We start from the raw sequence: 234,144 nt of genomic DNA on the forward strand, positions 1-234,144 counted from the left end.
CCAGTAGTCAATCTGCTAGTTTTCAAAAATGTCTGAACTTGCACTTGAAGGGAATATTGATTCCCCTTTGCTTGATCTGAATGTTGCCACATTTTACTCATATTATTTGACTGTTCCAACCTTGTCCTTTGACTTCAACATCATTTCCCCCCTCCCTAGGTTTTTACCCCCAAAGTATATTAATGAAGAGTGATCACATCCCTGTTCACCCTCCACCTTGTCAAGCTGAATAAGCCTGGCTCTTCTAGTCCCCTCTTGTAAGACTGACTCTTCCCTCCCTTGATCATCTTAGCAGCCCCTTTCTGCAGCTGGACCAGTTCAAGTTCTGCCTGGTGTCTTATTAGATGTCTTGAACTGCACACGCTATTCCATGCAAAGTCTTACCAGGTACTGGTAAATAGGCTATTCCCCTGTCTCTGCTGGTGGCTCCTAGTCATTTTGGGATTAGCTAATATGTCAAGTTTTCTCCCCGGTTGTTTTCAAATCCTGAGTTCGCAGTAGACATCTGTGCTATCAGTCTTTAAGCAAAGCAGCTGAACTAGGGTGAGCATCTGGGTGGCCCAGTGTCTGGATACTATGTTGAGAATAGGTGACCTGGTTCCAGCCCCACTTCTCTCCCTGCTCTTCTGAACAACCGTGGGTATAGTCATTTGCCTTTTTGTGAAACCAGGGCCAATGATGAAGGGCTTTGACCTTGATAAGGGGAAGGCCTGAAAGTGGTTCTTAACAAAGCTCACAGATCCTGTGCAAGGGGAGAAGCCCAGTGCCGTCATGGTCCTGACTAGCTCACATTGTGAGCCCACTACTACGAGACTTGGGCTCTCCAGCAGAACTGAGGAGTCCTTTTAGTTTCATGTTTGAGTTCTGACATCTCTGTGAACTTTTTTAATTGCGGTTTTCATTAAAATGAATGGTTTACAGCAGGGGTGTCAAACTTGCCCCTTGGGAAGGATCTGGAGCACAGGGCTCCTTGTGGGCTGGATCTGGATCTACCTCCAGCAATGGGGCAAGTGGTGGTAGCATGGAGGTGAATGCAGTCATCACCCCACCCCACCCAAATTAATCCTTAATGGGCGTACTGTACCCTGGATTATGGTGGCAGGTTCCACCCCTGCTTGCCCTGTCCCTGAACTCCCAACCCCTCCATGAGCCTGCAGACCAGATGTTTGATATTTCCCAATCTAAGGGTTTTGGAATGACAAGCATACTCATAAAAATGTGTGGTTCACTTGGCCCCATGATAAAATTTTATCAAAAAGAATGAGAGAGACAGAGAGAGATTGCAATATTTTCAAAGCCTTTCTTGGGAGGTGGGGAGGAAAAAAAATTCCATACCAAAAAAAAAAGGAAAATAACTTGAAAACTGATGATTAAAAAGTGATGCTTTTCACAAAACTGTCATGGTGTGAAAGCAACCCCCCCCCCCCCTTTTTTTTTTTTTTTCATTAAAATTCTTGTGTCCCGTTCTCTGCTCATCTCAGCAGAGGCTGGGACCAAATGCCCTGGTCAGCTCCATGCAATGAACACAGCAAGGTTCCTGTTGGTAAAACAGCTGGTCAAAAGTAAGTAGCAAGGTCTGAGCAGGGTGTGGGGAGTGCCCAGCCCATAGGAGCATGGTCTTACCAGGCATCAGGGGCAACCTGGAGCCAAGTGTCAGGATGCAATTTGCAAGAATAGCCTTTCTTCTTTCTCTGTCAGAGCAGGCCCCTTTCTTCAGTATGTCAATCACCTTCCATGGGCAGCGTTGCAGAGGGTTGCATCCTTTGCAGGCAAAACTGGTGCGTACCACCAAAACACTGCCTACAGAGAGTCTGGCAGTACCCTGTGCTGTGCTTTGTCCCCATCCATTTGCCACAGGCTGCTCCTGTTGTGAGTGCTTTCCACTCATTGTGCATGGGTGTTAGCAATAACAAAAATGTGTGTGTTGAGGGGGGCAACCAGGCCCTGAGATGGGCTGGTGTGGAACGAGCTAATCCAGAACAAGGGTTCTCGTTAGATTCGAGGTTGGCAAGATTTTTGGGCAGCGTGCCAAAAACACCTGCAACCTCAACTTTTAAGATGTTGGTATGCTAGGGCAGATAGTGGAGGAGCTGCAAGCAGCCCACTCCTTGTGGCAGCGTAGCCCTGGCCCCTTCCCCACCATCCTCCCCAAGGTGTGTGTGCCAAGCAAAATGCCTTCATGTGCCACACTGGCACCTGTGCTGGGGGTTGCCTGCCCCTGCATTAGACGGATGCAGGCAGAGAGGGGAGAGACCTTTGGAGGAATTTACTCTGAACTCCTGCCTACGCAAGCTGGGAAACATCCTGCAGCAACTCCTGCAGCAGCCCAGAACGGCTGGTGAAACAAGAACAAGACCCTCTGAGGTCTTTCTGGGGCAGGGTGGGAAAGGGAGTAGGTCCTACCCAGCAGTAGGACCCTATGCTGCACAGCAGGGCTTCTCTGCCCTCTCACTAGCTGCAGCAACGGGCAGAAAGGCAAGTTGTGCTTGAGGAAGTACCCTGCAGCCTTGGGAGAGGCTGCTTTATTGGAAGCCTGTGCCAGGCGGCTGACAACCTGTTTACAGAGGTAGGTAGCTGCCTTAGTCTGAAGTCAGGCAGAAGGCAGGTTAGACATGCACCTTTATAGGCTAACTATATAGGATGCATGCAGGGAGAGCACAATCTTTCATGAACCCAGTTTCATTTCATCAGATGCAGTGAAAGGATAGCACAGAGCGGAGTATGAAGTGGCAGGGGGAGGTTAGAGTATAAGAGGTAGGAAAGCAGGAGGAAGAGGGGGAAGGGGAGATAGGTGGGACTAGATGTTTGGCATCCCATTGTGCCACCTGGTGGCAAGAATGAGACCAGGCTCCTATATTTGCTGTGAGCCGCCTCCACAATTATCCTGTGCTCTGGCCCTCCAGGTGGGGGAGCCCCGGAGCCCAGCTAAAGTGAGCTCTGAAGCACAGGCCTTGGCCAAGGCTGTGCAAAGCTGAGCGAGCAGCTGTTGCACTGCGCTAACCTTTTACCCCCCCTGGATTGTGAAAGCAGAGCGTGATTCAGTTCAACTCCTTTGAAGGAGGTAAGGTTGCAAAGGTGAAGAGGGCAAAGACCAACTGTGGGAAGAGGGAGGTTCTTCATTTAGAAACAGGGGGCAAGGGACTGAAATTCATAAGTTTGGCAGGCAGGCCTGATGGCTGTTCACCAAGATATCAATGGAGACCCAGAAAGCATCCTTCTGAACAAAAAAGGGAAGCGGGAAGGCAACAATCTCTTTGGTTTCTAGTGTTGCAGAGGGCAGTTGGCAAACAGCGCTCTGTCTCAGTAGCCAGAGTTGCTTCTAAGCTTGGGCTTTGCATAATTACTGGACCTGGTGACTTGGGATCTGGCTGTGGTTTGTTCGTATTACTTGTGTGGAATAAGGAGCTGAAGACCGAATGCCAGCCAGAGGGCATGCTAGGTACTCCTCTTCGCAGCTGAGTAGGTCTCTGCACACTTCACAACTCCCATTATTGAGCAACACCCCATACCCACAAATGGCTGGGGAGAGACCTTTTCTATTATAACCTCCAGCCTCCTTTGCCAAGTGACTCCCTCATCAAGTGACAAAAGTCACCGGCTGACACTGCTTGGTTACTACCCTGCTGGAGTTCAGCCTAGGAAAACTAATTGGCCTGGAGCAATAGCCATCCTTGTCCAAGTGGGTTTCTTTGTGCATAGAGTGCCATCAAGTTTTGACAGTCCTCCATGCGTAGCCCCAAGTTGCTGGCCCTGGGAACCTTCAGGCCAACGCAAAGGTAAGAAAACACCAGAGAAGGGAGTTTCACACAACACGGCTCTTTGGAAATAGTGGCCATCTTCCTTCCAAACCTAATGGGAATACTGAGAGATTTTCTTTTGACTATTGGCACCTGTCTGCCAGTGAGATAGGGGCCATCATTACCGAGGGTGCACACCTCTTCATGTTCACTGGGCATTGTGAATCATGGTTGTAAGTTATGGACCATGGCAGCCATTAGTATTAAAGGAAATCATTAATACGATGGGGAAAGTGGGGAAATTGATCATAACTGCTTAACTACAATTCAGTTTGTTATTATAAGGCATGTTTGTCACAAGCATTAAATGAATTTTAACTGCACGGAAATGTAAAAGGATTCAAACTAGCCTTTATTTTTATTTTTTTGGTACAAGTGGGTGAGAAAACAGGTAAGAAACTGAAGAAAATATGCACAAGTCCCATGTTTAATTATTTCTAACACACAGACTAGTTAACAGATAATCCCCAGAAATGCAATCTTAGTCCATGGATTGGGGACCATGTGCTGCATTCTCCATATAAAACAGGTACTACTGCACCTTCATTATCATGATTAATGATTTGGACTAGGGGATTGGACAGCTAGGTGGCAAAATTGGTGGGTGATATGAAATGATTCTGGTTGTACAGGCAGTATGTAAATCCCATGCTATCAATCTGGGAGGGCTGTGTAATACTTGCAATACACATCTGACAAAATGCTGGATGCTACAGAGTTGGTAATTCCCTAGTCAAGTGAGTTTCTCATTATCTTTTTCTAATCCCTCCCCCCACATAACATGCTCCGGTATGTTCAGTTCCCGCTCCAAAGTTCCTATCTTTGTCATAAGCTTTGCTAAGGATACTCTGGGTAATCCTGGTTGTTCTACCTCATGAAGGAAAGAGAAGAGATGTAGAGACAAGTGAAAAGCAAGGTGAGGAGCAAAGCTTCCATGTGATAGGAGACAGCAAAGATCAAAACTGTTTTACCTTAGAGAGCAGCCAGCTAAAAGGAGGCATGATAAAGGGATGCAAACCCATTGTTGGAATATCAGCACAGAATAGCTACCTTGGGAGTATCCAGTCAAGCTTCCTCAAAGAACAATGACAGCAAATGGCAGCTAAGGCAAAGAAAATCTTTTTTTCCCCCCCGATGCCCAGCTGCAGCAGCTCATTGCCACATTATGGCCAGTTGTGAGTTCATCATTCCTCACCGTTCCCAGCCCAGTGAATCTTCAGTTCTTTGCTCAGCTTCAACAAGAGGGGTGGGTGGTGCCCCTGTCCCTGAAGAGCCAGTGTACTGGTTAGGCAGACAAGGTCCTTTGGGTGAATCTGATCTCTTTTATTAGGCCAAGAGCACACACCAGCTGCAGAGGCTTCCTCAGCCTGACAAAGGGTTTTTAAACCTGAAAGCTTGCTAAACATTTTTTTTCCAACTATTTAAGTTGGTCTAATAAAAGAGATCAGATTCACCCAAAGGACCTTGTCTGCCTATGTCCTTAGACCAACACGGCTACAACCTACACCCCAGTATACTGGCTAGGGCACTCTTCTGGGGTATGATTAACCTCCCCAGGCTGAGGAGGACCTAGAGCTCAGGCCTCCCTCTTTCTGAAAGAGTGTTCCTGCCGCTCATCTAGTATATATAAAGTGGGTCATGGCACCACCTCCTCTAGCCCCATTTCAAAAAGAAAATGGCTTTTTCACCATCCTGCCCATATGTGTTGTGTCTGCTATAAACTAGTGTACTAGACCGGGCCCCACGGAGGACTTAGCCAGTGTTGTTGGCTAGCGGTGGGATGCCAGTCAGGCTTAGGCAGAACAAAGTGCTAAACTGCTTAGATGGGGGCAGCTCTGGGCATGCACAGAGCTCCCTGGGGAGCTTTAAGATCGAATACAGAGGCATCTAGTGAGTTAAAGCGAACCCAAGCTAAGGTGGCAGCTGAGAAGGGTGTGGCTTGGTTTGTAATGGATTTAAGCAATTTAATTCCACCTCATTCTGTATTAGGCCTCTAAACCCTTACTAAGATCCAGCTCAAAGCATTTCGAAAGGAACGGAAACCTTCGTTGTTCACTGTAAGCCAACCTCTAACCATCTGCTATCTGGAGGAAACTTCATTTAGGTGCTGGCCAGTGTTGAAGAGGAGCTTCTGCAAGGTTAGAGAGAGTCCTGATCTTCTTCAGGGTGGTGTTTCCATGATCTCATTTCCTGGAGCAAATGCAAGCACTGAGACTTGGGCCTGGAGTATGCTGCTGAGAGAAACAGTATATAAGGCAGGAAGTGGTCCATGGGGTGTGAGGATGGATATGACTTTGGTTTCCCCCAGGGACCTGTACCATCTTATCGGGAGCAACAATGCAGTCCTTCCCCAGGGCTGCATCACCCGGAGTATTACAGTGGTCTTTAAGTCAAATGCTGGGTTCAACAACCTTTGCAGTGCATCTAGAGCAGGGGTGGGCAAAATGTAGCCTGGAGGCCGGATACGGCCTGCCAGGCCATTCTACCCGGCCCGCGGGGCCCCCGCAAAATTAAGAAAAATAATATTTATCTGCCCCTGGGTGCCTGTCATGCGGTCCTCGATGGCTTGCCAAAACTCAGTAAGCGGCCCTCCACCCAAAATAATTGCCCGCCCCTGATCTAGAGGAGCCCAAGCTCTTGGGAGCCCCGTTCATGTCACTATCAGTGATAGCCAGTGAGTTGTACCTTGCTGTCATCCACTGAATAGCACTATTAGTATTAGCTGGTCCCTAGGCAAGGTTTAAAGTTAGTGTGTATAAGCAACGGAGGTGGGCAAATTGCTTGTTTTTTCTGGGCCTCACTTTTCCATCTGTAAAATAGGGGTAAAAACACTGTCTAGCCCCAGAGAGGTGTTCAGAAGGTAAGCTCTCTTAAAGCAGAGATTCAGGTTGGAGCTGTGTTGGTCTGCAGGCAAAAGTAATCAGGACTCTTGGGGAGGTGGTATCTTTTATTAGACCAAATAGATAGTTGCAAAAAGTGCTACAGTACCGGGGGGGCTAGATAGACGCTCAATTCAATTATGGGACTCTAAAGTGCCTTTTCTTGTTGGATTGGGATTTTCCTGCTTGTCTAGCCAGGTCCACTAATTTCTCATGCCTCTGCCACTGTCTGGGGCTGTATCCCAGTGTGCCCCTATGGAGAGAAAGCAGCTGACCAACAGCACTCTCAGCCCACATACTAATCATTGCTCTGTCAGGTTGGAGTCTGTTCAGTTTTACTCCTAACACACATAAGCACACCAGCTAGGAATGCTTACAAGCCAGAGCACACCGTGAGGATAATGGGCTAGGCAGCTCTCAGCCTAAGGATCTGGGAGTCCATTTTGTTTGAAGGGAGAGAAACTTGAAGAACAAACGCTGGCACACTGGACCCTTTTGTCTAACCCACAACATTTGCAGGTAACTGTAAAATGATCCAGGATGGAGAGCAGTCTCCAACTTTTTTTTCTTCTACAGGGGAAGGCTCAGTCTGGTAGCTGCTCTGAATTGTTCTTTCTGGGGCTGTCTGGGAGACAATACTTTAAGAAACTTTACAATTTAGATTCAGCCTTTTAAAGAAGAAACCGATTCAGAAAACAAACAGCTAACACTAAGCCGTGTTTCTCACTCTGTGAGCAGTTCAGAAACAGAGACGACATTCCAGATCTGTATTTAATCCTATTTAAAAAAAATCAGCTATTCAAAGGGCAGATTTTTGTTTTGCAGACTGCTTTTTTTCCTCCTCTGAGTTGTTTGAGAAGCCATGGTGAAATCAAAATTCCTCAGCAATAAGTGATCGATTCCAGTTGCAAAAAGGCGAGGCTGATTTCTTTTTTTCCTTTCTTTTCTTTCTAGGCAGTTTTATTCCTCTGGGTCTCTGCTAGCATAACTTTATGGCAAGGTATTACTGATAGTATTTTCTCCAGACGTAGGCAATTGCATTTTGTTGATGGGGAAGTGGATTTATATCTAGAATGAAACTGAATTATGCCGAAGGCAAAGTGTAAGCTTACAATGTTAGAGATCCTTTCAAATTACAAGGGGAGAACAGTGTTGGTGGGCCAGATGCTTATATAAACCATTGCAGTTACACTGTGGATTTGCTTCTAGGAAATTGGCTACAACAAAACACCAGTATGGTTGATTGCTGCGTTTTTTTTGGTGGAGGATATCTAGAGAATTCAAATGTGTAATGTAGTTTGGATTTGTTTAGCAGCTGGGGTCCAATCTTGGAAACCCAGAAGTAAATTTATGCACGTGCATAACCCCCCTTGTGCTTGCAGGCTCAGGTCTGAAAGAAACGTACTGTCCTGAATTATTCTCTGCAGCTTTTTATCAGGACTGCAGGCAAAAAACATGTCAATAAGATTGTTGTACTGTCTTAAAGGGAATATCATAAAGGTGGATTTAGACACCCCAAAACTACACTGATCCACATTATGAGACAGCGTTCATGTGAGTCAGGGAATAGTGCAAGTTCCTTCTGCAGCGGCAGTGCCATAATATTCCTCCCATTGTACAGTAATGTGGATTACAGTTCAAGTGCACATTCCTAGGCAATGCAGTATGAATCCATGCAGAAAATTATGTTTGGGAAAAGTTAAAAGTTACTTATTGCAGCACCTGGGGCATAAAATACTAAGGTTGAGCACTGTCATTACGGGTTATGGTATAGCACGTGTAGATATTCTATTGAGATCAGAGCCTAATTGTGTTAGGTGCTGTACCAATACGTAGTAAGGGAGAGTATCATCCCTGTGGTAAATAGACAAAGAAGAGGAGGGAAAGCAGAAGCACAGCAAGGGGGAGGTGACTGGTCTAAGGCTGTGAAATAAAGCCAAGAGGAAAACCAGGTTTCCTGGGTCCTGGCAGAGACCCCTCTCCACTGGACCCACCAGGCTGTTACGCTCCAGAATGTGATTGTGGCAAATGTTGCCTTTAATGGTTTGCGGATTTAACTTCGCTCATGTGAGTAGCCTCCTCTGAAGCCCCTCTGACCTTAATCGCCAGGCTATTGAGGAAAAATAGGAGGATTGTGTGGGGCTTGAAGGAGCTCTGCAGTCTTTCATTCCAGATCTGGCTTTTGTGTTCAAATCTGCCTCTAAAGAGTGTTGTCTCTGCTACACCACTTTTCTATCCGCTTGCACAGCAAGTACAGGGCCAAGTGCCACTTCTGAAATGCTTTCTCTGTTCTTTTTAAAAGTAAAAATAATAATGATTAAGTAATTTTTTTAAAGCTTCAGGTGGAAACAGGGTAGTCTGGGAAATTACAGGCCCGTGAGTAAAAGTTTGAAGCAAATGAAAATGCAGAAATGGGAACTAATTTTGCTACATAAAAGCTAGTGTGGACTGCTGCTCTTACTGAAACACCACTGTGGCTGAGCTGTTAGTCCCTGGGGGAGCTCACTGACATTGCAGGGCTGTGCTCTGGAGCAGCATTACCACTCACAGGAGGTGAAAATCATGAGCCAAACCTTAGGGAATCATGAGACTGTCTTAAAAATCATGAGATTTTTTAAAGAACTGGTAGGGGGAAGGGATTGTTGGCTGCTGGTGCTGGAAGCAAGATTTTGCTTGGTGATTCATAGATTCATAGACATTAGGGCTAGAAGGGACCTCGGAAGATCATCGAGTCCAGCCCCCTGCCCAAAGGGCAGGACATCAGCTGGGGTCATAGGATCCCAGCAAGATAAGCATCCAGTTTCATCTTGAAGGTGTTCAATGAAGGCACTTGAACAACCTCCGGTGGCAGGCTGTTCCAGACCTTGGGGGCTCGTACAGTAAAGAAATTCTTCCTTATGTCCAGCCTGAAACGATCTTGTAGTAGTTTGTGACCATTCGTCCTCGTCATCCCTTGGGGCGCTCTGGTGAACAAACGTTCCCCCAGATACTGGTGATCACCCCTGATAAACTTGTAGGTGGCCATCAGATCACCCCTGAGCCTGCGCTTTTCCAGGCTAAAGAGCCCCAGGGCTCTCAGGCTGTCATCGTAGGGTCTTCTTCCCTGACCTCTGATCATGTGCGTGGCTCTTCTCTGGACTCTCTCAAGCTTCTCCACATCCTTTTTGAATTGTGGAGCCCAAAACTGGACGCAGTACTCCAGCTGCGGCCTCACTAAGGCCGATATCTTTCACTGGACCAACTGTATAGCTGGGAGAGATGCTAGACAAGCCTGAGGGTACAAAATACCTCCACTCAAATCTGGGAAAGAAGCAGGTATAGCTGAAGCTAAATGCCACGACTTTGGTTTCACTCCATTACATCACTTGAAGACTGGGAAGAGGGGGTTATAGCCTGTGGGACAAAGAGATGTTATCAGAAATAACTACAGACCAAGTAAAGAGCGATTGAAATAACTACACCTTGTTACATAAAAGAATAAGACTATTTGACAGAGAAGAGGGTCTTTATAATCTGGGGAGCACAGAGAGGTTAGCACAAGGAACGGGTAAATTGTAATGAGCTGTGAAACCGTTATCTCTGTGAAGCCCACAGATTTGAGTGTTCCGCAAAGTTATGAGTTTTTCAGGCATCATTTTTTCAAGTTCCTTCCCACAGCCCACGGGGCTGGGGACCTCCTTGCAGTCATAGAGGCTTTTCCAGCCGTCGGGGTTTAAAGAAAATTCCAAGCACGGAGAGACTGGTGACAAGAATGGGCAGTGCCACAGGGCGACAGTTGTGTCTGTCTTGAAACGTGGTGCCCTGGACTGGGCACCAGTGCCATAGGGCGAAAATGGGTCCTGTAAGTGAAGAGCAAGCAGGCTTCAAGCCCTTCCCAGGGATGAGCCTCACTAAACAGAGGGAAGCTCTTGCAGACAGATAAAGTGTTGCGTTTCCTCTCTGAGCAGCCCCTTCCCCCGCACACAGGCCTGGCTCCTTTCAGCAAAGATGGCAGATTTGGGGGAGGAGTGGAGAATCTTAAATTACAGAAACCAGAGCTGAAAGAGGCCTTAGGAGCACATCCTATCCAACCCCCTGCTCAGGGCAGTATCAGCCTTGCCTCAACTATGCCAGCCAAGCGTCTGTCTAACTGACCCTTAAAAGCTTCCAGACTCTCTAGCCAGTCTGTGCCAGCGCTTGCCCACCCGCAGTCAGAAAGTTCTCCCTAAAATCCACTTTACTTTTCCCTTGCTCCATTTCAAATTCATTTCTTCTTGCCCTGTCCCCTGTGGACACAGAATAGTTTATCGCCCTCCTCTTCCTGACAACTCTTTCTGTTTTCAAAGACTGTTACTACATCTCCCGTCCGTCTTCACTTCTCCATACTAAATAATCCTAGTTCTTCCAATCTCTCCTCATATATCGTGTTCCCTTGGCCTCGAATTAGTTGTGTTCCTCTCCTCCGGACTCTTTCTAGCATGGTCATGTTTCTCTTGAAATGTGGTGCCCCAGACCAGTGAGACAGCGCCAGTGCTGAATAGCATGGAAGAATCACTCCCCGTGACTTGCCTACGACAGAACTGCAGTTCCCCGGGGAGTGCCCAGCCCAGGGTGTTTGCTGTAGGTGGGGATAAAGGTCGTGCAGAGCTCTGAGTGTTTGCTGGGCGTCCCCGATCCAGGACCAGAACAGCAATCCTGGCTGCCCATGCGCTGCGAGTGCTCTCTGGCAGGCAGGTAGGAAGGACCACAGCTTTATTTCTCTTTAAATGACTTGACGGAGGAGCTGGGGGTCCCAGTGTGCTTTCCTCTTGCCCCTTCCTGCAGAGCTGCATGACGCAGGGCAAACCTGTTTGACTGCCATGGGAACCTGCTCTGCTCTGAGGCACTGAGGTTTCAAGCCAGGCTCCCTCTGCTTTGGCTTCGCTCCTGGTACAGCACCCGAAGGAGCATGGTGTACTATGGGCCTGGATGCGGTTGCTGCGTCCCTGTGCAGTTTGAATGTCCTGTGCACTTTGGGTCCCAGTGCACCTTGGACACGGGCCAGGCCTGGGCATCCCCTGGGTCCCTGTGCCACCTGGTTTGGGCATCTCCGTGCTTGTGGGTCTGGCCTGGTTCTGGGTGTCCTGTGCTATGAGCAGGGACCTGCCCTGGGCTTGTGCCCCACTCCCCAGCCCACGCTCAGAATCCCAGTTCCTCACTCATCCTCCTTGGCCGATCAGCCAGTCCACACTCTTGACCACGCTCTTCTCCTCAAGAGATCTTGTCCTTTAATGGCTCTAGCCTTTACTGGTTCCCGTGCTTCCTCTCCATGCTCCTGCTCAGCATCCCCCCCCTGCAGCATTTTTTTGAGTGCCACAGGTCTCCCCCTCTCCTCTTCCTGTAAGCCTCATTCATCTGCCAGCACACACAGGCAGCTACCCTCTTTGTGCTGGTGACTCACAGATCTACCTCTCTGCTCCAGACCTGCCTCCTTCTGTCTAGACCAAACTCTCAGCCTGACTCGACCAGCTCCACGTGGGTGTATAGCCAGCACATAGCTAAAACAGAGCTCTGAATCACTCCACCAGCTGCCCACGACCACTCTGCCTGTCACTTGGGCCCTTAACGTGCATCCTCTTTGACTTGCACCTCTGCCTCTAGGTGCTGACACCCTGGCTATGTCTGATTTCACAGTGTTCCTGCACAAATCGCTAATGATTCAGCCTTTCCTCTCCTTCCACCAGCTAAAACTGTCACCCTGGCTCTTACCATCTGTCATCTCAGTTGCTGTAGTGTCCTGACAGACAAAGCCTTGGCTGGGATGATATGGTTGGGGATGGTCCCGTTTGGAGTAGGGGGTTGGACTGGATGACCTCCTGAGGTCCCTTCCAACCCTTTTTTTTTTAAATTATTTTGTTATTCTCTCCAGCTTTGACACATGCAGCACTTCCTGCTCGCTCCCATGCAGCACACTGCTGCAGAGACCGTTCCAGCTGATCATCTGGACCAGCTCATGCCTCCCTCTGCACCCTCCACAGGCACCCGCTTCTTTCTCACCTCAGATGTGAACTGCTGGTCTTCTCTGTCAGGGATCTCCATGACCTGCCCGACTTGCCCCAGCATCTATCATTTGCTACTGAAACATTAGCTCCCCACATCTGCTGAAACCTAATGGGATCTAGCTAGTGGGTCACTAGCATCACTCACTTGTTAGATCTTCACACAAACACCTCTCCCTTTCCTGCTGCCCCTTATGCTTGGGGGGAACTGCTCATAAACAACCATGTAAGTAATGCATTATTCTTTCTCAGAGCCCTCTTTAAAGCACATCTTTTCCCTAATGACTCAAAAAGATTTGACACCATGAGACTGTCACTGTGCTGACAGCCCTGCTTCCCAATGCTATCTCAAAGTTTCCTTGTGTTCCTGTCCATCTGCTCCATCCACCTGTGCTCTCTTAGCTTAGACCAGCGGTGCTCAAGCTTTGGGTCCCATGAGCTGGATGTGTGGTCTGGTGTGGGGCTAGTCCATGGCCAGATCAGGCTCCATGCCACTTCTGCCTGGTCTGTGTGCACCTGGATTGGCCCCATTCTCTTTCTGCCTGGTTCTGCACAGTCATATTGGGTCCCACATGTTGGGTTCAGGGCCCAGTGCCCAATCTAGCACGCTCTCTGGCCCATGAACAGCCACTACTCCTCCGCTGCCAAACTTCTGGGCTCGTGGGGAACCTTGAGGACCAGATAACACAGCTCCACAGACAATATCTGGCCTGCAAGCCAGGGGTTGAGTACCCTTGTCTCAGACTGCAAACTCTGTGTGGCAGGAACCTGTGTTTTGTGTTGTGTTTGTACAGCACCGAGCGCAGAAGGGCTGTGGCCCATGACTGGTGTTCCTAAGCACGGCTGCCCTACAAATAATAATAACAACAGCAACAATACCCCAAGGCATCCTAAAACTAGAGCAGGCCTTAGTCATTCCTTTGAACATGCAACTGTCCTTCTACATAGATAACAGGCTGCAGTACTTTGGGAACAGTACAGGATCCCAATGCTGCTGGGCAGAGTTAAGGTTATGGTGTGAATCTTGTATGAATGCATGTGTATCAATGACTTGCTTTGGAACAGTAAAGCTGATTTTCTTGGCTCTGTAACTCTTTAAATCGCTAATGTTTTGAAGAGGTAATAGACATCCAAATGCTTGATAGGTGCCTGCAACCATTTATTATTTGTGACAAGCAGTGATGTCTAGTGGGTAGGGTATTGTTCCATGAGACGAGACCCCGCACCCAGCTCTGCTGCTGTCCTGTTGAGTGGCCTTGAGCAGGTCACTATCTCCCCCCCGGTCTCTATATACTGTCTTGTCTATTAAGATAATATGGTCTTTGCAGCAGGGACGGTCTCACAGGGTCTGTACAGCACCTACCACGTTGAGGCGCTGATTTTGGCTGAGGTCTCTAGGTGCTACTTCTAACGTAAGCAATAAACCTTTGTGATGGGGAAACAACCGTACTATTAGTGTATTTCTGGGCTTGCTGCTATTTGGTAAGGTTCAGCTCCTGGGCAGATGCTCCTGTCTGTCTGTGCACTTCAGCTTGGCTCATCAAAGCTGCCTAAATGTTTCAAATTTTGTTGTTTCTTTGAAGTTTGGAATTTGAAATGAGAAACATGGCAGGGCCCCTCCTTTCCCTGCTTGCACATAATACAAGATGGAGCCTGTGAAATGTCCTGAAGCTAGAAATCTCACATTTTGAAACTGGGAAGAAATTATGGAGCACTATTCTCCAACCTGCTTGTGAACTGATTTTCCTTTTTATGTTCCCCTGACTGTTTTCTCTCTCCTGCCCCCCTCTTTTGTGGGCCATTTTGTGTTGTGCTGGGCCATCAAGGGGGCACTCTGCAAAGTGGAAGATGGATACTTAGTCCTAAATGTGTAACCACATGAAGGGTATAGGGGAGAAGGGAGGGGTTTCAATCTCTGGGGATATGGGAATTTTGTTATTGACAGGTCTTTCATGTCCCGGCCCTATGGCGGGGGGGGGCATACTTTTTCACTTTCATCTTTTATTTTTTTACATAATAAAGGCTTGAAAAGTTAAAAAATAAAAGGTCCTTCTCCCCCCACTCCACACCTTTTACATTTGTTTCTGCAAAGTTTCCCTGATCATGTCCAGGGCTGTAATTTTTCTCACATTCACTGTTTGGGCTTTCACTCTGTATAATTGCATTGCAGCTTAAGCATTATTTTTCTAAACTGACCTGTGAGATGGAAATGCACCTCTGACTGCAGCCTGCTGTGCTGCTGAGAAGCCATGGAGACTGTTGTCATCGTTGCCATCGGCGTGCTTGCTACTATTTTCCTGGCTTCATTTGTGGCATTGGTGGTGGTGTGTAGACAGCGGTACTGCCGGCCCAAGGACCTCCTGCACCATTATGACACAAAGTGAGTATCCAGCCCCTTCTCCTCTGGCAGATCACTACTAGGGAGGAGAGAAAGAATTAGGGGAGGGAATGGGGTAAAGGGAGGAGTGTGTGAGCGCCACCCAGGTGCTGCTAGAGGTGAGTCTGGACAGCTCCTACAGAGACCATGAGGAACAGTTCGGGTCAATCTTTCAAGCCTGCCTGAGTCATTGGGGTCAAGTCTACACTGCTTCCCCACTGAGCACAGCACCACTGCAAAAAAACAAGTCCTTTCCCCTCACTGCTGGACCAGATCCCAGCAATTAGGCAGAGCAAAGGGCCTGTGCGTGTGCCCCTGTGCTCTCAGGCTTCCCTGAAACAAGAAGTCTGGTGTAATGCTGAACCATGTGCTCAGAACCCCTCTACTTGGCCTTAGCAGGGAGTTCGTATAAACATGGCTGGCAAGTCATTGCCTTCTGAAGGCTGTGATCCAACATGGCAGATGAGAATCAGTTCATGGCAGATGGCTGAAAATGAAATGGCCAAAGAGCTAAGGCAGAAATACAGCCAGGAGCAATATCTACATTAGAAAGTGGCACTGCTTTCACCACACCCAGTAGAGTTAAAACACGACACCTTGCTAGTGTAGAGTAGTAGGTAAAAGAGCTTCACTTTGTGGGGAGGGGAGCAGGCCCCTTTATAAGGGCCCTTTTTACTGGGGCAAATGTAAACTGGCATGACAACTTTATATTGAAAATCACTAGGATGAAGGCACCTAACTCATTTAGGCTTCCTTGAAACCCCAGGCTACACGGCTTTTCCGCATTTCCTTTTTCCCCCCAGTGGAGATGCAATATGGTTCTAGAGAATGAGAAGAACAAACGGGATGTGAGGAACATTAATCATAGCATCTAACACACAACTCAAAGCATCAGAGATCGGAGCATGGGGCTCTGGTCCAAAACCTGAGATAGAAGAGACGAGAACAGAAGTGACATTTACCCAAGAGAATATTTGCAGGTTGGGCACCTCTGAGAGATCCGGTCTGGAGAGTTCAGAGGTGGTATTAAATGCACCATGGGAGAAGGAGTGTAAGTCTGCTGCTTAGCTCTATCACATCCCTCATGGTTTGTTACAACATCAGCAGTTCAGCCAAAGAAGACTCAATAACTCTATGGTTTTATTGAACAAGATACCAGTGGGGAAGGAAGCCAGGAGGATTCAATGACAGTGCCTCAAAAGTTTCAAATAGAGAATTAAACACAGAGCTCGGAGGTCCGGATTCTTCACAGCCTCATACCTTAGGACATCATGTATATCAGGAGAGGCAGCCCTTTGACACGCAGGACCCTGGGAGGTCTCTTGGGCAAAGTACCCAGGAAATCCAGCACCCTTAGTCACTAGTCGCTTTTCTGAACATCTTGGCCATAACCACTGAAAATAAAGGATTCTGGCAGAACACCCTTGGTGCCAACTTCTCCATGTACAAACATGACTTAGGAGCCTAAATCCTATTTTCAAAGTGACTTAGTCATTTAGGATTGCATTTTTCAAGTCATTTAGACATCCAGCTCACTTTGAATCAGTGAGACTCAGTTACTTAAGTGCCAAATTTTTAAACGTACTTAGGGAGTTACTCGATTGGTTCCCATTGGGTGTTACTGGGCTGGATGTGGCCCATGGGACCATGTCATGTGGCCTATGGAGCAGGTAGAGGGGCCAGGAGTTTTGGGGGTGGGGCAAGTGGACAGAGCCGTGACACCAAAATCCAGGGCACAGATACGTATTGGTGGCAGGGAACGAGCAATGGCTGTGCTTAACGCCCTGCAGTTGCCATTTGCCCTGCCACTGGATCTGACCACAAGAAGCCCTGTGGTCTAGGATGTGGTCCACGAGGGGTGGGGTGAGTTTGACTTTCCTGTTCTGAAATATCCTACTGGGGGGGGCCTAGCTGTATCTTGAGCAGGCACTCTTACCCTGTATGCGTTTTAGAAAAAATTCCCCTTTTGCTATTTCTATCCCAACTACTTCCCCTCCATCAAACCTTCCCTGTCCTTCCAGGCCTATCGTTGACCTTATTGGTGCCATGGAGACACAGTCCGAGCCCTCAGAGCTGGAGCTGGATGATGTTGTCATAACAAACCCACACATCGAGGCCATTTTGGAGAACGAGGACTGGATCGAAGACGCCTCGTAAGATGTGCAATATTCCTTCCCACATGCTCTTTAGAAATCTCTCCCTGACTCTGTTGCCCTTGTCCTTGTCCACAGCACTGTGCTCTAAGTTTGGGAGCCCAGGCACTGCATTGAGAGCATGCATGTGCTTACCTGGAGCCACCTTAGTCAGCAGTGAGGCTGGCAGGAGGGTCAGGTATTGGTCTGGCCTCAGGAGGTAGTGCTTCTTCTATGTATAGCTATGCCACCAGGCTACTGGATGACTTGGGACAAGTCTCTCTTCCTCTCTTTGGCTGTCCTGTTGAATTAAACTGCCAGCTGTTTGGGGTGGGCACAGGGGCAGATCCAGGAAGAGACACAGTGATGCAATTCATGCCCCCCCCCCCCCCGCCCTTTGATTCCTGCTCCACCCAAACTTTTAAAGCCAACTGCCTGGGAGGGACAGTAGCATGTCTGTTCAGGCAGTGTTGAGAGAGTCAATTGACTTCATGGCTCATTATCACCTCTCTGATTCCTGCTAATCTCTCTCCACTCAACAGATGTTAATGACCCTCTATCCTTTGTTTAACTGTCTTGATATTCCACTAATCAAACTATCCTTTCTTCTGCAATTTTGCTGTCTGTTAACCATTCTTAGTAACATCTCTCTTCTATTTCACAGCCCTGCAGACTGTTTTTAGTTCACGCTAAAAACCTTAATTTGGATGTGGTAATATTAACTTAGGTGTGGAAGTGACTGACAGTGAAGTAGTGGAGGCACTGTCAAAATGCTCAGGAAGGCTAGATTTTGTTTAACTATAATGACTACAGGACTAATGACATGTTATCTTTTGATTATTTTTTGCCTAGTTTGTTGTGTTTAGCTTTATATATAATCTAGCAAATAGTGCACATTCCAGTAGTTACATTTATTTTTTTTCTTTGCCTTAAACTGAATAATATAGCGCTAGCCTCCTAGCATATTAGCAAAGCATCTAGTTTCTCATGGAACAACACATTTTTTTCAGTTCAGTGTGATGTTGTGTGACCATCTGCACCCCACTCTAATTTTTAAAGTCCTAGATCTGTCCATGGGCGGGCACTCTCCCTGCTCTCTGCCTGGCTCCTTAAGTGTTGCTGTAGTCCAGACAACAATATTTTGGATCTTGATTTGCTGACGGGAGAGCCCTGGTGCAGGCTGGTCTGTGGGACTGCTTTTGGGCATGTTGTACAACATGGTAGCAGCTACATGTTATAGAATCAGAGAGAAGTAGGGCTGGAAGGGACCTCCAGAGGTTGTCTAGTCCAAACCCCTGCCTAAGGCAGGATCATCCCTATCCAAACCATCCCATAAAATACAAAATGTAAAGGTCTCATAAAACTATCACCAACCCTAACATAACAGAACACGTAACATCCTAACCTGCCACAGGTAAAGTAGGGAGACAATAGCAGCCAGTGCCCTGTTCTGTAAAAAGTTGTTAATATATGCTCAAAAGATCCCAGGTGGAGGGCCATGCCCCTGCTACAGAGGAAAGCCATAACCCCTATAGTCCATACCAATCTGACCATGGGGTAAAATTCCTTCCTGACCCAAATATGGCATTTGGTCTGACCCTGAGCAGAGGGGCAAGACCCTTTAGCTAGGAACCTCTGGCTTTAAGTCCCAACAGAAGCACTGGTACACCCTAGTCAAAGTCTCCAGCCTTGGTTGCAGCCAAAACCCAGAGCCTCTGAGGAAGTCTTAAATACATGTAGCTGAAACCTGTTTACACCAGAGGCATGTGAAGTTAGGAAGTGGGAATGTAATCTGCACCTACAAATACAACTGGACTCTGACAACAGTTACTTGTTCCCTGGTACAGTGCAAAACCATAAGTTCTTGCTTCTGACTCCATTGTTCTGTATTTGCAATGTGCTAACCTTTTATGCACAAGCTCTTGGTGGAAGTCACACTAATAGACACGCCTCAGATTGGACTAACAAAGGAATGTAGGATCACAGATTCTAGAAATTGGCCATTAAATAAGCCATCAGATTTGTTCATTTCAAGAGCAGATGAGACAGCCCCCTGCTCTAATCTCCTGCATCTGCATAGCACAGCCCTGAGACTTTTAGGCAGTAGTTCCAGCAGCAAGCCCACAACTTCTTCTTGAGATCAAACTTTTACCACAAAGAAAAGTTCAGTCTCAATTTTTGTAACTTTTCAGGGGCAGGCAGTGTGCGACTGCTATAGGTAAAGAAGTTGTTCCCCTTGTTGTTTCCCAGCTCTGTTAAAGGTATACGCTTTGTTTTCAGCTGGGCCTCTCAGGGCTGGATTTTGAAGTAACATAATGAGAAAAAATTACTAATGTCTGAAGTGAGTCGTGCTCAGTAGATCCCATGGTATATACGTATTTGATTAAGTCTCCACCACAGGATGGAATGAAGAAAAGGCTATGACAAGCCAGACATCTTTCTTAGTTACTGCTGTTCTCTTTCTCCCCAGGGGCCTGGTTTCTCACTGCATCGCTATCCTGAAGGTAACTCACCCTCTCCAGAACTTTTACACTAGGAAAACAAAGCACCTTTGAGTAGGTTGCTTTGCCTGCTGGCTTCTACAGGAGCTCCTCAGCCAGTCCTCCCAAGCAAAGCATAGTCTTAGATAAATCAAATCAAACCAAATCCTTTTGCCCTGTCCTAGACATGAGAAATGGAGCCCCTTTTGCTCTGACCCTCCCCTCACAGCTAGCTAACTTGCTTGCATGATCCTCTCTTCTGATCGCTCTTCTGGGAGCATTTAAAGTTCCCAGTGGGGCATTCCTTACTTATCCAAAAGCTGCACAGCTGAGCTTTCTCGACAGGGTTGACTGTTCCCTCTTAAAAAGACAGACTGCCACATTACACATCCGTTGTTGCCACTACTGAGTGTGCAACTGCTGCTATGACATAAGTTTGTGATGCGATTCTTATCTCACTCCTCCCAGAGACCCACATGCTAGAATATATCAGTAGGTGTGAATGAGAAGAAGGGTTTGATTTACCTCTGCTATGACTAAACAACTGGCTGAGGATTTACCTAGAACCACAGCCACAGTTTCATTTCCACCCTGAGCCTTTGTCTTCAAGCCTGAATTGGTCACTTGTCCTCTCCTCCTTTGTACGTAGATTTGTCACACTTTGACAGAAAAGCTTGTAGCGATGACGATGGGTTCTGGAGCCAGAATGAAATCTCCTACCAGCCTGAATGACATCATTGTGGTTGCTAAGCGAATTAGCCCCAGGTGAGAGGAGAGGGTTTCTGGTGAGCTTGAGTCAGTCAGCTAACAGGTAGAGGGGAAGCTTGGCCTGTAATTCAAATGAACATGCTATCCCTAGAAATGCTGAACGTTAGCCAGTGCTCCTAATTAACAATGTGGATGAACTCTGCTTCACAGCATTACCTACCACAGGCATTCAGGAAATCATACCAGACCCACAAGTTCCTAAGGATGGTTTAAAAATTATGAGATTTTAATAAATAATAAACATCAAGTATCGTAGTACTTAGGGTCGGAAGGGACCTAAACAGATCATCAAGTCCGACCCTCCCAAGGTGCTTGGTTTTTGTGGCTGTAGAGGGCATGTTTTCAGGACCTTCTCTGCAGCCACAACTGCTTAAAAACATACTTGATTTGAATGGAAACGGATAGTCTCGTGTGACTCCAGGTGCTGGGGCTTTAAGAAGAAAACACAAGAACTGGCAGCACTGGGTGACGTTTCCTTCCTGGCACGCAGCTGGGGCTGAAATGATGCAAGGATTTAAAGATCAAAATCAACACTTTGGATTTCAGCCAGCAAGTGGGAAGCTAATGCTGTCTGAGAGAGACACAAATTGTTAAACGAGCTCAGGTTCTGATTCCCAATGGCCCAGCACCCACACCTGAGGCTCCATGCTTTAAACAGCTCAGGTCCATCTAGGCACCTGTGTAAGTGACTGGATTTTTGAAAAATGCTTAGCTGAGGATGTTTACATGATTCTACGTTTCAGACACCTATTGGTCTGCAGCAGGACTTGTTCCTAAACCACTTAGATCTTTTTTTTTTTTTTTACATCGCCACCCCTCATTCTTAGTGGGAGCTGCTTGGTGTGGGGCACTTTTGCTTATGGGGCCTCTTCCATTTACATGCCCAATGAGAGCTGGGATCTGCTGGAAACTCTCCCAATTGTAGATGTTGAGAACTTTTCCAGTTCTCACCCTAAGCCCTCTGCTGAATTGGTGCCTCAATGCATTGCAGATGTTTGCATCAAATGGGCTATGTACTTAACTTTGAAACATGTTCATGGTGGGGGAAATGAAATAAGCCCAGCCACCTAACAGAGACCTTGCAAAGGAAACAGTGAAAAACATGAAAACCTCTCTTTCCCTTAGGGTGGATGATGTTGTGAGGTCAATGTACCCTCCACTGGATCCCAAGCTTCTGGATGCAAGGTAAAATCTGCATAGCACAGCCCTGATAACTGGGGAAGGAGCTTCCTTCCTGGGAGACATATCGGGCCATGGATATATGTGGAGGGCTGAGGCATGGAAACCCTCTGAGCCTGGAGCCAGAGTTGCTCTCAGGGAGCTGCTTCCTCATGCTCATATGGAGGTAACTTGTGCCAGGCCCTTATCTTCCACTGGGTGCTCTCCACTGCAGCCCAGCTGGGTCTGTGTGTAGGGAGCTTGGAGGTGGACTCCCAAGTTTCATGTACACCTCACACCACTGGCCCACTCCCTGCGTTCCTGCGCAGGAAAAGGGTAATGCCATTGCTAGTGGCAATGCGTAAGGGGTACATGGGGGTGCACGTGCACCCCCTGAGAGTGCTGGTGCACCCCCTGACAGGCTGCGCACCCTGCTTAGGTGATGGGCAGGAGGGCAAGCAGGAGTGCCAGTGCCCCCCTGCGAGCACCAGCTGGGGAGTGGGAGTGCTGTGGCCACTTCTGGAGTGCCATGGCAACTTCCGGGAGCACTGTGGCTGCTTCCCGGTCGGCGCAGTCGGGGACCCGTCACCCTGGTTGGCAAGATTCCCCCCCTTCCTGGTCTCTGGTCGCTGGGAGGGGGCATATGCCCCCTCTGATTAAGGTGGCACCAGTCACCCATGGCCATTGCCATCAGTAAAAGCCAGGCCATTCTCTTTGCAGGACAACGGCCCTCCTGCTCTCTGTCAGCCATCTCGTCTTGGTGACCAGGAATGCCTGTCACCTGACTAGCGGCATGGACTGGATTGACCGATCGCTGTCTGCAGCGGAAGAGCACATGACTGTGCTTCGGGAGGCTGCTCTCGCCACTGAGCCTGAGAGGAACCTCCCGGGGGCAGAGAGCTTCCTGCAGGAGCAGTCAGCCATCTGAAGTGTGCCTGTTGGGAGACTGGACCCCAACACTTCTCAGGCTGTGAGCCTCCAGGTTCAGGCCACTGCCCTGGGTGGTGCCCTGTTCCAAAACTTGCATGAGCTAAGCACAGCCATTAGTATATTTACACTGAACTCCAAACAGATGGTAGCTATGGCAATGGTCCTCTGCCCTGTCCCCTGCTGCTTTGTAGTTTGGTTTAATGTCCTACTCTGGAACAGTGGGACCATGGTTAATAAAATCCCATGAGAAATCATGCCTGGGTGCAAATGTTCTGGGAGGACTGGTTTAGACCAGTGTTTCTTAAACTGGGGGATGGGTTTCTTAAACTGGAGGCAAGCAGCAAACTTGCCACAGGCATGTGAGAGGGAGGCAGAGCCCAGTATATAAGGAGGAAAAAGAAATAAAAACGTAGGCCAATTTTCCAGTATCTCTCAGGCAGCTGGAGAAGTTCCAACATTGCTGTTGTGACAAAGTGTTGGGTTTTTTAATGTCCTTCACAGGGATCAGTAGGGATCTGCAGCAGGGTAAGACACCCAAAAAGGGCCACAAGACCCAGGCCAGTTTGAGAACTGCTAGTTTAGACCATACATGCACTGCTTCTGCTTTTGAACACAGTCAAGGCTAAATATGATGTGGCCTAATCATGGGGTTGCTGCAGAACAATTCAGCCACCATCTAGTTTCTGCCAAGATGCCCTAAAGAGGCTTTGAGGAAGACCTCCACCTCGCCCAGCACTGGGCACTCTCAGGTGGAGCAGGGATAACACAATAGCCCTACACTCCCTCTTCCATGAGTCAGGAGATGGATGTGCTACAGCATGTCTGAAGCGACACTTGCGTGACACGTGCTGCTTCCCTACCTCCCCACCCGCCCGAAGCCTGTTCCTGTCCTGTGCTGCATCTCCAGAGGTCCACAGCACAGTCTGGTTCGCCAGGGTCCATCTTTCAGAGACTGCATGCCCTGGGGTGGGCTGCAAGGACAACCCCCACCTTGCCTAGAGAGAGAGAGAGAGAGAGAGAGAGAGAGTGTGTGTGTGTGTGTGTGTGTGTGTGTGTGTGTGTGTGTGTGTGTGTGTGTGTTGGGGGCAGGTTTGCAATGAATCAATTTTATTTCATGAGAAAAAGCTTCCGCTGAAGCAGGGCTCACAACCCTCCCTGCTAGGGCCGGACCCAGACAGGCCCCTATTGTCACAGTGAAGCGCCAGCTCTGCTACACTGGAGTCTGAGCTCTGCTTTCTGCTTAGAGTCCAACTCTGCTAAAAGCCATGGGCTTGGTGGGATTGTCTTGAAACCTGCTGCCTGTCATGGTTGAGCGAAGCAGCGCTAGTGACTGCAATTCTGAAGCGTTTGATTAAGAGAGTCCTGACACAGCGCTCCCCCCCCAACAGCCCGGAAGAAAACCCGCGATGTTACAAAATCACTGCATTCTTCTTTTGTCAGCAGCTGAGGGCAGCTGCTCCCCAAACTGGTCTCAGCCGCTCAGGGATTTCTCAGCAAGTGCCTGCCCCTGCCTGCCTCTCTGGGGAAGTGATACCGAGAAGTTTATTGAGGCAGGGAGCTCAATGCCTAGAGACGTTTTAGAGTGTTTTTTTGCACTACCCCAAGATGTCCCACAACAGGGCCAAGTGAGCTGAGACTCCTGTGTGAAGGCAGGCCCAGCAACTCTGTACTCATGTCCCTGTCCTAGACAGCAGCACCATTAAAAACAGAGTCCCTTTAGGCAGGGTCCGTTTAAACATTGCAGTGTTCAGAGCTTCCCTGGGCTCCTGGTTGGTAAAAGCTCCCATTCAGTCACTGGATCTTCCTTTGTCTCCCCAGGGCTTTCATTCATGAACCCATTTTCATTCAGCTCTTGCCGGCCATTGCCTACTATCCTAGCCACATCTCTCAGGCCTCCTGGCCCTCCCTCTCCACCCCTGACCCTGGGGAGAATTTGTCTTTTGCTTTCCATGGGCAGCATTACAACCGAGCAGATGAGCAAAGTCATACACACACAATTCATAAAGACACCAGTACCAAGGTAGACACTACCCAGGTTGACACCAAGGTGGTATCGTTCTACAACCCCTGTTTACTGGGACCAGTGATGGATGGCCCATCTGATTTTTCTACCTGAGCTGTGAAACAATTGGACCAATTCCGTCTGAGAGAACAGCCAACAAACGGGCTTTACATTTGCACACCGCTATTATCTGCCAACTACTGCAGGATGAACAGACCTCAGGCAGGGTTTCCCCTGTTCCAACCCATGCTATGTCCCTGACACACTGGGGATTACCAGGTGCCAGCCTGTACATACCATGGTATTGCTTATTCATAGCCCTGGAGTTTAAGGCCAAAGGAGAACATCAGGTCATCAGGTGACCCAATGCCAGGACATTTCACCATGATAAAGGCATCTCTTCCATGAAGGTCCCAGCCGTGATCTGAAAAATATAGAAAACATTGCTTCCTGTAGCAGTTTGTTCCACCAGTTTATCACCCTTGATTACTGCTACTGATCTCAACTTTTATTTTCTGTTTGAATTTGCAAGAATTCTGCTTTCAGCCAGATGTTCTGTTCTGCCTTTCTCTGCTAGATTTAAGAGGCTGTTAAGTAGTTTCTCCCAGCAAGGACACCTCCATGCTATAATGAAGTCTCCCCTCAATCATTTTGATAAGCTAAACAGACCAGGCTCTGATGGTCTCTCACTGTACAACAATTCATCTGGTGTGTGATTCTTTTCTGCACCTTCTCTCATGTCTCAACATCTTTTTAGAATGGATGTTGTGTCCCATGATTAGGCTCCCCAGCACCATGTCTAGAGATGACATTCCCACCCTGATCAGCTCACCAACAGCCAAGGGTGCATTCACTTTTTTTTAAAGAATAGGGGGATCTTCAAAGACATGAAGGAGGTACATGTAAAAAGAGATGAAAGATGTCCCCTTCCACAGTGTGGAAGTTTGTCCTTTCTTTTTAAAGTCCTCATGCTACCACTAGAAAGCAGCTACTTCTGGGGTGGATTGTGGTTAGCAAGCAAACCTGTTCCATGATAGGGAAAGGAGGAGTTTTGAGCAGTAACTTCAGGGCAGTGCCTCATGTGTCTGCTCGTTGCTGTGGCCACTGGGAGCCCACCAAAATACACTGGCACCCACACAGGGCTTGTGGTTTTAAACCCAGCAAACGTTTCTCCTGTGGCTGCCCTGTACCAAGGAGCAGTGACTGTATTTCTGGCTATTAACCTAGGCAAGGCTTTAGGCATCTGGAAAGTAATGGAGTGGGTGGAGGATTTCCCCCTTTCTCTCTGAGCTTTTCAGGTGTTTGAAGCTTGTTTTCTCACTGGGAAATCATATAATCCAGGGTCCCACACACAGCTCAGCCAAGGGGAAATGGAGGCAGATGAAGAGGGAAGACTACAAACACATGCAGTCCTATGAGAGATCCCTGGTAGGGCTCTGTTGCAGTTTCCCCCTTTCCTTCCACCAAGAAGCCTCAGGAGCTGGGTAAGACCTGCCAGCAGTGCTGAGAGTTGTGGGGGCAGCAATGCTGGTGAGCCAGTGGGGAGTGCTGAGAGTACAGATGGAGCAGCTGGGGCAGGTGGCTGTGTTGCAAGAGGGATGGCCTCTGCTGTTTTCATAGCCCTCACGGGAAGAAGGGACAGAGTTTTCCTGAACTCAGTTGTGGGGGAAGGATGCTAGGCACTTCTGTGCCCCAGAAACCGTGCAGGAGGGGCTCACTGCACTGTGCACAGGGCAGGAGTGGGGAGCCCTGTTAAGGGTGAGTGACAGGACAGCCAAAAGTACCCCAGAAACTCCTCTGCCCAGGGAACAGGAAGGCAGTACAGCAGAGCGGAAGATCTGATTGCATCCCCAGCCAGGGCAATGGGGCAAGTGCTGTGTGCAATCTGGAGTGGAGAAACTCGGTAGTTGGGAGGGGCACTGTGAGGCCATGGCTGGGTTCAGGCTCTAGGGCTGGATGGGGGCAAGAAAGAACAAGGGGGGGGGGCTGAGAAATACACCCTATTCCATATTCTGTTATTAACAGATCACCCCCAGACCCACCCCCAGGTAGTTACAAGTGACCCCTCCCACCCCACATCACACCAACTGCTTGGACTCCACCAAATCCTAGTATCATGCAATCTACATGGAGTAGCCCTTGCAGGAAAATCACAGAGTAAGCAATTGCCTTCCTTAAAACTCTGCTAGATACACAGGAGGATGATTCCTGTCACAGCCAGCCAGAAAGCTGCCCTCCCCTCACCAGGGCCAGGCCCCAGGAAGGTTTGTGTGGCACCAGAGCATGGGTGCCAAATCTCTCTGCATTCCCAGTGCAACCCTTAGTAAAGGGTTACAGGACAGCAACCCCAGCCCAGCCCCTCCTGCAGTTTCCTCCACTTCTGCTTTCCCACAGCCCTTGCAGTTTGTGCAGCATCAGCATGACCGGTGCTTCCAGTGTTTGGTGCTGGGGCAGGGGTTGAGTGGCTTTGAAAACAAAAAGTGTTTTCAGTTCAAGTTTGTTTTGAAGGAAATTGCATAGGTGAAAACACTAGAACCAAGGGGAGGAGGGGAAACTTCCTGCACCTGCTGTCCAAGGCCAGGCCCACACGAGCAGGGGTATGCCTTTACAGCAGTACAAATAGTAGTGGCACAAATGTGTGTCTCTACTTTGTGCCCCAGTGCACACCCTGGCCCATGTGTCTTGTTGCTTCACATGCTGCAGGAGGAGAGCCAGCCTGGGGCTCCTTGATCCTCTGTCTTGAGGCACCCTATACCCCAGCCAACTAGGGAGCAGCTTGCTGATGCCTCAGCATGGGGTCTCCACAATGCACACAGCTGCCTTCACTGGACACCCCTGCACCCCCCCCTCCCCCCTTCACCCCCAGTCTCTGCGTTTGTCCTGGTGCTTGCCACTTTGGCACGGTTTGCGCTACTTTTTTTTAGGGTGGGGATTTGCTGCTGGGAAATCCTGGGAACAAATTTTGCCCTGCACTGCAAATTAGCAGCGCAGAGCACTGATTAATGTGCAAGTCATGTAATTTGTGGCACTGCAAAGAGGTTTGCAGCACCACAAACCACATGTGCCTGCACCTCTGGATCCAGCCCAAGAGCTCAACACCCAACATGTTCAGCACTTCAGAAAATATGGGACTTTAAAATGAGGCATGGGAGGTACCAACTGTTAAGACAGGGCACTGTACCAGAAAGTGATGGGAGCACTGCACGGACCATTGGCAAGTAACTCTGCACCAGGTCATTTGGCTTGGCTCTATTAAATAAGTCTCCTGGGCTCTGTCTCTGCAAGAGACCCTGTTTGAGCTCTTACCTTTAGCTGTAAAATGGGTGGATAGCAACCCCCCAAGAAGGCAGGAGGAGACCATGTGAATACTAAAAGCTGGGTAGGCCATAGGAATAGGAGCAGGGCAACATCTGCAGTACAGCTTGTGACCTCTGGAGTCAAGGCTTAGTGTGGTTAGGCACAGACCGAGGGGAGTGAGGACGACACATTTTGTTACCCTCAGATCAGATGAAACTGGGAGTTTTTGGCTCTTGCCACAAGGGGCCGAAAACATGTTACATGCAGTGAATTCACAGGAGCCAGCAACACTGGAGAGCCTGTTTCATGGGGCCTAATGTCACCCATATGCTGTGTAGGTGCCTTGATGCAGTCAACAGCTCAGCCTGCAGATGCTGTAGCATCCCTTCCTTCCTTCCATCCGTCCATCCATCGTACTTTGTAGGAAACAGTGCCAGTCTAACGCAGTCAGCAAGAGAAGTAGGGCAGCCACAGAAGCAAGAATACACCCACTCCCAAGCCGTTTGTGGTGCATGAGGTCTATCATTTCTTAGCAGCTCCTTATTGATAAGCACATGGGCCATCCACCCTCAAGTAGGGCATCAACCCCCAAGGCAACCAGATGCCTCTTCATGCAGGGACTCAGGTGGGCACTCAGGGCCAATGTCACATTAGCAGCTGAGCGCAGGGGCGGGTGGCTTGGGCCACACTTGTCGCGTCTGCGGGCCCCTGCGAGCCGGATCTGTGCTGGGGGCTCGGCTAAGGATGACCCTGCCAGAGCAGGGGCTGGACTGGATCCCCTCGGGGGTCCCTCCCAGCCCGGCTCTCCGTCCTGCTCGCTCCCTCAGCACCAAGAGACCCAACGCAAGCTCCTGCCGGGCCGTGGAGGGGGGGAAGGGACCGCGTGTCATGTGACTCCGCCATCACCTGACCAGGGGTTCCCGGGAAGGACAGGGCAGGTTTTCGCCGCCGAATTCTCCGCCCCACTTTGGAGCAGCGACCAACGGGGGCGAGGCAGGCCGGGCTCGTGGGCCAATCCGGGGGAGCGGCCGGGGCTGGCATCTGGCAGTGTCTTTGGCTCTTGTGGTGCTGGGTCGGGAGCTGGTGTTTGGTTCGGCCGCCGCCGCCGCAGGTACCACGCGGGGCGAGGCGGGTGGGTGGGTGGTGCCGGGCCGGGCCGGGCCAGGCCAGGCCAAGCCGCACGAGGTGGTTGGTGCCAGGCTGGTGCGGGGTGTCGGCACTTCCTCGCTGCGCGGGGGTCCACCTGGCAGGGGACATACCCTGGCCGCCACCTGGGTTTCCTCCTGGCTGGGGGCGGCCACGAACGTGGCAGGGGGTAGCACCCACCCTGGCCGAGGTCATGCTTACTTAGCCTCCCACTTTCACTTCCAGCGGAGAGACCTCGGCCTTACGGAAAGGGGAGACTCCTCCCTGGCCCTCAGGCCGAGGGCAAGCCAGGCTCGGGGGCATCCGAACCCCAGGCTTTTGGGCTCGGGCTTGCACGTAGGATGCCCGCCAAAGGATTTGGAAACATCCGAAGCCCCAGGCGGGGGCAGAGGAGACTTGCGGGGAATAGGGCCACATGCGGTTCTTGAATGACTGGCAGATTTGGAATGGATTTGGCCGATTTTGAGTTGGGACACGAACACATTTCCTTTAAAAACGAAAAAAAAATCAATCGGTCGGGTGTCAGGGCTGGGGGCGCCTCTTCTGCCCCCCCACCCTGCCCTTGCCCACCTTCTCAGGTTGCACAGGCTGAGGGCAGAGAGCCTGTCCTGAGGAGTGCAGCTCTCCCCTGCCAGCTGGGAGAGGGGCACAGCTCTGGGTGGAGTCGCTGTGATAGGGGGTGGGCAGGGCAGGGCAGGGCAAGGGGGCTCACACCCTGCCCTCCTCTCCCAGGTTTGTGGGGTTGGCCCCCTGGAAGGACCCTTCTTTCTCCTTTCCTTCCCAGGCCTCCCACCTCACCAGGAGTTCTCCCTTCTCAAGGGGCCTCCCCTGTGCTCTGCATCTCACCTCCTTGCTTCTCAGGCTGCTTTCCCCCAGCAGCCTGGTTGGCTGCTCAGCCTGCCCTGTGCTGGGCAGAGCAGGGTGGGGACCCTGCAGCAGCCTGAGTTCCCCTTGTTGCTGTGAGTGGGTGGAGTTGAGTGCAGCTGGCACCAGAGATGAGAGATGGGTACTGCAAAGTGTTGATTTCAGGTGTCTGACATTGTTCTGTGCTGATAGTGATGGGTCTGTTGCCATATGCCCAGCTAGGCCCGTACTTCACTCTGCTTCTGCTTCGGTTAATACGTGAGGTAGAAACTGGTCTTGTCATGAACACATGGGACTGTGCACGACAGGGAGAACATGGCTGCCCCTCTCTGTTCTTTCTTTCTTTGCCTGCATAAAGTGCGTGTGCTCGCCGCATGGGTTGAGGACCTGGCTCTTCCCTGCCCATTACCAAGGAAGTGATTCATTCCCATGTCTGTGAAGTATCCCATGATGATGTGCGTGAGTGAACAAAGAGCTGGGTTCATATGATTAAACTTTAGTGGTGCTGCTTGGGTGAATGAGTTAGCCTGGCATTGCTCCTTCTTTCCTTAGGCAGATGTTGGTTGTTGCAGCCAAGCACACTAAATCGGACCCTTCCCAGAAGCAGAATCCTGGTGTAGTATGGGGTGGCTGTGACCAAGTAATGCTGTTCAGGGGGAAATATCCTTGTGCTAGACCCTTCCATGGGGAACCGCGTCCCTTCAGTGTTTGAGGCTGTCTTCAATGCCAAAGCAGGTGACTTTTCAGCAAGATGTCAGTATACGTAGGCTCGTTTGGTTCTTGTGGAAACTGGGCTTGGGCAGTTTTTCTTTTAGTGCAGTGTAGCTAGGAGAGGCCCATGCTATATTTCCTGTCCCAAGTGTTCCTGGATGTGGCGTTTCCTTGGTTTGCCTCACTCAAAGCTACTCAAAGAGTTTTGCCTGCCCTAAGATCTGACACTGATCATCTCACTGAGAACGCACCTCTTATTGGTAGTGAAGGCAGAAGCAAATAAGCCCTCTCTCCTCACTGGTGCTGGGGTCGGTACCTCAGTCTTAGAGAGGCATGGAAGGATGGTTTTAGCCTAGTGCTGAAACAAGCCTGGCAGGTTGTGCAGGTTACTAATTTCTGGGAGCGAATTCCCCTCAGTAGCGAGTATCTGAGTCTGGAGCTTCTGTAATTTTGCCTTGACCTGGGCATGAAAACAGCAGCCGCCTCTGTATTTATGGCTGGAATAGTAAACAGTCCTGCTTCAGGTAACTGGGTGCATGCACTGGGTTTATGGGATCAGCCAACCAGCATATGTTTGTTCTGACCAGACTCTACAAATTTAAGGAATTCTTTGCCTGGAGCAGGTCTCCCCAGAGCCTTGACTGTATGTATCTCTTGGGCACTGCTGTCTGAGAGCCTCCCCTTGCTGTCTGGCATAACAACCTGTTGGATGAGAAGGAAATTAAGAGCTTGGAGGTGCAGTGAAACAGGGCCGGCTTTGTTTCCCACCCCCCTTTTGCTTCTTGATTCTTGTCTACCCTGTGGAAACAAGTATTATAGAGATACTGGTGCAACATGGTTGCTGGCCCCAATGCAGCTGAAATACAACCTTATGATTGTGAGCTATGTAGGATTGTAGCAATGGTCTAACCACCTCCTCAGCCCTATACTAGAAGATGAAACACTGTCAGCCACAGCAGGGGTTACATATGTACTGTAGCCGGCATCTCTGAGAAGGAGGCTTTTCCACCCTTAATGGGCCCTGACTGGCTTGGGCATGCTTCTTTATATTGGGCTTGTCCTCGGGGAAAACTAGCCTGCAATAGCTGTTGCAGAGTAAATAGGGGGTGTAAAGAGCACTAGTTCCTTATTGTTGCATAAGAACATCCACAGATGGAGTTAGTGCATTATTGCCCTCTGGGCTGTTTCCTTGGGTAGATAAGCCGTTGGTCTCTGACCTTAGTCTGTTCAGTTTTATTTCCCCAGTTAGCTTGAGTTTCATTTCCCACTTGGCTTTCAGAAATGGTTATTAGAAACTGGTCATATGAATCAAGTGAGAAGTGCTGGGGTTTGCAGGTCCTCTTACCCTGCCCCACTGCATGCACTGTTGCACCCACCCACACGCACACTGTTCTTGTGCACCTGGGATACAGACACGGTTCCAGGTCTCACGCATGTTGTTTGCCATAAAAGCTGGTGACTTGACACTTGTCCAAAGTTGCATGCCACTCTAGCATGTGACTTGTGAGAGTGATGATAAGTCACTTCTCAATAGTGAGAGGCTGGTTGGGGTCAGAGGGGTTCTCACAGGGCTTTGCAGTGTTTGTGAGGGGGTGAGAGAGGTGCTGGGCGAGCTGCTCTGGAGTCCACATGTTTCTATGGACTAGAAAGATGCAAGGAATAGTAAGATGACCACTGTCCACTGTGTCTAGGCATGAACTGAACTGTCCTTTGAAGGCACTTCTGTCAGTGCTTATGCAGAGATGTGAGTGTAGCCCCGGATGGAAGCATTATCCCTTTGTCAGGTGGGGGAACTGAGGTGAGGGGTGGGAAGGAGTCTGACCTGGGTTAACTGGTGGGGGTAGAAGTGGAGCAGACATAGACTCCAGGAGCTACAGTCCCAGCCAGGTACAAGGATGGCTTCTTCATGGTTAGAGTTGGTGGAATTGATTTTCCCAGGAGGATCCTATGGTTCAGAGCGCTTAGGGGCAGGAGGTTGTTACAGACACCGCCCAGATCAACTCTGCAGCTTGGCATGAGCCAGAGCCATCCATTAGTCTGAACCTCTCTTCCTGGGTCTGCTGCTGACTTGCAGCCACTTATTGGGCCTTGGCTTCTCCTTGTATAAAATAGGGATCCTTCCTGGGGCTGAAGGGTGCAGGGATGCAGGACTGAGGCTGGTTTCTTGTGGTGGCTGATACAATAAGATATCATTGCTGAGGCCTGGAGATAGCCTCAGTAGTGAGCTGAGGGAGAAGTAACCTCGTGATGTAACCTGATGCGCTTCCCAGCTCTTTGGATTCTTTTTGTGACTCATCTCTCCTGTCTGTTGGCCCAGAGCGGCTCCAGTAGTGCAGGACAATTCCCTTAGCCAGGAGGCAGCAGGCCTCAGGGGCTGTGACTTGCAAGGGGATATGAAAGGCAGGTTGGTTGGTTGGGAAGCAGGAATAGTTCCTTGCCTGCAGGTCTCTGACTCCCAGCTGCCCTGGCATCTATTGGAGATAGATGTGCTTCCCCAGTGAGGGACCAAGCACCTCTTGTTGGCTTAGTTTCCTTGGCCAGAAACCATTGGGTGGGTACTAGAAAAGGCTGGTGCCTGAGATGTCTGGCTCTGGGTAGGAGACTGCTCCTTGCATATGCTGGTGGGGGCAGAGGGGCCACAGGGCTGCCTTTGGCTAGTAAGGCCACAGCCCACCCCTCTCACCCCTCCCTGTCCCCCATGCTCTGGGCTTTTGGATGACAGTAACCTCCCTTTTGGTAGCGTCTGGCCCTGTCAGCTGAGATGCAGTGGGCGAGATAAGCACCTAATGCTGGGTTCTTGCACCACGAGACGATGTTATCTGGCAAGCTGTGGTTGTGGATGTTGTGTCTTGTGGCTTGAGCTTGCAAGATACCAAAGAGAGAGATTAGGAGGGTGGCAGGGGGGGAAGAGGTACGTCCTGCCTGCATCCCCTTTGGCTCTGCTGTCTCCCAGCCTGGCCAGGGCCAAGGTCAGGCTCCCTGGATGGCCTGCACAGGGCTACATTCACAGGTCTCTGTTGCCAGATGCAGCGGTCCCTGTGCTGCTGCGGTGCTGGCTACAGAGTCTTCCATGCAGCTGTCTTTCTGGACATGCTGTGTGCTTGCAGACCTGAAGGCTTGGGTGTGCTCCCTTCTCTCTTTCTATACCCAGCTCAAGAACACCAGTGCTTCATCTGATGGGGAAATGAGATCACTGGTGCTGCTAACCCTCAGCACTTCCCAACCCTGGGGGGGTGGGGGGCAGTATCAAGTATGCTTTGCCAGCATTAATATGCTTTGCCAGAGTTAAGATGCTCGCTTTATTTGGTCCCTGGATGTCAAGTATGGAGATCCTAAATCTTGGCAGGATGAAGTGACAGGCCCAAGGTCACACTGGGAGTCTGTGGCAGAGAGGGGCCTGGAACCCAGGTCTCCTGACACCAGTTCAGCATTTTGACTACACGCCGCTGCTTTCTCTTCACAGTGCTCAGCTACTTGCTGGGGCTGGGAGGAGTGCTGTGTGTGCAGATGCCTTGCTGCGCTGTCTGTGCTGGGGCTGGCTTGCCTGGGGGAGCTGTGGGATCTGCTTTTTTTTCCTGTGGAGCTGGCCTGCCATCATTTCTGAGGCTTGGAGATAGCTTGTCCATCTCCCTACCTTCTCTCCCTCCCCAGCAGGGCAGAGGAGCTCTGCAGGTCCTTTTACCCTGTCTTTGTGAGCTGGACATCTCCTGTGGCCTTTGCTCTAGGGGCTCTGGAGCAGGCTTCATCCTGTAACCTGACCTGAAGCACCAGGGTGTGGTCTTTCAGGCCAGGCAGCATCTTGTTGGTACAGTGGGTAGTGGTCACTATTTCTTCTAGGAAGGAGGAGGCCAAAGGACTGTGCCAGGCTTGGGAACAATGCAGCTCCTGGTCTGTCCATAGGCTCTATGGGCACTGGGAAACCAGCTCCATGCCCCTCCTTGGGCAGTGGCTCAGTGCTGTGGTCTCCACCTTATGGACAGGGCAGTGACTCATCTTCAGTTCCCCAGCGAGGTCTGTGGCATTGGGAATGGACTGCGCTGATATTTGAAAACCTGCCTGGGCAGGACGGATGCCATCGTCCCATTCACTTCAGTGGGACCTGGGTTCCTGGAGCCACCGGGGGAAGAAGGAGCTTGGCAGCCCTTGTCTCAACAGCTCCTGCCCTTCTCTGAAGGAGAGGAGGTGAGGCTGGTGGAGAGGAGAATCCCAGAGAGTCCCAGTGCTCCTCAGCTGGGAGGGCAGAAGAAGCTGGGTAACATCCTGCCTGCCACCGAGCTGCAAGTGCTGGGGATCTCCCTGTGACACAGAGCCTGACTGCCCAGCTTCTTGGACTGCTGCAGGGCTGTGGGGAGCCTGGAGCCATCCCATGAGCCCAGCTCTCAAGGCCTGCCCTGCGCACAAGGCTGGTGTAGGGCAGGGCTTATGGAGTCCTGGGTTGGGGCTTCCTTGCCAGCAGCAAGAGCATTGGGCAAGAAGGAGGAGAGAGCTGGTGGTCAAGGCCAGACTGGTGGAGTAACCCTTGTCTCAGAGAAGATTTGTAGAAGCTGAGGCCTGTGGGATCTTCCTAAGGGTGGAGGGGGATTGATGAGCAGGACATGACCAACTCCCCAGTGTCGGGCTTGGGTGTTTCAAGTCTGTCCAACTCAATCACTGGAGCACCTGCCCACTTGATACAGCAGGAGCTGGGAGCCAGCTGCCCTCTGGGGGCACTGCCACATACAAAGTGGGTTGGGAAAGGAGGGGCTCTGGTTCTCTTTCCCCCTTCCTTTTCTACCCCCTCCCCCTGCCAATAAGGTCAGGGCTGGTTGGATCCTGCTGGCACCCTGAAGGAGGCCTGTCGTGTGCTTTTAGCGACTGGCAAACGCCTGGAGCTCAGTCAGCCGGCTGGTCATGGCATGAAGAGGTGCTAGGGCTGGGTCAGCACCATAGGGACATGCTGAGCTGTATGTGGCCAAGCTGAAAAACAACCCCACCCATCGTGCACACTCCTCTCTGCAGCTTCTTGGCACTCCCTGAGCTGCACAGCAGGGGCTAATGCTGTAGGTGTCTTGGGTGTTGTGTGGCCCAGAGCAGGCAGAGCTGTCAAGGAAGCTCGCCTGGGGGTGCAGCAAGGGTGCCTGTCTACTCCTCCTTCAGCACATGGCAGAAGCCACGTGCCTGTATGAAAAAGCTGCCTGCCCTGAAGGCAATGAGCCGCCCCCCCTGCCTTGGTTACCTGCAGAAGCTGGCTCAGCTGGAGAGAGTGTGTGTTGGGTTGGGGGGTAAACAGCAATGGGCCCTGTTCACAGAAAGGGGATGGCAGATGGTGCCTCTGAAGTCATTACATCAAGCTGAGGAGCCCAACCAGGACTGCCCTGTCCCCTTCTGTTTGCCTGTGTTACAGGCATGGGGTTTCTGGTCCCTGCGGGGAGGGAAAAAGCTGGTGGCACCACATATGGGATCCAGAGTCCTGGTGCCCAGCTCTGTGTCCTAACCCAGAGGCTGTGCTCCTCCTACTTGTGGATCTGGCTGGGAAGCCATGGAGTAAGGGGGCAGAGTGGACCCTATGTTAAGTCTGGCTGTTTCCCCATGCTCCTGTGTACTAATAAATTACTTTTGTTCCTGTTTCTGTTGCTAGGCTGTGTTCAGGCCCTACTGAAGCTGAGCTTTTTTTATTGTGGGAAGAGGGAGGGAGGAGGCCTTATCAGGTTGGACTTTGCTGCTTGTGTAGCTTGGCTGCCTCGGTGAGGAGGGGAGGGACAGGTGTGAGCTGTGGCTGTCTGGAGGGCCTAGATCCTCCACCTGCCCTCCCATAGCACTCTGAGAGATGCAGAGGCAAAGCAACAGCAGGTCACAGGTGGTGGATGTCCTGGGCCTTTGGGGTGTCCTGGCACTAGGCAGTACATTGTGGGCTGGGTCTGGGGGAGCATCTGAACTGGGGCAACTGTAGTGCTGCAGGCTTCTAGCTATGGCAGTGGAGAGCTGGGAGGGAGGAGCTGAGGCCGACACCAGAGCTGAGTCGCAGCTCCCCTGCCCCACTTGCTGGCCTCTGCTGGCACATCCAGATGTTCAGCACAACACTGCATGACAGCTGTTGCCCCTCTGCCTGGCAGCAGGAGCTGGTGACCGCAAGGCTCAGCATGGGAACAGCCCTAGAGTGGGAGGGGCAGATAGCTACCAGCTGTGGAGGGCTGAGGAAGGCAAATAGAAAGCAACATGAGGGTTTCCCCTCCCTGTAAGTAAGGGAACCAAGTAAAGCACCCATGCATGGCAAAGATCCTGACCCTCTCCCTTCCCATCTCCACCCCCAGTTCCTGCTGGGCCAAGCCACTAGGATAGAGCCCCTCCAAGGGGAGGGGTTGGGAGGGCAGGTGGGGCCCTGCCCCGGGCTGCAAGGGCAGGCCCACTTGGCTCCTGTTTAGCCTTGCATCTGACTAGCTGCCCAGCGTGAAAGGCAGGTCCCCTGTGCGACTGTGGGGGCGAGGCTGCTGACTGCAGGTGAGCGCTGAATGGCTGCTGGATGGTCCCTTGCAGATGCCCTACCCAAGGATGTGGGCCCTTGTGCCACTGTGGCTGGTGCTGGCTGGTGCTGTGGCCTCGCTGAAGTGCCCTGATGGACGGGTCTGTGAAGGATTCTCGGCCTGCTGCCAGGAGCCAGGTGGGGATGGCTATGCCTGCTGCTCGCTGTCTCAGGTGAGTGCCTGTTTCCTTTCATGGTGTCAGCACAGCTGAAGGGGCATCAGAGAAACCCTCTGCAGGGGATGCGCTGCCCTGAAGGCTGAGCTCCCCACAAGGCTGTGGTGCAGAAGAACAGTTGGTGTGGGTGATGCGGGGTGGGGGAGCAGGGGGGTGCTAAGCAAGGGCTGAGCATGGAGCCCGCTTGTGGTCTGACCAGGAGCCGAATGCCCCTTACACTGGAGGCTTGTATGAAACAAGATCGAGATTAACAGAGCTCTGCCCAGTCCCTGTGTATTGAGTAGGGACCCACAGGGCCTGAGCTGCCCTCAAGGCTGAGTGCTTGTGGTGGGCACTCGCGAGGCAGCCAGCTTTGTGCTGGAAGGCTGGGGGAGTCTCGAGGGGACCAGTCTTGGAGACAATAGAGCCTGTAGGTGAGTGGCAGGCAGGTCTTCCTGGGGGTGGCTCAGGGGCCAAAACTGGGCATTGCCACAGCCAGCACCCCTTTCCAGCCCAACCCCTGCTGCCAGGGCCTGACTGTGATTCAGTGCCCTGCTGGGAAGCTGCGGTTAGCCTTCCCCATCACATGCTGGCAGCTGCTTCCCCGTGCGGGGAGGTGATCTCACTTCATGGAGCGGCCTCAGCCCCTGGCCTGTTCTCTAGTGACCTCTGAAGGGAGACCTTCCACCGGGGCCCTGTGCACTGGCCAAAAGGAACCAGCTCTGCAACCAGGGCCCTCTGCTGTGCTTGCCATACAAGCAGCAGACTGCATCTTAGGGGAAGACTGCTTGCGAGCAATTGCCTCCCACCCCCTCTCCTGGGCTGGGAGCTCTTCCTGTACAGTGCCCCTCCCTATGGGGTGAGAATCTGTTCCTTGTGCCCCCGCAGGAGGAGATGGGGTCTGGTGAATTTCTTGGAGGGTCAACCCAAGGCAGCCTTTCAGCTCCTTGCTTTGCACTGTGACCTAGAGCCAGCATGAGTAGGTGGCAGGCCCTGTCTGCAGCTGCCACCTTCCCTCTTCTTCACTAGGTCTTTTTGAAGTCCCTGCCTATGATCCAGACAGGGATTGTGACTGAGCCCTCCAGAACTACATGTCCTGATGGTACCCGGTGCCCTGCGGAGTACACCTGCCTGAGCACCTCGGCTGGCTCCTTCTCCTGCTGCCCCTTGTCAGAGGTGAGTGCCTTGGGGCAGGGGAGGGTCACATGGGTTCCCTGCCTGCTTTGTTCTTGGGGCACAAGTAGTTGTATCCATCATCCCATGGGGCAGATAGCTGGGCTGGATCGGGCTGTTCAGTTCCAGCCCTGCCCTTGGGTGGGCTGAGCATGGGCACAAAGAGGCAATGCTACAGGATAGGATCTGCCAATGTACCTCTTCTTTCTCCAGTGAGAGAGAGAAGCATCTGCTTTTTGTGTGAGGGATGCAGTGTGCTCCAGCTGAGAGCTAGGACTCCTGGGTTCTATTCTCCCTCCTCTGCCCCTGATGCAGACCCACTCACCATGGCTGTTTCCTACCTGTTAAGGTAGAAGATGATGCAGGTGCATCTGGAGAGCTGTGGTGGGCTAGAGTCCCCAGTCCCCTCTCATCCCAGTCATGGAAGGGAGGGGCTGACATTTGCCTACTCCTGCAAGATGTTGACTTTTCTCTCTGCCGCATCCAGACCTGATGGCAATGCCCTCCCCACCCTTCTCTTCCTGCAGGCCGTCTCCTGTGCTGATGGGCGTCACTGCTGCCCCCAAGGCTCCCACTGCAGTGCTGACGGCAAATCCTGCTTCACACTCCCAGGTATTGAGCTGGTGAGGGCCCATGGCTTTTCTGGCTCCCCAATTAGCCAGGAAGCTATGTGGCCAACTGGTTTGCCATTGGCATTGCTGGCCTCTGCCTCTAGCCCTGTATCCAGAATGCAACCAAATATCACTCTGGGCTGCTTGATACCAGGGTCTCCACCAAGTGTGTTTCTTCACATCACCTACACAGTGGCTGTTGCACTCACCTGCCATGTGCCTGTGTTTAGCCAAGTCCTTCTATGTACCTAGCCTCTTGTGGGCACTGGGAGTGGAGGTTTCTCCAGATGTGGGACTGTCAGGGGAGGGAATATGTTCCACATCTCCCTCTGAGGAGGACCATGCACCTGACTGCCAACTGGAGCATGCTGATCTGTGGTTCAGGCTGCCTTTTTGCCTTTGTTGCCCTTCCCTCCTTGCGTGAGGCAGCAAGTGGCCAGGTCTAGAGCCACGCTGAAGCAGATTTCCACCCCTGCCCCCTTCCTCCCCCTAGCACAGTGGTGCTCTCCTGCCAGATTCTGACCTTGCTCTTCTCAGATCCTCATGACCTGGCTGCTGTCCAGTGTCCTGATGGTGAATCACAGTGTCCTGATGATTCCACCTGCTGTGTAACTGTTGATGGCACCTGGGGGTGCTGCCCTATGCCAGAGGTAGGGAGCACCAAGAGGAGAATTTGGGTGGGGCAGCAGCAGAAGATTGAGAGGCAACAGCACCTCTGGGGAGGGGGAAGCCTGGGGTAGAAATGTAGGGTATTGTGGGATGGGCTTGAGGGGCATTGGCAAAACTGACGTGGGGTGCCCAGGGCAGGGATAGCAAGGGGCTGCGGAGCAGGATTGGTCTCAGGAGCCCACGGAAGCATTGGAAGTGCAGCCATGCTGTGGGGAGGTCCCACTTGAGCAAAGGGGGTGGAGCTGTCTCAGGGCCTCCTGTGGTTGCCTGGGAGCAGATGTCTGGATTCCCCAAGGATGGAGCTGCAGGGGCAGGGACCTGGCTCCCCTTTGCTCTGGTGCTAATATCCCCCTCTCTAACAGGCCTCTTGCTGTGTGGACAAGGTGCACTGCTGTCCTCATGCCACTACCTGTGACCTGGCTCGCTCCCAGTGCCTGTCAGCTGATGGGGACCAGCCCATGCGTGTGAAATTCCCAGCCAGGAAGCGGACGCCAGGGCTAGGGGCACTAGGTATGGGGGAGATGTCCCCTTGGGCTGCTGGTGCCCTTTGGGTGGGCTTTCAGGGGCCAGCCAGGGAGTCTGGGCCCCCCTGTACTTGGCATGGGATCTGGTGTCTGGGCTGCAGGAGGGTTCAACCTGCCCCATCCCAAGAGGATTCTGTGGCCTCTGAGCTGCATGCTGTGCCCCTGCAGAGACTCCAGGGCTGTTCTTGCCCATCATTATGGAAATGAATCATTTAGGGGGTTGCTTGGGCAATAGTGAAATGGGACCTTGACCAAATTCCACCTGGGACCTTCCACCCTCCCTGGCCCCCAGCGGCAGGCAAATGTGGCAATTGTCCCTCCCTGGGTGGAGCTAAGCAGCAACCACACTTCCCCACCTCCCCATGTCTCTGGAGACCTCTGGCCTTATTCAGCCCCTTTTGAGGTGGAGAAGCAGCAAGCGAAGCTTGGGGAGGGCTGTTGGCTCCTGGGAGGTGTTTGCTGTAGCACAGGGCTAGTCTGGGAGTTCCTCTCCACATTGAGGCACCCAAAAGCTGCTCCAACCCTGCTCACACCTGGTCCTGGGAGCTGGAGGTGCTATATGAGGCAGCAGGGCTGCAGCTGGCACAGCCAGGGGTTGATGGTCTGTGTCCTCGGCTCCCCTCACTTCACATCTCCTCTTCCAGTGTTGGCTGACAAGACCACCTGCCCAGACCAGAAGTTGATGTGCCCAGATGATGCCACGTGTTGCCAGCTGCCAACTAACCAGTATGGCTGCTGTCCCCTGCAGAATGTGAGTGAGGCCCTTGCGAGAGAGGTGGGGGAGGGTATGGCATGCACCTTTCTTCTCCCCTGAAGTACTCTGTGATCTGCCTATTCACCCCCTTCCTTCAATGCTGGGTGCCCCAAGGCAGCCAGGCATTTCCTGAGACTTGAGCTCTGTGTTTATCCAGTGGACACACTGAGATCATGCATTGCCCCTTTAAGAAGATCCATTTCCTCCCCATCCTCCACCTGCATGGCATGGAGGTGCCTAAGCACTGCCAGGCAATACCTGGTCTTAGCACCCTCTGTCCCTGGAGAGAGGTGGGCAGGTTGAAGCCAGGGCCTGTAGTGCACTGATGCTGCCTAGTGGTGGTGCCATGCACTGCACAGCCAGCACCTGGGGCAGGGCGGTATCTTCCTATGCAAAGGATGGGGCTGGGAATCTTATGGGGTTACCCCATGTGGTGCCATGGGGCAGGCATGGGCACAGCCGAGGCCACAGCTGCACCAAACAAGACCTGTGTTTTGGGTGAACGGCAGGGCTATGTTCCTGGCTGCTGCTGCTTCCTCCCTGTACTGTATCTGCCCTGGGCTGGTTCAGGCCCTCCAGGAGGGGACAGCTCTTTGAAACTAAGCCACAGACACCAAACTTTGATGTGGGGACTTAAGATGCCAGCCAGAATCCCCATGATGGGATGCATGCTGGGGGGGGAATGCTGTGACACTTGTGCCCCATCCAAAATCTGGGGATGTTGAGGGTCCCTCAGCCTGTGGATTTGCCGAGGTCCCTGTGTGCAGACATTGCTGTCCTCCAAAATATGAGGCTGCCTTCTCTCAGCTGTTCCAGCCCAGAAAGTGGCTGCTGCTTACTGGGTTCTGGGCCTGTCAAGTAGGCTAGAGGGTGTACCCTGGGGCTGGGCCTTGCTCTCTTGCTCTTCTGTTGCTGGAAGCTGAGCCCATGGCTGGTCCCTACCCTCACCCCATGCATGTGGCTGCTGGGGAATGGGGTCTGTGGCTCGGTGGCTCTGGGAGTCCTTGGCCTGCGAGGAGTCTTATGGCCTGTGGGTTCTCTCCCTGGGTGCAGGCTGTTTGCTGCAGCGACCAACTGCACTGCTGCCCCCAGGGCATGACCTGTGACCTGCAGCACTCTAAATGCACTTCTGTACTGGGCCAGATGCAGCCACTCACGAGGCTCCCAGAAGTCTCCAACTCAGGTAATGCAGGAAAGGGGGGGCTGGCTTTGTTCTCACCTTGCATCTCCTGAGACTGCTTGAAGAGAAGTGCTGCCCACCTCTAGGCATCAGGGTGGGGGGAACCCTCCTCTGCTGTACTGGTGTTCCTACCCTGCCCTCCCTTGCTATTGCCAATATGACCTTGGGATGGCACTAGACCCCAAGCACAGCATTCCTCAGTTAGCTTGGTGGGTGTCTCCATAACAGGACCTTTCCCTCAGTGTGACACACTTCACAAAGGTCTGGCAAAGTACACCTGTGCAGTCCCCTCTGGAGCTGTGTGGCTATGTGCGTGTTGAGGAAGGTGGGGCTCCCATACCTGGGTCCAACTATTTGTCTTGCTTTCCAGCTCAGAATGTGAAATGTGATGACTTTACGAGTTGCCCAGATGGGAACACCTGTTGCCAACTGAGCACTGGGGCCTGGGGCTGCTGTGCCTATTCAGAGGTACCTGACGGGTTGGTCGTATGGGTCCCTGAGACATTGTGCTGCTTTGTGCAGGCCTAACTCCTATTTGGAGCTCTCCTGCCCTCATTGGCCCCCATGTATACCTGCTAACCAGAATTCCTCACCCCCACTTTTCCCAGGCTGTTTGCTGCCTGGACCATGTCCACTGTTGCCCCATGGGCTACACATGCAGCCTAGAACAAGGCATCTGCCAGGAGGGTGATGCCACCATCTCATGGTTGAAGAAAGCCCTAGCACAAGTGAGAGTGACTTCCACAAGCCAAGAGGTGAAATGCGATGACCAGACGTCCTGCCCAGATGGAGATACCTGCTGCAGGCTGTTGACAGGGGCCTGGGGCTGCTGTCCCTTCGCAGAGGTACCTGACTGGTTAGTCGTGTGGGTCCCTGAGGCATTGTGCTGTCTTGTGTGGGCCTAAGCCCTGTCTGGAGCTCTCCTGTCCCCATGGCCACTCATGGCCTCCGTGTATGACCAGAATCCCCCATCTCTACTCTCCCCAGGCTGTGTGCTGCCAAGACCACATCCACTGTTGCCCCAAGGGGTACACGTGTGACCCAGGGCAGGGCAGCTGCCAGAAGGGTGGTGCCACCATCTCATGGTTGAAGAAAACCACAGCACAAGTGAGAGTGACTTCCACAAGCCGAGAGGTGAAATGCGATGACCAGACGTCCTGTCCAGATGGAGATACCTGCTGCAGGCTGTTGACAGGGGCCTGGGGCTGCTGCCCTCTGCCACAGGTGTGTGGGGAGCATGTGTCACACAGGAGGAAGCCTGACTATGGCCAGGAAAACAAAAAATGGCTTAGAGAGGAGGAAGTGGGGCAAGGATGAAGTAGGAACCTGTACTCGGATCAGCCCTTTGCTTCTGAATAAAAGCTGGATGGCTAATGGGAAGGAGTGTGGGGATACGGATATTCCACAGGTTAAGTGAAAGCAAAGTATATCAAGCTTAACTTGCCTCAGTTAGGAAGAACGTATCCACTCTGTCCCAGAGCTCTGACATGAGAGTGCATGTCCAGGAGCAAGGAGTTTTATTAAATCAGTCAAGTTAGGGGTGGTGCCCTCTGACTGGAGATCAGCACATGTCCTCTTATTTAAGAGAGAGGAAGTAGGAAGGAAAGTGATCTGGGCAGCCATAGGCCTGATGGTCTGAAGTTGCATGCAAGGCCCTAGGACCCATTTTGAATGGAAGAATAAGGTAATGGAAAATGAGGTGTACTGCATGTTAACTGATGTGAACGTTTCAGACTGTCCTGGTAGCCAGGTTTTTAGACAAAGGAAATGCTAGGGGATGTATCCTGCCAGGGCAAGATACACTGTCATATGGGAAATGATTGGTGAAGACCGGGATTAGTGTGAGGCTGGGGAGACAGAGAGTGGTCTGGCTGAAGGGGAAAGGAGGGATACTGTTGGGCTGGAGCAAGGCTCCCAGTGGCATTTCTCAGGGGCCAGTCTTGAGAGACTGGTTGTTGATGGACTTTGATACAAATAGGAGTAGTATACCAGTGACATTCCTAATAGCAGAAGTTTGGGAGACATTGTTAGCACAGAGGAAGGCCAGGATATCCTACTGGAAGAACTGGGTGACCTTGAGGGGGCTTTGGGAGACCCAGTGACTCCTGCATGGTGCAGTGCCAGTGTGGTGTGAAAACTCCCTGGGCAGGGCTGTGAGGAGCCTTATGCTGAACATCTTCCCCTCTCCCTACCCAGGCCACGTGCTGCCAGGACCACATGCACTGCTGCCCTAAGGGCTACAAGTGCAGCCCAGAGGGCAGCTGTGAGCAGGGTGGCACCAGCATCCCCTGGCTGAAGAAGACCCCGGCTCTGGTGAGAGTGACCTCTACAAGCCAAGATGTGAAGTGCGACGATGAAACATCCTGTCCAGATGAAAACACCTGCTGCAGGCTGCTGACGGGGGCCTGGGGCTGCTGCCCTGCTCCAGAGGTGAGGAGTGTAGCTGGGGTGAGACTGCTTGCTCCAGGGCTCTCCAGGAAGCTGCAAAGTGGCTGTCAAGTGGGGCTTGGCTGTGATGGGCCCTGGAGCCAGCATGCAGTCTTTGTTCCCATTCACTTTGGGGGAAGAGGTGCCCGTGTCACTAGGAAGAGTGCAAGGGCTCATCATGACTGCCATTTCCATGCCCACTTCCCCTCTGGGGCTGGTCACGGGCTGTGGGTCAAGCTGGGAGCCAAGCTGTGGGGTAAGCCCGAGACTATGACTGCAAGGCTGCAGGTCAAGAGGGAGGGGCACAAGCAGAGAATGGGGAAGGGGAGGCAGGGATGTTCTTGGAGACATCCCCATCATTCTGGGGGCCTCTGCTTCTTTCCTGCCCAGGCCACATGCTGCCCAGATCACATCCACTGCTGCCCCAAGGGCTCCAAGTGCGACTTAACGGGGAGCAGCTGCTTGCAAGGCAGCACCAGCATTCCCTGGCTGGAGAAGACCCCAGCCCTGCGGAGAGTGACCTCTGCAGACCAAGATGTGAAATGCAACAGCCAACAGTTCTGTCCGGATGGAAATACCTGCTGCAGGGTGCCAGGACCACAGGGACAGTGGACTTGTTGTCCCCTGCCTCAGGTGTGTGAGGTTGGGAGCTCTGTGCTGTGGGTCTGTGGCAATGCATCAGCTGTGGCCTGGGTCAGATCTGCTGGCAGATGGCAGGTTGCTCTCCTCTCCCTGAAGTCCCTGGCCAGGCAAAAATACAAGCCAGTTGCCAGTGGCAGGTTAGGGTCCAGCTAGAGGAGGAGGAGGTGTAGGACCTGGTTGGTGCCACATTGTGAGCCCTCCCCCTTCCTCTCCCTGTCCAGGCTGTGTGCTGCTCGGATGGCTTCCGCTGCTGTCCTGCAGGCCACACCTGTGACCTGGAACATGACAGGTGCCTGAGCAAACCGTTGAGGATGTCTGTAGCGAGGGTGCATGTGACCAGCGCCCCCCAGGTCCAGAATGTGCAGTGCAATGCAACGGTCAGCTGTGAAGATGGGCAGACCTGCTGCAAGAACTTGTCAGGTGCCTGGGCCTGCTGCCAGCTCCCGAATGTGAGTACGGGGTGGGGGCACTGTTCTGGCAGCTCCCTCCTGGGCATTCGAGGGCCCTTTAGGTAGTCTGCCAGGCACCCCTCTCCAGATAGCCTCTTCCCTTGCCTCTGTCAGTGCACAGAAGGAACAGGAATGAATGGACAGGTGGGGGCAGTCAGTGGCTGGAACTGAGGATTGGGGTTAGTAGTGAGAAGGTACTTTGATATTCCCCTCCATCTGTGTGCTGGGAGTCTTGTCTCTGGAACCAGAACACAGGAGTCCTAGCACCCACTTCCTCCAGCCCCATCTTGGGAAAGGAAGGGGATTCCAGTAGCCTAGAGTGGGAGCTGGGACCTGGGATTCCTGGTTGCTGTTCCTGGAGAGGTGAGAGGTTTGGTGGCTTGGAACGGGGTGAGGCAGGAGCCAGGACTCTGGGGTTCTCTTTTTGGATGTCTTATGGTGAGCATGTTCATTAGGCTGCTCTCTCTGATGCCTCATGAAGGCACCAACTGCACCCCTCCTCCATCACCCAGGCCGTGTGCTGCAAGGACAAGCAGCACTGCTGCCCTATGGGCTACACCTGCAACTTGGTGGCGCAGACTTGTGAGAAGCAGCAGGCAGCACTGCCCGAGGGCCTGGGCCCCTCGGCTGTGCTGCTGCCAGCCAGCCCCGAGCCCAGCAACGATGTGGCCTGCGACAGCACACACTTCTGCCACGACAACCAGACCTGCTGCAAGGTGTCCATGGGTGCCTGGGCTTGCTGCCCTTACAAGAAGGTTGGTAGCAGACGAGGCAAAGGAGCCCTGCTGCCTCTTGGGGTGACTGCTTTGGACAGGGGGAGGGGGGCATTGGCTTGGTGCCCACATAGAAAAGAGCTCTCGCAGCATATGATTTTAGGTGCCTGGCCCCTGCTTTGTGAGCTGAGGTGAATCTGTGCCCTGGACTGTTTCCTTCTCTCCCCTTCACCCCTCCACACCTGCTGGGCATTGTGTGGTGGGAGGCACCACCATTAAAGCAGTGGGGACTGCTGCTTTATTGGGGGGGTGGAGGCAGAGGGTGTGGTGGGGGAAGACTGATCACAAACTGATCTCCCCTGTCTCTCCATAGGGTATCTGCTGTGATGACAAGCACCACTGCTGCCCCCATGGGTACCGCTGCACCAAAAAGGGCCTCAGCTGCATCTGGCATGGGCCCCAGCGCTGGGATGGCAGCATCTTCTCTGCTGGCAACCCAAAGAAGCAGATGTTGCTGTGAAGTGCCTCTTGGGGCTCCCTGGGGACCCCCCTACCACCACACACACTTGTGGGCTCTGCTTTTCAGAGTTGATGCTTTGAGGGGGGCTTTCCTCATCCCACGAGGCTTGCTTGTTACTCTGCCCCCACTGTCTCTCTGTCTTGCCCATGGGTGTCTCCTGGTTCCTCTGTTTCCTCCCTGTGGAGCATGGGGAGTGCTGTGACCTTCCCCCCCCCCCCAAACTCTTGCTCACTCCTTGCAGGGGAGGGAGAAAGGGAGGGTGTAACAGACATGGCTGATGCCCCCCTCCCACTTCTGCCCATCTGCCCTACCTGAAACAGCAGGGACTGCCCAGAATGAAGGGCCTTTTGCTCACTGGCCTGAGCTGCCTTATCACCACCATCCCTTAGGTGCTGTCCTTTTTCCCACCCTGCAGCACAAGGCCTTTGTGTTCAGTACTGACAGCAAAAGCCTTGCATTGTTGGTGAAGCCTTGCACCCTTGCAGTTCTGTCCTGCTGCCCCCTACTTGCCTCCCCCCAGGAGGGGCCCTTCCTAACACTCCTTTCTTCCCCTGCTATGTGCCAGTTGGAGGCCAGGAGGTGGAAGTATTCTTCCTGACCATGTACAGCTGGCTTGCTGCAGTGCACTCTGCTGTGCTAGGAAGCCCAGCTCCCCTACAGCCTTGGAGTGACCAGCTGTGTCACCTCCAGGCCAACTGTGTTGACCCTCTGAGAGGTCTCAGGTATGGCCTGGGCTGCAACAGGGATTTTCCATCAACAGCTTCCTACAACTCCATAGGCATCTTCAGTCCCCACCACCTCAGCTCCTTCCTGCCTTTTCAGACTTGCTGTCTATCCTGAGAACAAACTGGGCATCTCTATGTGAGCTTGGCACAAGGAAAACAGGGGTAGGGGGCGTCTCAGATTCTCCTCTAGAAGGGGACCTTGCAAAGCAACCTCCTGCCATGCCTAGGAAGAGTGTATGAGTCACCTGAGTCTGTATTTTGTGTAAGGCCTGGACCACCAGACACCCACCCTTACCTTAGGGCAAGCCAGGAGAGGCTGAGGCAGGCTGGCCTAAGATGCCTTCCATCAAAAGGCAGAGGTATCTACTGCTGTAGTGGTTGGGGCAGGGACTTCCCTCCCACTACCTGGGTTCCTGCTGCTGCAGGGGCATTTCAGCAGGGGGTTCCTGCTGCTGCATTGTAGCACTTAACATGAGGGTGGAGGGCAGCAGGTTGGCCAGTGCCCTTGCTCCCAGTAGCCCTCCACTGCTGCTGCTCAACTCTTCCCATTCCATGAGGTGAGGCCAAGTCTGTGCCCAGCTGGCAAGAGGCAAGTCTAGGATGGGTTTCTTTCTGCTGGAGCTGCATGGGGTGGGTGGCTGTGTGTGTGTGTGTGTGTGTGTGTGTGTGTGTGTGTGTGTGTGTGCGCGTGTGGGAGAGCCAATAAAGGATTTGTAGGAAGCTTGTGCGTGGAGGGCTTTTGTCCCTGCACTCCTCTTGCAGGGCCATGCACTATCACCCCCTCTGGTGGAGCCCATAGAGCTCTAGGAGCTGCACTACTTGCTGCTTCTCAGTTCCTCTTTCCATCCTGTTCTGAGGAAGAGCTGAAGCAGCTGCAGGGATGGGCCTTGGCCATTCCCCTCCCTCCTTTAAAAAGAGAAAAGTGCTGGAGCTTTTGGTGTGCTCTGGAGCTGAGGGTAGATAGTGCAGTGGGGCGCTGGTTGTATGAGTTCTTGGTGTATTCTGGGGGTGGCATGGTGGGTAAGGAGAGATGGCTGCTGCAAAAGCAGTTTGGGCACAGCAGGGGGTGCTAAACCTCAGCTGGTCCTCCCCTAATCCAACTGTTAGCCATGCCATCCACTCTGCCAGGCTGGGACTGCCTTATGCTTCCTCCAGTGAAGACTCCAGGTATTACTTTTAGCCCAGCTTTGCTTTGCTTGAATTGGATTACAAGCAGGGCATTAGCCCCCCCCCCCCTGGCTGCCAGCCCTGTTTTTGGCACCTATCTGCTTCAGGGGAGCAGCTTTCACCCTACTAGTACCGGGGGGGGGGGGGGGGGGGGGGGGGGGCAGGGATGATTAGCCTGGAAGCAGTGCAACATGCCTCCACCCCAAGCTATATTTATGACCGGTCCCTGCTGTGTGCAGTCATGTGAACTTAGTAGTGTTTTACTGGGAGCTGCTGGAAGAGTTGGGGCCTGATTGTGCTGGAGTACCAGTCCTGTCTGTTACAAGCCCACTACCAATTGGAGCCTGCCCCTACCAGCATTGCTCTCAACTCCCTGCCCCACTCAGTGTGTCAGGCACCGCCCAGGGATTGGGCTAAAAGCAGGCCCTTGCGTGGCAAGGGGCTTGCATTGGCACAACCATGGGGTAGCAGATGCAAAGGAAGGGCGTCATCTCCTGAACCTGAGTGAAATAGAGGCCAGACACGGGTGTTGCTTTGAAGGGGGTTTTATATATTAATACCATTCTAAAGAACAAGGAGTAATCAGGCCAGTGCGGACCAGAGCTCTCGCTGGATTCCTTCGTCCCTCCCTAGGGGAACAGGGAGGAGGGTTTTTGCACTCAGTCGGTGGCTAGCAGAGCTAGTGGGGGTCAAGCTAATTCCCCTCTAGTCCCCCTGTCCCACCACTCCCACCCCCAGGAGGGTTACCCTAGTACATGCACAGACCCGGCATTCAGTTCTTTTTTCTTGCCACGTATAAAACATTAGAAACAGGAGTAAAATCCAAGCGGGGGGGGGCAGGAAGGGGAGGGGCTGGAGAGGGGCCTTGGTGCTGGCAAGAGCCCCATGGTGCTGGAACCAAATGGCACCAAAGGAGCTTCAGCATCACCAATCCCACCAGTCCTGCTGGCTGCTGCTGTTTCTAAGATGAAGGCTGGGGAGGGGGGTGGAGCAGGGAAAGCATCTGGCCTAGTGGTGGGGGGATGTAGCCCTGCAGCCCTGGCATGTGGCAGGGGCCTCATGCTGCATAGGGTGTATTCATAGGGCTGTATTCCAGTACATAGGGCTACACAGGCTTGTGCTCTTGGAAAAAGGAGGGGCCCAGCAAAGCCTGAGCATAGCTGACCTGGAGAAGCTCTGATGGGAACTGCAGGGCACACTTCCCTCCCAGGCTGACATGTGGGTCCCTCACTGGGCTGCTCTAGGACTATTCCCAGAGCAGAGCCTCTCCTGGTTCGGCCTAGCCCTGCAGGGGAATGGCCCCTCTTGACATATCCAGTGCCCCCCACCCCCACCTCGGGCAAAGCAGAGGTGCCGCTCACCCTGGTCCATACAGCATTTAAGGCAAGATCTTTCCAATGCAGGAAGAGGCCCTGGTCCTCCATGTTTCAAATGGAGGGTGTTCAGCTGCCTGCCTTTCCCCCACCATTGAAGGACCAGCACATGGGCCTCCCTTGGTGCCCACTGCTTGAGCAGGCACAGAGAAGGAGTGGGTGCGGATCAGGCCCTGCCGTGCTGCTAGCAGGGGCAGAGTCACAAGGGCTGGAAGAGGCCCCTGGGCCAGCCCACTTAGGGCAGAAAGACACTGAAGTTAAAGGTAAAAGCCAGTGGAATCTGCTCCTCTCTCCGTGACATGTCACCCCTAGCAACAGCCCCCCGCCTGCCCCACTCCACTTGTTCCTGGTGGCCTTCTTGTAGAGAGACATTGGCTGCAGTGCCCCCTCACCATTTTCCCAAACAATGTCTCCCAGTCTCTCCCCCACTGCCTCCCCCAACACCAGGGCAGCAGGGAAACAGCCTCCCCACAACTAGGCTCTGGTTGGGGAAGCCTCTCTGCTGCAGGGCACTGTGGGATGCACCACACACACACACACACACACACACAAGACACGTACACAGTCTGGTTTACTCCCTATTAGACGTTAAGCCCTTGTGGCACAGACCCAGCAGCTCCCTGCACCCTGCCCCCCCCCTGCCAGCGCATGGTCCACCCTCAGTCCTCTTCCAGCAGTGGCCCCTATCTGCCCTGGCTCCATTCTTGAACCTGCTTGGCTTTGGCAGGGGTGGGTGCAGGGGAGGCGGGGGAGACAATGCCAAGCTGTGCCAGCCTGGCTGGAGGGAGCCGCCTGCCCAAGGGAAAGCAGCTTAGGCAGGAAGGCGGATTTAGCCTGTGGCCTGTTCCTGCACACACTTCCCAGCTGTGACATCCCCCCATGGGGATGGGGGGGGAGCGAGGGGCAGGAAGGCACTTGGAGAGGGATGGGACCAGAACAGCACAGGCACCTTTTGGGGGGGGGGGGGGGGGGGGGGGCACTCCAAGGGCAGAGGAAGGACTGGAGGAGATTCCTGGTCCTCATGCTACAGAGGTTTGGCAGTATGATTAGAGACACCCAACTGACTGGAAAGACTCTGGTTCCCCTCAGAACACCTCCCCTATCTACAGGCACTGGCCAGGCACCCGCTGGGGACCCAGGCCTCGAAACCCATCTGGCAGGGCCAGGTGAGTGGAGTGAGATGTCCAGGAAAGGCCTGGGACTGCCACCATCCAGCCCCATCTCAGGGAGGAAGGTGATGATGGACCCCCACCACCCCACAACCACAAGCAGGCACTGTCCTATCCATGCAGGGGGGGCATGAGCGGGGAGCACCCTGGCCTCAGTTTCTTGCTCTGGCTCTGAAGGAGTAGCTACACGCAGGCCTGTCCTGCAGGCAGGGTTGGCAGACGGCACGCACAGCACCTCCCGTGGTGGTGGTGGCGGGTGGGCAGGCAGGCAGCATGTGGTGGCACCAACCACCCTACAGTGTGCTTCAGAAGAGCCAGTTCCAGGCACCCAGCCATCCTCTGCTTCAGGGGCACTGCGAGCTCTGCCCCCACCCTGCCTGGCAAGAACCCTCACTCCAGCATTGGCTCAGGCTGGCAGAGGGAACATGGCCTCACTCAGTGCCCCCCACCCCAGCCCAATCTCCTTGCCTGGAAGGGGAGAGGGGGGCAGCAGCTGAGACCAGGCATTAAAGGCAGTGGATTAAACAGGTGCTATCTGGTCCTTGTAGTCCCCCCTTTCTTGGAGCTCCTGGCCAGGCGGCTGCCTCGCCCCTCCTCTGCCTTGGACAGCAGGTCCCAGGATGGGGCAGACGCAGGATGGGCCAGGGTCTGTGGCTCTCCGCTGTCTGCCTCCCAGGGCAGGTCCCTCCCTTCCCCTGGGTCCCAGATGCAGCTCAACCCAGGAGGAGATGAAATCTGGTGGGGTGGGGTGGGGCAGGTCTGTGCGGTCCATAGGATCCAGGTGTCTTGTCACCCCCTGATCACAGGGTTCCAGTGATCCCCTTGGGGGAGTGGAGTCCTCCAGTCTCCTGGGGCTTCCCCACAGGAGTGTGCATTTGGCCCCACCACCTCCTGCACCCAGAGCAGGGAGCTCACCCACCCACCTGCCAAACTGGCTGAGCTGGGGCAGGCACTGCTGGGGAGCCGGGGGGGCAGAGAGGGTGGGGCGCCGAGCCCCCCTGCTGCTTACTTCACATTGAAGACCATCAGTGGCCGTTCCTCGCGCTTCTGCCAGGGGCTCTTCTTGTCCCCCTGCTCGTCCCCCCCCTCCGATGGGTCATTCATGTCATCCTCAGGACTGGTCATGGAGTCCCGGCGCAGCTCGCTGTTGCTGCTACGGGAGCTGTTGCCCCGGCTGCGGCCCCGGCGGGGGATGGTGGCAGCCCGGTGGTCGGCGTTCTCGTCCAGCAGTGGTGTTAGCGAGTTGTCCTCGGGGGAGCAGATGGCTGTGCGGCTCTCACTACTGCTCTGCTCCGTGTCATCGGTGAAGACCAGCTTGGAGTAGGCCACACTGGCAGGGGCTGGGGCTTGGTTTGGGGCGAGGGCTGGGGCAGGGGCTGTGGGGCGCTCTCGCTCCTCCTTGGGCCGCTTGTGGGGCTTGGCCTCATTGACATCCACACCCGAGTCCAGGCTGGCATCATTGCTGCGGCTCTTCTCACTGGTCTGCAGGTCGATGTAGGAGTGCCGTACCTGGGAGGAACGCCCGTCCAGTGACACGAACCAGGCACGCGGGTGTGGCTTCACGCCCAGCTCCAGCAGCTTCTTCTCTGTCAGTGCCTGCAGCTCCCCATTCAGCTGGGCCATGGTAGACTCATTGAACAGGACTGGGATGGTGACAGAGCCACTGACAGAGGATGAGTGAGTCCCCCAGCCCTTGCCCTCTGAGTCCTCCCCCAGCTGCCCTGCCTGCTGCATCTGCTGGTACTGTTGGTGCTGCAGCTGCAGCTGCTGCTGGAGGAGCTGCCGTTGCTGGTCCTGGGGTCCAAACTGGTGGGGCATGGCCATCCCTGCCTGCACTGGCAGCCCTTCCATTTCAGCTTGGTTCTCCGCTGGGCCAGACCCAGCCTGGTCTGGCCCGGGATAATCTGATGCCAGCCGCATGTAATGGGCTGGGATGACCAAAGTGGGCATGACGTTCCTATACATATTGTCCTTCATGTGGTCGATGGAGCCACAGAAGATGAGCTGCCCCGGCTGGGTCAGGGAGGTGGGTCTGGCTAGGTGATCAACAGACTGCGACATCATGAACTCAGGGGGTTTGGGCTCTCCCTTGTGCCCAACATAGTGGTCAAAGGGGGGTGGCAGGGGTGGGGGCGAGGGCGGCTCCTGCAGGTAGGGCTTACTTTCATTCCGTGAGTGCTTCCTCTGTGTCTCTGTGCTCTTGTCCTCCATGCGCTGGTGAGAGAAGCTGCGTTTGTACTCATCTAACGGCGGGGGCTCCAGGGCACCTGGCACATCCATAGAGCGGGCCGCCTTCAATGAGAAGCCCTCCCCAGGCCTCTGGTAGTCTTCTTTGGGGGCGCCTCGGTGGCTGAGGGTGTCCGTGGAGGCCTTGCTGACATGCCGCAGCTTCTGGCTGGAGACCTGCTTGAAGAACTCCTCGCGGGAGCTCTCGAACTCACGGGAGGTGGAGAAGGCAGATTTGAGGATGGGCGTGTGCATGTCTGTGTCCCCATTGGATGATGTTGTCTCCATGTGGCCAGTGCAGATCAGGTTGATCTGAGACATTGAGGTGGCCTGGTCTTTCTTGGAGGCATCCAGGGTCCCGGATAACTGCAGTTTCCGGTGCTGTTGCCGGGGCTTCAAGCACCTCCTCCTGGGGATGCACACACAGGAATACCATCACAGTCCCTGCCCCATTTGGACACTAGGCTCATGGCCTGGCACCACCCCAAGGGGGCTCCTCTACCAAAGCAGAATGAGCTACCTGTACTAAGGAACAGCCACCAGGATGCCACCAGGTCATCACTACAGCAGATGGCTGCAGGCCCCTGGGGTATCCCTGTCCAGGCTCCACACCCCTCTGGGAGTTCATAGCACAAAGGAAAGAGCTAGGAAATACATCCAGAGCAAACAGAGATGTTGATTCTGGAGAAACACATGTCAGAAGGGGTGACAGGTTGGGAGCTAAGCCCCATGCTCAGGCCCTCAAAGAGACCTTGTGTCTGGGGACCAGCTACAGCTTCTGCTGAATACTTGGGCCCCGGCTCACAAAAACTAGACAGCCACAGCCTCCTAGCACAGTGCCAGCCATGTGAGGGGTCTGGAGCCTGGCACTATCCCCTGTTGGAGTGCCAGCCACACAACACCCCAAGGTTGCTACCATGCGGCTCACCAGCCTCTGGTGAAGGCTCTATGGTGAATCCTGGCTCTGCATTAACAAGTTAAACTGACCCAGCAACCAGACTCATCTCTCTGTCCCACACCTCTGCACCTCCTTCCTATGGCCCATAGTCTGTCAGCACCAGTGCAAGGGCCCTTTACCCCTGCACTGTTGAATAGCAGCAGACACTGAAGCCTAGCTCGAACAGGAGGCAGGGAGGGATGGGGAAAAGCCTCACCTGCAGTAGTAGATGAGAAGACAGAGCAGAATCAAGACCAGCAAGGCCAGCGCACCCAGGATAGTGAGCAAGAAGATGGTGTGGTACGTGGTGATATCTTTCATCCCTGCAGCCATTGCCACCAGCCCTGGGAAGGGAGGCACCAGCACTCAGACACAGGCATGGGACCCTTGACTCCTGGCCCTTCTTGCATATATGTGGCTCATGCAGCTCAGCCTCTGGCCATCCTGAGACAGCAGCTACCAGCAGGGACAGCTGGCACCCAGCAAGCTACTTCCTGACTGCCTACAATCCCACTCGAGGCCCAAAAGCAGGGCTGGGCTACAAGGGCAGGGTGAGGTGAGCATTTCCATGTGCTCTCTTCCCAGCTGTGTGCGTGCCCTTCCCCGAGCAAGTTGCCTCTCCCATGCCTCAGTTTCCCTCCCACATTGTGTACAGCCTATGAGCTCACTGGGGCAGGACCTACCTCTCCCTCTGTGGCAGCACTGTGCATGACAGGGCCCTGACCTCAGCCAGGCCCTCTTGGCAGGAGCAACACAAACATCGCAGAGGAGCTTGCCCTGCTGTGCTTGGGATGTAAGGAGAGAATTTTTCATCTGCCTGCTTGGTGGGGCCTCAGACCACCTCCCCCCTGAGCCCAGTGAGGGGGCAGCAAACCACTGTTCACCCACTTAACAGGTGAGGGAAGAAATAGCAGCCCCTCTCCAGAAAGGAATCCCAGAATTCCTGCCTGCTGCCCTCCCCCACTGGCATCCACCTACCCCCATCAACAGGATAGCGGGGTGGTTTTTAAGACAAGAACACAACCCTATTGGGCAGCAGCATGTTCAGGTGGAAGCACAGGCTTGACAGAAGTGGGGGTGCAACCAAAAAACAGTTTGGGGGGTGCTGGCATGTGAGTTGCCCTAGCACAACCTACCCAGCTGTAGGGAGGAGCTGCCAGATGGCTCTCCCTCCCCAGTGCAGTGTCCCAGAGTGCCCAGCTGGTGACTTGCCTCCTCCATGCCCACCCCTGCCTGGGGCACAGAGCAATGCCTGGAGCTGGAGCGAACTGGACAGCCTCACTGCTAGCTGAGCAGCTAATGGCACCGGACATGCAGCAACAGAACAGACACTTCCTCTGGCTTTGCTTTATCCGGTGCTTTCCTGTCACCCCCTCACTGAACTCTCCTTCCTGTCCCCCACCCCAGCCGTCTGCCCCTCCCTCCCTTCATGTTACCTCCTTGCAGCCTCCTCCTCATGGGCTGCATAGGACAGGCTTCTGGCAGACAGAAAGCAGGCAGGCTGGGCAGCTGGCACAGAGCTCTTGCTAAATGCTTAAAGCCACTGGGCCGGCCTGCCCCAAAGAGCCCCAAGTGCAAACCTTAACAGGAGCCCCCTCCCTAGTGCAGGGCAGCTGTAGAGGGGTCTCTCCTGCAATGACGTTTGCACAGAGGCAGTGGAGATTGACAAGAAGGCACCATCAGGCTCTATTCTAGGGTGTTGGGGGAGAATCCACCAGAGGATGTGGGAAGCCCTTGGGTGCTCTGAGGGCTAGCCCAGCCTGACAGCTCACCAGTGTAAAAAATCCAGGCTGGATTTTGGTGGTCAGCTAGAGTAGATCTGGGCAGCTGCAGCTGGAAGTATGCGCTCCCTCCTAACCTGGCTCCATCTCCCTGGCTAGCTTTGCTCATACCCCATGTGCCAAGACCTGCATTGTTGATGGCAGGCCGGCTCCTTTCTGACCTTCCTCTGTAGGGAAGGCACTGGGGAGTTTTTCCCTGGAACTTACATTTCAGCAGTGTGAGGAAAGGGAGTAGGAAAGGACTGCCTCACCTGTGGTTGGGGAGGGCAGTGCTGCCGCCCAGTAACCCAACTGAGGAGAGACAAACGTCCAGTACAGCTGACGGCCTTCCTTCCTGATCAGCCCCGTCCCATTACGGATCCACAAGCCTAGGAGGAATAGACAGGGCAGAGAGTCAGCATCTCACCCCTGTCCTCGAGATGGAGACTGTACCAGCAGCCCACCCACCCCTCTGGCCCAGCATCACCAGGGCACCATCTCTTTGGTTCAGATCCCTTACTATCCCTTGCCAGTTTCCCTGCACCCCCAAATCCCATCTCCTTTCTGCAGTCCTTCTCACACAGTGTCTTGCCTCTCAGAACGGTCCCTGTCCTACCCACTAAAAAACAATACTATATTGGAGGGCGCAGAGAAGTAGTTTTTTCTGCCTGGCTCCTGCCCTGGGGTGCCAGGTTCAAACCCCTTGCTGCTGTGACACTGGTTCCCCATAGAAGTGCACTGCAATCATCACTGAGCTATTGGTGCAGAGGATTTCCTGCCATGGGTATTTCCAGGGGTGCTTGCTCCTTTCCTTTGGGGCTTCTCAGAACTACACTCACCACAGGTCTCAAAAACCTTCCCCTTACCTCACCCCTGTCCCTCCCCACAGGGAGGAGTCTCCTACCCCCTTTGCTCACAGCTTGCAAAAGAGGTATGGGTATCTCTGTTTGCTTGGCAGGAAATGGAAAAAATAAATCTCCTGCCCTAGAAATGCAGCTTCTCTTGTCTTTCTGCATGCAATGTCATCAGCAATCTCCCCTGCTTTGCCAGCCCTGTTGATGTCCCAGCAACATGCTGCCATGCCCTCCCCCTTCCCGCATACCAGCTCTGCCAGGGCTCCTCAGTCCCATCCTGTAGCCCCCTGCTACTCCAGCCTTGACTCCTCCAAGCTCAGTTGAGACCCCAGAGCCCTCCACACTGTGCCAGTTCTGGATGCCCCCTCAGCTCTTCCCATGAGTGACTGGTGCCTCCTGAATCTGGCAGGGCATCCGCAGAAGCCGCTGACCCTGTCATGGGAGGTGGGGGGGGGAAACCAGCCCCATGGGGGGGGGGCACATGCACCCCTTTGCACCCCCTTCCAGTCGCCTATGGTTCTGACAATGCCCCATGATCCAGCACAGTCATCCTCTGCAGATCTCTTCTACAGCCAAACACACCTGCCAACCCCTGGTTGGACCCCACCCTGGTAGGGAAAGCTTTTCCCCCTCAATCCCTCTGTTCACAGGGCAGGAGATGGGCTACGGTCCAGGCTCCCCATGTTCTGGCAAACAAGAGCCAGCACAGGGGCTGCTGTGTCCTGGCTGCATCACAGAAGAGAAAGGAACAGGTCTCTCCCCACAACTCCCCTCCACAGCAAAATCACAACCCTTCCCCAAGGGCTGCCATTATCCTACATGTTTAAAGCCACCAGGACCCTGCTAATGGTGTTTTATTACCACTTAGGCAGTGTTATAGCACTGCCAGGCAAGGTGCCCTGTAGCCCAGGGAAAGGGGGGAGGCAGGAAGGGACTGATGTCTGCAGCAGTGAGCACCATCTCAAGCGCAGAGCTGAGAGCTGCAGCACCTGGCATGGGGAGGGAGGGGAGATGGTGTGAGACATTCCCAGCCTCTCATCCCTTTAACCCCATGAGCTGCTTCTCCGTGGGCACCAGATGTGGCCATGTAATCCTGCTGCTTTAACCTCACATCCCAGAGAACACTGTTGCTGTCTCCCTCTGGAAGAGAAAATCCTGCACCATCCTTTTAAAACTGCCTTCTCTATCCCCACAGCTGGTATTGTGACTTCCTCCAGACACAGGGCTCTGATCACAGCTTCCCACCCCACTGCTCCCATGCTGGCACAGAGCCAAATGGGAGCAGGAAGATCCCCCAACATGTCTTCAACCCACAGGGCCTGGGGAGGTGGGATTCACAGGTTGCCACTGGGAGCCAGGCCTACCTCCCCTCAAGCTGACCCTCAGAGCATCCAGCCAGGCACTGACCTCCACCACCCCCATCCCCTTGAAGAGGAGATCCTGCTCATCCAGGAGTTCTTGAGGCCCTTACCACTCTTGGTGTCAAACCTCCAAGCTGGCATGCTGGTGGCTGTCATGGCATTGGTGTCAGAAGGCAGTGGGATGGATAGGTGCACAGGGCCAGACAGCTGGACTTCGGTGCCATTGCCCGTGAAGAGGTGGACGCTGATGGCGGCGATGGGGGCCAGCTCCAGCCAGGTGCTGTTGGCTGGGAGGGGAGGCATCCCGTCAGCAAGGGGAGAAACCTGCTCTGTCCCTGCCCCAGAGCTCCATGACTTCTTTTTTCATTCTCCCCAAGTTCCCCTCCACCCACCCCATTCTCCCCTCACTGCCTCCCATCCCACCAGGCCATCCATACCACTACCGTTGCTCTCAGCCCCGATGAAGGATGGGAAGCCTTTCATGTCATGCTCCCCACTAGCCGTGGTCAGTGATGCAGAAAGCTGGCTGTATGTGGAGCTGCGGGGCAGGCGAGCTGCCTTGCGCTGGAACTGCACCCATGGTTGGCTCTTGACCCCTAACAACAACAACAGATGTCACCCACTGGCCTCCACCAAGATGTCACCCACTGGCCTCCACTGCAGTGCCCCATAGATGACCCCCCCTGCCCAACGCTGGCCCTGCTAGGCTCTGCTGTGGGACCAAGGGCTGAGGGGTTAGAAACACAAATAACTAAAGACAGCTTGTTTCCAGGGCAATGGCCAAGACTGGCCTGAAAGGCCAAGAGCCTGATCCCAGCCCTGTCAGCTCCCTTAGCACTCATGTCTCCATGAGCAGAGCAGAGGGCAGGAGCCTGCCATGCCAAGAGGACAAGCCCCTCCTCTGTGGGTGCCCTCACCTCAGTGGGCAGAGGGTAAAACAGGAAGGGAACACAAACTCCCCCATTGTCACTGAAGGAATCCTACTATCAATCTGTCCTGGACTCTCCTTTCAGCTCTGGATCGGGCACACCCCAGCATAAGCAGGTTCCTGCAGCAATCCAAGGGGGTGATTTTTGTGAAGACACAACAAGCATCCATCACTGATACTGAGTAACTGCAGAGGCTGAAGCAGGAGAGATCCCTGAGAAAAGGGGTCTGGTATTCTCTGAGACTCAGTTCCTTGCAGCCTGTGGGATGTGGGAGGCCAACCCATTGAGCCCTCCTCCCTCTAGCCCCCTAGTGCTGCTGCAGGTTAACAGCAGTGCTGGCAGCTGGCACAGAGCCAGCCCTTGAAGAGGCAGCATATGGGCCACTAATGTGCTTGGGGCATCTCACCAGCTTTGTGGCTAGAATTAGTGTCAGGCTGCCCAGCTGTATTCCCAGATCGACAGAGCGGGGGAATCCAGCACCCAGTGCACCAGGCTACTCCGCTGCTGCTCTCCTCCAAATTGTCCCAGCACCTGCTCCAGCACTTAGGAGAGGCTGTGCACCCACTACCACCCCAGTGCCCACAGCCAGAATCCCACAGTCACTTCTCCCTGCCCCCATCCCCTGAGCACATGACCAAGGCCACACACCCAGGGCTGCTCACTCACCCCCGCCCAGCCCTATGCCCAACCTGTGACACTCACCGCTGCTTTCATGCACACTTGACAGACTTCTGGGTGCTTAAAATGACCCATCCCTATGACAAAGCCCCATACCCCAGCACATCTATTCCCACTATACCTGGGCACATACATGCACAGCCCAACCCCTGAGGTAAAGTGGTCAGACAATACCTGGGGCTGGACAGCACCTTTCCTTGATGAACCATAGGGGAAACAGGCAACATTATCTCCACTGGGCAAGTGCACAGCAGGGGAAAGGGACTTTGCCCTGGGTAATACAGAAGATTGAGGCCAGGCCCAAAAATAGATCCCAAGAGTCCTGACTCCCAGGTACTTGCTCTAACCACTAACCCAGGCTGCCTCCTGACTCAAACCTCTTACCTGGTGATCCCAGCAAGATCTGCACCAAGTCCTCATAGAGGATGAGGGTGGCGGGTCGCTCCGGGAGCAGATACAGGCTCACAGAGGCATACACTGCAGAGGAGGAGAGATGTCAAGAGCCCGTGAGTGGCAGGAAGAGGGTGCTGAGGAACAGCAGCTGCAGCACAGAGTCAGGGCTCCAGCTATGGAAACAGAGCTATACTGTTGGACTGGGGTATGTGCAGCATGAAGGAAGCCAGGGTACTCACTCAAAGAGACACATGGTAAGACAGTGCTAAAAATCCCAGCCCCTGACACTGAGAATGCAGGGCAGCTGAACAGCCAAGCAAAGGAGGCAGGAGCAAGGAACAGTCAAATAGCAAAGCCCTGCTGGCTGCTCCATTCCCTGCCTCCTCTAAGAGGGGGCACTGCAGGGTGGGGGGCCTGAGTACCAGCTAGAAGTAGACCTGGTTACTCCAGCCCCTGCCGCCCCCCGCCTTCCCCCTGCAGGGATGCCATAGGGAGCAGTGCAGGAGTACTGGCTGTGGGCTCGCAGTCCCAGCCTCTTCCAGTCATACTGGGTGCAGAGATGACACGGTTGCAGAGGCATATCCACAGGTGGGGGTTAGATCCCACTTTGATTTCTGCCGCACCCACCTTTGATTCCTTTCCACTTAAAACTTTAAAACAAACTGCTGGGCAGGAACAACTACACTGCTATTTAGAGGGAGCAAAGGGAGTCAATTGACTCAATATTACCTACCTGATTTCTGCTGATCTCTTCACCCCATAGATATTAATAAGCCTTGATTTTCCTCTAATGAAGCTAGCCTTTCTTGTACAATTATCAATGATCCCATCTATTATCTGTGCCTGGTCACATTTCTCTGTGCATCTCCCAACAAATCCAACAAAGGTGTGTGGCTACCTACCTAGGAACCTGGACTGGGTGGCTTTGTTCCTACAGGAATCAAACCTACAATAAATCAGAACCAGGGAGGGGAGATGCATGTCTAAAAGTAGGCTGAGCTGTTCAGTAGTGCAGCAGTCAGAGAGGCAGGAGAGAGTTGCAACAATGAGGTGAAGAGGTAAATTACTGAAGTGACCCTGTCCTGGGTTATTATTTATTGCAGCAGATGACAGAGATTGAACCACTGGTGCAATCAGAGTGGCATAAACCTGAGTGTGGGTGGATGAAAGGGGTTGGTCTCCGTGGGGTAGAGGCACTGCCAACAGCTAAAGCGAGTCCTTCCCTGGCCCCAACTGTTTGTTGCTCTATGCTGAGGGTGGACGGCAGTAGAAGCCAGCTATAGGCATACTGTAGGAGGGGGGGAGCAGGAAGGGGGCAGTTACAGCTCTGCCCCCACATGCCTCATAGTTGGAAACCATGAGGGGTGGGGGGAACTGTTTGGGAGGGGTTTTGAGTTAAAAGGGCTCCTAGGGGCCATGAGAGGCTGGAGTGGGGGCCACAGGCTCCTATGGGCTTTTGTGGGGAGGTAAGACTATGTGGTAGAGGGTGAGAAGGGGCTGAGGTGTTAAAGGTGGGGAGCTATGAGGGGCAGATGAGGTCTATGGAGACTCATCAGGGTGTGATGGGTCTGGTGAGGAGCCGGGGGGCTGAGGCATGATGCAGTGGATTCATGGGGGCAATGAGAGGCAGGGGGATGGTGGGGTCTGATGGGTTTGGAGCACAAAGTGTTGGGGCTGAGAATGGGGGATACATAGGATAATGGGGGACAGAGTGGAGCCAGGGAGCATTTGAGATGGCAGGGGCAAAGTACAGAGGGCAGTGAGGGGCACTTTGGGGCTGTGGTGGACTGTCTGAGGGACTTGTGTGGGAGTACAGGGAGCAATTTTATCCATGGCCAGGCTGGGGGGTAACAGCTGTACAGCCCTGGCACCAGGCATATTTCTTTTCGCTGGGTTCACAAACTGAATTATACGGCCCCAGACACACTAGTGCAGCTTCAAGTTTCCTTTTATTTGGAGAAAAATCTGTGTTGTGTTACAGGATCACGGACCACATCACCTGCACCCCCCTTTTCAGAATCCTACATCCGCCCATGCCTGGCTGCACCCAACCTGCCTGCTCTGCTGGGCTGAAAACCCCACCCTGGCCCTTGAGGGCCCTTGGGTGCCAGCACTACTCTGTATCCCAGGGGAACAGAGAATGCTCAGTAAGAGCAGCAGCTGAACAAAGGCTTGGGCAGGCAGCGAGCAGGGAGGAAGAGAGGGAAGCAGCCTTCCAGAAGCCAAGATGCAGAACAGGGCAGCTGAGTGCCACCATTAAGCCAAGGCAAATGCAGTCCGAGCCTCTGACCACCTAGAAAACAGGTCATGGATGGGGAGCCTGGCACAGGGGCATGGCACAAACGCTGTAGCAAGTCACTGCTTGTTGTAGCTTGGCACCAGAAATGTGCAGCAGTCTCTTGCCACCCCCCCCCAAGAGCGCATGCACAGAGACACATATAGATATATACACACCTTGAACACACACATGCACAGCCATGCCCACCTTGGCTTGACTCCTCAGCCAGCCCCAGTATAGGGAAGCCTCATTTGAGGTTTGTGACAGTGTTCTCCACACAGGACCCTCCCTGTCACCTTCCCACTGGCCCTGTAGGGGAAGAGCTAACCCCAGCATCTCTGATCTGACACTCAGGCACACGTGGCAGCCCCAAGGGGCTCCCATTGGCAGGAGGGCAAGACCCCCTCCTGTCAAAGGAGCACAGTCTGTGCCTTCGTGTCCTGATTTACATGCGCCACATCCTGGCTCAGTCAGGCTTCCAAGGACTCTCTACCATTTTTCAAAGAAAGGACCTGGCCAGCCACACCCAGCCTGCTCTCAGACTCCACTGCCCTGAAGCAAGGAGTGCTCCCTATCTAAGGGACTGAAATGCCTAGGCAGGGAAGATACAAGGGCTAAAGAAGGCAAGTTACCCCTGCACAGGGTGGGAAGCGGGACTCATGGGGCCTTCCTGGAGAGGGAGGCACCCAGGGGAGAGCAATCCCTGAGGTCTGGGCAGGGGCTGGGAGAAGCAGGCAAGGGATGCTTTCTTGGAGTGACCTCTCCTCCCCTCCCATCTCCCTGCCATCAGACTTCTCCAGCTGTTCCTGCAGCCTCTCCTCAAAATAGCCCCCATGCACAGCAGCTTTGTGGGGAGATGGTATCTGCAGGGGCCATATAAATAGCACAGCAACTGGGAGCACACTGGGGGGTGTAGGGAGGGTGTTGAACAGATGGTGCTGGTTGCAGGCAGCAGGGCCTGGGGCCCCCACGTCTCCAGGGAGCAACTGCATGCCTAGACACTGCACTCGCCCCCAGCACCCAGCCCTGCCTACTCCCGGCTGATGGGACAGATGCAGTCCCTCTGCCCTGGACAGAGTAGCTCTCTGAAGTTAAATGGGGGTGCCAGTTGGGAATGGGGGAGGGGGGGCACGCTGGAGCATGGAAGAAGTGTTTAGGAGACAGAGAAAGCCCCTTCCCATTCTGCCACACGTCCCCCCTGTGCTCACACATGACACCCCTGACTGCCAGACACCTCAGCTCTGCCAAGGCAGCCTGCAAAGAAGTCAATGCATGGGGCTGCTGGGTACTGCTGAGGCTTTGTTTTAGCACAGGCCTCACACACAGTCAATGAGCTCCCTTTTAAATCAATGTATCACAGCAATACAGACCCAGGCTGAGGCACCAGGAGCGCTCCCGCCTTCCCCCACACCTGCAGGGCTGACATGCAGCTCCTTCAAATTGGGACAACCTGCCTAGGCACTGCCACTGCTTTCAGGACCAGAAGCGGTCCTCCCACACAGCTCACATACACTGCCACAAGGCCAATCACTTCCCCCGCCATGCCTGCCTCACACTCCTCCTAAGCCACTCAGACCCCAACTACATCCCTTTCCTTCCCCACATGCCCCTCCTGCCTCCTGCACACACCCCCTCAAACACATTTAATACACACACACCAGCCTTGCATCAAATACACACACCCCCACAGCTCCCCTCACACTCATGCCAGGGATACAAGTCACACCCCCCACCCCAATATGCACTGGCCCTGCCCCTGCCCCTTCCCTGCCAGCCTATCCCAGACCTGCAGCCTACATAGAGAGGAAGGTGGAGGCCCAGCTCCCCAGAGGCCACTGATACACTCATGGGTCCATCGCCTGCAGGAAGGTCACCAGTATCGACCCTTCCGTCTGCGCTCCATGAAGTCACCCTGTACTTTAGCTTGGTTGATGCAAGGGGCCTGCAGGCAGCTGCTGCTTGGCACAAGGCCCAGGTTAACGCCAACCTGCCAGGCCATCCCACACACTAGGAAGGGGTTGAGTGGACTGGGAAAAGGATCCCCTTGAAGGAGATGTAGAAAGGAGGGGCTGGACATCCCTGACATTTGGTCATCAGATGGCAGAACTGCATGGCCCTGTGTCAGGTGAACGGGACAGGAGAGGACAGAGCATCCACTGGGAATGGCAGCATGGGTCAGGAAAGGAAATTACAACCCCCCACCCACAAACCCTCCCCAGCCACACAGCACCCTTATGCCCCATGCCAACAGGGGCTGTCTGTTGCTTCCCCTGAGATCTCTACAGACTAACTCTGTCCCTCTCCCTTCGCCAGATCCTCCAGTCTCACACTGGGAAGGAATCTCTCTGTCTCGGGGGGGGGGGGGGGGGGGGGGGAGGATTGATTCTGCCCCTCATAACACTCCCTCTTCAAAGCCCCCTTCTGGCCCCCTCACTAACCTAAGGCCCAGCACTCACTGCTCTAGCCATCTGGCGCAGAACAATGCAGCCAGGCACCCAGGGAAGCTGTCACACACAGGTACAGCAGCGACTTCCAGCTGCCGCCATACCACTAGTGCCCACCCTAGTTATGCTACTGGCCTGGCCCAACAATCTCGGCACTGGAAAGCTGGGATGGGACTCCAGCTCCCTTTCTCTCTCTACTGGCTTTGGTGAAATGGGCTGCTCCTAGCCACCCAGCCCAAGAGATGGAGAACTATGGCTCATCAGCCAAGCACCAGCCCAAAAAGGCAGCATCCTCAAACCCATCTCAATAGGGAAATGCCCCCTAACTCCCCAGTACACCAGACCCTGCACAGCCAAGTAGGGGAGCATCCCCAAACTCCATAGGACCACTGACCAAGGAAGAGGGTATCTCCACATCTCCCGGTCTACTCTAGCCAACCACCTCCAAACTCAACCCTTAGCCCAAGTTCAAAGAGGATCACCACTCAATGATGGAAGTACCTGCAAACTCCCCAGATCCCTCCAGCCAAGTAAGGGAGCATCCTCAAACTCCTTAATCCCTGCAGCCTTGTAAAGAAATATCTCCAAACCTCCAGCCTGGACAGGGCCCATCCCCACTCCAGAGAACATGAAAGCAAAGTGGCATTGGGCAGTCACTCACGTGGCAGCTTGTCGACACGCCAGGGCACAGAGTTGGTGACGTAGCTCCGCTTGGCAGCAGTGACTAGGATCCAGGTCCCCAAGCGGTAGCTGATGGGCAACACACTGATGCCCTCATGGTCTGTGGAGCCTGAGGCCAGCGAGGTCCGGTTCCCATAAATCTCCACAGCAGCCTGGGCCAGGGGGGAGAGGTCACCACTCTCATACACCTGCACTTTGATCAGCACCTCTGTGGGGGAAGGAGAAAGAAGGTTGAGAAGGGAGCTGGGCCAGTGTCTCAGTGCTACTGCACCCCACTCCCATGGGCAGCCCATTGAGCCCTATTGCCTCCACTTCAACGGCTGTCCTGACCTCCCCTGGCCCTAGTCCACTGACCAGTACCAACTGGGAGAAGGCAGGGGAACACCATGGAGCAGGCCAGGAGACCCCTTGCCCTCGACAGCCTGCAAGGCGAGCCCCACATAAGGAACCTCCACAGACCTCACTGCAGTGAGCCTAGAGTTGTCCTTGGCACCCAGGATCTGGACCCAGTAGACTGTAAAGTCCCAGCTTCAGCCATCTTCAGTCCCAGCTTCTGCTTCTTTGCAGAGACAGTTACCTGTCTCTGCACAGAGGATGGGTGAGGCAACACAGACCCTGGGAGATGTACATGTGCAAACACCCACCTTGGCCTGAGGAAAGGCAGCACGTCTAGGGGATGGGGAGTCAGGAAACTTGGCTTCCAGTCCCATCTCCCCCACTGACTTGCTGCTGTTATTAAACACTGCTCAGAGCTGAGGCTCTCTCTCCCACTGTGCCTAGCTGGCATTTCCATCCCAAAGACCTTTGCATGGGTAGATCAGTGCTCTACCTTGGCCAGACTCAGGGAAGTCTCAGTGCCTAGGGGAAGGGCTGGGTATAAGAAGCAGAGAGTTTTGTACATGTACCCTTGGTGCTAATAGCCATGCATTTCATCCAAGTGTCAACATTGCCAACCCAAAAAATCATGAATCAGGCCTAAAAAATCACCATATTTGAAAAAAACCAGGAATCTGGGGTCCTTTTACTGGCTTTTTGAGCCATCAGGACTCACATCTTTCGGTTTTTCCCTGAAAACTAGGGGTGTACTGATGGAGATTTTTTGGGCCCATACCGATGGCCAATTTTTAACAAGCCATATTGGCAGATACCGATCTGATTCTGAGATGCAGAATGGCATCTGACTGTTACGTGTGTTGTGAGGGAAGAGGCATGGGGGGAGCAGATCGAGGCCCCAGTGAGGGAGGGAATAGAGCTAGTGCTGGGGCAGGTGCTGCCCAGCCGGGGCAGGGTGGGGCGGGGCATTGGACAGAGCTGTGGCTCGTCCAGGGGCATGGGAAGGTGGGAGGGGGGGCAGCTCCTGCCACTACACGTACCCCAGGAGGGCATGCAGTCATGTGCCCCCTGGATCTGCACGTGGGGCAAGGGCAGGCTGCCACTGTGGGTTGGGGCCAGGGCAGTGTCAGGCTCTTCCCAGCGGGGGCTGAGCTGGTCTGAGCTTGGGTGGGCGGTGGCAGCATTGGGAGCAGGGCTACAGCCAATTTTGGGGTGGCTGTTGCCCACACAATCCCTGCTTCCAGCACCACCACCACCCACCCCGAGTGCAGCCTGGTTCAGTGCCCCCACTGGGAAAAGCCTGGCATAGCCCTGGCCCCAGACTGCAGTGGCAGCCCGCCCTCGCCCCACAGGTCTGGGGGCACATGCCCCCCTGCCCTCCTAGGATGCGTGCAGCGGCAGGAGCCGCCCCCTCCCTCCCTGTACCCCCTGGACAAGCCACAGCTCAGTCCCATGCCCCGCTCTGCCCCGGCTGGGCAGCACCTGCCCCTACCCCTGCACCAGTGCCTGCCCCACTCCCGCCTTCACCACAGGGGCCTTGATCTGACCCCCTCGCCCCTTCCCTCACAACAGACTTACCAGCCAGACCCAGCTGCTCTCCACACTGCTGGGCTGTGCTCTTGGCCACCTGCATGCTGCACTGTGGTTGTGCGCGTGCACACAGCATTTATCAGCCACATTACTGGCCACGTCAGACAAAAAAAGCTGACTGCCGATACTCTCACTTTTCCTCAAATCGGTGCTGATCCAATATGGGACCGATGTATCAGTGCACCTCTACTGCAAACAAGAAGGTGATAAACTTTCCATAAAAAAAGAAAATGAGAGCTGAGATCTCCACCTAATCCCATGTCTCCAGGATCTACGGGATTTAAAATAAATACCACCAAATATCATGAGTTGTCAACATTACTTGGGGAAAGGCCTGAGGGCATTGAGGCCAGAAGTAACTGGCCCAGGAGCATCAAGTCATGAGCCAACAAACATGTGTCAAAGAGGTTGGAGATCCTCTCCTCTTTGAAGAGCAGACAGGTCAGAGGGGTCTGGCCAAAGGTCGTTGCAAGCTCCCAGTATTCCCAGGCAGCCACAGATCTGGGACCTGCCACAGTATTTTTAAGAGCAAAAATTTCCCTGCTCTCCCCGCCCTACTAATGGGAGGATCCTGAAGCACTGATATTTCCAACTGCCTCCTATCCAACAGAAGCAAAAGAGTCTCTGGAAGGAGGAACTGGCTCTGGATCTCAGCTCCCTTGAAGGGAGAGGAAGGGGCCTCTGAGTGATGGCGTGTGCAGCTGGATCAGAGCCACTGCAGCTGCCTCGTTCCATTGCACTGCCATAAGCTGCCGTCCTCCACCCACATCACTCCGGGGGCTTTGCAATTGGAATGACAGCCACTCCTCCTATGTCTCCTGAGGGGGGACTCCCCTCTCCCCCAGCAGCCCCCCACAGTGGAGCTGCATAGCCTGGATAGGAGTACCAGGGCCCCAAAAGATGACTCGGTCAGGCTGGGCTGCTAAGAACTGGACATAAGCTACTCCCACGCGCAAGGAAGTTGGGCTCAACTCAGCATACAGACAAGGAGGAACTGCAAATGTCAGAACCTCAGCCTTGATCTGGCCAGGGACCCCTTTCATTGCTTGCCCCAGGGTCAGCACTGTCTTCTTGCAGCATCCCACCCCCCATTGGAGGCAAGGGCAGTGAACAGATGGTTTGGGGTGGGGCTGGCTTGGGGACCTACATAAACTCAGCACTAGCAAGAGGTGCTAGGCCCACCGCCAAAGCAACTGCACACCTCTTGCAGCCGCTGCTTCTGCAGATGAGGGGACAGCGTAATGTCTATAGGCTTTTTTTCGCTAGCAAGAGGCTCTTGGTGTCAACTGCAAGGGTATTTTACTGTGGAGACCATCCTATGAAAACCATCCAGGGCTTCCCTAAGACTACTTGACCACAGCAGGACTCACTTAGTACCCCCTCCACAAGTAAGGGGTGCAGGGGCAGAGAGGCAGTATATGGCTGTAAGATGAAACTTGAAAACCCCAGATCCTGTCTGCTCTCCAGAGAAGCAAGATTTGGGGCCAAATCAGCCCTATTCTCCACATTCCTGGGCTGACCATCATCCTATACCCCAGAGGCACTGATGCCCTGTATCAGACACATGCAGCAAACCCAGACCCAGGTAATGTCAATGGATCTCTAGGGATGACTCCAGGAGTGGGGGTGTCCTGCTCCTAACAGAGCTGGGGTGCTGATCACTGGTGACTAGCTCCCAGCTACCACTAGTGAGGGCCATTGCAAAGGCCCTCAGAAAAGCCAAGCAAGTCATTGGAGCCAAAGCTTTTACAAATGTACTTGGGAACATGGCCCTCTGAGCAACAGCTGCAAAGCCAGGTGGCAGGATCCCATAGGAGGGGACTGCCACATATTTACAGACAACATGGCTTGCCTATTTTCCACTGGGGCTACCCCAGACGCAGCCAGAGCAGGGTTGGGCTTGGCTATTCTGGGCCTGCAGGTTTCACCCAGACCCTAAAGGTTTCTCTAGACACTGTGCCAATTAGCAAAAGTACTACAGACACACTTCAGGAGCGTGAAGCAACCTTCCCTGTGGTGCTGCGTGCCTCCCCTCTGGCTGTAGTGCTAGCCAGAGCAAATGGAGCCAGAGTGGACAGGGCCTGGATCCCTTTTGCGAACCAAAGGGTCCCTTACCCCCACAGCCTGGGTTTAGAGCTGATTTGGTCACATACGAAGCAACTTCGGTGGTTCTCAACCCCACCACTAGCTTACATTAGCACCAAACTGATCACAAACTGTAGTACAGCTGCTGGTTTTCTCTGGGCCACAACTGGGGGGCATGAGCAGAGCTGGGAGAAATGGAGGGTGAGGGGTAATCCCAGTACTGTAGGTCAGGACCAAGGAAGTTCAGCAGAGCTATGGGGAAGGCCACTGAATGGGAACAGCATAAGGGGTGGGACAGAGAGGTGTGAGCAGAGCTGTGGGCATGGGCAGGGGGAAATGCTGGGACTGGAAAGGCCAAGGTGCTGCAGGTTGGGACAAGGCAGGTGGACTGAGCTGGGGAAGGCTGGCTGGACTAGCACACCGCAAAGGGGGCTCCCTGGCTAGCAATGCAGCCACTGCACGTTAAAATGCAGCCCCTGCAGCTCCAGCTCTGCTCCCCTGGGAGCCTGCGCAGAGCTGTCTGTGGGTTACCGTCCCCAGGGGTGGGCACAGCCAGCCTCCTAGCACAAAAGCCAACACCCCCCTGCCCCACCCTGCACAGGAGCGAGCATGTACACATACACACATGCACACGAGTATGCGCTCTCCCCAGAGACAAGCTGTGCATGAGCCCCCTGCCTCAGGCGGCTGGCCCGGGCTCTCCGTTTTGGAGAGGAGAGTTCCTGTCGCCCTGGCAACGACCTCATTCATCTCCCCCCCCACAGGCCCTGCCACAAGAAAAGCAGTGGCTTTCCCCCAGCAGTGGTGGAAAGCAGCGCTCAGCTCAGGCCCGGGCCTGGTGTGTGCCTCCCCCCTGCTTTACATCCGTGCTTGGATTAAGCAGAAAGCAGTTTCCGGGGCCAGGCACTGTTGCTAGGGGGTTACCATGGCAGCTGTGGGGGAGCAACAGGCTCCCACATGGGGGGAGCCAAGTGCGGACCGGTCAAGTGCAGGCCAGGCCCCAGCGCAGCTACGAGCCCTCCCCCATCGCTCCCCGAAGGCACCCCCAGCCCAGTGGGGCCTGGCTGGGTTTGCTCAGCCTTTGCCAGGGCTCAGCCAGGAAGCTGGGTTCAGCCTCGGCCTGCTTAGAGAAAAGGTGCCCGCTCAATGCCTCCTGGTTCAGGGGCTGCCAGGCCCAGGCAGGTCTCTGGAATTGGGGCTCTGGGAGCTCCCACCCCCAAGTGCTCCTCGCTGTGCAGCTCCCACCCCCTGGGCATCCGCTCCACCCCGCACTGCAGACAGGCTGCACGCCCACTCTGGGCACATCCCAGGGACGGACGCATGAGGGAAGCAGGGTCCCTGTGGGGAACATCCCCGTGCCCTGGTTGTAGCACTGGCTCTGGCCACTCCTCGGCTGAGATGTGGGGTTATTTCTGGAAGGCTTAAATCTGTGCCAGCCACCCAGATGTATTTACCGAAGCCAAACCTGCCTGCTGCTGACAGTCACTTGTCTCCCATGCAGACTCCCCTCTGCCTCCCCCCAGGGCCCAGCCTGTACAAACCCAGCCAGCCCTACCTGGAAGGAGGCCTACGAGCAACTCCTGCAGCACAGAGTTGCTGCCCACCCGTCACTGCTCTGGGGTGGTAAATCCAATACTGACTCCTGGCTGAACAGTCTGAGACAGGATACAACACAGGACCCCCAGTGACCCCTCTCCCAAACTCCATTCCTCTTTTGACCCCAGAGACAGGAGGGTCGGCTACTGGGTGCTGCAGGGAGCAAGGTGGGGGGAGGCAGGGGCAGGACTCCAGGCTTCTAACCACCAGAGCACTCTTTTCTGCATGCTGAGCTCACATCAATAGGCGAGGAGTGAGGGCTAAGCCAGCTTCACTGCTGATTTACTTGGCAAGCTTGAGCAAGTCACTGCTCTGACAGTGCCTCAGTTTCCCCATCTTCAAAAGCAGGATCATACTGGCCCACCCAGGAAGAGGTTTAGGCTGAATTAACTGCTACTTGCAAAGTGCTTTGGAGAGCCTGGCTAGCCCCAGGCTGGTTATCCTCATGACTGCATTCCCCCCACCAAGATGCACCAAGAGAACTCAAGCAAGAGACACTGGAAAGGACCGGTGGGCGTCCCTCGGCAAGTCTCCGCAAGCCAGCCACAAGGGAATTCCCGGAATGCTGTGGGTGGCAAGATCCCCAAAGAGGAGGGGCTCTCTGCTTCCCTTGGCACCTGCTCTCACAGCACCAGGGAGGTTAACAAGCCCCTGATTTTGGATCTGAGCCTGGCACCTTGGCATCTATCCCACCCAGCAATTGACAAACCAGGAGCCTTCCATCACACCCCCAAGCACAGCATCAATTGACACCCGCCTCCCCCAGCCCCCAGTCTCGGGGAGAGGAGGGGCAAGGGAATGCTGGATTATAGCTCTGAAGGCATGGACCAGCAGAGCACCCACATCCCAGCACAGCACTCCAAGTGCCCCATCTGCCTCAGCTCAAAATCTTCTTGGCCACAGTGGGAATTGAATGGCTCCTGTCCCCTAAGCTGTTTTGTGAGTACACAGGGCTAAAGCACACAGGCAACAGCCACCCACAGACATCTTAACACGCTCAGTGCCAACTTGCGCTACAATCCGCCCCGCTGAGGCTGTGAAGAAACATCACCACTGATGAGACAATGCTCTTCCCGACCCTGTGAGTATCTCCCTTGTGCCTGGCTCAGCCCCAAGGGACTATGTCTGAAGAGATGCAGTTCAAGCTGTGATGGTGTGATGCATGAAGACAATGCTCCAGGGTCATCACCAGCCATGGCTGCAAGGATCAACCCACGAAAGGCTGCTGCATCCTGACACTCCAGTGCATCTCTGTGATAGCATGCTGCATGACCCTGTTGTGCTGAGACCAGCAAGCAGGCAGCAATGCATCACAGTCATGCAGCAGCCTGGTGACATGCAGACAAAACTAAGCAATGCAGATACACCCGAAATCTGCCCAGTGTAATCTCAACATGGCAGCAACCTTGAGTTATGGCACTCCCGCTGGAAAGACACTAACCGACGGCCTGGTCTCAGAGTGCTTTTGGGGGAGGAGAAGGTATCCCAAGGGATGCAAGATCACCTAGGAGAACTGGAGACAGGTGGCAAACTTTCCTGAGACAGGCATGACTCCCTTCCCACTAGTACTTCCCCTGAGCTAGCGGACACACCAGGCTGGGCAGGGGATTAGATCCTAGGTAGCTCAAGGCTGTCTGGCTTTGAATTCACTGTAGAAGCAGCTGAAGTTAGGGAGAGGCCACTCCTAGTACTAAAAAGCTGCTGGGATGGGAGGACTTCCATCCCACCATTCAGTCCCTCACTTTTCCTCTAGGGCCTGTACAGTCCATTCTGACCAGTGTCAGGACAAAATTGTCGCAAGGCAGACCACCTACCATGCTGACCATCGGCAGACCATCAGCAAGACTAGGACTCTAAGATGCTAGCAGTCCAATGGCCTGCATGCCTGAAGGATGTGGTGAGGAGCGTGCACGTGGCCTTGGCAAGGATAAGAGCATGAAGCTGTAGAAAAGTATTAGGCGGGTCAGTTCTACTTTCATAGTCATTCCCTCATTCTGTTTCTTGTGGGTCCTGGTTCCAGTGGAGGGAAGCGATGCCGTGGTTGACTGGACAGGTCACCTGGGAGGAGGATAAGGTCTAGAGAGTTACAGCAGGGAAGGGATGGAAGCAAAAGTCAGGACTCCTGCTTCTATTCATGGATCTAGGAAGGAAGCGGAGCCTAGTGGCCAGAGCAGGGTGGGCTAACAGCAGTGCGATGCTATTGTGAGCAGGTGCACAAAATGCAGAGGCATCTTTAACTGAAAGTGAGCAATTGCTTGTGAACACAGCAATGAGCCCAGCTCACAAAGACACCTCAGAGAGTTCCCAGCTCCCAGAGCAAAGCACGTTGCCAGGCCTCTGCTCAGCAGCCAGTTTGCAAAGTTGGGTTTGTGTCTGGTGCTTGCTGCTGAGATCAGCTCAGCCTGCCTTTATGATTCCCTGCCAGTTCGGTGCACGTGAAGGAAAAAGGCTCAGAATCACTCTCAGGAGCTGCCTAAGCCTGACGCTGCAGACAGGTCCCTGCACAGGTCCAAGGCACCCTCACAGATTCCACAGCCAGCACCTCAGATTAAAGCTGGCACGGGGCCTTTGCAGGACACGGACCATGAGCCAGGCAGGGGGTCTGCACAGCCAGGTGGCAATTCAAACATTTTTCAGCAGAGACAAGACATGCTGGGAAGAGCAATGACAGGGCTCTGTGCTCACCTGGCCTGGATTCTGGATGCTGCCTTTAGTCAGCAAAGCTTGGGAACACAGGGGTGCCATGAGTCAGTGCCTCCTCCTACTGTCCCAGCTCTGACACGTAGTGGCAAAAGGACAGCAAAGGCAGTGAGCTCAGAACCTGGCCCCTCCTCCCCTTAGAAGCCTGGGCTTCCCTGTGGAGTCTGGGTCCAGATGTTACCCAGATGGGATGGTTGGTTCAACAATGACAGGAATTTTAGGCAGCTTGCAACAGGGGCATGCCACAGTTGGCCAGGCCCTGGGGACAGCCACACCCGAGGGGGTACCAGAAGCTCCCCTGCCCCCATGCATACCAGGAGTAGCCAGGACACATCACGTAGACAAGGCAGGAGACCCTCTCCCAGGCCACGAGCAGAGGGCTGATGGCTGGAATGTCCCTGCTTGGAGGAACGTCCTGCAGCTACATACCATGCTCAGGCACTGCAGCAGCTGTCTGGGGGCTGCCAGCAGCTGGCACAGTCTGTCAACTCCCCTGGACTGGGCTCCACCAGAGGTGTCAGGAGCTGACCTTGCTGTGAGCTCTCAGGAGGAAGCAGGGACATCTCCTGAGCACTGGGTCACCAGATCACAGTTCCCACACCCCAGAGCCATGGATCCCCGCCTTCCCTCTTGCAGGCTCCAATGCCAGGAGTCAACCCCCCTTTCAGTATCTGTATCAAGGGCAACTTCCTAGCAAGTTAATCATTCATTAGGCATGAGGCCAGCATGTTGGTTACAGACCTGGATCACAGCCCATGACCCAGACCCTGGCCCCCCTCAAACTGCCCACTGTCTTGACCGTGCCAAGGAGCCACCTCTCTGCAGAAGGAAGTCCTGCCCATGCTCCCCACATCCGCTGGTGGCTCAAGCTGGGAGTTTTGTCGTCCCGCTTCTGCTTTCCTTAAGGACAAAGGCTCTTCCTGGCTGCTCAGCCTAGCTTGTGAGTGGACCCTGCCTGCTCCTGCTAGGAAAAACCCATTCCTGCTGGAAAAGGGATGGGGCAGGGGACTGGTCACTACCAGCTCTTTCCACCACCTCCTGGATGCTCCACTCACACACTGATGCCCCACCCCTCCTAAAAGGTAAAACAGTAGAAGCTCAGAGACCTCATCCCAGTGGGCACAGTATAATCCCCCTGACACACACATGCAGCTCCAGCCTGCAAATCCCAGGGCACAGCCTGAGCTCTAATGCCCCTAACTCACCACGTCTTGCTTCACAACTGGTCTCAGTAGCCTATGGCCTAGGTAGCACAAAAGAAAATTCAGGGAAGGTAAGCACATATCCCTGAAACGGTGCCTCCCACTTCCATACTCTACCTGAACCACAGCAGGAAGAGGGACTGGGAGTCCTGATTCTCAGAAGCTCCCCCTGTTAGCAGCAGGCCCTGGTCCCCTTCCTGAAAGACCAGAGACCTATAAATCCACTGCACGTGGCCAAGTAGAACCCTTAGGAGCCAGCTGGCCCCAAGCCCTGCAGCACCAGGACTATGTCTGCCAGGAGCTAAGGACCAGGTCCATTTGCAGAGGAAGAGTCCGAGCACAGGAAGAGGCTGCACATCCCAGCTGTGGGAATGCCAGTATCCCTTGCAGCACCCTCCCCACCAGGGGTACATAGTCCTTAAGAGCATCTTAGGCCTAAAACCACGCAATCTGACTGTGTGGGGCAGGGGTAGAGTCTTCCTCCATTTTGTACCCCTGATGCCCACTCAGAGGCTAAGCAGATCCTCTGAAGGGACAGAGCACCCTCCTGCAGCCTAAGGACAAGGCACTGATTCCCAGGGTCATCACAGGGCCCACATGGGATCAGAGATATGCAAGGAGCCAGGACCCAAAAACAGACATCTCTCCCACACACATACGCCATAGGGGGAGTGCAAGAGTAGGCCAGGAAGTGATTCCCAGCTGCAAATAAGCCCCCGCCCTGTTGGGGCCTTGTGGTGAGAACAGAGGTCTGGGCTCAGGACTCCCACACTGCACACTCACACTGTGCTTCTATTTCTTCTGATGCTCTGAATCCCGGTCTCCCATCCCCAGGCAGCACCTCTTCCCTTTAACCCCTAAAAGTGAAATGTGGGGGTGTTTTGAGCAACTCCAGGTGAGCCCCTTAGCTAAGCCTGTTCCTCAGTCACTTGTATAGTCACTCCAATAGGTCCCACCAGGTACAGGAAGGTAGCCCCTGCCCCACAGTGCAATGAGCTAAGACAGACAAAAGGTGGGAGAAGGGCAGTCCTACGAGGAGCAGCACTGGCACAGATGGGAACCGGGGCCTGGCAAGGCCTCAGGGCACAATTTTCCTCCAAGTGCTCCCAGGGTGCCTTATCCTTCTGGAAGCCAGGCCCAGGCACTGGACTCTCCAGCCCCAGATCCCAAAGCACTGTACTGTGGTGGAGAAGAATCGTCCTCAGTGTACAAGGAGGGAAACCCAGAAACAAAGAAGGGAAGTGACTCACCCAGGGTCACATGGAAAGTCAGTGGCAGGGCCAGGAATAGAACCCAAATCCTGACTCCCAGCCCCACATTTAATAATGCAGCTACTTCTGGGGCAGGGCACTGCTGCTAACACCCAGCCAAGAGCATGAAGGGAGGAATCATGGCATACATCTCTGGCTTCACCAGAATGGCAGGTGGGAGTTCACATTCAGACAAGGATCTGGTTCACGACAATGAAGCTCCCTGAATCCCCAGTCTCCCTTCTTAGGGCTGGAACAACTTGCTCCTTCGTGTCAGGATCTGCACCTTGGTGTGGGGTTCCAGGCAGCCCTGGTCTGGAGACCTAACGGACCTTTCCATACCAATACTCCCTACAGAGCACCCACCCACCTGGCCTCACAGCCCAGCAGGCTTGGGCATTCCCCTGTCACACAATTCAAAAGGAAATGCGGCACAAGGGAAAGCAGAGCCTGGCCTCTTGTTTCAGAGGGGTCCCAGGGTCACCCCAAAGGATGGCCAACACCTTCTGCCCTGAGAACTGAGCAGGGCAGAAAGGCCTGAAAAACACTCCCTGGACCCCAGACTGGAGGCCATGGGGAAGGCAGAGTGTCCAGACAGGCCAATTGCTGGGCCTGTGGCTCTTCTGTGCTCCTAGCAGCATACCCCTGCCAAGAGACCTGCTTGGCAACGAGCTGCTAAGTCAGGGGCAGCACATGCGTTGGTGCCTATAAGGTATCTGTATAAGGCTGGGGAAGGAGGTCCCTATCTCCTCTCATACACACACAGCTGGAGACGGTGGACACAAGCCAAAAGACCCCCACCAGAATGGCCCTAAACTACAATGGGTATCTGTGCCTGGGGCCACGAGCATCATCCAGCACCTTCTGTAACATGGAAGGGCAAGGCACGCATGGCACTGGTGAGACTGATACTGGACTACAGCCCCTTGCTCTAACACCACATTTTAAAACGGATGGTGTCAAGTAGGAAATGGTGCAGCAAAGAGCCGTCAAAATGATTCATGAGCTGGAGAAAGTGCCTTGCAGTGAGAGGCTTCAAGAACTCAATCTGTTTAGTTTATCAAAAGGAAGATTGAGCCATGACTTAATTACAGTGTGTAAGTACGTCCATGGGGATGACATACCCGACACTAAAGGGCTCTTTATCCTAGTGAGAAAGGCAGAACAAGAACCAAGGGCTGGAAGCAGAAGCTAGACAAATTCAAACTGGAAATGGAGCACACATCTTTAACAGAAAGGAGGATTAATGCTGGGAGCAACCTCCAGAGAATGGGGGGAGCCTCCATCTCGATGTCCTCAGACCCAGACTGACTGTCCCTCAGGAAGACACTACAGCCGCACACAAGTTACTGGGCTCAGTACAGGGGTAACTGGATGAAATACAGTGGCTGGTGCTACTCAAGAGAACACACTAGACAGTCTAATGGTCCCCTCAGGCCTCAGTCTATGGACTGGCACAGGGCAGTGCCAGGGGCAGAGCTGCTCTACAGCTACCCAACGCTGGGGGCAAGCATCTTGGCCTCCTCCTCAGCAGCAACAGGTTACTAGTAAATGGTTACTGGCCCCAAACACCTGAGAACAAGGAGGAGTCACTGCCAGAGACCCAAGGGGACCCCTCTACCAGCACAAGGGGACCAGGGCCTCCCTGTCCTAGGCTGCTCTGCCATGACTGGAAGAATTTGTGCCAACCCCAACAATGGAGTTTGGCACTGAGAATGCAGGTCTGATGGGAAGTGGGCTGAAACACAGCAAATTCACCGCATGCAGTCCCTGCATGGGAACAGCCTGTCCCCACTGCTGATCTGGGTTTCATTTGGACCTCAGACTTCAGGGACAAAGGCTTCAGAGCCCATTAATGATCTTTGAGCCTTCTCAGACATCTTGGGGGTGGAGGGGGGAAATGCATTGGGGGTCTCTGTTGAGACTGGATGCCCCCCCCCCCCCCACACGCACACACCGGTCAGAGTCTGAGATACTATAAATTACCTCTGTTGCTTCTGCTCAATGCCCTGACTTTACACCAGCCATTGCCTCGCGCTGGGACTCAGAGCCGGGGGCGGGGAGAAGAATTATTCTAGGAAGCCGGTGTCAGGCACCATGGCAACCGAGGGAGAATTCCCGGTAGAGCCTGGTTTTCCAGACTCCTCCCCGAAGGAGCGGGTGGCCCAAGCTCAGCAGAGCCCTCTCCCTGCAAAGAAATCAAGCTTCCCCCCAGCCCTTTCACCAGGAGGCTGCAGATGGCAACCCTCTTTGCTGGACATAATCTGTGCCAATAAATCCAGGCCTCCCATCAACAGGCTCCACTTTGCTCACAGATGCCACGCTGAGATGCAGTGGCATTTCCCAGGAGGCATCTAACATAGGGAGTAAGTGAGGAGACATGGAGAGAGACACCCAACCCCCTGCTGCCTTAGCCCTGGGCAGGGTCCTCTGAAGAACCCCAGTGACCCTTCCTTACCCTTTTGCTGCCCCACGCCGGGCCTTGCCCTCTCAGCAGTATCTTAAATGCTACCAATATAAATCAAAAGCCCTAAACTAGTAGCAGAAGGGCTGAGTGCACTAATAGGTATCAGCACCCTGCCCCCCCAGTCGGGCCGGAGGGAGTCATGCCTCACCGCCCTGGAGTGGCTTCCTAGATCCAACCCCCACCATGAATCCAGGGACTGAGTTCTCACACACACTTCTGGGGACATCCCATGTCCCCACACCAAGTCAGCCTGCAGGGGAACTGCCTGGACTCAGCTGCCTCGGCTCAGCAGGTTGGCAGAGGTTACACCCCCATAGCAGGAGCAAGCTTCAAAACACAACATGACTGACACATTTCCAGTCCCATGAACACTGTGGCTTTAACCAGCATTGACCAGTCCGTGAAGCTCAAAGTGCCTTGCAACCACATAGCTTCACGCTAATCCTGCAGGCAGGATGTTTCACAGATGGGAATACTGAGGTGCAGAGAACAGCGTGCCACGGGCTGCAAAGAGCCACGGACAGAGCTGGGTTCCCCTGATCTCATCCACCCCACTGCCAGGCCCCTGCACTGACCACTAGACCAGGATGTCAGTAAGTCCTGCCTCCACGCCCAGAGGAGCCTGCTCCAGTGCACTGGGCCTTTTCATTCCCTCCCTGCAGCCCCCACTCAGCCTGTGCAGCGAGCACACTGCAGCACTCTCTGCCAGGGAAGCCAAGCGGGGCAGATGGGAGGAGACAGTCACTGGATTACACATGTCGGGGAAACAAGCAGGTTTTGTGGGTGAGGCCAGGCCCCCATCAATCAAAGGATGAATGAGAGGCCTCAACAGAGCGATGGGCAAAGTGCAGAAGAGCCCCTTGCACTGTGAGAGGTGGAAAGAGACGGGAGGGCTTGCTGTCAGACCCATGGAGCTTGCAGCATGCCTTTCCACTCAGGAAGGGAAGCCCCTAGTATTACCAGGCTTGCAGCACAGAACCAGCAGCAGGCTGTGACTGCTCAGAACCAGGCCCTAGGCTGGCTGCAATGGCCAAACTAGCATTATAGCCCACCACACAGGAGAATCCCATAACCAACCCTCTGCCCCCCACTCCCCAGACATGATCAGCCTCCTGGGCTGGACATAAAGGGTGGGTGAGGGCAGGAGAAGCCTGGCTGCTATCTCCTTCTCAGCCTAAACACAGACACATGAGACAGGGGGCATCCTCAGGTCAGTGGGGAGATGCTGAATGGATTAAGAGAAGCAAAAATACAGCTGGGGAAGGCCCTCCACACTAGCAGTGCCCTCCATAACCACAGAGCCTAGAATGGCACAGTACTCGCCATGTCCTGGCACTCTCTCTTGCTCCCAGGACTCCTCCCAGGACCAGCCAGCTCCACATCAGAGACTCGGCACCCTTCTTGCAGAAACACCAGGCACTCCCAGAGCCTCTGTTCCACTGGTGCTGAGTGCAGGAAGGAGCTGTGTCACCTACCGCCATGGTGACTGGGGATGGGGTGATCCAAGTCCTGTAGATCTGGGCTATGGGCTTGATCCAAAACCCACCAACACCATGACAAAACCTGTGCCTTCTCCTGACCCACCACTGGCCTGTCTTGGGTGCCTGGATCATAGGAGCAGACAGCCCAGGGGGAACATGGGGACAAGGCTCAAGTCAGAGCTGCCTTTGCCTCCTCTCCACAGAGAGCTCTGCCCAGGTCAGTGGTGCATGGCTTGTGGGAGGCGGCAGACGTGCTGTAATGGGGCCTGACAAACCCCAGCTAGTGGCACAGGCCTCCAACCTTGATGTGAGGGGACAGGCCACGAACCAACTCCTTTGCCTACCTTGCTCAGCGCACCCGAAACGCAGGGACCCTCCCTCCCTGACTCGAGCAGAGCCAAGGCAGGCTGGTCATACCTTTGGCGCCATGGACCTCTGGCTGTCTGCCCCTACAGGGCTTAGCAGGTGACCGAGCTCCACCAGGGTCCAAGAGGCCCATACGGTGCTCTCAAGCCAAGCCCACCTGCCCCTTGCCTAAGCACAGCTCCCGGGCACACCGTGCACTGCACGCCCCAAGCCCTTCCTCGCCACCCTGTGGCACTTCTTCCACGCAAAGCAGCATGCTGAGGGGAGCCAGCCTGACAGTCACTCGGACCAGGCCTGGCCGGGGAACAGCCAGAAGGGCCCATCCTGGCCGTAGGCAGCTGGGAGGTGACTCCCCATGTCCTGTGACCACAACCGCCTTTGTTCCAGCCTCCGGGACCTGCGCCGGGGCAGGCCAGCCAGCCAGGGGGCTCCTGCACTGGATCCCCTAAACCTGGGGGGTCCCACCCTGCTCTCCCAGGGCTCAGCCAGGGCTGGACACCCGGCAGGGCACCACCTGCCACCCCGTGCTTCAACCCACGAGGAAAATGGCTGGGATCCGGAGCTGGGTCACACGCTGCCTGCAGTGGGGGTGGGGGTTGGAGCCGAAGGGGTGTGCCTGGCGGCAAGCAGGCGAACAGGCGATCCGGGGCAAGGGAGGGTGGACAGACAGAGGGGTGGGGATGGCCTTGTTGGGGTGGGGGGAGGAGAGGGGGCAGGCAGACGCTCCGACAAGGAGGGCGCCTGGGGGAAGGGGCAGACGGACAGATGCCGGGCGGAGCCCCCGGGCTCACGTCCCCCCCCCGGGGTGGGGGTGGGCGTGTGGAGAGGGGCCCGATCCGGCCCCAGGGCGCCTCGGCCAGCAGCAGACAATGGTGCCGCAGCCCCGGAGAGAAACAAGGCGGGGATGGGGGGATCCGCACCCCCAGACACACGCGCGCGCGCGGGGCCGCGCCCCCGCCGCAGACAAAGGCCCGCGCCCCGCTGGCTCACCCTGCGGGCTGGGAGGGTCCCCCGGAGACTTGCCCAGCGCCGGCCCGATACCGCCGGGGAAGAGCAGCAGGAGCAGGAGGAGGCGGCTGCAGCAGCACCGCCGGGCTGCCATGGTGCTGGCGGCCGCTGCCCGCTGCCCCCGGCCCGGCCCGGCCCCGCCCTACCCGGCCATGCCCGCCCCGCGCCCCTCCCGCGCCACCGCCTCCCCGCGCCGCGGCTGTGGGATCCGGTTACGCGGCGATTGTTCCCCGCCGCACGAGCCCCCTCCCCTGCGGGAGGCAGAGCCGGGGGCCGGGCTCCATCTGCAGGAGCAACCCGGCATGGCCGCCCCGCAGCCCCCCCTGCGCGGCCGCCTGGGCCTCAGTCCCTGCCCCGAGGAGCTGCGCGGAGCGGCGGGGGGTGGCCCTCGGGCTGCACCCCGCTCTTTGTCACCGCAGCTCCCCCTCCCTCGGGGCTGACGGACACCTTTCCTTCGCCCCCTTCCCGCCAGGGACCTCTGCCCTAGACCCGCCGTACCCCCACGTGGAGCCGGAGAAGGGACAAGCCTGAGCCCAGGGCAGGGCCCGAGCCAGGTGGAGCCTGGGGGGTTAGGGCTGGTCACCACCAGGTTGGCAGTGGTGTGGTGCTGGCCACAGCTGCGCGCGCTGACCAGTGCCACTTTCCTCGCCTAGTCTATAAGCCCGGCGGTGTTGCCCGGAGGAGGTCGAGGTGGCACAGGGCTGCAGGCACCTTGGGTCTACCGCAGCTCCTGGTACAGCTCCCAGCAGAGCTGAGCGGTGGTGAGCGGGACAGTGGGATGTCTTCTTGGCGGCGCCAACCAGCCATCTGCTCCCTCCACCCCATTGTGTGGCTGAGGGACCGCGGGTCAGAGCAGCACGGGGGCCTTCTCCCTGCCGAGGAAGTCATCTGTCTGCACCTGCCAGGGCCAGCAGCTCCCTCGAAGACAGTTGCATGACGGAGAGGTGGGGGAGGGGGGAGTTGACTCCAGGCAAGACCACACACAGCCCTATGCCTGCTGCATGTACACCCTGGCATACACAAATACTGCGGCTCCCACGTGCGCCTGCACACACGCACGCACTAGTGCCACCCCTCCCACCATGACATGCACATGCACACACTAATGCCATAATTGCCACCAGTGCATGCACACATGCTCACACTAATAACAGACCATACACCAATACACAGGTGTGCTCACACACAAATGCCACACCTTTCTGCTAACACATGCACACACAGTCCGGCACACACAAATCCCACACTGCAGCTCAGGCATTCCTAGGGGCACACATTAATGCCACGCTCTCCACTAATACCAGTATATCTATACCCGTGCTGAACCACACCTCCCTCTAATCTGCGGACACACATTATATACCTTAATACCCAAGTGCCCATTAATGCATGAGCCCACAGGCACTCTAAAACCACATCATCCATTAATGCATGTGCGCACAGATGCACATGCATGCACACACACGCTATTGGACCACCTCCCAATAATTCATGTGCACACAAATAACACACCTCTACCAATGTGTGTGCATGTAATACACAAACATTAACATGCTCCCACTGATGAATATGTGGACGGGTCTACATCTCTACACATGTCCTCTTGCTCCTGTTTTCTGCTTGTCAGCCCCAGCCCAGTGCTGTGCCCTGCACTTTGCAGTGACCTGGTTAAACCACGTGCTAACTTTTATAGACGCTGCCTGGTGAATATTAACAGGACAGCGTGCCGTGTGAAGTTCCTGGTGCTGGTGCCCAGGACCTGCGCTGCCTGTGACATGCCCTGACTGACAAAAGTGCTGAGGGCAGACCACCCCCCCCTTGCTAATTCTGCAAGGCCTGGGGGAGAACCTGGGGAAGCTAGAGATTCACGGCCACTTGGATCACCTTTTGCTGAGCCAGCCCTACAGTAGGGATCCATGTGCTAGGGGCTGCAGAAGGGTGACACCCTGGGACATGGTAGGGATATTTTTGTTATAGGAGTTCCCTGTTGTGTAATTCCAATCGAAAGCCACGTATCAGCCCTGAGCTTCTGCCAGCTTCTATGTGACAGCTGCAGAGGCTCTGTCCACACTTCAAACACAATGATGGCTGGCATCTCCACTCAGGGCACCCGGGAGACCCACTTTGCACTGTACACTGCAGATGCACTTGTACACAGCTAAGGGGGCTGTGAGCTGGTACCCTGCCCTGGCTGTATCACTCAGCACAGACCAATCTGAGCCACTGCACTCTGGCGAGAAGGGAAGGTTAAGGCCAAGTTAACAGCCCCCTTCCATGTGGAGATGTTTGAAGAAAAACAACCTGCCTCTGTTGTCTTCTCCCAGCAGTTGCCTCCCTGCCAGCCCTTGACCTCTTGCCCTCTAATCCAAGTTGATGGAAGCAGGGATGGCACAGAGCCAGCAACGGGCTCTTTCACTATGAGCACAACTTTGAGTTCACTAATGGCACAAGGGGAGATCTCTCATGACTTTCAGCCTGTTCCATTTTGCAAATTACCCCTGATGTCTGGATATGGAGGAAGCATTTGGGGCCAGATGTCAATGCAGCACTAATAGCACCACTCCTGACCTACACCACTCCCCCCCTTCTAGCCCTTTTCTCCTCACCCACACAGCTCTGCCAATGCCCCTCAATCCCAGCATTTAAAACCCACTGTTATTCCCTTCCCAGACTCCCTGCCATGTTACCTGCTAAGATGTTGCATATTCAGGATGCCTCAGTTTGGGGTGCATAATGTTGTCCCCTGGGGCATGATTTCCCATGGCACCTTTGAGCTCCAGCCCAGGAAGGATACTAGATAGTAGCAGTTGTGGATTCTCAGCCCCATGCTGGAAATTTGGACTCCTGAGCAGAGGTGAGCATGCTCACAGGGAACTGCACCCCAGGACTCATGTCTGCTTGAGCTAAGGGCCTGCACTCAGCTGCAGACTCTGGAAACAGACAGGAGTCTAGGCCCATGGCAAACCATAGCCATGTCTTCGGCTTAGCCTTTTCCTTTAAACTCCCTGGGCCGTCAGAGGCTGTCACCCCCATTCACTAAAGTAGATCCAGTTGAGCAGCCATGCAACCCCAAAAAGTCTCCCTGGCCTGCACCATGGAGAGCAGCCTCTGCCAGAGCTTCCACCCTGGTGTCCTGAGGGAGCAGCCCAGAGTAAAGGTCCAGACTCATTGGCATGCTTGGGGCAAAGGAACAGCATGGGTCACTGCCCTACAGCACAGATCAGCAATCACACCTCAGAAAAGGGCCAGTGCTGGAGCTGGAGGATGGTCCAACCCTTTTATAAGCCTGAGCATGAGCTGGGAATCTTAGTCCCATCACACTGAAGGGCTGAGGAGAAGCCAGTGGTAGTGTCCCCCGCTGGATACTGGCAACCTTCCCTGCCAGGTGAGGGTCACAATACCTGGCTCTCCCCCACCCAAGGTAGGAAAGGAGGACAGTGCCTACAAGAGGATGCTGGAAAGAGGTTTATTGCAGAGCAGGAAGCAGGAGGGTGGAGCTCAGGGTTTGGAGTGGGTGCACTGTGCTCAGAGTGGGAGAAGCATCTCCCAGAGGGTACAGCTGGGTGCAGAGTTGTGCCCTCCATACCTGGTGCCTCAGTAGCCATTGGCACTTGCCTGGAGGACTGATCAGCCTCTTCCTGGGGTGAAAAATAGGGACACACCAGCCTCCAGCCCCAACTACAGAGGTGGGGTTTGGGCAGCATCCATTTCAGCTTCTCTCCCCCTTTATCCAACAGTGGACAGTGTTTCCTGGGGCTAAGACATGGGCTCTGCAATGTTGTGTCTCTGTCTGCTCTAGCTTTACTACTTTGGTACTGGGATACTGCACACCGAGTGGACCACTGAGACACAGGAAGGGACCTGGGCCCCTGATCGTTGGTGTGAGGAGACCAATCCAAGCAGAGCAGGGCCACTGGAAGAGAAGATCTCTGTGTGGCAGGACCCTGTGAGGACATGAACTTAGTCTGGGAAAGGAGATACTTCTTGTAGGGGAGAGGTAGGACTCTGTGTGCCAAAGCGGTATGTGGGGCACAGATAGGACAGGACCAGTCTGTCTGGAGGAGGCAGCAGCTCTGCTCCTGTCTGCTCTGGGTGGAGCCCTTAGCATGGGCTGGGGAGAGACCAAGCAGGGACAGGAGCACAGGAGAAGGGACTGGGCTCTACTGGCCCTACTCTGCCTGGGATGCCCCATCCTCGTCACTCTTTAGGTCCTCTTCATTTGAGAGTAGCCGCTTCCTCTTGAAAAAGCCCATCTGCAGTAGAGCACAGAATGGTTATTAACAGGTCTCTGACATCCCCAGACAGCACACTCCCAGGGTGGCCTGGGCCAGGAGTCATCCCTACTCTGGGCCCCCACCGAGCTAGTTGGGGTCAGTTCCGCAGGAGATCACGCCACACACCAGACTTGTCTCCCCATCGACTATGCCCCCACTGCCAGCCCTGTGCTAGGCTGCTCTCCCCATAATCATCTTGTCCCAGCAGGCCCCTTGAGCGTAGGTGACATGCTGGTGGCCAAGGCCTCACCTTCCACATGACAAAGATAAAAATGGCCAAGAGCAGCAGCCCCGCCAACACAGCCAGCACTATCCACCAGGTGGGGATCTCCTTCTTGCCATCAGGGCTCACCCACAGCAACTTCGTGTCAGCCTGGAGAGGAAAGACAGGTTAGTGCCTGGGCCAACAGCAGGGTCTAAGGTGGGCTCAGTGAGGCCTGCTGAACCCAGAGCTGATCCCAAATGACCCCAATGGCATGATGGGCTGGGCTCCCCCACTCCAGCCAGGCACACAAGAGGCTCAAAGTCTCCATCCCAGGTGCATTACCCACATCAGCTTAGCACTTACCCCCTGACCCTGCAGTACCCCTCACTTTGTGTCATAGCCTCCCTCAGGGGACCAGGGAGAACTGGCCAATGCAAGACAGGCCACCAGAGCAGGACTCTAGGTCCAACACAGAGGCTGGCTTCAGTCTCTGCCAGCCCCTGGTGCACTAGCCAGAAGGCACCAAATTTCTGCCAGCTCCTGGTGCCCTCCCAAACCATGCTTCCACCCACACTGCCCAATGTCACTGCCAGCCCACAGTGTAGATGCAGGAGCTCCCTCTCCCTAAGCTTTGGAACAAACTCTTGTATGTGACCAATGGGGACCAATGGGAAATGGCCTCTACTGCTGGTCTTGGTCTCGTGAGTAGCAGGGACAAGGCCTAAGCAAGAAGCACCACAGCTTGTGGTTTCAGGGTCAGCACCAGCCCTGGAATCTGGTCTAACAGAACCAAGCCAAGGCAGCCAGACTCCCCTGAGCAGGACCACTCTGCTGGTGCTCCACCAAGCCACCCACCAGCGCAGATCATGGGACCACACGCAGGTCTTTCTTCCCACTCTCAGACTGCAGCAAAGCCCCAACCTACCCCACCATAACCCAAATGCTAAGCCCAATGCAGCCTTTACCTGAAACACAGTTCAGCTCCCACCCCAAGTCTAGCCCTTTCCCCACACAAATGCTAACTTTAGCCCATGACCCTAATTTCAAACCTAGCCTAAACCCCTAGCCTTCACCCCAACTGACTTAACCCTCCTCTAACCCATACCTGATCCTAACCCTAACACCAACCCAGACCATTAACTTGGAAGGGTTCTACTTGGCCCCCTCCCCCTTTAAAGATCCAGGGACGTACCGTGGCACTTCCACTTGGCAAGACTTCAGGTTGGATCCGGTATGGCATCGCGGAGACATTGTACCAAGCCTGGGACTGGATGATGAACTGGTCATGGGGACGCTGTGTTGAGAGAAGCCTATGAGGGCAGTCTGAGAGGCCAGTCGGACACTGGCAGGAGCATAGTGCCAAAGATGCACCACAGCCTGTGCTGCCTCAGCTGTGTATGTGAGGTAGTGACTGTCCCCCATTCTCACTGCTCGTCCTAGGAAGTCCCAGCAGGGCCAGGTCCTGTAGCCCACCCCCCAAAAATCCCCTCTGCTCTGGTGTTGGGACACAGGCTCTGAGGTGGTGGGTTGTGGCCCCTGGCTGTAGAGAACAATTCCTGCCGTTCCATGCACACACTTGGCAGGAGGCTGGGCAGGATGTCTCCTGATACAGGGAGATTTACTCCCTTGGCACAGCAGCCCCAAATGGCCTGCCTTGCTGGGTGGGGACCACAACCTGGGTTCCCAGGCCTGTGACTGATTTGATGTGGATGCTCAGCATCTCTGAAAAGTGGGCCATTCCTCGTGACTCCATTAACCCAGAGGTCAGCCTGTGCCCCTGGGAGACTGCCAAGTCAGTGCCATGAATGTACATGTCCATCATGGCAGCACACACTGAGAATGCTGCTCTGGGTGCTTTTCCTAGGTGGGTAGGCAGGGCCCTTCCCAGCACAAGGCATTGGACCCCTGCAAGAGAGCCACTGGTGTCCCAGCTCATGGATGACAGCAGGTCCTGTTCCCACATCCCTCACTTTGGGGCAACTCCAGTGTGATCCAGGAGATCCCTCTAGATTTACAGCACCATGACCATGGACAGAATCTGGTCCCTGGGGAACCTGCTCTCTCCTGGGGTGGAAGAGGGGCAGGAGGAACCTCAATCATGCAAGGAGGGCTGTACAACAAAGGCAGGCTGCAAGGGGCCCTGCTGCCCTTAGGAAGGACAAAGAGGAGGGCATAGGACCCTGCTTCCATGAGGGCTCTGTGCTGGGGCCAATCTACCTTCATGAAACTCTTCATCCACAGGATGGCATGCACGGTCACCATGGCTCTCTGGTCCTTCTCCAAGCTCTCCACATAGCAAGTGATAGTCACACAGGGCTGGCTGCTACAGTTCTGCAGAGATGGAGTTAATCATCACTTTGCTCTAGTCTAGTCCAGTACAACTCAGCTGCTCCCCATCTCCTGCCAGCAGCATGGCTGGACCCAGAACATAGGGGTGGGGGAGTGAGTTCATCCCCTCTGGATGCTCAACTCTGGAATGGGTAGAAGGAGAGTGTAATGGGTAGCCCTGCTCCAGGGGCTGGAGCTGAGGTTCAGGGAGGCTAGGAGGACCTGGAGGTGCACAAACACAGAACCTTACCTGGATGTACCGTCCACTCCACCCATATGGTTTGCACTGCTCCCTCCCCCACCCTGCATTCAGGACCCTTTTGCTTCTCTGACTGTCCCATGCCCACAGCTCCCACACATCCCCATGACCTTCTGCCTAGGTCAGGACTCCCCTGCCAGCAGCTTCCTGTTCCTCCCATTCTCCCTGGCTGTCTCTGGGTAGCCCCACAGCACAGCTGGTGTCAGTAGGACCAGTTTTCTCAGTTCAGTGTGCTCAGAGTAGCCCTCACTTACCAACAGGAGGGGCTCCTGGAGAGTGGGTAGGCCTTCCTCATCTGCTTCCCATCTCTCTCGCCTGTGGGCTGGCTGGCGGCTCTCATTGTTGCTGGGGGAGACCATGGGTTTTTGGATGTCCAGCTGGAATAAGAGGGATGCAACATAGGCTTCTTATCCTTGCGCCCAGCAGTTGTGTGTGTGTGTGGTTGGGGGGGGGGAGGGAATCACTATTCCAAGACTTTGCGCCGCCCCCCCCCCTTGACAAGGGACCCTGGGACAGAGCTATTGACATGAGTGCATGGACAATGACAGATCTTGTTCTCACTCTCTGGGGTGACTCCAGTGTGGTCCAGGATTCCCCCTCTGGATTTACAGCACTGATTATGGCCAGAATCTGGTCCCTTGGGTTGTCCTGTTCCAGCCTGCACCCTGCCCAGCACCTCTGCAGGCCTGGGATAGACCCAGGAGCATGACAGTGGGCTCTGTCCTAGCTGTCTTGTAGGACAAGAGCTCACTAGAGCCCCAAGCTGGTGGCTCAGGCAATAACTTGGGTTGTGCCATGGTCAGGAGAGGGGGAGCAAGACTGGCTGTGCCTGTGAGTACTTGTTACCACAAACAGTCTGAGCCAGCCAATCCTGCTCTACAGGCTGAGAGGGGAGGTTTCCTTTGCTGCTCCCACCATCCCCTCACCCTGGGGCTGCCCATGTCCCCGGGTCAGTGTGGAACCAAGTGCCAGTCACAGAGCTCACCACTTGTGCAGCTGAAGCCTAGATCTGCAGAGAGATGGAGGGCCCTGCAAGAGCCAGAGCTAGGGCCCTGTGACCAGAGAGCTGCAGGCACCCTTCCCGCAACCTCAGGGAGCTGTGGTCTCCCCTCCCTTCCCCTGCCCCAGAAGCAGTGGCCTCCTCATGCACATCTCCGCTCTTACCCCAAGAGGGTTCACGTTTGCGGGGTCAGAGCAGTTGATCTTCCCCTCAGTGCTGTGACTCGCGAGATACAGAAAGAAGTCACTTTGGAACTGGCTGAGGAAGTCCACCTGAAGGGCCACTCCGCTCACTCTCCCGGGGCCCTTGTTATGCAGCTTGGGGGAGAAAAGGAAAGGTGTAAAGCAGGGGGCAGCAGGCCAGCCATGTAGGGAGGGCAAGGGATGGAGCTGGGAGCCTGCTGTGTGCTGCACTGTGGACCAGGGGCCTGGCACTTGGTGCTGCGGGCAAGCAGCCGAGTCATGACCCTCCTAGCCAGTCTGGCTGCATAACTCCCAAGGGATGGGCCTTCTGCTGATAGCCTTTGAGGGAGGAAGCAGAGTAGACAGGGGTTTTACTGCTTCGCATCCAAGTGGATCAGAGGTCAATGCCAGTGCCACATCTGCAAAGGAACACCAAGGTCCTTGCCCCCCCCTGTGCAGACAGTGCTGGAGCACAGCATGGAGAAGTAGGCATGGGTGCAGGAGCATGTGTCCCCACAGCAGACAGGTGTGGGGGCCCATGACAGCGCATGGCGTGGCTCTGGCCACCTGGTGCCTGGCTGCCTTGGGGGCCACACAGCCCGGACTCTGAGCTTGCAGGGCAGAAACACAGCTTGCTGGCAGTTCCCTAATGCTTACACATCCCCGCAGCCCATACTGCCCTCAAGTCAGCCACATGGGACCCTGGGAGGCCAGTGCAGCCCCTGGCTCCACCTGCTGCTCACCAGGCTGCCCTGCTCACCCAACTCAACCCCCATGTTGGTCTGCAGTTTAGCTGCATGCAGAGGCCCCTGGGGACACCCTGATGCTTGGGGCTGAGCATACCCTGTACCCTTTGGGGAGGGGACCCAGCAGGTCTCCCAGGCCCTTGTATTCCCCATTCTGGCCAGACCCTGACTGGGGACACAGCTTGGTGCCAGATGGAGGTGACAGCATTCCTGCAAAGTGGATGGTGCTGGAGACTAGTCTAGAGCAGTGTTTCTCAACCTGTGGGTTGTAACTCAAAAGTGGGTTGCAAGAATATATGAAAGGGTCATGAACAAACTTTAAAAATGGATCAACAAACTTTAAAAATTAATTCTCCTTTAAAAGGAGAAAAATGTGGGAAACTGTGGCTTTTCCCTTTGCAGACTGGCAGCATCCCAGCCTGCAAGGGGCTGCTTGTATCCCTCCCCCACCCCATACACCCACCAGGGGGCTGAGGCCTGGGGGGCGAGGAGGGAAGGGGGACAGCAGGTTGGGAGTGAGGGGTTCTGGGTCAGGATTGGCCAATGTTCACAAATGGGTCCTGGAACAAAAAAGGTTGAGGACCACTGGTCTAAAGGTCTTTGGCTCCACTGTGTCCCTTGCCCCATACACCCATCATTCCACACTGCCAGAGCTCTACCTGGTAGACATGCTCCACCTTGGGGCCATAGTCCTCCAGCCAGCGACTGTCCTCTGGTTGTGTCCATCCCTCCAGTGGCACCACCATGGTTGCAGGGAGGGAATTCCTAGGGGACCCAAGGGCAGACAGGCTCATCCCTGTCTTACCAGCATTGGACTGCCCCCACCTCCACTCCCAGTGCCCTCCCTATGGTGGAGCTGTCCCTTCGCTGGCCCCCAGAAGCAAGGCAAGCTGACATCAGGCCCTGCAGGGGCTGCCACTGCCTCATGACCTGACTGTCATCCACACGCATCCTTTGAAGAGATGCTGCATGGCTGTGAACCCAGTGCCACTAGGCCCAGAGTAGTACTGTGGTGTTACATGGCCAATACTGTTGGGCTGGCCCCAGGTCCTAGGCCAGCCCCAGCATCAGTCTAGGCCACTGAGGAACTCTACCTCACCCTTCACAAGAAGCATCTGTCTCCCCCAGGACTCACTCTACCCATCCCCACCCCCTAGCTCCCCCAGGAGCCCCTCACCCTCTCAGCTCCATCTGGGCAGCTACCTTGATGGGGACCTGCACCACCGTCACATTGCTGTTGGGATTCTGGCTGTTTTTGCTGCGGCACAAGAGGGAGGGGAAAACGCTGGGTCAGTCTCACATGGAGCATTGGCTCAGGGTGAGTGGGGCATGAGCATCACTAGCAGGAAGCAGGGTGGGGACAATGGGTATGGGTGGTGAGAGTGGGGTGCAGGACTCCTGGGTGTCGCAGTCACTTTGTCACCAGCATAGTAACTAGCCATCTCCCAGGGGCGTGCAAGGGTTAATTTGTTCCTATTTGCCTGAGGCCCAGAGCTGGGATTGGATTAGGACTGTGGCAAGGAACTTCTTTAGGTGCTTCTGCAGGTGACTTCAAGTAAGTGGCCAAGGGGTGATAGCAAACCAACCCCTCAGTGCTGGGACACCTGGGGCCTGCTCCCCAGAGGGCAGGGGGAGAAAGGCAATTCATTCCAAGTCTCCCAAGAAGCCTGAAGGGCTCACAGGCTCTGTCCAGGCTGGCACTGTGCAGCCCAGTGATGGTTGCCCGCCACAGGGGGACATGGTCAGAGGCATCACCAGGCCTCTGCGCACACTTGCAGGGAAAGGAGAAGGGTGTTTGCTGCCTCACCTCCTCAACTGCAATAGAAATGTGATGGTGTCACCTGCATCCTCCAGGTTGGCAACACTGACTGCTATGTCCACAGTGACCTGTAGAGAGGTGAGAGCATGTATGTACCATGTGCCATACCCTTGTGACTATAGCCAAGAGCACAGATACCACAGACACCGTAAGACCACAAGAGAGGCTGAAGAGACAGCGTGCACCCACAGACACTGCTGAACTCCTTTGGACAAGGTCTGCCCCAAAGCAGGAGCAGTGTCAGTGGTGTGAGTGCTGGGATGAGCTGGGGAAGGGGCCAGCACATGTGCAGAAGCGCAGGGCACCATCACTGAGAACTGCAGTGACCAGTCAGCAGCCCGAGGCTCCTGGAGATTAATCAGAGGGACAGTGGTCATCATCCAGTCCTGCCCTGGCCAAGGGACATGCCACTTGAGGGCTTCAGCAGCCTGCCTCAGGCAAAGGCAGCAGAAGACAGATAGACACTGGCTGGCATGCAGCAGAGATGCCCCATACCTTGGTGCCAGTCTTCATGGGGTTCCCCAGCTCACAGATCACCATGTGGGTCTCATTATTCTTCTGGGGGTTACAGATCAGCTTCTCCATGCCCTGCAGTGGGATGGGTTTGGGGACAAGAAGTTATCACAGGGAGGAGCTGTAAGGGCAGGCTGGAGCAGGGAGAGTGAAGCTTCCCTCTGGACAGATGGTGTCACAATGTGAGAGGTGCCTGGATGCACAGATATGGGAACCATTCCCCTAGGTCCTCCATCCCTGTTCAGGCTGTGCAATGTGTGTGTGGGGCCAAAAGGAGCCTAGCATCCTACCAGGGAGTAGAGACCCCCTACAGCCCAAGCAACAGCTGAAGATCAGGGTTCAAATCCTGATGATGACACAGAGGAGACAGTGCAATGGCAAAGCCTGTCTGGGGCAGGTGACTGAGGCATGGGGAAGGACTGCAAATCCTGCTGCAGAGAAGTACCAGTGGAAGGAGCTCTGAAGGAGCCCCTTTCTTCCGGTTGTAGGGTCAGGTCAGGGAGGGTGTCTCCTGGATCCTATGGGGAAGCCCTTCTTGCACATGGGAAGATTCTGGCATGGCCAATGCCCTTGAGCCCTGAGAGAGCAGAGGGCCCTGGCAGGCCCCTCTGTACCTGCATGTTGCTGACAGCTCTCTGATAGTGGGCGCTGGGTGGGAGCTGCACCTGCAGCTCTGCCTCAAAAGCACCTTCCCCTTCATTGGCCGCATCAGCCTTAATGTGAACCATGTTCTCAGCACCAATGAGCAGGTAATCCAGATCCCTGAAAGAGAGGCAGTTATATGAGCAAACAGAGCCAAGGCCCCATCCTTAGGGAGAAGAAATCTTGGAACTGGCCAACGAGAATCTTCTACAGTGTGTGCTAGCCAATAGAAAGCATATAATGGTGGGTTTTGGCCATAGGAATCATCTATATTTTTGGGCTATCCAATTGGAACTGTACAACAGCAGGAAATGGCCAATGGAAGCTGTCTACAATGTGTTAGCCAAAAAAATCATGTGACAATGGGTAATGGCCAATGGGAACCAAGCTGTCTTGATTCCTAGAGCTCCCCAGCTAATCCTGTATTCTGATGCTGACAACAGCTAATGCTGGGGGCTTCGGACAAGGCATAAATAAACCACCTTCAAAGAACTGACTTTAGCAACACGCCCTGAAAGGGAGTCTTCCTGACCCATGAAGGACAGTGGGTTCATCCTAACTTCATCCCCAGCCAGGAGGGTCTGAGCCACAAGTCCCACACAGCCCTGCTGTGGTGCTTACTTGCAGGCCGAGAGCCTCAAGTCAGGAATGCATACGTTGTCTTCACCGCAGTCCAACACGATGCGTGTCTGCAGCCAGGGAAAGACACAAGGCAAAGATGAATTTTAGTAAATGGTGTGTTGCAACAGGACTGGCCTTTCTCTGCTCCAGACCAACCACAGGCACAGCCAGGAAAGGTTGGAAGTAAGTTGGGAGTCAGAAAAATCAGTACAGTGGTCAGGAGGGAACCTGGTTTGTATAGCAACAGGCTACAGGTTGAGATGCAGGGCACTAGCACAAGGAGAAGGGAGCTCAATACTGGGAGGGCAGGAGGTCTGTGGGTCTGGATGAAAGGGCACCAGCTGCATTGAAGAGAATCATTCTGGAGCTGAGATGGCAGCCACAGGCCTCTCCTGCAGTGAAAACCAGATTCCAGGGGCAAATCCCATCTCTGTGAAATGGGCTGGGCTGGGGCTGTTCTCTTGGCAGCTTAGCCTGGTTTCTTCCACAGGCTGGGTGCAGTGTTCATGCAGTGCCTCTCCCCCATTGCTTGGACAGTTTCACAGCTCCCCAAGCAGATAGGAGAGGCAGGAAGCCAGCCTGCGTGTTTCTGAACCAGGGTGTCTCCGTAAAGCACAAGTCCCAAGTCCTCAGTGTCCAATGGGGTGGCCAGGGTCAAATTGATGCTCACGACTATGGGGCTTAGCTTGTCCTTGAAATCAGCCTCATCCTTAGGGGGTGGAGGAGGGGGGATGAGAAATGCTGAAGAGAGTCTCCCTTCCTTGAGTCTCCCTGCCTCACTCTGCTGCCCAGACATAGCCAACCCCAGATCTGTGGCTAAGAGACAACCTCAGCTTCATTCTCTTCTGAGACATCTCAATCATTTGAAGTCTGTGCCCAGGCATCAAGGCAGCTCCTTCTCCCTACGGACAAAGTCCTCTGAAGCACCACTCCAGCCAAGGGCTTCATTGATTTCCCACATGGATTTGAGGCCACCCTATCTGCACACAACCAGAGGCTGCCAGGGCCATGGGCTTCACCCACCCTCTTCTCCAGTGCCCCAATAGCTTTCCAACAGACCACAGCTGTGGTGCACCCTGCCTCTACCTCCTCCATACCCGCAGATAGTCTAAGAAGTGATGGCAGAAGGGAGGCCCCTCCTTTGACAGCTTCAGGGTCAATGTGGACTCGTGTGGCTGGAACAAGAAGATCCGTTTCCCAGACTTCTGCTTCATCCGATCCAGCTGCAGGCTGGCATTCAGTTCTGGGGGACGTGGAAGCATGGGGTAGTCACAGTTCCCAGTGCTCACAGGCTGCACGCAGCTGGTACACTTTAACTGTGGGACCTGTTTCCTCTCCCAGCCCATCTCCTGTCATGCAGGACATCAAACTGAGAGTAGCTTGACCTGGCTGGGTTAGGTCAAGAAAGCAAGTGCACTGAGGAGTATTGCCTTCACCCTCCAATCACTCCCATGGCCTAGGAGATGAGAGACTAGGCCACCCACAGGAGAACCTCCCTCATTCCAGCACTGGCTGTGAGGGGTCCACTAGAAGGGGAAGCATCATCTCCATGGCCTGCTCAGCCCTGGTGGGAAGGGAGTCCATGAGGGCCAGATGTCACGGCTTGGGGATCAGCCCACCAGGCCAACACAAGCCCCTGAAAAGCAGCTACGGAGTCACTGGGCAGCCACTGCTGAGCACGGTAGGATTTCAACCAGTGACCCAGTGAGAGAGGACTGGTGAGGTACCCAGGTCTGTCAGCTCCCTCAAGGCCTATCTCCCATCAGAGGCATAACTACATCCTGGAGCAGCTCCATAAAATGCAGCTAGCAGATACACAGCCCTAGACTCCAGCCTCAGAGATAGCAGGCGTATAATACAGCTTCATGCCCACTTGCCCACTGGAACCAGCACGTTACAGATAACCTTGGCCCTTCCCCAGGCTGTAGCTGGTCATTGATGCCTGCCCTAAGGAGCCAGCTCCCCAGGGGCTCATGCACGCGGCCGCCTGCACTCACTGATCTCCTCTGGGATGCTCTTCCCCAACATGCTCACGCATATCTCAATGGAGAAGCTGCAATGGCAGAAATAACCCCCCACCCCCCAAGCAGGGTTAGGGGTCTGCCAGGCCACTGAGGGGTGGGGACAGCAGCTTGCTGGGTAGACCCAGGCACTTTCATGCTTCTGGGCTCTCACTCAAGCCATGTCAACCCTGGCCCAGGCCCCTGCCCCTCATCATGGCCTCTGCGGCACCTCCATCCTCAACCCACAACCCCCTTCCCCCTAGCAGCACCACACCCCATGGTTGCCCATTGACAAGAGCACTATGCCCCCCAAAGGCATACTGCACCCCAGTCTGCTCACCAGCTGGCAGGAGTCTTGGAGTTGGGCATGGTGCAGGTCTTCTCCTCAGGGTTCAGCACATCTGGCATGGAGAGCTGGGTCTTGGCCATCACCACAGGATGAGCCCTGTGGACACCATCAGGAACAATCAGACCCAGGTAAAGGCTGGAGGGAAGTCAAGGATCCAGCCCTTCAAAGGCAGCACTGATAGGGAGGGGGCAGTGAAAGCAGCAGCTCCACCCCAGGGCAGGCCCATGTGCCTCTGCCAAGATGCATCTGAGCTCAGTTATTCCAGGGCTGGACTCAACCCAATCCAGCCAGGGGTGGGGAGGAGCCACACCTGGGCTCAAATCCTGCAGGCCCTGTGCTCTGCAGCAAGGAGAAGCCCCAAGGGCTTCCAGCAGTAGTAGGCTGTTATTCTCATGACACTGACACAAGGGGGCTGCTGGGCTGGGGAGACAGGTAAGCATGGCAGGATCCTGATGCCACAGGGAGGAAGTGGTGAGAGGGGACTGGAGGCCTGCAGCCTGTGCCAGTCCCTCCCCATGGGATTGGAGGCCCTGGGCTGAGAATGCAGTGAGGGAGCAGCTGGTGCCTGGAGAGAGCCTGTCCTGTGCATTGTGCCACCTGCCCTGCCAGCTCCACAGTGGGAGCTTTAAGGGCTTGATCCTCCTGTGGGAAGGCAGCCTCCAGGATACATCCCTAAAGGGCACACAGTGCCCTGGAGTGATGTCCTGGTCTAGCACATGCTCACCCTGAGTACTCACCTGTACACAGCCACCTTGCCAGCACCAAACGCCCCAACCAGCATGTCTGTGGACACAAGCCAAGGGTCACAGTGGGGTCAATTCGGACTCCGGGCATGAGATCTAGGGTGTACTGGCAGCAGCAGCCATGGGCAGGGGCAGGTGCTGTCTAGCTAGGACAGTGTGGTCAACTGTGCCCTAGAAGCCTGTCTGTGCAACTCACAGGGTCAGCGCTAGACAGGGCAGGGGGCAGAGCCAAGCACAGGGACCTTGATGACCTGCAATACTGCTGGGTCTGGGTGCAGGGCTGAGCCCCTATCACCCTCCCACCATCCCACTTGGTTGTGGTCACAGCCAGGCTCCCCTCCGCTCTGAGTTTGTGGTGTCCTGATATGGGGGGTGTGGGCTGTAATGGTCAGTGCCTCTGGACTGCTGTGATCTCCATACCTGGGTACCCATTGGCATCAATGTCAGTGGCTCCACGCACAGAGAAGCCAAAACTGGCACGCCCAGGGAAGGGGCTGTCTAGGACCTGGGAGGCAGGTGTCTGAAGCCCCTCGCTGTGCCCGTTGTAGATGAACACACGGCCACTTCCACCCTGGCCAGCAAATGGGGCTCCCACTGCCACATCTGGGTAAACAAAGCAGAGGGAGATGTGAGCCCAGCATCGGGGGCAAGGCACAGACTGAGCCACCTGTGCCTCTGTTCACCTGTGTAAGGATCTCACACACATGGGTGCAGTGACTGGGATCGTGCTGTGCCCAGGCCATGGGAAGAGTGAAGGTGTCAGCCTAGTGCTTACAGTATGGGGCTGAGAGTCAGGACTCCTGGGTTCTGCCCCTGTTACCCTGAGTGATACATTATTCCTCCTTGTCTCAGTTTCCTCATCTATCAAACTGGGATCAGGGGACTCCCAGCTCCTAGGGCATGTGAGCGGATGCAGACTAACCAGGCACAGCCACCTCCCAAGGGTCAACTCCAGGGGGACTCTTTCCCCTCCTTAATGCTTCCCTCCTCCCCATGAGGATGCCCATGGCCAGTGGCTGCTCTGTTATGGCTCAGCATTGCCCTGGCAGTCTGACCATGCAGGCACTCCAACACCAGGGAGGCACAAGCATCAGGCTGCCCAAGTGTCCCCTGGCTCCCCACACTCAGCTAGCCCCCAGCTCAATGGCTGCAATGAAGCACCACAGTATGGGCCCTGTGGACATCATCAGGGAAAAATCAAACCCAGGGCAAGGGCTGGGAGGGAAGGCAAGGATCCAGGCAGTACTGGTAGGGAGGAGGCAGCAGAAGCAGCAGCAGCAGCTCCAGCCCAGGGCAGGCCCATGTGCCCCTGCCAAGGCACACATAAGCTCACTTACTCCAGGGCTGGACTCATCCCAACCCAGCCAGGGACTGCTGTCATGCTCATCTGCCCCTTCTGCTCTGCCCAACCTCCAGCCCCACTAGTCTCATGTCCCATGGGCAGGTCTCCATGCCAACCCACAGGGCCCATCCCCTGCCACAGTGCACACACAACACCCCTACCCCAGCCCCTCCCTGGTGCTAGATACACAGGCCTCAGCCATGGAGCAGGGATGGGCTGAGACCCAGGGAAGAGGATGTGTGCCCAGGCCCTGTGTGCCAACTGGGTGAGGTGTGGCTGGCATTACCCATGTAGCCGTCCTGGTCCAGGTCCCCGAGTGGTGCAATGGCGGTGCCAAAGCGGCCATACACATCGGTGCCCGTCAGCTTCTGCCAGGGGTTGCTGTAGGGATGTCCCAGCTGCAAGTACAGGTAGACGCGTCCCACCTCATACAGCTTCTGGTCAGAGCGGCGCTCCATGTACAGCGGGGCCCCCACCAGGATATCATCTTTCCTGGGAGACAGGGACAGCTCACACAAGGGCAAAGCCCCAGCCCCAGAGCCATGGCCTGCTTGATAGTGGGGTCAGAACAGCAGGGCTGGCCCACAGGGCCTAGGCAGGGTTACAGTGACCCCAGACGGGGGACAGAGATGGGGACAATGGGGCCAGGGGTGCAAGTCTCTGGAGTGCCCACATTCACTGCTCCCCTGGGATGAGCAGAGGGTGCCCTGGCTCCCTGCCCCTGCCGCTGTCAGCACTGAGGCTGCAGGACACTGTCACAACCTGGGGTTCTTCTGGCTGAGTGGTCTGGGAGCCATGCAGAGCTGTCTCCTGTCTGCTTGTCCCCAGCTATGGACAGGTGGGGAGGGAGTTCACCTACCTGTGCTTCATAAACAGCAGCAGCTGCCATGCGCAGCTCTCCTGAATGACCTCCAGCCCATTCCCTTGGCCCAGGTAGCATGGGGGCAGCCTGCAGCCCTTTGCCCTGAGAGGGAGGCCCGGCCCCTCCTCAGTTTGCTCCTTCCCCTGGGGCAACTGGGGGAGCCATAGGTGGTCACTGGACCACCACAAATGGGGTGGGTGGGTGGTTCCCCTGCAGCATATGGCTCTGCCCCTCTCCTGCCTCCCATCCCCTTTGCCCCTGCTGGAGCCAGAGCCTGCCTCATGCCAGGCTGTACCAGCTGCAGTGGACACCAGGTGGCAGCACAAACCCAACATGAGGAATCAGGAGGAGCCTGCCATGCCCAAAAGCAAGAGGAGAGCTGGGAACATCAGAGTATCTCTAGGGCAGGAGGGCAAGCAGTGCTGCCCAGTGCCTCCACCCATCGTGGGGCAGGCCTGGTTGTGCCATGGATCCATCACCAGCTGCAAGGTGTCTAGACTGTGCACTGGGATTTGTGCAGTTTATGGGGCTGGGAGACAGGGGATCTGGCAGGGCTCCCTCCCTGTGTGCACAGCTCCGAATGAGGCTGAAGGGGGTGAAGCAGAGGCTCCAGGGGCTGAGCTGGGCCCTGATGGGGTCACCACAGACAAGCAGCATTGGGCAGAGGGCTCAAGCTGCTCGCTCACAAGAACAGACAGAAACCTGTCACCCCACAGGTTTCTGCATCCACCCCTGTCAGTGCAGTGCAGGTCACTCTAGACACCCTCAGCTCAGCCTGCAAGACTCAGGGAAGGCCCCTCTCTGAAGCCACTGGACGCCCCACCTGCCCCAACAGTGTTGCCAAGACCTCAGCCTGGCCCTGGAAGGGGGAAATGCCCTCACCCATCTCCATTGACATCCACAACAGCCACTGTGTGTCCAAAGTAAGAAGCAATCTGGAAGACATGAGGTGAGGGTGAGCACTGGGCTGAGCCCGGACCCCCAGTCCTAGGGGTGCTTGTCTTGAAGGAGGACATTGCATGCAGGGGTCATTGCATGCAGGGGGCCCAAAATCCCAACCCAGATCCTCTGCTTCCCCAGCCCTGAGTTCCCCTCAGAGCCCTGCCAGTGCCTCTCAACCTGACCCCATAGCCTCTGCTATGTTTCTCGGAGACTGATAACTTAAGGGCAAGAGGCAAGTGTGTGGGGCAGTGCAGTGGGGATCATCCAGTAGGGGTCAAGGCTGGGGTCCTATTTGGGGACAGAGTGGGTGATGTGGCAGGTTGTTACAGGGCAGGGCAGGGAAGCAGGGGCTGGTGCCAGGGGGTTGCACTGGGGGAGCAGGGACTGGGACGGTGCTGGGGGCTGGTACCTGCTCACTCTGGATATTCTGCAGCAGCTGCAGCTTCTTGTAGGTGCTCAAGATCTCGACCTGCCATGGGGAGAAACAAACCAGCCAGGAGGGACTGAAGGTAGCTCCTACCCCAGGGTAGAAGGGACCTGCCCTCTACATAGATTCTCCTATGGAAGAGCAGGGCCCATGGCCCCACGCCATCCTCCTGCCTGAGGGCACTGCCCCAGGTACCAACATGGGTCTTCAGGCCTTGGCACCTTAGGGAGAAGCTGCTACCCCACCTGAGCCCCACAATGCCTCTGTGGCAGTGGGAGGGAATTACAGCAGGACCAGGCAGAATGACAGCAGCCCCCAGTGCCTGGGTCTGTCCCAGAACAGCTTCAGTGCCCTGGACTGGGCAAGAAAACCAGGCCTCTGGGCTGGTCAGTGACATAGAGGTGGGGACAATACTCACTCCACCTTTGGTGTTGTATTTGTTGGGGACGCCCACCACATACTCTGCAAAAGAAACACACAAGCCCTGTGTGAATGGCCCAGGACCCTGCCCCAAGCCTAGGACCCCAACTGCACTTGCTCCCTGTCACCACTGACTAGGCTCATTTTGTGACCCCCTGCAAGAACTGGGGGGTTCCTCGAGGGACCAGAAGGGCATGATAAAGGAGCACTGCCTGGCCTTGGCTGGCTCTGCAATGCCCCTCAAAGAGGGCGCTGCCCATGCCCTGGATCTGGGGAGATTTGGGCACCTTTGGCCTACACACCAAACTGGGCAGCTGGTAACTTCATGGGTGTGGTGCCCAGGCCAGACAGGTCCTGCAGAGCCACCCCCCCAGGTCAGAAACAGAGGCACAGTGGGAGAAACTCCTGGGGGATGGCTAAGCCCAGGCTCTCTGGTGAGTCAGGTATGAGACAGGAGAGCAGCACTGGGGCCACAGGTCCCATTTGCCCGTGGATTGTCAGCTCACTTGGAGGGAGCCTCTGTGACCAGCTCCACTGAGAGCTGTGGTGCACAGAGACTAGTAGAGGGCAGGACAGTGGGGAAATGCCTGCCAGCTGTTGGCAGGGAGTGAGACATCCCCACAGTATCATGGTTTGAGGACCCCAGCTGGCAGCCCCAGGGGAAGGGAGCCCAGTGCAGCATGGGGCAATCTGTTGAACACCAGAGCTCCTAGGGAGAAAAGAATGAGGCACCCTAGCACACAGGGCAAATCACCATACCTGCCGTCCTAGGATCCTCGTCAAACTCCCCCACAGCTACTAAGTACCCTGAAAGGGAGAGAGACTTTGGGTTAACTAACTCACCCCCACAAAGCCCCATCTACTGCACATGATATGGGCAGAGCTGTCAGCATGTGGAGGAGAGATGCCAAGGGGTAGGGACAGGGAAGAACTAGCAGTTAGGGCAGGAGAGCACCAGGACTCCTGGCGTCTCTTCCCAGCTCTGGAAGGTATGTGGGGCTTGATGGGTTAGAGCAGGGGGGCTGGGAGCTTGGACTCTGCCAGTGACTTGTGGGTGCCTTTGTGCAAACACTGCTCTGCTCTGTGCCCCAGTTCCTCAGTGGTGAGGAAGGTGTAAAGTTAAAGACCAGCTGGGGGCAGTGGGCAGAAGTGCTGTCCAGTGCCCACTCACCTCTGTATGAGTCTTCATAGCCATGGCGTACCTCCTCTGACACCTGCTCCTCCTTGACTGACCAGATCATGGCGGTGCCACGGTAGGAGGACTTAATTGCAGACAAACTGACTGCGAAGATCATCCCTGAGGGCACATCCAGAATCCTCAAGTGAGAAAGTGATTGGGATGGGGGAAGGTGGCAAGACAAAGTTAAAGGGTTAATGTCCCTTTCCTCTCCCCTATCCCATGCACAGTGGACTCAGAGTCACTCAGGCCTTCCTGGGCCTGTGCCTGATGAGGGGTGGGATCTCTGGTTTCATAGTAGCTAGAGTCAGGAGGGACCTGAACAGATCATCTAGCCTGACCCCCTGCCACAGGCAGGAATGAATGCTGGGTTCACAAGACCCCAGACAGGTGATCATCCAATCTCCTCTTGAATTTGCCCAAGGTAGGGGCGAGATTTCACTGTCTGGTTCCACTAGCATTTCCCAGCTGCAGGGAGGCATGAGCCGCAGGCACCTCCTTGCTCCCAGAGCCATGACCAAGGCTCTGGGAGGTCCTGCCGCACTGAGCTGGGGGCCTGGATGTTATGGAAGTTGGATCAACACTGGCTGGGGCTCCTAGTCAGATCCTGCTCCCAAGTATCCCTTGGCATGGGCAGCAGCAATGCCTCCAGCTGCATTGTAGGCAGGGGCAAGACACAAGGAGGGGAGAGGTGGGCAGGATGGCTGGTGCACGTGTCACCCCTCTCTGGGTGGCTCTGCAGAGAGATGAATCATGCCAGGAGGACATTGGGTCCTGCCCTGCCAGGAGCCCCAGGAACTCATGTGGCTCGGCCCCTCCCAGAACAATAGAGCCCAGGCCTGGCCTGGGGAGGAGCAGAGGACACTTACCATCAAAGTAGTATCCTCCTGGGGCCCCCAGCACCAGTGTGCCAGTCTGCAAGGGAACATATAGCCCTCTGGGAACATGCACACGCCTGGGCACACATCCCTATTATAGGCATGCACATGCATGTCCACACACATGCATCCCTGGGCACATACATGAACACTGCCTCCCCCAAGCACCAACCTCTGAGCATAACCCCCATCATGGACACACATACCCATGGCCTGCATGCATACCTCCAGAGCAAACACACACACCTCTAGGAGTGTGCACCCTCACCCACTCAGAGGTATACACACCACTGCCTCCCCATGGACCTAGGCACCCACAAGCACACATGATCCCACATTGCAATGGCTCCCGCCATGGTCCTACTCACACTAGTGATGGTGGAGCTGAAGCCAACCTCACATTACCGCTTGTCATTGTCTGTGGAGAGGGGCATGAGGAAGTGTTGGAGCTAGGCAGAATAGGAGCTAGGGGATGCTGTGGGGGTTGAAGAGCGGTGGGTTTTGGGTTCCTCATTCCAAACCAGACCTCAGCCGTGACCTAATAGCAGAATCCAAGCTGCTATTTCCAGGCTGGGGAGGCCCCAGCTGACCCAGGAAGGGGTGGACAGTCCTTCTGTATGTTCCTGCAAGGCCTTGGGGACAAGCTCCTGCAGCACAGGGCTGAGCTGGGTCCTAACTAGCCAGCCCTCTGGTCTTCCGTGGGGCAGCAGGAGATGCTAGGTTGGGCACCAGCATGTGGACTGTGATCAGGTCTGACACAGCAAGTGCAGGACAGCATCTACTCCAACCTGGTGCCTCTCACATCCATCTGGCTGCACCCAGACCTCTGGGGAACTAAGCATAATGTGAGACTATGCCCCAACCTGCATGCTTGCAGGCTGGGCACCAGCCCCAGCTGTCTGGCCACAATTTTGGTTTGACCACGTCCATGTGGGCTAAGGAGGAAAGGCCCAGCTCCCGCTAAGCACCAGGGCAACAGTCCCTGAGGTCCTGGCACAGCAGGGTACACTAGTACTCAGCTCCTCACAGGCACAAAGGACACCTATACACATGCTGGATGTCTGCTGAGATGTGTGCCAATTAGCATTAGATTAATTGAATCTGCGGGCGCACGTTAACATGCTCTAGCAGCCTCCACGTCACACACGCTTCAGAATGGTGGCTAGGGTGCTTTAACTAAAGCTTGTCATATGAGCTATAGTTCAAGTGCCCCGCCACCATTTTGAAGCATGGCATGCTGAATACGTGACACTGCAGGCACTTTTAATTAGAGTGGCTCTTGGAGGTGCTCTAATGAAAGCACCCGCCCTCCCCCCCCCCCCCTTAACCCCACAGCATGTGTATAGACACCCAAAGTTATTAGGAAGCGAAGTAGAAAACAGGTAGAGGAGGAGCCCTGGGTTTCCCAGGCCCCAAGATCCAGCCCCCTGTAATGGCAACTACAGAGAGCACCCAGACTGAGCTGGGACTGGCACCAGGCTGGGGCTTGGTTGTTGCCTGGCTCTGCCTCCTCTCCCTGGGAGAGTTTGGGAACTGCAGGGGAGGGAGTTGGGCATGCTGGGCACTGAGCACAGTGGAGGCTGGGCCCAGCTTCTTTGTGCTTCATTTTCCCCAGGGTGATGCCACTTTACTGGGGGTTGTGAGGGCCTGGGCACGAGCGTTGGTAGTGATGGGGGCAGATAAGCTACTCCCAGCCAGACAGTGATGAAAGCAGGAGCCTGCAGCAGCACACAGCTGGGGGCAATGCAGGGACATCCATTGCTCTCCAGGTACCTGCGGATATAGCCTGTGCACACTCAGAGTCCCTGTGTCACACCCCATCTCTACATGGAAAAGTGCCCCAGGGTGAGGGGTGGGGGAGAGTGCGCATTGGTCTCAGCAACTGGCCCTGGGGAATCCCTCACTCACAGTAGCCATCCGTAGCATACAATGAATCCATCCGGTGAGAGCGGCAGGGCGAATACTCAGCAAAGTGGCTCAGGTTGTTGGAGGCCATGAAGCAGGTGCCGACAGGTGTCTTGGTGGCCTGTGCCAGTGCCGAGTGCTCAAAGATGTTCCAGTGCTGCAGGGGGGTGCAGGCCTGCAGGGCATGGAGAAGACCCAGCTAACGCCCAGGCACCTCCTCTCCCCCCACTCCTCCCCCCCAATCGACTGCTGGGAGCCACTGCTCTCCGGCACCTTGCTGAGAGCATGGTCCCATGCTAGCCAGGCCCATCTTGCCCCTTCCACGTACCACCCCCTCCCCGGGCCATCATCAGCAGGTGATGCTGGAACCTCTAATTGCTGGGCTGTCTCTGCCCGAGACTTCCCCAGCTTCCTTCATAACGAGCCACCAACATCCACATTTCCCTTGTATCTCCCTGCCAGGGGCTATCCAACCCTCAGGACCAACATGCCATTTATTTGGTGAACAGCCACAGAGTGACTGCAGGCCAGGATGCCTGGTGGGACTCTGTTCCCTGGTGACAGCCCAGAGGGAAGGGCTGTAACCAAGTGTACCAGCTGCCCCCTCCTCTCCCATCACAATGCCATGGGCTGGCTCCCTAGTGGCCACAAGCAGCCAGCACCTGGACATAGGGTCTCCCCTTCCTCCATCTCCCACCATAGGTGCCCCTTACAGTCTCCCAGTCCAACCCAACTCTGCTGGCTCCTTCCAGAGGGACTGTGCTGCCCAAGGATCTGTATTGTCCATGGGACCCACCACCACGTTGCTCTTCCAGGTGCTCACGGATGCCCCGAACCACTGGTGTGATTTATAGTTCTTCAGCTGGAAGTGAAATCTGGACTCCACCTGATCCCCTGGGGAGAGCAGAAGCTCAATTAGAGAGCCGGGCTGAAGCTGCCAGGGTGGCACTAGAGACCCCTGACCCACCTCAGCCAAACCTAACTAGGGATGCACCCCCTCCCCACAGCCTGGCCAAAAGCTGGCACCTGCTTTGTGGGAAATCTGGAAATCTTGCCCCTCCCCACACACATGCCAGCACCAACTCTGCTCCACACTGGGAGGGATGTCTCTGCCCCTCCCCATGCCCACCCCTATCTCCCCCAGTTTATCACCAAGTGCCCTGGCGCAGGCCAGAGGCAGGAAGTTCAGCTCTCTCCGCAGCCCAGCAGGTTCTCACTTTTGCTATCAAATGGTATTTCGTAGCATGGCTTCCCATGGGGCGCCCAGGGGCACAAGAACACAGCTCCGGGCTCGATCACATCAAGTTGCGAGGTGTTGGCCTTCGGGGCTTCCACCACTATATTCATGCTGTGGGCACAAAGAGTCACCCATGTCAGGGCCAGGCATGCACCCCTGCCACTGGGCCCCTGCAGCATCATATGCAGGCTGCTGAATGGGGGTTGAGCAGAGCCCCCAGGGGAGGTAGAACAGATCCTGATCTAGGGTCTGGGGACTCTGGAGGGCTCCTGGTCTGGAGAATCCTGCCAGTCCAGCTGTTCTGGCTGCCTTTTGCTGCCCATTGCCTTCCACTCCCTGCTCAGGCCTCTGCTGCTTCATTCACAGACTGTGAGGAAGTGCCTGGTATCAGGGAACGACTCAGAGCCTCTTCGCCCCATGCTGCAATGCAGCCGTGGGACCCAGCAGCTGCATATTGCAGCACTGCCTGGCATTTTGGGACTGGCAGAAGAGGGCAGCCCTAGAATGCCCTGGGTCCCTAACAAGGACTCATGGTTGCACTAGAGCAGTGTTTCTCAACCCAAGGGTTGCAACCCAAAAGTGGGTTGCAAGAATATATGAAAGGGTCACGAGCAAACTTTAAAAATGGATTCTCCTTTAAAGGAGAAAAATGTGGGAAACGGTGGCTTTTCCCTTGCAGGCTGGCAGAGTTCCAGCTTGTGAGGGGCTGCTTGGCGCTCCCCCCAATGCCCCATACACCCCCCTTCTGCCCCACACACCCACCCCCTGCCCCAAATACTGTGGGGCTGGAGCCTGTAGGGCAGTGGGTTGAGAGTGAGGGGCACTGGGTCGGGACTGGCCATCCATGTTTACAAATAGGTCCTGGTACAAAAGAGGTTGAGCACCACTTCCTTAGAGGACTGGGATCTCCACTACAGCAAGGACTGTGTAGGAGCAACCCAACAAGTGCTGACACTGCAGGTGCCCTCCCAGGATTACAGGTGTCAGCGAGGCAGAAGCAGCCCAGAAAGCTACTCCTAGCAACTCCAAAGGGAGCGGGCTGCTCAGACCCCACTATGGGCAGCACATAGCCTGAGCCCTAGCACTCTCGTAGAAAGGGTTAATCTAGGCTGCGGGCACTGGTGCTGGGCACACTCCTGGCACAGGGGTGATGATGTGACTAGTAACCCACAGGCTGCACAGGCAGCAGGGCCCTCTGCCTAACAAGCAGTCCTGTGGGGGACAATGGACCCCAGTGACAGGGCACCTGGACCCCCTAGACACTCAGATCCATGGCACATCCTTGGGGGAGCTAACCTGGGGCTGTGCCCAGCAGATGCCACCTGCCAGCCTCACCACTCCTCTCCTGGGCTTCCAAAGCTACAAGAATTGCCCTCACCCACCCCTACTCACCCTCAGAGTGCCTTAGGCCTCAATTGTCCTAGGGGCAGAGTAGAGATGGGCCCAGCCCTGCCCCATCACCCACCTGCCATTGCTGGCTTGGAGGAAATCCATAGAGAAGCCAAAGTAGCTGCAGTCAGGCCCCATATACACAGTGAGATGACTTGAGCACAGATTGAGGGCTTGCACCAGCCATGGTCCCTGGGGAATCAGGAGCAGCTGGACCCAGCAGCTGAGCCAGATGGGAGGCAGCTGTAGCCCAGATGCACAGTTTAAAGCCATCATCCTCTCTTCCCTCCTTCTCACCAGGGAACCAGTGCTCTGGGTGTTCCCTGCAGCACGGCACTGGGGCAGACAGGCAGCGCTAACGCTCAGTGACATGGCTCCTGCCACTTATCAGGGCAGTCTGTCACAGCCCCCGCCCCTGTCCCCACCCCCAAATCAGCTTATCAGAGGGACACAGCAGCTTTTGGCAGGAATTGGGGTGTGGTCCCCACTCTGCAACTCACCCAGCCAACTACCAAGGGCCTGATGTCTATGCTGTGTGGGGTATGGGCTAGGCTGAGCCCTGCCAGGAAGGACAGGGGAGGGGATGACACACTGTGGAGGCCAAGAGTGCATGAAATGGTGGTGGGGCTGGAGAAGGGAGCTGGGAAACCATGAGGGTTGCAGCCCTGATGCATTCAAACCCCTTCTAGGGGGTTTAGCCTTCTCTGCCTGGAGCGATCATGCTGGGCTATGCACTACCCTGGACATGTGTGTCCCTAGCATCACAGGTGTCCAGAAGCAGCATGGGGTTTGGGGCTCCAGGCTTAAGTGCCTTTGTTTGGACAGATGTGCCCAGGGTGGTGGCTTGACAACCCCAACACCCTGCACTCCCTCAGCCTTGGTCAGCTGGGTGTCGCAGGTCCCTTGGTGCCCAGTAAAGCTAGAATCACCCATGGATCCAGGGTGAGGAGGAATACAGAGAACAGGGTGCACCAGGGCTGAGACATGACACTCTGGGCTTAGCAAGCCTCCCTGGCCAGGAAGGTACAGAGCAGCAGTGCTTAAACTTTGCCCCCCCTTGGGCCAGATCCAGCCCATGAAGCTGTGTCATCCAGGCCAAGGGGCTCCTCACAGGTCTGAAAATTTGGAGGAGGTAGAGCAGTGGCAGCAATAATTGCCATTCCCCTGGTGCCTAATTTTCAGAGCTGAGGGAAGCCCTACAGGCCAGATGACATGACCCTGTGCACAGGGTCTGTGCAGTACAGAGCTGGATTTAGCGGAGGATGGATTGGGCCAGCACCTGGGCAGAGCGGGTGTATGGCCAGATCTGGCAGACTGAACCTGCACTGGATCTGCTTGGCAGACCTGGAGGTTTGAGCACCACCAGCATAGAAACCACTATGCTGGCTAGACACCAGCAGGGACAGCTGCCTTGTGCCCTGCTGACCCCTCAGTAGATGCAAGACTCTCCTCTCCCAGCCATTACAAACAAATGCTGCTATGCACTGCTCTGCCCCACAGCTGGCTGCATCTTGCCAAGACTGGCAGAGCTGCATGTCCCAGTCACTCTCCCTGTGCCCTGGAGCCTCCACCCTGGAGCTGAACACCAGTGCTCCCAGTACTGAGTATGGCTCCCGCCACCAAGAGCAGAGATGTAGTCAGCTGTGTTAGTCTGAAGTCACGTAGGAGGCAAGGGTAGATTTGCACTGTATAGCCCAGCGCTTCTCAACCAGAGTGCTGGGGCTGTCTGGATGAGGTTCTAGCTTGTCCCTGCCTGAAGGATCCCCCACCCCCATCATTCAGCCCCTCTGCAAGCAGATCAGCACTATAATATACACGTTAGTTGATTAAATGGAATACCACTCGATCACAAAAGTTATGGAGAGGTGACTCGAGTCCAAAAAGGTTGAGAACCATTGGTGTAAATTAATGAGAGAGAAACCTGAGGTTGAGCCCAAGCCCACTTCATTAGATGTGTCCCTATCTCTCTCAACTTTGGTTAATCTATGAAGTGAAACAGGCCATGCAGCGAAGTGGCTCCCTTGCCTGCAACAAGCAATCTCCCTCTGAAGCACAGAGCTTCCCATACATAATGGGAATAAATATAACTCCTGGCCCAGCTCCTGCTCGGCCCTCCAGGCCAGCATAGTGCAGTGGGACGGCAGGCATCCTGTGTTGCCCTATCTCTGTGCTCCAGATGAAGTCTGCTTGACCACAGTGGAAGCGCCAGCGCAGTGGGATGGCAGGTGCCTCCATCCCAGTGCAACAGGAAACGTTTGAGGCAAAGTCCCTGCGTGTGGCTTTACATGAAAGTCTTGCTCAGCTAAGTGTTCCCTGCGCAGCTCAAGCCAGTGGGCTGGGGCCTCATTGTCTTGTCACGAGGCTGAAGTCAGTTCCTTATTCCTTATTCCCGGTTCCTTTTTCAAAGCTAATCTAGACCCAGTAAAAACTTGTTATTAATGAATTCCACATCCTAAAGAGAGAGAATTTCATTAGCTATGCATATGTACTAATTAATATGTAAAATAATATCCCACATCAGGTACAGAGCCCTAAATGAAGGTCAGATTAGGATGGGATTATGGGGAAAAATACTTCTTGGGCCACCCCAGATTTTGTGGTGATGCCACTGGGGGACTGTCCCAAAGAATCCTGACCACAGTCCCACCCAGCCTAAAGCATGGTTTGGCCATGCCAGGCTGCCAACTAATAGCCCCCATGCCCACTATACTAAGTATAATGTCTTAAATAAGGAACTGGCATTTGGGGTTGGGATTATGGCTAGAAATTCTGCTTGGGCCACTCATCAGAATATATCTGTGCCACCAGGGGACTGTCCTGGACATCTGTGACCAGAGACTTGCCCAGCCCAAAGTGCAGTTTGGCCGTGCCAGGCTGCCAACAAACAGCACCCCAGCCACTGTGGTAAATGTATGGACCCGAATAAGGAACTGGAATTTGGGCTGGGATTATAGGTAGAAATCCTTGTTGGGCCACCCCAGACAGTGGCCCAACTCTCCTTCTCCCTCCCACCACTTAAATGTGGTCTCACTCCCACCCTCTCCCCACCGCTTCTGGTCCGGCCTCGCTCCCCTCCTTCCCCCCACAGCCGTTTTGGGTCCACCTGGCCTGTGTCTGCCTGCCTCCCTTCCCCTCCCTCCCTGCCCCCCCATCTCCCTGTCCCTGCCGGTTGTCTGGGGAGCATCCAGGACAGGTGCCCATCGTGATGCCCCACTGGCCGTCAGGCAGGGAGGCAGGGGCAGCCTGGCTGCTTGGATGGCTGAGGCATGTACCCCAATGCCAAAATTCCCCAGCAGTGGTGCAAATTTGGGCCCGCGCAACATGTGCTGCCCAGCCAATCGCCACCCACCCTCTCAGGGGTGCATGCGCAGTTGGCTGGAAGCATTACAGAGAGACATACAGACAGACACGCAGACAGCCAGACTAAGCCTTTTATTATGTTAATAGATATGGGGGCTGCAGTTAGCAGCATGGCATGAAGAAACCGTGCTCTGGGCCGGGTAAGACTCTGATCAGGGATGTCCAGGGGAGTCCACCGGAGCCACAGTCATAGTGTGGGGTGGCCAGAAGGATTTCCATTTCTAATCTCAGCCCAAAAAGAGTTCCCTATTCAAGCCAGTGTCCTTAGTACAGTTGCTGCAGGGAGTGGGGTGCTCTGAGTTGACAGCGTGGCAGAGCCAAACCACGCTTTGAGCCGGTTAGAGGTGTCCAGGAGCCATAGAGTCATGGTGTGAGGTGGCCCAAGAAGCATTTCCATCTCTAATCCCAGCCCACAAACCAGTTGCTAATTCAAGACCATATATTTAGCACAGTGGCTGGGGTGCTGTCAATTGAGAGCTTGGCACGGCCAAACGGCAGTTTGTGTCAGACAAGTTTCTGGTCAGAGATGTCCAGGAGTGTCCCCCAGTGGCATGGAGATGTGTTCTGGGGTGGCCCAGGAAGGATTTCTAGCTATAATCGCAGTCCAAAATCCAATTCTTTATTCAGGTCCATTAATTTAGCACAGGGGCTGGAGTGCTGTCTGTTGGCAGCCTGGTATGGCCAAACCATGTTTTGGACCGAGCAAGTCTCTGGTCAGAGATATCCAGGACAGTGCCCTGATGCCACAGAAGCATGGCATGGGGAGGGCCAAGAAGGATTTCTGGGTATAATCCCAGCCCAAAATCCAGCTTCTTATTTGGGTCCCTATACTTAGTACAGTGGCTGGGGTGCTGTCAGGTGGCAGCCTGGCATGGCCACCCCGCACTTTGGGCCGGGCAAGACTCTGGTCAGATGCATCCAGTAGAGTCCCCCGGTTGTGCAGAGGTATTCTGATGGGTGGTTCAAGCAGATCTTCTAGCCATAATCCCAGCCCAAAAGCCAGTTTCTTATTTGGGTCCAGATACTTAGCACAGTGTGGGGGTGGTGTCAGTTGGCAACCTGGTGTGGTTAAACAGCGCTTTGGACCAGGTAAGTCTATATTCAGAGATGTCCAGGAGCATCCCCTGGTAGCACAGAGACATGGTCTGAGGTGGCCTAAGAAGGATATCTGGGTATAATCCCAGCCCAAATTCCAGTTCCTTATTCGGGTCCAGATACTTACCACAGTGGCTGGGGTGCTGTCTGTTGGCAGCCTGGCATGGCCAACCCACACTTTGGGCTGGGCAAGTCTCTGGTCACAGATGTCCAGGACAGTCCCCTGGTGGCACAGATATATTCTGATGAGTGGCCCAAGCAGAATTTCTAGCCATAATCCCAACCCCAAATGCCAGTTTCTTATTCAAGCCATTATACTTAGTATAGTGGGCATGGGGGCTGTTAGTTGGCAGCCTGGCATGGCCAAACTATGCTTTAGGCTGGGTGGGACTGTGGTCAGGGTTCTTTGGGTCAGTCCCCCAGTAGCATCACCACAAAATCTGGGGTGGCCCAAGAAGTATTTTTCCCCATAATCCCATCCTAATCTGACCTTCATTTAGGGCTCTGTACTTGATGTGGGATATTATTTTACATATTAATTAGTACATAGGCATAGCTAATGAAATTCTCTCTCTTTAGGATGTGGAATTCATTAATAACAAGTTTTTATTGGGTCTAGATTGGCTTTGAAAAAGGAACTGGGAGTAAGGAACCAGGAATAAGGAGCTGGGAGCAAGGAACCAACTTCAGCCTCATCAAGGAGACATACCCTTGACCTTCTTAACTCAAACTGGTGGGAACTGCTGAGCCCATCCCTGCCCCTGAGTACCATGCAAGAAACATGCATGTCAGCATCAGCCTCCATGTAGCCCATTCAAAGTAGAGGGGTGCCATATGCATGTGCGTGCATCCACATTCACAGGGCCACTAGGCAGTCTGGGGAGCAGCTGCCCACAGGTAAAACTGGGAGGAAGGAGCAAGGGGTGGTAGTGAGGGATGGAGTTGGGCACAGCTGGGGCTGGGACTGCTGCCCAGCCAGGACACTGTGTGGGGCTTGGGGCCATGTACAGCCACTGGGCCCAGGTGGGGACCAGGATGGGACCACAGCTGGCTTGTCTGAGGGGCAGGCTCCCTGTCACTGTGTGCACACCTGGGGGTAGGTGGGGTCATATGCCCTGCAGATTTAGGTATGGGATGGGTGCAGGTGTGGGTTGCCTGCTTCATACTCAGGCTCCCCACCCTGCTGCCCTCCCCCTGGTGTCTCTGTGGCTCAGTGGGTGGGACCCGGCTTAGCAGGGCCAGGCAGGGAAGCAAGGTGCCACTGCCATGGTGAGGCACCTCCTGCCCACTTGGCAGCAGCAGGGGGCACAACTCCGCACTACCACTTCTGCTGCTGCTGGGTAGGCAAGGGATGCCCCGCCATGGCAGTGCAGGGCTTGTGGCAACACCAAACTTCCCCGCCCGGCCCTATTCTGCCAGGTCCTGCCCACTGGGGCATGGAGGCCCTAGGGGGAAGAGCAAGGAGCCCCAAGCCTGCAGTTTGCACCCCTTCCACCAATGGGCTCCACTTTGGCTGTGCCGTCCATGGGGGAGGGAGAGCCAGACTGTGCCCTTTGCTCCCCACTAGGGCTGCTGCAGCTGCTGCCTCCTGCTGGCGGCAGCCAGGGTTGGGGTGCTGCTGTACAGGGCAGGGCTCTGTAGCCCTGGTAGCTGAGGGCCCATTCCAGCAGGGCCAAGGGGCAGCAGCAGGGCTGTGGCTTGGAAGTGAGAAGCAATGGCAGGGGTAGGGCACATCAGGACTGCTCAGCACCACAAAGCAGCATTGGGGGACAGTCACAGCTGGATCCATGTCCTGATGAGCGAAGGGGGCAGGGGGAGCTCCGATTTCCCATGATAAACACAAAATCAAACACCAAAATTAATAGGTATTTAGAATTTATTTTACTGGAGTGATTGAGGCACTGGTAGGCCTCCAAATTGCTTGAGAAAACCAGGATCCCTGGACATCACACAGCAATCCACAGGGGCTAGGCAGCAACGAGCTGAAAGGCAGACTTGAGGCATTAAGGGCCTTAACAGTGAAGTTGAGCAACGTGTGGTGCTGAAGGAGCAGAGCCCAGGCAGCTGGTTACAGAGCCAAATACACTACCTGATCAGGAGCAAAGCCGCCCCCCCCTCTATAAAGGAGAAGCCACTTCTTCCCCTCCTTTTCTACCTCCTCCAGTGGGGAAACAAGCCGGAGCAGCCTGCCTGACCAGCCCAGGTTGAGCAGTGCGTGGGGTGGCGCTGGTGCTCTCAGCATAAACGACCATGTTTGGCATCTGCACATGACAGGGAGAAAACAACGTGCAACACAAGCCAGGCATTGAAATGCTGCCTCCAGAGCATCACAGCCCATGTACAGCCAGCCTTATGTCACAGAGAGGACCTGTGCCAGCTACGGTGATGCAACGCAGCAGCACGTCATAAAAGACAAACAAGAGGGCTTGTTTTCGTTTGCTAGGGGCACATGCGGCTTCGCATATCAACCACGGCTGTCAGCCACGGGAAGAGGAAGGAGATACCAGTCCTTGACAGCACAACTAATGAGCCAACTACTAAGAGCTGCTTTCACAGCTGACAGACTTGCCAAACTGCCCTGGGCATTTTCAAACAGCCAGTGACATCAACTTAGCTGGTCTCCAGCAGCACTATTATACCCTACTCCTCTCTGACCCAAGGGAGGGGAGAAGGTGGGAGAAAGGGACACAGATAAAGAAAGGGATCGTGAAGGAGCACAGCCACATCAAATCCCTGTAGCAATTTTGATGGTGACCAGCACCACCTTGTGAATACTGAGGGGGATCAAACAGGACATGCGTGAAGCACCTCGTTTGAGATGCACTGAATCCAGCCTCAGTCGCTGGGGTATAGGACTGCTAAAAACAAGGCCCTTTGCTGAACCCCAGGCATGCTCCCTTGAGAATACCACCCAGAGAGCCATTTTGTTCGTACCTGGAAGGATTAAACTCCTCTCCAGTCATGAGCCTTAGTGAATCATGAGCAGAGATTCGGGTTTTTCCACTTGTGATAGAAAGAAAGCAGTAAAAACCAGATTTTCTCCTTTAAGAGAAAAATGCAGGTTACAGTGGGTTTCCCCTATCAGGCTAGCAGAGTTCCAGCCTGCAAGAGGCTGGGGCGAGTGGGTGAAGGTGGTCAGGCAGGGGATGCCATGTGCACGCGTGCACATATGTGCACGCGTGCACATATGTGCACATACACATGGCTGCCAGGCAGCCTGGAGAGCAGCTCCATACAAATAAGTCAAGGGGGGAAAGGGGGGAGTTGGCCAGGGCTAGGGTTGCTGCCCAGACTGGGCAATGCATGCAGCTTGGGGCCCAGAGCCATGTGCAGCCACAGGGCCTGGGTGAGGAGTGGGACGGGGCTGTGGGCAACTCTTCTGGTGGTGGGGCAGGGCTGGCTCCCTGCTGCTGTGCACATTCTGAGGGACAGGCAGGTGGGGCATGTGCCCCCCAGATTTGTGCACAAGGCAGGTGCACAAGTGGGCTTCCCACCCTGCTGCCTTCCCCCTGGGGTCTCCCTGGCCCAGTGGGCAGGACCCCACCCAGCAGGACAGAGCAGGGGGCACAACCCCGCACCGCCGCCACTACTGCTGCCAGGTCAGCAGGGGGCACCTTGCCATAGCAGCACGGAGCTTCCCCGCCCAGCCCCACTCTGCCCTCCTGCGCTGGGTCCCACCTGCTGGGCAGTGGAGGCCCCAGGGAGAGGGCAGCAGGGCAGAGAACCCTGAGCCCACAGCAAGCAGCCACCTCACCACGGACTCTGCTCCAGCCATGCCACCTGTGGGGGAGGGGGAGTTGGGCTGGGCACTCAGCTCTCTACTGAGACAGCAGCTGATGATCTAGCACTGCCATGGGGGCAGGGGGCTGCAGACCTGGGTCCCTGGCCCTGTAGCCCTAGCAGGTGGGAGCTGTGGGTGGGGAGTGAGGGGCATTGGCAGAGCACCGGCCCATTAGAGCTGCTCAGAGCCACAAAGTGCAGTGGGGGGCAGCCGCAGATGGACCCATGTCCTGGTAAGCAAAGGGGGCAGAAGGACCTCCGATTTTCCATGATAAGAAAACCCAAAATCAAACACCAAAATTTAATCGGGAGGGAGGGCAGGGAGGAGAATATAGTGGCATTTCATTTTAATTGTGGATTTGGGGTTCTTTAATCAGAGAATTTACTATTTTTAATCTGAGAAAACCCTGGTCATGCGTAGTGCAGAAATGGGACTGGCAGAGGGACTGCAGCAAGGCAGCCCAGCTCCAGGGTGTTTTCCCAAGCAGAGGCAGCTCTACAGTGCCCATGACACAGGAAGGCAGCTACAAAAGCACCTGAAAGCAGGAAGTGCAGATAGGCATGATACCTTTTTAACACGCATGCTGCAACTACCCTGGACACAGTCCTGCTTTCCAGGGGCAGCTCTTTGGAACTGCCCAGGCAATGACACTTCCTGGCCTTTTTCTCATGGTAGAGCCCAGAAACAATATAGGAGCACCGGGGTTGGACACCCAAACCATGAGCAGTGAATGGTTCACAACCACATTCTGTGGAGCCAGCTTTCCTACCTTAAGGAGTGCCCCTGTCCACTTATGAAGAAGGTACCTTTACCACTGCAAATCACAATCTTGTCTGTCAGTCACAGGATGCAGCACTTTACTGCAGTGTGGTCTCTTGGGGGCCCCCTTGGAAGAGTTCCATTTGAGGGTGGAGGAATTCACTCCACCCTGCCAGGCTTCAGACACTTGGAATTGGGAGTCTTTAACACTCCCTCTGAACACCCCACTCCATGTGCTCATGAATGACAAGTAGCCTGCAGTACACCCCCCCCCTTGCATGGGAGTTCCAAGCAAAGAGCAGCAAGTCCGTCCAACTCCTGCTCCCTGAAATAACCAAATGGAAACATGTACTTTTCTTGGGAATGCATTTTACATTATGCTAGCCGCTAGTGCCCCTCATGGAAATTCAGGCCTTGCTGAATTGCAGATGCAGACCACCCACAGCATCAGCGTTACTTCCCAAACCATGCAGAAAAACAGGAAGAGGCGAAGGGCTATGAGAACAGCGAGACCATGGTCCATTCGTGCAAGCTGACATGGGAGTGCACAGATTAGAGTCAGAAAAAGCTATCTTCAGAAGCACCTGCTTTCTGGCCATTCCTCACTAGTGTTATTCTCTGTAGTGATAGCCACACTATAGGCTTGTCTACATAGGAACACTCAGGACTGAATCCAGGTTTACATTGAGCGTTAAAGTGGGTAAATTAAGTTGTATTAAGACACTCTTTTGCAGAAAAAGTGGTCTTAATTCAACTTGGCTTAATTAACTTCAACATAAATGTGGCCTTCATTAAGCAAAATCAAATTAATTCTGAATAAGAGGCACACGGGTTTAAATTAATCCACTTTACAAATTAATTTGGATTAACTTTCAATTGCCCACATAAAAAACCCCGTTTTCTGTGTTTATTTCCATCCATGAACAGTTCAGTAGTCCTGGACTTCCTACATGCTGACCTTTTTACATACGAGAAACCATTAACCCCTCCCCAGTCTCTCTCGCCCCTCACCTCGAAGTAGTAAAGTGACTGAAAGCTTTGAAAGAGTTGTGGAGCAATTTTTGAAATTACCTGCTGAAAAGAATGAGCAAAGTGCAGCAGACAGGATCCGGGAGGGGAGGAGAAGAGCAACAGAGATTAGATAAGTGACTGACATCTTAGAAGCACAATAACTAAAATGCCAAGATGATCAGAAGTCACATCCTTGCAAGGTTTGCACAGCTGTGCTGCAAGGACCTGATCACCTCCGCACCAAAGACAGAAAAACTGCCCCTGCCTGTTCCCACTCTTATCTTAACCATCTGCCCTGCTGCCTTCTGGAAGCTGATGTATACTGCCAGGCTATGTCAGGAAAGCAAGCTGAAATGTCCTGGGACAGAACACTTCTCTTCAGACAGGTTGTAGGCATACTCAGTTGGGCAATATGATTTTTATTTTTTTTTTAATTTTTTTAATTAACAGGATTTTTCCTTTAATCCTCTCAGTTATAATTATCTAAAGTCCTTGGAAAGAAGCCTTACTGAGCAACTGGAAAGGCAGCCCAAGGAAAGCAACAGCTTTGGCTAACAAACAGTCATCTCTACCCAGTAGCAGCAAATACAGCAAAATGTCCAGGGCTGTATAAACTAGTAGTGAAAGTCTGAAAAAGAAGAGCCCGTGCCTCCATGCCACCTAGGAAGCAGGTGACAGAATTTAGTTGAACGCAGGGGTGGGCAAAATGCAGCCCACAGGCCAGATGTGGCCCGCCAGGCCATTCTATCTGGCCTGCGGGGCCCCCCCAAAATTTAGAAGATTAATATTTATCTGCCCCTGGCTGCCTGTCATGTGGCCCTTGATGGCTTGCCAAAACTCAGTAAGTGGCCCTCCACCCAAAATAATTGCCCGCCTCTGGTTTAACACATCTTACCCCTTAGAGAGCTGCTGTGGTCACTGTCAGAGCCTTGCACCTGCCAGGGGGAACGGTGACTCAACATGCTTCCTCTGCAGCCTGACTTAGACGAGAGTTTTCCGTTAGACTTGGGCAGTGTGAAACTGGAGATATTTCACTGCTGCAGAAAACAAAACCCATGCACGTTCCCCTAACCAAAGGGCTCTTCAGAGTAACTTCCATCTCTTCAAGCTGCATTCAGCCACAGAATCAAACCAGACTTATGTCCATCTGAGCACAGCCAACAGGGAGGCTGGAAGAGTCGTGCAGAGGGATAAGACATCCACCGCACTAAGCTTCAACCTGGAAGTTTCTCTTTTCCCCACAACAGAGAAGTGCAGGCCTTTCACTTGCAGTGTCTGACACATAACAAAGTCTGCCATTTCACAGCAGCTGGAAACTGGCTCAAGCTTTCCATTAGCTTCCAGCATCTAATGGCTGTAATTTAAACCACATTGCCTTGACACAGCTTGAGACCAGAAGGGGAAATTTTCTAAAGAAGATCCTAGTAGGTAGGGGCTGTTCTTTCCCCGAAACCAATCACGCTAGGAAACAGGTGCTGCTAACAGCCTAAAGAAAGCAGTATCTTTAAGGAATGAGCAATTTTGACTTGCTGTCCTTCAGCCCAACTTCTATATGCCTAGCACAAACATTAATAGCAAGGCAGGAAGTGTGCTAGTGTTACATTCTTGGAACAGCTTTGGTCTCCACCTGCTACAAAGTGGCAGCCAAAACCCTGGGAGGCCACAGCTCAGACCCCTCTAGATACTGCAGTAGAGTTCTGCAAATGTAATACCAACAAACTTGAATGGAGTGGAAAAACTCCCCCCTCCTCAGGCAATATACGTGCAAAGGGAGGCCAAAAGCCACTTTCATAAAGTGCCTGTTAATACACACAATAGAAAATAATTTTACTGGCCAAGCAGCGAGTAGTGGAGCACAGGTTATTACACCATCCAAGGTTATTACACCATCCAACAGATGTTTTCTTAATAGTAAAGTCTCTGTCCAGCTCTGTCACAATAAGCAGTCAAACCAGCTGTAAACCAGACCATCGAGAATACTTAAATACAACCCAAATTCCCTCCCACCAAACCAACCTCCTGTCTCTTGCAATGCCATAGCGCTAGTTATTCATTTATCCCACAATCAGCAAGAAATTAATTTTAATCACAGAAAACTACTATTAAATCCAAACTTTCAGGTCAGAAAAGGCAGAAGCCCACTTTTCTTAAAATCAACTTTAACCAATATAGAACACACAGGATAATTTAGAGAGCAACACATCAGCTGAAATGTGTTTCTGTAAGCTATGTTCCTGTTTAATGAGGTATCATGCTGGCAAAGTCACAGTCTTACTGAGTGACAGAAAGAGAGTCTGGGACAATCCTAGATACAAACCAAGTTAAGGACAAGCAGCTCCCAAACCCAAGCGAGAAAAATCAGCTGGCTGAAAAGCCATGAGAAGATGGAACATTTCATCTTGTAAGTCGCTTGTTCTGACTATCCAGGGACCAGGGCAGGCAAAAGCTGTTCCTATCTCACAGCTATTAGTGATCAATGGTCACATCTACACAAGATGCCTTAATATGCAGTGGACTGTTCTACTGCATGTTAGTGCATCATGACAAAACCCTGCTAATGTGCTAGCATGTAGCAGAATGAGTCTACTGTGCATTAAGCATCACAAGAGAAGTTTGCCTTTGCTACTGCACAGTAGTGCAGCTACTTCACCTTTATCTAATACCTCATACCAAAACTTAATGCGCAGTAGCAAAGGCATATTAATGTGTACACGTGCTCAATGAGAAACAAGTTTGACAACTCTACTACAAAACACTAGTTTTCACAACATGATGACATCTTGCTGTACTTGTTCTGAAAATGTTTCAGTTTTCAGGCCCGTCACCAGAATTGGCACAGCCAGAAAACAGAACCCAAGTCTGCGCATTTCCTAATTTCTGGGCCAGTAAGCTTGCGTAGCCCAAGACCGTGTTCATTTTAGGAAAACAGTGGCACTGTGCCATGCACCCAAGATTACTTCACCAGTTTCAAGTGTTGTTTTGTTTGTACTTTTGGGAAGAACTACACGTCTTTTCCACAAATCATTGGTTTATTAGAAAGTTTCTTTTCCCTCATTTTACAGCATATATATATCTTATGTGACAAAGTTAAATACAGTCCGTTTATGCCTATTAAGTAAATGATAGGTTAAGTATTTTTAGCACTATTCTGGAAGTCAACCCCCCCCCCCGCAGTGTGAAGGGTGCCAGAAAACGCATACTGAATCTAGAAGCTAATGAAGTTCAGCACTGAAACATTAATACTGTATTCTGTTAAATATTTACATTAATTAAAAAAATTGAGTCCCTTTATCTGACCATGAGATTTCAGTGCTATTTGTTCAAAATGCAAGTTTCTCTCTTTAACTAGTGAGGAAGCTCAGGGATTTAAATCCTTTGAATTTTGCATCCCAGATTTCTCAGTTCAGCACTCTGGGGAGAGTGGGGAGCAAATGGAAGAATGGGAATGCTAACTGCTGCTGAAGCAATGTGCAAACTGTATCATCTTCTCCTAGCACTCCCTGCCTTGCTCTGGGTCTGACAGCACAGAGAATTAATCTGCCACTGTTGTGAACCTAGGTGATATACATTGATACAAAAGGCTGTTACCAATTCTGCTAGGAAATAGGACTCCCTGGACAAAACATATCTGAAAGCTGCATCAAAGGAGGGAGATTATGAACTTTAAATCCTCCAAATAAAGTGGGACTGAATCTCCTGATTTAGTGTTGATGCAATTGGAATACCTAATGCTTTAGGGACAACTTCCATGGCTAATGATAACCAAAACTGAAGAGACTGATGCAAAAATGAATGAAGAAATCTATTAAAAAGATCAGACAGGAGCTGTCAAATGAGTGACCAATCCTCAGAGCACCTTTACCTAGGAAAAAAGGCATTTCTTTAAAGGTAAAGGTTCCTTTATCATTTAAATAGAATAGTGGAACTGCCTGAAACAGCTGAGGCAGTGGTTAAAACCCCAGAAAAAGCACGGCTATTTTATGCTCTATAGGATTTAACCCAGTTTCCTGACACTTATGAATCTGCCTCCAGTGTCAATTCCTAAGAAGCTGGCTGCTTAGCTAAAGACCAGAAGCATGCAACAGGCCTATGTTGGTTCCATTTGTATAGCATTTTACAAATCCTTCAAGTCATCACTTTTCAATGTGATGCAATTCATTAGCTGTTAGAGTCATCGGTGTCTTCAATGCACCTTATTTATTCCAATTCTCACATTTTTCTTCTGCAAAATGCTAAATGAAGATTTTTTTTTTTTTTACATTTTATAGTACATAAAAACTTCAAAAATACATGAGCTTGATAAAATATACATGCTTAGTCATTTTGCATCTAGCTGAAACTATAAAGTTTAACCTTTACAAGTGTCTTATTTCAACTACAGCAAACATATTTACACAAAAGCCACCAGAACAAGTACCACTAAAAGAACTGGCTGTAAAAAATATTATTGCAGTATACTACAAATGTAACCTTTTTATGAGCTACAAAAAGCAGCATTTTTATGTTTACAGAGTTCAGTGCAATTCTTTACATTTAAAAAAAATCCTATAAATTAATAAGGAAACCATCAATATTACAGAGGAAAGAATACACTTTACACATTCTGGTTACTCTTGCCAGATTGTTATTGGGTTCCAGTCCTCTGTATTGCTTCTATTCATAAAGGGCTTTTTCTTTTTGTTCTCATTCAAATGCTTCTTTTACAGTATTTCAGGACACAGGAGGATGAACGATCTCCCTCAGCAGACTGACCAAAGCCTTGCCTGAAATCACAAACTAGCAATCTGAGCACACCTCTCCGTTCCATAACGGACAAGAGGTGTCAACGTGCAGTCCTCACATAAGAGAAGAATGTTAATGTAGGATGGAGAAGAGTAAAAAGCTTTGAACCTTTTTAGCTCTTTTGTTCAGTGAAGCTTTAAAATTAAACCCTATTTCCACCTTCACTGCTTGCGTAAGGTACTTGGATAGGTGATGGCAGGTACCAAGTGCCCGCAAACTAGTCACTGCCCCAGGCTAACCAAGAGTGGTAGTACCCTTCCATCAAATCCCCATGGCAGGATACTCAGATGTCGGCTACCGAATATTTTACACATGCTGCATCACTGATTACAACCAGGATTCAATCATGTATGCTGTTTTAATTAGATGACCTCGTTACAAGGATTAGAGAGAGCCAGCCAGAGTATGAAACACTGTTTGCAATTTACAGAAGGGCAGAAAAAGATTATTTAATATTGGGGGGAGGAAAGAGGGGGGAAGCCTTTCAAAGCACGTGTCTGTCTGAATTTGAGATGATTCCTTTAGGATACAGTGGTGCTACATAAAGGGAGGAGTTGGGAACGTGAGAAAGTCCCTGATAGTAAACAAATGCACACAACACTCACAGGATTTAACTGCTGCACGGCTCAGATGGTCTGCAAGCCACATCCCACTTCTTTGGCTGTTAAGAGTGAAAGGAAATTCTCAGATCTCACCTGCCAGCCGGATCATTTTCAGCCCCTTTCCAAGACGCATGTTTTCTCCTTTCTCTGAGGTCACTTCCCTTTTTCCTTCATGTGCCATGACTAGGTGGGTGCTGTAAGTCCTGACCTGAGAAAATGGGGTGCAACAATGGATGAAGATGCAATGCTGTGGCAGCTGCTGCAGCAGCAGGTCGAGGGGCAAGAAGTGTCGGATAAAGAGCCGCGTGTGGAACAGGATGAAAGGTGAAAGGACCTGGGTGTATAGCCGACGCAGGAATGATATGGATGGGGTGGCTGGCTAAAAATGTAGCAGGGTGCCCTGGAATAATAGAGTGGGTCAAATGGGACAATGAAATGGGTGTTAAGTGTGGCTGGGGTATGTGATGAACCTGAGCAAGAGGCTGAGGATGAGGATGTGGGTGAATCCCTATAGCTGCAGCAGCAGCAGCAGCATGGTGCTGCAGAATGGCATGCTGCACAGTGGTGATTGATGTTGCAGACGCAGCTGCTGGCTGCTGAATGTGTATAGGTTGTAGAGCAGGTGCAGCTGGTGCCAGCGCTGCAGAAGCAGGGAAGGCTTTGACCTGCTTTGCTAGAAGCTGCTGCTGAATGTGCTGTTGAGCTGCTTGCTGAAGCTTACTGTACTTCTCCATTTCTTCGGGTGTGAAAGTGATTGGTTGGCTCTCAAGTGGTGCAAGAGAGGAATCTTCTGCTCCTTCTGGATCTCCTTCAATACTTGGTTCCCCACTTTGAGGTACATAACCAGGAAAGTGTTCAACATCTGGAACTAAAGGCATGATGCTTGTTTCTACAGGGACAGGCTGGTTCCCACCATCCATAGGTTCTAAAGCTTCGCTATCATTTGGATCAGAGAGAAAGTTGTGTGGCATTACCAGATCTCCTGAATTATAACATTCAGGAAGTGCCTGTGCTTCAAGAGAAACTGATGGCATTTCTGCAGCAGGCTCTTCATGCTTCTGTTCTTCTAGAGGTTTGTCTTGCATTACCATCACCACCTCCTCCAGCAGAGGCTGACCTGCCAACTGAGCTTCCCCACTTCCTGGGGAAGCTTCCTCAGGCTCTGACAGCTCTTGTTCCTCACCCCTTTCTATCCCAGACTCTTCGTATCTTTTTGTACTTGGTTTTCGGACTGTAGGTAGCTTCCCAATTAAAGGGAGAACCGGTTTGTTACCTAATGAAGGAGGAAGCTTAGGGCCAAAATATCCCTGCGGAGGATCTTTAAGTTTTATCCCAAGCTTGTTTGCCCCTGCTAGCATTTCATCAGTAGAACAGGGCTTCTTTTCAACCTTCCTAGACTGAATCTTTTCGAGCAGAAGTTTTGCTGTGACAGAGTTTCTCTCTTCCGGACTGCAATCACTTTCAGAAGCTTTTCCTAGACTAGAACTGCTGCTATTCTGAGAAAGCAAGCCAGATGTCTTTGCTTCATCTCCTTTGCTCTCTTCTTTTTTCAAAGACCCTTCACTTCGGCCAGCTCTGAAATAGTGAGGGGACTGTGAGCGGTAGATTTTAGATCTGATGAAGTCTCTTCGCCCTGATCTCCTCTCTTCGGGGCTCTCGTGGCCACGAGATCCCTTTCTTGAAAGAGACCTCTGTGAATGGCTTCTTGTGCTGCGGCTGCGATCCCGACTGTAGCTACGACTCCGTTTCCAACTGCGGCCAGTCACGCTTCGACTTCTTCTCTTGCTTCGACTGCGACTGCAACTGCTGCTCCGTGTTCTGCCCCGACTTCTTGTCCTTGACCTCCCCCTAACATGGGTATGACTCCTGCTTCGACTTCTAGACCTGCTTCTACTAAGGCTGTAGTCATCCTCTGAAGAGGAATACTTGTGCCTTTTTGATCTGCGATTTGGGCTGTTGTAGTCAGAATCATCGTCGGAACGAGACCTCTTGGAATGACATCTTGATCTATCACTGTAATCACTATAGCTATCAGCAGAATAACTTCTCCTGCGACTGTATCTACTGTGGTCTGAAGAAGCAGAGGCATCAGAACTCGTCGAGTATGACCTTCTAGATGACCTTCGAGAAGAATGCCTTCGTCCCGATCTGGAACGGCTTCTGGAGTGGTCACTACCAGAGTCATAGTCATCGCTGTATTGTGACAGAGATTTCTGTCGGAAGTGCTTCCGACGAGAACCTTCATCACTGTCATAGTCTCCACTACTTTGTCGGCTCCTGTGGCTGGACCTACTAACAGAAGGAGCAGAACAGCGCCTCCTTGACACAGAAGACAACTGTTGCAGGTCAGCCTTGTGTTTTTTGCTGCTGTGATCTTGGGAAGAGTTACCACAGTCATCTTTTTTGCTACTGCTTCCCTCTTCAGCAGAGACAGACTTTCTTTGAGTGTCCTGAAAACAGTGCTTTTTCTTCTGGAAATGGCTACAGTCTTCAGGCACTTCAGTTTTCAGCACTGTCTCAGATTCAGTGGAAAAAGATGATTTACTTTTTTTGTGTTTGTGTTTTTTCCGTTTCTTGGGCTTCTCATCCCCCATGTCAGTTTTTCGACTTTTCTCTTCAGCTTCTTCCTTGTGTTTACGTTTGTGCTTGCTGGATTTTTTGTGCTTCTTTTTCTTTTTATGTTTATGGGATTTCCCAGACTTGTCTTTTTTATTGGTTAAATTTTTGCTACTGTCATCAGCTCCTTCCAGTTTGCTGGCACTTGCCAAGTTGGAGTCATGCTTGTTCTGGGTGCTGCAAGTAGACACCGATTTAGTTTCCATTTTTACAACTGAGCTATTAGTTATGCAGCCTGTCTCCTTGCCTTTGATTATGTCACTGGATTCCATGGACAGTACATTTTCCTTAGAAAGACCGACAGGGTCCTTAGATTTTTCTGTTCCTTTAGCTTTAGCATCTTTGTTGCGTGACAACTTAAAATCAAAATACAAGGGGTTACAACTGTATGAAACTGATGGCTCTACCTTGGTAAATATCAGAAGTTCTGAAGGCCACTGGAGAGTAGTACTTTCATCTTTACTCAAAACTGGGAAAAAAGGTCCTGTTGGATGTTTTGGTCCATCACTCACTTCTTTTCCACTTGGGGCAGGCTGAGTGGCTTTAGTAGCATCTGGTTCTGGTGGATCATTTTCTGTAGAACGTTTGCTTTCGACAACACTTGCATTTTCTGGAGTTTGTTTTGTTTCCATTTTGCCTTTCTGGTCTGTAAGTTCAACAGTACTTAGTTCCTTCTGCTGCACAGTGCTCTCAGCTGATTTTTCTACATGCTTGCCAGCCTTGGGTTTTGGAGAATTACCCTTTTTAGTGTCATGTACATTTTTTTTGTTCACATTTTCTGCTTCCATTTGTTCTGTGGATTTCATGAAAAGTAAGAACTGAAAGTTAGGTTTTACTTTACAATGGGCTGGGGGAATATAATGATAATATTCTGGCTCTATTGGTGCTGGTCCATCTTCTCTTCTCATCTTTTTTAATTTAGATAGAGTAGTGGCTAAAGACCCACCACTGTCTTTTTCATGTGAGTCATCTTCATCAGGTTTGCCATCTGGACTATTTGTGTTTTCAGTCTCACCAGCCTTCTGCAGAGCTCCTTGATCAGAGGCTCTATCATCAGATTTTGTTCCATCTGTAGGACTAGATTCATCCACATGGTCTTTGAAAACAGATGCTATAGACTCAAGTTTTACTGGAGCCTTCTTGGCAAACGAGAATGAAACTCCTATTTTTTGCAGTGGCGTTCCTGAATTATTCTTAAGGCCAAAACTGATTGCCTGTGTTGTCTGGATGGGCAACTGTCCAGGCATAAGGGTGCTACTGACTTGTCCAGTGTTAAGGACACCTCTGTCCATTATCATTTCTGTGGCCTGACTAGAAGTTGTTTGGATGGAAGAACTGCTGTTAGCTGCTGATTCATTCTCATCATCGCCACCACCTTCTTCATCTACAGCCACAGTGGTTGTTTTGAACATGGGCCCACTTCCAGGAGCACTATGGAATTTTTTAAAAGAGGGAAAAGGCTGATTAGACAGATTGGCATGTTTTTCAAAACATGTCTCATACTTACTTCCAATGCCCCCATAATTAATATTATAAGTAGATAAAAAATAAATTTAAAAAAATGCTGTCATATCCTTGTCAAGGTAGTACTTTCCCAATACTGTCAAATGTCTTACATTATTTAGTATTATTAGGAGCTCTGGGGTAGAGTTAGTACAAAAGATTAATATAAATGTCTTACCCAACCAACTTGTGCAACTAATTTACTCATCTTAAGATTAAAGGAAAAGACTGAACAAAGGTGAAAGGCTGCATCACTTACCATTCAGACTGTCTTCTCTGTTCAGCCAATTCATGTAGACGCCGAAGGGCCTTCTCCTGCTTTTTCTCATCTTTACGTGATCTTGAAGAGACATTGCGAGCAAACTCCCTTTGCTTGAGATCCTTCAACCTCTGAGGTAAGAGACAATAAGAATGGATCAGATAAAAATGACAATTAAATCAGCTCATTAAAGCCTCTCTCTCTGTTGTTGCATAGGCAAGTGTGTCATTACCCTAGCCTAGCACCAACCAGTAAACATTTATTGAGTTAGGAGGGAGCGACAGTATCTTAGCTCAACAAACCAAATGGAAAAAGACTGCCATCCTCCCAGTAGCTACATGAAAAGACAACTGTTGATCACTTCTGGCTACTACTTCAAGTCTGTATCCAAATTTCCAACCAGTGTTTATTCACTTCCATAGCATATACAATAAAGCTGATTTCAAAGCAACAAGCAACTTCTGGAAGGAAAGAAAATGACCATTTACTCTGCACCTCTTGCAGGGTGCAAATGTACTTGACAAACAGCGCATGACAGAAGTCTTAATAGCATGGGCCAAAGAACAGAAAGGGATTAGCTAGTGCAGAAAAATTACCCAGGTACTATTATCTTGAAAAAGCAATGTACAAATTACATTGGGGAGGCACCAAAACTGAACACCTTATGAAAGCCATTCTGTTAAATCATACAAAACGGAGCATTCCTTTCCATGATTAACAGTAACTCATTTTCCTGTTTGAAGTGTTAGGACAGCCTCTGGAGGGACTGCTAATTTTCAACAGAATAAAGTATGACCTTGACAGTTTTAGTATGTTTACTGGAGTGATGCTAAATTCTACAGAACCTTGTGTTTTCAAGTTTGGGGTCAAACGGGAAATAGAATCCCAAGTAATTTTTATAATGAAGGATGAGATAAAGATCCCCTGGAGAATTTGGACATTGCCTCCCATTAGTTCTAATATGCACTGGGCACCTGAATTCCTTGGATGGCTTTGAAAGTTCCCAGTCTTCAACCTCTAGGAAAAAAATGGGATTGTTTACATGGATCAGCATAGATAAATTCACCTTAAGAGTGCTGCCTTGATGCTTGATTAGCAAAGAAAACTTCGTATGATAGTCAAGATTAACTATTAAAAGGCACTAGTGAGTGTGGATGCCTTCATTTTTCTTCTGACTAGCCTCATACTTTAAAAAGAGCCTGATTTTTTAGAAAATTCTAGTCACCTGCTCTCTGAAAAAAAAAGTCAGACCCCTTTAAAGATGTCTCAAACTGATAGTTTAGGCATAACTCAGGTTATCAAATTCTTGCTCTTTCCTGGAACAAAATTGCAGGTAAATATTATTGATATATTGGATCTAAAAATGTAAACAAAAGGATCACATTTGAGGAATTAATTTGGCCCAATGTAAAGTGAACATTGCTTTGTGAAAGAGAAAAGATTTGACAAGACAGGGGAGCTCTTTTACCTAGTAATTATTAAACGTGGTTGAGGTATACCAAAATCAGAGGGAAGGATACACACACACAAAAAAAAAAGTTACAGCTACAGACACTAGTAGAAAGAAACTCACTCTTGTGATCTGGACTCCAAAATTAGAAGGATTTGCTTTCAATACATCAGCTGAAAATGTCACATCACAAAGAAAAAAGAAAGTAAAAATATAACAAGAGTGGAAGAGAGAAAAAAAATAAAAGCAAGCATTACTATATAAGCTCTCTCAGTGCATCTGCAAGCTATTAAATGGAATAAGCAGCTGATCCATCAAAGCTAAGAGGTTCAATTTCAGGGTGTTTTGGGTAGGAGGAAACCACACACAATCCCACCTGGAATAACAGAGCTACTTTCACCAGGACAAATGAAAGGACTTAGAGCTTTGTTTTGTTTTTTGATGCATGTTAAATGTTGAATAGTAAATTTCTAGAGGAAATAAAACAAGCTAAGCAATGGTATCAGCTTTTCCATGCCGATTTAAACTGCATATCTAATACCCTCTAGGAATTTAAAAGTCACCAACAGCTGGCAAAACAATTTAAAGTAGCATTTGATGCCAGGTTCCTGGATGTTTAATCCACTGGGGGAGGGAGGGAGGGAGGGTGGGGGGGGGGGGAAGACGCAGATATTTACAATAAAAATTTTCTCTAAGTGGAGGCTGAACTCCCAAACACCCACCCCTGCATTCCAAAGGTAGTTTTAAACTTCCTTCTTGGAAACAAAATAGGTTCACTAGTCAGTCAAGGTGCAGTGGTTTAGAATAATCTGGTTTCCTTTGCAACTCCCAGTTTAGCCACAATGAAAAATGCTTTCTTAAACCCTGACCCATCAGCCTTTCGACACCACTTCTGATATGATGGTGCACTGCAGAATATGTAAATTGAGGCAATAATTACCCAAGTTGGGCTTTCTCCTGTTGGTTAGTTAAACAGCTGTCACTAAACATTGTTTTCTAACAATGAACAATGCCCTAAAAACATAACTCCCAATTTAACGAAAAAAAATCTTTCTATAAATTCTAAGTAACAATCTATCAATGCAACTTATTCCAAACTATCACTGTAAGAACTCCCACTGGGCGCATCTACACATGCATTAATGCACCTTTGATACTGAGCATTAACTTTAGTACTTCTAATATGAGGTACCGCACAGAAGCAAAGGCACACAGTCTTTTTGTAACACTGTGCAGTAGACTAATCCGACTGCACATCAACATGGCCTTTGTCATGATGTGCTAATGTCCACAAGAATTAGTCTACTAAGCATTAAGTGCCTCATGTAGACGCACCCACTGTCGATTATTATTTGGTGAGAAATCCTACGTATTGGGGCAAAGGGACATTTATTTACAACACATTCTTAAATCGCTATGACCTGTAAATAGAACCTTAAAAGGATATGAGGCATACTTCCTTTAACACTAACATAATCCTCACATTAACCTCCAAAGTAATTCTGCATCTCTTTGAACACCCCCCCTTTACCCTTATCAGCAGAAGCATGGATGGATGTAACATTGAAACTGTTCCACAAAGGCACCACACCACTACTCTTTGGGACTATAACAAAGGCAAAGTAAATTCAGGAATATTCGATTTGGTATCTTTGGCTGCATTAATATGACCATGAATAAATTATGAAAAAAATTTTCCAAGCAAAAATAATTTGACAGTGACCACCTGACAAGAAGCCTGGTTGAACTGTTAAAAAGTTGCACGTAAGTAGTCTTGGAAACGAAAGTACTACAGGAACAAGATCCAAAAGTCCTTATTTACAGACAGCTTGAGAGCTCAGAATTACTAATGGAGAGTTTTGTACAGATGCTAATGTCCTACTATGAAAAAAACATACTCCATTCCTTTTGCAGTCCAGAACTGAGTTAGGTAGCACATGAAAATGGTAGAATGGATCACCAATCTATGGAATTATAGTACTAATAACCAAATTGGTAAGATTAGGATCTATAAAAAGGTAAAGGCCTAAATCAACAGGAATCCATGAAGACAGCATGCCAGCTTGGCTCATTTTAACAGGGGTTTAGGTTGCAGCAGTGTTGGTATAAGGACATAGGCAGACAAGGTTCTTTGCATGAATCTGATATCTTTTATTAGATTGATTTAATAAAAGATATCAGATTCACCCAAATAACCTTGTCTAGCTCATTTTAAGACACTCTAGGCATCAGCTGCTACAGAAAGATATTTAAATATCTGTATTATGCTGAAAACTCATATCTAAAATTTCTGCAGAATGAATGTTACCCCAAAAACCAAAGAGCATTATTCCATCACTTCATTAACCAAACTGAAGGAATGATTAGATCAACGGGCAAGTTTTACAAAACTACGTAGACTGCCCAATCAAGGGACTCAGATTGCTAGGCCTTGAAATTAATCCGCCAAAATTTATGCACTTCACCCAAATAAGCGTAAAGTACTTGGGCTGTTGAGGACAGCATACCATACTTAAATGCTTTATCCCACTAGGTTGGTATTGGCATTGTCCACAGTCAATCTCTTCTTGGATGTATAGGAACATTTTAGATCTTAATCTGATGCCAATGGAAGTCAGAAGCAAAACTCCTAAATATTTCAATAGGACAAGATGAGATCCTCACAGAAAAAGTTTCCTAGAGCTATTATAGTAATTACAAAGACTGAAGTTTGTTAAAGGATTGTCTTGTGATTTTGTGCAGGTACAGGGATACAGTGGATGCAAGAACCTGGCATTCAAAGCAACCTGCAATCCTTATAAATATGTTCACAGACTTCAAACCAGCTAAAACAGGCTGTATGCCTTCAAATTTAAAATTTATCCTACAAACTAGCCTCTGAAGAGCTGCCTGTTCCAGATGTGCAAAGGGGTGGGGGAGAAAAGGGGAATGGAAAAAATCACCAGCCAGTGGTGTATTTTTAAAGAAGAAACAATAAAAACAGGGGTCTGGATCCACTAAATAACCAAGATATGCCAGGCTGAAGTCCTGTTTACACCATTTTATCTGGTAGTTATTTCATTAGAAACCAAAGACAGTTGAATCAGAACAATGTGCTGAGTCTGCTGAGGAGCTGTGCTTAATGTGTGCCTGAAGAAGAAGCTGAACAGTGAGACAAAGTAGTTTCACATGACTCGGGTCCCTGAAGATGTTGATGAGATCATGTCTGGAGAGCCAATTTCTAGATACCAAATACAAGCAATTAGAGAGAAAGAAAGAATTGAAATCTAAAGTGACCTTTTAAAAAAATATGCCTAAATGAATTCGCCAACTCATCTTCTGTTGATGAGCTGGTGCAATTTCAATGATCAAACCCCATTCAGGTAGTACCAAATGCCAGTAAAAGAAATGGACATGTCATCAATCTATTGTACAGAAGAAAAGAGGCATTTCAATTGTACTGCTCTAGAACAGGAAGGCTGATTCTTTCACGGCAAGTTATGTCTTCAGAAGGGAGGGCCAGATAACACTTATGTAGGAGGCACTGAAGCCTGTAGATTCACTTAAAATAGAAAGCGTTTCATGTAATAGTGTGGTCCCATGACTGTGCCACTCCTCCCAAGCTATTGTTTTCAAATCTTGCTGCCAACTGCTATTAAATAAAATTATAATGTACTTTTTATTAGCTGACTACCAGTTTCCTGAACTTTTTTACATGTATCCTCATTAGTTCACTCCCATAAGCTTGTGTAATGCAGAACAATCTTGTCCGAGTGCCATTTTTTTGCTTGTATTTAGATATCTGCATGTCATTCCATACAAGCAATTATCTCACTGTACTTATTTTACTCTCTTATCAGGTTTCTTCCTGTGTGCACCTGAAATATGGACTTCAACACTGGTGTCAATATGGTGGCATGAAATAAGAGTTTGGCTTCAACTCTCCCTTGATATCTCACTCCATTGTTTCCATTTATGAAAGTTACCCCTTTCGTTAAGAAGATGCACATTAGCACAGAGTAAAATCCAGGCACAGACCACATTTGTTGTTCAGTCATGTTTCTGCAGCACTGGAGGCTTCCACAGTGCCAAAAAACCTTCCCATTTTATAGTCAGCATAAATGCAGAGACGCAGGGGAAAGAGCATCTCTGCAATGAACTCATGTAAGGTTAACTTTAAAAAAAAAAAAAAAAAGGAAATTAAACCCTGGACATCCTGACACTTTACTTGTTTCCAAGACAATATTTTCATTCCAAGAACAAACTTTCAAGCCTTCGTCCACCAGTGCTGCCAAAGCACCTACTTTAAAACATGAAGCATCTGAGAGACGCTCATTACATAAAATCTTCGGTATTGAGACCTACATGAAGGCAGGTACAATCTGAAGAACACAAATGCACTTTTTTCCCTCCGGTATCAAGATCCATGCATGATTTATTTCAGGTTATTGAAATTATTATGGGAGTGATTGCCAATGTAAACACAAGAAAACTGCACAAACACATGAATGCATACCCTCCCAGCAATAGAAATAAAGAACAAAATACTGGCTAATGGAAACAAAGAACAAGATATCAGCTCAAAGAAAGACTCTTCCACAGCACTTCACTTTAAATTCTCTTTAACTTGAAAAAGAAAAAGACAAAAAAGAATATGCAAGACCACCAAAGTGAACGGGGAACTTGCGTTGATTCAAATTAAAAGAAAGAAAACAATGTTTGAATAAATATTTACAGTTTCAAAATGCTACGAGTATATAAAAGGAAAAAAGGGGAGACTACATCAAAAACCATTTTTTATGCATCTTCAGATTCCTTTAGTAGTTTGCATCAAGTCCCCATGTTAATTCAAATATGTGCTATATATATTCCTAGGTGAACAAATTTGCTTAACAAAAGAGACAGTAATTGGTTTTTCCTGTCAGAAAGCATGCTAGAGATGAAAAAAAACAAATAGTGGGTAAAACTATGAAAGGTCAGGAAACCAGTTTCACCCTGTTAAAGAATTCTTAAAAGTTCTTGGCGGAAGTCAGGAAAAGGAAGGTTTAAAGAGATATTAAGTTCAAGAGTTTTAGAAAGCTGAAGCCATACTCATACACAGTTCAGAAGACAGAGGATCTCAGTCCAACTTTGATGGTTTTCAGTACTGAGTAACTTAATGGATCAAGACTTTGCAAAGGCAAACTTCATTCATTTTTCTTTCTAAATATAAACTAACTTATACCATAAGCTAGGAAGTTGTGTGTACCATCTCAATAACCCAGATAAGAAAGGTTTAACTCAAAGGCATCTGATGTAATACCATAAAGAAAGGTACACATTTTTAATCCTATAAAATGAGACCTTCAAGGAGCTTCCTACATACCAACACATTAGGGTTATAAGAGATGAACTGTAATTCATCTCCTGTATTTAAGTTGACATTAGCTTGCCATCCTGTGTATTTTTATTTTTTATACACATACACACTGCATGTGTATATATATATATATATATATATATATATATATATATATATGCATGCATGCAGTAACACACACACATCACACGCAGCTTGTTATATATGAACCTTTTATTAAAGGCTGTCAATTTTTACAGCTCTAGAGCTGGGGCAATTCACAGGCTATGAGTTACTTCTGGCTGCCAAACTCAAAAGATCATTAAAAGAAAAAAATTAAAAAAATTCCTTTAAAAAAAAAAAAAAGTCATGAGCTTTCTCAGGAAAAATTGTAAAATAATACTATCTATGGCAATGGCCCTTTTAACCTGCTCTATAAATGTAGTCAAAGAGGCTTAACCGAGTCATTTTCCCTTTCTGTTATCTGTATAAAAAAAGAGACAGCCATTCATCATCTCAAGGTTTTTCCCTGATGGAATTTACCATTCTAAAGATGGAGAAGTCCTTGTATAAATAAAGGATAAAATATTCACAAATACGTAAAGGATACTTTTAAAGAACAACATGTCAGTACTTTTAGAGTGTTACCTCCCAAACATTTTGATTTAAACATAGGAAGTTAAACTGGCAAATGGGGCATAGCAATAACAAAGAAAATGTATTCCACAATTTAATGCACAATTAAAAGAAACTAGAGAATTGCTGTTTCTGGGTAGAGAGGATTCCTAGGGTACTGCAAGTGGTTGTTCTTTCAGATAACTCATTTCTAACCCTATTAGCAAACTGGCATAACTAGGACAGACCAAAACCTTCCCCTTTATAGTTTTAATGTTGATGGGTTGGTGATGGGGTCCAAAACTTATTGGGTAGGGATCAATACACTTACCTATTGTCCCTGATTCGCAATAATCCCGAGTTCCTTCCTGGAATACAAGATAGTGTCTTTATAACTTGGGAGCAGAAAGGGATTTGGGAATGGAAGATCTATTTAACAGGGACATACTAATGTCCACTGAGCAATTTAAGAAATATGACCAAACTGCACTTTTTTGGGTGTTGCAACTAAAACATTTAAAAGCAAGAAGCACCCTAACAGAAATTGAATCTTGGCAAATAATACACTAGAGAGAAAAGTAAAGCTAAAGCCATTGCTGTCTTAGGAATCTCTCCCTTGCACCTAAAACATCACCACTGCCAGATGTTGCCAAGCACACCAAATTCCAAGAAAAAAATAACAATTTTGCTTGTTTATCATTAAAGATATTGTGAAATAACGTCTTTCTAATAATAAGAACAATGGAAAATATACATTCAGTTTACACTTTAAAGTTTTAATCAAGAAAGAAAATGATAGAGCAAGGAAGGCTTAAGAAACCAAGCCTAAAAGTATATTTAAGCTGTCCCCAATCCATTCTGACTACAGGCACAAGGCAATTCACCTTAACTGAAACAGAATCAAATCTCCCCTGAAGATTTCTCTTTTCTTATTGGAAACTCTGCTCTGGGAAATCAGAAAAAAACAAAAACAAATTAAAAACCCGTTAAAAAGGTTCCCTCTCATCTACCTTCATTTTTTTTTTTTTAATTATCCAACAGCAATGCCTTTTCCTTAAAGAGATTGTGCACAACTGAGGAAAAAGTATTCCAGAAGACAAGAAACTTTTTTATTTATTACAGTATATATGTATATACACACACAAAAGTCCAAATGAAATTAAAGTTTATGCAGAACAACTTGCCTTTGGTTTACCTTTAACATGCCCATAATCCTTTCAAACTAATTAGGGTCAACTATTTTTATTAGAATTCGAGAATATTTGTTTTTCTTCTCTTCATATCACTTTGCTTCCTTGACCAACCAAATATGATGTACAAAATCTTTATTTTCATCATACAGTTAAAAAAAACCCCCAACATTTTTAAAGCTACCTCCAACTTACATCATATACTAACCAAAATGACCCTACCTTCTGTTGCAGTTACTAAAGGCAACAGAACAGGCTTAGGTAATGATCTCTATGCAAGCTATTTTACTTATTCCTCAAGTCATGTCAAATTTACTGCTAAACCCTGTTCTTTTTACACAGCAATGTGTGCCTTAGTACCACATAACCTGAACAGGCCAACTTTCCTAGAAGCTTGATTATTTCTCCCCAGACTTATGCATGGATGGAATTCCTGGATGGCTTATTGGATAATTTACCATAAACAAATCTGTAGTCTCTTCATCTCCAGGGCCCATTTAAAGTTTAACAGTTGCAGGTTATCCAATCATATCATTTATTCAGATGACTAATACTTTACAAGTATTATAGAGAAATTCTTGGTACCAATGAGAACACTATGCAGTTGTTAAAAACTGCCAAAACAGGCTTCTTAGGTATCCTGTTCTTGAACTCTAGAGGTGGTTAGTTCCTTCACCAACAAGAACTCTCTGCCTATCAAGACTGTTCTTTCTAAGCATCTCTAGGTACCAGCTGAACTACTACTCATCAATCCAGTCAGTCTCCTTTAGATTTTGCTCATGTTAATTGTTGGTCTACATCAGCAGCTGATAACACGGCATCCCACGCTGAAAGATATGACATCAGAGAAATCCTTCCAACTGCTGTAATGAGGCGTCATGCATTCAAATTTAAGCCAAGCTGATGGACAAGGAAGTAAATTAACTCCATCTATCAGCAACTTTTGAATGTTTCTAGACACTTAGTCAAAATATCCTGTATAGTTTTCTGAAATGCAATCCAGTAATTCACTAATACTTACTTGCTAACCTGAAAACCTAATTTCACCACAATTTTCAGAGAAGAACAGAGTGCTGTTGTGAGGTCTCATGTTATTAAGACTTCATTACTTTTAAGCAGCATATTGGATTTTAGTACTACAAAGTACCAAATCTAACAACTAAACATATGAAAAAATTAAATTTTGATGCAGTATGCTTGCTTAAAACTGTTTGTTGCTTCCTTGCTATTTAACACAATTCAGTAATCCACAACACAGCTCCCAGTCAACACCACCGATCTCCTGCACGTAGCATGAGATTGCAGAAGACCAGAAACCCTTCCTTCTGGGGAATGATATTTACAGACATATTCAAATAGACAGTTTTCTAATGCTTAAATCTCATTAATTCAAATATTTGATGAGCCTAAGCCCGAGACCTGAATTTTAGTAATAAATACATAGTTTGAGTTGCCTGTAGATATCTTAATACATTCTCACTTTGAAGCTAAATCCATTTCAACATGGAAAAATTTAGAGCATGCCAATTCATTGGAGTTGCAACATTTGGAGATCATTTCTAATCTCCTTTTCCTTTTGTACTGGCCATTCTTTTTGGCAAAACCCATCATGATTTCTCAATTCCATAATTAATTTTCAGTCTAGCACATAGAGGCCAAAATAATTAGGCCTTACATGAAAGTTCTATCTATCACTTGGTCTTTGGAGTTTCATTATTTATTCCAAAACACGAATGAATCAATATGAGATATATCCAAAGCAATCTACTCTCTTTTCAATCTAAGGACACTATCCATGTTCAAGATTAAGCTTCACTCTCAATGCCAATAGTTTCATTTCTTTCAGCAACTACTTTGTTGTTGAAAGTGGAACAAATTACAAGCAATGACATCAAGAAGCTATTCCTGGGAATACGAGGAAAATAAAGTAAAATAAGGAAATTCAAACACAAGAGCAATGCAATGAGCATATAGAATTATTAATCAATTGTTTACCTGTTTATGAGCATGGTCATAAGAGTTTATATGGTTGTCAAACTCTTGATGCTTTTGATACTGCTTGTCGCACAGTTCACAGTAAAAGTTTGCTCTGAGGTCTTCCAGGGCCTTGGCAATTGCCTTTTCTTTGTCGACATAATCCTGCAATATTCACAGGAATCAATTCTGTTAAATCTTTTGTAAAGCAAGTAATGAAGATGAACAATTCCACTAGAAAAAAAATCTTCATAACCAAAAAATCAATATATTACTAGTTAAAACTGTGAATACTGTTTTAGAGCAATTTATTAGCATACACACTCCTACAAATTTACAAGACATATTAGTGCTGTGAGGACCTGAACAAATTGTTTTTCAGTCTGGCCTTTATATGTTCTTTATTAAAAAATAACCCAGTGATTTTAACAATTAAGGTTTGCCTTACTTTATAAAACAGCCACGTGGTCACCACCATACAGAACTGCTCCTCCATCAAGGAGGTCTATAACTGGAAACAGGTTAAAAAATTCAGTACGCCATCTTTTGCCTACAAATGAAGTGTGTAATACATGGTCTGAACTCATGTGTGAAAAGCAGTTCAAATTGCCAAGACAATTCCTTAAAATAAAATAAAAAAAACCAAAAACAAAATATAAAACATAAAACAGAAGGAAAACTAAACACCTGCTACTTCATATAAGACTAAAACCAAAAAAACCCAAAGAGAAAAATCCTTCTCTCAGCTTCTAGAAGACTGGTTTTCAACCTTTTTTCAACCTTAGACAGCTTGTGAAACCCCAGCTGTCCACAGGCTGAAAACCACTGTTCCAAAACAGAATACTTTACTGGTAAGTGAGAATATTCCCTCTGTTGAGTAATCTCAGGTGCCTTTATATTCGCTCTTAACTAATATGCAGTTCAATGAGGTTGCACACATCTGCAAAAGTTTAACATAGTAATGCTAGAACAAACTCAACATGGGTGTAATTTGACTGAATTCAATGAAATTATTCCAGGAATGAAGGTGCCTAGTAGGTTTAGTTAAAGCAAATAAAAGTTTTGCCCAAATCATATGGTTGTACTACAAATACATTAATATTTAGCAAATATAGTTAAAAAGGGTTTTTTTTTTTAAAAATACAGAGATTGCGTGTACATACTTTCTCCTGAAACTTCAATCTATAATTAAATGAACAGAAATTTAATCTTTAAGAGGTGGTTATTTTTAGGGTTGTTGAATTGTAAGTTATCCACTTCCCTCCCTCTTCCAATTGCAAAGGAATGCTTATTTTGTGGGTAGCAGTAGTGCCAAAAGGCTTTGGGTTTCATTGCATCAGATCCTGTTCTCTCACAAGGTAGATTCTACTTTATCCCATTAATCTAGTGGGCCAATTTGTATAGCCTGGAGTGGAACCCATGGTGCTCTGGTCAGTGGCTGCTAGACATAGCCTACAAGTCAGTTTTCTCAGTATATGCTGATTAGGACAAATCGCTCAATAGTTAACCAGTGCAATTAACAGCTGTTGTGAAGTACAGTCCTGAGATGGATCTGTTTCTAGAACCAATACAAGGACCAAAAAGCCAAAAAAGGACCAAAAGACCAAAAAAAAAAAAAAAAAAGACCATGACACTTAAGACAAGGGACTACAGAACTTTTCATTAGTCAAATTATACCAATATCAAAATCCAGAAAGATTACATAGTTCTGCCCTTTAGGAGAAGCATGCAAGTTCTCCCACAAAATAAGTTTCCCCACAACTATAATATAAAGCACAATGCCAACAACAGACCTGGCATGTTTATTTACTGGGTTTACTCAGAAATGGAGTAGAACAAACCAGAGCATTATAAAAAATGAAAAAAGCACTACAGTAGCTTGAAAGCAATACCAGCAAAAAGTTAGAGTTTAAAAAGAAACTTGCAGCTTCCAATTCAAGATACAACTTTACTACAGAAAGCAGCCTTTACAATCAAAATTAAGATATGCAAGCAGTTCCAAAATAATGAGATTTTTAAACAGTAAAAAATGGATACAAAATTATTTCCAAATATTCTTGTTACAATTTTGCCCAAAAGGTATTAAATAAGGCTGTGTGAAGCTTCGGTAGCCGATTCAATTCGGAAGAGATTCAGCCCGATTCGGGGGCCAAATCTCCGAATCTGAATCAGGAGACCCATTGAAAGGTCTGAATTGAATTGGAAGCCTCCGAATTGATTTGGGTGGTGCCTGCTTGCCACAGCAGGGAGCTGGACCCAGGTTCTGCGCCAGTAGAGTAGGGGGCGGGGGGGCTGGAGAAGCGGACCACAGGGGGACCCCCACCCCCACCAGCTCCCCCAGCCCCACCCCACAGATGCCTAACCTGCACAGCAGCTGTCACATGTGGGTGCAGTGTGGCTCAGCAGGGCACTGCATACTGTCCTGGAGCTGGGGTGGCTCCATCAACCAGAGACTGGCAGCACTCAGTCCAAGTGACCCTAGCTCCCAAACAGCACACAGAGCCCCGTGATGCCCTACCAAGCCCCACACTGTACCCTCACAATGTGACAGCTGCTGTGCGGGTGCCCAGCAGGGGGTGGAGGGTGATCTCCGCTGCCCCATGATGTGCTGGTAGACTCCACCACACGCCCCGAGAGGCTCCAATTGCTGCTGCTGCAGCCCACAAATATGGGGTTTAAAAAAAAAAAAAGTGCCAAGACGCTGGGGCTGGGCAGGGGGGCAGCCATGGGGGGCTGGAGGAGCAGACAGGGGGTGGGGCCCTGACTGCTGCCGCCATACCCCCGTTGCCGACACTGCTGCTGCCGCCTGTTCGATTCAGAGAAGATTCAGCCCGATTCAGCAGCCGAATCTCCGAAACCAAACTGGCCGAATCGAATTGGGACAGCGATTTGAATCACCAAATTGAATCAGTCCCTCCGAATCTGCCAAATCTGAAGCTGAATTGAATACTTGACACTTCACACAGGCCTAGCATTAAAAGTCTGGACTCACATTGTGTACGAATTTTTTTTAAACCATGTTAAAAGTTAGCATTAAACTTGACAAGTAACTATAGCACAAGTAGTTAAAACATTTTTAGAACACTCATGAAAAAGCCTCATAAAAATAACTCCCCTCTCCAGATGCAAGTAAAAAAATATTCCAAGTCCTAGTTTCAAATATACTTGATACCCAAGATCCCTGGTATGAAAAATTTATTGAAAGGTTTTATTATGAAGTGCTCTCTAGGAAGATATTAGAAAAAAGAAAGCAAAACAGGGGATTTGGAGAACAATGGACATGAAAGTTCTATTTCTGAAAAAAAGTGATTAAAATGCATCCTGTGGCTAACCAGTGTAAACAGGGCTATTTGAAGAACCACAGTCTACACAGGGGAAGAAAATTAAATATCATTTCTTGCTTCGCTTCTGGTTCACATGTTATCAAATACTTCTGAAACCAGGCAAATAGCTTGCTCTAGAGCAGGAGTGCTCAACCCCTGGTCCACGGGGCTCCTCATGGGCCTTAGAATTTAGCAGTGGGGGAGCAATGGGAGCCAACAGCCGCTACCCTGCTGCCAGATTTCTGGACTGGCAGGAGCCCCGTGGGCTAGACAGCGTGGCCTTGCCTGACAGACTGACAGCGTAGGGCAGCAGAAAGCAGAACAACATGGTGTAGAGCCAGATTCTGCGGATTGGCCTCATGCTGCCACAAGATTGAACACCACTGCTGCAGAGCAACAAAATGATTATGCTTGGGGAGGTTTTCACAGATTAATACAAAAAATGCAATAGCCTAGTGATAAAGGTTGCTAATAAAAATAAATGTGTGCTGGAAGAAGCTGCCAGTACTCGATACAGTTTCTTAAAGAACGCATTTTGAATGCTAACAGGAAAAAGATTTAACAGTTACAAAAGCAATACACATTCAACCTGTACTTGAAAAGATAATAGTAAAAACTCTCACTAAGAGCTCTGCTATAAAAGCTGCAATGCAGGATACAAGACAGCATTGTTACACAATTCACAAGATAGCAAAAGGGCTTCCTGCCCACCAATCTGAAATGAAGAAGTAAATTGTAGCCTACAGCTGTTGCTCCCCGTGGAGCTTTGGCATCACAGACTGTAGAAAAAAATACAATACCAAGAAAAGTCACACACTTCAGAACAGCTGATGTCATAATTAAAAGCCAAATTCTCTTTGCAGTGTGTGATAGCGCATCAGGTAGCATGCTATACTGAAATGAAAGGATGGGATGTCTTTTCAATATATTCTAACAGAAACATGACCATAGGGCATAAGAAAATGCCCTGTTTACAAAAATCAGCATCTGTCCATTTAAGAACACGACATACTTTTAAAGATGCCAACAGACACTGTTAAATCCCTTTAAATTGTGTACTTTTTTTTTTTTAAACCAAGTATACCATTTATTTTACAAAGGCCAAATATTACAGCAAGTCACAAAGTCATAATTTAATTAGGAAAAGCAATAGGACAGAGAGAATTTAGCTCTTACTGCTTAACAAACAAAAAGCCTTCTCCACCACTTATTTAACTCAGGGAATGGTAAGTATTATATAACTGTCATGCAGTTTAAATTTCCATTCCATCCCTCCCTAAAGCACCAAATTTTAGGTAAAACTGATGCCTTAATTCCAGAGGCTCTTGGTTTTTCAGGTTGTTTTTTGGTTAGTTTTTTTTTTTGGGGGGTGGGGGGGAGGGAGGGGCTCTTTTCCCCCCATTTTTGTCCTACACTCATGATGGGTGTATAAGCAGTTTCTCCCAAGACATACTAAGGTTCATAAGAATTGGCTGGTGTGCAAAAATGTGGATACAGAGCAACTCAGTACCCTGGAGACAACATGTTCACCATGGCCCAACAAAACAGGGAATTCAATGGTTACTGCTGAATTCAGAGATGCTCCCTGGTGGCACATTCAGGAACAACAAGTTGGTCTACTTTTCCGATCAGAAGACAATAGATCTTTAACTTGTGAAAGGAATAGGTTTTGCAAACTGCTTTTATAAAACAGGGAAAAATCTTGCTTTTGTAGTATAGCTATCAGGTCTTAAATGGGCAGAATTTAACGACAGTACAAGAAGGCCCAATCTAGTCTCCCATCAACACATGCATTTCATTAATATCACCACTAGATTCTGTCCTACCCCTTTGTTTGGCAGGTCTAGCAGTATAGGCCCTAGATAGCAGTCCTGGCACTGACAGTAAGAAGGTCTTGTTTACCTTAAAAACAGTCCTTCCAGATCAGGGGTGAGACATATTGGTAGGGAGCAGTGTGCTGGAAGCTTTTGTAGCTACTGCCCATTCAGTGGCTTTTTGGTGATAAATTGAGGATTTTAGTCACTAGAACACTACTTCCACATTACAGAAAAAGGTTATTAACAATGCACAATTCTTCATACAGCCAAAGCCTAATAGGTATCATCGCTACTGTAATTAAATGAACAGATTGTTCTGTCCTACCAGAACAATGTCTCCTCCAATCCACCCACAAAACCTTAATTGTTAGGGTGTTCATTTAAGTACCTTGTACTTCTGCCTCAGCTCTTCAGTGTCTTCTTTTTCCACCTCCAGTACACGCCTCCGTTCAGTGGCATCTTCAGCATAATCAAGCTTGTCAATGAGCACAGATACGAAACAATCAGTTTCACCCAAATAGCCAAAAGAATACCATTTGCTCAACTGAGGTTTCAGAACTGGATCTTTAAATACTGAGCATAACTTTCCTTGCTTTGTCACCTCTCGGTGAAAACTATATACAAAAAATTCATTATTTTTTCATGCTGCTGTCTCCCAGAAGACACTTCCATTGCCAGTAATTGCCTTAGTTTTATTTAGAACAGGGGTTGACAACCCTTTGCCACTGCAGGCCAGACCTGGCCTCCTACCGCAGAGCACAAAACTATGTCCCCAAAAGATCAAGCTGCTTGTGCTTACCCTCACAGCAGATATTGAGCCTTTCTGCAACAAGTAAGTAAGGACAGGCACGAGAGAGGAGAGAGGGCTGCGAAGGACAGTGATGTGGAGGGGACAGGCAGCTTGGTGCAGCTCTATACCCCCTGATCCCCTGTGCCACCCTAAACTGGGTCAGACCTTCCCAGGTTGCATCTAGCCTCTTTACGGGCTGGATCTGGGGCACAGGCTGTGGGTTGCTAACCTCCATTTTATGGAAATCAGCTCTCAAAGCCAAAAATTTAGACAGGCTCCAGATATCAAAATCAAAACAAAAAACAAAACAAAACCACACAAACTACACACACACAAATAATAAAACCAGGTAACCACAGATGGCTACTGGGTATTTCGTGGAGAAACTTTTCCCCTAGCATTGATTTAATGCCAAGTTTTTCTCCAGCTTATTGTACAAAGTTCGTACTGTTACACTCACTTCCTAACTATATTCCAAACCCCCCTGAGTTAATTACAGAAATGCACTTTAGAATTTGCACCAGGATCTGTTTACCTCCATTTCCATACGGCCCATGCCCATGACATCATACTTGACGACGATAGGGATGGGATCTGTTCTACCTGTAATGGAAACACACAGAGAAGGTGAGAGGCCAAGTCCATTGCAACAGCTCACTTTACACATTGGGTTTGGGTGGTTAGAGATCTTGCCTTGGAGTGCAGAGACCAGAAAGCTACAGTGAACCAAACACAAGCCATTCTCACAGCTTACATCCACAAAACTACTTCTCAGCTTCAAACTGCCTGAGGTAAAATAAGCCCATTAGTCCTTTGATACTTATGAGAGTTCTGTAAACATTAACCATTTATGCAAAATTTATTATGGTTAATGTTTAACATTTCCAAGTCTTTAAAAAAAGTAACTGAAATATAACCATCTCGTCTCCCTCACTTTTAGACCACAAATTACCGTGAATCTCTTGACCCATCAGCATGAAACTAGTACTTAACATGTTTTACTGCACAGTCATATTAGTGGACAGCTAGGATGCCCTCCCACCAAGATTTTTGTCTTATATTACATACAAATTATTGATGACAGTGTAGGTTAAAATTCTGTCATCACAAAATAAACATTATCTTCAGAAAAGGTGCTTAATTGCATCTTGCTTTCTTATATTCCCACTGAGAGCTGCTCTATCACTTACTGTGCAATGTGTAAGCTGTGAAAAGGACTAGTTGCGAAGAAAATTGACTTTGAACTAATCAAACTATGCTGGAGATTTTTTATTTTTTTTTAACATATCTTTAATCCACTCATAACCAGCCAAACAAAGCAAAATGGGGCAGACAAGCACTTTACTACCACAGCTTTTTGTTTTTTCTTTTACATCACAACTTGCACTGTTTGTTGTGATGTAAGCCCACTGAAAAAGAGTACTTACCTTATCCGATGCATACCTTGAGTAAAAAAACAGAATGTTTACTTCCCTTATTACTGTTCTTGAGTTGGTGTAAACAATTGTTTTGTTATACACACAAATACATATATATTATACCTTTGGGCTAAAAGAGCTATCATTTTAGATCTTCACAAATTAAGATGCTATTTCAATCCACATGCACAAAAGAAAGACTACAGCTTTAAGGTCACCTCAGGAAAACATGGGATTTATATCAATTTGCTCTGTATTCCAAGGGTAACTTTCTCTGGACGCTTCAAAAAGTAATAATCCATGGTTCTCACACCTCACAAGGACCACAAGGAGACCGTAAAGATTTCAGAAAACTGGACATTTTTAATTATTAAAACCTGGGAATGTCAGAAATTCCACTTCTGGTAAGTCCATTTATAGTCTGTTATTAGTTGTACATTTCTATTTTTGTTCTTTTTATTTTTTTACCATATACTCAAGGACTGTTTAGGTGGCACCTTTTATGAGTCCATAAATAATATTTTTATTGAGCCATTTTGCCTCATTTAAAACAACATTTGGAATCTAACATTTGAGTATTTTAGCAACTTTTTCCTAAAATTGTGTTTCTCTTACGCCCAATGGTATAATAATTAAGCAGTGACTGCAATTTTTAGCAAAAGGACCAAATTAAAGACAGGTTATAAAAATGACTTCCTAGGTGCAGTATCACTTTCATAACGTCTCAGCCAGGGATTTACTGGTAAAACGTAAACCCAAAGAATGATTGAGAACAAGTGTTAAAAGATTTTTTTGGGTGGTGGTTGTTTTTCAGTTTTTGTTTTGTTTTGTTTCTTCCAACAATCAGGATCTTTATATGCAAACTCATTACCTTGGTAAACCCCTGTATACAAATGATGCATCAGTACTTTTGCCTTCTAAGGCAGTCAAAGTTTTCAAAATCTATTTATTTAATAAAATGCAGTAGCAAGTGCTAGTGCCCATTATATTGGGAAAATCAAGTTTGGACAGTATTAGGATTTTATGTTTAAACTGATTTTTGGCAGTTCTAACACAAACAGAAACATCCCTTCTTAGCAATACCCTTTAATGAACAAGGATCAGACAAGTGTGCATAAAGAAAGGAAAGGAAAGGAAAATGAAAGACCAAGCAGAAGGATGAAGGCTACAACAGAGAAAGTAAGCCTAACATATTGGTGCACTGATGACAAAAGGAGTAATTCAGTCTGAAAATAAAAAATTACCACTGCTAAGTTTACCATCACCACAACAAGTCCAGGATCATAACGCTGTAAAAAAGAAACACGATTTGTTAGGCAGAAACCATTAGGGGCAGAAAAATAGGCCATTTGTAGAAGGCAGACAGGATGGGTTAAAGTAATACTTGAGGCTTCCTTTTCATCCCCTCCACTCCACTGCCATACTTCTTCCTATGGAGATGGGGAAGAAGGGAGGTGGTAGCTTTTGAGCAGTTGCTGTGTATTTTCACAACTGCTTTCACATCCCAGAATTTACCATGCATTAGAAGGTGGTAAGTTCCTGGTGGTGAACCAGTTTTATAAGATGTATTTTTGAATATTTAAATAAGTAGATTTAAAAATCAGCTAAATACAATTTAGAAAGACTTCAAGGGGCATAAAGTCAGAGGTTTCCAGATAAGAGAAGGGAAACATTATATACCCAAAGTTATGCTTTTATTTTAAATGTAACCATTATTATTTAATTTGGTATGATTAGACACTACTCTCATGGGAGCTGCTCACGTAGTCTACACAGCTTGACATCACATTGGCAAGCGCCAAGTTCTGGCACATCAAGCATGTACTGCAACTATGTGCAGTAGTGATTATTCCTATCATAAAACAAAAAAGTCTGCCAGTGGTCGGGGGGGGGGGGGGGAGTGCAATGTGCTGCCAGGAAGAGCAGAATATGCGTCCCAGCTCTGATCCCACCGGAACTGGGAGAGCCTTATCTCATGGCATGGTAAATTTCTCTTGGCTAACTGAAGATAAATGTATTGACTGGCTAGTGAAAAACTACATCTAACCTTGCTGACCACAACGCTAGGCCTCAGGGGCGTGAAGAACAGTGAGGGATTTCTGAGGTGTTCCTCAAGGAAGGGGAATCAAAGCACCAAAGCCTAGCACACATCACTAATTGATCTTTAACCATTTTACACAAACAAATAACTGAGGTTCTCTCACACCAAGAGCATCTCTTTAGAGCTGTTTCATTCTTCCTATTGAACCCTTTCCAGGTAGTCTAGCATACCTCTGAAGGGTTGAAAGCTGACCTTTAAAGAAGCTGATATACAAATCTTGGAGTTCAACAACCAGCCACCTACTGGTTAATTCATGCAGAAGACACTTGAAACTATACTATGCAACAAAGTAATCACAATGAACACAGAGGATATTTTGCTTTTATTGGTATCCTTACTATTGTATCTTAGCTCCAGTTGTATTTTTTTTTACTTTTTAGGAGTTACTATATTGGATGTTCCTAAAAAAAATTATGAAAATATTTGGACACACAATAGAAACTTAAGCAAAAATGTCTAAAAACCAACTTGAAGAGTAGCCTGAAACTTGCTTTATTAATGTGTGTATTAACATATTTGATGGAATTTGCAGAGATTTAAGAGTAAGAAGTGGGGTGGAAGGAGGGTTGTTTTATTTTTTCAACTGCTAATGCCACAAACTCAACCAAAGCTCTGAAAGGTAAGCTGACACTGGAGTTGCAAGTCAACATCACCAGTAGATAATGTATGTGATGTAAGACTGCTATTAAACTGAACTGCCACTATAAATATTGGAAAGAGTATAAAAAAGGGTTGTTTTTTTTAGTTGTAGACAGGATTTTTTTAAATTCTACAATGAGAATTTTGCAAGCACTTGAGACTCATGTCTATATAAGGCTTATCTGGTTAAAGTTATGTAGTCAAGCAGGGAATTCCAATTTTCTCACACTGTATACTGAAAAGGGGAAGGGAGGGAGCACCGCAGTGAGTTCTTGAAAAATGAGCCTTTGGATGATGTCTCTAACGCCTCTTGTTGACCAAACAACAGTAAAAAAAAAGTGATCTTCATTTTCTAACCTACACTGTGATCAAAGCAGCACAAAACCAGCAAATAGTAAGAGGGACAAACCTTGCTAATAAGGAACATGTGAGAAAGCTGGATACCAACCATAATATGGATTTCCTGCCTAGACCACAATAACCTGCAATGAAGGATACAACCAGGGAGTCATTTCAAACTAGATATATATACACATTTATTATGATTTCATTGTATTCTAGAGAGAAAATAATGCTCAGTGTCTTCAGAGAATACTGGGTCAGTCTCTCTCTTGTGCAATAGTAAGTACAGTGTTAGTTCTTGTAAGTGGATGGAGACAGACAGGGTTTGTGTAGGCTTGAGACTACTTTTTGAGAGTGGAGCACAAATAAAAAATGGCTATATTTAAGCCCTGTCTTTCACAAGTTCACCAGTACTTTGCATGGCTCTGACATATTATCTTTAAACCAATCCCGAGTTTAATGCTAGGTCAAGAGAAGGTCATTTCCCCATGTCACAGTCCATTTACAACACTGAAAATATGGTTTCCACTGATTATGCTGGACATGTCTACACATGCAATTAATTTGGAGTAATAAACCCCGGAATAGTTTGGGTCAGAGTAAGTTACTCCCAGGCATAGTGTCTACATGAGCACCCAAGACAAAAATCAATTTGAGCCAGGATGGAGCAGGTCATACCAGGGATGCTCAGCCCTGCGCTCCGAGTGACAGCATCAGGCGGCAGAAGAATTGGCTGGGACAGGAGGATGCTGAAAGTGCAGAGCTGTGTCGCTAGGCAGTAAGCAGAAGTCTGGCCCCCTGCTGGCTAGGAGCAATTTGTGCCCGCAGTCAGCATCTACACATGTATTTAACTGCAAAAAACTACCTGGGCCCAAGATAGTAGTCCTCGATGGTACTATCTTATGGTGGTGTAAATTAGTTTACTGCAGCCTAATACCATTGCATGTGTAAACGGCAATGCTTTACTCTGCAGCTAATTAGTCTACTCTGCAGTAAAGTTCATGTATATACACCACCACTGTGTTCAAAACCCAGTAAGGTTTTTAAGGGACCCGTAAAACCTGGTAAAGGTCCTGTATAAAACAAGAGTAGCAAATTATTCCATTCTCAGAGACAAAGAGTTGATACATTAAATAAAACTTCTCCCTCATGCCTCTATACTCTGGCATTTTAACACAGTAATTAATACAATATCAAGACAGGCTTTTTTTTAAGCTGCATTTTTCAGTTTCTTTCCTTATTTTAAATGGGAGTATAAATATATTAAACACATTTAGGTTGCAATGTCAAGCACTTAAAGCACTTAAAGTTAAGATGTGTCTGAATTCAGGCCTGATTTCTGTCCCTTATGCATATGCACCATGATACTATAACACAATCACATCCCATTTTAATAAGATATCTCCCTCATCAGTGCCAAGAAAATAAGGTAGTGTTCAGTATATTTATTCTCATTTATAACTAAAGTCTTATTTACTACATAACAGTAAAAGCCTGGAACAAACACAAAATTATTAATTTCCTTGTGATTTTTTTATAGTGTTCTAATCCCACTAGTATTTAAGGGCCTCACAAGCATTAATAAGGACTCCTGTCTCATGAGGGAAGAAAGATATCTCCATTTTGCAAATGGAAAATTGAAACAAACAGCCCAAGGTCATTCAATGAACTGGTGACAGAGCTAAGATTCAAATTTAAAGCAACTGGATTTCAAAGCTTGGACTTACTTCTCTAGCCACAATGCCAGAAGTACTGGCAGTCAAGCAGTTCTTTAGTCACTTGAGCACTTGCTGGCCGCCATGGATAAGTCTGATTTTGTCACAGTAATTTTTATTAAATGTTATGGAAGAAGGGCAAAAACAAACAACATTTAATGGAAAAGTTCCAAACATGCTTGTTGTCTACTTACAAAGCTTCCCAATAAACAGCAAGTGATTTCCCTACTGTGTAGCACTTCCTTGTGAGGGTTGTACTTAGGAAGGCAAATGTCTGCACCCTTTCCTACAAGCAATCACCACCAGTTGATCCTCCCCACCCCCAGTGTACTCTCTGACTGGCAGGTTACACCATGAATCAGTTTCTACATTTTTACAGCTGCTGTCACCTCCATGCCTTACCCAAGCGCCCAGAAAATGAGATGCACAGAACTTGTGGCCACCTGTCAAACTTCTGGCATAAGAAACTTGTTCTTCACATATGGTGCTGAACATATAAAGGCAGGGAGAGAACAAATCTCTTGTGAAGCACGTCTGTCTGAACCTTAAGATTTCCCTTTCTTCCCACAGTCCCCTGCCTTGTTCTCTAAATATTTCCTAACTCTTAGTGCAAATGAATCAGTGTTTCTCTGAATAGATTCACCCAATGAACTAGCCTATCCTTTAGCATCACAAAACCTGTACAATGAATGAGAAATACACCCTGTGTAAATATGAAGAGTCTCCAGTGCAGATTTAGCAGTGTTTATAACTAAGAACACTGGTGTTATTATGCTGCATATGAAAAAGGGGCAGAATCACTGTTCTCTGACAGTTACACAAACTAAATATGAATTTTCAAAAAAAAAAGTTAAACGCTTCACATTTTAAACTGGTTTATATACATAATTTATCCATTTAAAAAAAAAAAAAAGGAAAATCTAAAACCAAGTTCTATTAGGTACAGCGACAACAATCCTCAACTGTGAGTAAGGTTAGTCTAGAGGAATAATGAAGTTTGGTAGCATGTAAGACTGGTTTATGTTGGGGAGAAGGTAGCAGGACTGAGAAGTTAACGGACTTGCGTAATACCCATGAAGAGGAAGATTTGCCCCTGAGCACCATGTGCTGGGTCATTAAAGGGAGCCTGGCATGGATCTCCCTTTGCTCTCAGCCAGAGTGCATCTATGATGCCTAGTATATCATGCTACAGCTTTGGAAGCAGATGGACCTAGCCTGGATTATTCATATTCAGTTATTTTTTGACGTGAAAATATTCTGATAAAAGTGACAAAAATGGTGATTTTGAGAAGTATCTTGATTAATAGGATTTCATGGAGAAAGAAAAGGTACTTTTCTGGACTAAAAGCATACTTGTATGACAAGTCAGCTCTTCTACCCAGCTGCCCCCAAATAGGACCTCTACTTTATAGCAAAAATATTAAGAAATATGTATGGGGTTGACACCCACTTTCCTGTAACACAGGAGTAGTAAACTGACCAAAGTGAAGAAACTTTTGCACCACACAGATGACCAGAGAAAACAGAGTTCTAACTAACCCTCTCTAAATGATCCTCTTCAGCTTCATAAAGCTCAACATCTTGATAGTGGTACAAACTGAGCACAAAAAAAAAAAAACTGCCTCCAGCCACCTTAAGGCTTCCAGAGAAGAAAGTGCATACAAAAATTATTTAACTTTCATGCACTTAGAACTCCCTCCTGACCAAACAAGAAGTTATTTGATTCAACAAAACAAATATTAAAACTTACAACTGGAACAGTGACAAAGTTATTGGTTAGTTGCTGATTAACTTAGTAAAATACTAACTTCTGATTCAATAGAACAAAGAGGCCCTGTTTTAATGCTGCTCTTGCATTACCACAGTTAACCAGATCTAGCTGATAAACTATGCTTCTGCTATATTTTAGATAAATGTTAAGCCAGTACTTTAATGACATGTCAAGCAATACCGTGTGGGAATGAAAGTGGTTTATGGCAAAGTGTAACACAGCTACGTCCTTGAAATGTTTTCTTTAGAAAAATAATCAGTGCAGCCTGCATTGGAAGCAGTTAAGGAAATGTGCGCACCTCTGATAAAATGGACTTAAAAATAGGCGGCTTTACTACAAAATGTTGAATAGTTGTACTGACATAGCAGCTGCAAAAAGATCTCAACAAATGGCCAGATGATAACCTGAGGCAGATGCATAAGGCAGACAGGCAATGCTTTCAGTGTTTCTGTAATATTTCCACCATCACCTGGCTGCACCAAAACTATATTTTGGAATTCATTTGATATAAAAAAGGGAGAAAGATTCTGGCAAACTCTTGGGTCATAATTTCAAGGTATAAAGCAAAGTCAGTAATGGAAGTTTCAAATATCACCTTAAAGGAGGGGTGGGCAATTATTTGGGTGGGAGGGCCAATTAGGGAGTTTTGGGTGAGCTGCTGCAAGCCAGATCAGCAACTCTTCCCTCCCCTCACCCCCCAAGCAACTCACCACAACTCTGCTAAGTGGCTCTGCTCCATGTGTGGCTGGAATGGGGCCACAGGTGGGCAGCAGGGCAGGTGGGTGGGGCTGGAATCATGGGGATGGGGCCCAGGGCAGAACTACAATCTGCTCTCGCACGTCCCTGCAATATGCACCAGTTCCGCTGGGCATGCAGGGACCAGATCATGGCTCTGCCCTGGGCCCTGGTATCTCCACAGAAACCAGCCAGGACCTGCGTGAGCAGGGCACATGATCAGGTAAATGGGATGGGACTGAGGGCAGGTAGAGAGCTGCATTCAGGAGCAGTAAGGGCAGGTGGCGATGGCTAAGGCATCGCCACCACTGGGGCTGCCAGGAAACTCATCCAGCCACCAAGCCACTCCAGCCCCACTGCACGTCCAGAGGCACTGCAACCAGCTGTTCACATCATGGCCCAGGATGCCCACCTCCTGCCTGGACCAGGTGGGACTAAGGGACCCGTCACAGGCTGGACAAAAATCCCTTGGTGGGCCAGATTCAGCTCACAAGCTGTATTTTGCCCACCCCAGCCTTAAGGTCTATTACACTATTTAGTTCATCTTACTTAAATTGGGTGCATTTTTTTCCCTAAGCTTCCAGATTCATAGGATTTTTTCATCCACTACTCTCAGCCTCTTCAAATCTATTGTCACTAAAGCTCAACACACGTGCAAATCCATCAACAGCATTTGCTAACTTACAAAAAACAAAACAAAAAAAAAACCAGGCAAGTGAAAATTCTTGAATCTAACTCACCCTTTTTCATCTCAGTGTTCTGAGGTTTTCCTATCTTTTTCAATGCATTCCAATACACAGAGCAGGCTGCAGTTCTTCTCTTGATTTTGTCTTTCAGGGTAGCTAACTTTTCATTCCATTTTGTTTTCCCCCTTATCTAGTTCAAATGCAACTTTCATTTTTCAAATTTTAAGCTATTCTTGTACGAAGGTCTGGACACACGATAAGCTTTACACCAGCCTAAAGGTGGAACAAGCATATGACATACAACCCTACCCTCGTGTAACTTACCTGAATCTGGTGAAAAACTGCCCTGAGAAAAAAAGCAAAGATAAAACTATACTGGTTTAGATGCTGTGTGCACTATCCTGGGATAAGCTATGCAGTTTGCTAATAGAAAACCTGCTCTTCAATGCTCAGTGGCAAGGCACAATAATATTAACCCACTGCATAAAGCTACCCTGGAATCAGCTGCTCACCTGTCTACTCTGGATTCTGGTATAAATTACATCTGCTTAGAAAGCCAAGGTAAATTACAAGGATGTAAATGCCTCATGTTTCTAGACCCTAAAACTCTAGTAGAGCACACATGAACTGATTAAGCTTCTATTTTTTATACTACCTAACTTTTGAGAAATTTATACCACCTTACTTCCCTTGTCTTGTGAGATAAGGATCATGACATTGATCACGAGAAAAATATGTTTTTGTTTCTCTGCTTTCTTCTTACTCTCAGCTGCTTCCTTAAATCTCTTACATTCTGTCTTCTAATTCAGTCAGTCCTCAATCCATATCTAGTCCTCTGCTACTGAAGCTCACTTAACACGTCCCATTTGAAGTTAGCTAAAACTTTTAGCATATTCCTACTCGGTATTTTATTGACGATTGTTCAGCAATAGCATTCTAGTTACAAAATTCAGTGCATGAACTAACGTATCAACTAGTTCACAAATCCCTGAATTTCTTGCCAAACACTGCTTTCTCTTCCCCACCTTTGAAAGAGGAACTTGGCACATATTTACCATCTTGCTATTCATGATGAAACAGCCACCATACAATCTGTGCAGCAAAATGCTTCTCAAAAGCCACTCTTACTTTCTGTACTGAAAGCAATGCTAGGCAAATGAAAAAGCTCCAATATGTTTTTTAATGTTTATTGGCTAAAAAACTAAAATGCTATTACTGTAAATTGGCTGTTTGCCAGAAGATGTCAACACAAAAGAGATAAGGAGAAAGATGAGCAGGAATGTTCCTGCTGAATTTACACAAGTTCTCCAAACTAAATAAGACATTAAGAAAACTTGTTTAAACTCTCAGTTTCACAACATTAGGCTCAAAACTGACTCTGATATTTTATTCAACATATCCAAGCAACTATTCCTTCATTTATATCTAAAGATATAAATAAATCGGCTGGGGGAAGCTATCCTAAATTACTTTCAAAGGAGTAGAGAAGAGTCTAGCACTCAAACACAGCAAGAATATAAACTGTCATTTTAATAGGGACAGATTCATAGCTGCTTATCCAAGCAATTCTAGCTTTCTATCAGCACTACAAAAACAGCTGCAAAGACAGCTCTATGGGGTAATATTTTGTGACACACTAACTCCAACAGCATCAATGTCAATTTACTTTAGGAACTTGTAGAGTGAGCTACTGCCTAAGTTACTTGGTGCTACAATAACATCCAATTGTTCTGATAATAAATTGTTAAGCGTGAATTTACTTCCAGCTACCACCCAAGAATGGAAGATACAAAATTACACACCCCTTACTTGCTGGTTTACAGTCACATAATCCCCAGCAAACTAATCCATCTCCGAGGACAGATTTATACTGACAAATTCTTCTTAAAGGAACCCAGGAGGGAAAGAGCATTAATGGCATGGCCCTGTGAGAAGAGGTGCAATATTAATGATTGGCAGTTATAACATAACAATTTTTGTCTAAATTCATCGACTGGAAGGGAGGGGGAAAGCCCTTGGCTCATATGCCTAGAATCACAGTTTTAAAAGCCAAATGAGAAACCACATTACTTGTCACCTTTGTAAACCTGCAGAGGTCAATCAGATGGACAGGGGTACAAACTAATCCCGGCTGACAACATATGCAAAGCTAACTAGGTTATATAACAATAAAATATCAAGAGCCCTCTGCAGCCAAGTACAGGTGTTAAATTGTAATTCACAACAAGAGATTGTGGAAAATGGACCTTTTACTATTGCTGGTAAAATGTGACAACAGTAATTCCATTTACAAGCTATTAAAGGGGCTTTAAACTCTGTATTAAGTAAATGACAGGTAATGCCATCATTGTTCTGTGTTTCTTATTTTTAAGGATTTTGGAAGTCTGACATTTTTATTTTGGTTGTTTTTTTTTCCTGGCATATATCTTCCCTTTTTTGTTCTTTTAAAAGTGGTTTTACTCCTCAAGCTTACATAAACTTGAGCAGGGCTGTTGTTTCTTTCCTCGTGTTCATAATTTTTTTTAAATTCTAAGATTCAAGCAAAAACAAGAGGGCAAAAAAAGACAACTTAACTGTGAGAGAAAAACTACTCGGCACCAACAGTGTCAGTGCCATAGACATACCATACAAGATTCTGTTAATTAGCAAGAGGGAAGGACCTTGACATCATCATGTCACCAGCAATTATGAAACACAGGACCTTCCACCCCACCATTACTAGAGCTGCTGTTTTATCTGCAAGGAATATGAACAATACTGTGACCTTCCTTGGATGAAATTTGCCACAAAATTTCCAAACTTTGCAAAGCACACATTAAAGCAGTGGTTTTCAACCTGTGGTCATGGACCCCTGCGAGTGCGAAGATTATGTCTAAGGGTCCTGCAAAAGATAAGAATGATCAAAGGTATGTGAATGCACATATTTATAATTCAAAGGGGTCTACAAATGAAAAAAAACATTGAAAACCGCTGCATTAAAGAATTCTCAACATCACCAGAGGTGGACCAAACTGGGTAGGATGGTTTTACTTTTTCGCTCTCATTTCAAAGTAGGAGGAGGTAGGAGAACAAGTCTTAGGATCTACAATTTCCCTGAAATTTTAGATCAGCTTGAATAAGCAGAGATTTAAACGCATGGCAGCAAAGACTAAGCCGATTCAAAGGCTCAATACCAACAATCAACAAATCTCAGTATGGATAAGTTAAAATGCTTATTGTAAGCCTATGGAGGCTCTAGTTCCCTTTACATGAGGCACCTCTCCCTTGTCCTGAGACCATACACTTAATCACCTATTTCTACTCTTGGTGTAGTCCAGTGGGGTCCATTAAAATTGCTCCTAGGCATTATGGAATCACAAGTGTGTATGTAGCGTGTGCACATGCGTCTCTCTCTCAATGGGAAGTTTCCACCTGTATCTTTGGGCCCTGGTGCCTCAATAATTCTGATACACACAGTGCTATCTGAGACATAACAAAGAGAGATTAAACCAGCATTTTCACATGTCCAGTGAACTCCATGCCAAAGCAAAAGGTCAAGGTGTGTCAATTACATTAATTTCCCCATTAGTATCATGCTTTGGAGTTAGAAGAACCAAAACCATGTTAAAGAGAGAAAAATTTTGATCACCAATACAGTCCTGTTTACACACACACATACTTGAAAATAACTTACTGAATGCCTCAGTTCAAACTGGGAACATGCATTTATAGTTTAAAGATCTAATTAAGTCTTCAATAGACATCTGCCACACTTCTCTCTCTAGTGGGGTCACATCAGAGATGATATTGCAAATACCCATTTTCAACCTAGCTTAAGGACCTCTCCAAAACAGATCCACCAGTTAATAAAAGTAACAAGTGAAATATTTCTCTTCCAACTGGTACAACCCCATCAGGCTTCTCTAACGTAACTGCACAAAAAAAAATCTGGACTAGAGACGGCAGATACTCTAATATACATTGATACCAACTAGCACTTAAAATGTCTGAAGCGGACATAGTATATGCAGAGCAAGCAAACAGACTGCTAGAGTTAGTGGAAATTAGTAAAATCCTTGAACAACATCTAGAGAAACCAGAAATGAGCCTCTTCCATCCATATGAAACCTCTGCCACTGTTTTCAGCCTCCACTGGACCCTTTTACTTGCCTTCTAATGGCTTCTGACACCAGGTTGAAATGTTAACAGGAGTTATTATCAATTTTGTATTTTCAGGTTTCCTTTAATACCAAGTATCTGCATCTTCCAGCTAAATGAATAATGATGTAATTTTAGAAGTTGTGCAAACTACCTGATAGTAAGCAGGCAGTTAACTTCTTCCCCTCCAAAAAAGCCAAACAGTGATTCTCACAAACACCCCCATACCACACAGACCATGTCTGAGCTAAAATTATTTAAGTGAAGCAGCAGCTTCCACTTATGAATTGCTGGCATGGAAACTTAACAGTGCTTGTTTGACCCAATTAACAATGGGAAAGAAAACCTAATCTAGAAATAAAAAGCAAAACATTTTTAAAAACTGAAACGGGTGTTGAATCTGATTTTCAAACACAAGGTTTTGAACTTACCCTGGAGCGATTTTCCCAATCCCTGGCCCAGCTTCCACCCATGTTTCTGGAGTAAGCGGTGTCCAATATTATCCTGACAGACAGAACAGAGAAAACAAACCAAAAATATTCCAATAATATATTCTTCCCTTCCCAATGACATTTAAACATGTGATGAGCAAGAGATAATCTACATATATGCATGCAAAAAATGCTACTGAAAAGGCAATATATGCCCAATAAAAGGGAGAGACAAATGTCAAAAATTGCTGGCTAGAATTTTTCCAGGGGGACAGGCTATCAGGGAAGGTCACTTTCTGATGGTGTGCCGGGCAACTTTTGTGCATAAAGTTTAAAAAAAAAGCAATGTGGGAGAAAATAAAGTGTACCAATAAAAATTGACATTTAAAAAGCATTAAAAAGCATTAAATCAAGCTAATACAATCATATCCATCACCTAGACAGCACCACTTTAAGATTTTTTGTAAAGAAAATCTACATCATGTTTAGTCATTTTGTTGTGTGTCAGGCTTTAATAATACTGAGTAAGTTGTAAGTGCAAGACTGCCCCACCACTAGAAACCAAAACACAATCATAGCAAAATCCAGGCTAGACTTGATTGGGTTTTTTGTTTTTTTGGTTTTTTTTATATATATGTATATATATATAAACTAGCATGCAGCCAATATTAAACTGAAAAAAACAGTGAGATTAGTAAAACAAAAAGTGTAAATCAATTAAAACAAAATGAGCTCAAGCACAGACTGGGTGATGCATTTCACATGTAATCTAACAAAAATACTAAGATGTTAGAATGAAACAGGCCTAGCAATAAGTTAACAGCAAGGAACCATTAGTGCATGTAGGGGAAACAATAAGCATAATGTCTCATCTTCTGACAGAAAAAAACTAGTTCAGAATAAAGTCAAAAGTTACTAGTGCAGCAATTAAATGTCAGCTTTCAAATGGGGCTAAAAGGAGTTCACTGTGTTTTACATAGGAGTCCTTCACAAGTATGCTAATGGCATCCTTTTCACTATGAAGCTAACTGATTCTGTCCTATTGATCAGTTTACCCTTTTACTAGCAAAGAGATCAATAACAAACAATTAGTTAGCAAACTAGTTCTGTAAACCTCTCAAACAAAGACTCTCTCAATTATTCAGATTTTAGCTATTAGCCTCTCTGCTCAATTTTCAATATGCAGCTTGGGCCTTTTAATTATGCAACCAACTACATGAGTAATATCATGAGTTATAATGAGTTGCATGGTTGTGATATTCAATGATGCATTGTATCCTAAAATGAACTAATAGAAATACTAAAAAATTTAATTCAATAATAATTTAGTAATCATTAAACTCCCTACATCAGAACAGCAGCATTTTACATTCAGTCTCCATTGGTGAGGATGAATGCATAGCATGCAAGGTAATGGTCAAAGAAGCCTACAGAACACAAGACCCTTCCCTGACAGCTGCGTGGGGGCAGATTTTTCCCCTCAAAAATTTCTATCGAGTTAAACCCATATTTTTTTTGATATACAAGAGAAGGACAACATTGAGTCTCACTAAATTTTCCTAGGGAAGGGTGGATGCATTTCCCACTTTATGGGGTAGCCCGATGAATCAGTAATTAGTACTACATTGAAAAATAAAACAAGGAATGATGGGAATGATACCCCTGGAAATAAATTTTTAAACCAGCAGGAGTGAAAAGGAAGATGAATAAAAATTATGATTTCAAACTATAAACAACATGGAAAAGCATTTTAAGCTTTAAGGCGTATGGAAACTTACCTGTAAGTGCAAATGGCAGACTGTTTATGGAACGGTCACAACTGCACATTTATCTTTGTAAAATGGGGCTGTAATTCAAAGATTTTGTGGATATTGCACTATAATGGTTCTACCATTACACATTAACTGTATCTGACAAAGGATTATCAAAGCAGATTTAAAAAGCTGATGCTGACAAAAATGGCTACATTTTTAAAAAAGGACAAAAACTATCGTACCATCTTTTGCTAAGTGGAGATGAGACATTGTGCTGCCTGTGTTGTGTTATGAATGCACTAAAATAAACAGACAGATGAAGCAGTATGCTATTTCCAAAAGCAGTGCAAGTGGAGTGAAAGCATTTCCATACGAACCTGGCTTTAAAAACTGGGCTGTCAAAAGAACAGTTAAATGTAACACAAAGTAAGAAACTGTCCAATCACTAATTGTATTTTTTTTTCTTTTGCTTTGTTTTCAATTCACTGCTTGCAAGTAATGTATTTATTAAAGAAGAGTGAAAGCATAAAATAAAATTCAACAAGTCAAGACCAGCTGGGAGATTCAAGAGCGGTGTGTTGTGACTGACACAGTGAAGGGGTAAACAAATGTTAAAGGGGAAAAGAAAAATTTAGAAAGGTTATACACACTAGCACCACTTTTACAAAACCACTCAAGAAGATGGTCACAAGCTGATTAAGATAAGTTGAAAATGATGGCTTCATGCCTGCATCTTACTGTTTCTCACTGCATCTCAGTTTCCAGGAAGGAGATGACATTTTTCACAATACCATCCAATATACGAAAATTCTGATGTAACGTTAAACACATTTTTGGGAAATTACTAAGCAGTGAAACTATTAATAGTTTAAAATAATTATTTGAAATAGTAGTCTGTTATAATTAAAAAGAAAAAAGTTTTAAAGAGTCTGGTATTAAATTTTAGGTGAGGCCTATGCACTGAACAGACTAAGGATGGTTCACTACCATATTCTACCCGTTGCTTCCTTCCATTTCATTACCACAGACCTCTGTCTGAGAGGGACTGGCAAGGACTCTTCAAGAGTTTAAATACTGCCTTAAAAGATAGGTATTAGATAGGGATGGGGGTTGGGGGAGAAACAAAACTTCTAGGCTCACAGAGAGCAATAAGCTACCGTGGTTCTCATGCCACTAACCCCCACCGGCCTCTGATGTGAAAGACAGTATTAAAATCACATAAGGATTTCCCATATAGCATCACAAAGGATTGTAGTTGGCTTTGATCTTGTTTCTAAAATACTACTAATCTTCCCTTGTCCACTTCTTAGGGAGAAAAAAAAATCATCTCTTACTTACAAAAGCCTTCCACTGCTGTTGAGAACTGGTACTCCCTTTGAATAAATTAACCCTATTTGGTAGAAGTTCTCCTTTCTGAGTAGTTGTAATGGTTTCCAAAAATGCTATTTGCCAGTCCAAGAAAATAACTCCTACCTCAGAGTACAGACAGACATCACTCTTCTAACATACAAAGTGTCAATTCAGAGCTCTTTGTAACAAAGTCACAATAAAAGCTGACACAGCACCCAAGTGAGCAAAAACACTCAATTGGTGTTTAAACAAGCTATGATACAAGAGAATCCACACAGGCAATCAAGACTGCGTAACTTAAACAGCTACGTGCATATAGCAAACGCTGTGACATTTGTCTTTTGTGAAGAATTGTGGGTATCCATTTAATACATAACAAATTGCAGAATTTTTACTTGCAAGATATATTACAAAATATTGTCAGGGTATATTTTAACATTATCTTATGCTACAGTTGCTTCTCCTACAAGCGCTTTAAGAAAAGTGATCATTCCCATTTTACAGATAAGAAAGCACAGGAAGCATTTTCAAAAGTTATTAACTTACATAGAAGCCCAACTTTCATTGAAAGTCAATGGGAGTTGGCTACCTCACTTCTGAAAATTCTGCCCCAAGTGACTTGTCCAAGGAAACAAAAATCAGGGAGAGCTAAAAACAATGATCTAGGCTTCTCCAGCTCCCAGTTTTATGTTGTAACGTTTGTAACTTAAGACTGCCACTCCGATCACTTTTCAGTAGTACCAACAATTCCCAATCGTGGTACCCTGATTAATATAAACTGATATGAATGCAATGAAAATGACTCAAAGGATTCTGGTGGTTATGGTACACCTCACACAATGCCAGTTATTTCATCAAGTGAATTCAACTGTGTTACAGATATGCCAACGGCTAATTTTGTCTCTTCCTCTCCCCAAGATCTCCCCTGTCCCCTTCCAGGGACATTCATTTCATACTATTAGTCTGTTTCAGAACTGACATGGAAACATACATCTCTTGAGTGGATTGTAAGCTGTGCTGACTGTGTATTAAGGAATCTAAAAGCAAAGACTGGATGCTACTGGTTGAACCCATGCAAGAGGTTGAAAAGATTTCCAAAACAAAACCTATAGTTTGCTACAGATGACACAATGAAGACTAGAGAGAAAAGCCAAATAGTAATGCTACACCATTCAGCTTCAAGAAGCACATTATTTATAGCACCGTCCACATACGGCTACTGCTAAATGTCAAATCAGCAGCCTTATCAAGTAACACTTTGGAACTACTGGAGTCCACAGATCTGTACAGATATGCAGTGTAACAAAGCCCAACTTCACATGCTACAGCAGACCTCTAGATGAGCTGGCAGAATTGTGCTCTTCAACAATTAATAACTGGAGTTCTTAACCCCGGTGTAGCTAAAGAACCTACTTAGGCAACTAAATAGAACTAGAAAGGAACAGGATATTAGTTATGACAAGTACAGACTAACAAGTTTAAGAGTAAGTATGCAGTCTCCCATCTAACCGGCAACAATGACAACTTTATTTTATTCCCTGACATTCTGCTGCTCCAGAGAGCATTAGGAATTTTGCACAGGTACTCCCAGCGTACTACTAAACTTCTACTTATGTTGCATTATCATGACAAAGATTAAACTGTCAAAACCAAGTTTCTTCAGCAAAACATGATTAGCATGAAGGCCATATGGATTCCATATGCTTAACCCACAATCAGAATTCAGCCACAATACTTGGTAGCTTTCCATGCCACATCTCTGGACTTGGCACACTTTCTTAGCACATTTCAAGCAAAAATGTGCAACCTGTTCTATAAAACTTATTTTATAGAAACAGTCATATTTTCACAAGTGCTTGGCACTTGCAATTTTTAGGAACCGTTGATTACCTCACACCTTTTAAATTAGGCCAAGAATTTTTCTCTGTAAAAAGTATGATCTGCAGCCATAAAGGCAAGAGTCTACTGCCATTCTGTTAGAAAAAATATTTTAACTCTATATCCATATAATTGGTATATAACTACTAGCCACCTGCATTTTTGCACGTCTCTACAATTAACTATTTTAAAATTTTATTTGATGCAATGGAAACTAGCTGATTCACATTTAGTTGTACAAAAATGCAGGGTGGAGCCCCTATTAAGAAATTTTTTTTAAAAACCTGTCAAATAAGTGCTATAAAATATTGACCTGTTTTAATCTGAAAGAAAAATAATTCTTGATATCATTCAGCTGGTTATATTTTGGAACTGCGAGCCTTCTTAAAGCTTCACTTTCATCATTCTACCTCTGCATTCCAAACCACTGACTACTTCCAATTCTGTATTTCCACAAAAATACTTTGTTGCAATTACAGTCTTAACCCCAAGTCACCTTTAGCCTAAACTAGGCATAAAAGGTAGATTTTTTATAGCCAGATGCTATAGATTTGGTTTTTTTCTTTTTTTTAAACTGCCATTACACTAATACAAGGCACGTTTCAAGAATGTAATGAATGATCTGTAGACTCCCAAAACTGTTTCCAGCCACCTTTGAGTTGCATGCTGTAGCAATACAGTCAGCACCTCTCAACAGATAATGCTGCAGAGATGGATCTAAATTCAGCAGAGATGCACAAAATGTATGCTGTAAGCGAAGCCATTCTCCCTTAGAATTTCCAGAAGTAATTTATAGTTACTAATCTTGTCTTGGTTTGAACTGTCACTGCTAAAAATAATTTTCTTTTTTCCATAAAGACACTTAGGATCTGATTCAGTTCCACTGAAAAATGGCAAAATTCCCATTGATTTCCAATGGTACAGAACTTGACTCTAAGCATTACTACCTTACCTAAAGGCAAGATGAATCTTGTAAGAAAATTGTTTAAAAATCATAAAATGTAACGCACATTATACTTGACAATGATAAATACCACGTGTCAGAACTAAATATCTGAAAGTGTTTTTCCTTGAGCTTACCTCTCACAGTCTGAATTATTGGCTGTAACTTCTGTTAAGAGTGGATGAAATAAATAAATAAAAAGTGACCCAAAGCAGAGAGGAACTGATACCTCACATTGCTTTAGGTGTCAGACATAACGCTTGTAGGAGAAACAGAGCAAGAAAGCTCTGGTTTTGACAAATTAACACCCACTTAATTTTTTAAAATCTATTGTAGTTTTACAATTTTAGGTATACATAAATCTGTCAGAATGTAGGAGCTTAAATTGTTACATACACTTAAATGGTTAAAGATCATTTAAGATTAGCAGGTGTGACTTTTCTTAAAAGCACCAGTAGCACATTTGTTGAAGAGGACAAGATTTTCCATTTTTTTTTTTAAAGTAACATTTCCTGTTCTAAGAAACAAAGTCAACCAACCTGGTTTTAAACTCCTGTTTCAATTAAAAATAGAAGTTAAAAATAAGAAGAGCTTATCCCTATAAGAGGATTTAGTAGCCAGTCCTCTGAAATACCTGAATTATGAAGGCAGGGCATCAGACAACTGGCTGCTAAAATATTTCTTTCTAAAAAACACGTGTCTCACTCAACCTAACACACAGCCTAGAAGTTTGTGCGTCTAGCAGAATATCCTTTAAAAGTATATTTTGACTATTTGATGCAAGTTAATACAATCCATTCATTTAAAAAAAATGTTTATTTTGTTTGTTTTTAAAAAGGATTTTTCTACAGAGGGAAAATGTGACAAATTAGATAAAAACCATTCAGGTTTGGGGTTTGTTTAAGGATTAAACAGTAGAATGGAACTAGATACATTTTTTAACTTTAAATTACAAACTGAAGTTTGAATGTTCAAATTTAATAAGGCCTTCAACATTTGAATTAAGTGTATGAATAAATAAGCTATTTGTGTTACAATTCATTTTAGATTTTTTGATGCTGTACAAAATCTTCATTTGCATCAGAATATTAAATACATAGGGCTTCCACAGTGATCTGCAACTTAGCATCTTGCTCAGCATTCTGTACTATTAAGTGTACAATGGATTTTATAGGCAACTATTCCTTAACACTGTCACAGATCAAAATATTCTTTTGGACTACATGCGTTTTCTTTTGTTTCTATTCCCTCCCTCACAAAAAGGGAGAGGGAAAAGAGGGGGGAAATACTGGTCTAGCCTGAAGATAATAGTTGAATAACCTGGTTAGTGATAACCTCCACAGTGGTAGGGAACAGGATATCAACTCTAGCTAGTTTTCATTTTATTTGCATAGGGAAACAGGCTTGGCATTTCAATTAGGATTCTTCTGTCACATCAACAGATTGAATTATTCAGCAGAACATCAAATACAAATTCTCCCCTCTGCAGCATTATCTCATGCGTCATCAATTACTGCCATGCCTAAATCTAGCATCATGCCAGCACATTAAGACAGTAGGTACTATATGCAGTGTTCACTGGACCAGAAGAACAGAAATAAGAAGGGGGAAAGGAAACCCTAGAGAAGAAATTAAAAAAAAAAAAAAAGGCAGACCGTGCAATACAAACCAGATCATGGCTGCTTAGCTAATATGGGCCAACTGCTGTGGAAGAAAAATGTCGAACACCCCAAGTTGTGTAAATTTTTGTAAACATCTAAACACGCACACAAACACACACAACACCAACCTAAACAGGAATGCAAATATATATTGATCCTTTACTAAGGCTACAGGTTAAAAGTGCACATGCTAATTGAATGAAACTTTAGAGTCAATTTTAATTTCTTTAAGGGGAAAAACTACATGAGAAATGCTATTCTTTAAAAAGAAACCTACCCCGAGTCAGATCACCATTAAACTTCTCTATTTTTCCACTGCAAGTTTTATTCCTACTCCATTAAGAGTGCCAAAGAATATTTTCATCTAAAGGCTGATATTACACACTGAACCTCCAGATGAAATTTAGATTGTATAATTTTATGGCATCTGAAACTAGCAAAAGATGCTGGACAAAAAGATAAAATCAAACGTTTAAGAAGCTTAGACAACGAAGAGGCCAAAAAGCTAAAATTTTCCCCATTCTACACACTAATCTTATTAGTTCCCATACCTAATGCAACAAAATAAAATGGTTTTTTTTAAATGAAATATGAAACAAAGTTGTGTTTTATTTAAGTAAAATTATATGGAAAGTTTTAAGATTAGTATTGCAACATAGTTAAAATTCAATTCCCCCTACAGCTTAAACTACTGTTATCATTTAAGAGTTATTCTACACATTATTTTATAATTTGACTGTTCAGGAAATGACACTAAAAAGGATCAAAATACATTTCATTAGGCTCACAGAAACTTTTTGTTGAGAAATTAATTTAAATTATCAATATTTTACAAGATTAGCTTCCATAAGTAAATATATTATTTCACTTAATTTCTCTTGTATCAAGATGAACTATTTTAAAGTTGTCTAGATTATTAAAAGATTAAAGTCCAAATCCAAGACACACTTAACATTAACACAGGGCATGCAAGTATACTAGAAAAGAATATTCCTGAACTGTTATTTCCACTAGTGTCTGGCCCTACCCAATGTAACTGCATTCACATCAAGTACCATCCGATCATGACCTATTCTGCTGCTGAGCTGATGAAGATGATAATGTGTAGCTTACCGATTCTATAGGCTTGTCTAGAGATGCTTGCTCAATCTCCAAGTGTCCTTCTTCATATTGATCAAAATGATTACCCTGCAAAAAAAGAACACTGTTATCTCTATGATAATAAAGACATATCCCAAAAGCATGCAGTTTCCAGTGCAGTAATATTAAGATGGTTGCTACTAATTGAGCTTCAAACCCATTATACTCTAAATCAGTCAGGGAAAGACATTAACTACCATATTTACCTGAATCTAACGAAAGAGGTTTTTCCACACCTATTCGGCATGGGAGGGGAAGCACCTCACCATGGCTTTGAAGGGGGTGGGGGGAAGGAGGTGGCTACTGTAGCTCTGACTCTGACACTGAGCCCAGATCAGGGCAAGAGTCATAGCTGCAGACCCTGCCACCCTCACCTCCCCTACTTATTATCAGGCACAGATCCAGCTCTGGCTGGATTCCCTCCTGGGGCATGGATCACATAGAAACTCTGTGCCCTACTCAGCCAGTCAGCAGCAGCACAGCTCTGACCCTGGAAGGCTGCTGTGAGGCCAAGCAGAGGCCATGCTCCTGTGTGCTCTGTGACCAAGGAGGGAATGAAGCCAGGGTTGCATCAGGAAAGGGGGAGAGGGGTAGACACTGTGGGGGGCAGAGAGAAAGGAAAGGAAAGGAAAGGAAAGGAAAGGAAAGGAAAGGAAAGGAAAAGGAAAGGAAAGGAAAGGAAAGGAAAGGAAAAGGAAAGGAAAGGAAGGCACCTGCCCACCCACCCCCAGCCTCCTCTGTAAGGGCGCACCAGTGTTCACATAAGGCAGGCATGTGGTAGCGGCCTGGGAGGGCGCCTCCAACAAGGGAGAGTAGTAGACTCAGCTCTGCGGGCATGGTGCAGATGCGGAGCACAGTTGCTAGGGGCCCCACCCCAGTGGTGCTGCCTGCTGTGGGCTCTTCTGAGGCCTCCACCCAGACAGAGCTCCTGGTAGGGTTGGCAGCCCCTCACCCCCCTGTCGGGGGGGGGGCCGACGGCGCCTAGTGGTTCCCTTGCCTGTCCCTCCTGTGCCCGACTTAGGGCTCTGGAGAAGCAGGTACGGAAGCTCCAGGCTGAGGTGAGCAGGCTGCAGGGTATCAGGGCTGCAGAGGACAAAATTGACTCATATTTCTGTTCACTGCAGGACCAGTCATCCAGAGTACGGTCCCCCCAGGAGACGCATTCAACACAGGAGTGGCAGAAGGTATCCACCAGATCCAGGGCTGCTCAGGCTAGCATGGTGGAAGCTCCCCAGGTACAACTGAGGAACAGGTACGAGGCCCTGGGATCCGTGACCGAGAAGGACAAAGGGGATGCCACCAGTGGGGATGACGTCATTCCACATATGACACAGATGGTGCAGAGAGGGAACATCAGGAGAAGGAAACACCGGGTCCTCGTCATCAGGGACTCCATCCTAAGGGGAGTGGAGGGTCCCATCTGCCAACCTGACCCCATGGCACGAGAGGTCTGCTTCATGTCTGGGGCTCAGATTCGGGACATCACAGAGAGGATCCCAGCCCACATTCGACCCTCAGACCAGTACCCCATGGTTCTCATCCGTGTGGGAGCAAATGACACGGGCAGAGGCAACTCAGACCGCATCATGAAGGACTTTGAGGTCCTGGGGACAAACTCAAGGAGACGGGGGCACAGGTGGTATTCTCCTCTATTCTCCCGGTGAGTAGGCGTGGACAGTGACACAAGGCCTGCATTGGTGACTGGCAGTTACGGAGTTGGTGCTGCCAGGCAGGCCTCGGGTTCCTGGATAACGACTCACACTTTTGTGCAAGGGACTTGCTTGGGTGGGATGGGCTACACCTCTCTCCTAAAGGCAAGTGTGTCTTCTCTTCCAGGTTGGCTGATCTCGTGTGGCGCGCTTTAAACTAGCTTTGCCGGGGGATGCGGCCACAGGAAGACGTGAGGACACCCCCCAACCAAGACAGGCAACATACACAAGGAGTACCCAGGTAAGTAGCAGGGGTCCAGACAGTCCTGAGAATCGGGGGGTAGCATACGCACCAATTCAAGGCCTTAAATGCCTCTATACCAATGCTCGTAGTATGGGGAATAAGCCGGAGGAACTCGCCCTCCTGATAGCTAGTTCAAACCCAGACATAGTAGGGCTCAGAAACCTGGTGGGATTCATCCAACGACTGGGCGGTCAACATTAGGGGCTATAGGCTATACAGGCAGGATAGAACAGGGAGGAGAGGCAGGGGTGTGGCGATCTATGCCAGAGAGCAATACACATCCTCAACTAGCAGGATGGGGTCAGGGGAGGGGCAGGCTGAAGTGCTCTGGGTCAGGATACAGGGGGGTCATGGGGAAAGGGACTCAATGGTGGGTGTCTACTACAGACCTCCCAACCAAGGGGAAAAGCTGAACCGCGAATTCTTGGGTCAGCTTGCGGAGGCACTTAAGGCAAGGGATGTAGTTGTCATGGGTGATCTAAATTACCCGGACATCTGCTGGTAGGAGCAGTCAGTCAGGTCTGACCACTCACAGAGGTTCCTGGCCGACACACAGGACCTCCACTTAACCCAAGAGGTGCACAGTCCTACCAGGGGGAATGCCCTGCTGGACTTGGTCCTGGCCACAGGCAACAACCCAATGATGGGACTCCAGGTCCTCGACCACCTGGGAGATAGTGATCATCACTTGCTGGAATTCACCATCCAGCGCAGGGTATCAAGGGCCTGCAGCAAGGCAGTAGCCTTAGACTTTCAGAGGGCCAACTTCAATGAGCTGAGATTAGTGGGGGAGGCACTAGGGTCCTGGAGAGTAGGGGAACTGGGTGCCCAAGATGAGCGGTCGTTCCTTAAGGAGACGATACACAGAGACCAAGGGGTGACAATCCCAACAAGAAGCAAAGGGGGCAAGAGTGCCCAAAACCCCCCTTGGCTCACCAAGGGCATTCATGAATGCCTGACTGTCAGAAAGGAGGCGTACACCCAGTGGAAGGGAGGGGCTATCACCAAAGAGGAGTATACCTCCACTGCTCGCGTCTGTAGGGGGGCTGTTAAGAAAGCTAAGGCAGATATGGAACTAGGGCTAGCATCAAGGATCAAAGATAACAAAAAGTCCTTTTTTTGAATACATAGGGAAAATGAAGAAGGCCCCAAGTAATGTGGGGCCCCTGCAGGATATGCTTGGCAATCTGGTGGTCTCACCAGAGGAGAAAGCAGACCTCTTTAATAATTTCTTCGCCTCTATTTTCTTGTGCAGGGATCAGGACTCCCCAACTGAGATTCAGGACGGACTTGGGGGAAACTCCGCCAAGCCTAGGGTCAGGGAGGACCAAGTTAGAGAACTTCTGGAGGGGCTGGACGTGTTCAAATCAGCAGGTCCAGATGCTCTCCAGCCCAGGGTGTTGAGGGAATTGGCAGGGGTTATCACGGGGCTCCTGGCACGGCTTTACGAGCACTTGTGGTGCTCTGGCCAGGTGCCGGATGACTGGAAGAGGGCCAATGTGGTCTCCATCTTTAAAAAGGGAAGAGGGAGGACCTGGGTAACTACAGGCCCATTAGTTTTACTTCAATCCCAGGGAAGCTCTTTGAGAAGATTATCAAGGAGCACATCTGTGAAGGGCCAGCAGCAGGAACGATGCTCAAGGGCAACCAGCACAGTTTCATTAGGGGCAAGTCCTGTCGGACCAACCCGATTGCCTTCTACCATCAGGTCACAAAATCACTGGACACAGGTGTTGCAATGGATGTAGTCTTTCTGGACTTCAGGAAGGCCTTTGACACTGTCTCCCACCCCATTCTCATTAAAAAGCTAGGTGACTGTGGCATTGATGCCTACACAGTCAGATGGATTGCAAATTGGCTGAGGGGTCGTACTCAGAGAGTGGTGGTGGACAGGTCATTTTCGACCTGGAGGGAAGTGAACAGTGGGGTCCCCCAGGGCTCAGTCCTCAGGCCCGCACTGTTCAATTTCTTTATTAGCGACTTGGACGACGGGGTGAAGAGCAGCCTACTTAAATTTGCAGACGACACCAAGATTTGGGGTGAGGTGGGCATGCTAGAAGTGAAGGAAAGATTACAGCAGGACCTGGACAGGTTACAGGGGTGGGCAAATAAAAATAGGATGGGATTCAATACTGACAAGTGCAGGGTGCTGCACTTGGGCAGCAAGAACCAGCAACAGATATATAGGTTGGGGAACTCCCTTCTCGAAAGCACAGTGGCAGAAAGAGATCCTGTAGTCATTATTGACTCCAAGATGAAGATGAACATGGGCTGACAATGTGAGAACACAGTGAGTAGGGCTAACTGTACCTTGTCCTGCATCCACAGTTGCATCACAAGCAGGGCCAAGGAGGTGATCCTCCCCCTCTATGCGACACTGATCAGGCCGCAGCTGGAGTACTGCATCTAGTTCTGGGCACCACGCTCCAGGAGGGATGTGGACAGCATTGAGAGGGTCCAAAGGAGGGCCACTCCCATGATCCAAGGACATCAGGGCAGACCCTATGAGGAGAGGCTACAGGACCTTAACCTGTTCAGCCTTCGCAAGAGAAGGCTGAGGGGGGACCTGGTGGCTGTCTCTAAACTTACCGGAGGGGGGGGGGACCAGCGGGGTTTGGGAGAGACCTTCTTCCCCCGAGCACCTCCCAGAGTAACAAGGAATAACAGCCATAAGTTGCTAGAGCGTAGGTTTAAACTAGACATCCAAAGGCACTACTTCACAGTCAGGGCAGCTAGGATCTGGAATGAACTTCCAAGGGAAGTGGTGATGGCTCCTACCCTGGGGGTCTTTAAGAGGAAGCTCAACGTTTACCTGGCTGGGGTCATTTGAGCCCAGTTTTCTCTCCTGCCCAGGGCAGGGGGTCGGACTAGAAGATCTACAAGGTACCTTCCAACCCTACATCTATGAATCAGCCCCCTTGCTGTTGCTTTCCCCTCTGTAGCAGTGTGGGGGGGGAGGGGAGGGGAGGGCAGGGCGGGCAGGATTTAGAATAACCCTCAGATAACTGGATTCTATACCTGGAATACCTGGAAAACTGTACCAAACTTAGAGAATTGTCCACACACAAAATCTAATTATGGTTCATATTAAAATTCAAAGTCATCTCGGATTTGAGTAAATACAATATTTAATACTTGATTCGATAAACAGGACAAAAATCAAGTCTGATGGAAACTTAACTAAGCTGGTACAATTACCTTTTTCTATATTAGGTAGGGTTCAGGAATTTCAAACAGCTATTTAAAATAGAGGTGCACTGATATATAGGTCTGATATCGGATTGGCATCAATATAAAGAAAATTGTCTGCATTGGAAATCGGCCTTATACAGCCAATAATTTGGCCAATAAATGGCCTGTGCACGTGCACAGCCGCAGCGCAGCACGTAGGCAGCGAGGAGCACAGCTCAGCAGCATGGAGAGCTGTGGAGTCTGTTGTGGTAGAAGGCGAGGGAAGGGGCATGGGTGGGACAGATCAAGGCCACTGTGGTAAGGGAGGAGTAGAGCTGGGGCAAGTACTGCCCAGCGGGGGAGGAGCGGGGGGCGGTGATGGGACGGAGCTGCGGCTCATCCAGGGGGCATAGGGAGGGGGAGGGCAGCTCCTGCTTGTCACTCATCCGGCAGCTCTTGCTACTGCTCCTGCCACTCATCCGGGAGGGCATGGGGGGGTGGCAGCGTGCGCCCTTGGATCTGCTTGGGGCAGGGAGGGCCAGGAAAAGTCCCGCACACCCTGTCCCACCCAACCCCATGAAGATCTGGGGGCACACACCCGCATCCCCGCCCCCGCCCTCCTGGACGAGCAGTGGGAGCCACCGGATGAGCAAGCAAGCACCAGATGAGCCACCAGACAAGTGGCGTGCAGTGGCAGGAGATGCCCCCATCCCCGGACAAGCCGCAGCTCTGTCCCGTGTCCCTGCCACTCCGCCTTGACTGGGCAGCACCTGCCCCAGCCTCCCTCACTGCAGGGGCCTTGATCTGCCCCCCCACGCCCCTTCCATCATGACAGACTTACCAGCTGCAGGGCTGGTATAGGAAATCAGATCAGTATCAGCCGATATGCCTCCTTAAAAATCATCTATCGGTAGCAGCCCCAAAAATCTCTATCGATGCACCCCTAATTTAAAATGACCCTATGTTATTTCACTTAAAAGTACGTAAAAACAGATTATAAGAAACACGGCTGGAAAAAAAACAATGCAAGTTTAAAAAACATCCCAGGAAAACTAAAATTAATCTATGTATAGTTTTATCACTAAAGTTTGCATTTACCAGTCTTGAGCCCTGTTGGTAAAAGCCTGAATTTATACCGGTCACATTAAAACACTCCCCTGAACAGCAAAAAGTCCACTACTGAATTTGCCCCTCCAATACAATGCCCAAATAGACACACTGCAGTCCTTGCACCAGTACAAACAGTCCTTCTCCAATACCCAAAATACCCTGTCAAGCAACTGGCCATACTGATCACCATTTTACGGATAGCTACTGAGGATACAAGCTGACTGGAAACCTCTTCCCACGTGCCCTTTAAAATTCCCCTTCATATTTTGGAGATACCTCTCCTGCTACAATATTCTTTTCAATCCTGGTGGAAAATATAGAGTAATAGCAACTTCTCTTAAGGGAAGCAAGGATTTTTGTGGGTGGTATCTTTTATTGGACCAACTACATGATTGGGATAAAGTTAGACAAGCTTTCAAATGCAAAAAACTCTGTCAGGTCTGAGAGAAGATGACAATATGACTAAGCTAATCAGCAATGGCACTTTAAATGGTCCCTTTTTATTTTGTTTTGGCTTCACTAGTGCCTGAAGTTTTAAGATGAAAATCCTGATTTACTTTGTCTTACAAAGTAAACAATCCTCAAATCACTATTCACTCAGCAGATAAAGTGTATTACAGCCAAGAAAATTATTATTAGAAAAAATACATCAATTGATGTCACAGCGTAACATCAAAAAGTGTTCTTAATATCTCCTTTACTTGTACAGTTCCACAATACACTCTTGTAATGACCTTTATGCCTGGTTATTCAAAGTCAGCAATATTTCCACTTCCCTTTTTTATTCTGCAGGTAACACCTTGTCCTATTTACCCTTTAAATATGATACAAAACACAAAAATGCAGCAACAATAAGAATATTTGGCTCACTGAAATCCATCCCACCCATGAGGCCATCTCCTGCAGCTTTTTAATCAATCATCTTGCACCTGTTCTGATGACAGTGAGCTCTTTTCTTGCTTCTGTGCAGGTACCCAGCATATGGCTTCATGATCCAGGGAAGCAAAAGACAGGTAATAGCCCTGAAAGTCATAAATGCACTGCAACATGATCAATGTCAAACGGGCGAATTCAAGAAAAAAAAAATCTATTTGTAAGTTTTCAAGAAGCCCCATATTCTTGGAATTGAAAGTACCATGCACCTTTCCTGACCAGAGCTAGTGTCTGAAGTTCAGGCATCAGCTGTGGTCAAGGTAAGATTTTATCCTCTAATGAAAATCACTAGATAAAAGCCATGTACTGTACACTGCACAACTAGCCAACAGCACCTCTCCCTTGCAGACCTGCTAAAATGTGCCATAAGCAACAGAAAAGAGATTTATATTCTGAACCATCTGTAGGGCGCAAATCAACAGCCCAACTACTTTGGGTTGGTAAAAGAGCTTCAATCTACATACCTTTCCTCCTCTGCTCTGCCTGCCAAGACATTTAAAAATGTGGTTTATTAAGGGTTCAATCTGAAATACAATTACTTTCAAAAAGAACACCCTGAGTACTGAAAGCTTTGTAACTGTACTTTCCTACACTTCAGAATGTCTTTCCTTCCCACCAGCTGTTTGAAAGACCTGTAGGAACAGGACAAAACACTGAATATACATAAAACTGTCAAACACGTTAAGCAAACAAACCAGCAGATAAGGAGGCGGCAACTCAAAGAAAAAAGAATATTCCCTCTAATTTCAGCTGTGATAACCCCAACTGTTATCTGCTTATTCTACAACTACTTTACAAAATTATACCTCAGCCTGATTTTTTTTTAAATGATGGTGGTCTTTTTAAAAATCAAGCTTTAAATGGAGAAGGTCCTGAGCATCACTTTGAGCTTCTGAACACCTGCATACTTGCACTTAAATTATGAGGCTCTTGAGCCTGGCATTTGTTTGCCTCTGCTTCACAGTTAAGGAGTAGGGTTGAGTACTTTCCCTATTGACTTTGATTTTGCTGCCCACCCTACTCCCAATCTCAGTCTGTTTTACATTTCTAAGATCTTTCAGCACGACTCATACATGTGGTGCTTGTGTTATATTTATATTTCTGTTTTTACTGTTGTTCTTAAGGCACTAGATTAGGGAGAGACACCAAATAGTTTAACACTAAATCCTTAACACAAACACATACTTTTAATTAAACCATAAATAATTATTGTAGTAAATCCCATTTGTGACAAATTGGAAAAGAGTAAACATTAATTGACCATATTTAATTTGAATTCCCTCTACATCTTCTATGGACTCGCACTGCATCTAAGTTTACTCTCTTTTTTCACAGTGCCCAGATCATTAACCAATTAAAACCTTCCCTGTAAATGAATGGCTAGCCACAAAATTAAGTTGGGGATAAAAATCTGCTCATAGTAACCAAATTCTAAACTTGCTCTTATTAAAAGAAAATGGCTGACCTGGAATTCTAGATTAAAATCCTGGGCCTGTTACAGCCAGCAAAATTCCCATCTACTTCAAGGCCAGGATTTCACCCCAGTCGAATCAATCCTGAATCCACTGACCAAAGTGTTCCCTCTCTCTCTCTGTTCTTCTCTACTCTGGTACTTTCTCCCAGCTACCTCATCTGTAAGATACTCTGTATGACCATGGCAACTTCTGCTTTTTAAAATAAGTTAAAGATTTCATGATCCCTTCTTTCAAATGCCTATTTCAGTCCTGAAGTACCAAAACAGAAGTTTCTATTTAAACAGCATTTCTTTTGGTCTATATATCCATCTTCACTGTCCACAGAGTCAGATACAAGTTTTTCATACACTAGTGTACTGAAACTCCATTTATTCTGTTACTTGAAGCAGAATACAGGAAATATGTCAATATGTAAACATTTCATATTATAAACCATTAATACAATTAATAGTTTCCTAACCATATATTTCCTATATTTCTTTTTTGTTTAAAAAGTAAGAGTCTCCAAGAGCCAACCAGAAGTTCACACTTCCTATCATTAGCCAATATTCAGATAACAATAACCAGAATTCTTGGTTACCCAAGTGTCATACATCCCTTCCTCTAATCTCCCCCTGGCTTAATTTCAGCACACATTGTTTTGCAAAGCATTAGGCCCTGAAGTCCTTATGCACTTAAGTCTGCAGATGTTATGAATCCAAAACATAAAAGCATCTCATGAAAGCCTCCTTTCAAGCAAGATCTGTAAACTCTTCACCCTCTGTACTGGGAACTGTTAACAGCCCCTCCACCCAAGGAATCCCATTGTATCTAACCCCCACAATTATTCAAGTTAATGTAATGACTCCTTTATATTTACATAATAAAGACTGTACAGTCATTGAGAAATTAAGGTCCCTGTTCCCATTGCTGCATTTGTAAGATCCAAGTTACTATGGTAGCTAAATCCCAATAAAGTAGATGAGAGATTTAAAAATAGTGAGTGAAGAATTAGGTCCAGTCCAGGTCAGCAGCAACAAGAACTGCTGCAATGAAGTGGCTGCGTGGTAACCTATGTGAAGTGAATTTGTTGAGCAACACCCATTTATGAGTGGACCCATTTTAGCTGACTGCCAAAGGGTACATCTCTGCCCCTTGTTCACAGCTGCAGCAGGCATTTAAATACATCAACTGATGCAGCTCCACTCAACAATGGAGCCTTTGCATACTACCATGTAGGTAGGAGGCAAAACCAGAGAATCTACTGACACCCAAACACCAAGAGATTTGCAGAATCTTTAAGAAATATCTTGATCACTACGATGGAAAAATTCACCCCCTCCATCTTTCTCTCTCTCTCTCAGACTATGTGCATGTCCAACACTAGACCAGGCTTCCGGGCTCTAGATTTGCTTCTAAGAATCACTTAAAGCATAATGAACTGAATGGATGACATAGATCTGTCACTTAGAATTCTTTATCAATTGCACCAGGAGTATCAGGCTACTTCTGTAATAATAAACTGCATTGTTCTTTATAACTCACCTGAACATGCATTATATTTAACTGTCAAGTATCTAGACTGTGTCCAAATAATGCACATTTAACTAACAAAGATTATTTCAATAAAGGACCTTTTGAAATAAAACATGCGCAATGTAAGTTCTTTAAAATGACCGTATTTACTTAAATACAAGAGGGGGGATTTCTCCCACTCGTCATACAGAAACAAAGACTCTTATCTTACATTCACGTACAAGGAAACCACTTTAAATACATTGTCTATCTTTGAACCGCTGCCAAAAGCAGCATGTTCTCTGTAATGGAAACTAACCATGACGTCAATTACATGCACCCAACAGTGAGCATGACTATAAAACACATGGCCCGTACTAGGCAAACATGCTGACAGAAACCTACCCAAGAATAGGTTAGTGCAACCCAGCTGAATAAGGTATATGCCAATGCACATTAAGTGCAGTCCCCTTCAGCACTAACGCTTTTTAAAGTCATGATGAGCCACTACGCTGCATACATTTTGACTCCCATCTTCACTCCCACAGCTAAGCTGTGCCTTTCTTTCATATTTCCAGTTACTATTTCTTCACCAGCCTTAAATGGCTGGTAAACATTACCAAATGGGGCCCCAAACAGTTCACCCAGAATCCCTGTCACCCACCCCCCAAGCCTGTCACATATGATTAGTGTGACCCTGCCCTTAATGAGTTGAAGCCAGACCAGAACCTCTTCTGCATACCAATTTCTGGATGATCCCAAGACTTATGACTGCAACCGGGTGTTCTTGTCATAAGTGGGGACTAATTAATACATGCATCAGAGGAGGGGGGGGGGAGGGTTGGAATGCGCGCACACACTGAACAATGCTGAGCTGTAGGGTCACCATGGCCTGAAATGCTGCTGACTGCTGTGAGACAGCCCAATGAGCCTTTTGGTTTTCAACTAATATCATGCATTGTTTATGCATGATATATATATAAGTAGGTGCCAAAGCACTAGTTAAAAGTGTGTTTATGGAGTACCTCTGCTACAACTAGGAACAGTTTAATAAAGGGTAACATGCATCAATACTGAGTAAACAAAAGCTATGGATACAAAATGCACTTACTGCTGCTGTTTATTTCAAGGTCAGTTTTTTCAAATTTGTTCCTTACTTCCATGTGGTCAGGGAGAGCAGGGTTGGACAGTAAGAAGGGGAAGAGAAGGGGCTACAGGGAAAAGTTGTGGGGCAGGGGAGGTAGAAGGCAAAGGAGCTACCTGACCCACCCCCCCAGATTTATTTTCCCTGCTGCACACCAGTGGGAGTGGAACAAATTCAAGACAAACCTCCAAAAATTAGATTCAATACCTGGAAAATTAGATCAAATTTATAAAATGTCCTTATACACAATCTAATTATGGGAGGGTTGTTTTATGTTCAAGTAAATACTGTAAATATGTTATGATCAGGGATCCCGGTTTTCCATTTACAGTGGAAAAACACAGAAAAACAAGGATTTTCTCCTTTAAAAGGAGTTGTGCTGCCCTGCTACCTCCAGGTGGAAATGGGGCACCTTGCCTTGGCAGCACAGCTGGCTCAGGGCTCCCAGCAGTAGTGGCAGCAGCATCAAGTCTCACTGCCTTGCTCCACCCTCCCACCCACTGGGCCTTGGAGGCTCCCAGGGAGAAGGCAGCAGGGAAAGTGAACAGCCCACATCCTCCCCTGCCCCCCATGGGCTCTGCTCAGCTCCACTCTAGCCATACCATTCATGGGGCAGAGTGGGAGCTGGGCTCTGCTCTGGCCAGGGTAGCTGGGGCTCAGACAGCAGCACAGAGCAAACAGGATACAGCCCACAGGTCTGGTAGCCCTGACAGCTGGCGGCCCCTTCCAGCAGGGCTGGGGGAGGGGAGCGGGGCAAGGGGGCTGCAGGTCAGGAGTGACAGACATCAACAGGGCTGTGGGTTGGGAGTGAGGGGTGCCAACAGGGCTGGAGATGGGGGGCTGTGGCTTGGAAGTGAGGGGCGCCAGCAAGGGCAGATGCAAGGCACTGACATATCAGGGGTGCTCAGCACCACAAAGCAGTGGGGGTGGACAGCCACAGCTGGACCCATGTCCTAGTGAGCAAAGGGGAGCTCCGATTTTCCATGATTAAAAGAAAATCAATCAGAGAATTAAGGATGGGTTGTTTTTTTGTTTTTTTTAATCAGAGAATTTGGGATTTTTAAACAGAGAAAATCAGGATCCCTGGTTATGACTTTAACCTGTTACATCTAGTCTTTAAAGTTTCTCATATTAATAAAAATCCTTAACAACCCCCACCCCAAAACACAATGTAAACTATGAAAGCAATACACCATTTCAGAATTTGTTCAAGTTCAACTCAATCAAGACTCGTAGTAGAGGTGATATATTTTCCAACAAGACAGACCAACAAGATTTTTGCAAAAAAAAAATCCCTTAATTCATGTTTAACTGGACTTTTAGTCATTATTCAACAACAGAAGTCACATTTACACTTTTCTTATTAATGAGAAAAATCAAATTGACAATGCAAGGATGAAAAAGAATCATACCTGAAGAGAACCTGGGAAGAAATGCTGATCATAAATAAGCCATTTTGACACTGAGTCTGATAGTATGAAGAGAATCAGATGCAAGTAGTTAGATACTAACTGTTCCATATACCTGTTAAATTAAGATACCAATTCTGTAAGGTATTTTTGGAATTACTTAGCATGTACCCAAGTACCTTACTAAACTAGATCCTAGCAATGCAACACAGTAGAGAAAATGCTGCTGAGGAAGTGAGAGAGTACTGGTGTTCTACAAACTGCAATGGTTTGTTCACATAGAATCACTGGAGGAAGAAAAAAAAGTCCAGAACCTTCCCTGCAAAAAAGCCTAGCCAGGTCCATTATATTTTCCTAATTGCACTGGAGAGGAATACCAGGGTACCCTATTAATCTACATCACAATATCTATAAATGGAGTGCCAGGGGAAAGAAATGCATGTTTTGCAGCTTTCCATTTTAGAAGATAGAGTCAAAGAAAACACAGCACAATGGCAGATTAACAGCAAACTAACACATTCTAGTGTAGAGCTTAAGTGGAGGTTGTCTAACATTTAATTAAATGGAAACAAGGCTAAAATTGCCATAGATAAAGTCCTTCACATCCTTATGGCTGCCAAAATGATCACAAGCACTCAATTAACCAAATCTACCCATTACTTCCAAAAATATCCTCATGAATCAGGTTGTAAGACAGTATGAGCCAAAGAGCATGTTAATACTAAGAAAATAAGTAACTACTAAAAAAGCTAATTTTCCCTAATGCAAAGCTAGATTACATTTTGAGATAGCTAGATTGTCCTTCCCTCCAGACCCCTAGATCTGCGCTTGAAAGCATGCAGCTAAGTGGGGATGGCACACTGCACTCCATGACAAAGAAGCATGCTTAATGCAGAAGAAATATTTGGAGATTTTAGCAAGCCTCTAATGAGCACTACTGAGCAACTGCAAACAGCAATTTGCAGAGATGAACACCATTCAATGCATTTCTGACTGAAATATGCTTGAAAAAGGTTGGCAGTTAAAAACAAAAACAATCCATTGAGTTCACCATGATTAGTCAGCTTTATGACAGAGGCAAATCTTATAGGTTTTGTCATTTCTTTGCAGCATCCATATTGTTTGCCAAGTACAAGCTGGCTTTTATTTACAAAAATGACTGCCTGCAAATGTTCTGGATTGCTGCAACTATATGCAAATCTTACCCAGTAAGCAAAGCCATCATCATTCAACCTCTGGATGGGACACTTCCCAGATGTCGATAATGCAGGATGTGGGGTCAGTGTTCTATACATATATACAAGAGATGCCTCAAACACTCATGAGGAAAGGAAAGTTTAGAAGAGGGTTTTCTGGAACATTCATTATCCACTCAAAGTAATAGTAGAAATAAAAATTAAACTCAATCTATGAAGGTAATTTTGAGCAATCCATTAGAATTACACTTGGGTATTCCTAGAAGCTGAGTAGCTTCTGGTGTGATTTATAACAATGCAGTACAAAGGAAGCACTGCCGAGATTCCACAGAGACCTGGAAATATTTTGTTAGTCTCCTAGAACAAAACAGAATCTCTTTTCCCATTAGTCTCCTGAAGTCATGTGAATTAACCACATAGCTTAGTTTGCCCTTGTCTAATAACAGAAAAAAAACAAAACCTGATGTAAAGGCAAAACCTAAGGTTCTCATACTCCCCAGACGTTTAATACACTGCTGATTTACAACAGAAACAAATCAATGTACAAGCAATGATAATGCATAGCTACATCTGTTTGAACAAAAATCATTAAAAAAAAGTCTGAAGTCAGCTTTTTCTGAAAGCAGCAAACATCACAAATTTTTGATTACGTGGATATACAGTAATTACAGTTTGAGTGTGCTTAAAATTTAGGAGGATTTTCTTTTCAATCCAACAAAAGCAACCACTTAAGATTCATACGCAAATCAAGTTCCATTTTTTATTCAGCACCATTTTGCAATTACCTTTTAAGGTGCTTATGACACTTCTGAAATATATAAGATACAATACTATATAATATTAATTAAGTGCACTTTAAATGGATTAAAACCATTCCATTAAGACAGTTCTTAAAGAGTAGGCAATAGGAAATCATCAAATTCCAAAGGCATCAGAGTACTAGGACCAATACTAGTCAATATTTTCCAAGGCAAACCTTACCTTATTGGCACACCTGCACATACAATGACACTACAAGCGAGTACATTACCTGTGGTGCAGGAGGCAGCACACATGGAAGACACTAAGCATATCTCCATACGGTGCTGCCTGGCACCATGATTGAGCAATATGGACTAACGCATGTGAACAAGAAAAACAGCCATACATAAAGTGAGGACATCTGTAAGATGGAAAGCAGCGACTGAACTAGAGTTAGGAGTCAGTCTGAACAACCCACCAAAATAATTCCTCGTACAATGTGTCAAAAAAGGTAAAGATAATCCATGGATAAGCAGCAGGGGTGTGCGAAACAGGCTGTATTTGATTCGGATTCCGCCCAAATAGGGGGCAGTGATTCAATTTGTCGATTTGGATCACTGACCCAATTCTATTCGGCCGAATCTGAAGATTTGATGCTGATTCAGAGAATTGATGATTCGGCCACAGATACAACTTTTATGTTTTTTCTATATACCTCGAGGTGCCAGGTGTGGCTCATGAACACTGCAATGGTGGGACGGACGAAGCATCCCACAGGAGCGTGGGACACACGCACACATACACACACACAGAGCAGCAGACCTGGAAGTGGATCAGAAGTACGTGTGGGTCCACCGCCAAGTGTGCAGGGGACATCCCCCCCGCAATTGGCTGCAGGGGGACCCCAGGTGGCCCCCCCCCCCAGATCCAAGAGGCACCAGTTGCTGAGCCAGGGGGCAAGTGTGCCCTGCACGTTCCTGGAAGCGGACCATAAGTGCTTCTGGTCCACTTCTGGGTCCCCCACTGAGTGCGCTGGGACCTCCCCCCCACCAGGCTTCCATGGGACGCTCCATCCACCCCACCATCTCAGCATTCACAAGCCACCTGGTACCTTGAGGTATGTAGAAAAAACATTTAAAGCTGTGTCTATGTCCGAATCATCGAATCTCTCCGAACTGATTCAGAGGGTTCCAATTCAATTCAGAGAGATTAAAGAGTTTCCCTGATTCATTTTGGAGATTTGGCCACCAAATCAGATCAGTGACAAGCTTCACATAGCCCTAATAAGCAGTTCTAAGAAGGTACTTTATCTCCTTTTCCAAAGGGAAATCATGAATTTTTCATCTTCCAGTGGCTTCATACCACAACTGGAGATTTATCTAATAAAAGAAACACTTCAGTCAAGTACGGTGGTACTGGGCTCAAAATAAGGGTAAGTGGGTGAAAGTTAAGGGACTGGAATATGCATGAAGTTGCATGATATGATTTAATGATCCCTTTTGACCTTAAAGTCTAGGTCTTTCTGAGTTCCACATGGACTGAATTAGGATTGGCTGCTCAGAAAACCACTTGGAGATGAAAAGCACTGTTAGTTTTAATTTGTCAGTCCAAACTCATGGGGAAAAAAACAGTGAGACAAATATAGTTTAAGAGTAATCAATCCTCTTTATCAGATTCACTCTTAATGTTCTACAATCCATCCGCATAATGAAGTTCTAACTTTCTGTTATCTTCCAAAATTGAAATTCAAATAGAAAGCATCTAATCTCCAAGGCATATTAAAGCAACTGACTTTAAATTGCCTGGTGTGGCTTTTTAGAACCCCTATGATGGGCCATATTCCCATATATGGAAATTGCTCCTTCACCAGTCAATTAGTAACTAAAAAACAAGAAATTCAGTTCTGATTTTTCTGAGTGTTTACTGAAGGTCAGACTATCTTTTGTAAAGTGGGGACAGTAAGTACACAAATATGATCTATACCAACACTGTGCAACCTGCAGGTCCAGGACTCCCATCTAGCTGCCACCACTACTCCACTGCTCCTTCTGCTGCTGCAGTGGTCTCTGGGCTTCCCCTCCCCCCTCAGGCTTCTGCTTCCTGCCCCTGCCCATGGGGGTGGTGCAGCCTAGGAAGTTCATGCAGCCTAGGCATTGGAGGGATGGCCGGGGGGGAGGCGGGGTGTCTTGGAAATCCATGCAGCAAGGGAGGGGACTATGCAGTTTGCAACCCAAGGGATGTGCAGCCCTTAGCCATTCAGAAGTTGGACAGCCCTAATCTACACAGTATTAGAGACACCTAAAAACCCTCCACAGAGCAGCACTAGATTTCTGAGATACAGAAGGGCCAACAAGAGAACATGCCACAAGGAGGAAGGCTGCTTCTGTCACACTCCTGTCCCATAAGCAGTCTTGACCTGTTCAAGAAGGGACTTGGAGGGGGGGGGGGGGGGGGGGGGGCATGATGAGGTTGGAACAGGAATCAAATGTCCTTTGCCTCCAGCAGTGTAGCACTAAAGAGAAATTAAAGCCACTGATAATATTCACACATTAAAAGGATAGATTTAAAAACTCAACACCCTCAATCCTCACTGATGTTCAAAATAATTAGACTGTACAAGCCACTTGGAAATTAATGCATGTTTCTCATGTTCATGACAATCTGCTCATTTAAGTAAACATCTAATATTCACATGTTAATAGCTTACGTTTTATTGAACTTGCTAAAACTGGCAGGTTGGGCAGAAATAGAGAATAAGCTCTGCACTGAAGTAGTTCTAGAAATCTGTCCTGAGATAAAATTAGCCTTTGCATAAGCATGACAATGAAAACCGGCCACCAGACTAACCATATACTAGCAAACATGGAAAATTAAACGTTCTTCATTAGCAAAAAGATATTTTCAGATTCTATTCTAGAGGATACAACAACCTTTGAAATAGCAAGGCAATATATTAAACAAATTACATTCAGTCTACCTAGCTAGGGGCCAGCCCCACGTGTCAGATCCAGTGCATGGGATCAGCCTGCAGGCCCAATCTGGCACAGAGATCAACCTCACGCTATTCACCTGACCCCCAGGGCCACATGAGTTTGAAACCTCTGCTCTAGTCACTTCCTCACTCTCCCAACTTCATCACACATCATCCAGCATCTGATCCATCAATTTCTGAGTTTTTACCCATTTCCTACTTCAACACCTCTTCTATCACCTCAACAAACTATTATTCCATGATCTGCAGTCCATTAATTTCTCCTATTCCACTAATGTGGAATAGCCCACTTCGCCTTGAACTCTCCTTCCTCCAAACGCAAACGATATTTTCACCCACCTCTACATTCAACTCCACTACTTTTTCATCCTGTACAACTAATCCTTAACTCCAACCATCAACTAGAAATCATTGCATCTGCTGAGTATGTCTGAAGAAAATCCAAAATACATGAAGGCTTCCTCAGTATTTGTTCCTGTGTCTATCCCAGCTTGCCAAGCAGCTCCTGCCTACATTCTCCCTATTGACACCAACCTCAACCCCCTCTTGCCAGCCTAACCCCCATTCTAACCCAGAATACTCCAACTTCTTTCCAAGAAAAGCAATGATAAAAATAAAGAGAGCTCTCCTGCACTCCTGTCTCCTTCGCATCCTCCTTCCTTTACTTCTTTTATTAACTAAAAGGTATCCCCTCCGCCCAACACTCTCTTCCATCCCTACTGATATAGGTAACTTTTACCTGTTACTTACTCTTTCACTGTTCAAATTCCTCTCAATTTCCTCCAGCATTTTCTGTAATATGTCTTTTGCTTACTCCACTTCAAGATAACCACCAAGATTCTAAGCAAGCTTTTCATTAACTATTTTAAGTTTTCTTCATGTCCGCTCACACCGTTATCATCCTATACTTTACAGTGCCTATTTTATTTTGTATCATTTTTGTTGCATAGTCCTGTCTTGAGTGTGGGCAATGATAGGCTACAGTAATAGCCGCAAATCAAACCTGTTTAGGCACAAATTCTGTTGAAAGGAATAGGTCACTCCTGCTTATATTAGCAGTAAATTTGGCTTCAAGTCTCATATTTATCATTAATTAGTTGGAGAGGAACACCCATTTAGAGGCAGCAAGCAAAAAATTCAGGCTTTGGATTTTCAATTCTATACAATATAAGTTGATGGTCCTTGAGGCCTCTTTCTACATTATATAAATTCTTTAAACCTGAAGTCTACTTGTTCTAGCTATAGCATACCTATGTGGAAAAGTTAGTTTAAAAATTGCTGCTAGAAAGTTTGAAAAATGTTTGCAGACAAGAGTATATTCACACACACACACACACAAAAAAAAAAAAAATTAGCTGCCACACTGAAACTAGTCAGGAAAAGAATGATAGTTTTTTGTTTTAAGTTCATTACTGCATATTGCTTACTAAAATCAATGAGGTGGAGGCAGGAACTGCTTTTGCTCCCACCTGCATATACATATTTTTACCCCCCCCCCCACACACTACTTTTGCAGTCTGCTCGCAAATAAAATATTCAAAACACAGTGTATTCTATTTAAGCGCATAGCCCAGGAACTAAAAAAGGCAATGCACTTAATTTAATACTGTTAACAATGCCCATTTACTAAAGGCTTTATCTTAGCTTCTCACACCTCAGTAAGATTCCTTACTTTGCTTCCTTATCTTATGCCTCTAATAGCAGCCTTAAAATTGACAGGACCTAGTCAGTTCAAGGCTGTCTTAAAAGCCAATGACAATTAATTAATTTCACTAACTATACAGTTTAAACAGGATACAATTAGGTTAGTAACTAGATGGGGGGCTAAAGATGCTATGCACTTAAACATTTAGGCATTTTATGCAGATAACCAATCTGTGTTATAATATAAGCAATGGGTAACAAACTGAGTTTGGCACTGTGTTGCACAGTTATGCAAACTCTGCACTTACCATCAGTCATGCATATAAATGGAGTCCAGAGGTGAACTGCTTCCTTAGAGTAACCCTACCTGCTTCCTTAAAGTAACCCTGCCCTAGCTGAGAAAACTTAAAACACAGGCACTCTTATTAAGATGCAGTTACCATGAACATTCCAGGTGAATGTAACTGAGAAACTACAAGCAGTACTATCTTAATGTGTCATTATAGCTCAGGAGAAACGTGACTAGAATAAAACACTAAGTGCTAGAAATCCCAGGTTCTGTTCTCTGCCCTGCCACAGATGCACAGTGTGTGCTTGGCCATGATGGCTCATCTCTTATTTTCTTCCACCCAGGTAATTTTCTTTTATAGCCCTTCATTTTCATATGCTCAATCTTCTGCAAACTTCAACTTTGGAGTCCTCCATACTTGGTCTGTTCCCTAAAAGGACTGGGTTTATTTTTTCCCAGAAGGGAATGTTCGTAAATCAAGGAAGAAAATCTCCTTAATTAAAATGTGATTTTGGGAAGAACAAGGAAAAGAGAATTGTTATGGGGCCCAGAATTCTATTTTCCCTTTATTTTTTAAACTAAGCTACAGCAAAAGTGGCTGAAACTTGAAATATGATACAAATAAAATCTTCATTAGTGATTGATGTCTCTCTTTAAATGAAGACGAAAAACGTTATTGCCAAGTTATGTCTGAGCAAGTTTATCAGATTCTAAAAGTTTAAGAGGGAGTAATGGAGCCCTGGCTCCTCTTTCTAACATTATATGACCAGTTCAAAGACTGGAGGCAGTAACAGGTTTTGTTGCTGCAATAATTCTTATGAAGGATATTGCCTCACTAATAAACAAAAGTGTTTTTATAACATTAGAAAAAACAAGAAAGCCCTAAGCATAGAAAAAGTTATGGAATGCAGGATTTTAGGATATGAGCAACTGTAGGTCACATTCTGCAATATTCCATCTTTTTAAATTGTCCTTTGAGATAAACATGAATCAGAAATGTTTCCAATCAAAGGTGGAAAATATACCTGTCCCCCATACCATTCCCCTCAGATTAGGCCTTCAAAGCCTAATCAAATTTATTTAGGCATGGACAGCATCTGCAGTTTGTCTCACCAGTTAACCAAAAAAACCCCAAACCCCCCATGTTAAAACAGCAGTAAAAACAAATAGTTAGATATGCAAACCAGGAAAGACAAATGCTGGGGAACCAACAAAATTAAGTCAACCGTTTTGTTTTCTATTCCTACAGTTTCCACCTAAATACATAACTTAGGTAATGATACACGATCACATATAAACAACAACAAAACACGGAGGATGCACAGCACAACTGAATTACTGTTTTTATTTCCCGATTATGCACTTGACAACAATCTAAATGTTACATTAACTAGATGTGAATGGGGTTTTGATTTTATGCTTCTAAAAGAGTCAAGACCCTTAAATGTAAGACATTAAGGGTAAAGTATTATTCCAAGCATCTCAAAAATAAAACAAATTACTTATATCCACTCCAATTGGCGTTCAATTACAAAAAGATGCTCTTATGTTTTATTACGAACTTGAATCTGACAATTTGGGCTGAAAAATATTACCTTGCAAACAGTTGGTTCAGTTAAAAAAAATACCTTCATTAATTTTCAAGTTGTTTATTAAAATTCAGTTTAAAGCGATAGGAAATAATGATTCTACAGGAATATCAAAATGATTTTTTTTTTTTTTTTTTTAAACACAGGAACAAAGGACACCCTTTCCCCAAAGGTTAGGAAGCTGGAGAAACAGTGAAAATTTCTTCTTGTGACGTTTCCAGTCCTATTTGGTGAAAGCATACTGCGAGAAAGCAGGAAAGAAGTTCAAAAGCATATGTGAACACAGGTAACCCAGTCAGAAAGCTGAACAGCATCTCATTAGAAACAATCTGCTGTAGAATTCATCATGAATACTATAATAAGATAGCAAAATAATCAAAGAAAGCTGGTTTATTTATACACCTCTTTGATAATAGAACTACAGTTTGAATGAACTCAGTACCTTTATTCTCAGCATTTAGTTCCTAACCCCCCAAAAAGCATCTCTAATGCTAACTCATTTCAGTTAGTGTATTAACAGCCACACGTGGGAATTTATTCCATATTCTGCCTTAATACTTTTACTACTCTTTGTTTTCTATTGCTTTAGACTATATTTCTTTCTACCTTAACTTCCTAAGACCCACAGTGCTAAATGTCTGCAGAAGTCTAGTTCCACTTTATTAAATTCTTTAATGAAATCTAAATTCTTTCATTTAGGTCACCCTGACATGCTCTAGCAAGATGTCGCTTACCTTCTTTAAAAAAAATTTGTAAAACACCCATTCCACACACACACAAAAAAGATAAAAATACATCAAACCAACCCCCCCCCCTCCCCCCCAAAAGTGGTACTGGTGTCAAAAGCTAAAGATCAAGTTGGGATGCTATGGTGCGAAGCTCTGTAATAACTTGTTCTGCAAAGAATTCTCAGTAAATCCCAATGCCCCTGTACAGAAAGCTTGCGCTAGTCAGGGTTTCAACAATTGTTTTCCGGCTCGATATCCTGTATGGGCGTTCTTGCGTATACCCTATTTTTGGCCTGATGCCGTCAGACTTCTTTTACAATGACCCGGGCGAGCTGCATTTTCCATTTGCTGTCCCAATTCCCTAAAGATTCCAAATCCCTGTTATCCGATGGCCTGGACACAGCTCTGTTCATGCCGCTCTAAAAAAAGGTCCTGCAGCCTGCTGCAAAAACAAACTTAGGAACATTGGTATTTCTGCCCTGACCCAAATTACTGTTGCCAGGATATGCAGCAGTAATGTAGCAGCTCCTTGGGTGAACCAGAGGGTAAGTTTGATGCGGGGAGCAGGTACACTCTCTTGTGCCTTTATTATTGTTATTCAGCTTCTTTACATGAAGCACACAAGATCCTGGAAGAGATTAGGGATGCTGAACTAAATCTACAGGTAGCAACAGAGCGGGCCAATCACTGGGAAAGGTCAGACCTATTCCTACTGCTTTTTATACCCACACCAAATGAGTCCCCCATAGGGCACAACCTTGGCAGAGAAGTGTGGGTCAAGCTGAACAGGCCGAGATCTGGATACAGACGCTTCAAAACAACACTTCACAGGATGGACATCTTGGACAGCCCCCTGTGCGAATGCAGTGTCCGACAAGGAGCTCAGCACTCAGTCGAAAGCTGCAGCCTTTACAAATGCCCAGACGGGCACAAGGAGCAATAATAATACCAAGACAATGGCACACAGATCTGGAAGTTGATTATCTGATGCCGCATGAAAGAGAAAGAGCTTTTCCACCATCACAAGGCCTGGCAGCAAGACAGCAGGTGTGGGGTGCAGCAGAAAGGCACCCCAGTGCTGGGGGCCATTGAGCTGAGACCAGCTGCCCCAGCGTTTGACCGACTCCCGGCCAGAAGCGAGAGCGACGGGGGGGGGGGGAACCCAGGCATTACTCCCCTCCCCCCAGCTGCCCAGGACCCCGCGTAGAGGGGAGGAGAAGGCGGCCCCGCCCGCCGCGAAGTGCCGCGCCGCACAAAGCCGCGGGCGGGCAGGAGTGCTGCTCGGCCTGGATTAGGTGGCGCGGCTCCGAGGCACCTGACCCGGCCGCCCGCACCCGCGGCGCGGTGGGGGGAGGCCGGGACGAAAGGCCCCGAGGAGAGGCCAGGCCAGGCCAGCGCCCCGCCCGCCCCGCGCAGGGCCGGTCCGGGCGTTACCTGGAAGTCCCGGTCCTCGTTGAAGCGGGAGAACCTGTCCGCCATTTTGCTCCGGCCTCGGTGTGGGCCCGGCTCCGCGCCTCGCGCTCCGGCCGCCTCCCTCCGCTCGCGCCGCTCCCCGACCCCCACCACCGCCTCCTCCCGCCCCCGCGACCACTGCGCATGAGCCTCCGCCGGCCGCGAGTGCGACGCCGGGCCTTCTCCACCGCACGTCGGCCGCGCCTGCGCACGGCGGGCAGCCCGGGGGGGAGCTCGCGAGGCGCATGCGTGGGGTCAGCCTATGGCCGGGGCGCGAGGGAGGACGTGTTGCTAGGCCAGCGGCGCGGGGGTGCCTGCACTGTCCTGCCTAGCTGACGAGCCCGGCAGCCCTGCGATGCGGGAAGGGTGCGACAGGCTCCGGGACACGAATGCTGTCTGCCCACCTCTCCCCTGGCGGCCAGCCTGCCTCAGCCGGGTGGGGTGATGGCAGCTCCCGCGGGCCTCAGGCTGGCTCGGGGGCACGTGCAGTCGGTGTGTGGTGGAAGCTGTGCGTGGCCGTGACTGCCTGGAGCAGGAAATCCCTAGAGCAGCGGCTCTCCCTCCACCTTCTTTGTACCGGGGCCCGTTTGTAAACCCTAATTTCCTAGAAAATGAGGGCTGAAAGGGACCTCAGGAGGCCATCTCGTCCAAGCCCTGCTCAGAGCAGGACCAGCCCCAACGAGATCATCCTCGTTGATGGCCAGTCCCGACCCAGTGCCCCTCATACCTGCCCTGCTGCCCTCCAGGCGTGGGGGGGGAGGGTGAAGCAACCCCTCGCAGGCTGCAAAGAAAAAGCCTCAGTTTCCCTTGCTTTTCTCTCTTAAAAGAGAATCCATTTTTAAAGTTTGTTTGCAACCCTTTCATACAGTCTTGCGGCCCGCTATTGGGTTGTGGCCCACAGGTTGAGAAACGCAGCCCTAGTGGACAGTTATGATGCAGGGAGGTGAAAGGTTCTCCCAGTACCTTTTCTCCAGACACCTTTTCTCCAACACCTGATGAAGGATGTTTGTGCCCAAAAGCTTGTAATTAAAGACTTTTTTGCAAAAGTCTTGTGGGTCTAATAAAAGATATCACCTCTACCATGAGCCCTGATTGCTTTTTCCTCTAGACCAATATGGCTACCACCTGGATACTAGACGGGATCCAGTAGTTCTACAGGTCAGATACTTCCCACCAGTCATAGGTTGCTGATCCCTGGGTTATAGGAACATAGGAAATGCTATCCTGGATGAGACCCAAGAGCCCTGTAATCCAGCATCCTGTCTCCAAGTGCCCTTTTTGCCAACAGGAAAAACCTGGCATGCACATACCTTGAATGCACCAGGTTGCAGCCCCTTTTCTGCCTCCTCCACAACCTCCTGCTGAGGTTCTGGCTGCACTATTCCTCTCACCTCTTCATTTACACACCCACCATCCATGGCCCCACCAAGTCCCAGGACCTCCTTTTTGGTCAATCTCCCCTTGGCCTTGGCCAAGTATCCAACCAGGTAGGAAGCTCTAGTAGGGAGGGTCCCTGGGGACTACAGGCCTGCTTTCCTTGTCCTACTTCACTCCCTGCCCTATTTCACTCCAAGCACAGTATTGCTGGGTAATGTCCACTGGCTCCTTGCACTCATTTAAAGGCCAGTGGGCACTGTCCAATGTGCTCTGCTCGGTGTCTCCCGTTGGCACTCTTGTTATGAACATTTGATCTCCACTCCTGTCCCTGTTTTCATTATTTGTCCCAAGTATTCAATAACATGTCACTAGTGGCCCCCAGTACTAAACAGGGCTTATAGTTTCCTTGGTGGGCCTGACCCTGTGAAATCTGCTGACCTGAGAGATTGATTGCTGTGGGATTGCTGACTGCTGTGTGATTGCTGCTTGGGCCTGAGTCAGCCCAGGCTCAGAAGGGTATAAAAGGAGACTCCCAAGTATTACCATATTTACCCAGATCTATGACAACCCTGAATTTTAGATGATCTGCCCAATTATTAGATTCCAGACACAGAAATGATATATATTTTTTTAATTTTCCATGTCTAGAAGTTAGTTCTTGGGGGGAGGGGAGGGCTCTTAAATTCATCCTACTCACCACTGTCATAGGGAAAGTAGTGGCAGGGAAAGCAGTGGCTTGGGAGCAGGCAGCCTGCCCCATGCTCCTTGTACTTTTCTACCACTTGCCCCCATGCCTGCTCCCCTGCCACCTATCTCCCCCCATGCCTTCCTCCTCCAAACACTTGATCCCCCCTCACACCAGCCCCCTTCCATTTCCCTCTGCAGCTGTTCTTGCTCTGTCTCTGCTGGGGGCATGGAGTATCTGGCCAGACCAGGCAGTAATGGCAGTTCTGGCTTCAGCCTCCAGCCTCAGTCAGGGTCAGGGCCAGAGCCACGGCAGCTCCCTTGCCACTCCGTGTGCCCCTTTCCCTACACTCACTCTGCTCTGTGCTTCCTTTTCCCATGCTCCCTCTGCTCTGCACATCCCTTCCCCGCATGTTCCTCTCACTGTACTCCTCTTCCCCCATGCCATTTCCCATTCCCCACATGCCTTCCCCATGTCTTTTACCCACACTACCCTCGCTCCACACATCCCTTCACCTGTGCTCCCACCTGCACCCTTCCCTCCTCACAGTGCATCCCCCCTCCGCCATACCCTTTTCACATTATCCATGTGCCCCTTTCCCTGCACTGTCCTCCACTTCACATATCCCTTCCTCAGCAATCCCGCTGCCACCCTTTACCCTTTGCTCCCCCCACACGGCATGCCCGTTCCCCGTGCCCTCTCGTACACCCCCTACCTGCTGAATGAGCCACACTGGCCCCATCCAGTCGCAGCAGCCATTTGCCTGGCCCATACTCAAACCGAAGACTAGGACCCATGCTGAATGGGGAGAAAAAAACTCTCTTAGATTTGAGTAAATACAGTAACAGAACAATTCAAGCTTTTCATTACCCTCTTGCAGCTACTGTGCAGATGCTGCTCTCTATATTGGGGAGCTGGTACATTTTGGATTCACTAGGAGGCAGCCACCTGGGTCAGGCAGCACAACTATTCTGTAGTTCAATAGCACTTGACCCTCATAAATTCAGTGTATATCCCGCAACGAACAGCAGTGACCATTCTGACTCCCCTGCAGGGAAACGATGGGCCTAACACAGTGGGTCTCAAACTTTTTAGACTGAAGGCACCCAGCCCTCAGCTTTCACTCATTTTCCACTACAAATGATTGAGCACTTTTTCTGCTGCAAAGAGCTCAAAAAGTAGGTCAGAATGTTTTTAGCACCGTGGATTCTCATGAAATCTCTGAGTTTCTCTTGTGAGTCACATTTGTACACTGCCCCTCACCCCTGCGCAGCTCTTAAGACTCCCAGAGTTGAATCACTCCGCTGAGCAAGGACTGCCCAGTGCGCATGCTCACGGCCGCCCAGCTCCCACACGTTCGCCTCACTGCACGCGCAACTGACCGTCGACTGCGCATGCGCCCTGGGCACAGGCATGCGCACTGGGAAACGTGTCTAAGACGCAGAGGCACTCCCAAAATGGCGGCCCTGTTGTTGGGGAGCCACCTGCTCCCAGTTCCGGCCGGCGGAAACGAAACGGCCCCGAGCCGCACGCACTGCCCAGAGCCATAGAGACACCCTCAATCTCCCACCGCAGCGTCCACGCCCCTACCACATATCCCAGCTAGTAGGGCTCGCCTGCAGCTTGACTGACAGCTATGAGAGCCAATAAGCGACTGGGACCAATGGGCAGCTCCGACTCATTTCACCCCTAGAGACCTAGCTTGTTTGTTACACAGCGCATGAGTGCACCGCTTTGGTCCTGTACGCGTGAGCCTGCGTGCTTGGTCAAGGTGGAGTGTGACCCGTCTCCCCTGGGACGGGAATCCGGAGGTCCTCGCTCTTGATCCTACTGGGTTTTCTGCTAGGAGCAGGGGAGAGCCGGCGAGGCGGGCTTGGCCCCTTGCCTAGATTGCCCTGGGTGGGTGGTATGTGCAGTGCCACCATTGGGGTTGATAGCCACCAGGGGGCCATGGAGAAAGGCAGCTTCACCCAATTCCAAGCTGGAGCAAGTAGCTTTTTAAGTATTTATTACCGAGGGGCGTAGAAAGGACAGAGAGTCTGTCTCTGCCTAGGAGGAACATTGCACTGTAACTGGTGCTTGCATTTTGCTGCCTTTGCTTTCTGTGCTTACCTAGCAGGGGAAACACTATGTGTCTGGGTCCATGAAGGCAGTTTTCCTTAAGCCGTCTCTGGGATAACTGTCCTGGTGTGGTTTAGTACCCACTGAGGTGGTGGGGCTTAAAGCCCATTTTATTGAAATGGGAGGCTCCTCCCTCATTTGCTCCTGCAGCCATTTGGCTGAGGGCAGGCAAAACTTGGGGGCATCCGAACCCCAAGCCTCTGGGCTTGGGCCTGCACATAGGATGCCCACCAAAAGATGTTGCTGGAAACATCTGAAGCCCCTGGTGGGGGTGGAGAATGTTTGCCAGTTGTAGGGCCACGGACGGTTCTGGGCTGACTCGTAGGTTTGGACTTGATTTGGCTTGAAACACAAAAAGATTCTTTAAAAAAAACCCAAAGAACTTTCTATGCTGTGGGTACTCACGAATCAGGAGCTCTTTATATTATGCTTATAGCTTATATTGTATATAAAGGAGCTTCTTTAGATTATGCCAGGGGGGTTCAACCTTTTTGATCATTGTACCCCCAAGCAGCCTGTACCCCTGGCTGCTGAGCAGGTGGGGAGGTGGCATGTAGCTGGATGCGGAGCAGAGTGGGCCATGGTGCATGGCCAGACACGGAGCGGCAACAGCTGCCACCTGCAAGCTTCCTTTAACCAACCCCCCTCCCCCCTGCATCCAGCTGGGCGGGCAGCCCGGGATCATGTGTGGTGGCACTCTGTCCCCACCCACCCACGCGTGTGCCCTAGGGCCCTCTCAAGTACCCCTGGTTGACACCCACTGTATTATGCTTATTGTATTGCAATAGCTGCCACCCCATCCCCTCCTCCTCTGGGCACTAGGTGCTGAACAAGAGCCTGAAGTGTTTACAATCTAGGTAGAGCTGTTTTCTGCATATTGAAGCCCCATTTTTCAGGCTAGGCTGTAATTAGCTGGCTGCAAGTGCCAGTCACGTCGTTCTGTCTCCTCCTAGCTAGCGTGATAATCCGATTCCCATCTGTTTCTCCCAAGAGGAGGAAACCATGAAGGAATTGAGAGGCAGCCGCATGCTTTGCAGGTCCTGTTGCACATCGCCCTCTTTGGCTTTGTCGAGGAAGTTCAAGTGAGTTCAAGTGAGTTGCACAGAGCATGCACAATACTTGTGCTCTGCTGCCTTAACAAAGACATGAACATAACCCATCCCTTGTGCCACTTGCCCACTTTATAAAAAAATGCCACCTTTCCAATGTCTGCATGCACAGGCTATCACCAAATGTGCAGTACATCACTGCTTTGCAGTACAAAGCTGACTTTCCTTATAGGATCCCTGTGGCTTCCTCCTTGTCTTCCATGCAGGGGGTGGATTCAAGGGAGGGGGATTGCATGGGCAATCTGAGTTTGGCAATTCCTAAGTTTGGGGTGTTTTTCATCTTAATGTGCTTGTAACTTAGTTTATTTGTACAAATTCATCTATCTCTGTAGTGTCTCAGAATCTGGGTTGCTGTGCTGTTAACAAGGAGTCCCTCAAATATTTCTTGCCTGTGTCAGTGAAAGGTGATTTTTCCTGGAAGATATTTTTTCCCTTCTTGCGCAACCTGCCTTCACTGTATCGTCTTTCCCAGGGCTCCCTCCCTATCCCTGTTCTTCAAACTCCAGCCTGAGATTGGGTAGAGTCTGATAGGGACAAAAGGGGGCAGTTTAACTCCATCTCTTTCTGCTGTGTTGGCATATTTAATTATGGCATTTGTACCTACAGCCCCAATGTATTTAGCTAGCTCCCTAAGGAGTAGCAGGAACACAGTGGTCTGGATCTCCAGGACACAATACTGAATGTGCCAGTTCCCTAGTGATACCCTCAGCGGTGGTTTTCACGGTGGAGCTCATTATGCCTGGGGTCTGCATGTTGTATACACAGATCTAGTAGTTTTCCCAACTACTTTTACACTTCTGGGCTTTTGTGATAGCCCTTCTTGGCACCTGGAGCAGACTTTTCAAGCTTGGGGTTGTGACAGTTTAATTTCCTCAACAGTTCAATTAACAGCAGTGCAGCGGGCTGGAAGGAAGAAATCTGTTTCATCTCCTCCTTACTTCAGCTCACTCCTGGGAGTGCTGCTGGAAACTGGAGCCCAGCTCCTCTGGTGCAGGAATCATGCCACTCACCAGCCCCTGCTGAGTCCTACTCTACCATTTGCAGCCCTGTCTTAATAAAGTGGGTCAAAGCTTTTGCGTGTTGGGTGAGTCTGCATAGCAAGTTCATCTCCATACTCTCACGCTTGACAGATTCTGACATCACTGAGAGGATTTTCCAGGAGACACCCCAAGCTATGAGACTTATGCCTGAATACTGTATGTAGGATGGAGCCATCTGGCCCTTCACACTGCACCCTGCTGCAGAAATGGAGCCCACTATTAGCTTTTCTAGGCTCTAGTGAGTTGCTTACACTGCCCTGCATAACTGACTTCCCTTCTGTAACTCATTTGGTTTGAATCCCTTATTCATAGGGCCCAGACTTTGGCCCATTGAGTAAGAGGCTCACCCACCTCCAGCTGTATTCAGTGAGCTAGTTGCTTTATATACTAGTTGCTTGCATCCATAGATGCTTCTCAAGCAAATGCCGGGACGTCATTCTCCCCTTGTACTCGACCTTGGTGAGGCTGCAGCTGGAGTACTGCGTCCAGTGTTGGACCCCACAATTAAAAAAGGATGTGGAGAAGCTTGAGAGAGTCCAGAGAAGAGCCACGCATGTGATCAGAGGTCAGGAAAACAGACCTTACGATGACAGGCTGAGAGCTATGGGGCTCTTTAGCCTGGAAAAGCACAGGCTCAGGGGTGATCTGATGGCCACCTATAAGTTTATCAGGGGTGACCACCAGTATCTGGGGGAATGTTTCTTCACCAGAGCGCCCCAAGGGACGACGAGGTCAAATAGTTATAAACTACTGCAAGACCATTTCAGGTTGGACATAAGGAAGAATTTCTTTACTGTCTGAGCCCCCAAGGTCTGGAACATTCTGCCATCGGAGGTGGTTCAAGCACCTACATTGAACACCTTAAAGAGAAAATTGGATGCTTATTTTGCTGGGATCCTATGACCCCAGCTGACTTCCTGCCCTTCGGGCGGGGGGCTGGACTCGATAATCTTCCGAGGTCCCTTCCAGCCCTAATGTCTATGAAATCTATGAAATTTATGAGTAGGGTGACCACATGTTCATGTTTAGTTGGGACAGTCCCGGATACCAGAGGCTGGTCCTGGCCAGCTGTTGAGAATCATAATGGGTGTTCTGGAAATGCAGGGGCACAGTCTGGCTGGCAGTCGGAGTGGCATGGAGTACCTTGGTGCAGAGCAGGCAGGCCTGCCTCTGCCAACTTATGAAAGTGTAGGGGAGTGGGGGAGCAGTGTCCCAGATTTTCCAGATGATGTCCCAGATTTCCAAGATTTCCATATGGTCAGCCTATTTAGGAGTCGCTGGGGGGCAGAGTTGTGGGCCTGTCCTTGTGATGTGATCATTCCAAGCATTGACTCTGCAAATGCAGAGCCTCACAGTGCTGAGAGCAGGACCATTCAAGTCAGTGGGAGCTCCAAGGGTGTATGAGGGTCAGGCCCTGAGTTTGATCCCTGGATAAAAGGGGGAAGAAGCCTCAGAGTTACAGCACTGAGAGCCACTGAAATAGGCAAACATGCAGAGAAAAGGCAGGAAAATTAACCTGTAACCCTATAGCTACAGCCTGCCTGATGCTGTTTGCATGTGGAAAGAGGACCACACATGCTGCAGGATTAGCTCCTGACACCTCAGAAGAAGTCCTCCCCTCTCCTTCCTTTGCCCTCCTCTCTGTAGCCCTTCAGTGGGGTTGTTGGTACTGACTTAGCAATGCTAATCTGGCTAAAGCAGCAAAGGTTTGCAAAGTAGCTGAGTGGCACAAGGGCATGTTACCTTGGTTTGACATGAGCACAGTTTGTCTACCCTGGGGCTTGCCTCACATGAGCTGTATCAGCAGAACGGTATCAGTGCAAATAGGCCTCTTGCATGGGGAAGCAGCACCCTGGATGTTTTGCTGTTGTAGCCTTTCCCTACTCTGCAGATATTGCCACGGCAACTGTACGCGGTGGGGAGAGATGCTTGAACAGATGGCACTGAAAAAGCTGCTGCTTTCCATCCTTGTAGCCAGGGATCTCTGGAAAGGAGCCCAAATGCAGCTTACCTCCCTTTAAAACTCCCAGCTGCTAGAAGGTTGCACCCCACAAAGCAGACCCTGCTCTCCTGTCCCCAAGGGATCCTTCCCACAGAGGCAGAGGGATCCCTGCTGGCAGAGCAGAAATGTTTGCTGCACATGCTCCATTGCAGCCTACCCCTCACCCCTCCATTGCAGTCTACCCCTTCCTTTGCATGCCAAATCCCTCACCGCACCCAGCACAGGGGACTGCACACCAGGGCAGATGGGACAGAAGAAGGGTACATATACACTTCAGAGATTGAAGCGTGTATGAGTTTTCTTTTAACTAGCTGGCTCAGGTACTGCTGGCAAGGTGGCTGTAATAACCCAAGCAGAGCTCTGTGCTAGTATCCTGAGTAATTTCCCCAACTCCTCAGGCAGGCTTTGCAGTCCATGCTGAGCTCCATGCTGCTGCTGCTGCAGCCTGGCTGGCAGCATCCAAGCAAACTAGTTCAAAGCTCACTGGGGTGAATCTCTGCAAGCTGCAGGGACTGCAGGGTCCACGTCCCTTGCATATGTGCTGCTTCCATTTTGGCTGTGATATCCTGAGATGGGGTTGGGGTTTGCTATACAGCGCACATAGTTATATGCTATGTAGACTAAAGGTTCAGGGTCACAGAGGTCATGGTGGTTGGAGGAAGGAAAACTCAGGCATACTGGGCATGTCTACACTACAAGCTTTCTTTACTGCACAGTAGACTAATCTACTGCACAGTAAGATGTTACATGTAACCATGCACAGCATCTACTGCACAGTAAATTAGGTTAATGGGCCATTAACTGCACATTAGCTACTGCACAGTAGTCCACCTGTACACAGCTGTCTGGAAGCAAATTCCAGACAGCTGGCACAGGGAGCAAGGGAACTGTCCCCTTCTTTGGCAGCTGTGCAGATTGAGCACAGAGCTGTGAAGCAGCTGCTCAGGGGAGCCTGGAGCTCCCCCTGGCTGCTGTAGGGGGGCAGAGCAGGGCAGAAGTAGCCCTGAACTGAATTGCTCCCAACGGGTACACATGTAGACACGCTTCCAGGGAAATGCACAATAGCTTACAGGGTATTAATAGCATGTGTAGACGTGCCCACTGATTCTTTGAAAGGCAGCTCTAATTGTTTAATCCAAAACCTTAGCCATTGGCTGTGATCTGTTTGGAGGACAGGGGCACAGAAAGAGCATCTCCAAGCAGGAGCTTGGGAGTAGAAATTGCTGGATATAATTCCCTGTCCTGCCTTTGATTCACTCTAAGCCAAAGAGTAAATCATCTTGGCCAAAAGCAGCCAGGCTTTGGAGTGCTGAACATCAGAGACTCAACTTGCGCCAGTGCTGAGCATCCCCTACAGGACTGGAAGTCAGTGTGGGCCACAGGAGCTGAAAGCCCAGCCCTAAGGGGTTCAGCCCAAGATCTGTTCAGAGCCTGTCAGATCTGCCTTGTATAAAATGGGGACTTAGGTCTGTCAGGCTCACATTGGGTCCAGAGACCTTATTAGTGCCTGGAAAGTGCTTAAGGGCTAGAGAGAGGAGTGAGGTTAGAGGCCAAGCAGATGACGCCTGAACCCGATACAAAACCAGAGCCCACTTGTCTTCCAGTGTCCCCATCTCTCCTCCCCCCTTGCTGCTTAAAAAAGCTATCCCTACTGCTGCAATCCCTGTGCCTTTTTGTGCCTGAGAGACAGCTTGCTACAGGACCTTGAAGTACTTCACAAGGGCAAGGAAAATCACCACCGGTGTTTCACAGCTGAGAGAACTGAGGCATGGAGGTGCAGGGAATTGCCAAGGGCTGAAACAGAGACAGAACCCAGAACTCCTGAGTCCCAGTCTGGTGTAAGCCACTCTTTCCTGCCTCCACCCCAGCTGCCAGCCTGCCTGTGCCTCTGATTCCTCTAGCAAGAGCTGTGTGGGGGGAGATTTTAGCTTGCCTACGGGAGGGATAGACAGCAGCCTTGTTCTCCCTCCCATGTAGCATCCCCAGCCTTCATACATGGCTTTTCTCCACTGCCAGGGATTTATTCCAACAGCCTCTGGCTCCTGGGCATGTTGTAGAGGTCCTGGCCTCCAGGGCACGTGCCTCATGTTCCATGTGGTTCACCAATTCCTTGTTGATCGCTGGCCTTACCCCTCACAATAGCTACGCACTCGTGTCACCCATGTGGACCCACCCCAGGCCTGGGTGAAGAGCAGGTTTCATCCTGGGAACAGCGTGAGCCAGATGGATCATCCCTTTCTGCGTAGGTGGTTCCTGCTGCCTCCTCTTTGGAAGCAGTTTCCAATACCTCATTCTCCTGGCTGTGTCCAAGCCTTGCACACATCTAACAAGCATAAATGGGTCACGCATGGTGTCTGCAGCCAAACATCCTGGCACTGGGACTGAGCGTGGCTGACTGCTGACAAGTGTGATGGCAGATCAAAGGCTCTCAGGACATGTAGCAGGAAGATGGGCTGGGCTTGGCGGTGGATCAACCCACCAGTTTTCCAGAGGCAGGCCATGTGGAGGCACTGCTTTCTGCTAAACTAGTCTTCACATGCTGCTGGGATTGATTCCCAGTTCTCCTGTGCTGACCCTGCATTCACTAGGCCTGATGCTCCATGCCTCCTCCACGACACCCTGAAGCCTCCTCTTCCATCATGGATTGCGGCACTTAGGCACAGCTGGAGTCCAAATCCTCTGGCTGGTTGGTTTGGTCTGTGCATCCTCTTCTCTCCACCTGTTGCTCTCCCTTGCCTGTCAGTAACTCATTGGTAGGAACAGGAGTCATCCACCACTCTCTTTGAGCTGTTCCCCAGCAGGTGTTTGATTGCTGGGCAACCAGCCCCAGCCCTAGCCCCATAGCAGTTACACACCATTCACATTTGGAGCCCAGTCTTACAAATGCTCACAAAATGCAGCCTGGCACATATGGTTTTCAAGTCACAGTCAGACATTAGGAACATGCATCCACTTTGGCATACTAAAATGTTCTCATGTAATTAGTGCTGGCTTTACAATCTATATTCTATATGCATGCAGGGGCCACTAGTAGTGTAACTAAGGGAGGCAACCATGGCAGCAGTCCTAGGTGCCAACTTTGTAGGGGGCGCAAAAATAGCTACTGCCACAGCAGCAGTTGAGTGCACTGCCACAATCAGTACAGTGGCATCCTGCATTGCCCCAAATATCATGGCAGCCCTGGGCATGGAGCTGCCCTACTCTGCCTCTGAGGACCTCATTAAGGCATCCTGGGCAGAAAAGAGCTGACATTGGCTGACTTTTTCCAAGCTCACACCACTGGGGTGCAGTGTGATGAACTGGAATGGATATATTTATTGTCCCCTGCTCTTAGCTTCCGCATAGCACATGCATGTGAGTTTGCACCACCACATTACCACCCTTCCCTGATGTCTAAGGGCATTTGCTCGTGGGGGGGGGGGGGGGGGGGGCGCTTTAATTAGAGTGGCTCTGGGAGCTGCTGTAACTAAAGCACCCAGAGTGTGACATGTATCATCAGCATCCCCATGCTGAAAAATGATGGTGGGGGAGCTTTAACTAAAGCTTGTCCAAAGAGCTTTAGTTAAAGCACCCCTACTGCCATTTTTCAGTGTGGAGACACAGATACACGTGACGCTGGAGTCTGCTGGAGCATGGTAATTACCATGCACCAGCAGACTTGATTAACCGAGTCTTCTCCGACGTGCTGTAATTGCAGCATGAACGTCATGTGCCTCCTGGTGGCAGCGGCAGGGGTGTGGTGGTGGTGAGCGGGAAGCTTCTGCAGGTGGCCACTGCGGTATTGGCGGCGGGGGCGAGCCAAGCAGGGAGCTCCTGCAGGCGGCCGCGGCGGTGTCAGTGTCAGTGGCCAGGGGGTGGGTGGCAAGCACTGACTGGCGATCGGCGATGGCTCACAGATGCCACCAGTGGCGTTGTTGGCGAGGGTCAGTGAGTAGCAACTGCCTGCCAGCAGCACCAGCAGCAGCCAGTTTCAGGGGGTGCACTGCCAATCTGAGAGGTGCACATGCACCTGCGTGCACCCCCTATGCATCGCCAATGAATTACAGCATGTCGGAGCAGCCTCCATGCACATGTATAGGCACCCTAAAGCAAGCTAGCCTCTCTTTTGCCACAGAGTCCTGCTGCCAGCTTGCCAGGAGCCTGAGTGCTGCCCATATTTTGCATCTCTGCATTTTCCTGACTTGCAACACGCAATGTTCACCTCTATTCGAACAGATGGGAATGAGCTCTCAAAAACAAACTGACTGTTGTCCCCAAACCTGAGCTAAATTGGTCCTGAAGACCTCAGGAGCCCCTGGTGTTGAAGAGTGCCAAATGCTGGGATTCTACGTCCATCCCAGCAGACACAGTGCTCCCTGAGAGCAGTAGCCTCCATACTGTTGGTTTGGCTTTGTACTTCCTTGATGTTCCTGCTTGGCTCTGTAGCTTCAGGGTGTTTTCCCAAGGCCAGTAAACTGACCCTCCCAGTCTGAACATTACTGGGAGTACCCTTTCCCATGAGAGCTGGAACTTGTACCAGGGGAATTCCATGTGAGGCAATTTCTGCATTTCTGACCCCCCACAGCATTTTCAGTTAGGTATACAACTGCCTACTTAACTTCCGATCCTAAATGCCTGCAGCATGCCTCTGCGCTGTGAGATGCCAGCCTCCCCCCTAGAAAGGGCTGCATTTTAGTGGTGGGGCTAGTGCCAAAAGTCAGATTTAGCAGGGGGGTTTCCAGAGTGTTCAGCTTTTGGAAGTCCCTGTGAACAGAGTTAGCCCAATGAATGCAAGCATTTTTGCAAAACTGGGCCCCAGTGCCTCTGCAATTCAAGGCCCTAGTCTACTAGTTCATTTGTTACAATTGATAAAAAACTGCTGCTAGGATTTTAGCATGTTTCCTGTGAGAGGGTTAATGTGTCTCTTCTGTCTTGTACTGTTCAGGGCAGGGGTTCCCTGACTGTGGTACATGTACCCCTGGGGGTATGGAAGACATCTCTGATGGTTATGCAGGAGAAATTGCGTAATGGCAGGTTTCATTTTCTTTATAATAATAATTGGCATTTAAGGGGTTAAAATATAAAACGTATGCTGGTAGAAGTATGGGGTACATGGGTGGCTGGTAAATCTGGAAGGGGGTATGCAACAAGAAAAAGTTTGGGATCCCCTGGTCCAGGGTGTAGGCCCTGGTCTGGGTTGACACTGTGCCCAGCAAGACCTCTGCATCAGCAGCAGGAGGGCTTTGCCCAGAAGAGGGAGCTGTTGATCCGCCAAGGGAGCACTGGGCCTGCTGCTGGCACAGCCTACACTGGAGATGCTCCACATGTGATTTCCCCAGCAGCCTGGACTTCTCTGGCTAGTTTCCCATGCCTTTTCCTAGGGCTTATCTCAGACCTGGCTGGGGAGTCCAGTGCCTAAGGCAGAGCAGATAAATATCTCTTGATTTCATTATGAAGCAGCTAAGTGATTGAGGGGGCTGTGATGCCACTGAGATACCACAGAAAGACTCTGCAAACCTAGTGTGCCAGACTTGGCTGCAAATATGCTTTAACCAGAGAACTGGCTACTCTGTTCAGGCAGGACTGCAGCTGAGGCCTCAGCGGGATCAGTGCTCAACCAGGCGGGAGATTCAGTGAAACTGGCCCCACCTGTCCAAAGTGGCAAAGAACCTGGAGGCAGGTGCCAAGTTGCATGCAGAAAGCCTAGGACCAGAACAGTGTGGTGTGGAAGGGGGCTGCAGGTCAGAAGTAGTACTGTGGGTAAGGGGAGTCCAGGGCAGGGAGGAGGGCAGAGGGTGGTGGGTCTAGGATATCAATAAAGCTGTGTACAGGAAGGGAGAAGGGTTGGGATAGCAGGGGGCTGCCCTAGGGACTGAGGAGCATCAGCAGAGTGATAGGAGAGATTGCACAAGCTCTGCCTTATAAACACATGATAAGAGGATCCCTCAGTGGCTCTCAGCCGGCTCCTCTGTCCCAGAGATAAGAACAGGGGCTGTGAAAGATCTGACCCCACCCAGGGGCTGAGGGTCACCCAGACAAGGAAAGAACCATCCCCTCCTGCAAGGAGGAGACAGGCAGAGACTGGAGCTAATCTCTGCTCTGACATGGGGTCTGGATTCTGCCCCCATTCACCCCAGGCAGCTTTGCCATCACTCACTGTTGAACCACAGATCTCGTGCTGGCTGCCATTTATCTTAAAGGTCCAACTCTTGGAGTCAGGTGATTGTGTGAGAATCTTAGCTTTAATTTAGGCAGAAATATGTTTAGCCTTGTGGGTCTGGACAAAAACTGAATGCATGACCCTCAAATGCTCAAACATTGCAGAGAAATAAATAAGCCCCAGATGTACTATTTTTACAACCTCATGACTTCTAAGCCAATCTTATGATTCTCCAGGGCCTGGCCCACACTGACGGAGGACCTGGGGTTGGCAATGGGGGCAGGGTGAACTGGGAGTGGCCCCGCTGACAGAGTACAGTTAGAAATGCACAGCGGAGGCTAGAATCAGGCCCGGGGACTCATCCAGGATCAAAGGGTTGGCCAGATTAACTCCCAGGGAAAGACTCTAAGAAGGAAATCAGAGCAACTCAGCCAAAAGATGACTAAGTAGGACATTAACTGTGCACAAATGTCTGAGCTCTGCACAGGCCTGAGGGGCCAGCGGGGAGGATGGAGAATCTGCTCACTAGGGAGCCGCAGTTTCCCAGCCAAAGGATTCCAGGAGAACCTTTTTAAGCAGAGAGGGATGAATCACTGGGCAGGGCAGGACAGAGCAATCCTGCCAGTCAGGGAGGTGAGGAGTCAAGGAGAGCCTGCACAAATGGATGCCTTTGTCCTGTAATGCAGGACCCATCCAGCACCTGTGAAGCAGGGGTTTCAAAATATGGCCAGGCAACCTCATGGTCCCTGTTTACAGGTGGGAAAAAGTCTGAACTGCTTTGGAAGCAGCATAATCAGCAGGGTGGAAAAGGGAACCCAAGCATTCTGACTGCAAGTCCTCTGCTCTAACCACTATGCGACACTCCCTTTCAGCATGAGGAACAGAACCCAGGAATCCTGCCCCTGCCACTTCCCTCTGATCACTAAAGCTGCACTAGCATTGCAGCTAGATTTGGATTGATTGATCATATAACCATAAAGGTCTTTATTGCTTTTATATATTAAGCACAATTTGCTGGGAAGCACTTGTGTCCGGAGCAGGCCTGGAATGCCCCCCTTGCAGGGCAGGGTTTCCATGGTTGGCCCTAAGTCCCTGGTCCCTGCATGCAAATGGTGTGGATATGGGTGACTATTATGGTTTAGGAAGCTAAATCGCCCTCTTTCTGGGGAAGGGCCACTGCCAGCTCAAGCTTCAGACCCCACAAAGCCTTTGGCAGTAGCTGAGCTGAGATAGAGGGGGCTGAGACTTCTGAACCAAGGGAAATGCTTGCACAACTTTCACATGCTTTGAGTTACTGCTTTGAGTTTCACATGCTGAGCGACTGGCACCTGGGTCAGAGTACCCTAGTCTGGAGCTCCGGATTCTGGGAGACAGCTTGAAGCTGCCAATCTTCACAACAATGCTTGCGCATCCTGAGCCCCAGCTCCACACTTTTGGAAAGAGGCTCCTGTCCCCAGTACAGAACAACGGCTCCATCCCCATCTTCCAAAAAACACTTCACGCCTTAGCAGGGCAGCATCATCCCTTATCCAACTCATATTGGAGCCAGTGCCTCTGCCCAGATCCCAGGTCCTGTTCCCTGTGAGGCCCAGTGGTTTCCATGTTCCCACCCCCATCTTTACTGGCAGCTCCAACCTTTCCCTGGTGACCCTGCAGGTGGGAGAAAGGCTCCATGACCTTTGGACAAGAGGACTGTACTTCCAGAGGTGAAGGGCTCTGATATAGTGGTCACAGCAGCTACATGGAGATATAGCATGCCAGCACTGCTTGTAGGAGAATATCTTGCCCAAGCTCTAACACAAACTAGGCTTTCCAAGAGACTGCCATGTGATGACTGACCCTGCCAGCTTGTGAGGGCTGGAGGGCTCTCTGTGGAGCCAGGGGCTGCAGGTAGCTGAGGACTAGGAGCTTATGTGTTCCAGAGAAGAGCCTAGTGGGAATAGCTAGAGAGGTAATTAACCCAGTCAATCTGAAATCAGACAGAAGGCACAGTAGATTTGTACCTTATAGACTAACTAAATCAGACATGCATGGCATAACCTTTGTAAGCAGCAGGTTTACTTCATCAGATGCTGAAATAACTGAAGTGAGAGAGATCTGTGCCACTGCCGTCCCTGCAGCCCTTCCCCTGGGGAACTGCTCATACACGAGATGCCCAAAGAGTGGCCCACCCCTTTCCCACAGCATAACCAGGTTTTCCCTGAGCTGGGGCCTTCCTCTCTTTGCCCTGGAAGCACTCTGTGGTTTTGTGCACCCTTACATTTTGTCTGTGTGTGTCTGTCTGTGTGCATACAGGGATGTATCCCTGTATGTGTGTGCAATTTCTGTGTACCTGTGTGCAGCTTATTTGTGCATGTGCTCTGTGTGCCTCTGTGTTCATGCACAATAGAGATGAGCTGCAAAGTGCGGGGTGTTTGAAAGGTTTTGTCTGTCTGTCTGTCAGTCTATTCATCTTCATATATGCTTTTCCTCTCTCCATGTCTCCCTCTTTCCCCATGCATGTTCCCCCTGCCTCTCTCCGTCTACCTATCCGTCCATCCCTCAGTGATGCACACCAGTCTTTCTGGCTATCTCTCACTGATAGCCTCAGCCACTGGATCCTGCTTTGGCTGGCATCAGGCTCCCTTTCCCATGGGGGTGTCATAATAAAGGGTCCCATCCCTCTCTCAGTAGGCATGGGGCACTGTCCCCATTTCTGCCCTGCTTCTGCTGGGGCAGTTTTGGGGGAGCTGGTAAATGCCAAGCCCCCTGGGTATCCAGTAGGCCCGTTGGGAAAGACCTGCGCAGAGCCCCTGCTTTGGGAGCCAAGCTCCAGGGATATGCAAAGAATTGCTAATTGCAAGTAAATGAGGCCCTTTTGTCCAGCAAACGGGCCAGCCAGATCTCAGCTGTCAGGGGCTGAGGGGGCCTTTGAGTCGGGAGGCCTGTGTCTGTCAGGGCTGGGGTAGGCCCCTCTTCAGATGTAAAGCAGCCTTTGTCTGGAGGGCCTGTGTAGAGAGGCCCGACTGCGACAGGAGGCGGATGGAAGGCCCTGGGGCTGGGGGGCCAGGGGAGCCATTAGCATTTTGCTTTTTCTTTTGCCCGGCAAAGGAGGGAACTGGGCTGAAGTGTGTGTGCATGGGGGGGAGGCTGGGAGAACTGGGTGAGCCTAGAAAATAAAGGCCTTCCTTGCCTCTGCTTCCTCCTCCCTTCCATACCTCTCAACCCCCTCCCCAGAGCCCCCATGCCCCTCCCCAGACACTCTCCCAGTGTGCTGCTCCTCACCCACTCCCCTTCCCCACAACCCCCTCTGCTCCTCCCTGCTGCCTTTTGCCCACACTTCTCCTTGCAGCCTGCATGCCTTGTGCACCCTTCCCACAGTTTCTCCCCCCAGCATCTATCTATTCAGTCTCCAGCTCAGACAGCAAGGTTCAGTCTGTGAGGTTTCCTGCTGGCCCCAGGGAGGATGGGGAGTGGGGCTGTGCCACCCTGTCTCCGTCCTGCAGGAAAAAAAAAGCCTGGGACAATAAACTGGGCTTGGGAGTTGGGGGTAGCAGGGGCGGACTAGAGCTGGGTATCAGATGGTGGGGGTAAAGGGTATCGGGGCATGGTGGGAACAGACATTGAAGGTGATGGGGGAGAAGAATAGGATTTGTGGGCCTGCTCCTGATCTCACTCATGTATGGGGGCAGCAAGAGGACAAGCTGGCTGTTGGTGGTGTCATTTACCAGTGAGGAAGGGGAGTCTAATGTTCAAGGTGGGAAGATTATAACTGACCCCTACAATGCCCAGGGAGTGGTGACAGCATGAGGGAACTGGACCCATTGGTGTAGCTGTGCCTGGGTCATTGAGTGCAGAATATGACCATTTGGGTTGGTCTAATAAAAGATATCAAATTCACCCAAGGAACCTTGTCTGAATATGGCCTATGACCTCCTGACTCAGGTCTGCAAGGGTTTGAGGTTATTTACAACCATGAGGGCCCTCCCTCCTGCGCCCAGGCGGTAGTGCAGACCGCAGCTCCCCTGTCCATCTCTGGGTGGACGGTGTCCCCCCAACTCCCCATGCCATTTCATGCCCCTGCCATCACTCTCTGGTGCCTCTGCTGCCCAGCCTGTGACTTGACACTGCTTGAGGCTGATGCAGTAGGTATAAATAGAGCCACCCTTCCCATGGCCCTGTGAACAGCAGGGCCTTCCTCTTGCTCTTGGAGAAGGGACCAGATCACGCACCAACTGCTGGCAGGATCCTCCTACGTCAGCCTTGCGCCAGCTGTTCCCTGAATGTCAGGTCTAGCTGGAGCAGAGGGGCCTCTGTGTTAATCACAGTTATCTGCCCAGCTTGAGATTGCCACTAGTGCAGGCAGCCCATCAGCCACACCAGCCCTGTGGGTGGTGAGGCAGCCTGTCACCTCTCTCCTTTGTTTACATATAGGGAAACTGAGGCACAGAAGCTAAATACTGCCCTGAGTTCACTGAACCAGAGTCAGTGCCAAAACTGGGAAAGGAACCCAAACAGCCTGATGGCCAGTACTTTGCTCTAACCACTGGACCCTACTCCCAAGCTCTTAGGACAGCCCACTATCTGAGGGCAGCAAAGGACACGCACAGATACAGAGCAGAGTCCATGATAGCCTGACCTGTGGCCCTGCAGAGACTTCCATGGTTCAAGTGCAGTCAGCAATGTGCCTCTACTGTAGCACCAGGACATTTTACCTGGCAGGACAAATGGGCACCTGTGGTACTCATCAACTTTCTGACCTGCCCACCTTCTGTCTCTGGTTCATCCCTACAACACCAGGGCAGCGTTCCCTCTAAGCTGCACAGCGTGTGCGGCCACGTAGGTGCACTTATGCTGTGCTGCCCGGCATGCCTGCGTGGCTGTGCATGCTACGCAGCTTAGAGGGAACGCTGCACATGGGGTCCAGGCCATCCCTACCAGAGGCCCAGTGCTCCTCCGTGAGCCTCTGCTCAGACCACCTCCCTGTTCTGGAAAGCAAGCTGGCCTGAGTTTGGTCAGATAGCGTGGCAGGGCCATCGCTGATTACGGCTATATGCTGAGAGATGTATGTATGAGCAAGTGCTATAGCCTGCTACATCCTTGTGGGAGAGGGTGTGGGGGCTCTTGGCCTAGTTCATCTCCCTCTGACTGACAGCAAAGCAGGAATTAGCCTGAGGCCTGCCTTTCTGTTTAGCTATTCTTTTTACATGATGCCCCAAAGAGCCAGGAGACAGTAACAGTTTTCAGCCTCTAGCACAGTTGCTTGGGTTGGGCCTGGTGCTTGAGCACTGTCAAGCTAGGATGGCCCATTACTAGTCCTAGCAGACATTTAGTGGGCCCACCCATTTGAGAGATGTGCCTTAGGTCACACACATGGTGTAAATGACAGAGCCAGGACTAGAACTGTGTCTCCTAAAGCCAGTCTTCTGATCATTGTGCACCCATGGGATTGACTGATATCTGCATTCCCTATGGAAATGCTTACCCCCTTGGACGTCTTGGGGACAACAGCTCCCCTCCGCATGCCTTCTGTGGGCTCCAAGTTTATTTGAAGGAAGGGAGAAGTGGTTCAGGTCCCTTCCCCTGAGGAAGCTGGGGTCTGTTCCTGACTGTCACAGACTCCAGCAAAGACCTGGTGAAGTCTCATTTTGCCAGCAGAGACGTGCATAGTTCAAGAATGGTGAAACCATCCCCTGCACAGGGTTGGGCCAGGTGGATTGGCCAAAACAGCCCCATCAGCAAAACCTTCTGCAGTAGACAGGGTCTTCACTTCTCAAACCTCAGTTGCCTCTATGTGCAACAGAGATAACAGCAGGGGTCTGCTCTACCCATATGTGTGAAGGCAAATTCATGGCAGACAGGAAGATACCCAGGTATTGCAGGACGGTGGCTATGGCAGTTCCCAAGGTAAGTTCCCTTCCTTCTTGGGTTAATATGAAATTAGGGATGGTGATGTCTTGGAACAAACAGGGCAGGGCAGTCTCCACAGCTCCTTCAGTTCTTGGTCTCCCTGCTGAGACTGCTTTTGATAACTCCCAGGGCAGGACATCTTACAGGCAGACAGCTCTGTGTCATCATCACTGCCCTGGGCTGCAGTGGAACCAGAAAACTCTCAGAGCGGTGCCAGAGTCCTAGGCACCCTCCTTCAGCACTCCACAGCAGATGTGCTCCTTCCTGGAAGTTATACATGGGCACAAGTTTCTTCCCCAAACTGCTCAGTAAATCAGAAAAGACCCTCAGGTAGTTTTCCAATTTTCCTACTAAGAAAAAGAATGACGTGGCATCTCAGTCTCTTCCCAGATAGATTCTCACCCCAAACCACTCCATTTTCTTGTGGAAGAATCATCACAGCACAAATCTAATGGTCTTGGACAGGCCTAAAAATAACATGACCTGATATGACAGTGACAGCTGTGAGAATGGGTACAGTGAATGCACAGGGGAAAAGGGCAGTATGATTCCTGTAGAGAATCAAGGTTTTTAAATGGATCCTCAAAAATGGAGGGGGCAATTTCTGCTCTGGAGTTACACTAGTATCACTGCCCTTCATTGGTTGCACTGGGGCTGCTGCCTCCCCCCACAGTTGGCGATCAGCCGCTGGGAAGACCCCCTCCCCCCCGGTTGGCGATCGGTGGCTGGTGCCCCCCCAGTATTAGGAGGCACCAGTTGCCCATGCTGCCCTTATTCCCATAGTCAGCTCTGAATTAGCCTCAGAGCAGGGTTGGTGCCGCTCTTCATTCTGCTAACAACACCTCTGCATAGTGAAAACTGAATGAGCAGTGAAAGCCCTCTGTGCCCTCTCCCCCTCTGAGCTGTTTGTTTTCTCTTGGGCCCCAGGCTGGTCCCGATGTCTTGCCCTTTGTGTTTCTGGTCATAGTCCCTGCTGTCAAGTACAAGACTGGAGTGTTTAGGTTTCCCCAAATGCAACCTTTCAATCCGAGCAAAATATCTTCCAGCAAAAACCAAACTCCACGGAGGCTATCCCAGGTCTGTAATTATTTGTATGCAAGACATTAAATGAAATCTAGAATGCTGGGGTCTGGTTCCCCTGGAGCTCTCCGCCATGCACACACCATTATTTGCCCTTTTCAGGTCTAATCCAAAGCCCTTCCCAGCCAGAAAAATTCTTTGTGCTGATTCCAGCAAGCTGTGGATCAGGCCCCTGGGCTGGGAGGAACAGTCACAACCCAAAACGAAGCAGAGATCAGGATTCTGGGGGCTGCAGTCCAAACTTCTAAGTAGAATTGGGGTCCATGCCCAGCTATCTCTCCTGACCCCTTCCCATGCCTGCCCTGCCCCAAGGAGGCTCATGCCTAAAGTGCAGCAGTGTGGAATCCAGAGCAGAGCCTGCCCTGATTATGCGGCTGAGGCTGTGTCTCTGGCTGGTCCCCCCCCCGCCCCTCCCCAAAGGCCCCTAATCCATCTCTCGCAGCAGGAGGCGCCTAAGCTGCCTTTTCAATTCCCTTCCTCAGCATGCCGTGCTCTCGGCACTTTCAATACCAGTCCCTGGCAGGAGACGTGTCAGACAAGCTGGAGGGATCCCTCCCCTGCCAGGAAGGTCAAGGTGTGCTTAAGCCAGCTTCCATTTTGCACAAACCCCAGGCCCCCATGGAGGGGGGCGGCGGGCGCCAACGTGCCAGCCCTTTCTGGCTAGAGCTAGACAGGCCAGGGTGGCAGGGCAGGGCAGGGGAGGACAAACAACAGCAGCAGCCAAAGAAAGCTGGTTTGTTCCCTTCCAGGACCTGCCTTCTGAAGAGGCTGGAGGGAACCCAGCCAAGTTGGAAATGACACCTCAGCCCTGCTCAGAGCACCCCACTTGCCTGCCTAGGAGCAAGGGCATCTGGACAATTGGTCATTGAGGGGGCACTGTTCAGGCAGGAGACACCCTCTCAAGGAGGGGTATCACTTAGGGCAGCTGCTAGTTGATATCTAGAGCTCCCTAGTCTGTACTCTAGTGCTATGAGGCAACAGCTGCACAAGGGGAAAAGGCTGCCATCATGGGTGATTGGGCCTGCAGTGGCACCACTCCCCACCTTCAAATTTCCAGACTCATGGGGAGTCCTGGGCCCTGAGTCCTGTGCACAGGATGGGACACCTCATCCCAGTGCCCAGGTCTGGGCAGGGAGAGCACCAGGGTCCCAGGACCCAATTGTAGCATGAGGGTGGGAGGGGCACTGCCAGGCCCTATGGCCTGATTTGGCTTGCAGATGGCCCAACCTGGTCTGCAGGTGGGCTCTACACCATCTGGCCTGTGGCACCAAAAGGTTGAGCACCACTGGCCTAGAGGGATGTTTATGTGCAGGACCTAGAGAAACAGCTTGTTTTGCTTTTTTTTTTTTTAATGGTGACAGCTCCAAGCCAGAAGCATTTGCTTGGTGCTGCTGTTATGGAGAAGTAAAACCACAAGAGATTAGCTTTGGAGCACGGATTAGCCCTGGAGCAATTTGGCCAGCATGCACACGCAGGCTCTAGTGCCACCTACCACCTCCTTGTGTCATTGCAGGCATGACCCAGCCATTAGCTAAGACTAGCATTGCAGACATTTTTGGGCTGCTCCCAATCCCAGCCATTCAGCCCCCAGTATCTCTTCTTGATTCCCCAACAATGGTGTTTCTGATCAGACAGAAAAGCTGCAAAAACTGCCTCCCACTACTCTTCCAAGTGGCCCCAGAAGTAGAGTGCCAATCAATCCCTTGCTGTGGAGAGCAGATTGCGAGGGTCATGAACCATGGCAGCAGTTTACGCAGGGTGAGGTGGATTCTCCCTTGCCTGGAATTTCTATCTAGATTAGCAGCTGTTGGCTTCCAGGACATCTAGTTCCAGGCAGTGCCTGCTCCTTCTCACGTAAGAAGTAGAGCCCCTGTGTGTGGACAAGACAGTTCAGGGTCCTTCTTTCAAGCTTCTCCACAGACTTGTAAGTCTTCACAATAAACCCTGCTATTTTTGCAAACCTCAGAGACTGAGGAATATTTCTCTACCCTGACTGGCTCCTAAAAGCCTGTTCTCAATCCTTTCTCTCCTCAGCAATCCAATACATGTGCTACATAGAATCATAAAAAATTAGGGTTGGAAGGGACTTCAGGAGGTCATCTAGTCCAACCCCCTGCTGAATGCAAAACCACCCCCATGTAGATCATCCCCAAGGTTTTGTCTAGCCAGGTCTTAAAAACCTCCAAGGATGGAGATTCCACAACCACTCAAGAGGGTAACCTGTTCCAGTGTTTTATTACCCTCCCAGTGAGAAAGTTTTTCCTAACATCTAAACTAAACTTCCCTTGCTGCAACTTGAAACTATTGCTCCTTGTTCTATCATGTGCTACCACTGAGAACAGCCTAGCTCCATCCTCTTTGGAACCACCCATCAGGTAGTTAAAGGCTGCTATTAAATACCTCCTCAGTTTTCTTTTCTCCAAGCTAAATAAGACCAGTTCTCTCAGCTTCTCCTCAGAAGCTGTCCCAGCCCCTGAACCATTTTCATTACCCTGGGCTGGACTCTCTCCAATTTGCCCACATCCTTTCTGTAGTGGGAGGGGGGAGGGACGGGGGTAGGCAAAACTGGACACAGTAGTCCAGATGTGGCATCACCAGTGCCGAATAGAGAGGAATAATTAGTTCCCTTGATCTACTAGCAATACTCTTACCAATGCTGCCCTGTATGCCATTAGTTTTTTTGCTATTAGCAGTCAGTCCCCAGCCTGTACTGGTGCATGGGGTTGTTCTGTCCTAAGTGCAGGACTTTGCACTTGTCCTTATTGAATCTCACGAGATTTCTTTTGGTCCAATCCTCCCATTTGTCAAGGTCTCTCTGAATCCTAACCCTACCCTCCACCATATCTACTACTCCCCCCAGCTTGGTGTCAACTGCAAACTTGCTGAGGGTGCACTGTATGCCATTTTCTAGGTCATTGATGAAGATATTGAATAAAACCAGTCCCAGGACCAACCCCTGGGGCACTTCACTTGATACAGGCTGCCAGCTAGACATCGAGCCATTGACTACTACCCTCTGAGTCTGATGATACAGTTAGTTTTCTATCCACCTTACAGATCCCTGCATCCACAGAGCCAGTCATCACACCATAGAAGGCAATCAAGTTGGTCAGGCATGACTTGCCCTTGGTGAATCCATGCTGATGGTTCTTAATCACCTTCTTCTCCAGATGCTTAGAAATGGATTCCTTGAGGACTTGCTCCACGATTTTTCCAGGGCCTGAGGTGAGGCTGACCAGTTTATAGTTCCCTACATCCTCCTTTTTTTCTTTCTTAAATATGGGCTCTATATTTGCCTAGTTTCCAATCTTCTGGGACCTCCCCTGATTGCCATGAGTTTTAAAAATGATGGTCAGTGGCTCTGCAATCACATCGTCCAATTTCCTCAGCACCCTCGGGTACACCCCATCTGGCCCCATGAATTTGTATATGTCCAGCTTTTCTAAATAATCTCTAACCTGGTCTTTCACCACAGTTGGCTGCTCACCTCTTCCCCAAACTTGCTGCCAGGTGCAGTAGTCTTGGACCTAACTTTGCCTGTGAAGACTGAGGTGAAAAAGGCATTGAGTACTTCAGCCTTTTTTGCATCCTCTGTCATTAGGTTGCTTCCCCCATTCAATAAGGGATGCTTGCTTTTCCTGATCCTCCTCTTGTTACTGACATACTTGTAGAAACCCTTCTTGCTACCCTTCACATCCCTCACTAGCTGCAAGTCTAATTGCGCTTTGGCCTTCCTGACTTCATCCCTGTATGCCTGAGCAATGCTCTTATCCTCCTTCCTGGTTGTTTGTCTAAGTTTCCATTTCTTATAAGCCTCCTTTTTGCGATTTAACTCACTGAAGAGTTCCCTGCTAAGTCAAGCTGGTCTTCTGCCATACTTGCTAGTCTTCCTGCACGTTGGGATGGTTTGTTCCTGCACTTGCAGTAAGGCTTCTTTAAAACACAGCCAGCTCTCCTGGACTCCTTTTCCCCTCAGAGTGGCTTTTTAGGGGATCCTACCCATGAGTTCCCTGAGTGAGTCAAAGTCTGCTTTTCTGAAGTCCAGGGTCCATACTCTGCTGTTCTCCTTCCTTCCTTTTCTCAGGATCCTGAACTCAATCATCTTGTGGTCACTGATGCCCAAGTTGTCATCCACTACTACATTCCCCACCAATTCTTTCCTGTTTGTGAGCAGCAGATCAAGAAGAACATGGCCCCTAGTTGGCCTCTTCATCACTTGCACCAGGAAGTTGTTCCCAACACTCTCCAAAAACTTCCTGAATTGCCCGTGCACTGCTGTGTTATCCTCCCAGCAGATGTCCAAGTGATTGATGTCCCCCATGAGAACCAGGGTCTGTGAATGGGAAACTTCTGCTAGCTGTTTGAAGAAAATCTCATCCACCACTTCCTCCTGGTCTGGTGGTCTATAGCACATGTGTTAAATAACTAGGAAAAATGCCACACTTTAACCTGGACTTTCATCAAAACATCTCCAGGTTCCTCAGGCTGGATTTCCTGTCCCAGATAAGACTTCCCAAAATATGAGACTTGCTGATAAGCACTGAAGGCACTGGATGCAGACCACATGGTTCTTTCCAACACAACTCATCCTGCTAAACTCGCTGACCCATATCTGCTAGGACAGGGGACAGGTGATCCTGCTAGCACTGCATGATGTTCTTTGACACATCCACTATGCTCAACCTTCAAAGGTGACTGCTTTCTCTCCTCAATGCCCCTACCACTCCCCTACTGGCAGAACAGGAGCAGTCTCCTCCAGGAAGTACCTTTTCTTCTTCACCCATCATGATCATAACTAGTGCTTCCAAACTGGATTATGGCATGATGGCCAAGATCCCCAAGTAGAAGGCCTATGGAACAACTGGGAGTCAACTCCATGGAAGTATTCCAATGCTCTAGGTAGTGCAATGTGCTCCCAAGATCTTTTGCCCATCCCTGCAGAACAGGAATCTAGGTGTTCACAAAGAACCTCACAGCCATGTGTTACGTCAGGGGTGGCCAACTTGCAGTATGCATGCCACAAGCGGCAGAAGCTACTTCTGTGTGTGGCATGTGGCAAATCAGGGAGAGAACAGGCCACACAGCTGCAGATAAAGCAAAGCAGAGCAGCAGATGGGGCAGTAGAAGGGGATTGGTACACAGGGAGAGTGCAGAGCTAATTTGTGACATGTCAGCTAGAAATGTTGACCCCCATTGCATTACACCACCCGAAGGGAGAAGCATTCATGGAGGTGAGAAACCTTGGCAGTGGTGCAGCCAGATAAAATCTACCCAGTGGCTCTGTATCTGCAAGGAAAGAGAACATGGATAGAAAAGGCGTAAGTATTAGCACATATAATCTCTTTGTCCAACAGGACACTCCTTCACAAAGAGTATAGCCCAATAATAGTCCTCTTCATATCCAAACACAATGTTGGCAACCAGCACATGGCACAACAAGGACTGAAGTGTTTTCTTAGATGTGTCTCTGCATTGCCATCTCACTTTCCCTCTCATTCTCCCAACACAGCTGGAAAGTCAGGGTGGATAGAGCAAGCACCCCACTAACAGCTGCCATGTGGCCTCACTAGTATGAAGCTCCTGCAGCTGGTCAAGGAGCCACTCCATGTACTGCCCCTGCCCCCAGCTCTTCCAGCAGAGTTGCAAAGAGCCCCCCAACCCCGCAAGACACTCCAGCTGTCAGCATGGAGAAGAGATGACCAGCTGAGAGAGAGGGACTGCTTTGCCTTCAGAGGGCTTGTGCCGTCCTCCCGCTATGCAGGAGAAACACAATAAACAAACAGGAACTGCTGGGAAATAAATTACTGTTTCTTGAGTTGAGCTCACTGCACTCCAGGGCAACACCAACAGTATCTGCTCTTCGTAGTAACATTAAAGACAAGCCATATTCCTTCCCCTGTGGGCTCCATGTTCTTCTACAGCTCCGTGAATACATCCCCCCATTCCTTGGACCTAAAGGGTTTCCCAACAAAGTGAAGTGCCCTCCTTATAATCACTTTGCCCAGGCCTCTCTCTGCCACTTACCAATCCCCTTGGCCTTCCTGAGAGCAATTATCTATGGAAGGATGGCACTTCAGCCCAGTGCTTCAATGGCTACCCCAGCTGATTCTGTACTCCACAAGGACAAGGTCACCCAGAGACTCCACCTCTGTTTTATGCCTCAGGGTTCCACCTATCTCAGTAGATGCCCTTCTATGCACACTGGCCCAGTCCCATTCTCATCAGGAAACACTCCTGTCCACTCAGCAGTGTACAGCAGGTGCTGCAGCTTTACCTTGATAAGACCCCATGTTCTTTAGACTATCCAGTGGTATTTCTAGCAAAGGGGAGCAATGCCAGTGTGAGCACATGACAATACCAAAACATTAACATTGGTTCTGTGGAGGTACAGAGCATTATCCCAGTTTGGCTAGGAAACAAAGAGCCTCTGGTTTCAATACGCACCTGACATGCAGTGGGGTCCCCCAGAGGAGATATACAAAGCAGCATCTTGAAGCACAGTGTGCGCACACTCCAGTGATACTCCTATGCCCTCTTTGGGAAGATGCTGTTACAGTCTCTCGGACACCTCCATCCCTACCAGTACAGCATTGCCAGCTGGTCCCCCTGCAGGGAGGAGGCACAGAGGCTCTTACAGAAGAGAGAGGGATTATGTCCCAGAAATAGTTTCTTATTCCAGAGCCATCTCTGTGCATGCCCACTGCCCACCTCTCACCCCCACTGCTTTGGGGTACTATAGTCCACAGACTTAATAGCTGAAAGAAAAAAATGTTCACATTCATTCAGATTTGATACTGGCTCCAAACCCCAATTGTCAGCGTTGTGATAGATAATAGAGTAGGGTGGTGGTTCACCTTGGCCACATCCAGAGCAGAAACACTGCAGAAACGCCCCAGGGCAGAAGCATCCAGAGACGAGGAGCCAGCCTACCTGCAATAGCATGGTATAAGCCAGGGGCGGGCAATTATTTTGGGCAGAGGGCCACTTACTGAGTTTTGGCAAGCCATCGAGAGCTGCATGACAGACAGCCCAGGGCAGATAAATATTAATTTTTGAAATGTTTTAAGGGCTCCGTGGGCCAGATAGAATGGCCTGGTGGGCCGCATCCGGCCCCCGGGCCGCATTTTGCCCACCCCTGCTATAGGTAAACCATCCTGGGGCTTTTACTATTGTATAGGCAAACCATCCATGGCTTTTGCTATTGTAGCTTCAATTAGATCTTCTGAGGAAACTAATCCAGAACTATACCAATGATTATCCTTGTAACTATAAACTGTGCCTACAAGAGGTTTTGGTGTCACAGCTAGATCACTGGAGAAGTGATATTTTTTTACACAGGTAAACCAAGCATAGCTAAATCAGTGTTGGTGATGTATCAGCATTGATGACACATCATGCCCCCACCCCCCCTGATTTCTCCACTGACAGAGGGGTGTGGGGCATGGGGCTGCAGCCTGGCAAGAGCCAGATCCTGGCATCAGTGGGGGCCTCTGTGGCAGCCCAATTTCTGCCCCAATGGCACCCAGCAGCAGCGGTGCAGAGTTGTGCTCCCTGCCCCACAGGCAGCAGTTACCTGTCACCTATGCAAACCAGCATAACTGCGTAGTACATTCTAGGCTTAAGAGAACAATTACTCATTAAGTAACCTCACTGCCCTACAGGAGAAGATTTTTCTTGAGGCTCTGCATGCCTGCATATACATATGCATGTGCACGTGTCCACTGACAAATACTTCACATGCACTCAGACATGTCAGACACTTACACAATGACCAAACACTTCATACTCGCACACACACTTCTCACACACAGTTACACAATCATACAGATGTGTAGGTTGTAGCCGTGTTGGTCTAAGGACATAGGCAGACAAGGTTCTTTGGGTGAATCTGATATCTTTTATTAGACCAACTTAAATAGCTGGGGGGAAAAAAAATTTTAGCAAGCTTTTGGGTTTAAATACCCTTTGTCAGGCTGAGGAAACTTCCTATTCATTCCATGGAAGAGCACACACCAACTGCAGAGGATTCCTCAGCCTGATGAAGGGTTTTTAAACCCGAAAGCTTGCAAAACATTTTTTTCCAAGTATTTAAGTTGGTCTAATAAAAGATATCAGATTCACCCAAGGAACCTTGTCTGCCTCCAGTCATACAGAGACATTTCATGTACACCAGAATATGCACATCGATGTGGTGGTGCCTGATACTTCCCTGATTCCTGCCATAGCCAAGGCTCAGTCAGTATGACTGGCTCAGAGCTCATCACAGTTGTCCCTAGTGAGGTGAATTTGGCAAGGGGCAGGGGGTGTTTCAAGAACTCTTCCTTTTAGCTATTGGTTGCTGTGAACCTTCCCCTCATCCCCCTCACCATGCACGATGTCCCTGCATTTCCATTCATTTCCATAGCAATGAGACCTCATTCTCCCCTGCACATTAAACAGAGCCAGCCCTTTGGTTAATGGATTTAATTAAAGGCTCTTAAGCATGGGACAAAGGTGAGGATGGGGATTCCTTCCTACAAGAGCCTGCACTAGAAATCCAGGGAAGAGACCACACAGGGAAGCCCCTGTACAGGCTCCCCACTGTCCAAGGTCCACAGCCCATCCCCCACATGGCACTGAAGCAGACACCCCCCAGGGAGAATCAGATCAGTAGACACCTTACATCCTGTCTGTCATAGGGAACACTAAGCAGGAATGGGTGTTGGAGCTGCCCTGCCAGGTTGCTTCATGTTTGCTGCATCTCCTGTCTTACATGAAATATGAATTTCCATTTCCATCTAGGAGAACTTTTACAAACTCTGCTCTCTCCTATGCCTGATGAAGAGTGAGTGTGCCTGAAAGCTTGCAAATAAATACAATAATTAGTTTGCAAATATCTAGTTGGTCTAATAAAAGATATCACCTCTTCCATGAGTTTTGATTCCTTCCTCCTGTCTTACAGCACATTCTGATATTCTCAGCCTCTTGTGGGATAAGATCAAATGTAGTCACTGCACTGGTCTGCTAGTTGAACCAAGATGGATTTAAATGGCATTGTGTAGTGGAGGATGCACTCCTGCCCTGCCCAATGCACTGCTGATAGGATGCCCTATGAGTCTTGTAATTAGCCTCCCACTGGCCAGCTTCCAGTGGGAGAATCTCAGCTACATGCCTACTTTATGAAAATGTAGGACTCCTCCCTAGCTTGCTCCTGTGGCCTTTGGTTAAGAGCAAGTGAGGCTCAGGAGCATCTGAACCCCAAGCTTCTGGGCTTGGGCCTGCATGTAGGATACCTGCCAATGGACTTGGGAGTATCTGAAGCCACAGGCTGAAAAGTCTGGGGTGGAGGATACTTGCCAATTGTAGTGCCACACATGGTGTTTGAATAATTGAGTTTTGCTCAATCAAAAGGATTCAGAACTGATTTGGCTAATTTGACCTGGAATATGAAAAAAAAAAAGAGAGAGAAAGCATTCTGACACTCGTGTTGTGATTCCACTTTGCATCAGGCCAAGCAAATGTCAGGTCTGTAAGGAAATTCCTCCAAGCAGGCACTTAGCATCAGGCCCATCTGGAGGCTTTCTAGTGCTGCAGAAGCCCTCCTAGTGAATTCCAGACTTCAGTTCTAGCCTGTATGCTCTCAACAGGTAAACCCTGGCTAGAACTAGGACACAGGAGCCAAATACAGGTCTGGATCTGAATTCCCAACCTCACAGGCAAAACCTGAAGCATGTTGTCACCTGGTTCCAATGAGAGATGGCCGCAAACCTAGCCCCCCATGTTGACCAGAGCTTAAGTAGGGGGCCCTAAGGAACAGACTTCAGCTTCCTCTCTGTGCCCCATACTGCCAAATCTGCTGCAAAGCAAGGCTTTGGAGTCCAACCACTAGACAGTGGAGCTCTTAAGAGCTTTGGCCTTGGACCCTCTCCAGACTTGAATGGAAGATGGATCAGAGTCTGTTCACCCAGCCTCTGCAGTTCATCTGCCATTGCACCAGCATTGGAAAGACAACCCTAGGGTACCATACATAGTACTGGCATCCATACTTCAGATTCAACCTCAAACGAAGACAGTTTCCTGACAGCAAGGGTGGTTAAACACCAGAATTGAATACCAAATGAGGGAGAGAGCTCAACATCTCTTAAAGTCCACAAGGCGAGACTGTATATCTTTCTAAAAAACATTCTTTGATCCAGCTTCTGGGAGATACCCTTTGGCCTGGCTGAGTTGGGGGCAGGGGGCAAGCTGATGACTATGACAGCCCCTTCTGGCCTTGGGATTTGTATATCTGAATCTCCTTATTCCTCCCCTTCCTTTCAGGACCATAAATATGCTCATAACACTTGCATCTCCATGTTAGGATAATGTTTGTATTCAAGTCTCATGTTTCAGAGCTTTAGCCAGTCACCTGTAGGAACAAGAAGAATTTTTCCTCTAATGCATAATTTGGCTTCTGTGCTTTTGCTGTTGGTATTTGGGATTGGCTTGAGGCTGTTTCCCCCCTGAAACATCAAGAATTTATGTCCGGTGGAAAGGGGACTCTGGGAGAGGTACAGCAATGTTTTGAGCTAGTACAGAGAATCCTTCCAGGTGCTGGTTGATGTACCTTACTCAGATGCTCACAGATCACACTAATCATTAGGCTGGGAAGAAATTTTCTCCTAGATTGGACTGGCAGGTACTTTGGGGGTGACTCACCTATCAGTGCAGTACTGAGGGATGGGGGCTCACCTGCTAGGATAATCTGGCCTCATTCTACCTAATTGCAGGGGTCTCATTCCTGCTTTGTATCTGGAGCACATAGCTTAGTTATTTGAGGAATGAAGTCTTTGTTTGAAGTCTTCTGGCTTGTAATAGAGCATTTGGGTGACACTTCATGGCCCATGATGGAAAGGAGATCAGACTAGATATTCTCACAGTTTCTTCTGACCTTAATTACTATGAAATCTGTAGCTTCAAGGTGAAAGGAAGTGAAATGCACCTGCTCCAGTGTGTCTCTCACTGGGAGCTTAGGCGAGGGAACACCAGACAGGGCCAGGAGGTCACAGGCCTGCACAGTCTATATCCAGTTCCATTTGCGGTTGTCTCACATACAACTGCTTCCTTTTTGGGAATCATTGAGATGGGGAGGTAGGGACTACAGAGCTGAGTGACTAAGTTCCCTGCCCTAAATACCCAGCCACCCCTGGTTCAGCTGAATGCCTGTGTCCCATGGCCCCACTGGGAATAATCCAGCACTCTTGCTCTTCTAGCAGTGCCCAATTCTAAGGCACTGGCAGACTGGAAGGAGACAACACAGCAAACCCCCAGTCTGCAGCATCTCAGTACTACTGTGGTGCAATGAAACAAGGTGGCCCAGCCAGTAGAGATGCCAGAGCATCTAAGTGATGGAAAACCACAGGGAGTAATATTCTGAGCATCTCACTGGCTGATAAGGGATAGTTTTTTGTTGAGTCCTGCATGGAGACGCAGGAGCCAGCCTGTTTTTTGTCTCTAGCATGTAGATTCCTGATAACGTGACTCGGTGAAACAGATTCTCCCTGAGTTCTAGGGAGATATCAGTCCAACAGCACTACTGTAGAACAAGGCGCCTTGATAAAGGACCTATGGGGAGGGACAGAGCTGGGGCAGAGGGGACATGCAGACCTCTCTAATGGATTCACATTTAGCCCTTGATATGGGTTGGGATTTTACCAACAAGAGACATGCACCAGTCCCAGATTCTACTTCCAAAATCCATCAGACAGAGCAGAGCAGAGCAAGCAACAGGGAAACATCATGTTTGTTCCAGCTCTTGATGGACCCAATGTGCACAGCTGGAATAGTTTGAAGAGAAAATCCAGGACTGAGTGGCAGGGGGTAAATGTTTCATGGAAACAGGCCCTGATAGATCTCAGAGTGCTCTGCACACCATGAGCACACACTGCTCCAACAAAATAAACCACCATGGCACTAAGGTGGCAGAACCATACTGTGGTAGATAGTGGGGTATCTGCCCCTATTTTCTACATCTCATCCCAGTCTCTACTAGTGAGACATCAGCTCAAACCTTGGAGCTTGAAGCTTGATGTCCCTTCCAAGGAATGGTTGATTATTAACTATGAAAGTCCTGACTAGGCCTGCTGTCTATGTAAATGTCCAACCTCATTTGGACTCTCATTGAGTTCTCAATCTCAGCAGCTTCCTGTGGCTGTGAGTTCAACTATCTTATTACACATTAAGTTGAAAAAGTATTTCCTTTTGTCAGGTTTGGATTTCTCACCTCCTAACTGCACTGCCTCTTGCTTTCTTGTGTGCAGAGGCAGAACAGAAGCTCTCCCTTTCCCGTCACCAAATTATTCACCCTTTTTCTGCTCTCTTAGCCCACCATAGCCACTCTGTTGTTTTCTTCCATCCTGGGTAACAATCCCAGTCATCTTAATCCCTCTGCACAGGGGAGGTTTCCAGCTCCTGATTGTTCTTCTCTCCCCTCTCTTAATGCTACAATATCCACTGTGTGGCAGGGTGTGAAAGCTTCACATTGTGTGCAGGTGCTGAAGACAACAGCATTCTCAACAGCACCGAACCTCGCCAACCTCATCACAAGAAGCAAACTTCCTCAGCCCCAGAACACACCAAAAGGATCCAGACCGTGCCATGGCAAGAAATGCAAAACCTGCCCCCACATCTCCACCACCTCCACTATTACTACACCCCACAACAGAGCCATCAGCATCCCAGGATCTTACAGCTGCACCTCCAGGAATGTAGTATACCTCATCCAATGCACCAAATGCCCTGATGGAAGATATGTAGGAGAGACCAGACAACAACTGCGCACCAGAATGAACGCACACCGGAAATCCATCAAAGACAGAAATACCCAATTACCGGTGGGGGCACATTTCTCACAGGAGGGCCACTCTCTCTCCAATCTCTCAGTCCTGATCCTCAAGGGAAATTTACACAACACATCCCAGAGACGAGCCTATGAGCTCCATTTCATCAACCTGCTGGATACTAGAGATCAGGGACTAAACACAGACATTGGATTTTTGATACATTACAATCTGCCTGGCAACTGACTCCCCAGCCCAGCCCCTGGCTTCTTTACTTTTCATTCCATCCAGGAAGAGCACGCAGCAACTGCTGCAGCGTCCTTAGCCTGACGAAGGGTTTTTGAACCCGAAAGCTTGCTTAATAACTATTCTCCAACCATTTGGGTTGGTCTAATAAAAGATATCAAATTCACCCAAGGAACCTTGTCTGCCTATGTCCTTAGACCAACACGGCTACAACCTAAACCCCTGCAGCATTCCCAATAGGCATCCATCTAGGATAGTTTAGGAACAGCACATCCTGCACCTCGGCAGAAGGTTGGACTAGATGACCCATGAGGTCCCTTCCAATGGTGTATTCTAAGAGTCTCCACCCCTTTCCTTGGACGTCTGAGTATCTCCTTAGGTTTTTTGGACAGCAGCTGCCCACTTAGTACATCTCTTCATTGAGCTGCCATGAAGACATCCAGATCCCTGTCCAGAGAGGTTAGAATTAATTTAGACCTGCAACGTGTAGGAGAAGCAAAGTATAGACAAGGATATGGGCCATAAGGTCTAATATGAAAAGACCATGTACTCAGGCCTCATTGCATCTGCCACTCAGGGCTAGGTAGGTCCTGCTTGGGTCAGATCCTACAACACCAGGACCAGGGAACTCAAGGGTACAAGAGCTGGTACATAGAGGTCTTCCCCAGTAGAGCTCTTTCCCAGGAGTAAAGGGACTCTTTCCATGATCTACAACAACCTTGGTTTCTCTGCCAGAGGAATGATAGAGCCAAGAGTCCAACTGCAGTGGTAACCTTGACTCTGGGAATTGGGAGAAAAGTCATCATGCCCCAGCAGACAGATTCCAAAACAGGACCAGCAGCTCCTTCACACTTGGCTGAGCTGGCCTGCAGTCCTATGAGACCAACTCCAGGTCCTCAGCACCCTTTAGTGTGCCAACCCTTCTGCCCTGGGACCAGGGCCACAGGCAACAGGACAGAGGTTTAACAAAGACACTCACTGCCTGCAAATGGAACCAGACCAGGCCAGCCCCACCATGAAGCCACAGTTAAGGTTGAGTCTTACCCTACTGGGGGCTGCATTCACAACCCTGGGTGAGGAAGTGGTACAGTGACCTAGTACCCAAGTGAAGCCATGCCCCTACCCCTCTTCAGGAAGACTCATCTCAACACTTTGAAAGGTGACAAGAGTGACCTCCTCCTTCTCCCCTTGACACTGGAGATGAATGGTTGTTGGGTTTCCAATGCTTTAACGCTGACCACAATTTTTTTTTTTCACAAGTTAATCATTAGAGCAGGGGTTGGGGGGTGGAAATCAGGTGTCCTGGGGTCTCTTTCTGCTCTTGGAAGTGAACTGAACTAGAATATGGGGACAGGACATTTAGAAGGCTTAGGTGTCCTCAGTTCTTCTCTCGGGTCTAGTAGTCCCCTTGGGTATGTCATGCTGTCTCTCTGTAGAGCAGGAGTGATAGCGAGTTCCTTATGATGGGCTTATTTGTTTTCATCTAGAAAGTCCCTTGAAACTTTTCACTGAGAAGAGCCCAGGGCTGTTCTTTCAGCAGTAGCCAAACGGACTTGTTTAGAGGCCCAATATTAGCAGGCAGTTCCTGAGTACAGGCTAGAGTTGGTGCTGGTGTTACAAGGTCTGAAGTCACAGCCCTTTCAGGTTTCTTTTTAGTCTATGTTCCCTAAATGCCACCACTTTCAACACCAGCCTTGTGAAAAATCTGTCTCTGCAGAAGTCTCCACTGAAACTTTAATCTGTTGCTTCCTTCCCTTCCAGCCCCCAACTCCCAGTGCTCCCCTCCCCTTCTCATCCCCTCATTCCCCTCCCCTATAGCAGAGGTTGGTCCCCAGGAAGTCAACCTTTTGTGTGGTGATGTTAAGCAAGCCCAGGGGGCAGGGAGCCAGGGGAGGGGGAGGGTGTAGGCTCTGGGCGTTAATCCTTAATGAGGTCTGTTTGTAGTTCAGATGCTTGTAATTCCAGACCCAGCAGGCCCTCTCCAAGGGAGGGACTGATTTGGGGGGGGGGGGGGGGTGCCTTCAGCTACAGCAGCAACCCCTGCCTGAAGGATTAGTTGATCTGAATATGTAAAAACATTGGTCTCCCCTGGGCTCATGCCAAAAATGCCAAGGGTGGGGGCAGGGTACTAGGCCCTTCTAAAATCAGATGTTTTCAGGGTAGAGACAGAAGCCATGTCAGGGTAATTGCATGCTTTAATGAACCAGGCACTGGACTGGCACACAGGAGACCTGGATTGTTTCAATCAAATTCACCATACAGCCGAAGGTGGGAAAGATAACTAGTAGGGTTGAAGTACTCGACTTTAGGAAGGCTAACTTCAGTGAGCTCAGGAGTCTAGTCAATGATGCACTGCAGGATAGGAGTATTGGTGAGATAGGAGTCCAGGAAGGGCGGTCATTCCTAAAGGCAAACGATCCTTCATGCGCAGAGGGAGACGATCCCAATACAAGAGAAAGGGGGTAAAGGGGCCAAAAAACCTCCTTGGCTATGTCACAACCCAAAGTTGTGAGTTTTTGTTTGTGTGTGCTTTGGCACCACTGAATTATTTCCCTCCAAATTGCAGCTTCTTTGCACGGTGGAATTTTCTGCTGCAGAGGAGAACCCTGGTGCAAAGGAGAATTCCCGCCAAATTTGTAGCTTTCTTTGCAGGGTGCATTTCTCTGCTGCAGAGGAGAAATGCTCGTTGCAAAGAGTTCCCGCCATTCGTATTATAATTTGTGCCCCACCATTGGCTAGTTCTAAATTATTCACACGTGGCAGCTAGTGATTGGCTTGCTAGCTGTATAAAAAGCTTGTGTGGTTTCCGCCCAAGTTGGAGGACTCCACGAGCACCAGGAGGAGGAGACTTCACGCTGTGTGAAGATCTCTAAGCGCTGCGGATCCTTACGGACCCAACGCGTTTCAAGCAGGCAACAGAGGTCTGATCAGCCTCTAGCCTCTCCCCGTCACCAAGCACAATCCCGACGTATCCCTCTTCCCTGCGCGCAAACAAGGATCCACAGAGCCTAGCAAACTTCACGTGAGTGAATTGTGAGTGAATCCAGAGCTCTTGTTTGTTTCGAGTACTTTCTTCGGTTGGCACGACAGGCTCGCGGTTTAGAGCCCCCAACCGGATGGGCTAGAAGAGTGTTCACGGGAAGGAACTCTAGTCCGCCTCTCTTCTTTTCTATCTGCAACTGTAACTCAAGCAAGTTTTCCTGCCTGCACAGCGACCATCTTCGGTGTAAGTAAATAATCTTTAAATCAACCATTACACCTCTGTGACTAATTCTAGCCCGTGCGTGCCTTGCCGCCGTACGGTCTCCTCTGGCCCCGCGTGCCCGGGCTGCTGGCCACAGCCCGCATGCGCAAAGACGGGCCTGGCTCGCCCCCGGCCCGCACAGGCTAAACAGAGAAATCCAGGGAAGCCTAAAGGCAAAAAAAGAGGCATATCAGCAGCAGAAGCAGGGGGAAGCTACCAAGGAGGAGTATACCTACTTGATCCGCACTTGCAGGGAGGCAGTTAGACGGGCCAAAGCAACTACAGAGCTGATCCTGGCAACACAAATTAAAGACAACAAAAAGTCATTTTTTAGGTATGTAGGGTGTAAAAGGAAGGTGCAGGGCACCATAGGACCCCTATTGAACAAGTAAAAACAGTTAGTCACAGATAGGGGGGACAAGGCTGAACTCTTCAATGAGTTTTTTGCCTCAGCGTTCCTGAACAAGGGTCAAGACAAGTCTCCTAATGGGTTCTTAGATAGGCATCAGAGGGACACCAGCCCGCCAACTGTCGACACTGACTTGGTGCAGAATCACTTGGATGAACTGGATGTGTTCAAGTCAGCAGGCCTGGATGAGCTTCATCCGAGGGTACTGAAATAATTGGCCGGTGTCATGGCAGAACTACTGGCACAGTTGTTTGGGTGCCTGTGGTGCTTGAGTCAGGTCCCGGAGGACTGGAAAAGGGCTAATGTGGTCCCTATTTTCAAGAAGGGGAGAAAGGAGAATCTGAGTAATTATAGACCAGTTAGTCTCACCTCTATCCTTGGAAAAGTTTTTGAAAAAATTATTAAGGATCATATTTGTGGGAGTCCAGTGGGAAAAATAATGCAGCAGGGCAACCAGCATGGATTCAAAGCAGGTAGATTATGCCTGACTAATCCAGTTTCTTTTTATGACCAGGTCACAAAACACTTAGACGCAGGAGTAGAGGTGGATGTCATTTACTTGGATTTTAGGAAGGCCTTTGATATGGTATCTCATCCCATTCTCATAAATAAATTAAGAGGCTGTGACTTATTACACAGTCCAGTGAGTGGCAAATTGGCTTGGGGGGGGTCGCACCCAGAGAGTGGTGGTGGATGGGTCAGTATCAGCCTGGAAGTATGTGGGTAGCAGGGTCCCGCAGGGTTCGGTCCTTGGACCTGTACTCTTCAATGTCTTCATCAGGGACTCGGATGTGGGCAAAGTGTACTCTGTCCAAGTTTGAGGATGATACTAAATTGTGGGGTGAAGTGAATGCACCGGAGGGTAGGGAACAATTACAGGCGGACCTGGACACGTTAGAAAAGTGGGCAGAACACAATAGGATGCAGTTTAACAAGGATAAATGCAGAGTGCTGCAGGTAGGGCATAAAAATATCCAACACACTTACTGGCTGGGGAATGACCCTCTCAGCAGCACAGAAGCAGAAAGGGATCTCGGAGTCATAGTAGACTCCAAGATGAACATGACTTGTCAGTGTGACGAAATCATCAGCAAAGCTAACCATACTTTATCATGCATTAGCAGATGCATAACAAACAGATCCAAGGAGGTGATACTTCCCTTCTGTGCGGCACTGGTCAGATTGCAATTGGAGTACTGCATCCAGTTTTGGGCACTGTACTTTAAGAAGGATGTGGATAACCTCGAGAAGGTCCAGAGGGGGGCCACTCATACGGTTAAGGATTTGCAGGCCAAGCCCTATGAGGAGAGACTGAGGGAACTGGATCTCTTCAGCCTCCTCAAGAGAAGGCTGAGAGGTGATCTTGTGGCCACCTACAAATTCATTGGGGGAGCAGCAAGGAACCAGATATGCTCTGTTCACCAGGGTACCTCTTGGGTTAACAGGAAACAATGGTCACAAACTGACAGAGAGCAGATTTAGGCTGGACATCAGCAAGAACTTCTTCATGGTAAGGATGGCCAGAATTTGCAATGGGCTTCCAAGGGAGGTGGTGCTCTCCCCTACCTTGGGGGTCCTTAAGAGAAGGCTGGATAGGCATCTGGCTGGGGTCATCTGACCCCAGCACTCTTTCTTGCCCAGGGCAGGGGGTCAGACTCAATGATATGTTGAGTTCCCTTCCAACCCTAGCATCTATGAATCTATATTTCCAATTCTGCCATCAACACCACAGTAACAACAACATCTTTGGCCCCTGCACCTCTCACCCCATCTCTCTTGGGTTATTAGAAGCAAGTTCCCTGGTGCAGGGACTGTCTCATGAATGATATATAGGTACTGTGCCCCACCCAATGGGGTCCCCATCACTACCAGGATTACCAAATGTTACAGTAATAAACGCACACTTGATTTCCCCACCCACTGCAATCACAAGCTGAGCTCAAGATATGGGAGCTTTCACACCAACCATTTGCTGTTTTAAGCACTGTCTTCATTAGGGCTGCTGAGGGGAGGCTCATTGATGTTATTGTAGTAAGGCCTCAAGATCCCATTCTATGTATGGCTTCTATCCCTGCAGTATCAGTGTACCTCCATGTCTTTGATGAGGTAACAACATTATCCTCCTCATATAGATGGGACCATTGCACATCATGCACTGGACCTTCCACTGTACTAGTAACGCTTCAGACCTTAAAGCAACCATATTCCTTAGATGGAATTATGGCAAAAATGGCCCTTTACTCCACAATAGTCCTGCCACCAGCCAAAAAAAGAGGACAGCCGTGAGGTTAGAGCTCTAGGTGTGTGCTCTCAGGATCTGGGGTCAATACCCAGCTTTGCTACAGGCATAGTTTAAGACCTTGGCAATTGTTTTCATCTATGTATGCCCAGCTCCAGTGCCCTAGCAGAAAGTGCTCAAATACTGTTATAGAGAGTGTGGTTTAGGTTGCATGCTCTTTGGGGCAGGGTGTCTCCTAGGCCTGGGTAGGTGTAATTATGTACACATGTAACTACATCTGTTAGAGATATATGGTTAAACTGGTATAAGCTCTAGGGGGATGCAGTTATGCATGTGATTTATACAGGAATGGCTACCCTCCCTGCTTATGGGACTAGCTACACACATAAGGCATACCACATACCTGCATCCACTGTTCCTGAAGCAGTTTATGCAAAAACATAACTAACTCTACACTACAGCCTTTGGCATGGTGCTGCTAGATAGGGCTGTGCCTGGCTGATACTGCTATGCAGCAGAAGCCACCAGTGTAGACAGTCATAGGAGAATAACTTCATTTTCTAATATTGCTTGCTGCTCACATGGATGGTGGTTTTACTGGACCAACCCAAAGCACAGCTCAGCTGATGGAGATGCAGCTGTCCTAGCCTAGGAACACTTTCCTAGGATACTGCACTGAGATTCCTACAGTGGAAGAGTGCTCCCAGTGCAGACTGGGCCTGCATGGATGTCCCTTTGTGCAGCACCCACCACAGCAGGGCCCTGGAGCACTAGGGCAGTACTGTAATCTGTCTAATGGATTTGTGGATGGTAAGGCCAGCAGGACCATTTCACTCATTCACTCTAGCCTCTGATACAGCACAAGCCAGATACCTACTAACATCAGGCCCAGAATTGCTAGATAAGTATATCTTAAAAGGAGATACCCAATCCTGATTCAAGAACTCCAGTGACTGAGTATCTACCACATGCCAAGGCAAGATTTTTTCATTAGTCAGTTCTTTCATTGGTCAGTTATGTCCCCTGCTAAAGAAGCGCCTCTTATTTCTAGCTCGAATGTCTAGCTTTAGCTTTCAGCCATTAAGTCTTGTTCTGTCTTTGTCTGCTACATTAAAGAGCCCTCTGCTATTACATATGAGGTCAGGGGTTCCCAAACTGGTATGCATACCCCTAGGCGTATGCAAGACATTCCCAGGTAGGTACTTACACTGTGTGATAGACCAGATATACTGCCTAGATTGACCTCTTAAGGATACATTTATGCTGTGTTCCTGGCATGTCCTTGAGAAGATGCTTCTGAGCTTGGCCACCCACCTGTGAGCTCACATGTACCCACCCTAGAAAAGAAGTAGTAAAACCACTCAGGGGACCTCAGTGGCTTCTTCCGAGCCTTCCACCTCTGGCCTGCTTGAGAGCAGCTACTGGGGATACCTCCCTCAAATCTGTTCTGGAGTGCTTGGGTCTCTCTGTTCTTATATCTCTGAGCACAAAGAAGTTTTGCCAGGAAGCATGCAAGAGGGACAGCGATCTGCCAAAGGAAGGGGAAATATGGATGGACGCTGGCACCAGTCTTTGGCTCTAGAAGCCCCCATATAAGACCAGATTAGAACCTCTCAGCTCTGGCATGAAGCTCCTGTGTGTGGGATCCACACAGTGACCCTTGCTCTCTTAGCCACAGCTGAGAGGTTCTAATCTTGTTCTCCTTCTACCTGGCCAATTGCTGGAACCATATTCCCAACTTTGTTCACAGCATCACTTCATTTCTATTCATTCTCACATCCTCTCTGGGTATCCCCAGCAAGCCCCTTCCCATTCCCTCTCAATCAGCATCTCAGTGAAGGCAAGGCTAGGTTTTTTTCCCTTGCTGCCACGTTGCTTTTCCAGCCCTCCCTTATCAAATGAAATGGATTTTCATAACTGATGAACATACTATTTCAGTTCTGCCCTCACCTTCACATCAGAGCATGGAATCAGAGCATGGCTTTGAAGTGGCACAGGGCATCAGTGCTCCACAGGTCACATGTGCACCCAGCTCAGACCCAGAGGGGAGTGGAGCTCAGACATATTTGCCCTTTCAGCTGCACCTTCTAAAGGAAACTGTTGCATCTGCTCCCATCATCCCAGCCTCTACCTGCTCCCTCCCTCAAAGTAATTATTGACTGGAAAGTAGTAAGAAAAAAGCTTGATTCCTGCTGCAAGTCTATAACAAAGGCTGAGGCGGAGCAAGCCTGGGCCCTGGGATACTCTGCCCAGCCCCAGAGGCAAGGTCTGACCAGAGTACTCCCAACAGCTGGCAGGTTAAGGTGACACCTAGCTAGGATGCACTTTCTCCTGTCCTTCACCCATCCCATGGTGTCTCCATTTCACATTGGTTGCAGTTCATCAAGCCTAGAGGTCAGGAAGCCAAGGGCCTGCCCTGTCCCTTGCATTAGAGCACTCCCCTCCATAGGGGAAAGACTCACCTATTTCTAGCAGTAAAATCTGTGAAGGTTCAGAAAGACAAGATCCCAAAACACAGCTATACATGCTCCTGGAATGTAAGCCAGTTTACCCCCCAAAACTCAGGTCAAGGGAATGGAAAGGAAAAGAGAGCACCAGAACCCTTTAACATGGAGGTTTTGGCCCATCTCCTGATGGGCTTGGGGACCAGGTCTGTCCCCCGTCACCTTCATCCCTCAGGCTGCTTGCTCAGAGTCAGCAGAGCTCCACAAGTATAATCCTGTATGGAGGATCCTTCAACTTCAAAGAGACCATTCTTGACAAACTGGCTGATGGCAACATCCTGAGGGACAGCCAGTATGGGTTTGTTGTGTGTAGGTCTTGCCTGACCAATCTCATCTCCTTCTATGACCAGGTGACATATCACCTGGACAAGCGAGCAGAGATTGACGTCATATATCTGGACTTTAAAAAACCCTTTGATCTGGTGTCCCATGATCTCTTCATGGAAAAATTGGCCAACCGCGGCCTCGGCTACATCACAATCCGATGGCTGAGGAATTGCTCCGAGGTTGGACCCAGAGAGTGGTATTTGATGGAAGCAAATCATCATGGTGCTCCATGACCAGTGGGGTCCCCCAAGGCTCCGTCCTTGGACCTGTACTCTTTAACATCTTTATTAATGATGTGGACACTAGTGTCAGAAGTGGACCAGCCAGGTTTGTCAATGACACCAAACTTTTGGGTAAAGCGTCCACACCTGAGGATAGACTGGTGATCCAGGCCAACCTTGACAGGCTCAGAAAGTGGGGGGATAAAAACCTGATGACATACAATATGGAAAAATGCAAGGTACTCCACCTTGGGGAAAAA

The 234,144-nt window shown here is 49.6% G+C and overlaps 5 protein-coding genes across 16 annotated transcripts; 2 read left to right on the forward strand and 3 right to left on the reverse strand.

Annotated features, from left to right (window-relative positions):
* The first annotated feature begins 2,963 nt into the window (after window positions 1-2,963).
* On the forward strand, window positions 2,964-22,792 carry TMEM98 (transmembrane protein 98). Of its 4 annotated transcripts, none has more exons than XM_014601350.3 (7): window positions 2,964-3,061; window positions 14,864-15,073; window positions 17,092-17,223; window positions 19,673-19,706; window positions 20,332-20,447; window positions 21,576-21,635; window positions 22,329-22,792. In XM_014601350.3, exons 2-7 carry the CDS (start codon window positions 14,943-14,945, stop codon window positions 22,534-22,536), a joined length of 681 nt encoding a protein of 226 aa, XP_014456836.1. In that variant the 5' UTR covers window positions 2,964-3,061; window positions 14,864-14,942; the 3' UTR covers window positions 22,537-22,792. The 4 variants fall into 4 exon arrangements, with proteins under 4 accessions (XP_014456836.1, XP_006268299.1, XP_014456835.1 ...); XM_006268237.4 differs by lacking the exon at window positions 2,964-3,061 and adding an exon at window positions 7,016-7,195; XM_014601349.3 differs by lacking the exon at window positions 2,964-3,061 and adding an exon at window positions 11,281-11,389.
* A 5,962-nt stretch (window positions 22,793-28,754) lies between these two features.
* On the forward strand, window positions 28,755-48,319 carry GRN (granulin precursor). Its single transcript, XM_006268241.4, has 16 exons — window positions 28,755-28,948; window positions 37,072-37,230; window positions 38,242-38,388; window positions 38,913-38,997; window positions 39,534-39,646; window positions 40,028-40,175; window positions 40,834-40,940; window positions 41,997-42,126; window positions 42,494-42,591; window positions 42,732-42,968; window positions 43,111-43,347; window positions 44,320-44,553; window positions 44,941-45,183; window positions 45,414-45,641; window positions 46,154-46,396; window positions 46,728-48,319. Exons 2-16 carry the CDS (start codon window positions 37,072-37,074, stop codon window positions 46,872-46,874), a joined length of 2,556 nt encoding a protein of 851 aa, XP_006268303.2. The 5' UTR covers window positions 28,755-28,948; the 3' UTR covers window positions 46,875-48,319.
* A 976-nt stretch (window positions 48,320-49,295) lies between these two features.
* On the reverse strand, window positions 49,296-82,075 carry FAM171A2 (family with sequence similarity 171 member A2). 4 transcript variants are annotated; one of them, XM_019475920.2, is made up of 8 exons: window positions 81,910-82,074; window positions 65,830-66,057; window positions 60,438-60,530; window positions 58,890-59,042; window positions 58,557-58,733; window positions 56,504-56,620; window positions 54,689-54,815; window positions 49,296-53,943 (listed from the first exon to the last, which is right to left on the reverse strand). In XM_019475920.2, exons 1-8 carry the CDS (start codon window positions 82,019-82,021, stop codon window positions 52,314-52,316), a joined length of 2,637 nt encoding a protein of 878 aa, XP_019331465.1. In that variant the 5' UTR covers window positions 82,022-82,074; the 3' UTR covers window positions 49,296-52,313. The 4 variants fall into 4 exon arrangements, with proteins under 4 accessions (XP_019331465.1, XP_019331458.1, XP_059582878.1 ...); XM_019475913.2 differs by having other exon boundaries at window positions 58,884-59,042; XM_059726895.1 differs by lacking the exon at window positions 81,910-82,074 and adding an exon at window positions 67,761-67,959 and having other exon boundaries at window positions 58,884-59,042.
* A 3,304-nt stretch (window positions 82,076-85,379) lies between these two features.
* Window positions 85,380-108,562, reverse strand: ITGA2B (integrin subunit alpha 2b). 2 transcript variants are annotated; one of them, XM_019475926.2, is made up of 27 exons: window positions 108,267-108,562; window positions 106,782-106,912; window positions 106,361-106,458; window positions 105,568-105,739; window positions 102,776-102,901; window positions 102,364-102,411; window positions 101,603-101,646; window positions 101,167-101,226; window positions 100,698-100,750; window positions 99,240-99,445; window positions 98,032-98,214; window positions 97,606-97,651; window positions 96,860-96,964; window positions 96,514-96,569; window positions 95,614-95,759; window positions 94,517-94,584; window positions 93,868-94,015; window positions 93,236-93,328; window positions 92,729-92,808; window positions 92,099-92,179; window positions 91,581-91,686; window positions 90,158-90,310; window positions 89,248-89,370; window positions 88,624-88,737; window positions 87,599-87,700; window positions 86,452-86,574; window positions 85,380-86,180 (listed from the first exon to the last, which is right to left on the reverse strand). In XM_019475926.2, the coding sequence occupies exons 1-27, from the start codon at window positions 108,560-108,562 to the stop codon at window positions 86,097-86,099; spliced, it is 3,045 nt and encodes a 1,014-aa protein (XP_019331471.2). In that variant the 3' UTR covers window positions 85,380-86,096. The 2 variants fall into 2 exon arrangements, with proteins under 2 accessions (XP_019331471.2, XP_019331480.2); XM_019475935.2 differs by lacking the exon at window positions 93,236-93,328.
* A 12,644-nt stretch (window positions 108,563-121,206) lies between these two features.
* On the reverse strand, window positions 121,207-190,574 carry GPATCH8 (G-patch domain containing 8). 5 transcript variants are annotated; one of them, XM_019475959.2, is made up of 11 exons: window positions 167,109-167,189; window positions 160,541-160,558; window positions 158,410-158,482; window positions 147,097-147,141; window positions 144,970-145,037; window positions 144,033-144,119; window positions 138,526-138,669; window positions 135,672-135,708; window positions 129,532-129,581; window positions 127,959-128,089; window positions 121,207-127,627 (listed from the first exon to the last, which is right to left on the reverse strand). In XM_019475959.2, exons 5-11 carry the CDS (start codon window positions 144,994-144,996, stop codon window positions 123,751-123,753), a joined length of 4,353 nt encoding a protein of 1,450 aa, XP_019331504.1. In that variant the 5' UTR covers window positions 144,997-145,037; window positions 147,097-147,141; window positions 158,410-158,482; window positions 160,541-160,558; window positions 167,109-167,189; the 3' UTR covers window positions 121,207-123,750. The 5 variants fall into 5 exon arrangements, 4 of the variants coding, with proteins under 4 accessions (XP_019331504.1, XP_019331494.1, XP_019331497.1 ...); XM_019475949.2 differs by lacking the exons at window positions 147,097-147,141; window positions 160,541-160,558 and adding an exon at window positions 190,438-190,562 and having other exon boundaries at window positions 167,109-167,183; XM_019475952.2 differs by lacking the exon at window positions 147,097-147,141.
* Between the last annotated feature and the right edge of the window lie 43,570 nt (window positions 190,575-234,144).

The sequence above is a fragment of the Alligator mississippiensis genome, chromosome 4, assembly GCF_030867095.1.
Source record: "Alligator mississippiensis isolate rAllMis1 chromosome 4, rAllMis1, whole genome shotgun sequence".
NCBI classification, from domain to species: Eukaryota; Metazoa; Chordata; order Crocodylia; family Alligatoridae; genus Alligator; species Alligator mississippiensis.

Bases quoted from the DNA above. Each gene is read 5' to 3' on its own strand.
- TMEM98 (XM_014601350.3), top strand. From the start codon at position 14,943: ATGGAGACTGTTGTCATCGTTGCCATCGGCGTGCTTGCTACTATTTTC. The intron at 17,224-19,672 runs GTAAGATGTGCA...CTTTCTCCCCAG, and splicing joins GACTGGATCGAAGACGCCTC to GGGCCTGGTTTCTCACTGCA. The intron at 19,707-20,331 runs GTAACTCACCCT...CTTTGTACGTAG, and splicing joins ACTGCATCGCTATCCTGAAG to ATTTGTCACACTTTGACAGA.
- GRN (XM_006268241.4), top strand. From the start codon at position 37,072: ATGCCCTACCCAAGGATGTGGGCCCTTGTGCCACTGTGGCTGGTGCTG. The intron at 42,592-42,731 runs GTACCTGACGGG...CACTTTTCCCAG, and splicing joins GCTGCTGTGCCTATTCAGAG to GCTGTTTGCTGCCTGGACCA. The intron at 45,642-46,153 runs GTGAGTACGGGG...TCCATCACCCAG, and splicing joins CCTGCTGCCAGCTCCCGAAT to GCCGTGTGCTGCAAGGACAA.
- FAM171A2 (XM_019475913.2), bottom strand. From the start codon at position 82,021: ATGGCAGCCCGGCGGTGCTGCTGCAGCCGCCTCCTCCTGCTCCTGCTG. The intron at 54,816-56,503 runs GTGAGGCAGTCC...CTCCCTTCCCAG, and splicing joins ACTGCCCTCCCCAACCACAG to GGCTGGTGGCAATGGCTGCA. The intron at 53,944-54,688 runs GTGAGGCTTTTC...GTGCATCCCCAG, and splicing joins CTTCTCATCTACTACTGCAG to GAGGAGGTGCTTGAAGCCCC.
- ITGA2B (XM_019475926.2), bottom strand. From the start codon at position 108,562: ATGTCACTGAGCGTTAGCGCTGCCTGTCTGCCCCAGTGCCGTGCTGCA. The intron at 105,740-106,360 runs GTGGGTCCCATG...CATGCCCTGCAG, and splicing joins CCTGGAAGAGCAACGTGGTG to GCCTGCACCCCCCTGCAGCA. The intron at 101,227-101,602 runs GTGAGTATTGTC...TCCCCATGGCAG, and splicing joins AATACAACACCAAAGGTGGA to GTCGAGATCTTGAGCACCTA.
- GPATCH8 (XM_019475949.2), bottom strand. From the start codon at position 190,482: ATGGCGGACAGGTTCTCCCGCTTCAACGAGGACCGGGACTTCCAG. The intron at 167,184-190,437 runs GTAACGCCCGGA...CTTTTTTTGCAG, and splicing joins ACGAGGACCGGGACTTCCAG to GGTAATCATTTTGATCAATA. The intron at 127,628-127,958 runs GTAAGTGATGCA...AAAATTCCATAG, and splicing joins CAGAGAAGACAGTCTGAATG to TGCTCCTGGAAGTGGGCCCA.